This window comes from Lates calcarifer, linkage group LG4 (assembly GCF_001640805.2).
Source record: "Lates calcarifer isolate ASB-BC8 linkage group LG4, TLL_Latcal_v3, whole genome shotgun sequence".
Lineage (NCBI taxonomy): Eukaryota > Metazoa > Chordata > Actinopteri > Centropomidae > Lates > Lates calcarifer.
In genome coordinates, this window is record NC_066836.1 from 18,938,224 (window position 1) to 19,208,731 (window position 270,508).

At 40.4% G+C, this 270,508-nt stretch overlaps 14 protein-coding genes and 1 long non-coding RNA gene across 32 annotated transcripts in view; 6 read left to right on the plus strand and 9 right to left on the minus strand.

Annotated features, from left to right (window-relative positions):
• The window catches only part of yme1l1b (YME1-like 1b), a 9,132-nt gene extending 6,889 nt beyond the window's left edge, over positions 1 to 2,243 (minus strand). The window contains exons 1-3 of the mRNA XM_018677398.2: positions 1,867 to 2,243; positions 1,106 to 1,240; positions 325 to 502 (exon numbers count right to left, since the gene is read on the minus strand). Of these exons, the coding sequence (XP_018532914.1) occupies positions 325 to 502; positions 1,106 to 1,240; positions 1,867 to 1,899 (346 nt within the window). The 5' untranslated portion in view covers positions 1,900 to 2,243. The remainder of the gene's footprint in view (positions 1 to 324; positions 503 to 1,105; positions 1,241 to 1,866) is intronic.
• A 2,765-nt stretch (positions 2,244 to 5,008) lies between these two features.
• On the minus strand, positions 5,009 to 7,973 carry LOC108883864 (uncharacterized). Of its 2 annotated transcripts, XR_007813077.1 has the most exons (8): positions 7,651 to 7,973; positions 6,505 to 6,637; positions 6,123 to 6,195; positions 5,943 to 6,011; positions 5,769 to 5,835; positions 5,556 to 5,668; positions 5,233 to 5,452; positions 5,009 to 5,131 (listed from the first exon to the last, which is right to left on the minus strand). It is a non-coding gene; the product is annotated as an uncharacterized LOC108883864 (long non-coding RNA). The 2 variants fall into 2 exon arrangements; XR_001960963.2 differs by having other exon boundaries at positions 5,233 to 5,668.
• A 1,221-nt stretch (positions 7,974 to 9,194) lies between these two features.
• On the minus strand, positions 9,195 to 16,448 carry LOC108883865 (acyl-CoA-binding domain-containing protein 5A). 4 transcript variants are annotated; one of them, XM_018677400.2, is made up of 14 exons: positions 15,487 to 15,580; positions 15,124 to 15,242; positions 14,624 to 14,747; positions 14,231 to 14,303; positions 13,438 to 13,588; positions 13,220 to 13,258; positions 12,574 to 12,792; positions 11,458 to 11,673; positions 11,169 to 11,263; positions 10,857 to 11,043; positions 10,529 to 10,731; positions 10,301 to 10,351; positions 10,099 to 10,214; positions 9,195 to 9,979 (listed from the first exon to the last, which is right to left on the minus strand). In XM_018677400.2, the coding sequence occupies exons 2-14, from the start codon at positions 15,224 to 15,226 to the stop codon at positions 9,967 to 9,969; spliced, it is 1,590 nt and encodes a 529-aa protein (XP_018532916.1). In that variant the 5' UTR covers positions 15,227 to 15,242; positions 15,487 to 15,580; the 3' UTR covers positions 9,195 to 9,966. The 4 variants fall into 4 exon arrangements, with proteins under 4 accessions (XP_018532916.1, XP_050926097.1, XP_018532921.1 ...); XM_051070140.1 differs by lacking the exons at positions 12,574 to 12,792; positions 13,220 to 13,258; positions 15,487 to 15,580 and adding an exon at positions 16,355 to 16,448; XM_018677405.2 differs by lacking the exons at positions 12,574 to 12,792; positions 13,220 to 13,258.
• Positions 16,449 to 16,475: 27 nt separating this feature from the next.
• LOC108883867 (abl interactor 1) lies at positions 16,476 to 42,039 on the plus strand. 4 transcript variants are annotated; one of them, XM_018677413.2, is made up of 11 exons: positions 16,476 to 16,633; positions 22,327 to 22,494; positions 27,694 to 27,870; positions 30,580 to 30,594; positions 31,337 to 31,440; positions 31,712 to 31,852; positions 33,758 to 33,858; positions 34,262 to 34,477; positions 36,147 to 36,236; positions 38,668 to 38,853; positions 38,969 to 42,039. In XM_018677413.2, the coding sequence occupies exons 1-11, from the start codon at positions 16,517 to 16,519 to the stop codon at positions 39,142 to 39,144; spliced, it is 1,491 nt and encodes a 496-aa protein (XP_018532929.1). In that variant the 5' UTR covers positions 16,476 to 16,516; the 3' UTR covers positions 39,145 to 42,039. The 4 variants fall into 4 exon arrangements, with proteins under 4 accessions (XP_018532929.1, XP_018532931.1, XP_018532930.1 ...); XM_018677415.2 differs by lacking the exon at positions 36,147 to 36,236; XM_018677414.2 differs by lacking the exon at positions 30,580 to 30,594.
• LOC108883866 (amyloid beta A4 precursor protein-binding family B member 1-interacting protein) lies at positions 41,441 to 56,171 on the minus strand. 6 transcript variants are annotated; one of them, XM_018677407.2, is made up of 15 exons: positions 56,070 to 56,171; positions 55,386 to 55,730; positions 51,956 to 52,015; positions 49,963 to 50,050; positions 48,997 to 49,199; positions 48,840 to 48,911; positions 48,605 to 48,764; positions 48,270 to 48,391; positions 48,094 to 48,165; positions 47,792 to 47,935; positions 44,925 to 45,035; positions 43,484 to 43,582; positions 43,227 to 43,311; positions 42,886 to 42,986; positions 41,441 to 42,422 (listed from the first exon to the last, which is right to left on the minus strand). In XM_018677407.2, exons 3-15 carry the CDS (start codon positions 52,013 to 52,015, stop codon positions 42,204 to 42,206), a joined length of 1,536 nt encoding a protein of 511 aa, XP_018532923.1. In that variant the 5' UTR covers positions 55,386 to 55,730; positions 56,070 to 56,171; the 3' UTR covers positions 41,441 to 42,203. The 6 variants fall into 6 exon arrangements, with proteins under 6 accessions (XP_018532923.1, XP_018532926.1, XP_050926096.1 ...); XM_018677410.2 differs by having other exon boundaries at positions 55,386 to 55,454; positions 56,070 to 56,156; XM_051070139.1 differs by having other exon boundaries at positions 55,386 to 55,458; positions 56,070 to 56,125.
• Positions 56,172 to 58,884: 2,713 nt separating this feature from the next.
• si:ch211-252f13.5 (uncharacterized) lies at positions 58,885 to 63,971 on the plus strand. Its single transcript, XM_018677418.2, has 7 exons — positions 58,885 to 58,999; positions 59,085 to 59,843; positions 59,969 to 60,174; positions 60,414 to 60,584; positions 60,749 to 60,901; positions 61,109 to 61,175; positions 61,280 to 63,971. The coding sequence occupies exons 2-7, from the start codon at positions 59,183 to 59,185 to the stop codon at positions 62,851 to 62,853; spliced, it is 2,832 nt and encodes a 943-aa protein (XP_018532934.1). The 5' UTR covers positions 58,885 to 58,999; positions 59,085 to 59,182; the 3' UTR covers positions 62,854 to 63,971.
• A 2,473-nt stretch (positions 63,972 to 66,444) lies between these two features.
• Positions 66,445 to 74,311, minus strand: anxa13l (annexin A13, like). The gene is made up of 11 exons (XM_018677419.2): positions 74,152 to 74,311; positions 73,303 to 73,378; positions 72,265 to 72,359; positions 72,008 to 72,178; positions 70,965 to 70,998; positions 70,627 to 70,706; positions 69,953 to 70,021; positions 68,650 to 68,751; positions 68,473 to 68,548; positions 68,247 to 68,359; positions 66,445 to 67,843 (listed from the first exon to the last, which is right to left on the minus strand). Exons 1-11 carry the CDS (start codon positions 74,164 to 74,166, stop codon positions 67,724 to 67,726), a joined length of 951 nt encoding a protein of 316 aa, XP_018532935.1. The 5' UTR covers positions 74,167 to 74,311; the 3' UTR covers positions 66,445 to 67,723.
• Positions 74,312 to 75,881: 1,570 nt separating this feature from the next.
• Positions 75,882 to 137,228, minus strand: LOC108883868 (probable G-protein coupled receptor 158). Its single transcript, XM_018677417.2, has 13 exons — positions 135,589 to 137,228; positions 127,712 to 127,817; positions 111,176 to 111,278; positions 107,918 to 108,129; positions 106,030 to 106,098; positions 96,864 to 96,973; positions 95,475 to 95,713; positions 88,476 to 88,614; positions 84,468 to 84,573; positions 82,657 to 82,803; positions 81,802 to 82,045; positions 80,610 to 81,166; positions 75,882 to 78,815 (listed from the first exon to the last, which is right to left on the minus strand). The coding sequence occupies exons 1-13, from the start codon at positions 136,449 to 136,451 to the stop codon at positions 77,841 to 77,843; spliced, it is 3,870 nt and encodes a 1,289-aa protein (XP_018532933.1). The 5' UTR covers positions 136,452 to 137,228; the 3' UTR covers positions 75,882 to 77,840.
• A 5,403-nt stretch (positions 137,229 to 142,631) lies between these two features.
• dis3l2 (DIS3 like 3'-5' exoribonuclease 2) lies at positions 142,632 to 154,180 on the plus strand. Its single transcript, XM_018677424.2, has 21 exons — positions 142,632 to 142,767; positions 143,313 to 144,103; positions 144,236 to 144,366; positions 144,579 to 144,632; positions 144,884 to 144,985; positions 145,154 to 145,310; positions 145,504 to 145,568; positions 146,037 to 146,266; positions 146,351 to 146,524; positions 146,676 to 146,755; positions 146,856 to 146,968; positions 147,412 to 147,519; positions 147,697 to 147,930; positions 149,230 to 149,309; positions 149,510 to 149,693; positions 149,818 to 149,904; positions 150,268 to 150,415; positions 150,716 to 150,846; positions 151,119 to 151,223; positions 151,582 to 151,686; positions 152,089 to 154,180. The coding sequence occupies exons 2-21, from the start codon at positions 143,338 to 143,340 to the stop codon at positions 152,188 to 152,190; spliced, it is 3,156 nt and encodes a 1,051-aa protein (XP_018532940.1). The 5' UTR covers positions 142,632 to 142,767; positions 143,313 to 143,337; the 3' UTR covers positions 152,191 to 154,180.
• A 104-nt stretch (positions 154,181 to 154,284) lies between these two features.
• Positions 154,285 to 178,702, plus strand: LOC108883872 (unconventional myosin-VIIa). 3 transcript variants are annotated; one of them, XM_018677421.2, is made up of 51 exons: positions 154,285 to 156,240; positions 156,321 to 156,372; positions 156,456 to 156,492; positions 156,738 to 156,839; positions 156,973 to 157,125; positions 160,401 to 160,469; positions 160,581 to 160,696; positions 160,779 to 160,906; positions 161,019 to 161,161; positions 161,471 to 161,584; positions 161,690 to 161,843; positions 162,756 to 162,832; positions 162,913 to 163,032; positions 163,310 to 163,452; positions 163,546 to 163,756; positions 163,842 to 163,977; positions 164,072 to 164,238; positions 164,520 to 164,660; positions 165,809 to 165,967; positions 166,192 to 166,284; positions 166,622 to 166,716; positions 166,938 to 167,022; positions 167,138 to 167,239; positions 167,616 to 167,732; positions 167,866 to 168,045; positions 168,165 to 168,413; positions 168,516 to 168,671; positions 169,168 to 169,236; positions 169,322 to 169,446; positions 169,793 to 169,919; positions 170,489 to 170,608; positions 170,834 to 171,007; positions 171,131 to 171,358; positions 172,016 to 172,183; positions 172,314 to 172,431; positions 172,774 to 172,900; positions 172,986 to 173,137; positions 173,273 to 173,454; positions 173,888 to 173,997; positions 174,252 to 174,394; positions 174,688 to 174,841; positions 174,956 to 175,111; positions 176,212 to 176,317; positions 176,629 to 176,742; positions 176,944 to 177,031; positions 177,108 to 177,214; positions 177,328 to 177,513; positions 177,645 to 177,761; positions 177,849 to 177,932; positions 178,150 to 178,266; positions 178,382 to 178,702. In XM_018677421.2, the coding sequence occupies exons 3-51, from the start codon at positions 156,481 to 156,483 to the stop codon at positions 178,472 to 178,474; spliced, it is 6,387 nt and encodes a 2,128-aa protein (XP_018532937.1). In that variant the 5' UTR covers positions 154,285 to 156,240; positions 156,321 to 156,372; positions 156,456 to 156,480; the 3' UTR covers positions 178,475 to 178,702. The 3 variants fall into 3 exon arrangements, with proteins under 3 accessions (XP_018532937.1, XP_018532936.1, XP_018532939.1); XM_018677420.2 differs by lacking the exon at positions 156,321 to 156,372; XM_018677423.2 differs by lacking the exons at positions 154,285 to 156,240; positions 156,321 to 156,372; positions 156,456 to 156,492 and adding an exon at positions 156,525 to 156,656.
• A 3,394-nt stretch (positions 178,703 to 182,096) lies between these two features.
• Positions 182,097 to 194,139, plus strand: LOC108883874 (serine/threonine-protein kinase tousled-like 1-B). Of its 2 annotated transcripts, XM_018677426.2 has the most exons (22): positions 182,097 to 182,721; positions 184,665 to 184,786; positions 185,373 to 185,441; positions 185,601 to 185,639; positions 185,759 to 185,834; positions 185,915 to 185,958; positions 186,056 to 186,145; positions 186,260 to 186,340; positions 186,449 to 186,541; positions 186,664 to 186,774; positions 187,440 to 187,576; positions 187,787 to 187,978; positions 188,253 to 188,319; positions 188,731 to 188,828; positions 189,107 to 189,188; positions 189,344 to 189,435; positions 189,538 to 189,627; positions 190,111 to 190,280; positions 190,451 to 190,586; positions 191,207 to 191,318; positions 191,594 to 191,701; positions 192,289 to 194,139. In XM_018677426.2, exons 1-22 carry the CDS (start codon positions 182,595 to 182,597, stop codon positions 192,436 to 192,438), a joined length of 2,286 nt encoding a protein of 761 aa, XP_018532942.1. In that variant the 5' UTR covers positions 182,097 to 182,594; the 3' UTR covers positions 192,439 to 194,139. The 2 variants fall into 2 exon arrangements, with proteins under 2 accessions (XP_018532942.1, XP_018532943.1); XM_018677427.2 differs by lacking the exon at positions 185,601 to 185,639.
• A 1,622-nt stretch (positions 194,140 to 195,761) lies between these two features.
• LOC108883875 (Golgi reassembly-stacking protein 2) lies at positions 195,762 to 201,574 on the minus strand. Its single transcript, XM_018677428.2, has 10 exons — positions 201,398 to 201,574; positions 200,635 to 200,715; positions 200,325 to 200,528; positions 200,130 to 200,216; positions 199,878 to 200,008; positions 199,161 to 199,293; positions 198,531 to 198,654; positions 198,291 to 198,398; positions 197,580 to 197,708; positions 195,762 to 197,178 (listed from the first exon to the last, which is right to left on the minus strand). Exons 1-10 carry the CDS (start codon positions 201,458 to 201,460, stop codon positions 196,901 to 196,903), a joined length of 1,338 nt encoding a protein of 445 aa, XP_018532944.1. The 5' UTR covers positions 201,461 to 201,574; the 3' UTR covers positions 195,762 to 196,900.
• A 1,618-nt stretch (positions 201,575 to 203,192) lies between these two features.
• LOC108883876 (glutamate decarboxylase 1) lies at positions 203,193 to 218,783 on the minus strand. Of its 2 annotated transcripts, XM_018677429.2 has the most exons (17): positions 218,466 to 218,781; positions 217,347 to 217,463; positions 215,284 to 215,340; positions 213,578 to 213,715; positions 212,729 to 212,971; positions 211,312 to 211,402; positions 207,707 to 207,819; positions 207,405 to 207,520; positions 206,998 to 207,077; positions 206,845 to 206,899; positions 206,610 to 206,726; positions 206,439 to 206,503; positions 206,259 to 206,337; positions 205,953 to 206,102; positions 205,667 to 205,774; positions 205,258 to 205,347; positions 203,193 to 205,099 (listed from the first exon to the last, which is right to left on the minus strand). In XM_018677429.2, exons 2-17 carry the CDS (start codon positions 217,420 to 217,422, stop codon positions 204,926 to 204,928), a joined length of 1,752 nt encoding a protein of 583 aa, XP_018532945.1. In that variant the 5' UTR covers positions 217,423 to 217,463; positions 218,466 to 218,781; the 3' UTR covers positions 203,193 to 204,925. The 2 variants fall into 2 exon arrangements, with proteins under 2 accessions (XP_018532945.1, XP_018532946.1); XM_018677430.2 differs by lacking the exon at positions 215,284 to 215,340 and having other exon boundaries at positions 218,466 to 218,783.
• A 1,587-nt stretch (positions 218,784 to 220,370) lies between these two features.
• On the minus strand, positions 220,371 to 224,773 carry erich2 (glutamate-rich 2). 2 transcript variants are annotated; one of them, XM_018676195.2, is made up of 12 exons: positions 224,618 to 224,773; positions 223,690 to 223,732; positions 223,404 to 223,452; positions 223,248 to 223,284; positions 223,112 to 223,148; positions 222,960 to 223,020; positions 222,366 to 222,402; positions 222,182 to 222,276; positions 221,977 to 222,107; positions 221,757 to 221,814; positions 221,586 to 221,657; positions 220,371 to 221,478 (listed from the first exon to the last, which is right to left on the minus strand). In XM_018676195.2, exons 1-12 carry the CDS (start codon positions 224,623 to 224,625, stop codon positions 221,243 to 221,245), a joined length of 864 nt encoding a protein of 287 aa, XP_018531711.1. In that variant the 5' UTR covers positions 224,626 to 224,773; the 3' UTR covers positions 220,371 to 221,242. The 2 variants fall into 2 exon arrangements, with proteins under 2 accessions (XP_018531711.1, XP_018531709.1); XM_018676193.2 differs by having other exon boundaries at positions 223,112 to 223,151.
• A 19,456-nt stretch (positions 224,774 to 244,229) lies between these two features.
• LOC108883878 (kidney mitochondrial carrier protein 1) lies at positions 244,230 to 250,276 on the plus strand. The gene is made up of 9 exons (XM_018677431.2): positions 244,230 to 244,461; positions 244,578 to 244,725; positions 245,121 to 245,215; positions 245,487 to 245,572; positions 246,389 to 246,484; positions 246,605 to 246,729; positions 247,559 to 247,682; positions 248,355 to 248,435; positions 248,975 to 250,276. Exons 1-9 carry the CDS (start codon positions 244,398 to 244,400, stop codon positions 249,014 to 249,016), a joined length of 861 nt encoding a protein of 286 aa, XP_018532947.1. The 5' UTR covers positions 244,230 to 244,397; the 3' UTR covers positions 249,017 to 250,276.
• Positions 250,277 to 270,508: the final 20,232 nt, after the last annotated feature.

The following is a 270,508-nucleotide window of genomic DNA, read 5'->3' on the forward strand; positions in this document are numbered from 1 at the left end:
ACCACCTCCACTAACCAGTCTCCGGTTGAATTTAACAACATGTTTAAAATGTTTTAAAAACTAGGAAGTGCAGGTCTGTTGAATTCCTTTATGAATGATGACAAGAAGTGTTGGGGATCTCAGGGTTCCAGTGATGCAATCTTAGCGATAGCTAGTCTCTGTAACACCTATTATGTTTAGTGAAGCATCCACCATTCACTGATACCACAACAGAAGCACCTGTGACATGTGAACAGCAGTTCCACCAAGCTTGATCAGAGTGAGCACCAGTCCAAGGCACAGAAGTTTAAAAGGCTTGTTTATAACAAACATACACACTCTCACCATGCTTATTGTGGAAAAAGGAGTGTGTAGAGAGATAGGAGGTCCTCCAAGCTGCCTGACCACCCAGTGAAAACGATGCCTCCTGTGTGCTCAAGCGTGGTAACACACGGTTCACGAGCTCATCCAGCTGCTGTGTTCCCAGGTCTGATAATCCAAGCTCCCGCAGGTTCCACATGGACTGCACACAAGAACATTACAGAAATGTGTTTTACTCAGTGCAAAGTTATACCACTCTGTTCAGTACACCTGTACAATCTAATGGATTTAAGCTGTTCTGGCATAAAAACTACCGATATGATCCCTATAATGTTCAGTTTTTTGGTACTGCCACTGATGTATTAAGAGAAGTATATGTTTTAAAACAGAGGTGATCCCCAGTGGTGTTGTATTGGACTGAATTATAGTCAGAGGTATTTCTAATATTCCACCACAATCATTGTTGTAAATAGAAAGGACAATGAGTTAGAAAAACCTCAGTATATTGTAGTTCAGTAGAACTCCACCTGTAACGATAATCTCAACAATAAAAACATAACTGATTCTACACATTTGCAACACTGTGCTATAAACATCATAAAAGAAGAATTTATGCCATGGTATGTTGTACTGCAGACTGCGCAGGTGAACCTAATAATGCAGCAGCCACTAATTATAAAGTAAAGATGTATTTGGCTACAGGTTTCTGCTACATGTGTGGCACAGGGTATGGAAGTGTGAGGGCAAACAAGTACATGATTACATTACATTCCAACTGCAGATTTTCTCCCACTCATATATGTACCTCTGTGCAGTGTAGCTCTGAGTCTGAGGCATGCTCCTTGTGCTGTCTTGATTTGCAGGTGGCACTGCTGCTGCTTCCCACTGAGCTCTTCAGAGAGTGGAGGACGTTGATGAGGTGGCTGAGAGGCACAGTCACCTGTGATCAAACAGTGAAGTTGAAGTTACATGTTTTGAATATTACAGAATGATACTCATCATTTGTGTTTTTTCATCAAAATCCCTATTTATTTCGTAGTTCAAATGCAGCTGACAAAAAGACTGGCTGTAGCCTCAGGTACAGTACACCAACTAGCTGTTGTTACTTTGTTAACATGATCTAAATCAAGCTTATGATATTGTACTAAAGAAGATGAAAGTTTCCAGATACAGATAGTTATTAATCATCAACAGAAAAGGTATTTAAACTATTAATTTTTAAGAATATACAAGACATCAGCAGTCAAACATGTCTCTCACTGACGCAGTTTCCCTCTGGCAGCTAAGGACACACTGTCGCTCAACAGAGCACTAGCGGTTAAACTAAGTTAGCTCTTCCCAACTCAACGGCTCAAACAGTGGGTTGTTTATTCCTGTTAAATTATGGGTAGGACATAAATGTATATGTGTTTCATATCATTTCAAATCAAAGGTCGACGACAGTTTCGTCCAGAAGAGAACAAGCTAAGGTTACCTTAGCTTGCTAGCACACTCAGCCGAACGGGACAGAACCAAAACAACAACAATGCTAACGTTAGCTTGGCCTAACGCTTCTTGCTCTCTTACCTGTGGCTGGACCGTCATTGACAAGGAAAACATTTTTAATTCCCACTGGTTCAAGTCGACGGTTAAGCTACCCAAGTTACACCGCTGTCCCTGAGAGTTAAAGGTCAGTGTTTCTTTCGCTTTAACTTTCTGTCGCAGGAACAGCAGGTCCAACTGCGAACTTCAATGGTACAGCTGATAATCAGCTGAAAAACCGGATATGGCCTCTGTGGTGTTACTACAAATTAGGTACCCAGTTAAAATCTGGGCTGCGGTCAAATAATTAAAAAAAATGTCCTTTCCTAACTACTTTTCCTTGACCTCAATGGAGAACGTCGTGAGGTCGAGGAAAGACGAGAAGCAGAATTCATAAGGAATTAGGAAGAGAACCGCGATATTTAGAGAATCCTACTGCACGCTAGGCGTTTTTTTAAACTAAACTTTATTTATAACGCATGGAGGACATCTACAGTGACAAACTCAGTGCTGTAGGGTACAATTCAATAAGGTTTCTTGTCCAACTCTAATAATATAATAACATGATAGGAATGTACAAGTTGAGAAAGTTGAGCCGTTAAAATAACGATAGAAAAGAATTGTGCAAGGGTCCAGAGTAAATTATATCCAGTTAGAAATATATAGTTTCCGGTTATGGGCGCTTTGACCCTTTTTTATAAGTTTGTTAAGTAGAAATTGTTTGTTTGTTTGTTTTTGTTTTTCAGATAGAAGGTCTTTTAGAAGTTTTGGATCGTGTCAGAAACAGAAAACAGACCTTTGTGTACAACTGTACTGTTCATGAGCCAGTTGACCTCCCATTCAAAAATGTGCTCCAAAACATGACTGTGTGTGACTATGATGCATACGTGAAGTCCCTTTTGGAAGACGCGCACTGTGCGATTGCAGTGGCTCACAAGAACTGCACAGCTGAGGAGAGACATTAGTATGACCAATGCAATAAGAGGGTCAAAGGTCAGCCACTTTCACTTGGCAACTGGGTGCTGCTGGCAAACTAGGGTGCCAGGGGGAAATTTAAGCTCTCTGAAAAGTAGGAGCCCATTTTCTATACTGTGTTGGCTGCAAAACCAACCTTGCATATCTGATCAGGGATCAGGATGGGAATGAGCGTGTTGGCCACTGGAACCTGCTGCTCCCAGTCAACTTTCTGCACCTGGACAAAGAGTTGGATGATGATGCTGCTCCTGTGTCCATACCTGCCTCTGGCATGCCCAGTGCCCCTCCTCCCCCTGATTGCCATGAAACTGTGATATCTGGATTGGACACTGCAGCTGGGACGGCTGAACCATCCCTTGCTAGTTCTCTCTTGACCATTGATGGCTGGGATGATGACCGTACTGCTTCATGGGTCTGTGAGCAGTCCACCATTGATGGGTCCCCTGGTATAAACAGCCTGCCACCTCTGCTGTGGCCTCCCCTGCCTCTGATGCTCCTGCCACCAACTCCCCGACAGCCCTCCCTGCTCCACTGCTACAACCATCGCCTGCCTGTTCTGATCCACCTCAGGCATCAGATGCAGAAAACCAACTTACCTCACGGTTTGGCAGAGTCATTCAGCCAGTGTGTCGTTTGATTGAGTTCGTAACAGAACTTGAGTTTATTCTAGGGGTTGCCAAAAGCCCCATGCTGTTATCCATGTGTGAGATTTATTAATCAGAGTGGCATAATTAACATGTTTTCTATGGTTTTGTTCTTAGGCAACTCTCTACATTGTTATGGAAATATATTGCTGTGTGATTTCAGTAACACGTTGTTTGGCCAGAGTATGTGTGGTGTATATGATACTGCACTTTGTCTATGGAGTATTATGAGTTCTTGCTAGGTGCCAGGCAGATCTCTAATTCTCTTACCCTTTAAATAGGAAGCTTATGTTTCAGGTTCACTTTGCTTTGTTGTGTGTTTTCTTTATGGCCAGTGTTTGTGAATGGGGTATGTTTTACAACCCAGAATTTTGTGTAATTCTAGGGTGAGTGTAACAGTGTCAGTTATAGCATGTGTAAATTTGTTAGAATTACACAAAATCTATGTAAATCTAAATAGTTAATACCCAACACGTATAATCAATATGTGGAGCATCTGATGTTAAGTCTCTGCACCCATATGTGCACTTTTGGGGGTCCCTCCCTTTAAAAGGGGTCTCCTGCATTCACCTCTCCCTTTTTGTTGTTTTTCTCTATGGGAGAAGTGTTGCAGTCAGCAAAGTTCTGCATGTTAGCTTACTTGCTAATTTAAAATGTAATGTGTGACATGCTAACATGTTTTTAGGATTTATGTAGGGGCAAACTTACAACATCACAGTTGACTGGAGACTTTTGTTATTCCTCTGTTGGTCAGCCTAATAAACTCATCTTGAGGTGTCCATGGTGTGGGCCTTCTTCAGCTTTACACATCGAATGAAACCACCAGTTACATAACTTCCCCCTGGGGTCTATAGAATTTAAATGTCTGCATTTTCACAAATAAAACAAGTTTCACAAATCTGAAACTGTGTTAAATGAGTGTCTGGTTTCATGTGGATAATCTAGTCCTGGTTTTTGTTCAGGACCTGGTCTGATGTGGTGTAGATGTGAAAAAAGCAGAATCACAGAGACCAAACTGAAACGTTTCTTTCTTTCATCACTGTATTATATTATATATATATTATTATATAACACTTGTTTTGCACTGTTTGTGCTAAAAATCGTTGTCGAAACACGGTTCACTTGTAGTTTATGAAGAGGCAGTTCAGGGTTGTCTTGGCTGCAAAGCAAAAACACAAGAGGTGAAAAAAGTTTCAGACCACTCTCAAGTTATTACATGTATGCTTTGATAAAGGTAAAGCTGCCTTCAGACTGCTGCTCAGAGACTTGAGTTTCATTCTTACTGTGTTTGAATCATTCTGTTTGATGAGAATAGGTTTGGTTGGATAACTAACTTCATTTCCCGCAATAACATTAAATGAATTTATATTTACCTTTTACATGAGAGTGGCTACTCCTCATATTAGCCTCCCACCTCCTCTCCTCTCCTCTCCTCTCCTCTCTAACAGAAAAACAGTGGACAAGTAGGTTGTAGTCGAGTTGTGTGTTAAAAACGCTAAAAATCAGTAATTTAATGTATTACTGCATGAGAACTGATCATCATACTGATAATGATATGAAATATTTACCTTTTACATGAGAAGGTTTAGACATCATGTTGCCCTCCTCCTCTCCTCTCCTCCCCTCCTCTCCTCTGCTCTTGTCCTTTTTCCTCATCTCTTCATGTCTTTTCTTCTCTGATTGTTTCTCCTCTGCAAAAATAAAAGGCAGACAAGAGGGAGTAAGAGTTAAAATCTTCAAATACTAAACTAAATAAACTTCATAAAATCTAGTAATAACATGATAAATTTACCTTTTACATGAGTTCACATGCCATATTGCCCTCCCGCCTCCTCTCCTCCTCTTTCTCCTCTTTTCTCTCTCTCTAACAGAAAAACAGAGCAAAGCAGGTTGTGGTTCAACATTTAGAAATCAGGTTAAACAGGAAACATCTTTTTGATTGACACAGTTCACTCATTATGTTGCCTTCCTCCTCCTCTCCTCTCCTCCTCTTTCTCCTATTTCCTCTCTCTCTAACAGAAAAACAGAGGACAAGCAGGTTGTGGTTAAACATTTTAGAAATTAGGTAAACAGAGATGTAATGTATGAAATCTGACAATGACATGAAATATTTACCTTTTACATGAGAAGGTTTACACATCATGTTGCCCTCCCGCCTCCTCTCCTCTTTCCTCTTGTCCTTTTTCCTCATCTCTTCATGTCTTTTCTTCTCTGTTTGTTTCTCCTCTCTGCAAAAATAAAAGGCAGACGAGAGGGAGTAAGAGTTAAAATCTTAAAGTAATAAATTTCATTAAATCTGGTAATAACATGAGATAAATGGAAATTTACCTTTTACATGAGTTCACGTGCCATATTGCCCTCCTGTCCTCCTCTTCTCCTCTCCTCTTTCCTCTCTCTAAAAAACAAACAGAGGACAAGTTGTAGTTAAAAACTTTAGAAGTCAAGTTAAAAGAGATATAATGTATTACTGCATGAAATCTGATAATGACATAAAATATTTACCATTTACATGAGAGTGTTTACACATGGTATTGCCCTCCTGCCTCCTCCCCTCTCCTCTTTCCTCTCTCTCTAACAGAAAAACAGAGGACAAGCAAGTTGTGGTTAAAAACGTATAAATTAGCTAAACAAGAGATATAAAACAAAACTGCATGGATTCTGATAATGATATGAAATATTTACTGTTAACATGAGGTTGTTTTGATGTCATATTGCCCTCCCGCCTCCTCTCCTCTTCTCTCCTCTCGTCTCCTGCCTAAAAGACAAACAGAAGACAAGATGTAGTTAAAAACTGAGAAATCAGTTAAACAGAGATATGATGTATAATGTGAAATCTGATAATAACCCGAAATATTTACCTTTTACATGAGAGGCCCTCCCACCTCCTCTCGTTCTCTGTTCTAAGTGACCCAATACTTACCTTTTTCTTCCTGTCTCTTCTCTTCCTTGATGATTTCTTCTTCTGTTTTCTTTTCTTTCACATACTTTAATTTCCCTAATGTAATCCTGTCTACCCTATTCTCACAGAGAGGAAACTGAAAGATGCGCTTACCTGGAGACTCACCTTCACGTTCAATGCATCTCTTGCGCCTCACTGCATCGTACAGCTCTCTCCTCTCCATGATTTGCCTCACATTCCTCAACCACTCGGACTCAGGACGGTTCCCAAACAACCCAGGCTCACTGGGTGTCTGAAGCTGGAAGCAAGAGGAAGAAACAGTAGAGGGGTGAGAGGAGGAGGAGGAGTAGGAGGAGGAGGGTGAGAGGAGTGAGAGGAGGAGGTAGGGGGGTGAGAGGAGAGGGAGGAGGAGGTGGGGGGTTAAGAAAAGCGAGAGGTACCACAGTGCAATAATACTCCAGATAAAAATATAAAATAATAATATAATAATAATATTTCATTAAATTATACTCAGCACAAAGTTCATGAGTTTCAGCAGTAAATAGAATGTGAAAGCGGCCCTACATACAGCAGAAGCACAGAATAAAGTTTAAACATTACTGAATATTATGTTCATGGCAAAATGAGAAAATTCAACCAGAATCTACTTGTGAAAACTGAAATATCTATGTTTTAATTTTGTATTTATTATTAATAATAAATGAGCATATGAAAGCTTAGGCTGTATTAAAGCTTTTGATGAAAACTTCAGTCATTCCTGCAGCTCACTGCGTGTTGTTTCTTTCTTAATCTCATTGTGTCCCTGCTAAGAGTCTGGATGCTTTATTACAGCCAAGTGGGAAACTGCCCCAGACCCAAAAAGCCTCTGGTGTACTACATGTTATTTGGGTCTACATAGTGAGATTAACATAGAATAGAAATTTACACTACTTACAGACATCTCTTCTTCCAGTTACTTTACACATCTGTTAACATTTTGTCATAGTTCTGCACGGTGGCATAAAACTGACTGAAAACTCTTAAAATACTCAAATGAAAAATACTGATTAAAAACTACTGTCACTACATGTGTTACTTATGGCGTACATTAGAAAGTGGGTTTTATCAGCAGGTTATTTCTCAGCATGCTTCGTTTAATAGTTTCATGTGACTTGGAGGAAACCTCCGTTTAAAACAAGTCAAGAAAACGACGTTAATATCAGTGATTATGAAACTTAAGACCAGACATATCAGCTGCGTCAGTGAACGTCTCAACGGCTAAATACATTGAAAACAACATGAGTTTGAAAATAGCTTTTTTTAAAATCTCACATTTTCCACGAACAAGGCCTCTCGCCAGTGACAGTCGGTCTTAAGTGGATGTCCAGGGGTAAAACCTCGAGGGCTGATGTCTCCTTTTCAAAGAGCTCGTCCAGTGAAAGCAGCGAGTGTGTTTTTCTGACCACCAGAAGGTTGTTTGTGTTTGAATGATGTTCAGGTCTGAAATAAAACACATGGCAACCATGGAACGTTCAGGTCCGTTCTATCAGCACGTCTGTTCTGACAGCGCCATCTCTCCCGGACAGGTGTCACACCATCAACATGGCGACGACAGACAAATGCAGCTTCAGGAGGAACAAGGAGGACATGAGTATAATTTAAACAAAACAATAAAGTGTTTCAAACGAGAAACATGACCTAGACACGTGCAAAAAAATAGTTATATAATTAATTATATCGACGTGCTCACGTGAAAAGTTTAAAAAGTACTGAATTTAACCTGCACATAGCCATGACCAGAGGTCAACAACAAATAAATTAGACACTAATTGCAAGCAGTGCAACAACACTGCATTTACAGAAATGCAACTAAAGGTGAAACACTGTATCTTTAAGACAAAGCGCCCTCTGGTGTCTATACAATATAAATGACTGCCTTTTCACCAATAAAACAAAAATTTAACTAATCTCAAACTGTGTAAAATGAGTCTCTGGCCTCACGTGGATTATCTAGTCCAGATTTGACTTTGTCTGAGTGAAGTGGTTTTTGTTAAGTTTCACTTAAGTATAGAGCAACAACAGTCATAGAAACAGTCAGGGCAGTGCTGTGCTTGGAGATAACAACACAAGAACAAAATAAACAAATAAAGTGAGAAATTCACATTCACATTATTCATATTATCATATCATATTATCACATCACTATATTCAGGTCATTGGAAGAAGAGCTTTGATTGTCTTAAATTTCTTTCTTTGGTTTTGGGGAAATAAAGAAATGTAGTTCTGCTCTTGGAGGATCATGGAGGAACATCCACTGCAGGTTCTTAGCTACTGTAAAACTGTAGGGAAAAGGCACACACAGATAAATGCACACAGTTACATACATACAAATGCTTTCACATACACATGCTCATGTACAGTATTTTATTCCCTGATAATGGTACAACTAAACTTTATTATAAAGTTTCAGTTTTTTGTTTAAAAAAAACACAGAAACTGTATTTGACAATTTATCATTAACTTCAGCATTGAATGTGATTACATTTCTAGTCAGTAACAGATCATTAAATGTACACAACACAATGCAAAAAGAGTGAAAAGAAAATGAATCCAATAACAAGGTAAGACACTTACCTACCTACCTTTTCAGGACTAGTTTGAGTTCTGCTTACTGATCTTCAGTTACTGTAGCTGTATTTCTTTCTTAATTTACAGTAGCTTAAATTATAATAAAAACGATTTCATACTTACCACTTGAATTTCTCAGCTAATGGTTTTTCTCTCTCCTTCAGATAAGTAGGAATTTTAAAAAATGTGCACAAAAAACAGCAGCGGTGGATTACTGATCAGACAAATCATCCACTACAATGGATATATTTGTTCCAAGAATGTTTTTATTGCATGTCAAATTTGCTTCATATACTGATGTTTTACAACTGTATATTTGAAAGAACTGTAACCCTGCTTTAACTGAGCATTCCTCTCCATTTCCACCGTACAGCTGACAAGAAACAAGAATGATTATATATAGATATATGGATTGTCTGATATGTGGCTTTGCAAAAGGCCAGTATTTGATGCTATTGCACTCAAGCTATAAAATAAACATTCACTTTTACACATAAATAACCATATTATCAAGAAAGAAATGACAAAAAATATGAAACAGACCTAAATAAACAACGGAATGTGCAATAAATAAAGTAACGACAGTAATGACAGTGGCAAAATACAATTATCACTTATTGACAGCTAATATAGGATCAGAAATTTGTTTCAGTTAAAAGTTATGTGAGCTATGTGTATACTGAGTTCTCTGTGATCTGAGACACATCATAAATAAGACCACCTAATGCTATGCTAACTATAACAATGTAAATGTGCCTGCATTTATAATGCATTAACCTTCCCCTTTTTTTAAAAAATCCACACAGTATCCATGAAGTCAAAATGCTACATTATACTGCATAGTCTCCCTCTGAATGCCTTTCTGACCATTCATTTATCTAAGGTAACCTTTCCATTACTATTGATGTTTCATTACATTGTCTGTGTTGGTGACTTGAAAAAGCCACAAAGCAGCAGAACAAGTAACAATTTCATCCCAGATTCATGTTCTTTGACTGATGCTGATGGTTGTCAGACAATTCAGGGGATTTTCCTATGAGGAGAAAAGGTGAAACAGAGATTTGGTCGTCTGTAGGATGGTCATAAAACAGAAATAGAGTAATCACCACACAACAGACTTTGAATGTTTTTTAATGAATTTTTTTTTCTCACCTTCTCTTCCGCTGCAAGTAAAGCTGGGCAAGCCAATGGGCGATCAAAGGCCAGAGTGCAGTCAAAACCACTGTGAGTGGAGAGAAGTCAAAAGGCCACCAGGATGGTCTCAGGATCTATAAAAACAGAGAACTTGCATTAAAGGGACTGTAAACAGGAACCATTTTCAATTTGAAATAAAAGCCTAACTTTGGATAAAAACCTTGCGTGCTACAGGTAGGGAGTCCTCCTGCCTTGGTGAAGATGATCTTGACTGAAAATATAGAAATCCAATACCTGGTAAATTGTCAGGGAGACTATCAACAACGTTACATTTTAATAAAGAGATGCCTGAAGGATAAATAAGTAAGAGCAACGTGATTTTTTTTTCATGTTCAATACCATAGAAAATAAAACAACAGCTGGTATGAGGGCACCACTGGTCTTTCACCTGCGACACAGTGAGCGTCTCCAGAGTGTGCAGCCTGTGCAGCACACTGGCCATGTCGCGCTGCAGCCTCAGCAGAGCCGTAGCTATTTGCTCGTTGATATTTCCCCTGGACACACTGACAGCACGTCTGCTCTGTGACACGCAACAGCCGGCAGCATCCGCACCGACGTGCCACTGAGAGTCGCAGATAGCCCTTGGCGAGCCTGAAACAGGAGTCAGAATGTGACAGATTAATGCTACAACATGCAACTCATCTAACTCTTCAAATGCTTATGAGAATGAACCAAGTACCCGTCTCTGGAGAAACAGAGTGTCAGTGCAGTCTCACCTCTCCCTCTTCTTGACAAAAAGCTGCTGTGCTGGCTTGTACTCATCCCATCTTTAAAGTAGGAATCTCTTGTTAGCACTTGATCCTCTCCTCCACTCAAGGTACTGTTGCTCTCAAACCAAAGATCATTCTGCTTCACCGAGGCAGCTCCTGATCCAGGTGACTGAACTTTTGATGCAGACACTCGCTTGTAGAGAAAAAATGATAGTCAACCACAAACTGAAAAGCTACAGGACATACCACCATAAACTCATGTCTAATTCATGACTTGTTGATTAATGTGGTGTACACTTTGGAAGAGGGACACCACACCTCATCCATGGCCAGATGCTCCATTGAGTCACAGAATTCCTCATTATCCGAGTCTGTGGATCGGTGGTTCTTCTCAGGAATGGCACTGCTATGATCTGAAAGGTGCAAAACACAGCACACAAACATTTTATTATCCCCGTTTAATGGGCAATAGAAAGTGATGTTGTGTAAGTAACAATTAGAGGGTTTATCATAAGGACAACATCGTACAGAAACATAGATATTTTGATGTTTTCCAAATACTGGATACAATCAAATACACACTTTTTGCATTCGTTTGTAATCTTACCACTCAGGTGTCCATTAAAGTGCATATACGGGTTATGTGGCACAGTGGGCTCTATGGAACAGGCCAGTTCCTCCTCCTCCACCTCGCTGTTGAGGGAGCTGTGTGTCCCGTTGGTGAAGGAGGACACGCTGGGCTCCATGCTGCTGCTGGACCCTCTGGTGTCAGACCTCCACCTCTTGTCCTCCGCCATCAGCAGCCTTGGATCAGGACTCCAGACTGAGGCAAGGCGAGAAAGTCAGAGAGAGAGTATGAGACAGCATTACAAAAGAGTGCAGTCTTTTTCTATGTGTTCTTTGTCTTCCCGTATCTCACCCTGGATGTACAAGTACTGAGAACAAATGACTTTTTTTCCCTTGAAATACTGTTCTCATTTATATTAATGTATTCAGAGAGAAACCATATCACATTCAGTGACTTTAAATGGAAGCTATACATGTCTTGCATCTTTAAAATGAACTCAGGGGTGTCAGAAAATAGTGGAAATTATATTCACAAAGAAAAAAAAAACAAATATGGGCTGGCTGGCCTGAAGAAACTTGTCTAATGCAGTTCACTTTTAAAGTAAAAATACAGAGGAAAATGAAGGACAAATACTGCATACACAAGAGTAATGCATAGAAATGAGTGAGTGTATACAGAGTAAATAATTAAACCATGCCATACAAAAAGAAAACATTCTTTGGAGGGTGTTTTAGGTAACAAACAGGTCACAAATATTTCAGTTTCTTTTTCAAAAAAGGCTAAGTAATTTCCAAAAACAACTGGGCACTGTAATCTATCACAAGTGTTAGTCACTCAAGAAGAAACTGCATTATTTGTTAGGGACTATTTTCAGCTGCGGATTGATACACATTTGGTGAACCACTGAGTATTTACAGTCAAAGGTTAACAGCAGTGTCCGTGTTCATGGAAATAAAGAAACATATCATCCAGTAACAATGGGGTTCACTGACTGGAACAATTGATCACCATGGCACAGTAGAATAAAAATTATATATCAGATATTCTGTAAAATAAATACCTGGTTTCCTCTATCGGCTTAGTGTGTGAAACCTCTACAACACAGCACACACAACTTCACAGAAAATCACAGCTAACTACAACTACTGATGGTACCTTTTTCCTCCTCTTCTTCCTCCTTGTCTTCATCTTCTGCATTGTCTTCTTCATCCCCATTCTCCTCTTCGTCGCTTCTCTTCCAATCATTCATTTCCTCTATTCTCTCCATTTCACTATTTTCTTTACTTCCCTCCTCCTCCCCACTACTGACAGTTACGCCATGAGTACTGTTATTATCTTGAAGGTTTTGTATATCATCCCACAAATCCCCATAGCCTGAACAGTGAGGGAAACACTCTTGATTAACTCTTTGTCACAGAATATGGTGCACTATGGAAATCTACATAAAGTAAAGACATACACACACACTTGACAGAGCAGTCACAGGTTCTTCACACTACATTATACCACAAAGTGCAAATAATGACACAAGCCAACAAACCAGCACACTGACTAACCACTGAACAAGCCTCACAGCTCATACACAACAGATTACACAGGAAATCTTTCATCCAGCAAATTCCTCATAGCTCCCGTAGTGTAATAGCGTCTCTCTAAATTCATCTTAGAATGATGCCCATGGTCAGCCAAAGTGAAATGCTAATGAAAGCAACTCAATTAAGCTGGAATAAGCTTATTCAGTCTGGGACCACAAGGAGCAATCTACTAACTCTAGAGCTGCAACAAAAACCACAAGACTTGCCTTCCATTGTTGGTTTCTTAAATGCTTTGACCAGCTCATCTAGTGATAAAAAGACATGAAAGACAGGCTTAGGCTCAGAAAAAAATGAGTGACTGTGAAAGAGAAATTAACAGCAGTACTATGTCCTGCGTGAGCAGCAGTGGCCTCCTTTTTTTCCCTTTGATATGCCTCCAAGTGTGGAGCTATTGTGCCATCTCTGATTATGTGCAGCACATTACCTGCGTGTTTTGCAAAAGGCATGGTGAAGGGTCTCCTGTCCACTTCATTTTCTTCAGCTTCTTCTCCTTCTCCGTCCACTTCAGTGTAGAAGTTGCCGAGTTTCTGCACCAGGTCGGACACTTCATCTGAGATGGGGATGGTCTCCAAAATCTGGTAACAAATTAAGTTGGTATTAAAAGGGAGGAGAATGTGACACATGCAGCAAAAGCTTTTGTATAAATAGGTGCTGTCAACAAAAACAAGTTAATTAGATATAATTGTGTACTGCAAGGCTGACTGATTTATGCGTTGGACCAGTTAATGAAAGCTGATTAAAGAGCTGGTAACTGGGGGAGGTGAATGCCACCTAGATGCTATGAGGTGAAAAATTAATAATGAAATTTACAAAAGCAGGTTCTGGTGTTAATTAAAAGAGTCTGTCACTGTTCAACTGATTTCTAAAATATACACATTATAAACCGACTCATTTTTAATTAACAAGATGACCAGTCTGAGGGCACACTAACAGCTCTGTGAGGCTGTACTTAAGTACAGATGTTGATATTTAGCAGGTATAATGTTCGCCATCTTAGTTTAGCATGCTAGCATTTTTTAGCACTACATACAAAGTAAATCTGACACTGATGGGGATGTGATGAATTTTGCAGGAATCTGGTCACAACTACTAGACTCATACTTTTCCTGGAAGGCCAAAACATTCAAGTGAAGAGAGGCGTCTGTGTGTTTGTTGCACGTTGTTGTTTGATGCACGCAGCGTCTATTCAGCCTATAGTTTTCAATGAAAGGACTTACCAGCTGGATGTCCTCAATGTAATTCTTCATGGCTTCCTCCTTTGTCATATTTCCTAAGGAGCTCCATGCATCCCTGGAAACACAAAGTCATAGTTCAACACTTGAACACTGAGAAGAGAGGGAACACTGAATAACTGCAAACATGCAGTTACAAAGGTAGGACGTAATCTATTCTGCAAGATTACCCAGTGCATGTACCTGCTGTGTTGTGCAGTGATATTTGGTTATTGTCTTGTTATGTCTGAATGGACAGGGGGTCAAACTATAATAGCATGGATATACTTTTAATATATTGTGAAATGTGCAAATGCAGCAGGTCTCTGTCTCCTATTTTGCCATTCGCCATAACACTGAATTGAATGTGCATTAAGACAACATACACAACATATTTACCATTTAGCTTTTCCATGAGTGTCCCAGAAGCCACTTGGTCTGGGGATGTTGCAGGGCCCAGAGGTGGCCTGCTTATAGTAGCTATAGAACATCAGCATCATGTCATCAGATGGCTGGAAAGGACCTGAGAAATGAACAAAGTTGATTATAAAGGGATTTGGTTGTTATTTTTATTTTTTTTGCAAAACATATGTACAGGACAGCTGAAAATGCTTTAAAACCACTAACTGTTGTGTTGAGATACATGTGAGCTACAGCAGTTGTTACTAGACCTGAGAAATGACTGATTCACTTAATCAGCTCTTATCCTTACGGCAGCTTTATCAATGGAGGGTCAGCCAAGAGTGACAGCTCTTAAATGCTCCGCATGTAGGTCAGTCACAGTGTTTACATGCCAACAAGCACAAGACTTCACACTGTGGAGCACATAACTGAACACTTAAGTCCAGTCACTTTCATTCACAGGCTAGGACAGGGTAGAGTAGAGGAGAAGTTATCACCTTCTTCAGGCAAACTCCGCATCACTTTAACCGCAGCGGCAAATTTCGCCTCCAGGCTGTGTTTGTCCTCCTGCGCCATGCTGAGCCCCAGTAAGGATGACATGAAGCAGTCCTCACATCTTCAACATGAATTTGAGGCAGTCAATGGAAAAATAATTGCAAATCAGAGAGTGTTCAGTGAGGGACACGTAGACACAATTTTGTCATCACTGCAGATAGTTGCTACCTGTCTTACCTATGGAGGCAGGCTGTCCCCCCTTTAATCCAGGAGATTTTAGATAAAACTGCTCTATTAAATAGCGATAACACACAATTCTCTTTATCACAAATATTTTCTGTACGGTTGATTTATTAGAGACTCACCGTAAAGTTAATATTCGCCGGTGCAATAATTATTTCATTAGCCCGGTGTCTGCCTGCAATATGCAGCAGAAAGCCAATCTCGACTCCGGTCAAGGATGAGCCAAACAGTAAACGTTTGATTACAACATGTATCTGGGAAATGTAGTTTTTTGTTGAGCAAAACTCGGCAAATGGTGGCCTAACAGGCAACGCTCACTCCTTCAAATCCCACAAACCCCCCTCTTCAGCCGGGATTTGAACAGCGGTGATGCATGGGAAATGTAGTCTCATTAGGGTTTTTTTTTTTGTCTAGGTATCAAAATGATACAATGAAACGCAGGCTTTATGCTAATTCTCTTTTTAAAATATGTTGTAACACAGCCTACCAAAAACTACAGGGACTACTGCATGTTTTAGTGCAGCAGTGAGAAGATTTCCATAAATTCTATAAGCCTTGTTTATTTGTTCTTTTAATTTATCTGGACGACTACCTTCGTGCTAGTTTATTATCAAGACTTACAAAAGTTAAAAAGTAAAATAATATAGATGTTATTGCTATAAAATGTAGTTTCACTTTTACATATAGTCGTTGTGCTTTTATTTTTATACTATGATAATAATGCAAACATTTTTAGAAATAATAATAATTCTACTACTACTACTACTACTACTAATAATAATAATAATAATAATGATAATAATGAGGAGAACAAGAATTAGAAAGCATTATTATAGCAATTAATTAAACACTCATATTATTAAAGACCATCATTATGTCAAATTACTATTTATCGTATACTTATATTACCATTAAATCATACACTATCGCAGTGTAATGTCATTGGTGTACTGCTCTTCTCTGTCGGCCTCTCAGCCAATCAGCGCTCACCGTTTATAACGTAGCTGCGATTTGTCACGGGCTGTTGTGAATCGGAGGCCAGCGGCCCCACAATGCCAGGCGGGGGAGCCCCTTTCTCAGCAGCACAGCACAGCATCACCGCCGCGCCTCACTGAAAAGGACAGAGAGGAGAGAAATGCAAAGGGATGTAAGATGGCAGAGCTACAAATGCTATTAGAGGAGGAAATCCCTGCCGGTAAAAGAGCGCTTGTGGAAAGCTACCAGAACCTGTCCCGGGTCGCGGAATACTGTGAAAACAATTATGTTCAGGTAGGAGATTTGTAACGGCCGTTAAATGTGATAAATTTATCCGTAATCTCCGTCGTGTCTGCGGTGCTGGGTAACGTTAGTAGAAGTGAGTGAAACCACAGGCACAGGAAATGTTGGTCGCAACGAAAGGGATCCTCAAACCGCTAGCTAACCGGAGTGGCCTTTTCTCCCGGCACAATGATACAGCCGCAGCTCGGTGCTGTGTCAGGCATGGCCGTATTTCGATATTTTCTAGTTTCGGCTGGTCGGCCCCGTGTACCGGAGCCGTGACCACATTTAAAGGCTGTGTTCGGAGAGAGAGCTGCTGGGGGCTTTCAGAGGGTGTGTCGTTGTTATGACCAAGTGGTTTGTCATTGACTGTATTCTCTGATAGGTACCTGTGACTGAACACAATCTCGCCCCCCATATATATACATTTATCCATTTTTACACGACTTAAACCAAACAGGCGCCACACGTTTAGGCCACAGAAGAGCGTCTGAAAGGAAAAATGAGCGAATAAAATCTGTAAAAAGCCATTTTACTCGTGTACAATTCAAAACCTGGCGAAACGGTAACTATTTAGCGATGTATTTATGGATGTGACTATACCAGAAAAAGAAATAGAAAACGCCATTAAACGCTTAGTCACTATAAACTCATTATAACTGTGCCATATTGAGTAAAGACACCCTACTTACTAAGACTGTTAAAACGATTTCCATTTGATATTCACTCCCATTAGCCATTAACACAGGCTCCATGTATCTCTCATATGTTTGGTAGCTTAACGCTGGATGTCATTATGTAGGCCAGGTCCTTAAAGAAAAGCACAAGTAAGATTCTAGGTGTATAGTCAAGCTAATCAAGACACACACATTATGTATCAGTAATGAAAACATGGCTCATTCAGAACGTGTCCATGGATTATTTGCTTGTAATCAAATGCATGGTGCAGGTTGATGATAGGTGTGCCTGCTTGACTTTGCATAGCTAGACTGAAAATCAGTGTCAGGAGTGGGATGAATCAGATGTGAAAAGCAGTTGGGTCATACCAGGGCATGAGGACCTCAAGTTTTACTTTTATGAACATTTTATTCATGTTTTTGGAATGAACTTTTTTTGAAGAGAAGCCACATTGTAGCCAGTGTCATCTCTCCACCTTCAAAGTATTGTATAAGGTGGTTCAGCAACATGATGATATGATTCTCATAAAAAATACTATTGATAGCCTAATGTAGTTAAAATATTTTTCAAAAATGGTTGGGGATATCTAGCCTGAAGAGTTACTCTCAGTACACCTCATCACCTCGTTACTCTGGTGTGGTGTGAGTGTGTTCAGTAAATGTGGGTGTGTGTGAGCTGACACTGTAGACCATCGGTAGGCTGAATGGTCTGGTGTGAACAGTTGTGTCTGTTGACAGATGGGCACAAACCAGAAACCCCACTGTGCTCCACCTTTGTATTTTTTTTGACTGTGGTGCTGAGAAAAACCCACCATGTTTGCCGTAATAACATGTCAGATCACTTCACCGCGGTTGTCATAAGAAATGCAATGTAGGTTACTCTGCTTGAATGCACACTTACTAGATACTGACAAGCACACACCGCTCTGTGATTCAGTATGCTCATCCAAGTATAATTATGCAGAAAGCTACTAGAGAGTTTAAATGTTTTACTCTATTGCCAGATTTTACTTAAAGTTTCATAGGTGCATATACCTTAGCAGCAAATTTAGCTGACACAGTTAAGAGGAAATGTTATGCTTGTTGTGGTAAATTTATCTGCTATTATCAGCAATAGGTTAGAGTTACTGTTTCAGTCTAGAGACCTGGCACCAAGAGGTTTGAACTTTAAGCCATTGTAGTATGGTCTGATTCAAAATCTAATTTCAAGCACACACACACATACAGCCTTTTGTTTTTTGAGGGGATTTTCATCTCCTTTATGGCTGATTTTCAGAGCCATATACTGTTGTGGCACTCTTTTACTGCAACATGTAGACTTTTGTGTTTGTTTATTACAGCAAGATAGTCATGTCTGGAATATGAAGATGCTTGTATGTGGCTTCTCCCGAATAATGATTTCTTCAGGGACATTAAAAACATTAGCTAGAATCCTGCATGCATATAAACATACTTGACAAACACAACAGGGAATGTGGAGTAAGGAGGCTTTGCATGCCATTACTGCAGCTCAACAGATTGTGAGTGTTAAGATAAGTGGAATATGTTTCTGTATTCTGAATTCAGTTCTACACTGAGCTTTTTGGTCCAAGTTAGTTTAGCCTACTTTGTCACATACTATTGTCACCGATGTAAAATAATACCTGGTTGTCTTTTTGTAGGATATATCTGCATAATCCTGTGGGGATAGCAGTTTACAAATGCAGCTGTGTGTTCACACTATCAACTGGAATACCAGAATTATACACCATAACTGACAATGCCTGCCCTGATATGTAAATCCAGAATTAAGAGTTTTATTCTTAGATGAGATGTTTAAAATGGGCCATGTGAAAAACTGGCAGACTGTCACCTACAAAAGTTTTGGTGGCGTGAAAGCAGAACTCAGCTTTGTTCATACTTTTCTTAAGACCTAAAATAGCAACTCTTTGAATTAAATCTGCTTTAACATCCAACAATGAAATCATGCTGTTTTTTGGATACAGATGGGCCTGTGCTTCTATTGGTGTAAATGGATCTTAACACTTAGGTTTACACACCCACAAAGCACCAGTTAATGTATTTGACCAGTACTCTCTAAATGTACCAATAGATGTCAATATCAGTTATTTTTCCAATTATGAGAGAAATTTACAGTTTTTCTTCTCTCTGCAAGAAGGTATGTGAAGAATAAGGTGTTAGATGGAAGCTCATCATTCTACTACCACACCAAAATCCCCATCTCAGCCCCTTACTCCTCTGACTCATGACTTTTTCATTCATGACTCATGAGGTGCACAGTATCCAGTATCAGACCTCATGTTCACTGTGATGACACTCAAATTGCTTTATTTTATTATTATTTTTATATTGTTAATGTTGAGTCTGGTGCTTAACAAAAAAGGAATTCCAAGTGGAGTGCTCACAAAAAGCCTTTTGTAAGCTTAATACGAAACATAATATCTCAAAGCAGGAGGGGGAGAGAGTAAGACAGGGAGAGAGATCCGTAATGAACAGTGTGTGTTGGGGAGATGTAGGCTGTTATTGCCAGGGGTTTTCTATGCAAGATATTTTCAGACTATTTTAATTAGTTTGACTGTATTGGAAGTTTTATCCTCTCTTTAAATCTCTGCTAACACCCCCTCTGCATGCATTGCAGTGTGTTAAAGATAACAGTGTGTATTTCTGTCTGACATTATTGTTTATGTGTATTCATGAATATGTAACCATCTCAGCGCTCTGTTGGTATATATTCAAATTGTGGTGCGTAACTCAGGAGAGAAGCAAAATGTGACTCTGCAGGGTGTTTCAGCAATCTGAAAATGTCATTTGGAATATACACAACTCAGCGTTTTCCAAGCTCAGGTATGAAGACGGACTGGTGCTGAATAAGCCTGCAGTGTTTCCACCACTGCCTCCTCTGTGCGTGGCAGTGGCTGACCTGCAGGTCCCAACAGACATCAGCAACAGATATTGTTGCTGCAGGTGTTTTGCAAGTTAGCAGGTGGTCATGTTGTAAAGTTATGTCATGGTGATGGCACTCTACTACCACACACACCCCAAATTGTTGTTTGGTAACAGCAGGTAAATCATAGTGTTTTTTCTTTGTGGCACTTGAATTCACAGGAACACTAGATCAGAGTTTTAAAACCAGGCACAAAATAATCATTGTGACTGAACAGTTCAAGAGGCAACAGATAAAGCTGGTATTTAACACCTTTAAAGGTGTAGTTCACCATTTTTAAAAATGTGCATATGGGTGCTGTTGCTAAGAATTAAATGAAAAGATTTATACCATACTGTTTGTGAAAAGGAAGCTAGATCCAGGAGATGATTAGATTAGCTTAGCATAAAGACTGGAATCAGGGGGAAACAGGTACAGCTAGCCTGTTCTGGTGTGTAACTTGGCTTCTATTTTTTTCACAAATGAAGCTATATAGGTGCAAACATATAGGCATATTTTGAACTTTGGAGAGAGCCAAGCTTGCTGTTTCTCCCAGGTTTTATGTTAAGCTACACTTACACGGTCGAGACAGATGGCCGCCCACCCTGAGTCTGGTCCTGCTTGAGGTTTCTGCCTCTTAAAAGGAAGTTTTTCCTTGCCACAGTCGCCTAGTGCTGCTCATGGTGGGATCTGTTGGGTTTCTCTCTGTAAATTATATAAGATAAAGAGTATGTTCTAGACCTGCTCTATATGTACAGTTCCTCGAGATAACTTATGTTGTGAATTGGCGCTATATAAATAAAATTGACCTGCCTTGATTAATCTGTCTCTTGATTTGTAGCTTCATATTTGATGCAGAGACATGAGAGTGATATCAGTCCTCTCATCTAACTCTTACAAGAGAGCTACTAAATGTATTTCCCAAAATAAAAACTAAAAAACTAATAAAACATTATGCATTGTATATTCAAGTATTTTCTTTTGTATTTGTGTGTACAAAAGTAGCAAGTCATATACTCAAGAGTGTTGTGGATTATTTTATGATATATATATATATATATATTTATTACATTTTTCACTTATCACAATTTCTAGATTAACCTTTTGGATATGTTGAGTCTACAGCACAAGTATGAAGTAGCTACAAGATGTCATCATTCACTTTATTGCACAGCTGTGAGTGTTGAAAATGGTGATTCAGTGTATTCTTAAAAACAGTTTCTTCTTGCTCCACAAGGTTTCATAGATAATAAGTCCTACTCTGAGGTAAAACTTGGGGCAACAACAGCTGAAAAGATTAGCCAATCAGTCAGTTAGCTGGATGATGAAAATTGTGAACATTTTGATACTTGACGAAACATTCAAGTTCTTGTGGTTACAGTGTGTAATTACAGCCCCCACACACCAAACAAACTGAGGGTATTTTAAGCATTAATGAGGAAAAAGAAAATCAATACAATAAACCATACTGAAAATGACTGTCAGTTGTTGTCCTGCTTCTTTACAATGACTGACTGTCCCCTGTTGGAGTGGCTCTCTGTGTGGTTGCTTTATCCCTGTTTTGTTTCCAAACTATAAATATGTCCATTGAGTCCCGTTGCTATTTAAAGGTGTCCAGAAACAGATTTGTGCAGCCGGGTAGAGATTTGGGATCCTAGGAAATGTTTTGGCATTCCTGTTCACTGGGCACAACTCCCACGATGCACCTGTCCCATGTTGTTCATCTAAGTTATTCGGAAGTTATTGTTGTCTGATTCCAGGCTGCTTAGCATTCCACAGTAGTTGTTCCCCCAGAGAATCATACACTCTTGTTCACTTCCCCCTCAGATTTTAACAGAGCATTGCACTCCAACAGTGGAGAATGAATGGTCCTGTCAAATACAGTTCCCTGTAGAAAAAAGAAAAAACTGCCCTCTCACCCTCTGCTCACTCAACTAATAGACGAGTAACAATGAGAGTGCACCATTTCCTCTTGACTTTTTTGGACCTTATACCTTAACTTCCCTGTGGCAACTTCTCCATTTCTTCCACCCACACATCTTTCCACTGGCTTTTCTGACTTCTGATTTCTCTTCCTGTGTATCCCTCTTGCCTCTCACTGCCAGGCTCAAGACAAGAAGAAGGCCCTGGAGGAGACCAAGGCCTACACCACCCAGTCTCTGGCCAGCGTGGCCTACCAGATCAATGCCTTAGCTAACAATGTGCTGCAGCTGCTGGACATCCAGGCCTCACAACTACGACGCATGGAATCCTCCATCAACCACATCTCCCAGGTACACACCATGGCCCCAGACAATAAAATGCAATGCATTTTTCGTTTATTAAAATGCAATAGCTCTTTTTTTATTTGGCTTGAAATAACAATCAACAGAAAAGTCGTGAGGATCACAACGAATTGAACTGAACAATTTGTTTACAGGATTTTGCTTTATAGGAACAAATTATGTTAATTCTCAACTAATAGCAGAGGAATTAATTAACCTCAACTGCAGTGTTAACCAGGTCTTTATGTAAAACAGAATTATATTAGATATAGTCCTTTACTGTGAATGCAAACTCAAAACTTCCCTTACTCATTGTCTCGATAAATCCAGCATGATATGCATTTACACTGAACTGATTCCATCAGTACAACAACAGAGCTGTCATACTCTCCACCTCTGTCTCATCTCTTAACAAAATTCTGTTTTTACTCAAACTCACTTTGATTTATTTCCATTTTTTGATCATTGCTAAACTCCTATAATTGATACTCAGCATTTCCTGAACAGATGTTTCAAATTAAAAGCAGTTGAGTCACTCACAGGGCTCAATCCTTCCATCTTAATTGTCACAGACTGTTCCTTAACAGTGATTAAAGAAAAAATGCTAAGAAGTAGCCATTGACATTAATCTGTGAATAACAGAAAAGAGCAGTAGAATGATGTGACTGTTTGTTTGTTTTTATGCTGTTGTATTTGGGTGTTAAAATACCAGCTAATTTGAGAACTTGTGGTATTCACTATTCACTTTTTCATACCCTCAGTATCCTATATAAGAATACTGGTGGATCAACATGTGACTGTAATTGATTGTTTACTGTAGAAGATGCGTATTCAAGAACATTAGAATACATGCCGGCTGATATTATTCTGTGTCATAGTGCACACATTATAGAGACAGACAGATATGGCAGGGGCATGGATCATGCTGGAGCTGCCAAACCTCCACAGCCCCTCTTCAGTCCCTCTTGCTTTATCAGCAGTCCTCTCTCTATCTGATGCTTTCCCTCTCTGTGCGCTTCATGCGGCCACCCCTGCCTGTCAGCCAGTGAATGTCCCTGTCCTCTCCCTGTGTGCTTCATTAAGCCTGTCAGGGATGAAGTGAAATCCTGACGCCAGCACTCTCGCCTGGTTAGCATTTCCAGCTTCCTCTGTACTCCATGGGCTTCTGCATGGAGCTGAGGTAGTTTCACTCTAATGATGAGTGAAAGTCTTTTATTGATCCTTTAGATATGGTCAGTGATTCTTTATGTACCCCTCTTTGAAATGTCTCCTGCAGATATGATAGCACCAAAGAGCCTTACACATTGATGTGAACACTTGACATCACACTGGTGCAGAAATTGTTGAATCAGTATGGTCACTTAACTGGAAGTTTGTCTCTAAGAATCAAGGAAGAGACTTACATCAGCTTCAGTTTGTTCATCATGTTCAAAATACAACTTTTTCAAAACAGCCATTTTGACTTGTCGTGGCAGAAAAGCACGGTCAAGCCAGTATGAGCCCACATGCACAATGCAAGTGCCCTAGAACAGGAAAAACAAATGAAGCTATTAGAGAAGTTATTAATACATGTGCTTTTCCTTCTATTGCATGTGAATAATTCAACCAATACACTGTATACTAAAATGAATATACAATTAGCACCTTATGTCAGTACAGGAATAATTGTGCTACAGGAGGGCAGGACAGTGTAGCAGTATTATTATTTTTTAATGGAAAGCCCTGATAAGATACAGGAGAATGCTACATCTAATTTCTTTGTGTAAGGAGCTTCAAAATCATACGTTTTGTTCTATGACAAGCAAAGGCACCACAGTGTCTCTTGGCCTTGTGCTTACAATAAGCAATAAGCAAATGATGCAGTATTGTTATCTTACCAGCCCGTGTCCAACCTAAGTCAAGCCAACTTACTTCATGTAGGCTTCCAAGGGCAATCCAGTTGACATGGTTGCTTGAAAATATGAAAAAGGTGCTATCATATGGAGATCCATGTTGCTGTCCCAATGTAGATATGCCAGGGCACAAATTGGTTGGATTTGCCTCAAATTGCTTAAATAGAGAGAGAACTGAATTTACTTCTACATGCTTCTCATACACCTCTCCAGGGCGTAAATTCATTATTCTAGCAGCGATGTGCCCACAAAATTAAATTATAACTTGCTCAGTTGTGCCAAGTATTTTTCTGGCTTAGGCTGTGCAAATTGTCCTGACTTGAAAGAGTTAAATGGGATTAGAAAGAGGAAGATAGCCAAACTCACTGCCAAATCCAAGTCCCATCTCTGTAGGATTTGAAAGCCCACAGCAGAGACGGCTGTCACAAAATTATCCAAGATGGGCTGCTACCTAAATGCAATACAACAGCGTGTTTAATCAAAGCATAGCTGTGGCAGGCCATTTCTTCTCTTTGTGGGTATATCAGCTAAATTGAATGGTTGTGGGTACATTCAGTTATAGTGTCTGATCCCAAACCAGTGCAACAGTAAACAAAATAGAACTGCTTCTTTTTGATTCTATTGGCATGGAAAACATAAAAGACCCTCCCCTGAGTCACTTTACCCCTCTTTTCCATTTCCTTGAGCTCTGTCTGCCAGTTTGCTTCTGAGTCATCTCTTTCCTTTTTTATCCAGAATTGTCATTTGTTAACTCAGTGACACACTTGTGCCTCTTTGAGATCTGTTTCAATTGGTCAAATCCTCTCAAGTACAGAGAGAACCTAAAATTATATGTGGGTGTAAATGAAAAAAAAAAAAAAAAAAAGCGAAAGTGAGGTTTCATCCATAACCCCAGAATATTAGTGTCCACAGTAGGATTTTCTGAATTTGTAGACTTGTTACTAAGCCATATATGAGATCATCGATGTATGAAATCACACATCTGTTGACATGCCTTGGAATCTCACTTCAGAATACATCATATTTTCCTCCTGCCAGCAACACTTCAGCAACAGCAAACATGTCTACAGCTTGTTCTGCTGTGCTGCAGAGAATAATTGTTTGCTAAAGAGATGTATTTGGCTGAAACTACTGTAAAGATCCAGCAGATCCATCACAGCTGTATCTGTTCTCAGAAAAACTCACTACAGAGATCAAGCAGACAGCCAGATGTTTATTAGTGTAAAGAGATTACAAAAGAAAATGAGATAGAGAGAGCGCAAGAAGGGCAGACAGGGGTCTCTCGTCAACAATTAGGTAACCGTTATTATGTCTAGATGTTTCATAAAGATTACCTCTCCATGATACCTTTTTTCAGTGATCTGCTTGCAGTGGAAATGCTGAGATAAAGCTGAGACGATCTAGTTATCTACTTGCAGATGTGTACCATGATTACTTCACTGCTGTCTTTATATTTCCCCATTGTCAAGATTTATTTGTTGTTAAATGGTAATAAACAACAGATGTGTGGTCACAGCATCTGTTGTTTGCTGTGCAGTGTGTGTACTGTTAAAACAAAGTAGGCCTAAATCTGGAGTCTATAAAGTTCATGTTCTTAGCATCTATCCCATCAACACCTACCTTTCTTCACTATGTCTTTTTGATCATGGCAGTTCACTTGAGGCTTCTAGTTTTACATATTCTCTATCTTGTCTCTGTGTGTGTGTCTGTACCTCTCTGTCTTTCTGAGTTTTGTTCTTTACTTTCTCTTATCTGCACTCCACCTCCACTCGCCTATCACTGGCAGGAAATAGGCGGGTCTTTTTTTTTTCTTACTTCCCAGCTGAAGCTGGGCGTGTCGCTTCAGTTTCCTCTCCTAAAAAAAGAGTCTAGCATGTTCTCTATATATATCTCACATGCAGCAGAGTGTTTTTGCGCAGAAGGAGAGGGGCGGCAGTTGCGGGTCAACTTCACAGCACCTATCAGACTTTGAATCTCTCAGTTGGATATTTCATCTCCAGCACCCAGAGAGAGGCGGCTGCAGCAGTGGGACTGTCAGGTCGACTGGAAGAAGTGTACGAATGGTGATTGATGTGTGACCTTGTTGCTGTGTGGGTCTTACACACATAAGAAAAAGATTTACAGACAGAAAATCCAGTCACACACACACACATACACATACACATACACATACATACACATACAGAAGCACAAATTCGTCTTTTATAGCCTAATGAGCTGCAGTGCATGTAGAATTAGCAACATAGTTTTACATATAAATAAATAAGATTTGTAACAGGTTATATGTATATGTGACCTCATATTCCACAGATGAAGCCCTCCATCCTCCCTCATTCAGAACTTTCCCTCACTCCGCACATCCGTTACCCCTTCCAGTTTCATCTATCATTCATAAATTGAAGGCCAGTCCTTGTGGGTGCCTGCTGTGAGTGGGTGCTGTGAGGGATGATGACTGTAATTGCAGAAGAGATGGAGGTCATTGGTATTTTCAATAGGTCCTGGAGCGAGGGGTTAAAGGAGAGCTTTGTCAAAAGGGCCCCAGGGTATAGGCCAATGGAGGAGAATAGTGGGTTAGTAGGAGTTCAGAAGGATGGACCCAGAGTGTTTGTCCAGGCAGTGGGAGGCCTTGGGATTTAAAAAAAAAACACAGAGGAACGAACTGAGTGTACATGTTAATGTTGCTGTTCTCTGTTCTTAATTGATTCACACAATATGGGCTGAAAGGGTTGACCTGTGAAACACATTAGTGTAATCATAGCAGGTGTTAAATATAGATTTGCTGTGCATAGACCATACCTGAAAACAGCAATTGCTACTCTAAATTCTTTAGTGAATGCTGGCACTCAAATCATCACTTGATCTCAAATGAAAGTCAATATGCTTAAAAAAATAGTACATATTTGAACAGTAAATGTGCTTAAAAAAGAGGAAACTGCAACCACTTGGGTTTCTAAAAATTCAAAATAATATTTCATAATAAAATCCTCCCATAGAAGGGGAGGGAGGTGATTGTGCCCTCTGAGCTCCTAGGAAGCTTTTAATGTGAAACAGATGGAAGAGGGGGTGAGTTTGCATTAAAAGCAAATTACTCTAACAAGCAACAGGGAGGAAATATATTTACAAAATAGCTAAAAATATGTTTACAAGACAGAGAATATTAGAAATCATGCCTATGTCTAATAATAACCTGTTTTAAATAAAGGCAGCTCTTTGAGTCGAAATGAAGGCATCTGGAGAGTTACCAGTATGCAGAGCAGACCGTCAATGTCTGTCTGTATCCCACCACTCAATTACTCACTCCATCTCTCTCCTGCAGACTGTGGACATTCATAAAGAGAAGGTGGCACGTCGGGAGATCGGCATCCTGACCACAAACAAAAACACCTCTCGCACCCACAAGATCATCGCCCCGGGCAACATGGAGCGGCCGGTGCGCTACATTCGAAAGCCCATCGATTACACACTGCTGGATGATGTGGGACACGGTGTCAAAGTAAGATTCCTTTGGTCTTTATTTCAAAATAAAAGCCCTGACTTTAGTCAAAGCAGATTTATAGGTCAATAAATGTCAGGATGTTTGTTATCTATGTTGCAGAAGCAACACTATTCTAGCTTCACCACAGCCAGACTGTTGCAGCTAAATCCCAAAGTCATTACTTTGATATATTGTCTTTCTAATGTCAACTTTGTGAGACCCGGAAAACACATACTTAGTCAAGTTCACGCCTGGCACGTTCATGTGAACAAGCTGACTGTCTGCTTCCACGATTCACTCGCACACATCCACTCACACCACGGGCCAATCAATACACTGGTCTTTTAATTAATTAAGTACAGAAACGCAAAGAAATGTAACAAACACTCATCCAAGAATAAGATGCTAAGTTGGTAGCTGACTGTGGCTAAAAACGTTTTGCTTGTCCAAGATTTTGCTCATGCAGAGTAACAACTTCCTAAGCTGGAAGTTATTAGGAGTGTGGGTGTTTGTGTGTGGAGTCCAGAGTGTGAGCAAGAAAAAGACATCTTGGCCAAGAGTTACTCACACCATCACATCCCCTATTGAATCGATCGTGGGAAAATATTCTTTCAACCCCTTTCCGGCTCATTATTCAATTTTTTTTATTCTCTCTCCCCATGATCCATCTGCTCTTTCCTCTCCTCTCCCCTCTTCTTCTTTTCGTCTTTTATACATCATTCTGTGTGTTTGTGCATGTGCGTCAGTGTGTACACACAGTTATGTGCATTGATTGTCGGTGTCATAAATTTCAGCATGTTTGAGCTGGCCTCTTCATCCCTCTCCCTCCGTCTGTCTCTGCTGAGATAGTGGCAGTCTACTGATTTCATCCGCTGATTTAAATTCAAAAGCGAGTGTTTCCTCCTCTGAGAGCTGGCTCACACTGAGGCACATTTGTCATGGCCCACTATGCAAATTAAGAATCATTCATGGATGCTGCAAATGATGGATCTCTGCAGAAATCAGCACAGATCAGTCTACCCTTTTTCATTTTTAATTATGCTTGATTTCTGCATTTGGGGAGCACCTTTAATTTAATCAAGCTTAGTTTTTTTGATCAGGTTTAGATCATTTTAAGAAGGGAGGAAACTTCTGGGGACTGAAGACTCCCTGACTCATTTTGAATTCTCTGTGATTTCTCTGTCTGGCTTAGTGTGTGTCTGTGTGTGGCTCTGTGTGTTCATGGATGTGCATTTGTCTAGCTCACTGCAGACAGAAATGCATATCATATTCCATATTTTTCCCCCAGAACACACACACACTCTCTCTCCCTCTTACACATGCCTGTAAATAATTCAGGATCAAGGATTGATATCATTTCATACTCACTACTGCACCAGCCCCTGGACAGAAATATAGAGAACTCTAAGAGTAGCGTACTAATGTATGCATGTGTTTGTGTATTTGTTTTCATACAGATACATGTTCATTTTGTGCTCCTGCTGCATGGGGAAAAGCAGCTTATTAGCACTCCATCTTTACAGCCTATTTCCTCCTGGCTATGGTGGATTCCCTAAAGCATACAAGGCATGATCACCACCACCCCTCTGCCTTTCATCCACATAACTAGGGGAACTCGCCCATGAGTAGATGGGAAGTCAGACTCGTGCATGGAAAGACCTATTCACACATTTACGGATGACTGTGCTCACCCCTCTGCCATAATAGCCTTTATTGGCATTACTGCCAGTTACCAGGGTGACATAGTTTCAGCTGCTCTGGCAGTCTGAGCACCTCACTCCTGTTATTTATGACCTCAGTGTGCCTTAGTGTTTTTTTTTCTCAGAGCAACACTAAAAACGTCAGCACAGCCGCGTGTAGTAAAGCCACTGCTCATTATTTCTAGTGTGTCTAATGACTGAGGTAACTCTTGTTCTGATTACAGTCTGTAACATACGTCTAGACACTGATGCACAGGCTCACACACACACACACACACACACACACACACACACAAAAAGTGGAATAAAAGAAATGATTGCTTATTTTTGATGTGTGTATAAAATGATGTGGGTTACATTTCTGGCAGGCAGGTGTTTGTGTGAGTGTATAAATTTGTAATTGTAAAATTGAATTCTAAAAATTACTTTTCAAGCTGATCAGCCCACACAGTGTTTATTGAACACATAAGCTGCTAAATATTGTAATAACTCCTCATAAAACTTGACACAACATGAGTTGAGAGATAAATGCTGAGACAATTAGTTGATCATTCAGTTAGTTGAAAATTAATTATGGGCAATTTTGAGTAGGGGTGTAATGCTTCTGAAACCGAGACCAAAACCACTATACAAATATCCACAGTCTTGTATTGTACTATATCCCTGACAATGTATACTCAGACCTCACACATTCAGATTTATTTATTATTCAGTATGATTGGATTAAAAAAGCAAAACAACAAAAATGTTTGTTTTTCACAAATACACATACGACACACATTAAAAAGGATATACTGTATTTTCCACGGGTGTATTTTCAAATATATCTTTATTTCTTTATGACACTCTTTGCACTCTATATACTGAATGTGAGAATTAATTAATGAAGAATAGTACATGCAAAATGCTTATATTTCACGCTTGCTATCACTATAATAATAATATTACTCACTTTTTTAACCATTACCCCATTAACCAATGAGCCTGTCTTGTTTTCTGTCTTCTCTTTTTGCCTGCTTGCACTCAGTGGCTTAAGGCCAAGGTAAGACATGGCTGTCCTTCTCTTCTTTTTTTAAATCATCTATTGATAAAACGAAAAGGTACAGTACCAAGGTGTCCACACACCCATTGAAATTGTCTTTCATTTGTAGAACATCCACAGGAATTTAAAATTTTGATGATATGGAGTTGAGTTTTGATGGAACAAATATGATTCCATGCAACAAAGCAGTGTCATCACACATTACAGTATTTAAATTTCTTGTCACAAGGTCACTAGCTGTAATTATTACACCTTTTTCAACAAAACTATTCCGAGTATAGACATGGTATGAAATTCTACCATCAATATGCTAGGTTGAACATAATATCTGTAGCATGTTACAGTAAATGAAAGAAAGATATTAAATATATTTATTATTTACAGTATTTACTCTTTACCACATATCTGTATGTCCGGTATTTCTTCATCCCTACATCAATCAGTGAGTATCATCCTCTCAAAATTAGGCACCAGCCTAAAGCTTTCTGTGTCTGTGTGTCCTCCCTTAATATCTCTCTGTCTCCTATTCCTAATATTTGGTTGTGGGACAGATAAGCCTTTGTGCCTGTGTTTGCTCAGTTAAAACTAAAGAAGAAATACTCACTTAAAATTAATCCAAGATTTGCTTAATCATTATCAGGTTAAGTGATTCCTCAGCCTTAATGTTTAGCAGCATGGGAAACACTGGTGTCAGCTATACAGATTACACAAGCAGTGTTTTAACTCGTCTTTGGTCCTCCAGCAACATGGGAACAATGCAGCAGGACGAGGAGGGACGCTTTCCAGGACCAACCCCCCAACACAGAAACCCCCAAGCCCCCCCATGGCTGGTCGTGGCACCCTGGGGTAAGAAGTTACAGCAATAGTTTTTAAAATGCATTTAATTCAGTCAGTAATATTAGTTATCTGTATAGACACCAGTCCTACAGCTCTATAGTGTCATAGTGTTTTGGAACAGTTCAAACATTTCACAGTGGATGTTTATAACACCAGGACCGCCTGACCATGGTTCCATTAGCACAGTCTGTAAAGGCCTAAAAAATGATTTTGTACTTTGTCTCACTTGGTAAAAACATTCAATTAATTGTGTTCTCTATCCATCTGTATCTCTGTCCAGGCGTAACACTCCCTACAAGACACTGGAGCCAGTGAAGCCTCCAGTGGTGCCTAATGACTACATGACAAGCCCGGCCCGACTGGGCAGCCAGCACAGCCCTGCACGCACAGCCTCACTCAACCAGAGGCCCAGGACACACAGGTAGCACAGACCCTCTCTTCTGATTTTTGAAACTGACATTGAATCTATGTTTGGAGACCTTTATACTTGATGGATCTGAGCTGTTTAAGGTGTGAATTTAGTGTATATACACACTGACCACATCTGCACACTGCAGCCTATTTGGTCACATTCTGCACTCTACATGCAATCGGGGTATAACAGAGCTGTGAGGCTCAAACCACGAAACTTACAAAGTTAAGTGTACAAGTGACAGACTGCTCTGTTATTAGTATAAACAGTGAAATGATGTGCAATGAATAAAAACAATTAGAACTTGAATTACCTGTGACTTACTGGCCTACACACACTTGGTGTTTGCACTTAAAACAAGTGTTTGCACTTACTGCCTATTGAGACGTCTTCTCAGGACTGTATTCATGTGTACAAGCTGCATTTAACAGACATTTAACGTTTTGACTCACCTGTTAGGGCAGAATAACTCTTACGAATACACTTTGGTGCAGTATTCTGTGTGTAGTATGTTGACTTCAGGAAAATAAACTTAAGCCTGAGAAGACATGTAATCAGCCAGAATAAGTGAAAACACCTGTGTGGGTGTGCATGGCCTTTCCACAGTCCTTTTTTACAGCAGTCATTTTGACATGTGACAGTAGGAAAAGCACAGGTGTAAATGATAAAGTTAATGATGGCATTTAGCTGCTCCAGTTTCAGGGTCGTGGTATTGTGCATGCTGGTTCAGTGTCACACTGTCATTGTTTACTGAGCAGAGCAGAGCTATCATTAATAAAAATTAGTAACACCTGTGCTTTCCCTACTGTGTGAAGTCAAAATGTTGTGTATTATGCTGTGAGTCTTCAACTACAGCTGTAGTTACTTTACAACTATATATCCATCTCATGTATTACCTTTAGTATTTATTTACAGGTGAATATCTAGTATTCAGGGTAATTCAGAGAGAAATATTTCTCTAAAATCAGGGGAATTAACTAAAAATGCAAGGTGTTGAGGTAGTACTCCTTTCTATAAATTTATAAAATATACATTTTCATTTTATGTTTTTCATTCACACACACACACACTCACACACTAATAGCAGCAAGGTGCTGGCCTATCATCAAGAGCAATTTGGGGTTCACTATCTTGCTCAAGCACACTTCAGCATGTGGTCAAGAGGAACTGGGGATTGAACCACCAACCTCATGGATGAACCCCTCTACCACCTGAGCCACAGCTATCCACTTTTGATACTGCTCTATTCATAGTTTTGTCTTAGTTTTGTGAAAAATGTTGGATGACACACAGGACAAAGACAGGAGTACTGGTCACTTAGTATGAAAATAAATCGGTTGAAGCCAAAAGTCGGACCATTAACCGTATAATCGCTGTTTAATTTTTCCAATGTGCTGGATTATTGAGCCAACACAAAAAAATATGTCACTGTGCTAGTTCTGGTGTTTCTGAAGATGAAGAAGAAGGCAGTATCTACTATTAAAAATCCACTTACCCGTTTTTTGCAAATGGGATGTTGTTAATTCTCTCTTGAAAAAAATACAGGTTTTGGTTTTAATGTTTTATTGTTTTTTTGTTTGTTTTTTTAATAATGCAAAAATAATTGTTATCACTGTTCAGATTTTACACTTTAGCACCTTCAGGCAAAGTCTGACCACTCCCTCAATCAGAGCTACAGTTTGGTTTTTGTTATACTGCTGCCAGATTGGTGCCCAATATTCACATGTGAATGTTTCCAGATGGTGCACACAGCATGTTCACCGAATCTATTGCCACAGTGACAGGAATATTGTTATGACAGAATGACAGATGAGAGAGTAATGATAGGATGTCAACCGCTGTCATGTAATTAAGTTTGTCTCACACATCCTCTAATGATCACCATAAAGACACTCACTCTCTCTCTCTCTGCAGTGGCAGCAGTGGGGGTAGCGGAGGCAGGGAGAACAGTGGCAGCAGTGGAGTTGGTGTCCCTTTAGCAGTTCCTACCCCCTCCCCTCCCAGTTTGGGACAAGGTGAGCCTCAGGATCTGTAACCTTACTACTCATCACAAGTGTCTATTTAAACTGCTGTGTACACAAGTTGTGGGCTCTTCTCTGTATCTCCTTAATCTGTGTGTCACTTGGACAGATAAGAATATGAATGATATAATTAAAATTTCCTATAAATCTGAAAGTTAATTTTTGTAAAATTTAATTTAGCTTCATTTAGACCTTATTTTAGTGCTTTAGAAGTGATAAAGTGGTTAAGGCAAATTGAATCCTCTCATTGTACCACTCTGTGTGGAAAGATACTAAAAATGAATGCTTACTTATCATTAAAACTACTCTAAATATTTATACCTATCAGACTGAGGTTTTAATCCTGTGTGCCTACGTCTCCCTAACCCTAACCCCTAACCCTAACCCTCTCCCACAGTGGCGACGTCCTCAGCCTCGGTGCCCCAGGGCCCCGGATTGGGCCCCATCCCTATGTCCCAGTTTGGCACCATCTCCCGCCAGATCTCCCGCCACAACTCTTCCACCACCTCCTCGGCCTCCATGGTGTCGGCCACCGGCACCTACCGCCGCGCACCCTCCGTCTCCTCCCAGCAGCCTCACATCAACGGGGGCCCCGCTTACTCACAGAGCTCAGGTAACTCAGATTTAGTGCATTAAACTGTCCATAATGTAAATTTGTTATAGTTTGTGGTTTGGTGTGAAGATTTGGTGTGTACAAATAGTTTTTTGGTACAAGAAGTAAATAAATTAATGTTACCATGTTTTTTTTTTTAAATATTATGTTAATTTTCAATGTTGTATGAGGGAATATGATTCTGCTTGAGAAGCGTTATCTAAATATAATGAAACTTAGATTTAGAATTTGGCTTCCCTTAGCTGCTGTTCAGCAGCTAAACCTATCCTCTGGGCCTGAGAGATATGCATGGGCTAGCCTTTCCACAGGGGAATGAAAATGAATGATGACCCCTAATTACTAAAGTCAGGGTTGTTGAAACCTTCCCACCTCAACACTGCTGTGCGGAGCGTTTCATTATCATTTCTAATTGAGTTATGACATTATCACTTTAGTCAGCTGGAGAAGGTTTTTTTTGTTCAGGACAGACAGGCAGGAGGCATTTCAAGGCAGAAAAACACATAAACAGCTGCGAGACAAGGGGAAACCCAGGACATATGCATATTTTCTGTCAGAAGAGTAGAATTTATTTTGGCAGGCATCACTCGGAGCCATTCTCCTCTAATGGTTCCTCTCTCAAAGGACAAGCATCTTCTTTGGCACAAAACACAGGAGGAGGAGAAGGAAGCTGCTTGTCTTGTCTGGGAAGAGAGAGAGACAATGATGCAGAGCTGCATCAACCAGGGACTAAAACTGGGACATCATATCATCGCTGTCATTGAAATTTAATTGAAGTAAAGGATACGTTTGAATTTCAGGCAGCTGTAATAGAAGTTTTACAGCACAAACAGCTGGTTCCGGTACATGAGGGAGCTCATTGATTTCACAGGGTGTAGCTGTGGATGGATGCGGCTCTGCGGTGAGAGCTGGGTGGAATAATAAGACGTTACTGCCCAGTGAGATTACAGACGCCCCTCCATTACATGTGATTTATGAGTCAGACCTGGCCTGCATGTGTGTGACATCATGTCTTTGAGCGAGGACAGCTGTGTTTCTCTTTGTTTGTCGATCCATTTATCTCCTTTTTAAAGACAGCAGACCAAAAAGCTCCTTTATAGAGGCTAAAGAAAGAGATTATACAGATACAAGTTAATTTAGTTAATGTTGCTCTTGATCCACACATACCACTCTAATGAGCATTTAATTAAATTCTGAGTTGGATCAGATTCAGATGCTGCAGCCTTTACCTGTAAATGCTTTTTAAGGACAAATATCTCTGCTACTGCACTATCTCCTCGCCACCATTATGTTTTTGAGTCTGTGTATAGTGCTTTGTACCACTTCCACTGCCTACAGCCTTTGCTTTTGACTTAAAACAGATGCTGATGAGGTGGATTCTCAGATTGACATGAGATGAATGCATCTTTAGCCCAGCTTGAAAAACGCAGCACAAAAGAACACTGATTGGAAATGTGTAAATCAGTTGCTCAGCAATGCTTCCTGCACTGTTTCGCTCGCTCACAAGCTTTTTGTCTCTTTCTTTTTTCATCTCCTCCTCCATTCTACTTTTGGACTGTCTCTCCTCTATGATGTCTTTTGTTCTTTTCTTGTTCTGTCATATACTCTCTGTCCACCATCGCTCTCGATCTCTCTGCTTCTCCTTCTGCTTCTGTGGGTGTTGCTGCTCTAGTGTCTGTGGCTCCTCCACCTCCTCCTCCCATGGTCCAGCTGACCCCACAGATCCCTCTGACCGGTTTTGTGGCCAGAATGCAGGAGAGCAGTAAGTACCCAACACATACATAGATATGCATCTACACTTATGGAGATTTATAAGTGCAGTTGGATGTACAAATATACCACATATACACACATGTGCATGTACCTGCTGTGAATTTCCAAAAATCTTCTGCATGAAGAAGTCAGATGCTTATAAAGATGACACTTGGACCAGGTGGGACTGGACAAACAACAACATTTTAAATGTCAGCAAATGGTACAGCAACAACACCCAATGGCATATAAACAGATATTCAACCGATCAATCAGCTAGCACGCCTGTAGCTTTAATTGCTGAGACTTATGCAAGAAAAGAGCTGGAATTAGAAAGGAAATGCTTACCCTGATTGCACTAAAAATGTGATTTGTACAGGTATTGTCATCAAATCTGTCAGTTTAGCTTTATACATATACATGTCTGGAGATACCTCTTCATCAGATCTCTTTTTAATCCTCTGATATTGTCTCAGCATCCACACACTGCCTCACAGTTACACTACGCTCTGTGGCTTGCTACAATCAGCACACCTTCTCCTGCACTGTATGTGGGGTTGTGGGGGAGCGCACGGCCCACAGATGTCTGTCTGTTGCCATAGTGATGGATGGACCACTGAAAGCGTGCGTCCTGCACTCTGTCCACGGAGGAGAGAAAATGTGACCTGTATGCCGTGTCCTGATTCACTGCCTGCCTGTCTGCAGAGATGCAGCTGTGTGGAGATGTTGAACTGTCTGTACCTGTCTGGTCAAGCGTAATAAAGTCTGCCATCACACTGAAGCAAAGTACACTACTGGATGAGTCATACAGTCAGATGAAGAATAGAGAATACTAATATAAGTGAATCTTGCTGTATGACTAAGTGAAGTGTATGTAGAAGTCCTCTGTCACATGCAAAGTGATGCATTTTACATTTACAGCAGCAGAAACAGGAATTAGCGTGTAAATAGAAGAAGAACTGGCTAGTTAGTATGAGCAGCAGTTCCTACCCTGACTGAACAGATAGAGTGGCACAATCCAAAGCAGGTCAGAGCACTGAAAACACTGATGTCTCATACAAAAACAAATCACAAAACAGATCTTTTATATTACCTAATTACTAGCAGTAAAAACTTGCAGGTGCCAACACAAGTCTTTTTAAATGTGTTTTAATAGCAATTGTGCTTTTTCTGTCTGTAAATTGTAATTTACTGTCACAGGCTTTTACAGGAATTTCAGTCAGATAAACTCCTTGCCAACTATATACTCACACTCACAAATGTGATGTATTTACAGACCTTAAAAGGGGTAATGGATAGTACTGATAAAATCCAAGCTTTTTTAGCTCTCATTACAGTCGTTCTTCTGCTGCCTTATCACTAGTTCCTCATTGTAATAGCAGGCTTATGAATTAGTGAAATAAAATGTGCAGTTCTTCTCTAAACTGGAGTCCTGCTCTAAGAGGACACTTTGTGTTTCAAAGACTGAAGACTGTAAGACAAGTGGAAGCGCGTCAGGGTCAGGTCAAGCGTTTAACTCACACTTACTGTAAAACACTGATCCACCCATTTTACCACACCATATTTGTGTGAACATACAGACAGAAATGCTGTGTCCTGTTCCTCTGAACGTCCAGGTCTTCCGGCACAGACTTAAGCTGACTGTAATACACGTTTAAGTACATATGATTATGTCTGTTTATGTGACTTGTTAGAAACACATATTCTGAGATAAGCATTAGTTTTAATGATATTTGACAGCGATACACTTCAATTCTAAGTTTTGTCTGCTTAGGTCTTAGTTAGCATGTTTTAAAAAAACACACATGATGGGTAATTTATAAACTCATTGCAGTGTTTTAGACTTCATATCTAAGTTTGACTACTTTTTAACGACCCTAATATTTTCTCACTAGAATTCTACTCATGTTGGAAGAAAATATAATTGAAGTTGAAAATGAAATGAAGTAGTCCAATTTGACATTGATATTGTCACTGAATACAACTACCAGTAGCAGTAGTGGTTGCTGTAGGATGACTGCCTGACTAAAAAGTAAAAAGACCCTAAGCTGCCCTCTAGTGCACAGTTAAGTTACTGGACATTTAATATAACATTCGATGTAAAACTGCAGTTCTGCAGAGTTCTTCATAGTAACAAGGTTCATAAAAAATCCCATTGGTTTAGACGAGTTGTCTGCAGAATTTTGAAAAAAATGAATCTGACCATATGTACAATCTAGACCATTGTACTCCCTTCAGACTAGTTGCTGCCAAAAATAGCTGAAGAATTACATATTGTGACAGATGGACTTACCATTTTTGACCTTTTCCTAATCCAAACAAAAAATGACAATAAAAAAATAAGCCTTGGGAAAGGAAATTTGAAATTGACAAAGATTTATACTTTTTTGTGTTTTTGTGCCTCATTTTTTTCCTCTTTCCCCCACCATTTCCTCCATCAGTAACAGACAGCCCTGCCCCGCCTCCTCCGCCTCCACCAGAGGACATGGGTGTGTTTGAGGAACCCTCTCCCCCTCCTCCTCCCCCACCTGTGGACTATGAGGAAGAAGAGGCAGCAGTGGTTCACTACAGTGATCCCTATGCTGACGGAGACCCCCACTGGGCCCCCAAGGCTTATTTAGAGAAAGGTTAGTGCTGGAGAAAACAAGTGAGTTGGGGACACCATTTTATTTTTCATGTTTGTCACCCATGCAAAAACCTTATTTTCACTGGCACCAAATTTGTTTTTCTGCCTTGTCCCAGTTGTGGCCATCTATGACTACACCAAGGACAAGGAGGATGAGCTGTCCTTCATGGAGGGAGCCATCATCTACATAATCAAGAAGAACGACGATGGCTGGTTCGAGGGCGTCTGCAACGGCGTCACTGGACTCTTCCCAGGAAACTACGTTGAGTCCATCATGCACTATGCTGACTAAAAAAGAAAAAGAAACAAAAAATCCACCTAAAATGGCACTGCAGTTTTGAGCAGAGGTAGAACCGTGAAGATGTACAGATGTATGCAGTGCAGCGATAGCAGTTCATACAGCTCCTGTTTTGAAGTGCCATGGTGAAGTCTTATACAAAATGGTTTTCTTTTGGGGGGGCTTGTGCTTGCACGGTTTTGTTCTGCTCTTAAAAAAAAAGTGTCGCACAATGAAGGAGGGTGCTGAATCTTTGGATGGCTGGGGTCTGTTAGTTTACACTGTGAACGAAATGGAGATAAACCCCTTTTTTCTACCGCTTTCACATCTGTGGTGGTCGGTAGCACTTTTCAATCTGCCTCACAATAAATAACATACATATAAAATAATTAAAAAGAATGACAAACAAATCTAGATGTAGTGTTAATTTGCATTCAAGGTGCTATCAGAAAGTTCTGAGACTGCGCCTATAACTAGCAAAAACCATACTTGATTTATATTATCAGGGCATTCCCTTTGAAGAAATCAGCGTAACACTGCTCCCAGTGCTCCTGCCACACTTTGAAGGCTCCCTTGAAATCCCGTTCTGTAAACGCGCCTCCTCTACTGTGTCATCCCTCAGCTTAAATGAAGAAGAAGTCGCAGGGAGCCAAATCTGTTGAGTGGGGAGCGACAATTGTGCTAGCGCAGCCAAAATACAGCTCGCAGTCATGATGGTTTTCAACATGGTGCTACTTCTGTTCCATGGTGAAATAGCAATTGTGCACCTGCACCTGCACCTGCTGCATGTGCATTATTGTCTCACACTGCATTTGTTTGCAGCAGGATCAGTCTCTGAAATTTCTGATTGCGCCTCATGTGCAGTCAACATTTCCAGTAATTACAGTATGCAGTAGATCCAGACAGTGAAGTATTACAATGATTTTGTTGAATAGATGAGGCAGTGTGGCATTCCTATGACAAAATGCCACACAGATGCTCCTAACCCTTCATTTGCACTGTAGACCAGCAGACTAACTCTTCCCTCCTTTCAAAAATATCCATCTGACCTTATCAAAAAAAAAACCTGAAAAGGACAAACAAACATCAACAAGTGCATTAGGACACGACTGAATGTTCCATGCTGTCGATGTCCAAATCACAAGATGTTTAAGAGGGGGAACAAAAGCAACTTGGAGTTGTGCATTTACTATGCTCTGTGTGGGTGGGGATGCTGTTAAAAAGGAAGTGAAGTGAGTGTATAGAATGCATTACAAAAAAAGAAAACTGTTTCTTCTTTCTGGTGGAGTTTCTTTCTGTTCTCTAATGTGTATATAAACTGTAATGTGAGAAGCTGCCAGTACAGTACATTTGTCAGTGTGTTTCACCTGTGAGTTTCCATCAGCGTCAGTGGAGGTGGTGCCAAGATTGGAAGGGTTTCATTTTTCTTTTTTCTTTTGTGTTTATTTTTACTTGAATATTAATTTTATTCATCACTCACAGTGCCATTTTAACTTTATCTAGGCAAAGTGGCTGTGTATAAACATTTATTTTTCTCTTAAGTCACAGCAATATCATTTTTACCATTGTCACTATATTTGGTGATGCTGTCCAGCTACTGTAGCAGAGCTCCGAGATGTTTCTTGCTTCAGAAAGTGAAGCAGAGGAAGGACTAACTTGTATGTTTCCATGTTGTTTTCCATTGTGTTGGAATAGCTGCACTGATTAGTTATCGACAACTGTGATGACTTTCTGATTTTCCTTCGTGGCTCCGATTGCAGTATCAACTAACCTTTACATTTATTGTCATTTCTTTCAGTGGTTGATGGTGTGGTGCTTCACACTGGTGCTCAATAACCATAATCACCAACCCACACAACCTCAAAACAAGACTGCTCTACATAGAAATGTAACTAAGGATTTTAGGTCTCCTTATTTTGTTCCAGAAGGTGAACATTGGTCGTTTTTGATCTCCAATCACTTCTGCATTGTAGTGAATGTAGGTGACTCAGCAGTAATGTACTACAGGTAGAATCAGTCTGCTACTTAAGTTTTTTTTTGTCTAGAGTCTGTGCTACACATGAATGACACCTGCGATCTGCAGTGAAGGAATGAAATGCAACCCTGAGGGCTTTAAGACAGTGCTGATATGAAGTCTTTCTTTTTCAGATTTCTACTACTTTTGCGAAATAAGATGCCTGCTCTTACAAAGTGATTGTTGGTGCAAATAAAACTCGCTGTCAAATATCATTAAAACCAATGCTTATCTCAGAATATGTGTTTCTAACAAGTCACATAAACAGACATAATCATATGTACTTTGAAAATAACGGGCATTGGACATGAACTTTTATTCTGAAATGGATCTAGAGGTAACATTTTCAGGTTTCTACACAGACCTGAAAAGACTCAGTCAAATCAACAGTATTTATTGAGCCTCTGTGCATGAAAGTATCTAAATGTCATTACAGTGAATGATTTGCCACTACATCCCATTCTTGATTGTATTTTTTCCATCATGAGGTAATTTTTTGTGAGAAAACAACTTTTTCTACCTAATGTATTTCTAGCTTTGCATTCAACTTGTTCTTATGTCTGAGACTGCTGAGGAAGGTTCATTAGCAGTTTGTATGTAAAGGATTTATTTATACTTTTTTCATAGAGAAATCATGAGACAACCACTGACGTGCAGAACTTTGTAATGTTTACCACTTTAACGTCTAGCATTTCAGGGCATCACAGGTCAAGACGCCTTTCTTTGATGTGTTTTTTCTTATGATCAAACGTGGAAAAAAAAAAAAGATCAGTAACTTAAATGTTCACGGGAACAGAATCCGGTATTTGTCTTCTTCTCTCAGTTTGTACATAGGATGTGTTCATTGAAATTTATGTACAGTCTTTTTGTAATAAACAGCTCATTGAAACAATGAACAGGACTGTTTTGTTTCCTAAAGCTGCAACATACTGTTATGTATGTTTATATATTTGTCCAAAACAAAACAAATAAATATTGTTGTAGATTTGATAATAAATAACTTTTGAAATATACTATTTTGGGTCATAGGCATGTAAAAGTACAGTGACAAGACTGTCCATTACTGACACCTCATTGCTGGCTCCAGGTTAAGACATTTGTCCAGACACATGAGGTGAGGATGGGTCTTAAATGTGTGTGTGGCCAGGAGGAGGAGGAGGGATGAAGTCAGGTGGTGGCTCATGTGAATAATCTTCAACACCTGTGATTTTGGATGGAGATGGACCTGGCTGTGGGCTGATCCCAGTGGCATGGCTTCTGGATTTGTCTGTAAATGAGACTTAAATCAAAGATGTAGGTTTAGAGTTTGAGTGTACAGTTTTTGTCGTTGTTGGTCTAAGAATATTAAAATATAGGGTGATCTCATTTAGCCATTATTCGCAAAATTAAGAATTAAGAATACACTCATGTAAATGTTTTACATTCATTCATAAACCTTGCTAAATGTAATTTTTTGCTCTTTTTACTTTCTTCTATCTAAGTTCAGGACCATTTTGTTGAGTTTTTTTAAAGCGTTCTGTATACACACTGATCAGCCATCATTAAAAGCGCTGACTAGTGAAGTGAATTTAAAAAAACTCCCCTCACCACACCTCAAAAACTGCTCAGAAATGGCTTGAGGAACATGAAAAAGTGTTGATCTGGCCTTCAAGCTCCCCAGATCCCAGTCTGTTCCAGCATCTGTGCGACCTGCCTACTATTGTATAGGTCCCCTGTGTGCCATCAAAACAGCTCTGACTTACTGGTGCACAGGACCACATGGGATGTCCTGTGGTGTCTGATGCTGTGTCATTGGCAGCGGGTCCTTGGGTCCACTGGGTTGTGGGATGAGGCCTCCGTGGATCTGGCATCACACACAGATGTTGGATCAGATTGGGATCTCAGGAGTTTGGAGGCCAGGTCAAAGGGGGGTGTGCTTAGTCTGCAATGATGTTCAGGTGGGTAACATCCAGACGAATGTCAGGACCCAACGTTATCCAGCAGAACATTGCATTGCAACAAGATGATCGATGTTATTCATTTCACCTGTCAGTGGTTTCAGTGTTGTGGCTGATCAGTGTACATTCTACGTGTGCAGACTTACCTTTGTGTGCAGCAGACTGCAGAGTTTGCAGAGTGGACACTCTCTTCACTGCAGCCTGGTAGTTCTTATACAGACCGGTCCCATACTGAACACATACACAGAGGGAACACATCTGTTTACTCTTTTGTCAGTAATGAAATATAAATGCAATTTTCTGTCTGTATAATAATTTGGAACTGAGGCCGAGTTGCGATGAAATGATTTATTTTTGTGCCCACATTTCAGAGACATGTGTTACTGACAGCACTTAATCTGACCTTGGCTATTCTGATGGAGTTGACCCACAGCAACAGTGTGTGTTCGTCATCACAGCACAGGAACTTGATGTAGTGAGACTCTTTCTGGATGCAGGGATGCTGGGAAAACAGTACAGGAAGAGACAGCAGTGATGTTAAAGGGACATTCCATGGATTTAGAAATGCACTGCCATAAAGGTGAAAGACTCATGATAAACAGAGATTATAAAAGATGCAGCAGATGTCAAAGCATTCTGATTTTCTGACCCAGAATGGGTCAAGCTTCAAAACACTGCATCCTACACTTCCCATAATGCAACTTAATAATGTCTTTTGCTAGTCCATGACCCCAGGGTAAACACCCATGTCTTTCAAAAACTCCACAGCCTTCATTTGTAACTCTGTTGTAAACATGTAGTGTCCAAAGGTCAAGCTGAGATAACCCTGATGACATCACTGTGATATCACCTGGGTTATATTAACAGTTTGACAAAGCACAAAGACACAGAGGACATCATACAGGAGTTTTCACAGGCTGAGTCACTGAGTCAAAGTCACTATGACAGCTAAATTTATTAAATGTAAGTGCTGCATCACTGCTCTCAGTTTGTGTATTTGTTGTACACACAAGAGCCAGCAGAGGGCGCACCATACCAAGCTGTTACTGCACCATTAAGCATGAAGCGCCAATTACACTGGTATTACTGCTCAAATGCTTACTGAAAATGTAGCTGTTTGTGAAGCTAAAACAAAAACTGGAAATCCTAGATGTACTATAATTCCATGAAACAAGACATCAACATCACAGTTACTGCAAACATTTATTCGTCTTGGTTCTCACAGTGGCTTGAAATTAAAAAAACAAACAAACAAAAAAAACCACTCACATTCACCCAAAGTTCAAATTGGACTAAACCACTGGAGGTTTGTTGGTTTTTCTTCACTCATCTTACTTCCCCACAACATGACTTAGTATGTGGCTGGCAAGAATACTTAAGTATCTTCTGACAACTTGATCTTTATCTGTTGCTATGTGTGAGCGCAGCTATGAGGAGTCTTGTTAATATTTGCTGTAACCAAAGAACCATACAGTAAATGCATTTAGTGTAATTTAATGGTCATGTGTATGATTTTGGTTCATATAATATCAGTTACAACCCTGCAAATGTAAGGATACTGCACACTGACACACCACCACCACATACTGTATGTTAAATGATAAACCGCCTCCTCAAACCTGACCTCTGCACTGACTATCATGGTGTTAAACTCTCTGCTACAGATCACAACTGTTTCATCTGACTTCCTCATTGCATATGCATCTTTAATCTAAACTGACTTGGATTCCAAGTAGGTGCAGTGTCACCATACTGCAGAAACCCCTGCAGAGTTCAGAATAACTTTATTTAAATATACATGTGAATGTGGACGTTTCTCGGTTGATTAAAATTGCTGCACTGACCTTAAGCATGAAGCAGAAGTTGGTGGGAGCTCTGTATTTCTGTTTGTAGTTGTTGGTGGTGTAGATGTTGACTTTGTCAAAACGGATGAAACAGGCGAGATCGCTGGATGACTAGAAGAGAAAAACAGCATATTATTGTACTGTGACAGATACAAATGTGGAACATATGCATTGCTGAATACTTTTTGGGACTAACTGTAGTGTTTATGTACATGATACTGTAATAAGTCTCAGGTTATACTGCACATGTGTTGTGCACAGCAGAGCTCTTCCTGGAAGCTTGACGGGAACAGTGGAAGAATTCACATATTGGCATCACAGGAAAATCAACACACGTGTTTGTCCATATATGTAATTTATTCACAAGACACTGCAATCAATTTCCAAGCGTTTTTAAAAATGTTATAAACTGCTGCCAATCTAGAGCATGTGTTGTTTAAGAGACAGCATAAATTCGAGCAGTCTAAATGTAGCGCCTTCATTATTTTTGTCTTGGGGCCGTTGCTGTTTTTTAGCATGTTGTGTAGAGAAGTAAATTTTCTCAGTCTTACTGTATGGTAGGTATTAAAAATGAAGACACTTCAAAGAAAACAAGTCAATGCAAGGTCATTTGTCTTCATTTAATTTTCAAAAAGTCCACAATCAAGCTTCATAGCTGGGAAAAGATTTTGTTTTTCTCTCTGAAGCATTTCAACATTCCTTCCATTTTTTATTTGAAGCAGAAGCATGTTCACACTTTGAACCACACTAACAACAATGTTTTCCTGGAAGCAGGATGACTCTTGTTTCTAATTTTGCTCTATCAGGTTTCTTCTACTTTTCTCCAACCTGTTCTCTGCCTGCTTGATGATCATGGCTCCATTTTTATAATTTCTTCATACATGACACTAACTTATTCGTCTCCGCTTGTTTTGTCACGCTGTACGTGTGGGTGCATTTCATAGTGCTGGACGACAGCAGTTAATACGTTTTTTTTTTTTCTGTCAGATTTTGGACATTTCTCTTTTCTCGTCCTGATGAACTATCCTTTCCAGATCCTCCTCTGCTTCATCCATGTGTCCTTGGCCTCAGATGATTCCTGCAGCTCTCTTATGTTTGCGATTTGCACATCTGCCTAACACAGTTTCCACTCCATCTATTTCTCCCTCTTGGATGATTTTTTGGAGTTAGCCTGAATGGGCGGTGTTTTTCTGCTCTGTCTCAGTGACAAAATGACATGTTTCTCTTCAACAAAGACGAGGCCTCAATTCACACTGTCCATCTTCATTTCTCCAGCTCTTGCCTTTTCTGCTTTGGCTCTGCTGGAGTTCTCAGATGTAAGCCAGCACAGACTTTGCACAAGGAAAAGAATCTCATGTCTCTTGTAAAATTACTGCTGAAAAACTAACCCTAACCCTAACCCTTCTTATCCAGTCTTTTCTTTTAATTGTCTCTTCAACCAGACAGTTGGTAATTATCTGTGAAAACCCTCTGACACCATCTGTCAGAGCTGCAACATTTGGGAAAGATATAACTGATGTTATATGTTATACACATGAACATATCGAACATTTGTAACTTTGTTTTTAGTGTGGTATAATTATTATTATTATATTATTATTATTATATGCTTTTTTTTAAAGTGTTTAATTAAGAAAATCAATATGACTTGATGTCTCTTCAGGATACGGCATTAAGCTAGTTAGCACAAAGATTGGACAACAGCTAATCTGGCTCCATCCAAATGTAAAGAAAATCTATGTACTAGTGCACAAATTATAATGTCATATTGTATATATTGTTTAATTCTTTTTTTTTTTTTTTTTAAGTAAGGTGCAAATTCAACAAGTTGTGGTTTTGCAAGGAGGATTTACTATTTATCAGTCAGCCTAGACTGGAGCAGCTAGCCTAGCATAGAACAACAACTTGTCATTTTTTAATGGAATTAATGAACAAATGTAACATGTTAATCAATTAACTTTGTAGGTGGTAATAAGTGGATTTTTGCTTTTGGACCGAGTCAGGCCAGCTGTTTCCCCCCATTTATATTTTCTGAGCTAAACTAAGCTAAGCTAACTGACTGCTGTCTGTGGCTTCTGAACCTACAGACATGACAGTGATATTTTCTCATCTAACTCGTAGCATGAAAAATAAATGTGGTATTTCCCAAAAGAACCATTGTTTAAACAGAGTGTGATATGTTTGACTTAACTGTGTTTATGGACTTAAAATGTTACATTTATGAATAGTTTTAACTACTTCATGAACCTTTTTGATAAACATGGTCACCAGATAAATCTGAACGGTAATGAGATGATTAAGGGGAGAGGAAAGAAGAAAAGTTTGATCTAATCTTTGATTTTGGTGAGATATTAGATCAGCAAACCATGTGAGAAGTTTAGAGGGAAATGTCAACCTCAGGTAAAAAAAAAAAAAAAAAAAAAAAGTAGTCTAAAGTATCCACATTTCTGCACGCTTTCCCAAACAACCTACTTTCCAACAACTTGAATAGCTTCTCTCGGTGATAAAAATCAGGTTTTAAGTTTGAACACCTTAAAACTACTGTGAGTTAATAATTAAATGTAAGACAATGAGTAAATGCAAATAAAGTGTTTCAACTTGCTTCTTTTGTGCATGGTGCCAGAAATCGCCTCATAAAACATAACCATAGTGTTTACCACTTCCACTGTCATGACAACAGCCTACCAGAATTATCTCTCTGTGTTTGAGTGGGAGGTGGTTTTGCCCACAAAGGGTACCAAATGTCTCTCATCTACCTGTTGTCTCAAAGACAATAATACATTGGTGTCAACAATACACCATAAACATGCTGTTAAACATGCATTTAAAATGAAACATGATGAATCTTTCGAATTAATCTGCCATACCTTTGTCTTTCCTTTGGGTACATAGTAGATGCCTGAGGCCCTGAGCACGAAGTAGCGAGATTTCCAAACCTTCTTCCCATCTTCCTTTAGGTACAGCATTCCCTCAAGATCAGGAACAATCAGAGTAGAGCCCCCAAAATGCTCCTGTAGAGTCACAGGAGACACATGAGATGCAACACTGAAATTAATTGAATACTGTCCATTTGTGAAATAACACATGCTATAAAACAATTGTTTTCTGAATTATAAATGATGCACTACAGCTTATCAAAATCACTGTAATATATGAGGTGTGGACTAACCTTGAGTAAGAGTTGTTTGGCATGCTCGTTAATCCCAGTCAAATCTGTCTTCTTCTTCCACATGTAAAATATCTTCAGAGAGAGAGAGGCATGGTTGAGTTTACCAAGTGTTAGACCATACAGTCGATTTCTCACGTGAAGAAAATACACATATACAGTTTCTTGCTCCGACTTACCTGAGGGTCTGTGAACATCACATACTTCTGAGGTCTTGACACAAAATAGATTTTGTTTTCACTGTGGCGAGTCCACTCAGACAGCAGCTCCACTAAACTCTCATGGTCCTCAAAGCCTCTCTCTGAAAAGATGAGAAACCTGGCGTATGATAGCCAGAAACACTCTGAACCTGCCTGGACGTGTGCATCAATCTTCAGTCCTGACACGTGTGCAACAGTGTCTCATGCCTCTGTGGAAATGCATGTGCTATATGTGCACACACACAGATGATTGCCTGCACATGATCTGAGTGCATGTATAGCATGTGTGTGTGTGTGTGTTACAGTAATCTCACCAATTTGCAGCTCAGGATTGGTCTCACACAGGCTCCAATTGATGTTGCAGTCACAGTGTGTCTTCTCAAACAGCTTGTCCAGAACCTCTCTCACCGTTTGTCTTTCATCCACCATCAGAGTCTTGGAGCTGTTGTCGCTCATCATGACCTTTATTATCAACTAGGAAGGGCAAAAAGTTCAGTTACTTTCACTGTCTAACTGTGGTGAAGAAAGACACACACAAACTGACTTTACCTTCCTCACTTTGGCTTCTTTCAGCTTCTCCAGAGCCATTTTAATTTTGTCTGCTTTTGTCTGGGGTTCACTCTGGAAGAATAATATCAGAAAGCATCAATTATTTTAACACGTTCATGAAATTTATTTTTGTGATCAGTGGCAAATTTTGGGTTACCCTCTGCTGCACTCCAGCAGTGTTTGGTGTTTGAGGAAGAGCAGCTGCTGCCTCAGATCTCTGAGTCATGGCAGGTGGTGCAAATTGATCATCTGTGAGGCTGCTGTTCTGTTGATGAGTGGTGAGATCTTGTGTGGTTGATTTGGATCCAAGGTCAGCCACCAGGGCATCCAGATCGTGGTCCTCCAGTTCATTAAGAGACTCTGTAAGGAATTCAGGGCAGTGGTAGCCAAAGTTATAGAAACAGAGCAAAAGATATATGAGAAAATAAAAAGGTTCAGATGTTTCACTTACAAAGTCAGTTCCTTTTTCATTTAGCAAGAAAAGGTCAAAACATGTTTGCATTGTAAAAATTAAAAAGTTAAGAGAACTCTATTTCAAGGCAGCAAATGTCAGGTTAGCGTAGCATAAGACTAGAAACAGAGGGAAGCAGCTAGCTTGACTGTGTCCAAAAACAACAAACTCTGCTTAGCAACACTAAAGGTCAATAACTAACACATTATATCTATATATTGTTGATGGCTGGTGACGACAAGACTGTAGGAGCCAGGCTAGCTGTTTCCACTAAAATGTCTAAGTATTCTTTAACACAACTTTTTCTCATTTTGTATTGAATCAGAGCTAAATATTCTTTAGCTCTCTCACTTTTGCTACTGCTGCTAAGAACTGAGTATTTTCTCCAGTGTGTTTTGCCACTACCATCCTTCCCTTCCCAAAGTGATTATCACAACCTCTGTGCTTCCTGGTTTCTGGAGGTTGGCATGACCAGCTGGCAAAAGAAAAAACAGCCACTCCCCAACTTCAAATAGAAATCTTATCTCTTGAGAGACTGCCTCGTATCTTCCCTGCTCACATCCTTTTACGTCACATTTACTTACAGGGCAATGTGACTCTTGGTTGTGTAACATGGCTGTTCTTACTTTTCTTGCTTTGGATGAGAGTATCACCATCTGAATGAACACTCACCATTCAGGTCTGTGAAGCCAATGGAGAAGGTGCTTTCTCTGTGTAAAGCAGGATCTGCCTCTGGTGGGTCTGCTGCAGGCGACAAACTCTGCAGGGAAACCATATGGTGGCAGATAAATAACACTCAATCCCTCAGGGCTCCGCTGTCTTGCCCACTCCAATAAATGACAGTTGTATATTGTGAAAATTCTATTGTGATCTAAAATACATTTCAAACAGAAGTCATCATTTTGATAGAAGCAACAGTTTGTAGATAACACGTGTAATCAAAGAGCAGCTGAGAAATCAAAGTGGGCCACATGTGTCCTTGAACTGCTCTGAGATGTTGTTCCATTATGTTACACAAGCCTGTTATTTATCACTGACTTTGTTTTCATGCACTTTATCATGCTCTGGTTGCAAGCTGTAGCTGTACTAGAGAACACATTACCCTCAGCGTATGCACAGACAATAAATCACACATCAGCTCACTGAGACAAAGGGATTTGTCCAAACTGTACCGTGACAGTCTCACAAGAACCAATGAAATGGCACTTTATTCTACTAATTAAGACATCTCTCACAAACTTGTGTCTCCCTTAAGGAATCAGAGTCCTATGAGGAAATATCTAAACTGTAATATTTTAAACATTAACACAAGCCTGCTCAAATATTCGGTATACAAGTTGGGCAGACTGCCGACCTGTACACAAAATGATGCCTGCCAGCGTGCAGGTCAACCTTGATGAATGCGTCTGAAAACATATGTCGTCATGCTGGAGCTGCTGCCTAAATGACACCTCCAAGCTCCTTAAGTCAGGGATAAAAAACACCCGTATTTGTCTTCTGGCTCCAAGGCAGTAAAACAGAGAGAATGGACCCAATCAAAGCAGTACAGGAATTACTTTAAATCCTTTTGTTTCTCAGATTCTGAGAGGATCAATGCTTTAATCAAAATGCTTTTCCTACAAACTCTGGTAATAGTCTGTGGAGTGGTGTTTGTCACTGTGATGGCTTTCCAAGAGGACGCATGTCAAAGTGACATATAGAGCCTTTTTTTTCTGCTATGTCTGATGTAATGTTCAAGATTGATCCCATTCTTAGGGCTGCATTCATTCAGCTTACATGCACAGATTTGAAATGGACAATAATGAATTGCGCCTCAGGCTGAGGTTGCATCAGTTTCAAGTGAGTAATGTTTTTCTTGGCGTGCCACAGTTATATGATGAGCAGCTTATGTGTGCTTAAGGGAATCTGTAGCGTCGCCCACGGTCCAATCCAGATGCGATGACTTCACATATAACTGTCGCCTTACATTTTTCTGTCTGGTGCTCAGTTTCAAAACAAAGACTGCCACATGTAATTAGATAATATCCAGATTAGCGAGGTAAACATCAAGTGATTGGTCTGATTCACCTCTTGTAACCTGTTCCTACTTCAAAAGCACCGATGGGAACATTCATTATGGAGTAAGAGCCTCAGCTCATCTGGTCATGTTTTGAGAAAGAATGTGACCCAAAGATGTTTGATATCACACTGTTGTGTTTCTCACGCGTTATATGTTGTGCAGTGTATTTTAGAGCGGCTCTAGCAATGGCAACCACTGGCCCACCATTTTGGGCCAGACTGAAATATCTCAACGAGCACTGGATAGAAATTTGGTACAGATATTTATCGATTCCAGACAATGAATTCTAGTGACTTTGGTGATCCTGACTTTTCCTGTGGCATCACCAGGAGCTCAGCAGTTCTGGTTTTGAGTAAAATAATACTTACACCAAATACCTACAAAACCAGTAACATTCCCGTCAGCCTTAACTTTACTCAGGTGTGCTGCATTTAATGCTAGTTAGCAAATGTTACCATGCTAACAGGCTAAAAAATAATGGGGAAGCCATTAAATATTAGCTAAAGATACATGTGTTAGTGTCATTGTGGGCATTAGCATTTAGCTCACAGTAGCATTAGCACGGCTGTAGACTCCTAGATTTGTTCTTAAAGAAATAAAACTCACCTGTGAGAGATGATCCATCTCTCCGAGCAGCTCACTGAACATGGCATCTATGTCGTCCATCTGAAAATAGTAAAACAGGAAATTTTAGCAGCAGCACAGGGAATAAAGAAAATGCTTAAAACATGTTATGTGAGAAACATAGCTATAGCATTAGGAACTGAAAACTATGGACAATCTCACTTCAGTTTAACTTCAGTTTCCTTAAACAGTTTGTCATGTAACCAGTGGAAAACTTGGGAAATAAAGGTACTGAAAAAAACAAACAACTGACATTCTTGTGGAATGAAGATACAAGCACCCACATGCATGCACATGTGTACACCGTTTAGATGCGTCTGTCATGACTGTAACAACAGATGAACAATATACACAGCTTGTGCTTCATCACTCCAGCCAAAGAACCAGAAATGTGATCTTTGTTTTTAAATATGTTCAAAGTCAAGTGGAACGCAGCATCATTGTCACAATTCAACAAGTGACAAAGCAGAGTGTGTGGCATGTTAAAATGGCTTCCATCTTGCTCTGGCTGTGAAGTCACACAAGTTGTTTTTATCACCATCCAACAAACCTCATCATCAATAAACCATGGATAAAAGTGATACTTTATCAAAGACAGTTTAAGATCCTCTGTTTTTTTGGATGCACATCCCATTTTATCATATGGCACATTCTACCATGCAGAAATAATTTCACTTAAGCTGCAACTTAGATAATGGAAAGCAATGTGAAGAAAGACTCCTGACTATAGATTTGCTAAAACATCAAAGATAAGTTTATCAGTAATATCTTTGAAAAGTCTTTGATGGGTGTCATGTAACCCACTGAATAAATTCAAGATAAAGAACCTAACATTCTTTGAATCAGTAGTTGATAATTCATCAGAAAGAGGGCTCATTCATGCAAAATTTGCATCTGAGTTTTTCCATATGGAGGTGGCATCTTGCCAGCTTTAGGGTCAAAAATACATCTTGCATGTGGAGCAGCTTAAAAAGCAAACTAAAGAATGAGCTCCCTGTTTCTTACCAACTCTTTGAGTCTGTTGCTATGTGTGAATATCAATAACAATAGCTATTAATACATCTACATCCAGCATGCATAGAAACTATAATCGATACATCTAAACAGAGGAAACAACATGTGTAGGTGTGGCACTGCTGTTATCAGCAAGCTTGTTATTTGCTGATAGTCTACTTGTTAATTTGTCACTCCACATTTTCAAGTTTTCTGATAACTGCTCTGTCATGGGATGGATGGAGAAGCATCATATGTACAAACATGGACATTGTGGAAAAGTCTATTATGTAGTGACACACGTTATTAATTGTCTCACCTCATAAAAGCTGTACACAACACACTGCAAACCCTATAAGATATAATTAAACTGACTAATGTATTTGTTCACCTTTATACATAAATGCATGTAATGTTTGTACAGTACCACCGGACATAACTGTGACTGTTACCATGTTAATGTGACTATGACATGTGTCTTGCATGCTGCGTCCGCCCCTTCATGTGCAAACAACTTCTTGCCTCTGGTGTTGATTATATTTCATGAAATCACATTTTGTGTTGTACTTGTTTTCTTTTCATTCTTCTCCGTGTGTCATTAAGTTTTGCTGTTGTTATGTTACAAAGCTTAATGCTGTAATTCATTAACCACATTCCACTTCACATATTTTAGTCTTCAGTTTATCTTCTGCTCAGTGGATGCTGGGAGAGGCTCCAACCCTGTTTGACCCTAATTACAATTAAATCTGTACTCTGTTGTGTGTGTTTAGGTCTGTGAAGCCAATCCTCATTTCCCCTCTCCTTGTTAAACTTGGATTAACTGATTTTTTTTTTGATTTTTTTTTGGCTACTTTGGGGCAGTAGAAACAAGTTATAAACACAACACTAACATTTTATTACTTTTTAAACTGATATGGAAAATGTGTTAGCATACATACAGTACATACATATGCATCCAACAGATGTGAGGCAACATAGGTATTTATTTGAAATGTGTTTCTAGCAACCTGGCAAATGTAAATACAGTATTTGACCTCCTTTTATCTTTGTTTTTGGTCTCCTCTGCCTCCTGCAGTAAATACACAGCTCTTGAGTAGCTAATTGCTCCACAGTGTTCACTAGATAGTTGTGCAGTTTCCCTATCCACTGCTGACATGAAAAAAAAACAAAACAAAAAAAAAAAAAACAACATGGTTGTAGCAGCTCTAAACTTGTGATAACAGCTTTTTGGGACACTCTGGGTCAGCAGAAACAAGCATTGACATAATCATGTTATACTATAGTTAGCAAACCTGTCAGCAAACTTGCTTATTTACACATCCAGTTAACACCAATAACTGTACTGGTAGATGCAGAGCAACATAAACATTCATTCTGAATTGTGTTTCTTGCTACCTAATGACTACTACTACACTCCTTTTAGCTCTGTTTTTGGTCTCTACCAACTTCTGAGAGAAAAAGGTTAGCTGAGTTAGTTAAACTAGTTAGCTGTCAAATGCTCCACTATGCCACAAGCTAATCACTAACTTAATCTGCCATTAAGTGTTGGGCAGGTACTGTATAACATGTTTTTAGAGCTTTTTCAGGAGAAATAGCAACATGCTGTGACCGAGAGAGAGAGAGCGAGAGTGAGAGATAGCGGTGAGAGTGAACTGAAACAGTAGTTTCAGTTGCGAGCCAAAAAACTGAAACAAAGGTGCAATATAGAAAAAAACTCTGATGAGTTGTAAGGAACAGCAAAGTTAATTGTCTGTGGGTTACTCACTGTTTCACATATAAAATATGTAAAATAATGATTTTTTTGATACTTTAATTATGTGATGATAAATTTTTATATCATTTATTTTTTCTTAATATCAGTTTCAACTCAGCTAAGACTGCTGTCATCTTTACTTTATATATCTGATTTGGACCACATTGGTATATGGTATATAGCAATATTATTGTTATTATTATTATTAAGATTATGTGAAAAAATATCTTAGAAGTGAAATGTAAGGTGAGTCTTAATGAGGAGGACAGCTAACATCTGTTTGGTTGTGTTTTAGTTTAAAATGAAATATTTCATACATTAAAGCTGCAGCTGGGGGCTGTGTAAAGTGCGTACTCTGTGTTGTATACAGTAACTAATATGTCTCCGTCCTGCTCTTTGTTGCTCTGTACCATTTCTTCCTCATAAACATATTCATATACACACACACACATGCTGCCTAATGTGCATATACACACAAACAGAAAGACATACAGTATACAGTCCTGCCTGTGGTGCTCAGTCTCATTCTGTGTTTATGCTGAACAGTAAACAGACCATCTATTAAACTGTAATGAGGTAAAAGGGGAAGAGTCGAGGGGATGGTAGTAAACCAAGTATTGTTTCCATATGAAAGTGAAATTTGTGGATCAAGAAAGTGAACTTTACCTTTGTGGCTGCTCAGGACTTCTGCCTCTTACATGTGAAAGTCAATCCTAACTTCTGTTTCCGTAACTTCTTTCTCATATTAAAAAAAAACAAACACATACAGTAGATGTTGGTGTATCTATTTTCAATATTAATTACTGGTACTTGTCAACAACACTGTATTCCCAGTCTCGGCCATGTGCTCATCAAAGCATGCATTACAAAACCGCATTTGTTTATGAATTCCACGCTTTCATCAGGCATGTCAGATTGGCGCTGCCGTCCCCCACTGTGGTCTCACACATCAACAGAACGAGGAGCTGCTAGGAGACAGACAGGCAGGCGAACAGGCGGGCAAGCCAAAGCCTGAGTACAAAAAGCGATTTATTGAGACTTATATGCATGAAGGGAATCAAAGAGCATTGCCTGCTGACAGTAAACCAACATGTTCTCTCTTTTCTTGTGGTTGAGAGCTTCTTACTGTTTTCTAATTAGTTGCACAACCATCCATTGGCTGCTGTGAGAGGACATGTGTTTGTCCTAAACAAAGCTGATGTGACCATTCAAGTATTTAACTCTTAAAGGGACTAACAGAAGAGAGAAATGTATTTGTATTTTAGTCATTTATAATACAGTTGCAGCTATCACTTGCACATTTCTTTTTTTAAACATTCACCATCAACTTAAATCTTTCAGTCCTCTTACCTTTTCTGCCTCTTTCACACATGGGAGCATCATGAAGTGAGTGTAAATGCTAAAACACTCAAGGGTCAGTCTATAAGTAACTTCTGTTCTGGTACACGTGACTTTGCCTGCTCTGCCTCTGCAGATATTAGCTGAACTTCCTGTGAAATCAGGAAGTAGATTTAACTGTTTCTCTGGTAAAGCAGAGGGAGGTTTACTTTTCTAATTATGTTGCATATATGTGGTTCTTTGCTGCAGCCACTGACCGTAATATACTTGTCTCTTCTTTTCATTTCCCACAGCCCTGCATGTCATGGTGGAGTCACACAGGTGTTTCCACTTATTTTGTCTGATTAGACTTCTCCTCAGCACTTGTGTACATGTGCAGAACATAAGTGATTTGCATTTCTTTATTACTTATCTGATTAGCTTAATTGCACCTGTCAGGGTGAAATATTTTGCACCTTTATCATTTGCATATGGACTTTGGTGACATCAACAAACTTCCAGGATAACACCTGACTTCAATCATAAACTTGCTGTTGCTCTGACAGCATCAGCTAATTAGGAGACCAAGGGAGTGGTGCACTTTACTCTTGTTTTCAGGTCTTTACATTGGCTTCCTGTGTGATAAATCATTTTATTACACAGTACTTTTCTTGATTTACATCTCTGATCTGCTGCTACATTATGAACTGCCCAGACCTCTGAAATCATCTGGTCTCCTTACTGACCCCGGAGTCTAGAGAAAACTTGAAGTCTGGGAAAACTGGGGATATTTATTCATATGTCACACTATACTATAATTTTACTCTAATTCTTATTCCATGTTAAATCTGTTTTATTAAATTTTTGCTCATTGTTATCTCCTTTTTTTTCTTTGGCACGTGCTTATGTCTGAGGTAATATACAAATGAGGTACAATTCAGCCACAGTCACAGTAGATCATGAGAAAAAGTGGCCCAGCTCTCAGTGCCACAAGCCTCACAGGTGTTTGGGGTTCATATCTTGTCTTATATGAAGAACTATGAATAGCCATGTAGCTGAAAGGTGCTAAACAAATAAACCAACCTTGCCATACCAAGGTCTCCTATAACTGAAAACACCTGTGTGAGTTTCCACAACCTTCAAATAAATGGTTCACTTCAGGTAATGCAGCATTGAGTAACAACCTAGAGGAAGAAGATGCAGTGTTAAACAACATTTTGTTATAGTTTGCTCTGCTGCTTTGTGCGCTGAGTCATCTTGCTTACTGGACATGTAAATGAAACCTGTGCTTTTTCTACCATGACAAGTCAAAATGTCTGTGGTGAAAAAACTGATGTTTTTTTTAGTCTAATTTTCCTTTCCTCTTCTCCTGTCTTTCACTCGCCTGACGTCTGTGGTGAATGTACAGATTCCAGCCATGTGTTTACCTGGAGAATAATGTGAGCATGTAAAGCCAAACCAAACACAGAGAGTCTCAATGAACTGGAAAATACAATATTATTAACAGTAGAGCAAAGAACAAATGTAAATTTTGGCTGCATATAAAATCATAGGAAGTGCTGCAACAAGAACTGTTGAAATGCTACAATTAAAAATATATAAATAAATGAACAAATACAAATAAAAAACATATTTTATTCAATACATTCAGTATTCAAGTTTATTAAGTAAGTTCAGCCAGGGAATGCATATAATAATGCAATAATTAACTAAAGGGTAAAATGAGGCATATGTCAAGTGTTCTTTGAGAACAATGTAAGTAGCCGCTAAGATTATAATACAAAACATTTCTATTGGCACGAAACTAGGGTGAAGTTAATGTGTTAACAGATGCAGATGATAATAGCTCTTCTATGAATAGTGCAGCCAGTGTAAACAAGTGTTGCAAAGAGTTGAGTGTTGTGTGGGGTTGTAAGACATCAACAGTTTCATGAAGTTCTGACTGATGGTCACTGTGTACTGTGTCAGTTTATCCTGTCAGAGTAGTAGCTACCTGATACAGTAGCTACACTCATTATCATGTGTGGTCTAAAACATCCTGAGTAAGTCAATCAGAAACTATAAGAGCAGCCCTGCTGTCACCTGCTGTGCACACTGCTGTTCCGGCCCTTCAGCAGTCTTTTCAGAAACTTCCCAAATCAATATATTCATCACGTGGCTGTTTATTAGCATTTCTGAATGATTTTTAACAAACTATTGCTGAGAGGTGGAGGATTTATGCACCTCCTTGCATATATTCAGTGTGTGTGTGTGTGTGTTTGTCCATGAAAAAGAGAAGAGGAGGAAATGTGTAAGTGTTTCTGATGTGGGGTAAGGCTTTAATCAAAGCCATGTGGGGTCACAGAGGGGAAATGAGAGTGGCAATAAAGTGTAATAAAGTTTACATTTTACAGGAGAGGCGGTTTTGGCTCCAAACTTTCCAATATTACAGAGTTGTGTTTTAAAAGTCCTACTGCTGCACCCTAATCTAGTGTACTATAGAAGAGATCACAGCTTTGATGCCACATAAAGCAGGGATTTTAATTCTGACAGGGCTTGTTAAAAACCCACAGTACTGATCCTGTCATCAAAATGGATGGCACAAGAAAAGAAAGCAAGAAAGAAAGTGCTATTTGGCTCTTGAGTGGAAAATATAGTTTCATGCAAAAAAAAAAAAAAAAAAAAAAAAAAAAGACTATTAACCAAATCTCTGGAATTCCACTGGACCATGTGGAGATATTCGTGAGAGACCTGCTGGAGTGTGAGAATAAAAATAACTGTAGAATAGTCCAAACAGCTTCAGTAGGAATGGAGTGACTCTGCGGAGTGGTATGTCCGGGAAAGCTACGGGTTAATTTAAGACTGGGAGCAAAACCTGTTGCCAATTAGGAGCAGTGAGCGCCACATGTGGGCTAGACGTAGCTATCTCCAGAAGGGGCAAAGGGGGCAGAAACCGCAGTGCGCGCAATGGAGGCAAGCTGAAGGTCTGTGCAATCACTTGTTCAAGTTCAACTGGTGGTTACGTATCTGGACAATTACTAATTTAAGGAGTTTTTTTTTTCCTTTAAGAGATGATCAAGCGAGGTCTACAGGACTGAAGGACTGGTGCGCAAGAGGGTCACCATTCACACGTGTCCTGTTTACATTTTTCCTTTCAGCGTTGCAACATGGCACGAGTTTCTACTATATTTTTATTCTTTGTTACATCTATACTCGGCACAGGGACTGTATCTGAGATCTGCCGAGGGTCGCACTGTTTCTCTGGCCAGGACTGGAGCAGACCGTGCGTCGGAGCGCACTGCCAAGGGCGCGCGGAGGCAGCAACGTCCCGACGGCAATTTCATCACTCCGCACAATCCAGGCAAGGACAAGTCTACCCGAGTTACCAACAAGATGCTCATTTCAAACACCACCAAGCTCAGAGCGCGCCGTTAGCACCGTACGTTGTCCACCCTCAGCAGGGAGGCTTTGCGCAACAAACGGCTACGGATGGCAGCAGGAGGACGAACCCGAGGACCATCACCGCTGAGGTGTTTCATCCCGGCTGCGCCGGTGGGACCTGTCCGACCACTGTCTCTAATCGCCAAACGAGTGATGACAGTGCAGCGCGGGAGTGCAAAGGGATTGGATGTAAACTGCCCCCCCGGATGCGCCAGACTCCCAAATCTTGCGTCGGAGACGGTTGCGGTCCCCACGCAGGAGACGACGGGAGAGGGAACTCTTCTCCGGTTCGTGTGACGGACAGAGCAGCACAGTTTCTGGACGAGCTTCCAGACTTTGGGTCGGAGCGTGGTGCGTCGATACAGTTGACATGTGACATGAAACCAGGTCAGTATCAGCCTGCCACAAAATACAAAGAGAGAGAAACTAATCTGATTTGAACTGAAGCTTCATCGCTCAGAAAATGATAATCACTTAAATGACTGTGTAATAGTTTTCTCTCTTTCCTGCAGGAACCAATGAGGTTCCTTCAGAGGACGCTCTTGTGCTGCAGCTGCAGCTGTCTAAGGGCCAGGAGAAGCTGGTTGAGGCCCTCAGGGGCCAGCAGGACGAAGTCAGGGAGCTGCAGAGGCTCCTGAGTGAGCAGCAGGGGACGCTGGTCAGCCAGCAGAGAGAAATACTGGATCAACAAAGGAGGATGCTCGAACAGATGGAGCAAGTAAGGCTGCAGTGACTGATGATGATGGAGATAGTTACGGTTGTGGTTTTGTTACTGGGCAGTGATGATATAAACATAAAACATTTATTTAGATGAGGTGGATGGAAAACACCTGACTCATAGAGGTGTTTATTTTGTTAGATGATGGTGACCACAGTCCTCCCTGATATGGATCTGTTTCATATGGCTCATGGTGATTGTTACTATGATCACACTAACAAACACTTTTCTACATTCAGGTGAAAGCACAGTACAACATCCTGATGGACAGCATCAAACAAACATCTTTCCAGAACCTCCAGGGGGAGCTCGACAGTCACATGGAAACCTTGAGTGGGCAGGTCAGAGCCCACCAAGCACAGCAGGCTCTCTCTTTGCACAAGGTGGACATGGACGCCAGCGTGATGGAGGTGAGCTCCAGGCTGAGTCAACCTGACAGTCAGTATGATGACCAGATGTTTCCATCCTCAGAGAAACTGTGACCTTTGCGACCTTCATTTGTGTGATGTATGGGCGTGACTGTGATGTTCAGTAAATTTCCGATCATCAACATGGACGTGTTTGATATCATCAGGTGGGTCGCTCTCTGATGGCCTGTGGCAGCTGTGGCCCTGAGGAGTACTGTGGCTACAGCAGCGGTCGTCCTCGCTGTGAAAGGTGCACCATCTGTCCCGCCGGCTTCTTCCTGGTCGCTCAGTGTTCAGTCCACGCAGACAGAATCTGCCAGGTCAGCAACAATGTTTGTTTTTTTTTTACTGTATGAATGGGACAGAAGACCAAGACAATGAGCTGAAAGATGCTGTAGAGCTGACGGGAGCTGCGGAGCTAGGTGATTTTCTGTGGATCTATCACTATGAGCGACGCCCCAAGTAGTCAAGTATTAATTATAGCTGCTTTAAAACTGATCAAATTGTCAATTTATTCATCATTACAGGACAGAGATGAGTGCCTTGAAATAGCTGATCTGTGTGGAGATCAACAGAAGTGTCTTAACACACCAGGTGAAATGAATACTGAGAACTTAAGCATTTGATTTCAACTCTGATTTGTTTCCCCCAAGTTTTCCCTACGTTTTGAACTGACACATTTTTTTTTGTATCACCAGGTGGATTCAGGTGCCAGGGCATGACAGAGCGAGACGCCAACTCAGGAATGTGTGGCCACGGCTACTTCTACAATTCGGACATGGATGAGTGTCAGGCCTGTAATGAGTGTGATGGAGAGCCTGTATCTTCACCCTGTACCTCCACCACAGACACCATCTGCTCCAGCCCTGCTGTTGGGGACAGCGCCCTCTCTCTGTCCTGGGCCGGAGATGTGAGTCTGCCAGGGGCAAAAGGTCGCATCATGTCTCACGCTTTCCCCAGCGTGCAGCTTCACATCCAGGGAAGAGGCGACGTGGGTCTGGTGTCTGCCGAGGACGGGCATCTGGTGCTCAGGCAGCACGGCCTGATCTGGCTGGATGAGAACCTGTCGGTGAGCCACGGCTGCCGCAGCTTCATCCAGTTGTGCCTGCGTATGAACAACACAGACGGCTCTGAAGGTCGAGACCTCAGTGGGGTTAGGGTGGAGCAGCAGGAAGGGAGGTCACTCCAGAGTGTCAGCATCAGTGGGGTGGCAGAGGTTGCCCCGGGTCACATGATTTCTGTCTTCCTTAGGAGTGCCAGCCAACACTGTAACCAAAGTGGTGAGGGTCTGCAGCTGTATGACCCGTCAGCAGCTCCACTCAGCCTCCTGTGGCTCTCCCATGACACTGGGGCTGTCGCCATGACGGCACAGGCAATGGTGTCCGTACACTATCATACAAACTATCGTCCAGTCTTCCGCACCACCTCCAGCTCTGACCCTTATGTAGTGGGGCTGACTCATGATGGCCGTGGGATCCGTTTTGCTGAAAGTGGCACAGTGCGTTTTGTATTCCAGCAGGCTTTGTACTCTATGGGCCAGGCCTGTGTCAGCGAAGGCTTCCAGCTGTTAGCTTACATCAACCGAAATGGAACCGGCATGGAGCTATGCCGAACCTTCAAACCAGGAGTCCACTACCGGGACACGTCCATATCTCTGTCTGGAGCAGCTAAAGTTGGCCCCGGGGACACACTGGGCTTTGAGATCCTCTCTCCTGCTCAGTGCAATGTTCGCTTCTTTGGTGACGAGACAGGCATCAGCACCCTCAGTTTGGTTTGGGTCCCCGCTGCCATATCTTCCTCTCTGTCTGCCTCCGTGGCTCACACCGGCCTCCCTTCAGGAGCTGTCCGAAACAAGCCGCTGTTCTTCCGCCAGACCAGCTCTCAGGTGTCCCAGATGGGGCTGCTGAAAGGATCCACAGAACAGAGACGAGATTTTATCTTCAGGGAAAGTGGCACAGCCAGTGTAGCTCTGGATCTCAAACTCATTCACTCCTGCAACTTGGTCAAGGTGACTCTGCTCAGGCGAAGTGATCCAGAGGGGTCAGGAGGAGGCCGGGAGGCGGAGGGAGCACGGCCCGTCCCTCTGGCCCAGCAGGTGGGTGGCCAGATGCCAGAGGGAAGTCAGTGGGCCAGTGTGAGCCTGCGGGCGTCCTTCCAGGTTTATAACGGCACAGCGGTGTTCTTCACACTGGACTGTGTACGTGGACGGGTCAACCAGATCAGTCACCACACAGGAAGTGGAGTGTCAATCCTCTGGGTGGCAGCACAATAAAAGACAGACAAAAGTTTGCTATCTTGTTTTTTAATATGGTTTCCAGTTCAATAGACTTTTGTAGGATGGACTAGTTTCATTGACTTATTTTTTAAGTAATCACATGACATTTTGGGAAAAACACTTACTTTCTTTCTAAGAGAGAAGATTGACACCGCTCTCATTTCTGTCTTTAAATATGAAGTTACAGCCAGCAGCTGGTTAGCTTAGCATAAGGACTGGAAACTGCAAACCTGGCTCTGAGGTAACAGAGGTAACAAAATAAGCCTACAAGCTCCGTAAAGCTCAGTAATGTGATAAACTTATTTTCTGTATCTGTAATCCGCACAAAAAGCAGCAAGCTAACCGTTTCCCTCAGCTCCCAGTCTTTGTGTTAAGCTAAGTTAACTGTCTCATAGTAATGGCTTCATATTTAATGGACAATTAAAGTTAGAGCTTTTCATCTAACTGTCAGCAAAAAAGTAAATAAGCTTATTTCCCAAAATTTCATACTGTTCATTTTAGCTTTTAGCTTCATTTAAAAAAAAAAAAAGCTCAGATATGAAAGTTTTATTTAACTGTATCATCATTCTTCAGTATTTGTATTTATATAATGCAAGTATTAGTACTGTGTAATGATTTCTACAGAAGTAAACAATGGCTCTAAGCATCTGTACTCATACAATAATAATTTAGAACACACTTTTTCTTTCATGCAACTTTCTGCTTTTTTAAATGTCTTTTATTTATGTAATTCAGTTAAAGGCCTTCAGATCATTCTCAGTACGACTACAGCATTTTCTGCTGTCACCAAAAGTGGTTTGCTGGTGCTGGTTTCAGTCAGGATTGTGTGGTTTTTTTTAATTTTTTTTAGGTGCATGTGTTTCATGTTAGCCGCCATTTTCTAATGTGAATATCTACTGCATGCCTTGTTTAATGACCACTTTCTGCATAGTATGGACTTAAAGAGAGTCATGTGTTTCATTGAGGCCATTGCTGACATTAAACTGTCCTGAAGAGACAGCATGACATTTTAAATACCAACAGTTTGAGATATAGTTACTGTTTACTCAGACTAAGCTGTAATAAAGTGTATATTTGATGTTTTATAGTAAATCCAATAAAGATGTTTTACCAGATCTTTTGCTGCCTCTGTGTAAGGATATTTAAAGTGAGACTAACTTTTGGTAACGTGAAGGGTTTCGTAATATAAAAAACTGTTGCTCAGTTCAATACACCTCTACAGCTTTACTTGGTCTGATATGACCAATGTTAATGTTAACCAGTGTTAACAACTATTTGAGAGATATTGCTGTGTAAGTGACATTCCTGAGTTTCTTGTTTTACTTTTATGTCCTACTATTATGTATTATGTAGTTTAATTTTACCAGCATTAGCATGTTTTAGCACTAGCATTTTAAGTAGTTGTGCTAGAGCTGCTAACTATATTTTTACTTGAACTACTGGCTAGTAATGTGTTTCATCACATCACAGAATTTAGAGACTGATAATCTTATGTATTAATCCTATGATGAGCTTTTCCCGATGTGCCTCACTCAGAGATGTGGCTGAATTGAACATATTTGCTCTTGGCAGAAGCTGCCAGGTGTTTCCTATTACACATCAAAGAACAGAGGTCCTTTATCACGAATTTAAACAGTCAAAATTATATTAGCTGGGTAGTTAACCTTCTAATGGTCTTCCTATGCACCTCCACTAACAACCCTCTCATTCTCAGAGTGCTGCACTGCCTTGGCACAAGATCAAAAAGCATATTACAATCCTGGGCATATGTTCTATGAAAACCAGTAGAGCAGTTGATGTTATTATTTCGGCCTTTGAAGTCATGACCTCCAGGTTGGTGTGTGCTATAGATTATTCAATAAATCCTGACTTTTAGGGGATTAGTGCCATTAATATTCAGGTTTGCATCTTGAAGGTGCTTGCATGGAGTCTGGGGGATCAAAAGAGTGCCGACATGACCATTTCCCACTTCAATGGTCTAATTCTCTCAAGTTCAAGGCTGCTTGACCAGACCGTTACTATGAATAAAGCATGTGCAGCACAATTTATATACTAAGCCTAAATCTTGCGCATGACCTTTTGCAGAACCTAAACAGAAGACCAAAGACAATAACCAGACCTGAGTTGACAGAGCAGAAAGAAAGCATTTCTTGAGTCAAACTGAAAGCACCTCCAGGCTGATGGGTGACTGGCTGGGTGAGTTATGGCGGATGATAAAGGAAAAAGGTCAGAGCCCCACAGTATAGAGAGCAGAGCTCCGTTTGGAGTGGGCCTAACACATTAGCACTGTGAGTAATAGAGTACAGATGTAGGGAAAAACAAGAATATAAGTGTATTTAGTAAGTATGGGTGTGTACTCTAACAATGTATGCATGTTTGTATGTTTAATAGAAAGACGTTCTTCTGCTTAGAGACATTATTATGTGATTTACTATTTTAAGGCAATTTTCACACCTTCTAAAATGCAACAGAGAATTTAATGCTATAAGACTAAATAATAAAACCCCACGTGATGTATTTCAAAAGAATGACAATTCAATCTACTACTCTTGTGGGCATCATGTTGATTTAGGGACAGTGTGAAAATTATTAAAGAGAGAAGAGGGTCAGAGAAGGGTAAAGGTTATGTTTCTTTCTGGGGAAAGTCTTGCTTTTTCAGAAAGTAGTTCAACCCCACACACCAGTAATTTTCCAACAGTCCCTAAAAACAAAGAAATTTCTCAGAAAATAGAGGTGTGATAGAGGTGATTTTCCTTCAAAAGCAATGATATATTGAGCTGAATGTTTCTTAAATGTGTCTGTACTTTTTGTTACTTACACTTTACCGCACACTACATGGAACCCATACCTCCACCTTTGTCTTACATTACGAGGCATGACAGGGAGGTGGACAGGCTGCCAGAGTGTAGCATGAGGTGGATGGAGAACTGGGCTACATATGGTGCACAGACTGTGAATGTACAGGTAGCAAGAATGTGCAGAAAGCAGGTGTCCTACCAACTTTGCCCTTAATATTGATCCATCAAGGCAGTAGAAAGAGACAAATATATAGAAGAGAGAAGGGGAGAAAAGGAAGAAGAAAGCTGTGGGAAACGAAACTAACAGTGGGAGGGAAAGTGAGAAATCAGCTGCTTTGGTGTCCGTGCATCTGGAAGCAGTTCTCCCTTGTTTTGAACTTTTCTTTTCCTCTATCTGCTTTTAACTTACCCAGAGGCGTCCCATAGTCTCTGTGCTCGGTAGTAAGTCCAAATATTTTGGGGCAGATGTTGTATAAACCAACTTTTGTATAGTTTTAGGTCGTAGGTCACCAAAACAAACATCATGAACTGGTAATCGACCCTGTGAAGCTTCATATTTATCATTTAAGCAAAATGCTGTTATTATTTATATTGTTAATAAATAATATCACAATGTTCGTTATAAATGGTATTTTAACATATATTCTACATATACAAGGTTTTACATATAAATGTCAGAAAATATCTTGTACTGTATAATGTAACATTGATTTCACTATGATTTCATTTCAGTGTCATGTCAGTGGTGCAATACTGCCCTCTACAAGAAGCAAAGAGAATAAACATGAACTTTTGGTGGAGTTAAAATTTAATATCACTACATAGGGTACACACATTATTTTTATGCCATTAAAACAGGTTAACAATTACTTCTTTCAAATAAGTTAATGTATTAAAATTTATATGCTAACATAACAGTTTATCATAGTAATTTATATTGATGTAATTTTGATTTTAAATAAAATTTGTTTTGATACAATTACATGAATACAGACAGTGTAGTTATTATAAGTGATTGTACTTCAGGGGTCACAGAGCACAATTCATATATTGTTCAATATTATAATTATCTAAAGATTTTAAATGAACAATGATTTCATACAAGTCTTACAATGGCATATGACTGGAACTTTGTAGTAAATTTAAAGACTGACTGATAACAGGAAAAAGGCAACAGTCTGATAAAGTGTACAAATGTGAGAACAAGGCAGCTTGTGAGCTGTGATTAAAAATCAGACTATGAACAGTTAAAACCCCATGTTGCTTTTAAGGATGTGACTACAAAAAACTCATACTGTATATTTAAAGCGTTCAGGCCTTTGATATTAGAGTTATAATATCATCATGTTTAATTAATCTGGTGTATTCAGATCTCAGAGATCAAAAGTGATAATTCGGCACTTAAGTGTTGAGTGTTGCAGCAGAAAGGAAATTGCATTGCTATAATCCTATGAAAGGCATCTTTGAGGCAAATAGAAGTGAAGATAACGATCATGGCAGATGACAAACACAAATAAAATGAGAAATATAAAGCAAGAGGCTGCATATTTAATATTGAGCAGCAGCAGCCTCTTTATGTTTAAAGCTTTGGGATAAGCTTGAAATGTTTGGACTGAGCTGAAATACAAAGACTGTAAAGCTGCTGACTGTGAATAAAGGACTTCTATTTGGATAAATATATTAGTGTGATGCTCAGCTGCACAAGTTCCATGTAAGTTCCACAATGCTGCCGTAATATTGTAAAACAGAGTTAAGTATTCAATGTACCTCAATTGTACACTGGACTGTAACTGTAAAGAAATTGCCACTGAGTGTAATATTCTTGGCAAAACTGTGTCAAACACTGTATAATATCATAATCAGTTGGTTTTTGGTCCATGCTGCAAAGAGAACTGACTCTGTCTCTAAGAGGGAAGAGAGAGAAGAAAGGATGAAAGTAAAATGATAGATAGAAAGAAGTCCACAAAGTGAATGAGTGCAACTGTTAAAAGTAGTAGGAGGAGTGAGAGGAGAGGATGAGTAGGTACAGAAGTTAAATAAGGCCTGTAGGAGGAAAGAGTGATAAGAGTTTAGTGCAGGATCTCAATGAGGAGGCGTTTGAAATCTCCTCCACACTCTGAATCCAGGGCTTCCTTCAGGGTAACATCGTACTTCTCCAGGTACATGTCCTTTACTGTCTCCAGGTCAATCTGTGGGTTAACAACACAACACTGCTGTCACCACTAATACATTGTCTTTGTCTATTGTTGTCTTTGAATTGAATATTTACACAGTCCAAATTTGTTTTCAGAACACACTGGTTTTAATCATCTGGGATCTATCTGGAAATAAGTTCAATGACAATTCATCATGGCTTCTAAGCAGTCACTCAGTGCGATTAGACATTTGACACACACACACACTCACTCACTCACACACACTCACATTGACACACACACACACACACACACACACACACACACTCACACACACTCACATTGACACACACACACACACACACACACACACACACACACACACACACACTCACACACACTCACATTGACACACACACACACACACACACACACACACACACACACACACACTTGCCTCAGAACGGCCGACGATAATACGAATGAGTGTGCCCTCATCAGTGCCCAGTCCCTTCATGGCAGCATTAAGGCGTCGAGCAAAATACAGCTGTGGGTTCTTAGCACACCTCACTATAAATCACACACACACACACACACACACACACAGGCAGGATGTGTTATGAGAGGAAGTGATAACTAAACTGCTAGTTCATTGGCTTGTGAATGACTCTGGTGCAACTTACCCAGAGTAATGTAGCATTCCTTGAGAGTGCCTGTGGCCTCAGAGTCAATGGTGTCCAAAATGTCTGTCCCTGAAAGCTGAGATGTCAAAAACCACATCACATTAAAAACACAGAAAAAAAAGATTATCAAAAAGTACAAAAACAGCCTTTTCTTGCAGGACTGAGTTCAGAACTTACAGACTCGTAGACCTTAAAGGTGGCCTGCAGCTGCATGTAATTCCTGTGTGTCAGGATGTAGGTGAAGGTCGACTCATCTGTGCCAAACCTTCCTTCTCCTGCCTAACGAGTACACAAAGAAGAAATAATATTCCAACATCTGGGACAACATTTGCCTTAATGTTAGATGCTTCTCATTCAATTACATCCTTAACATAAATCAGTTGAACTTAAAGAATAATTCTCTCATGATAATTTCTCGGTCCTTTCACACATCTCATTGTAATTCCTGTCAATAATAATAACTGTACTAAAGTTAACTGCTGGGAGCAAGGTGAATAGTTACCACAACAAACAGAAATTATGGTTGATAAGTTCAACTAAACTGTATTTTTATGAAGGAGCATATGAAAATGACTCTGAAATCTGATATAACAACAACACTAAGCGTCTACGGTCATGCTAGCACCTCCCTGAAGCTATATTTAGGCACAGAAGTGTTGCTTTGAGCTAAATGCTAATCATCAGTATGCTAATATTGACACTGACAATGTTAATATGCTAATGTTTAACTGATGTTCAGTCTATGCATGTTCATCATCTTAGTTTAGGGTGGTAGCAAGCTAGCATTTGCTAATTAGCACTAAACACAATGGTACAGCTGAGGCTAAGTAGATGAAAAGGGATCACTACAGTTATTCAAATTTATCTTGTTGGGGACATGATGAGGAATCCATCCAATAGTTGCAAAGACATTTAACTAAAGATCAGAAAAATGAACTTCATTGGTGTTAATTGGAGGAAAAGTCAGAATATCACAAGAATTACTGGTATTCATGTTGAGAAACAAAAACATCTATACAAAAATCCATGGCAATCCATCCACAGCTGTTAAGATATTTTGGTGTGGAGTTAAGTGGTTGGCTGACCAACAAACAGACCTACATTACTATTCCCTGAACTACTGCACTATAATGTCAATCAAATATTTGTCAATCAAGTCTGTTAGACAGTACATAAATAACGGAATTCACTTACAGAAAAGCACACCTTGTAACGTTTCTACACACATTTGTATTTGTACAATATCACTGTGAAGCCTCATATTCCTCAGTCCTGTGCTGTAATGTAAGCCACACTACCACAAGAACAAGCCTTGATTTAATAAAATCTGTACTCGTGGGATTTTCAAGTCATCCTGGGCTCACACCTAAATCTGAGCTCACATTACCTTGCAAACATCAGTGTGATTGAAAGGGCAAACTTTGAGTACAGGCTATAATTTGAAGGAATTTTGCAGCACAGATTTCATCTGAGAGCATACCTCAAACAAAGATGCGGCATCCTGTTCGGCTAAACCCTCATCCACCTCATAGCCTTCATCTCTGCTCGCCTGTAGAAAAAAGAGGGATACAGGAGAAGAGAGGGATATATGGAGGGGAGAAAAAGGGAAGAGAGGTTTTAGAGGATGGATATGCATGTAAAGACAGTGTGAGGGAAAAGATTTAGTGAGTAAAGGAAAGGTCGAAGAGATAGATTACAAAAATAATCTCAGGCGTTTAATGGGATAACAATCATCTGTTCCGCATTAACAAGAAATATTTGAAGTGGCAGCTCTTCAGATTGATGCCGCTGTACTACATGAGTCACACTGTGTTTATCTTTTCTTTCTGCAGGAAGGAAAAGAGAGGGGAAGCAGAGAGGGGTGGGAAAACTGGATGGCATAGGGGCCAAAGCATGCCAAACAATGATGTGATGTGTGTCGAATGTCCCAGTGGGCGAATCCCAGCATGGAGAACAATTCTGAGATCCATTACCAAATGATGAAAAGCATTATTCTGCTTCTTAGAACGGCCTCCTTCCAGATTCAAGACTTCCATTTGAAACATTTATATGTGGTTTAAAATTGTGGTGACTTGTGAGATACTGCTAATAGACTGGATTTACAGCTACAACTGCCCCTTTGTAACAACCCAAAGAAGTGTGTTTCCTGTTTACCTGCAGCAGTGAGATCAGCAGGTTCCTCACATCACCACTGGTATCGTCCTCAATGTCTGCTTCCAGGTCACGCTCATGCACTGTAGGGTAGACCCAAAAATGGGAGTCATTTTTAATGTTTTGTGAGGAGTGAAATTTGACGCTGAGAGGGATAAACTCAGACAGTATTTGTGGCCAGAAAGTGAGGAAAACATGTGAGTCATTCCCAAAAGTGATACACCCAAGACATTCAGAAAAATATAAAAATCCTTAGCTGCTCCTTGGGTTGGTTAAATGACCACAGTTTCCAGGATGACTGGTTGCTGTTTATGCATGACTCAGCGTGGAGGAAAACTCACCCTGGGCATATGCCTTCTTGTAGCTCACAATGTCCTGTTGGGAAAATGAAGATGAGACTGAGTCATCCATTATCATTAAAGCTACTGTGATCAATATGTTTATATTATGAATTGATCAAACTAAATTTGAATGAGGTAGCTTGTTGTAACAAACCCACAGAGTGTTTTAGTTCCTTTTAGCTCATTGTTTTGGTTTTATGGCCCACAAATTAGCTGTTTTAGTTCAGTGTCACTGATCTCATGCTATTATTTTCAGCAGGAAAAGCTGCTCTGATAACTCAATGTACATTACCTGCCCAGCACCAAACTGGGCAGAGAGAGACGAGAGAAGTTAGTGACTAGCTGATGAAAATACTAGAGCTGCTAAAGAGGTAAATGCTCCTTCCCCTCTGGAGTTGGAACGAGTATTTATATTCTTTTACTTGCCAAGTGGCCAGGAACACGACTGTAAATGAATGATCATGTTGTTCTACTGAATGTGTGATCAACAAGTGTTTGCAAACACTTTTGCCATATAATATTTATTGGGTAAATGTCACTGTTGTGTTTATAGCTTGTTTCCTCTGCTCTCAAGTGGCTAATAAAACAAGGAAAAATCAGCTAATGCAGGTTTAACATCTGTTTAACATCAGGAGTAAACCAAGGAGATGAACACAGGTGCTATAAAGAATTACAAGTAGGAAAACACACTCTTTTAAGATGCTGATTCTACCTCTACTGCACATCCATACAGTAACTGAAAGTCATAAATATGACTTGTTATGTAGCCTCTACAATATGATATGTAAAGCATGTATCTGATATTTTAAAAGCCCCACACACACTCACAGGTGTTAAGTGGGGCTTAAGACCCTCAGCTGATTAGACCTCTACTCAGGTTGAAGTTGGGTGGAGCCATATGATGCAGTTTGGTTGAGAAAAGGTCTAATCAGGTCATAAAAGTGAAACCACTATATGATGGGACTATGGGTATGCAGGGGCTTGGGTGAGTTTATCAAAGTTAGAAACACAAAGCACAGCAACAGTATCACATATTGACAGACCTCATTGGTGGCTGTGCACAGGATCTCTACCAACACTGCCTCATCTGTGCCCGCCCCCTTCATGGCCCTCCTCAGCTCCTTGGCAAAGTAAACAGGAGGAGTGTCCAACATGGCGATGGTGGCTTTCTCAAAACTACCTGTCAGCTCCTTCTTCAGAACCTCCTCCAACTCCTGAATAGACACAGAGGTAACACAGAGGTGACATGGTGCATGGTTGTTGTATGTGTATATAAGAGGTAGGTGCTGTAGGTACTCACATCATCATACTTCTCAAAGTAGGCCTGTTTGATCTCAACACGCTGAGCTGCAGAACGATTGGCCAGGATTTGGATAATGGCCTCTTCATCAGTGCCTGGAGAGTATACAGCAGAGTACACATACAATGCTGACCTCTACAGTAAAAATGCTTTTCTAGAATAGCAATATTACACTTGTATTAGACAGCTAAAAAGCATTTTAAAGACCAGAGGCAGTCTAGGAATCCTGTGACTCAAAGTGGACAGACCGTTTATTAAAAGAGATATTTCAGCTTAAAATGTGGGTAAAGTAGCTGTTTTTATGCACAGTACAAAGACATACAGCTTAGGTTATTTGGTGACTCTAAATTGTCCGTAGGTGTGAATGAGAGTGTGAATGGTTGTGTTTGTCTATATGTGTTGTGATGGACTGGCGATCCGTACAGGGTGTACCCTGCCTCTCGCCCAATGTCAGCTGGGATACTGCGACCCTTAACGTATAAGCGGTATAGATAATGGATGGATGGGTAATGGTGATGTATACTGTAGTACCTCCCAGCAGACAGATGCCACCGACAGACTGCATATGCATTAAACATAACCTGCATGTTGTGTGGTGTTAGTCTGCACGCTTCTTCTTATCAAACAATGTTCAATTCAGATGATGACTTCTTGCTTATTGAAGCATTAAGACAAAAAACATTTCCATAAATGAATCTGTTGTTTCTATGTGTAGGAAAGATGAATGACTGCATTAATAGTCAGTATTCACTGTAATCAGATGACAACTGGACGCCTTTATAACAAATTCAATTCAGTTCAATTTTATTTATATAGCGCCATATCACAACAAAAGTCATCTCAAGGAACTTTTCATATAGAGCAGGTCTAGACCGTACTCTTTAAAATAGGTATTTACAGAGAGAGACCCAACAAATCCCACCATGAGCAAGCTGAATGGATGGAGAAAGAGAGAGGCTTCACAAGAGGGATGAAAGAAGAAAAACAGCATAATTCACAGTCACTGACAGACAGGTGAGCAAAACATCACACACCTACCTAAACCTTTACATGCTTTTCTGATAGCCTTGATATCAGCTGTGACATCAAAGTCCTCATATGGGACTATGGTGGGCTGCAGAATAAAAAGTGACAGGATCATTGATAATATATGACTCATTCATAACACGTAAGCAAGTATATAAAATTATAACATTATTGATACACTGTACATTTAAATCAGTCAGCAAAATCTTAGAAAGTAAAGCAGAATAAAACTGATGTAAAATCCATAATTACATATACAAACTACTTGGGTACAGCTATAACTGTATTGCTTCTAACCGAGAGAGATTACAGAGTGAGACTCTGGAAAGGATTCATTATGGTATTACACAGCCAGGCCATGTTATCCCGCAGGAAAAAGGTGCAGCCCGTGTGCTTGCTGAGTCATGGGGCGGCAGCAGCAGCAGCAGTATGCAGCCTCCTTTCCTCGCCCACCCCTCGTTTAACACAATGCGGCCTTATTGATCAGCGTTTCTGAGAATTTTCCTCTTTGCTGCTGCTGCTGCCTCCTCGGCCTGGCAGGGAACACTCCCTTAGCTCAAGTTAACTGCGCAAGTTTTGCTCCCTTCCTCTGATTGTTTACAGGCAGTTTCCATAAAAAAGTCTCGATGTCATCTTCTGAGGCAAATAATAGATCTATTACATTACTTTGACGCTGTCTGGTTATCCAGTGTTGACTTTTATTGATTTTGTCCCTGTTGATTATGACTCCTTTCCCTGACATTTCTCATATTGCATCCCTTCTCAAACTCACAGCACTGCTAAAGTATCACATCGCAGTTCCATTACCCTGATTCACAATTAGTTTTATTTTAAGATAAAAATGAAATAAAGTTTTCTTACCTGCACGTTGCCCATGATATTCCAGTTATGAGGTGAAAAGTGAAAGCTGTGTGTTGTGTATACAGCTGTTCAGTGCTGTGTAGAGCTGGTCTGTGTGTCCTTGATGTATTGCGTGTCAGGTCGGATCCGCTGTTCCAGCAGGGACTCAGCCCTGTCCGGTCGGTGCTGCAACGATGACGTCACCGCCGCTTATTAATTCAGCTGGATGGAGCTGGGTGCTGGTGGAGGCGGTGGGAGTAAAAATACTATAATAAATGGCTCAGCCAGTTAATCGTCATGTAGCTGTTGGACTTGTTTTAATGATCGTATTATGAATTACTCGTTGCTACAGTGATGACTTGCATTTATTCAACTACTATAGGCTACTTAATTATAATTGTGACGAGCTTATATTATACTTCCATTTTATGTTACTTTATACCACATTTCATATTACTCTACTACACTTTGTTTACATGTATAGTTGCCAGTACCTTGAAAATCTAAATCTTACATACAAAATGAGCAGCTTATAAAATATGATGCTTTACATTAGATTTAACTTTACATGCATCATCATGCATCACCGTAAGACCTCTCTGATACTTAGTGCACTCCTCAAATTATGACAGCAAGACATGTAATGGAGTATTTTTAAAATGTGGTAATACTTTCACTTCAGCAAAGGATCTCAGTATTCTTCCACCACTGCTTCGTGGTGAGAGCTTAAATCCAACTGTGTTTGTAAAAGTGCATCACTGAAATACTGTATAACCATTATATAGACTAATTTCTACACAAAACTTCAGCTAATACATCTACATCATGGTTTACTCCCAGTCTCAGGTACCAGACCACTTTACTGTGTTCTTAGGTCATTAATATGTGTGTGTAGAAAATGTACTTAAAGTAGCAGCAGAGTGGTCCCTATGAGAATTATAGTATTGAAGATTATATTATAGAGTTATTAGTGATGCATTGAACATGTAGGACATGTCAAGATGGAGCTAATTTTAACAACTTTATAGCTATTCATTTGGGTAGTTTAATCTGTAACAATGTGTTTTACCAAAAGATCTTATGTTTCATTTGAGAAATCTTAATCTAAAATGTTGTCTTATTGTGAACAATAACTGAAGTGTAGTATACTAAAATGGACAATATGTAACTCTGACATGTAGTGAAATAGAAGTATAAAGACACTTGACTCAAATAAAAATACTCAAGTAAAGAATATAGAAATTACACTTAAGCACACACTTGGGTATATTCAATTACTGTCTAATCTAGATATGAAGAGGCTTTTCAGAGTTTGACTCATGTTGGTTCCCAAATGTGTCCTATTTTACAGTAGGATACTTTAAGGACAATATTTAGGCAATTTATACAAAATTGTGATTCTCATCTTCCACATGGTGGCAGTGTTGTACAGACTGCTTGGGCATCAAGTACCTGCTACAACAGGAATTTACAGTGTGGTACACAAACAGGTTTGGAGGTTGAAGAAAAATTGAACTTGTTTTGTAATGAACATTGATATTCTTTTTAACCACTGACGGGTTAAAATTAGTTAAGACTTATGATGGTCTGTGGGTTTTTTTGTAAATTTAAATGTATATCCACTGAGAGTAAGTAGTGCTGTGCTAGAGAAGAGCTGTGTTAAGTGTGTCCATTTTGATAGACATCAGCAGGCGATCATGCATGAATCATTACAGTCCTGAAGCAAAGTGAGAGCCAAATCAGTGACAGTGGAGTTTTATAGAAATATTTAATTCCGAGTTGAGAACAGGATATTTACCATATGTACATGCAACACAATATGAATGTACAATATAAATACTCCCATGTGGATGCTACAACAGTCTGTAACGTTTCGGAGCGACATTATACAGTATAACAAGCATAAAATACATTTAGTGGGCAAGTTGCAAAGTTCCATTTCAAACAGCCTTAAAACTATCTGACAGAATAAAAACTTGTGAGAGTTAGATTGGTGGGTCATGTTTATTTATCGAGCCTTCCACATTATCAGTGCTTCTCCTGCATGCCTGATGAGAATAAGTAAAACATGTCTTAATCTCCCACAGGAAGTTCTTTCCTAAAACACTTGATAAATACATGACAACATCTGACATCTATATTAGAAAAATCCCATGTGCTCCTAAGTCTTCTTTAAGAATTTCATAATATATCGTTTTTATGCCTTCTGGTGAAATTCAGTGTATCATGGCCCCATGTATTTTCACTGTCATGCATAGTACACAACCATAATGAAGCTGAACTGACTACCGTGTGTGACTGCATTGCATTAGGTGTCAGTGGTGGGTGGCTGATCACAGGACAGAAAGGCTGACTCCTGTTGTTGTTGTTGGAGATGATGTTGAAATGGTAAATTACTCATTTTCTGTCTGCGAGAAGGTGGCAAAAAAAAAAAGCTTTGGTCATGCATAGTGGTGGTTTCAGCAGTTGAATATGTGCAAAGCTTTAGAGGAAGGTGCAGTCAAGCAGATGTAAAATGGGCGAATAAGTGATAGAGGAAATGCATTATTCACATCATCCACTCTAGTTGGTTTTGGTCCTTGAAAGACTTCACATTTTCTATGTGTGTAGATAGCACAGCCTGCAAGGCAAGAGTGTTTGTTTGTTTTTTGTGTTTCTCATGTTAAGATGGGACGTCCAGGGCAGAAATATAGAGCAGTAAATAAATGTCAACAGAAGGGAGAGCCTCATGGATATTTTAGCACTGCTCAACTGCAACTGCAAGTGATTTTAAATATGTGTGTGCATTATTGATAGCAATGCACATCATTTCAAAAGCATCATGTGGTACATAATGAGACAAAATACCATAGGCAACAACATCAAAAGTTCCACTGTCATATTTGAGTACAAGTTAACCAATGAACATTTAGTTGTTGGATGCTTGATACAGTAGTTTGCCACATGCAATGGCTATTTTTTTTTTCAAGAAAAATCTGTACTGTATACGGAGAACTTTTACTGAAACATATAGTTCTCTTCATTAAGATGTACTGCAATCCCCCATTTCTCTAATCAAACAGATCATCTTCATACCATGAATTATGGACTTGGCCTAAAGCTAAGGCATCACAGCTGCGTCTGGGGCTTTGGTCCTGCTTCTCTAAGCTAACATACTATTTTTCCTTAGGTCTTTTTCCCTGCCTGCTTGTTTTCATCATCAGCATCTGACACATTAAGTCTCCACAGGCTCACTGCATAACATAGAATATCATCAGCACAACAGGGGAAACACGCGCTGCTATTCAATAAGCTTATTAGGTGAAGCATTTCCTGTGTTTGTGGACAAATGATTGTCTGATCTGCTGGTAAATATGATTCATTTACAAATCACCTTGATGTAACCAGTGTGATAAAACATACATTTAATGTAACTGACAAATGGGCAAGCAAAAGTGCTGACTAAAAATTCCTTTAAAGTGACTTTAAGGTTGCATTCATTGCAATGTAACAACGAGAAGTTTGCTGTTTAGCAAATAGTCATGTTTGGATAGCATCAGTGGACAGCAGGATAAATGTTCTGTTCCTCGCAAAATCTTTTACACTAAGGTGACTCAGAGAAAAACTTTCAGATCAGATACATTGTTGGATCTTTATCATTCGGTTTCTTTGCTTTGTCCTCTGCGCTGTCAGTCTGCGAATACAAAAAAATACAATCGTCGCACCAGTCATCATGCCCTCTCAGAGTCCTGCTCCTCGAAGTCCCAGGGGCAAACGTCAGCCATTTTTGCCCCACTGATGACTGCAGGTTTGTAACTACTACTCAAAGAGCCCTCTCTCTTCCTCTCTGGTGAGGGTTTAGTTTTCTGAGCAAAGCTGGTGTGTGAGGGCTCAGTCTCCCGGGGGAAAACCTCCGCCCTCCTAATCTCCATAACCTCTGGGTCTCTGGTGGAGCTCCTCCGCCGCTCAGAAACCGGCCCACTGCACTCAGACGACTGGCTAACCCGCCTCCTCTCTGACGGTGGCTTGCTGGAGGAGCTCCGCCTTTCTCTACTTTTCTCCCTGCCTTTCTCCTTCTCCGCTTTGTGGTTGGATGAGCAGGAGCCTTTCCGTTTCTTCTTGTGTGTGGTGGGGCTGTTGCAGGTCTTCTCCTGTTTAGGTGAAGGTGGGCCGGTGTAATCCCACGGGCAGATCTCCACCATCAGGGAAGGAGGCTGTAAAAGGCTCCCTGTGGACTTGGAGTGGTCTGAGTGGAGCCCCTTGGGTTTCCCATCAGTGGGTGTGACACTTTTCTTACGTCTAATCCTGTCTGGGGAGATGGAATCTGAATCTCCTCCTAGCATAGGCTGCTCATCAAATTCCCAGGGGCACACATCCGGCTTGAGAGGCAGAGGCGACCTGGGTGGCCGAGATTTTCGTAATTCCCTGCCTTCCTCTCTTTCTCCTCCTTTATCCTTGGAGCGACGCCTGTTGGATGGGGACTGTCCTGTTTTCTGCCTTTGCTGGGACCGGCTACCTTTGGTGATTCCGGAGCTGCTGCTGCCTCTCCGGCCGCCAGTGGTTTCTCCAGGAGCAATGGAAACATGTTTCTGGGTTTTTGTTTCAGAAGGGGTCTGAGGTTCCTCTAGTTCCCAGGGACAAACCTCAGACACATCATAAAGGTTCTTCCCAATCTCAGAGCAAATGGAGGGCTGGCTGCCACTCACCTGTTAAAATCAAGCAGCAAGAAAACTGTTTGCAAAACAGCCTCAGCTTAAGGTCCATGTACTTGCTTATTATGGGGCTTTTGACCATATTACACAGTCCTAGGCAGTGGATACAGCCAGCTAGTCAAGATTGGTTTTCATTATCAAATAATTTATGATTAATCAATTAATTGTTCATCAACAAAATGTAATAAAAAATTATGAAAAATGTCAAAAATGTTTAATATCTCAAGCCAATGCCTTTAATTTGTTTTCCCTGTCCAAAAGTCCACAGCCCAGAAGGTATTAAGACAAACCAAATCTTTGTTTACTTAGCTGTCACATGTGATATCATACGCTGCTCCAGTTTTCCTCTTTTAGAGAGATTTTACAGTGCTGAACATTTTGTGGCAACTGCTGACTCCCTGTAACTTAAAGCTGCTGTAATCAATATTGTCATATTATCAATAGATCAGGTGACTTCTTGTATGTGAAAGGGTCGCTTGTAATGATGAGCCCACTGATATACACCACATGACTCTATAGTTTCCCTGAGTTCAACTGAATGTTTTAGCTTCTTTTAGCTCAAGCTTAGTGAACATAGTGGAGCGTTTAGCAGGAGAACCAGACATTTTCCTCAAAAGTTACCAGAGATCAAAACAAGCTGAAAGGAGAGTAAATATTGGACTTCACTAAAGATATGTCAATATTGCTCCATATCTCCTTTAAAGATGTTTTTATTACTACATAGCCAACATTAGCATTAACAGCTGTTTACTTATCAAGAACTTCAGCCATCATGTGTTTAGAAGATGAGAGGTTAGAGTACACCCTCTGGGCAGCACCACTTCATCCTCTCATGTTGGATTGAGGGCAGACTGGACACGACAGTAACTCACTATCGCACAGTGATTACAAGATGGGATGTACTGGGGTTGATGGTTGGCATGCTAACTTGAGCAAAAAAAAAAAAAAAAGTGAAAAATGTGACAGAAATAGAAGCAAAATAAGAGTAAAAACTGGCATAGCTTTTCACCAATGGAGACAGCTCTCAGTGAGTTAAGGAAGAAACTTTGATGCTGAACTTTTCTTCTTGACTGGTAAGTAAACAGCTGTTATGCTAATGTTGGCAATGTAGCAATAGCGAAATCTTACACTTAATAGCACCTTCAAGTGTAAACAGGCATCTCTTTGCTAACAAAAATATCTTTGCCATATCAACTTAAAAGGTGTTAATACATCAATGTTGTGTTTACAGCTTGCTTTGTGGCCACAAAATCAGTTATTGCAGGTTTACAGACTTGCCAGATGTTCTGACAGCCCAACCACATAAGGGATCCTGACTGGGATCCTACTGTTAGTCCATCCTGGTCTATAGTCTGGGCAGGATTTTCATTATCGACTCTTTGTATTCACTGGCCCAGAGAAACAAAACAAACAAGCCTCACCACAGTCTTCCTATCCTCTACATCACTGATAAGATATTTCTGTATATCTGCTCTGTGTGAGTGTCTCCATCTACTCAGATGCGATTAAAAGTTCTGGCAAAAGCTCTTAAGTGGAGTAAGATTTTATGAGTCCCCAGGTAAAGAATGCATTTTACCCAAAGATATATGATCAACAATCACAAAACAAAATCTGGCAAATCCTCACATTTTAGAAGTTGGAATCATAGAGTGTTTTTTTTTTAATCAATAACTTGCTGTTGAAAGACTTTGTCAGTTGATTAACCTACCAAGCATTTCAGCACTAGAGCTAAAAAACACACAAATGGATCAATTAGTTGTATTTGAAATGTAAATATGTAAAAATCACCTGTTGTTTCATGATGCCCATCTTCATTGGTGTCTTGGAGTACTCCACTGACTGGCTGATGATCATTTTTGGATAATGCTCAGGCGTCTCATCCACCTCTGACAGCATCCTCCCCTCCTGTCCCTTTAAACCCTTCTTACTAGCATCCTCCACACTTTGCGTCTTGTTGGTAAGCCCAGGCATCTTCTCTTTGGCACTGGCGATCACACTCAGGGACTTCTGCATGATGGAGGTCCGCAGGTGGACGGGCTTCTTCTCATGTGTTAGGTTGTGAGCACTGGCTGATTTCCAGAACAGCGGAACAGACTCAGTGGACTCGGCTGGTTCCAGTCTTGGTGGGGTTGCAGCCGGTTCTAGCTGCTTCTTGGCATGTCTCCGGCCGATGAGGGAACCCAGAAGAGATCCTTCTCCGCTGCCTCCAACAGGAGTCATTTTGTCTCCTGCAGTCGAGCCAGTTTGGCTTCCAGTGTCCTCATCCTGGTCACAAACGTGGTCATAGCTGAGTGACTTCTTCAAGCCCATGACTTTGTTCTTCAGGGAGTCATCCCGAGGTTTGCCTGAGGGAAGAATAATCAGCAGACTGGCATGAAGTGGGATAGATACATGATTATTTAGTTGTAGCCACACTAACAGTGGCTCTATGGCTGGAAATTTCAGTCTGCTGGTTGGTAAGCCTGGTTCAGACTGAAATATCTTAGTTATCAAATGGACTGTCATAGAAGTTTGTACAGACATTGATGTCCTGCAGTGGACAAATCCTTGTGAGTTAGGTGATCCCCTAAATGTTCTTCTAGTGCCACCAGCAGGTCAAAATTTTAACCAGCTGAATATCTCTACATCTACTATCTAGATTGGCACAAAAGTTTCATCCACTTCCACAGCCACAGTTCCCAGATGATGTAGTCTAAACTTGTTTTTTTTTTTTTTTTGTAATATTTTTAATGAAGCGTTCAAATAACAAAAGCATTCACAGCTTACTTATAAGCAACAATAACAGATTTTGCAAAGGGTTAAAAAATATAAAGGCAATTTCTAAGGATATGGACAGTTTAAAACCCCTACAGGCTCAGACTCATCTAACAACTCAGTCATGTACCTCATTTCAAAGGTGAAACTCAGTAATAGGTTCTCTTAATTCCCATGCTGCTGCTATCATGTTGCCTGGATTTAACAGGTGGAACCAGGGACTCACCGTGATGACTCGGTTCAAAGGGGTTTCTCTTCAAGGTGCTGCGGTTGCTGCCATGTTCACTGCCGTCCTCGCGACTACACTGGCGGTGTATGTGCATCGTCTCTGGGATCTCTGTTATTCGTTTCATCAGGGAGCGGCCCAGGCCTTTCTTGGAGTTGCGCTTCTTTTGGAGATGAGGGTTATTGGCAAGCATCTTCTTACGTTTGTAGACTTCCAGCTGGGCGTACAGTTTCTTCAACTCATCCTGAAAAAAAGAAGGAAACTATAAATGCTAGGTAGTTTACATTAATTACATTTCAGACAAAAAAACTAAAACTATGATACAAACGTCCACAATACTGTATTGTGATAGACAGAAGACAGAACAATAAACAGAATCACAAGCGCTCATTATGATACTAAAATATTTATTTCACAATTAACACTATTACACATGTAAATAACAAGATTATTATTCTATTTAGAGTTAGGACAAGCTGTATATTCTGTAAATGTTACTATTACACTAAATCTTGTGTCACATGAACGTGATCAATCTTGATTGAGTGATCATGCCTATTGTAAAAGTAAAGCTAGTCTGACCCTGAACATGTTCAAGTCACATATTCAAGTCATCAGGAACAACACACACAAAAACACTGACTGACTTAGAGGATTGTTACACCCCTTTTATGTATCATATCTTCATAAAATATCATTGCATCCTGCTATTGAAAATAGATCCATATGGGCTTTTAATGGTATACAAGGATCTAATTGTGTTTGTATAAACAACAGGGAGCAGCAGCAGTAAAGAATCCTTGTTTGGACTGAACCAGACTTAATATCTTGCCATGATTCTAAATGCTACTTCACCCGTATATCCTCGGGGTCCAAGCTGTGCTCGCTCCAGGCCGAGGTGATGCTGTTGTTGAGGTAAGAGCCAGATCTTCCCATGTCCAACTCCTCCTCGTAGGCCTCTGTGGCAATATCATCCCTGGCTTGAGTCCCTTTGGACAGGAACTAACACAGATGGAGAGCAAGGTTAAAGAATGGCATCACTGATCCTGCACGAAGCCTGAGAAGAAGATACAAACCTACCAAGTCCTATGATTTGATTTATTGAATTGACAAAATGAATGTGTTGGACAAAGCGGTGATTTATATTGGGCTGGAGGTGAACAACAATTTGCAGGAAAATATTTACTGACATAGATTTTAAAAACACCTCAGTAAAAACAAATGGTGAATACAAGTACTCATCAAGTTAAATCTAAGTTACTCAAGTGAGTTCCTTTCAGTTCTTTTTTACTCTTTTATTCTGTGCAACTTTGCAAATCATGTATAACAAATTCAGATTTATGCATTTCAGTGCTCTCCTCTTCATTTGTATTCTTATGTACAGACACAAAAAGTGAGGTTATTGAGAGGAAAGACTGATCCTTACAGAGAGGTTTGATTGTGACTTTATTTCCACGGCCAAATTGTTTAGCTTTGCTTGAATAACAAATGTAGGAACAAAGAGAGGCCGCTCAGATTCGGGAACAGACGCTGTGTGAGATTTGCATCCTCCCATCATGCTTAATTATCCCAGTGTACTCAACTGACTTGCACTTCTGAGGTGCCTAATTAAGAAAGAATGAAAGAACGGAGAGCACTGATGGTGTATTGCATTTCTCACACAGCAGGAGAATTAAATGTTTTCCATCAGACTTGAGAGATTGCATATAAAGACACCCGCGGGAGTGCTTAACTAAATTAAAATAACCGCTAACGCAGTTTGAATGAGTTTAAGGTAATGGTAGCAAATGTGGCTGTGTGTGTCTGTGTGTATTCCAGATCACTAATATCAAATGAGGTTAAGATGATTAATGAACTATTGCGTATACAAGCTACAGTACAGCAGTAACCATAATGGAAACCTCTCTGTGCTGAATATAACCCTTATTACAACTGAGAGACTTTCTAATAAATACTATTACAAGAAAGAAAATTTGAACTTTCTATGTAAGCTGCTCTCTTCTCAACATTATTTTCCCATTCAGGTATTGTAGATACCTGATCTCTATGGAATTAGAGTGGTACCTAAATACTAACCAAACAAATTCACATTTCGAGCACAAAAAACAACTTTTTCAGGAGTTGTTTAATGATTAATGGGAAAGGAAAGAAGAAAAAAGTTTATATTCATTTTTTTAAACCTTTCCCTTATCTTTGCTGTTTTGTGAAATATCAAATCATTGACAGTTTAAGAAACTATGTGACAAGATTAGAAGGGAAACCTCCCTATAAGAGAACTGCTAACAACTCATACACATCTGAGATATGACAAAGAGCCCTGATTACACATTAATTAGCTAAATCCAACTGTCACATAAATGTAGTGGAGTCAAAAGTAAAATATCTCCCTCTGAAACTTGGTGGAGTGGAGCTATAAAGTACAGTACTAGTTATTTTCCACCCCTGCTCTATAATTTTTTTTTTTTTCCTCTGTGATCAAAATGTCCTCCTGCACACTCATTCTGAACTTAGGCACTAATTCCACTGAATCTTAGGTCATAGGTTAATGTAGGTTTTTAACATGGAGTTTGTTGGTAGTCCCAGAATTTTCTTTTGTTAATTGTTAACTAACAGGCATTAAAGTAGTAACTGACATGGTTCATGGGTTCCAGTTGTTAAAGCATTACCTTTGGAACAAGCAGCAGGCCCAGAGTCACAGTCACAGTGAGATGAGTGTGAGCAAAGAACAACATGAGCATCCAGTCAGGGTGCAGTCCTGGCACCAGAGAGAACCTGCAGGAAAAACATCGACAGGAGAGATTCTGTTCATTCACCAGCACTTTATCAAAGTCTGTCTGAAAGCCAGTTGAACTAAGTACTTGTTGTCTGTGCTAAGTCACACGTACACACACACATACACACACACACACACACACACACACAGAGAGAGAGAGAGAGAGAGAGAGAGACATTAAAAGCAGCCTTTACTGAATCTCTGGACGAGAACAGAATGAAATGTACTACAACCCCCAAGGCAATCTTTTCTTTATAAAACTAACTGTAAACAGAAGAATAAAAGCAAAACTGCGAAAATTATAAAAGAAGCAGTTTACTGGAACCAGTACTCTTTTTGAGAGGCAATCTGTAGAGGTTATGAAAAATGTGTTCAACTAAACTTGGTTTTGAGGTTAGTGCTGTTATTTCATGCTGAGGCAAGATATATTTTGGATGCTCCATATTATAGAGCCTCAGGCTTTGCCAAAATAAACACATGAGAACATAAGACAGAAGTTTTTAGCTATGCTAGCAGGTAAAAGTTCAACAGAGGATATTTTACTTGTTACTAATTAGCAAATGTTAGAATACTAAAATTCAAAATTAAAATGTTGAACAAACATTATACGCACAAAACAGCATTTTAACATGCTGCTGTTGTATGTAGTATGTAGCTTAATGCACTGTGATAACTAAACTCAGCTGCTAGCATGCCCGTAGACTCCTTTGCCCCCCCCCCCCCCCCCCCCCCACCCCATTTTCTACTATCTCTTCCTCTGATACAAAATGTTAAACACTCTATTTCATCACCCAAACTCTTTGTCTGTGTGTCTCTCTGCATCTCTTCAATGACTGTTCCTCATTACTTAGACTCTGGAACAAAAAAGTGCAGTATTCTACAGTGTAAGCACAGTAGTCTGCAGTATGATCAATAGCCATGCTGTACAAAAACACAGTATTCTTGATTTGGTGGTGTGGTGAAGACTTTCTAAAAGCTACAATATAGACAATGAACAGGCACTATTAGCTTGATCATCTCTCCTTTTGACATAAGTTCTGGCATTAGCATTTAGCTCCTTGGTACACAAATACAATGAGATTTTAAGAGTTTATATGTTTTATAATTAGGTTTCAAATGATACTGCAGTGTGTTCCTGTGTCTGGGTTGGTGGTATGTCAAATATCTCTTATTGCACTTCCTCTACTCTAACAGGATTGGCTGGGTCTTCCAGTCATTGTGCTGATGTCTTATGACATGTGGAATGACATGCATGTATCTGGACTCTTACTCAGACAGTGAAACTATGATATGGATATGGAAGAGCATCACAGGCAATTTCCTATACCCACAAACACTTATATATATCCTTAACTGTCTGCTCTTCCTGATGATTTTAAAATACATTTTTCTGCAGTTATTTTGTTATTTTTCTAAAGCTTGTAATGATCAGGTTCCTGCTTATATGTGTTAGTATCAGTCTGATCACTGCTTATTTATTTATTTTAATATTATCTTTTGGGGCTTTTGCCTTCATTGGATAGTGGAGAGAGACAGGAAATAGGGAGAGAGAGCAGAGAAATGGCATGCAGCAAAGGTACGGTCAGACTGGGAGTTGAACCGGCGACCAGCTGCTCCGGGCACCGAGGCCCAGTCTGATCACTGCTTGAGATTCTCCAGCACAGGAGAAAGTCAGTCAGTCACATTGTTTTGAAAAGTTTTTATAAAAGTTTACAGAACAGAGGAGAGATACTGTTTTCTGTCATCATCAGCAAAACACAAAGTCAAATAATTTCACACAAAGGAATCATGTCCCATTTCTGTCACCACTGCCTCAATTCAGACATGTGCAGAGTCTATGTCAAAGCTCACAGCAGCAATTTTGGGAGCTTCTGGTCTCTTTTAAATGCTTCATGTCATCATTACTATTATTCTGTCTCTTTTACATCATTGTTGCTATTGTATTCATTATTCACCAGAACAATTAATTGCTCTAATTTTTGCCAGAGAATGGGAAAAGTACACAAAAAGCTAAGTGGGCTTTGAGAAGTAGCTGCACTTTGGCACCAATTTTCGATTATTTAGGAGGTATTAAGCTAAGACTATTGTGTATTTTGCTTAACATGCGTGAAAGGATATTTTTGTGCCAGCACCAAATACTTGAGTGTGTGTGTGTGTGTGTGTGTGAGAAAGAGAGTGAGGCCTGGAGATAGTGTGAGTTGTTTCCCGTCATTCATCAGAGATCTGCCAAGGTGGCTCAGAGGTGGTTGGCCCTTTACTCCCAATAATCACATTCACATTCATAACTCATATTAGACATACAAAAGCATAGTGTGTGTGTGTGTGTGTGTGTGTGTGTGTGTGTGTGTGTGTGTTTTCATCGTCCCTCCCACATCACACAAACACATCATCACATCCTGCACAAGTCCAGCCTTATCTCTGGACGGCAGCAGCAGACTGACTCTGTCAGCTCAAAGAAGAAAAAAAAAAACCCTAATGTTTTATTCCCCACCAAGAAAGAGCAGCTTGATTTATAACAGTTTCACACCACTGATGAAGGTGTACCCAGTGGACTTTTCAGTTTCTTAACAGATTAAAAAGATGTGATCTTTTCTTTTCTTTTTTGTCCCACTGAGCACAATGCACAGCTGCTTAAATGGAAAAAAGTTTTATCGCAGGAAGTGTGACAAATGGAATTTTTTGCCTGAGGCTCCTAAAGCTTTTGTGTAAAAATCACCTGACCACTTTTATTCCCACTGCAACAAGACTGACAAAGTATTCTGTGGTTTAGGAGTGCTGTAAAAGTTTGACTTCTACTACTTGCACCATTATATAAACAGTGTAGTTGTCTTTTCAAAACCCATATATTCAAAAGTAGGCACATAAAAACTGCTTGTTTGGGATACGGTGTAAGCTCCCAAGAGGCACACAAGAACGCATAGTGAGTCAGAATTTACCAAGTGAAATATATTTGACTATTCAACAATACTGATATATATTCTAGATATTTTTTCATTTCAATCAAACGGCAAGTCTCTGCAAACTGAGTTTCCTCCAGTACACGCATAAACAGAAATCAACTGCTGCCTAAAAATACAAAAAAACACGATTTAAACCAGCTTCACGTGTGATTTGCAAAATATCTGACACATGTTGTCTTTAACAGTTCTGACACATTTGGCTTATTATTGTTGTTATGGCTAACACATTAGCTAAATGTTGCCTATTTTCACATCCAACACACATATACAAACATTGGTATTGTGTTTGTGTTTGTGTTTGTGTTTCTGGCTATCTATTGAATGTAGAATAATAATAACAAAGAAGATTTAAAATATCCTGTTTGAATCCAGTACTGTAACTAGAGCAGTTGCATTCCACCTCAGTTACACGGCACACAGAGTTTATTTTGGGTCTGGCACAAAAGATCTATGCTGTGTCTCTGCATAGGGAAGACATTTTTTATGAACATCCTTTCAAGCGGCTTACTCTGTGCTCTGCTGACACTGTTCATTTCCCTGATGAAGAGTAAGGGTGAACTCTCTGCCTTTCATCTGACATGTTCAACACTTGTAATGCCTGTGCTAACAGGCAAATATCCCTATGATTATGATTAAACAACAGCTTGTGCTGCAAGAAGGGGTAAAGTCATCCAAGCCCCTTGCCATTATTCATGCTATTTTCTCATTACTGTCACAGAGATGCTCATCAAGTCTGTGCGATACCTCATTGTTCTACAGTCTTAAGTCTGTTTCACGCCTCTTTTATGTCCCATACCCTGATACCCTGTATCTTCCTATTTCCTTCTTCTCTCTCTCAGTCAGCATGCAAGAGGACAAAATTTAGTCATTCACTTCTCGCTTTGTCTCACTTACGGTTCAGGCCCACTCATGCCTGTACCCCTGCCATTTTCCTTACTCACCTGATGATGTGGAAGATGGCAGATATGAGGAGCTCATTGTAGATGGCCACAGCCATGTAACGTGGCTCGTGGAAAGCCGAGGGTACAGTGCGGACAGCGTAGCACAAGTACACTCCCCACAGCAGGAACAGGAACTCCGCTGGGCAACAAAACAAACAACAAAAAGGTAGAGATAGAGAGATAGTTAGAGGACATCACCTGATTTAAAGTATGTATTTCCTGCTAAAAAAAAAAAGGATCATTTAGCATAAAATGTCTTCTGTGGAGCTAGCATTTGTCTTTTGACTTAACAAATTTACCAACTCACCTTTAAACATTTAAGTAATAGTTCACCATTTAGGGCAGAGACACACATTTTCTTTCTTGGTTAAATGTGTCGCTTAGTTAATAACAAAGCTGGGGCTGGGAGGTGCTTAGCTTAGCCTGGCATAAAGAGAGGAAGCACGGGGAGAAAAAAAAAAACATCTAGCATCTCTTAAGTTATGAATTTAAAAATTGGTTGTCCTTTGCTTAATCCAAACAAACACAAATGTGAAAATGCAAAATTGTGGTTTTGGGGGTCTCCAGAGACAATGGCACACCTAGCAACCAGACTGTATCTAATAGAATTTGGAATCCCCTTAAAAGTAAAATTTATTCTTAGTTCTCTGTTTGTACAAAGATTAAACAAACAAGATTCAATGTGTTAAATAGTGAGCGTTACAGGAGTTTGTACATAGATTTTTTTTTTTTTTTAACCTTTAGACAGACCCTGGTTGTTTCATCACATTTCCACTCTTTATGCTAAGCTAGGCTAATCAGCTCCTGCTCACTACTCAATGGACAGACATGAAAGTTGTATCAATTATCATCTCACGCTCAAAAAAATCCTAAAATGTATTTTTCCCAATGTTGAACTATTCGTTTGAGAACTGATTTATTAATCATATATTGACATGATACCACATTTACATGCATGCTAATATTTCACTGTTACTGCTGATATTATTCAGGTTTTTAGAGCGCTCTTTGGACATTTACACAGCAAATTCAGAATATGCATTTCAGTTGAGATTTTTATGGCAGTTTAGAACACGTGACCTCTTGCCTGTTTATGGTTATCTCTATGTGTTGCATTAGTGGAACATTCATTTTCATTAGCTATGCAAACAGTTTAGTAGGACTATTGTCTCTCGGGAAAAGGGCACAAACCTGACTATTCAGTGCATGTAGATGAAGTGAGTGACAGTGCTGACTGCAATAATGCAGCTTCAAATTTAGCAGTCCCTAATTTAGCAAGAATTCCCTGCGTTTGAAGTGTTTCCTCCAAGTGAGGCAGCTGCTTCCTCGACAGTGTGTTGACACATCCCTGATATTGTCTGATCTCACCAAGGTCACACAGCCTGACTGCAAATTATAGGGAAGATGTATTTAAAACGCTGGCTGTCTGCACAGTTATCAACATATTTCAGAGGATATACTAAGGTATACGTGCCCAGACAGCTCATTATCATCTAAATTGTCAGTGTAATGAAATTTTAAAGAACATCAGTTGCAAAAATCAATAGTAATTATTTTGAATGTGATGAAGAGGATTCCTTTAGGGTTGCTGCATTTTGAAGGTTTGAATTTATGTCTTGGAGTAGTCTAATGCATCTTGTACTTGCTGCTCTCTGGTGTAGAATGAAAAGATGGTGCTTCTTTTACGGATAGTAGAAAAAATAATATGTTTGCACATAAAGCACATTTTCAGTTATAATGTAATATATATGAAAATTCCAATCCAATCCACACAAGTTTGTTGTTTTCTTTGCAGACAGCAAATAGCACCAAGAGCTGTTCAAAAAACTGTGTTGGCATATGAGTCTGTAAAGTCGTTACAGTAATTACAGTTCATTAATATTCATGAATAGGCCTCGTCTATAAATCATCACTGATTACATGGTACTTAGCCTCTGAATTGGGATGCACGGAGAGCTGCTTGCAAGAGGGGAAGGATAACAATTCCAGCTAATGCAGATTAATTGTGGATTCAAAGTAATTGTTTGTTGACATTATCGATACTGTTTTGCATCAGCTCTGTTTTTCTCCGCATTTCAGGACAAAATAGGATAATTTATTCATTTTTAGACAGACATGTGTTCCCTTGTCAACATTATGACAAAACAAGCAAACACGGCGAAAAGCAATTAGATAAATTTTCACAAACATGACATGCACCATGGTTTGTGCATTGTTAAAAATCCTTCATGGGGTGCTTCCTGTCCTTCACCAAAGCCTCAGCACATCAGCATGTTCTCACTGGCTGTCAGAGCGAACAGTGGGGCTTCCTCATTTTCTGTCTTGTCTAGTATACACACAGAAATGCACGCACACATACAGATCCAGACACACAGTCCAAGGGATTGCTGTGCTCCACGTGTTTCAGTCCATTTAAAGTGCTGTGTCACATGTGCACACTTCCTCTGAAGATGCTTCTGTTCTTCTGTCTCCAGAGTGTCCTTAGCTGTCCTCCCTTCACCAGCTCTCTTCCTCTTAAGTTTCCTCTCTCCTCAGCTGGTGGAAAACTCTCCTTGCATCATTGCCCACATCCCTACAAGCTTCATACTTCACAGGCCCCTTTCTTCTTCTTCCCTGCCACTCCTATCTCTCTCTCTGTCTGCCTGAGTTTTCAGAAGCAGACCAAGCATTTCTCAGGGATCCATCCTTTCCCTCTTTCCAAACAGGATTAGTATCCTCTGCTGTCAGATTGGCTTCAGTGAGGTGCCCATCACTGCCTCCTGCCTCAAGAATCTGTCATTAGTAAGTGACTATAATGCACACTGTCTGAGTCTTGAGGTATACTTGAAGAATAGAACCTACAACTTCTTAACAATCCAATCAGTCTTTCTACTTGTTGGTCATTATTATAAATTCTGGTCATTTTAGGAACTGCATGAAAATTTTAAGTCAAGAAGATCTGATTAGAAAAAGGGAGGGGTTGAGTTCAGTTCAGTTCAGTTTCTTTCGCTTATCCAGAATCGGGTCATAGTGGTAACAGGCTGAGCAGGGCATTCCAGACGTCCCTCTCCCTGGCAACGTTTTCCAGCTCTTTCTGGGGAATTCCGAGGTGTTCCCAGGCCAGAAGAGATATGTAGTCCTTCCATCTCATTCTGGGTCTGCCCCAGGGTCTCCTCCCAGTTGGGCGTGCCAGGAACAGTTCCAAAGGAAGCCTCCCAGGAGGAATCCTAACCAGATGCCCGAACCACCTCAACTGGCTCCCTTCGATGCGAAGGAGCAGGGGCTCCCTCCGAATGTCCATGCTTCTCATCCTATCTCTAAGGCTAAGCCCAGACACCCCCCGGAGGAAACTCATTTCAGCCGCCTGTATCCGCAATCTCGTTCTTTCGGTAACTACCCAGATCCTGTGACCATAGATGAACTGGTAAATTGAGAGCTTTGCCTTCCGACTCAGCTCTAACTGTGGACGCTGCACCAATCCACCTGTCAATTTCACGCCCCATCCTCCCCTCACTCGTGAACAAGACCTCGAGATATTTAAACTCCTTCATTTGAGGGAGAAACTCTCCCCCTACCCGGAGGGCACAATCCCCGCTGCTTCACACTGGGCAGCAAACCGCCGTGCTGATGGTCCTGGTCTGATGAAGCCAACAGAACCACGTCATCTGCAAAAAACAGAGACGCGATTCTGAGGTTCCCATACCAGACACACTCCTCACTTCGGCTGCGCCTTGAGATCCTGTACATGTATGCCATGAACAGGACTGAAGACAAGGGACAGCCTTGGTGCAGTCCAACACCCACTGGGAATGCGTTTCACTTTGTGCTGAGAATGCATACACAGCACTCACTTTGGTTGTACAAGGACCGGATGGCTTGCATCAGCTGCCCTGGTACCCCATACTCCCTGTGCCACTGAAGAGCCATGTCAGCCATGACAGCCCCACATTGTCCAGAGCCTGGAGCCAGGAAGGGTTGAGTATTTTTATTTTTGCTTAAGAGTTGGTGGTGTGATTGTTTTCAGAAAGCAGAGGGTGGTTGTCCAAAAAGGCCTCTTGTGTGCGCCATGGACCATAATGATGAGTTTTACCTTATTTAGAGGACAATAATCATGTCTCTGTATTGGAGCTTCATTTTTCACCTGATGATTAACAGGGAGCTGGTACAAAAAAAACAACACAGTAGACGTGTTGTCTATCTTTATAGTTGGTAGGAACTGAGTATTATCACCCTTGCTCTGTTCACTTTTGGCACATTTGGCAATTACTCCCACTCCTCATTTGCAATTTGGGCTACATAAAAAAGGATTTTTCCATTAAAATATTAAGCTTGAAATTAGGGTCAAGTTGAGATATTAGGGGGGAGCATGACACAGTTTTTTCAAAGTCAAGTCAAACATTAATAACCCTGCATGCCAAGTCAAAATTAAAGTTCACTCATCCTCGCCAGGCAAGTAATTTTTGTACAGTCCCTAAGGGGCAGCTACAAGTGAAAATTGATAATGTTAGGGATAACTCAATAAAAAAACTAATTCTTAGAGTCCAGTTCATTTACATTTTATGAGTGGCTTGGTTAGAAATATATATAATTTATGAGCTATGGATGAATGTGAATCAAAAGAGGGGGAAACTTAATGTGGCAAGAGCAGAAGTTAAGATTAGATATGTAGCAAAGCACTCATACTGACACTGACACTCATGGTGAAGCTGTAGTAGAAAAAAATAACAGATACAAATTCAAAACACATCATTAAAACAACTAATTTAACTTCAGTTTGATTAACAAACCCTACAGATTGTGTTGAATAGCCTGCTATTATGTGTAGATTTGCTTCCACATGTTTTATGATGTTCCATACTACATTACACCATTTTACTCTGTGATAGATTATTGCCTAGTTAAAACTTGATAGGCTCGTCATCTGGAGGGTCCTTGGAGACAATGCTTATGGAAAAGGCCTATATAAATAAATGAGACATTTCAGGATAGCTTCTGCCCTCTTGAGATATTCTGCTTTCTGCTTACTGTAAGAGAAGGGCACTGTTTATTAGAGCCTTCCATTGTTACCCCGACATGTAGTACCATTCATTAAACTGTTTGTGTGGGCAAAGTTAAATCAAACAATAAACCAAATCATTCACAACTGCATCTATTTAACCTCAAGTTCAGAGCAGAGGTTTTTCAAAAATGCTGCTTCAAAGTTAGATCACTAAATAAACAGACCTATTAAAGCACTTAAAGCACAAGAAAAAACAAAGGTCAAAAACTCAAATGAAAATAAATCACAACAATAAGTTTCTAACATGCTTATAACAATCAGTCAATGATGCCTTTTAGCAGGCAGCATGTGTTTTTGAGCACTTTATTATTTGCTTAAAGAGGTAGCTCTATTTACCTCCAATAAGAAGCACACCAAAGCAGAGAAGTTTTTCACATTTAGACAAGCTTCACATGGCCTGTACCTGTTTATTTCTGTCTGATATCACCGACAATAGATGCATTGTGCTTTAGACTCACTGGATATTTCAAAATACAGTTTAACAGGCTCAAACAGTCCCCTGTATTTGTGTGGAAATTATTTGCTGTCAGTACCATCAGCTCCCATAAAGCACAGGAGCAGACTGCACTGCCCACAATAGATGAGTAGCCAGTGGTGCAGTTTTACTATTGAAACTCAATTCAGTGAGGCTGGAGAGTGTCTTTTTGCTAACTGTGACCATCAGTTTCTGAACCATAGCAGACTGTTTACCTTTTGAGCACACTGGTACAGGGGTCTCGGGACTTTAAAGTATTATTCCTTATAAATGTGTTTTCAGAGATGCCACCAGTCCCATTAGAGAAGGCTGCAAAATAGACTTTCTCAAGAGTATCAGGAAAAAGAACTTCTTTATTTTTCTATGCATTTTCATGTAGTCTGTTTTAAATAAACTGTTCAAATTAATATTAAAAGAACTCCAGGGAATATGAGGCATATCTAAACAAGTTAATACTGAAAGTCCAGCCTCACCTCGCTTCCTCTGTCAACCCAACCAGTCGAGGCAGACGGCCGCCCACCCAGAGTCTGGTTCTGCTCAAGGTTTCTACCTGTTAAAAGGGAGTTTTTCCTCTTCACTGTCGCCATTGTTGGGTCTCTGTAAATAATGTCAGACTTGACCTGAAGACACTCCAGTGCTTTAACTTCATACTTTGCTGCAGTGATTCAGAAGTGTACTTTGGCCCGTTATAATACAATTTGATATTACCTCAGGCTGTGGTTATAGGTGCAATGGAACACACTCTTGACCACACTCTCAAAGTAAAACTGAAGCTTTCAAACAGACAGAAGCAGTGAAACACCTCTTTACAACTTGGCGTTAAAAGCACACTGTGAAGTTTTCTAGTATAAAAAACCAGCCAACCAAACAAACAAACAAAAAACTATGAGCTATGTTTACATTCAGTCAGACCAAAACAAAAGTATCCTCACAAAATGTGCAAATATGATTTTTACAACACTTTGAATCCTGCACTTTCTACTTGCTAGCAGTCTTCTTCACTATCTTTGTTGTCATTGCTACAAATGTTTGTTAGCTTGTTACTTCTACCTGTAGAGTGGAGAAATAATGCAAAGCCATCGGCAGGAATGTGTACTGTGTCACTAGCTCCCTTGTTCCTTTACTCACAACATTGCTCCATAGCACTACCAACTCTGCAGTGCATCCTTTCAGTTACAGAGTACAAGATAGCACTTGAAGCAGTTTTTAGGAATGAGTAGATTTCAAGAACAACCAAAATGTTCCAATGTTCCACTAGTGTTGCCAAACAATTTTCCACCTCACCCTGCCAGCAGCTTTTTCCAAAAGTAAAGTTTCTAAACTAAATTTAATCTTAAGCCTTACCCAAGCAGCCTAGACCCAATCTATAAGCCCAAAAGCTCCTTACAGTTAAGTGGTAAGTGGCATCAAACTTTCCTCATTCTGGATGATTTCTTGTCCTGTGGACATCACTACACACTGGGCACATGTAAACATGCACACTTACCGACAGCCATCATGTAGTCCCATCGGTCCAGCAGGCACATGCTGAACTGCAGTCCCTCTGGGGTGAGGCCCGCGGTGATCAGAGCTCGACTCAGCTCGGGGTTCTGGCACACAGCGGACGTCCAGGCCACCAGGAACCACAGCACCACCAGCACAATCACTGCCAGCAGCCGCAGCACGCGCCAGCTGGTCATGTAAGGCGTCCTCTGGGCTGTGCGGGACAGGAACACCTTTAACACCCTGGGAGAAGGAAAAGGGGAAGAAGAAATAATAGCCTGAATACTAGAGACTGCTGGGTGAAATCATTGCGAGCAGTAGAGGTTAATAAGAGATTCTCTCCCTGCCATTGACACCTCACACTCCCGACTGTTGCTTTCATTAACATGTGCACTTGAATTAAGAGGAGCAGGGAGAAAAGAGGCTGTTGGTTAAATATATTTGGCTTAATTAATGATGTAATATCTCTTGTGCTGCAGAAATAAAGAGTTTAGACTGTAGAGCAACAGAGGGAAGTAGTGTGTCTGAGAAAAGGACAGGAACATACGTAGATTTTGGTGTGGAGGTGGTTGGACAGTTTATTTGAAAGTTGCAATATTTGTGGCCTTCACTACATGCACACAAGACAATAGCGCCTTTGTAAAGGGAATTAAAAAGGCAGCACATCAGCTAGAGTAGTTGTGGTAACATTAAGTGATCTGATGCTGGAGAACTGGAGCTATGTGAAGAGGAAGATACTCCAGACATACAGAGAAGTAGTCAGTTCTCCGTTTACTGTGCTCATCTGCCTTCTTTTCGCTCAGACTGTGACAAATCTATCTCATCTCTGATATATTCAGTGGGACTGGGCTGTAAGAGCTTGCCCCCGGGGGCACACTTCACACCCAGCGAGCTTGGGAAAAAAAAATCTAATTGGTAATTTTGCCAAGGGAACTCTTCAGCCAGCCTTTGACCCCCTTCTCCCATCTCGGCTAACACTCGCTCGGAGCTGAAGAGCGAGAAGTGTGTATGTGTGTGTGTTTTTGAATAGATACTTCAGCAGGCAGACGCAGATAGTCTGGACCTGATGTGAAATTCAAATGTGCTTACTGGAAAGACTGCATGCATATGTGTGTGTACGCACAAGTGTGCAGACTGAGAGGGGGCTGAATTATTGAGACTGAGAAAGGCTAATTCATGGGGCAAGTTAATATGAGGAGAGGGCATAGGAGAGAGGAGAGGAGAGGAGAGAAAGAGAGGAGAGGATCTCCTGTTTTTAATTCTATCTTTAAGTTTATAACCCTCACTTTAGTTTATTAAAGAGAGAAATAATTCAGTGCAAGGGGATACAACATGCAAAAATTACCACTCTTTTTAGTCCAGTGCTTTTAGTTTTTATTTTAGTTTCCAGTACCTGTACAGTTTGAGGACGATGGTGCCGTACATGATGGCGAAACCAAGGAGGCGAACCCACCTCAGAAGGATACATCGAAACGCACTGGGATGGAAGTACAGGATCATCGCCTGCAGAGTGGTACAGCAGTGTTAGTGTTCACACAAACACACACACACACACGCACACACACACTCCAGGACACATTGATTATGTTACACTTTCTTTATTTTCTTGTTAAGAGGGGAATCACACACATCCTCTCCTGTCATTTCCCTCTCAGATTCACACAGGAGGAATCAGAAATGAAAATGAGGTGAGTGCAGCATGTGAGAAGCAGAGCTGGAGGCAGATTAGGCCACGCAGATATCTCACGCACACCTCCACAGCTCTCTCTGACATCTCTGCTGTATGTTGTTCATATGTCAGCTGCCAGAACACATTAGAAATGAAAGTTTGAAGGGTTGGTTTCCATATCTCAGCAGTGATATTTAACAACCTTGTTTTTCCATATGTGCATATGTGTGACTAAACCTGTGTATTTGCATGTTGATTTGTACTTGTCCATGCATGGACATGAACATGTGTTTCTCTGCACAGGTGCAGATGAGGTTGTTGTTTCTGACTCTCTGCCTGATTTGCCGTAGAACAGAGAATTTCCCAGTGGCTGATAAAATGTCAGCCTATCATTTTCTGCCTGGTGTGAGGTTTATTTGCACCTATTACTGTTAAAGAGGAGGCTGCGACGGAGACTGAAGCAACAAGTCTCACATACCGAGTTGTAAAGACCACAGCTTCCATTTGCACGTCTGTTACATCTGTGTTTAATTTCATCAGTGTGTATCTCAGTGGGAACACCACACATCAAATCTCCGGTGGCCTGAGTGAAGCTGAACATCTGGTACAGTGACTCTGAGCTCATTTTCACTGAAGCCAATACCTGCTTCACTCACTGAGTGGGTACACACACCCCATACTGTTTAAGCACTACTCTTGCTGTTTGAATGTGCTCAAGCTTTAACTCAGATGATTACAGCCTGCTGAAAACCTTATTTGAATCGCATGATTGCAACTGGAGGTCACCTAATTGATGATAAATATTATGACACAAATGTATAGTGTAAGAGGTATACAAGTCATAATCAGAACTTTAATTAAAAACATACAGATATATAAAAAAAAGAAAGGTTATGGCTTTCAAAAGTGGTGGCCAGGAGTTAAAGGAGTTGGCCACTGAAGGGCAGCACATCAAGCTGTAAAACACAACTTTGATATATTATACCTCATAATGTTGACGTGGTTTGTTTAGACATCAAGCAAATATGCAGAGCAGCATCAGCATTCATTTGAAGGTGTTGTTCCTACATTCAAACACAAACCATTGGATCATACCAGCAGCAGACATACTCGATCTTCACTTTCATGGTAACAGTAATATGATTGGTTGGTTTTAGTCACCAAAACTACTTGGTTAGGTTTAGGAAAAGATTATGGTTTGAGTTAAAATAAGTACTTTGTGAAGATTAGAGTTCCACATGGGGAACAGGACTCTTTTGCTGCTAAAGGTTCTGCTGTATGCACCAGTTAGTTGCTAAGTTTGCCCGCCTTTAATTCGGTACTGGGCATGTAGCATACAGTGGGTTTTTAGTGCATCATAATAACAGCAGCGAGACTGAACCAAATCAGCAAAGTTGTGGGCTGTAAAACCAAAGCAATGAGCTAACTGACACCAAAAGTTCAGTAGTGCTGCAGAGTTGGTAATGACATGCATTCATATGATCCATTGTTGATATAAAAATACTTTTTTTTTCAAGTTACTGACTTTCCTTGTGTATACACTGAAAGGGTTATTGCTCACTGTGATTGTTCCCATAAGATGTCTTCCTCATGTAAGAGATGGTGATAAAATCCAGTCCTAATTTTGCTCCTAAATACATTCCAAAGTTTATCTGTAGTTAATATGAGGCCTCAGCTGTCTGAGATAGACCAGTTATATTCCAGAGTATAGTCTGTTTAGTAAATGTACTCCTTCTCCTTCCATGGACAGCACAATTTTTCACGCAGAATGATCAGTTTACAGCAACCAATAACTCTCTTTCTATACCTTTAGACCTGTAAGCTCTGGATATACAGTATAACACTGTGTTTGTGGGATAACCTCACCTATATTGTGTTTTTTTTTTTTTTTTTTTTTTGTTTTTTTTAGCCCTGTGATGGAATGCTGATCTGTCCAGGGTGCATGCTGCAGTAGGATCAAACTCTCAATTACCAGCACAGAATAAAGGGTTAACCACTGAGAAGATGGATCTATGAAGTCATGTCTTGATTCTAATCCATACTATACTGTATATAACAGTAAATAATGTCCAGGTGTGGGAGGTTGTCACTGTTAGTTACAGGTGCAGTGCAAGAGCATCCCCAAGGAGCACAGCCATTGATTTATTCCTGCTCTTACGATGTCTTGGCATTCAAGAGGCAGCAGCTATCCAGTGTAATTAGGCTTAAGAAACAACAGCACCTGTAACCTCTTTTCCTGAGAAAAGAAGCAGAACATCTGTGGCAAACTCAACTAAACAACCAGCCAACCCTGAGGCTGTGAGAGTCTGGCTATGGGGTGTGCTGAAAGAAAAGAGAACCTAATGTGGGAATACGAATAAAAATATTCACTCTGTGTTGGGAGTATGGTACAAAGATGCAATGATGAAATGACAAAAAAAAAAAAAATCTAATCTGACAACTTCTCATACAGGTATTGAGGAAGTTACAAGTAGAGTCCCAAGATTACACAAGGTGTGTTACTTGCCTTTTATCATCATGACTCAGCCATGTTTGTCCTATAATTTAATACAGTCTCAAATCTGACTAAATGTATTTGACCCATTCTGCCAAAATGTCCCTCAGTGTACAGTTAAACTGTTATAATATCTTTATGTTCAGCCTTCAGTCTGTCCAGTCTCAGTTTAGCTTTGGTGTACAAACACATCTCTCACCTTATGATTAAGAATGTGACACACAGAATCAAACCACAGAGCAGCAGCAGCACTTTCCCTCCATCCACAATCCTCATCAAGACCTTGCACTGCCAAAGTCTGTCATTGGTATGCTGGTCATGAGAGACTGGGGAGCCAAGTCCATTTTATACCCAAGAACAGGAATTATAGCCGTTCCTTTTTAATGCTCCACTACCAGCTTTGAGTCACCGTTGCAGCTCAGGATCTGATGAATTACTTTGTATATGGAAGACAGACAGGTATGGATTAAAAGAAAGAGTTTTATTTTATGGATCCATTTCAAAAAGAAATTGCTACCAAAAGTTAATCCCTTCATATTTCTAACAAAGACAAATTTTCAACATTACAGTGGTTTTATGGAAGACAGCCTTAACAGGACTCATAACTTTCATACCAATAACTTTAAAACCGACGGGAATGGTTGAACATTTGTGGAAATGTTATTATTCACTGTTTTTTCAAAGAGTTAGATGAGAAGATTGATATCAGTTTTCATGTCTCTGTGATAAGTATGGAGCTTGAAGTTTAAACCAGTCTCTGTTACATATTGTTTTTTCATTTGGTACAGAAACAGACATGGGTTAGGCTACGTGCTAAAACTATTTCTTGGCGAACAACAGTTGGGTGGACTGACTGTGCAGTTTCCAGAGCCATGTTGTTTAGTGACCAATGCCAACACCCGTGACCACAGACTGCGCTTAACAATCAACACTGGAGACACTGCACATAATATCTGTAAAGAAAGTGAATAGGTGTATTTCCCACACTGTTTACCTGTTCCTTTTTTTTATTATCTACATCCATTTGATTTTGTGAAGAACAAGCTGTAAACAACACAGCATTGACAAATATCAACCTTGTAAAGTTGATATGGTGTGTTAGCAAACAGAGAATTACAAACAGACATGGATTGTGTTTTAGCTGCATGACTAATGGAAGTCCAATATTCACTTCTCTTTTTGGCTCTGATTTGTTTTTCACTCCTCCTGATGGAAAAAACTGTCTCTTTAGCTCCTTTATGTTCACCAGGTAGTCATTAACTTTGTGTGTCTTTGTCCCTTTGTACAGGGTCATCTGAGTCATTAATAATGTAAAAATACTGATTAGAGCAGCTATGCATTATGGGTTTTTGTTTGTTTTTCTTTATTGGCTTTGATTAAATTAAGAAATGTATAGATAACTGATTTGATCCCAGACTGTCTGTATCAATAAAGAGGCCTAACTGTTCTATTTAACGCAATAGTCTGATTTAAGTAACTGCAATATGCTTCCACTGTGTTCCTGTGAAGCAACTTGAATCAGAAAATTTCAACTCATAGTGCTAAATCAAATAATAATGTAGATCAGAGACAGAAAGAGAACAAATGTAAGCAACCCGTAGGAGTGCAACAATTCACCAGACACTTGTTTTTTCTTGCAAACTCTGCTTGTTTCAAAGTCTCGCCTCCTTTTGTCCTCCACCCTCTCATGTCTCTCTCTCTCTCTCTCATGCTAACCCGTGGTTAGGATTAGCACCTTCCTGGCACCTTTGTGTCTTTGCCTCCCGAGAAACATCCAGCCTTCCAGCTCTCCTGTCTACATGTTGGACCAAAATAATAAATCACCTCTGCAAATAAGAGGTATAATTAGGCCACGCTGTTTCTTACACCCACGTACACAAGATGCAAATCCGTGCACAAATGCACATGCATACACAAGAAAAATGTGAAGCTGTAAATCCACTTAAACACACTCATAATCCATCCTCCATCCTGCCTGTACACACATACCAACATACACAGAGACTTGCCGACACATACAGTGTCACACCCCTCCTGCAGTGCTGTCCATGTGGACTACAGAGTCACAGGGGACAGCGCCACGCTTGTATTGCTCAGTAGAGAAGGTAGCCCCCCTGGTTTGCATCCAACCTCCCATGCCTCCTCCATCAATTAATCAGCAGAAGTATTTTTAAAACAAGTTGTGCTAGAACTTGATGGACTGTTTAAAAATGCATCGAGCACCAGAGAGGAGCAGCTGCACCAAGCTTACAGTAGCTGAGGAGGCTTGTGGTGGGAGCAGAAAAAAAATGAAACAGCAGCAGCAACAACAAACGTTAAGGCTGCGGGAGAGGAGACAGACACAAAGGTGAGAACACACAGAGGGGGTAATGAAAGGAAAACATGGGAGGAGGGGGGTGGCGGGAAAAAGGTAGAAGCAGGCAGGAAAGGTGCTAAGAAATGCAGGAAAAAAGACTGTGACTGCAAAGAGACCCATGAGTGTATCCAAGTGCGTGCGAACATAAGAGAGTGACAGGATATTTTTGGGGAGCTATTTTTGGTACCTTGGGGTGAATGGGGGTGAGGGTGGATGGACAGATGCAAAATCAAATCCATGCTGAGCACCGCAGCAGAAATATACACAAGGTGTGGTCACATAAGGATAAGCCCACAATACCTGCAGCCCTTTATCTGCTGCAACAGAATGATTAGGCTTTCCATTCTAATGCAAATGTCCCGCACATGGTAACACTCCAGTAACTTCAGAATAACAATAAAACCTTTATCCCAAGAGTCAGTCGAGCGCTCTGAAGCTCTTTCTTCTCGAAAGATTTTGTTTTGTGTTTTGCTTTTTCTTTCTGTTTTAAAATGGCTAACATCCAGCCATCAGACTTTGTGTTTGAGGAGAGCAGTGGCTGACTGTTGGCAGTCTGTCCAAGTATTTGAAGGGAGCGAAATTCCCCGGTTACATCAGATCTCCCTGCTACATGGCACTCAGGTTTCTTCCATCTGTTTCCCTGCTAAAGATGGGCCTCTGACGCGGCACTCCAGGTGCACTGTGGGCTGTGTGCACAAGTGTAAATACACACGTATACAATGCACACTGGCATCCACCCACATGGACCCGCTCACACATTGAGACAGCACAAAGGCTGGCAAAGGCACACACACACACACAATGAGACAAACTCATACTGTGCGTGGACACCAACTGTGATGTCCAACTCTCTCCTACTATCCAGACAATGATCAGAAGTACAGTACTATACAACTGAAAAGGTAGTAAGCAGGGTTTATTGTCTTATTTACATAGTAAATTATCTATTAGGAACACAGGTATATTTGTTTTGTTTTGTGAAAGGAAAGTCACATGACAAGGGCAGCACAGTAGTGCAGTGGTCAGCACTGTCGCCTCACAGTAAGAAGGTTCCAGGATTGAACCCCAGTTTGCATGTTCTCCCTGTGCCTGTGTGGGTTCTCTCCTGGTACTCCAGCTTCCTCCCTCAGTCCAAAGACATGCATGTTAGTTTAAGTGGTGACTCTAAATTTCCTGTAGGTGTGAGTGTGAGAGTGAATGGTTGTTTGCCTCTATATGTCAGCCCTGTGATGGACTGGTGATCCATTCAGGGTGTACCCTGCCTCACGCCAAATGTCCGCTGGGATTGGCTCCAGCCCACCTTAGGGATAAACGGTATAGATAATGGATGGATGGAGTCGCATGACATAAATAAATGACCTATTATGACATAACACAAATCTGAGAAGAAACATTGTTGACAATAAATACACAAGTAAATGAGAGAAAGTGCCATCATTGTAAGACAAGACAAACAGCAGAACAGAGACAGAGTGAATAATGCCAAATGGAAGGAAGGAGAATCTTCTAGTCTGGGCAAAGGAACAGTTTGCTGATATTAATGACAAGTACTGGTTAATGTGGGGTGCTGGGGTGAGACTTAAATTAATCAAACATAAATTAACTACATATTGCAAAAATAATTATGCAATAAAAATTGTTTACTCGTACTACGCGCCTGGTAGTCATGTTTGGTCAGACCTGGTAAAACATGTTTTATCAGATTCTGACTCATAACGATGTTGACTACAGGTCAGTAATTTCTGCTGCTGCTTATTTAGGTCAGAAGGAAAAAGTCTAATTACTTAACAAGCTTGAAAAGAGATAAATGAGGAAACCAAATGATCACATAAAGGGACTCAGTGTTACTTTGCAGAGTATTGCATAAAGCAACTGTATTTGCTCTGGTTAGACTTAAAAGAAGATATTTAGTGGTCAGTGATAAGGCAGGTGAAATACTAGCAATGAGGCTAATACAAGTAGAATCCAAACATTTAATCCCAAATATATATGATTGCAACAGACATCTAATAAATCATTGTTTGAAAAGTTTTTATAGAAAATAATTTTAATTCAGCATTAGTATATGTATATTTACCATTGGTGAGAGATGCATCAGTATTTTCCCTTTCTCACAACATTATCATATCATAATGTCTCAATCAATGCCTGTCAGCGTGTGAACAACTGTCATGTCAAAAATATCAACAATCATATGCAGATGAGTAACATCAGACCTCTTAGTCTTAAATTATTTACTTAAACACTTGAACATAAAAAAACCTGAATCAAACACAAGTGATTCTTGAAAGCGTGGTTCCCTCATTGACCCATTTTGACCAAACAGGATTTGTAAAATGCCGTTATGCCTAAAGCAACATGAGAGGGCTCTTTAAGCACCGCACAGAGCTGTTTTGCTTGGTAATGCTATCACTACTAATGCTGAAAAAGCATTTGATAGGATCAAATCTGGCTTTTATACATATATATATATATATATATATATATATATATATATTATAGTAGATTATGCCATTTTACTATAAGCCACTCCACTTGGCTGTGTCAAGGCAAATTAAATCGTATCTTCTCCCTTTGAGCTAACTAGACAGAAAAGGCAAAGACCCTTGGCATGAGCTATCAGAGCTATATATGGGCATGATTTCAAAAGAAGTCTCTATGCAGATGATATATTATTAACTCTTTCAAACCCAGCGTACTCAATGCCACATCTACTTAAGCTCATAAATGAGTTTTGGTTACTCAAGTTATGCAAAGTCAAATAACCCTGTATGACTTTTCCAGCACATCTTACTACAACCCAGACAGTGTGGAAGAAAGTACAACAAAGATACACAAACAGTGTGTGGCTGGCAGCTGGATATGGCTGGAACAAGCAATTGTTGGTGAGAGTAAGAAAGAATATCCTTGTCATCAATAAAGGTCAATACAAACCTTCAGAACCCAATTAATTAGTTGCGTGTCTGTGTGTGTATGTGTGTGTGTGTGTGTGTGTGTGTGTGTGTGTGTGTGTGTGTGTGTGTGTGTGTGTGTGTGTGTGAAATAGCAAAGATAATGCAAAATAAATGTGGATTGGTGTTGCCATCATGCCTGTTATAGTAGAAGCCATATATTCACTCTTATTAATAAGCAGTAGAAAAATCATAATGTCAGTAATTTGGGCTAAATTGCAAAGAATGAGATTAATGAGCTTAAAACTAATTTGGACCTCAATGATTTGTGTTCTGTGCAATATTTACAGCTGAAATCTATACAATAGAAACTCATGTCTCAATGTACTACATTGGTCTCAGATAATGATACAGAAAATAAATTGAAAGAGGCTGTAACATATAGAGAAACAGTATTCATTTAAATATATTTATATATCTCTCTCTTAGTTAAAGTTCAGGTAAATTACAGTTGGAAAATGATCTCAGAAAACATTTACCACCAGAACAGAGGGACATTATAATGCAACATAAAAATTACACATTACACGTTTCAGATGTAAACTTAAATAGATGAAGACTAGATATATGTTGTATTCTCAGTATTAACTGTGAATGTAAATGTATCACTATGCCTGGAAGTGTGTTTGTTGGGAGGTAAAGTGCATGGAATGAAATCTGCAGAAACACAAGGACTTTGCAGGTCTAATAGTGATGGAACACGCAGCCTCAGTCCCTCAGGGAGTTTACAGAGATAATGGCTTAAATGGACCATGGACACTTATAAAAGACTGAAACGAGACATTTAGTTTAAGAGGTGATTTGTACTGTCCAATATGCAAAGCCAGTACAATGAATAGAAACCAGAATCTTGAAGACAAGAAGAATGGATTGTGATGTCAGGAGCTCTTAAGCAAATATATCTCTTTCTTTTTGTCTGCAATCTTTCTCTCTCTCTCTCTCTCCCTCTCTCTCTCTCTCTCTCTCTCTCTCTCTCTCTCTCTCTGTGTGTGTGTGTGTGTGTGTACTTGGTCAGAAAAAACAGGATTGAGAATTCTAACATTAATGAGAAAAAGCAAAAACTGAAGAAGCAGTAGTCTGACTACTTACTGGGAAGTAAAGCAGTAAAGCCCCAAACAAGATGGCTTCCAGCAGGATGAGACCAGATGTGCGGATGCTCTGTTAATGGAGAAACAACAGACAAACCATCAGTCTATCAATCAATCAGCGTCACTCAGTGACAGGGAGAGGGTGATTTATTTATCAGTTGTAATGTCACACATGGCACATACAGAGGGACAGCGATGGCTGACTCTTCAAATCCTGCTGCTGTAACGTTAACATTACTGTTTAAATTACTGTGAGAAGCTGTAGCTCCATTTTACATGTTATTGCGGGCAAATGCAAATAATAAATTTGTGCCTCTTTCAAAGCCAAACAAACACAAAGAGGAGTTGAATATATATTTTCCTAATGTGTTTTTGCCTTAACGCCAAAACAAAAAAATATGAGTGACGACAGTTCTTTTCTGCCTTGGATTTAATTACCCACAAAACCACCTAGAAGATTTCTTATGTGTTTTATGTAAATTCAAAGGGCTCCAGGGACATTTCTTGTGAACTGAGAAAATGTGGGAGAGTCTGAGGCAACAGCACAAATGTCTATAAATAGCACACAGGGAAAGATTCAACTCAACTTTGCCTGAGGACTGGTTGTAATTATCCTACACCGTGAGGATCTCATATTTATTTCACTTTATTCTATTAGCAGAGCGTGTATTATGCAACGACTTTGCTGTGAATTTGTGAGGATTCAAGCAGGGCTCAGGTAAATGTGTGGTAGGTGGAATTCACTGTACATGCATTAAAGAAATTTAACAAAGGATAATAAAATGAAGTGGATTCTCTTTAGTTTGGCTCAGATCAATAAAGGTATCCTCTGTAATGCAGATAGTATGAAATGGTTTGGAACAAGGATATGCAGCAAATAAATAACAGACTTTCTACTCATCTGAGTTACAAACTGAAATCAAGCACAGAGTATAACTCAACAGAGCACTTTAGACCACAAACTCTGTATGAAATAGACCTGCTTAATTTGGGGCAGTTATCTAAGTATGCTTTCATTTATTGTGTGAGTGTCTAAAGGCATTGTATCTCTCCATCTCTAATGTTTGGGTAAATATGTTGGATTTAGGATTGACTATAAAGACTTTTGGCAGTGTGGTTTTATGAAATTCCTTGACCTCTGACCTTTCAACTTATTCTATTCAAAAGTAGCATAGTGCATATTTTTGAAAAACTGACATTTCCAGCTACTGTTACTAAGCAATTCAAAGAGCACTTTGGGGATTCAGTGTTGCACTTCCATCACGACTGAGAGGAAGGTTTTAAAAAACTATGGCCAAACTTGAAGCAGCAAAGGCTGAGACTTTTACTCCTTAGTATGAGTCAAGTGTTGGATCCTACAGTTCCAATAATGCAACTCAATAGTTGCTCAGTAAGTATATTCATATCTCATGTTATAACAAAATATAAATATACTTACTGAGCCGAACACAAGTAGTCTAGTAAAGTAATATGATACTAAAGGGAGTGAATAACGTCCTTTACACAAACACAGCCCATCAGTGTTACTTGTGACTGTGTTCATGTGCATGGTCAAAGCTGAAGAAAAATGGACTGCGAGTCTGGACTGGAAGTGAATGCCTAAATCTAATGTGATTGCATCTTTAGTCCTTATTTATCTGGAAGATGCCCAAACCTTCAAATGCTATGTCTTCATTTTCAAATGGAATAAAAATTACAGCCTCCAAACCGAGGCTCAGAGAGGCCCCTGAAGACGTCATCACACTTCCTGACAAAATCCCTTCCTCCAGCGCCATAGAGGACATTATGTAACTCACAGTCACATGCTTAATAATGTATTCTTGATGTGTAAATGTGTGCATTTTGCATCTAATACTCCTCCACAGTGACCCCTGACCCCACCCCCTCACCTTGTTCCTCCTGAAGTGGTAGACTACCACCATGCTGGCCAGATCCAGCACTATACACAGACCCTGGAAGGAGGCCACAGCGAGCCGCAGAGCGCTGTCCTCCTGCACCAGACAGGGCGTGTCGTCCTGGCAGTAGGGGCAGCCCTCGCGGCACGGCAGGCACTTGCTCGACACGTCAGAGGTCTCGTCTCTGTGAGAGCCCTGCTCCTTACCTGAGGACATTAGATGACGATCAGATATATAACTGTGGGTACGCTGTATCTAATCACAACTCAGAACACAGATCTGATTTACTGTAGTGTTTTCTTGGATTATCACTGTAATTAATTTGCGTTTAGCTGTCACACACTGACTTCTTATTGAATGCTCAGTTAATCAATTTGAAGGAGTAGAAATCATCAATCCAATAAATCACAAAGCCTCGGGGGTGATAATTACACGAATACAGCCTTTAATTAAGTAGATGAGGGAATAATGAAGGAGAGGGGGATAAAATATTGTGACACTGCTCACTTCATCACTCCAGTCTGCCTAATTGTTGTTATATCAGCATGTGGCATGCTTGGATGTGGTTTATCACATTTCTCCCTGGATTACTTTTTCCAGAATCTCATTTGAGAGTGTTTGCATTTGGCATCGTGACTGGATGTGTCTCTTTCTAAGGAAGCACCTTTGAAAACCTGAATTTAATCAGTTACATGAAAAGAAACAGGCGATTCTGGAAAATATCATTTCTTCATTTGACGACGTGTTCGCTGTAGCAGGATTTGGAATCAATCTGTGTGTCTAAATCCTCCATTTTTCACCACACACACACTATGCAGCTCCTCCAGAAAATGATGCTTGATAAACATGTAATTCCTCTGTAAGTCCCAGACCTCATACAGTATGCAAACACTGTTAAAGTTGCACAATGTTTCAGCAGAGCGTTATTGCAAGAGAATGCAGGGAGTACTGGGGTAATAGTTATTTATGAATTGACTGGTAAATGTTGATGCTAAGGACTTTATCAGGCAATCATGCAGTCACTGATGTATGAAATGATCCATACTGGTTTTATTTTTCCAACAAAATGACTTATTACTCCCACCCCCACCCCACTGTCTTTTGCCTTTTTTGCTGTAAATCCCAGTGACTTTAGAGGAAGAATATTATACAGATCTCATTCACTGTTTATCTAGTCTGCTTATTTTATATTCATGCATTCACTCACATTCACAGTGGGAGTTTAATAAGGATGTTGTTAGCCATCTGTGTGATTATCCGTGGGTCAAAACTGCTCTGCTTATGACAGCATCTGTTCTTTGATTTGACTTTTGATGGTCGGATCATCGTCACAGTGAATGGAGAGATGATGGAAAGAAAGAGGAAAGGAAGAGAAATCCCACTGAAGTTTCCATCCCTCCACTCAGTTTCACACATCTAGTGTGAGGCTGGGTGCTCGCAGTAATTCCACACCTCTCTGTTTGGGGTCAGCTGTCACACGCAGGCATCTCCTCCCACCCATCAGACAACTGTTTGTCAGTGATTGCTGGTCTTTAAAGCCGCTGCTGGTTTTTTGTTCTGATGTGTTTTTGTGCACAATCTCAATCTCATCATATTAATGGATAATCGCAGCTATCAAGAGATCACCAGAAAAACATAGACTATGACATTCATATAAAATGTCACGTTTCATGAGGTTTGACTGCACATTCCCAAATAATTTATTTGTTATTGCAGGCTGTGTTCTTCTCTTCCTATCTTTTCTCCCCTTTGATATCTGTCCTTTTGGCCTGTTGCTAGGGAACAATAGGAAATCTGTTTCCAGTCTGGTCTGTTTTCGGGGGGATGCCTGAGGAATAAGAGACAGGTTCCAGGAGGGAGAATTGGGGTTGCCAGCTATTGCGACCCAGTCTGAGCCGCAGTGATTTTTAATGACGGGGTCTGCATGGGGGTTTGGAAGATGAGTCTCTTCACAGGCTGAGCGATGTGACTACAGGCCTCATCACGCTGCATTACAATAAAGCTCCAGCTTAGCATATCATCCCCCTTGGGGTGCTGTATTGTTAGAGTCAGGGATGAAAACCACCGCAGTTGCCTGATTATCTCGCTCATCAGGGCCAAGCTTTCTGCCCGAGGACACTGCAGCGCTTTCCGTCAAGGTGTCAGAATACAGACATTCAAATCCAAAGCACGAGCAGGGAGGTAAAGTTGTGGGTATACTTGAAATCCACAAGGCTGAAAGGAAGAAAATCAGGGGGGAAAAGGTCCAAAGCAAAGCTGTGTGTACATGTTTAAATTTTAGTTGAAATTATTATTATTCATTGAGACTGTCACACCAGACTAAAAATAAGAAATGGAAATTTTTGAGTGAGCTCTGTAGGACAGACAATATCAACTGATCTTAGTTACTGACTGTACTAAGAGAAGTAACTGAGTGATCGCCAAAGACAAGAGACGTGTTATTGGCAAACCAGATTATTTTGTGGGTTCACAGGTTGGGTTAATATTTACACCTCTGCTCTTTGTTTGGTTCAGGAAGGTTCATGTGTAGCAACTCCAGAAAAAACACTGTGTGAAAAACAGTTTAAAAATATAACATTAATGAAGAACTCTAACCACAGACCTTAAGGGACATGTTAAAGCCAATAAGATTTTAATCTCATTTTTTGTTAATAATAGTTTAAACAACTTTAGCCTGTAACACATGAACAATGCTATGTCATTTAGAAATGAGAGACCTGCTTTACGTATACTTGTGAAATCAAAGACTCACTGTTTCAAAAATGACAGAAGAATTTGAAGTGGTAAATCTTCCATTATATTCTGTTTGATAATGGAAAGCTTGACAGGTCTAGCAACAGTAACTACAGTAACAATGGAGAGGTGAGGCTCATAAATCTGTCAATTAATGTGTGACTAAACCTTCAAGTTTATTCCACCAAGACGTTTTCTCTGTCTACGTAGCCGAATTACAATCCAACAGGTCTGTGATCCAGATGCCACCTGTGGCTCCCACTAGAGCTCAGAATAGAAAGTAGATTTCCACACTAAGAACAGACGAAAGCTTCAGGTTTCATAACCTTGCAAGCCCCAGGATACCCGTTCAAAGACATAACAAGAATTTCAAGCAAAATGTGTGGCTGTCAACTGAAAAAAGAGGTTGTTTTTTTTCTCCTATAAAACTTCAAAGCTTGCTTCTGAAAGACTCAAAGTTTTGATTTGACAGCTCACTGCAATATGTATTTTTATATCACAAAGGGATTTGTAACCTACTTTTAAAGCCATTGAGCGCCACTCGGCGCGGATGGTAGAATCCTCTCCTGCACTGGCACTTGTACTTGTCCAACACAAATCCATGGCCAACAATGGGAGTGCACTGGGGAAAAAAGATCAGAAACAGAGAGATTAGAGAGATTAATGCAAAAAAGCTGTCTTCACCTGTTTTGTTTGTAACCAACAAGAATATATCAAAGGAAGTAGTTACATGGAGGCAAAAGTTAGAATCTGTGGAAGAAATTACGTGATTGTGAAACAACAAGATGGAGGGGGATGATGGACCAACATGGTGACTCAGCTGAAGCAGCTCTGTGCTTCTTGAATCCAAAAGTAAGTGGGAGTAAAATGATGATATGTCAGAATCAAATAACACAGGACACAGCAACAACATAATCTGACAGAAATGTGATCAGATAATTAGCTTTTCTTGTACATATTTAACAGAATTGCTTTAATTTAGCTGACCAAAAGCTGGCATTATAATACCAAGTGATATTATAGTAGATCGCATCACAGACATAGATGTAAATCTGAAATAATCAGCTAATGAATTAGCTGACTATGGAAATCAGCAACAATCTTGATAACTGTTCATTCATTTAAAGCAACAGTATTTAACTTTTTAAAAATATATTTTTTAGTTTAAATAGGCTCCAAAATATATTGTAATGTGGAGAAGTGTTGTCAAAGGTCTCTGTGACCAAGACTCATTGAACAGCCTGGCAGTGGTACAGACACATTCCTTTCCAAAGTTTTTGAGTGAGCCCTGTCCTTAATCAGAGAGGGCCAAACCCAGGGGTGGGAGCTCATGGCTGTAAATCAAAACATGAGGACACCTCTGATCCACTACTCCTCTTGCTTTCAGCAAGTGTTTGCTGCTGGAAGATGTCACTATGGTTGACTCACAGGTTAGCAAGCTCTTGAGCCCTGCATGAGCTGAGATGATGTGAGGCAGGTGAAGGGCTTGACGAAGTGTAACAGAGCAGGGAACATGCTAGCACTAGCTTGATTTCCAGAAAATGCATATTATTCACTGGTATTGCAAGATTTGGTTGGTTATTATATTAAATCTAATATCTTAAGAAGTCACCTTAGGCTTCGGAATAACCACTTAATCAAGAAGATAATCTTCAGATTAATCGATAAAGAAAACATTTGTTAGGTACAGTAATAAAGAAATCCAAATATGTCATCCACAAATGAAAATCAACCAGGATAGATGTCGGTAAACATTTCTGGCTCCACAATGTGCTCCAACAAGTATACTGAGTAAATGTGTAATCAAGTGTTGGAGCTTCCTAATATTTGTATTTTGTAAGAAAATTATTGTCAAGATCTGGATGATTCAAGACACCTGACAGTGGGATTAGTAGCTAACCAACAGAGAATGCTGTAACATTTACAATGCAAAAGACTTCACATAAGCAGCAGTGGTTTATACTCTCTTCATCTGTTATTGAAATCAAAGAATTTTAATATTATCCAGGGTCCCAAGAGTTAAGATGGCTATCACAGAATAAAATACAGTTCTTATGTTTTTTCACTGCCGGCTGATGATTACACTCCTTCTGAGGCCGGCTGCAGTTTTTGGTCTCAGTTAATGAACTTGTTTCAATCATGTTATTGAGTCTCCTACATCATCTACATGCTCGTCTGCAATGTGAAGCAGCAGATGCCCCAGTTCTAAACATGCCTGGTGTCAGGGGAAATCACAGGGTTTTGCCAAGTAACAGCCAAACTAATTAATACCTAAATTAAGAATTAAGGGTTGTTTGCAGAATTTAAGTGCGCCTGCATAATTCCAGCTTGCATTGATAACTTTGGGAGCTACATGGGCTTACAGACCATCTGGAGCGAAAAACACACTCAGTGACACACACGCACAGGCACGACAGTATGGTTACACTCATGTGAATGCACATATCCTTGTGCTAAAATACAGCTGCAATAAATTTGACATGAATGTTCATAAATAGTGTATTGCATTGCATGCTTACAGTAAAACCAGCATCGTCTGTGGCAGCCTCTGTGGAGAGCAGCAGGGCTATGTTTATACTTCATGAATCAGTGACAGTCTATTTTTTATTTTTCTGAAACTGTTCAAAATACAATAATTACACATTTTGGGACACATGCTTATTTGCTTTCCTGCTGAGAGTTTGATGGGAAAACCGGTATGATGCTGATGTTTGTGTATGGAACTAGAGCCAGGAGGCGTTTAGCTTAGCTTAGCATAAAGAGTGAAGAAATTCAAAACTGCACTTTAGCAGCTCTGTTTGTTATCACACCTTGCCGTTTTTACTTTTCTGTTTCTAGTGTTTCCCCTATGCTTTCATTTAATCTGCACACTTTAGTTTTAAAGCTTTGAGCTTTAAAGGTGTTAACCCTAACCCTGCATCCATTCTTCATGCTAAGCTAAGCTAATCACTTCCTGACTGCATACTTACCACACAAACATAAGAGTGGTACTGAGCCTTTCATCTAACTTCTCAGCATGAAAGCAAATAAGTGAATTTCCCAAAACGTCAAAATATTTCTTTAACAGCAGAGTGAGATTGTTTTTTAAGGAACTGCTCATCTTTTCTGCTGCAACAGAGAAAATGTTACAGAGCTAGGCTTTGATGTAAAGTTTAATTCAGCTTATAGTAGATGACATTTGAGAACATTAAGGGATATAAATCCAGCATACAGTAAAACAGTTTCACTGGCACTCTTCTTCAACAACATGTTATTTTGGATAATATTTATTTTGTAGTTTTGTTCTTTTTTTTTTTTTTTTTTTCTGGAAGAGCTCAGCATACTAAAGCTGCCGGCTGAACTTCTGCACAGATAGTTGATTTTCAAAGCTGACAAACAGCCCCAAATCTCTAAACTGGAAAACAGCAGCAAGAGGGATGGGGTAGCGGGTATAAACGCCTGAACTGAAGTGCAAATGGCTGACAGAATAAACACATACAGTAAATCATTGCTTTAGAGAGAGACGAGCAGGCCTGGGAGTTATGATACGTTTCCTCTTTTTGGAAGAAAGAATGTGAGCTTCACACCTTTGAGACTTCACCTCTTCTTGTTTTTTTTCATGCTTTTCTGTTGAGGTATTGACTGACTGAAGTTTGCAGTTGCTGCTCCGAAATGTGAACTGTGTCAGACGGGGATCCTTTAAGCTATTTTGGGTTTAACTATAAAAAATTGAACAGCCAAAAACCAGGAGAGAAACTACAAGCAGAAACGGAATGCACAAGATTTCTGTAACATTTTTGGGGGTTTCAGCCTTTTTGTCTCAATACTTCTCAATCCTTCTCAAATCTTTCTGCATCTTTATTTTCATCTCCTTTATGTAATGAGGGAAATTCAAGGAAAATGTTCTTTATCTGAATGAATACCATTAGTACTGTACAATAAGTCTATTTCCTGTAAGAAATTGGTCCTGCATACCATAGCAAGAGTAGATATGTGACGAAAACTTTATGCAAGGCTTTGAAACATTTTGTGATATCCATGACTGTATCAGCATACAGTACAAACCAAATGCTAACTAAATGTTAACATCAGCATGCTAACATGCTCACAACGACAATGCTAACATGCTGATGCTCAGCAGGTAACGTTTACCCTGTTTGCTATCTAGTTTAACATGGTAGCGTGCTACCATTTGCTAATTAGCACCAAACACAAAGTAGAGCTTCCCATAGTGGTGTGAGGGGAAAAGTTATGGGATCATAAAAGTCAGTGGGATTCATCCTCTGGGAACCACAAATATCTTTACAAAATTCCAATCCAATTCATTCAATAGTGAAATATTTCAATCTGAACCAAAGCAGTGGATCAAAGGAGAGACACTGCCTTCCCTAGAGCCTCAGCTAAAAATAGGCAGAGCATATTCACTACATTTATGTAAATTAAGCAAATTCTCACATTGCATATGGTGACTTCTCTCTCCACAGGAAGTCCTGAATAGAAAAACCAAATATAACTGCTACAAAAACAGGAGCAAGTGTGAGGAACAAACAAATCTGGGCATGCATATAATAAGTGTTCAGCTTCTCACCAGGTTAATAAATGATGTCATGTGATGAAATAAGTTGAAATGTCCAGAAAATCACAGCAGATATGAATGTTGCTGTTAGAACAAACAACATGACGCTTTAAGTACCTAAATCTTACAATAGTAACTTTTTAAATCAAATTACATCATTTGCATCCAAACTCTCTAATTTGTTAAATCACAATATACAGACAAAAGCCACAGCAAGCTGCAGCCCATCTCCTGCTGCAGCAAATCTTTGTATGTGTGTGTTGGCCTGTGTGTCTTCGCTCTCTGGAGATAAGCATATCTGTGAAATTAAAGTCCACAAAACACAGGAAGGGGCACTGGTTTGAACTGGAGACAATTTTGGTCTCTGTTTTTTGTTCCTCCAAAACTAAAATGAACCTGGGGCTTGGCCAGGATGTTTCTACCTCTCTGACTGGAGAAGCAGGTGGTGAGTTGAGGACTGAGCCTCCCTGGGGCCTCTGAATAGTTGGAGTCCAACTTTTGAAACTTTCAACATCTGCCGAGCAGAAAAGATACAAGATAGATAGATAGATAGATAGATAGATAGATAGATAAATAGATAGATAGATAGATAGATAGATAGATAGATAGATAGATAGATAGATAGATAGATAGATAGATAGACATAAAACACAAATATACAAATTGTAGAACTGCTAGACCACAACCAACAATGTACACTCACTCCAGCTACAAACATACACCACCAGCATTTGTTATGAACTTATTTTCTGCTTACGCCAAAGGAAGCAGAGACTCATTAAGATAAGACATACCCTGGGACACTGAGGTGGGCAAGAATGAAACATGATGCTTATTTCAGGCTTTTATTGGGCTCTGTGCATCAGAATTGTTGCGTTTATTAAGCCTGCCTGTGCTATCACAGCACAAGCACTTTTTAGTTCCCAAGTGCATTTTAGGGCACAGTGAATAAATACCTGAGCATGTTTGGTTTGAATATTCTCACTAATTCTAGCCTAGTGTGAGATGAGTATTATTTATGTTTCAGGGTAGGGGGAAAAACAAAATGTAACATAATATCAATCAGTCAATACAGAGTACACACACAGGAACCGCCTGCACTTATATATCTCTTTGAACCAGTTTGAGTACAGACACTATGAGTGTAACATAGGAAACATGTCACACAGGAGATTGACATGAACCATCCAAAATGGAGTAATATCACCCAGCACCTCTGAACTGCCTCACGAGCACTGCCATATGTTGTTTATCACCAGTGTTGCTTTTTCCTCTGCAGCATCTAAAAGCAGGGAGTTTAACAGTGCCAAGGCCAGCCTCGTTTTTCCTCAGCCCCCATGAAAGGGCTATGAAACGGCTGTTTGACTTGTCTCAGTTTGATGGATCACCTTCATCAGACCGCAGACTGAAAGTGAGAAAGAATTTTATAATTGCGCCTTACTTTGGATGCAGTGTGGGCTTTTAATTCCACTTTTTTATAACACTTGGCAAACAGGGTTCAAGGTTGCCTGTCAATCACGTATAGACTTCTTCAAAGAAAGGCGCCCTAGGGGGAGGATATTTTATTCCAGAACTGAGACCTGATCCTTGCATAAAATGCTAATTTAAGGTAAAAAAAAACAACAACAACAAAACAACAACAACAACAACAAAAAAACATGTCCTGGAACACTTTAACAAAGCTGTTGATCAGTTTGTGGTGATTTACCCATTGTGCTATTTACCTAACTCTCACTCCAAGACCTGTAAACAGGCTTTGATGTGTAAAATCAGCAGAGGTCCCCTTTAAACTACACTAATACTATAAATATCAAAGCAACATTCATAACTAAACAGCGCAATAAAGCCCAACTAGTGCTTGTTCATTTGCCTAACAAGTACAAAATCGCAGGTTTTACCACAACCCCCAGCAGAGCACTACATAAAAATATCACTTTATACTAACAGGCAAAGCGTAAAACATACTTCAAATGCATGTGAAAACAATTCCTCCACAGACTGAAGCACCTGAAACCTAAAAATGAATTGTGTGTAACTTTCAAATGAGGGCCCCTCATGTTTGGACTGCAGCCGGTGGTACCTGTTTCAGTTTTCTCACCATGTAATTTGATAAAAAGCTGTGAACACGACACCAAGATGGGAGTTGGCAAGAGGGAAAAAGAGGCAGAGAGAAAGAGGGAGCACTCTGCGTCCCTCAGAGATCTATAAATACACTGAAAGCATTAAACCCTAAAAGCATTACAATCATTCTGTCCCCTGGGTAGGGAATCTGCCTGCTGCTGTTTCACAAGACTACCAACCACTGAAACAGTGGATGTCTGAAGAGACGAGACCTTGGACTTAAGCCTGTCTGGAATTTCTCCATCAATTTAAGGGGCAAAAACAGCTGGTTATTGATTGGTGGCTTGTCGCGGATATAGTGCTGTGGCTAGGGAGGGAGTCACCGGGAGGGGTGAGCTGAGAGCTGCTGTTAGTTTCCCTGCATCCTTACAGGACATTAGCTGAGTAAGTGATGAGATTGTAAATTCAGACATTCAGGGCTGTGATTTATATTCCATTTTCTTAAGAGGACAAAATGTTCAAAAATGTTACCACTGACTGGCTGTGCAGCCTAAGGAAATGTGTCAGGAGTGAAATGGAAATCTCACTTGGCATTTTAAGACTTATGAGACAAGCCCTCAGTTTCCCCACACAGACATCTGGGTGGGTGGTCCCCAGCTCCCTTCGTGGATTCAACTGGGAGGCCTCACTCAATTAAGATCCAACTGCTGCTGCCGACTTGACAGGCTCTTACATTTTGCCGTGGCAGCCGCTGAGCTGCAGGCAACAGATTAGAGAGTGAATGGTGTTTCTCTGTGGAGGATGAATCCTCCCTGACGACTGTCCCTCTCTGCTGTCACTCCTCATCCCTCCCTCCCTGTCTCGTCCTTCTCTCCATCCTATATACATCCTCGTCCTTCCTCTCTCCTTCCCCACCTCATGCTTTCATGCGTCATCAACCTAATTAAAGATCAAAGAAATATGCTGGACTTGTCGGAATATACTGCAGAGCAGAGGAGAGCTACCTACAGTTTAAGTAAAAAACCTAGTAAATATTATATGTTTTATATATAATGGTGTCTTGTTGGAGTTAAATAATAGCAAGTTTCCTGTGTAAAAGATTTTCCAGAAAGCAGGCGTTAAAGAGCTACTGCAGAAATTTTATGTATATATTTGTGGTATATTTGGAGCAATTTCGTGATACTTGTAAGTCTCTGCCCTCCAAGAGACAGGTTTAAAGGTGTAATATGCAGGATTTGTCAGTTGCTGTTTGTAAACACACAATTCAAAACTGGTCCCCTCTTCCCCGACTCAACAAGCAAGGGAGCGAGAGAAATAGCAGTAGCATTCTGAAGTACAAATAAACACAGCCACATCTCCGTACAACCCTGCGGGAAGGTGCCACAAGGCTGGATTTTGAATGAATGCAGCCAGAGCTCAGTCCCACCCTCAGTCAAACAGACACAGACCTGCAGCTCTTTACATATCCATGACACCGACAGAGAGCAGGACAGGGGTCGGACACAGCAACATTATCTGGTCACTATGTTTTTATAGAGTCCCTCACTCCATGCATGCTGTTATTGGCTGGAGGCTATACACCAGCTGCCCAAAGGCTGCAGCCCAGAAATGTCCTGAACACAGCAAAATCAGAATAAGAAAGTACAGGAAAAGTGTGGGGTTGCTGCGGATAAATACATCACCTTGCACTTCTAGGTGGTCAGGAGTGATAATTGAGAGGGATTATTTATGTATGAGCCTATACATTTTTTAAATGAAATCCTGTGTATTATATTTTTAAGAAATAGTGGTCAAAATCAAGGCAAGGGGGGTACATGTATACTATGTTTTAGTTCTCGGTTTGGGTCAAGCTCCAAAAAATACTCCAAAACTACATTAATACAACATCTCCAGCACAAGTTTTAATAAACAGTGATATCAGACTTATCAACAAGGACAGAGGGACACAGAAGGACATAAAGGCAACAACATCAGGTCTATCCTGTTGCATGGGTGTGAATCCTGGCAGGAAACCAGAGCTGATATGAAGGATTGAGGCCTTTTACACTTTATGCATCTTCTGATCTAAGATGATCACCCTTTTGGAAGTAAAAACAAAAAACAAAACAAAGACAAGAACATCATCACCAAAATGTGGGAGGTGACTGTGATGGCTGGACCATGGGTTTCCAGATTACATCCCAAACAGCTGAAATGAGATGGACTCCCCCAGGCAAAAGAAAACCTGGGACGCCAAAGAAGGACCTGGCAGAGAACTGTGACGAGCTAGCCAAGATTAACTTAACTTGGGGGGGCGGCTCATGTTGCCACAGATAGAGAGAAACTGAGGGAGCTCAGTGTGGCCTTATGTCCCACAGGGAACAGGATTAAATGAGGACATCCGAAAACACTGGATCCTGCTCTTCCTATAACTCAACTTGATAGTACCATTTCACTAGACGTCTCTTTCAAACATCATGCCCCCTGTATATAACCAAAGAAAAGTCTTAGCAGAGATAACCCTTTTAATGTCATCAGACTTTGCTCTTCCTGAGCCACTGTAGACCCTAGTCAACTGTTTTTACAGTACTGCCCATAATTAATAAACTAATATTGATGTGTTAAATTGGTTTAAATTGGTAAGTCCCCACTAATATATATATATATATATATATATATATATATATATATATTTTTTTTTTTTTTTTTTTTTTTTTTTTTCCCCACACACACATGTATATATGACCTATTATGGTCACAGTAACCATAATGGGTCCTTTCCCTAATTGTTATTCATGAAGCAGTGTAGCGGTGTCACATGTAAAATCAAATCAATTATTCTTTATTCCTCTAAGAATAAGAATACAAAGTATAAAATATAAATGCAGTATTTTCTTTTCTAAAACATGCAACGATAACTGAAAAGACTATTGTTATTGTTAAAGTTTGAACCTGTAAACTTTGAGTGATTTACTGAGACTAAAAAGCCCCTCAGCTAAGACATTTGACCCACTGAATGTTTTATTAAAGAATGGAAGGATATTGCAAAATTCCCTTTTTAATATAAAGTGGTCATGGTGAGTGCACCAGCGCTGAGTGGAAGTGGCTATTTTAAACACTTGAGTAATAATGTAAGACTATCTGTGGTCTTTTTTTGTTTTGTTTTGTTTGATATGATTTTCATATCAACAATGATCCTGCAATAAAATGATTATGGTGAATAATGTGACCAAAGCTTTCATTAGACCTGTATATAAAATATGGATACTAATTGTAATTTTTCTTCCAAATTATGCTGCATTTGTGGACAGTTCCTATTAACCACCTTCTTGCCATAGTCTGCAAACAACTGTCTAAATGTACAGTAGAAAAAGAAATAAGCTGACTCATACAAAAAGGACGAACAGAACAATAAATCATAACATACCAAGTTATAGCTGCTGGATGCTGTCATACCAAACACCTTGCAGTGGCATACATGTTTTGCATGAGTGCGAGTCCATTTGAAAAGAAAGAGTTACAGTAATGAAGGTGTGTAGGATCATTCAGAAAGGTCATGGGCTTTGATGATAGGGTATTGGTCTTGCCTGTGAATTCATGCTCTGTTATGTACTGTATGTTCCCTGCAGCCCACTGCAGAGAAAAATGTAGAGTTGAATGTACAGAAAGCCTCTTGCCTTCATTAAACTGAGGGTTTATTTACCTTGGTTTGAACTTCTTCTGAAATGTGGCTTCGAATACAAACACTAATGGTCTCTTTGATGTTGAAAAAAGGGAGAAAAATACTTTAACACACACACATGCAATGCCAGCTCTTGTACAGATGCTCTAAGTCTTGAAACACTTCAACCCAGCTTTTGCTGTAGAGCTTCAAATTCCCTGGAGGAGAGACAGAGAGCCTCTGGCAGAACAAAACAGAAAGAGGAGAGTGTAACAGAAAAAGACAGGTTTTTTTCTGTCTCCTCTGCTCCTCGAGTCACCTTTTTTTTTTTACCTGCTAGAGATAAGGCAGGTAAAAACAGATCTTGTGAGTGTCTGCTTTTCCTGACAAATGCAGTCTGACATACCTTAAAAGAAACTCCAATCCAGGATATTCCTCCTGCCTAAATATCCTTTAGTACTAACATTCTACACAATGTCTTATTCAGCTGTGTCTTCCTCTCATTCTGTACAGCATTTATACTGACTTTAAGATTTCTGAAGCTTAAATCTCTTAAGCTTAAATTCTCTTTCTCTGCAATGTGCCAAAAAAGATAAGGACTAGAAAAGAAATGCAGCGAGGCAATAACAAATATTTACATTTATGTCCCTTTTTTCACTCCATATAGCCCACAGAGCCAGCCTGGACTCCTGCAACAGGGCAGAGCAGGACCACGTGTGTCCAGGTAATTAATTTTTCAGATGAGAGGAACTCACACATCGCTATAAAATAGAAGCTAAGCTGCAGCCAGAATAATGGTATTGCTGCTTTTTCTTTGTCAGATTGTGCTGCCCATGTCTACATAAAGGTAAACCCACAAATGAGGTGCATACACCGGGGGAAGCTGGTGTCACCAATTTATGTGGTGGAGGGTGTTGCTGCAGCATATAAAGCAGCAGAGGAGGGTGACAAGTTTTTTTGCATTTATGACTTGGCCACTTTATATGATGATTTAATGTGTTAGGCTGGCAGAAGCAGAGAATGACATGTTGACAGATGGGGGGATAATTTCTGGCTTGTCTTTCATCAGAGGAGTTAATTGGCTTCAAGAAAATGGAGGCAGGGATGAGGAGTAAGGGTGTTAGAAAAGGAAAGGAGTGGAAAACAACAGAGTGTAAGAGAGATGAGGAAGGGGTAACAGCCGAAGATAAAATTTAGGAGAGTGTGAATAGCCATGGAAACAGAGAGTGTGGAAAAGAGAAGGAAGAAGGAGAAGAGGAAGTGTAGCTGATTGAACAGAGAAAGCAAGAGGAGAGACAGAGGGGGTAACCCTACTTGGCTGTCACAGCGGTTTATACTCATTAGCAGAGCTCTGCCTTTGAAGCCCTTTATCTCCAGCGGCACGTTTTATAGACCCAGGCAGAGAGAACACACACACACACACACACACACATATGCATATGCAAACATATCACACTGACATTGATGCTTACTTACGTTTAAAAAGTACACACAAAGAGAAAAAAAACACAAAAACCTACTCAGATGCGTCCAGTCACAAATCACCCACACTAATCATTCCCAAGTCCTCGGCTAATTATATAAGCAGCGGCTACTTATGTAAGATGCTTCCCCTACAACTGACTATCCATAATGCATGAAGTCTTGTATTTGGTTCATGGTGGCACATCCTACCTTCCTCCACAGCCTAGTTGTATCTGGGCAGACCAGAAAAAAGATAGAGAAGAAGAAGAAAAAAGATGCTTACAGCTAAACGGTTACATTAGTGAAACCAGCTAACCTGCTTTAGTTTCTTTTTTTGATAACCTAAGTTAACTTAATGACTTGGATAGACACCAATCAATATGTTTTATGTTAACAGTAGATCAAATAGACTATGTGTAATGTAAAAGTGGACAAACCCACAGAGAATTATCACCCAACACTGCATATTCCCTCACCTCTATACAGCATTTTAGCATCTTTTATGCTACATTCTTGTAATCTTGGTGTTCACGCATTATTTCTAGATGGTTAGCTACACTAAAAACAAGCTACAAAAAGGGTACAGTTTCTTTTAAATGAGCTAAATCGACTACATTAGAACTAGTAACAGATTTTACTTAGGCATAACTGCCAGTGATAGCTGTTGACAACTATCTATAGACTTTTAAAAAATAGTCTCACATGTGAAGTGCATGAAGTTGAAATATGTATATTACTTTATCCTAACCAGTTCTTTAGTCTTTCTCGCCAATTAGGAGCATAGCTGTCGAAAATTCACAGCAACTTGTAATTATGACTGGGAGGTTAATGTGAGTAGTTTTCCCCACTAAGCTGGTTCTAATTAAAGTCTGACCAGTGTAGTACAAACTTGTTTGTCATCACATCATTGGTTTTCCAGCCCATTAAATCTCTCATCAACCACATTTTCAAATGCAGAAGAAAAGCTCTCAACCCTCCAGACTGGAAACACATGATACACACTGTGCAACCGTGTGCATCATGCATGTACAAGTGTGCGACTTGTGCAACATAAAAACAAGGGTCTTGTATTCCATTGGTTGGCACAGTTAAAAAGTGAGGAATCATATTTTACAAATGAATCAAGGAACATGTAGAAATTTAAGCATCATGCTGTGTAACAACCTCAATACACTTTATTAGTGTGAATTTAAAATCATTAGCATTTGTGTAAGAAAAGAACTTTGTGTCAACAAAACATTCTGCTAGCTCTACCAAAATTTTAAGGTTGCGAGTGCATGGCTCCAAGGTGAAAAAGTTAGTCTTAAGTGTCAGCAGTGATACATCTACTATACATTACCTGCCTGACAAATGGGAGACAGACAGAGTTTGCAACACTGCCTAGTGAATGTTGAAGAGTTTTTTGCTAAAGAGATAGATATTCCCTCAGTAGACCAAAACAAAACTAAAAAAAGAGTAAATGTTCAACCTACATTTGTCATGTGGTAATTCTAATGTTACTACGTGTCTGCTGAATAGAAATAAGCAACTGTTTGCAAACATTTTTTGTGTTTACAGCTTGTGTTGTTTCCAAGTTGCCTTAGGTATCTTTAAACTGCCTCAAAAAGAGGACACCTTGCTAAAAACTAACTATTCTTCATTACACAGAACAGAGTAGAAAAATGGCAGAGTTAACTTAAACCTTATCTCTGCTACAAAATGACTGAGTCATTACATCACAGTAACATTGAGGTGGGGACTATTGTGGTAATACTCCACACCCAGCAGAACACATGATGCACTGTCACATTACTAGAGACTGTCTCATTATTATCTTTCTCTCTGAGACAGAGCCTCAGGGTGTGTTTGTACTTGATGGGGAAAGCAATGAGCCTCAGACTGACTTTCCACAGCCCATTTCCCAAAAATTGTATTTAGTGAGATTCAGAAATGAACTGTTTTTTAATGGGAACATTGGAACAAAAAAAAAACAAAACCTTTCTCTACCTTGACTGCGATAAGAAGCTAAGAAAACTTTCATTCTTTTCAATAAAGTCTTATCTAAATGTGGTATCTTGTGTGGTGCACTGACATACTTTTTAAGCAACCAAATCATTTTTTCCTGGAAGCTTTCGACTGCACAGTTTTCAGACTTTGATTTGAACAAGAAAATTGAGGTAAAGTCCCAAAAGAACTACACCAAAGCATGGGTAATGGGCTGGCTGAACAACAGCAATAAGCAATTGATTACATCAAGTGGGAACAAGCTGGGAAGAAAAATAAGAAGAGTGAAGCACTGAGAGAAATAACACAAAAATAAAACTTGGCAGGGGGAAGAAGAAACAAGGCACTGAACATTTCACATCCAAAATTTAAAGCAAAATGCACATTATATACAGCACTGTGATACGTTGAAATGTACAAACTTGGAGAGGATATGCAGTATATTGTTTCAATCATATTCAGACTAGTCTATATAATAACTAAAAGGTGCTTGCTTTTCCACTTATTTTGTAGCATTTAAGCCATGCTTTAAAGCCTGCAGTTTAATTATATTTGCCAGAAATTCACTTACCTTTTGAAAATTATGACAACTCTTTATCACCTCTTGTTAGCTGCAATATGGTTCTCGCTTCTATTTATATTACAGTGACATAACTGACAGCATGGAGATATTACAGAAGCCCAAAGAACTGTTAACTCTCAAGTCTTGCCACATTCTTGGAAGTCAAAGGTGATGGAAACTTTTTTGCCTCATTGAAACTATATTTTTTCACTAGTGGCATGGCTCTGCGGATGGCAATGCCAGTCTGTCGGTTGTTTGGTCCAGAACTTTGGTCCAGAGTGAAATATCTAAAAAAAAATATGGGAAGTATTTCCATGAAATTTGGTAAAGTCAGGTTATTTTCTCTACCCTCTTCTGGAATTTGTGTTAAAAGCTAATTAGAAATGAAATCTCATACATGCTAAACAAAGTTGTTAGCTTTGTTGTTGTGAGCATGTTAGCATGCTGATGTTACCGTGTCGCACAAAGACAGGTACTAGCATGGCTGTCTTGTTCTTTTATGGCTTTATAATCATGGTACCTCTGCATCCACATGTGACCTCTGTTGAACGGCCTAAAACAGTGAACAGCTGCAATATGTCTAAATTAATACTGCAAGCAAAGTCTGTTCCAAATGATGATATCATTACTCTATGAAATAATCCATAGAGGGATAAGACTGATGACATTGTTACAAATGCATAGAGTTTCATGGTCAATATTCGTCCCCTCTAACAAAACATTTATAATGAATGTATATGAAGTTTTAATCCTGGGGTGTTTTGTGGATTTGAAATCCTGCTTCCCACATTCCTACATTTAAAACCACAAGAGACAAATAACACAGCTGATTCAAGGTGGTACTGAATCATTGACTACCACTTGGCCAAATATGGAGTGTGAAGGAAAATCATCAGAGGAGAAGAGTAATGAGTGGTAAGCTCTGTAATGATCCTCTGAAAATGTCCTCTCATAGTGTTTTATGTCCAAATTTATTTACAGCATATAAGCTGTTTAAGAGCAAATGTTAGCCTAGAGAAAAAGTGATAGGTACACAAATGTGCATATTAAAACACACAGAATACACATCTAAGATAATTCAGAGCATTTAAATCAAAGTGGTCAAAGACAGACAGGCTGGAATGGCCATGGTAACTAAAAAGCTGTGTCTACCCACCACTATGATGATAATAGAAACACCACACCATCTGCACACACAGGCAATACAGATCTGAACAGAAGTGAACTACAACACTATCAGCGACACCACTCACCACATTTTACCAGACCCCAGCCATGAGAGAACAGCTCATGAAAATGGAACAATACAGAGAAAGCAACACAACAGATCAAGATGAACATGGAGACCTCCCGTGCCTTCTTCTGTAGTCATTTCTCCCAACCCGTGACACACGGTGAGGAGGAAGGCACACAGACAAAGAGCATGGTCAATTATTCACCACATCTTGCTGCAATCCATTACACTGCATTTATTATACATCATATGGCCAGCGACATGCTATGCAAGCCTGAGCAGCTACTCTCCCCTGCTGGAGTTGGAGAGGCTCCCTGCAATTCATCACATAAAACTAACGCATTGGCAGTGACACAAGCGAGGTAGTGAACACACAGGCAAGCCCACACACTGACACACACACACACACACACACACACACACGTAAAAAGTACACAGAAGCTCCGACAGACACAAATACAGAACTGTGTCATCGCTCTCTGTCTCTCCATCACGATGCAAAGTGACAAAACATGATATATAGCTGCTGCCAGTTCCATCACAACAGTCACGGAGGTAAAAACACATACATATCACCATCACCATCTCTCATCATCATAGACAAGGACCCTACAGCACATTCACCTAAGTCTACAGACAGTGGATTATGGTCTAGGCTTTTGCATTCCCAGATATTTTACCATGCAATGATGAGAACTGCTGGGGGCACGGCTCTGTGGATAGCAGTGTCATTCTTTTGGTCCAGATTGAAATATCTCACCAACTATTGGATGGATTGTCATGAAATTTGGTATAGATGTTCATGGTGCCCAGAGGATGGATCCTAATCATCTTTGGTGATCCTCTGATATTTACCTCTAGTGCCACTAGCAAGTCAAAGTTTTTACATATCAAGTTAAGTATCTCAACATTTATAGATGGACAGATCCACAAAACTGTGTCCGCTTTAAACCAAAATGCATTGTTGTTTGTCCATTCCACAAACTTAACCACATGCTCATTATTGTAACCATGACAACAAATGTCAGGTATACCTGCTCCCATGGAAGGGGCTATTTCAGGAGACGCTCCAATGGGTCGTATCAGAGGGTTGGGACAAACAACCTATGTGGCTGTTTAGGGGAGTTGTTGGGCAGCTCTGCTCTTTCAGTTCTGGTCAATTACTGATGCTCTCGACCAGAGAGCATTAGAGTGAGAGAGCAGGTTAAGGACACTTTGATAAGAATGTTTGTGAGAGGAAATGGTGAGCAACGCTAATGTCCAACAGTAACATCTCTTGTCTCTTTCAAACCTTTACTGTTGGATAGTATTACAATGTCTTTGTTTTCAGGCACCTTTTTGCCATATGTTTGAGTGGATTTTTAAGGATATAGTGAGGATACTGAAGGGTGTAATACTACTAATACTTGAATGTAACAGTGAAATAGGGTCACGTCATTTACAATACACCATGATGAGAAAATTGACAGCTAAAGTAGAATGAGAAAAAAAAAGTCAGTTTATTACTAATTGGCAATGACTGTGGTGAAGACAACCATACTGTAGAGCAGACTCACTTCCATACTGGTGAGATTACAGCGGTGAGTCCCAGCGAACCAGCCACTGTTGGAGCACTGGTCGATGTCCACATCTTGTAGGTTCACATCCACACGAACAACACCCCTGCCAGAAGGAAAGAAGGGAGGAGAGAGGGAGGAGAACAGGAGTGAAAGAAGGGGAGCAAGGTACAGAGGATGAGTAAGGAGTAATAATTTGAGGGACAGGAAATAGCGAGATTAAAAAAATTGGAAATGATAAGAAGATGTGGGGTGAGGTGGTAGAATCAGTAGATTGTGATAAGTGATAACAATGAGGAAATATAAATATAAAATAAAGAAATATATTTCATGGGGATATAAGAGGAGTGAAATAGAAGACAGGTATGTTGTAGAAGTGACATAAGTGAGAAAGAGAAAGAGGGGAAAAGGTGACAAAACCATACAGGGTTAAGCAAATAGGTGTAAGGGAAAGGAGGCAGAGAAGGCCAGAGTGAAAGAGAGGAAAATTAAAAGGAAGAAGGAAACAGGGGAGAGCAAGGTGGTAACAGAGAGGAATTAATGAAATAGATCAAAATTGGGAAAGAAAATAAGAGTGATGGAGGTGAGTAATGAAGAAAGGGAGATAAAGGTAAAGAAAAAAGAAATAGAATCAAGGTCGAAAGGTTAAAAATTTGCAAAACAAGGTTGTGCTACTTACTGCAACAAACATTAGAGATCCACTGTGGGTATATGTCCACACCTCTAATCTGATATTAACTGCCTGTGTGTTTATATTCAAATATAATTTCCATCAGCCTTACAAAAGGCCAACTACCTCATGTTCCCACTGGATGAAAAATGCAGTTTCTTTGGAGTTTGTTCACTTTATTTAAACCTCCTTTACATGCAGCCGTGTGCTTTCTGGAGTTTATTTTGGATGAAGCATGGTGTGCTTACTAGATCACAAGATAATCCAGGCTGTTGTGTTGCAGGTGGTTTGCCTTCTGTGATCATAACATTATGGTACTGTGAAAAAACCAAACATGTTGATTCTTCAGTGCTATGAAAGACAAAGTCAGCTGTCCTGGTGCTGGCTAACTCACCACAGACCAGGAACTGAAACAGTACTTCTAAAGTTAGCAAGTTAATTATACTAGTAGCTAATATACTTAGCTAACGTCAACAGCTAACGTGGTTAGCTAGCAAACTAAATGTTCTGATGGAGTGATTTTGTGCCACTCGTATTGGCATGGCTAACATTAACTTGTCATGTTAGCATTATATGTTCTTGCCAAACAAGGGGAATATAACGAATTCTTTTAGTATTGCTAGTTTGCTATTCTGTCTTCCCCAGTTTCAAATCCCATGGCTCCAGCCAAGGATTTCTGTAATTATTTTCTAATGACTGAACCTCCTGCAATATTTACTCTTAATTCAGCTCATTTGCTTTACATCTATCAGCAAATAACATTTGCCAGAGAGCACAAGCTTGGTGAGTTAACTTATTATCTAGCGTTGTATTGGAAATCAGAAGTTCCTTTAATTTCCATAACATGAACAGCAAATTAGGAGCTCCATTCATTTTCATTTAGTTTTGCTGTTGATACAGACCTCAGAGGGAGAGAGAGACAAAAAAAAGAAAGACAGAAAGGCCAGACCAGGCAGGGAAAGAAAAGTGAACAGTAAGAATTTGAACATTGTTTTCCCATCGCTCATTATTAGTGCATGAAGAGAGAGGCCTTTTTTAAAGTTAAGGTGGTTGTCATGGTTGTCAGTACAGGTTTCAGAGAGAGACAGACCTGTGTGCTGTAATGAGCACGTTCCTCTGATATTATTGTTAAAAAACAATTAATCTCACATGCAATACCAAAACTAGTGTATTACACAGAGGTTGTTCATGCAGGCATCAGAGAAAGATGGAGGCAGACAGAGAGAGAGAGCCCGATAGAGCCAGTCAGCCAACACCAGTTATATAATGAATTTAATCGTTTAAAAGTTAAAATGCTGTGCTTGTACTGATAATGTTTTCCCTTCTATTGTATTTGAGAAATGACTACATAGTATATTATGTAGAATTGCAGGAAATGACATGAATAATTCCTAAATTTTCTGGGGGAGGACCTCCACACTCCCTGCCAATTTATGTCTCCACCACTTTCCAAATCAAAGCTCACACCCCCGCTGAGTGTAAAGATTGTATTGTTTTGGTTATAAAAGGACACAGTACAATATCAAGCTGCTTTCTCCTTACATTTTTAATAAATGAAAGTTTTCCAACCAAAAAAGAATAAACAGTTTGTTTTTACATTTTATCCTCATTCGCTTCATTCTTAAACCCTGGTTCTTCTCTTCTCACTTTCATTTTTTCAACCAGCATTTGGTGGTTGCTGTCTCTATCAATCACTTATTGAAGGTTTAAAGGACAGTTACTACAATATTCACTGTATTTTTTGTTATTATCAAAAAATCATTGAAAAGACCAAAATTAACCATGTGTTAGTCTATCTCTCAATACTTTAGGATTTCCACAGCCTGTCAGTCCTGAGTCTACTTGTTCTTTCTGAAGCCATTAATCTTTTCATTTGGGTCATAAATATACATTGTCATTTAAGCTGGACACTGTCAGTTTTTGCAAATACAAAATAAATAGTGACTTTATCAGGGACTATGTTCAGCCATGGATTTATACACATTAGGTGCTCTCGTGATTACAGCTGTAGGATGGGGTGTGTGGGACTGAATCAAAATAAACTACAGTATCCATATTCATCAAAATAAGGGAACAAGTTACCCATTGCAATTGTGTAGCTCAATTGTGTAATTATAATAGCTTACAGACAACAATGCAACTCTAATGGCACAGAGGAATAAGTGAGACTGACTTTGTATGCAGTTTATCATGTCCCACATCCTCACATATTACATTGTATTGTTAGGCAACATTTAGAGGTTGTGTGAGAAAGCATCAACCATTTCAGCACATGCCCCAAAACATGTTTACATTTAAAGGACAAAGCCCTCTAGTGGCCATAGTAATTGTGATTGGAGCAAAGGAGGAGTCACATAGGCTGGAGGTCAAGGTGGATGCATGGGTCAACAAATGCTGGACTCTAACCCAAGAGACTGGTGTTTGTTTCTCAAGCCAATTGTCAATGTTGTTTCTTTTAACCATGACCACGGCTGTTCTATAACATTTACCCTGTGTTTATTATTGTAACCATAATGACGAAACCAAGTTTTTATTATAACCCAAACTGTAATCTATTCCTAAATCTAACCAAGTAATTTTTGTGCCTAAACCAAATCACACTTTTACTTTGACATTATCACAGCATAAAAGGGTTGATTACTTATTTTTCAACAGTGCCTTGTAACAGTTTATCTGTAGCATATCTATTTGTTGGACAATACAGTACACATACAATACTGGTTAGTAGGATCAGTTCATTGGTGTTTTCTGTTTTCATATGATTTGTTGACAAAAAAAAATAGTATATCACAAGACTTATCCTTAAAGATATTAATTTCATTTGTGTTGTCTCCTAATATCTATTCAGCAACATTGCAGATGTGGTGTTTCCCCATCAAATGAGAGAAATCCTTAACATTTTTCTCTGCTTGTGGACCCAAACATCCCTGCATGAAGTTGGTGCAGTTTTAAGTTCAATGCATGGAGACTGCAAGCCTGTGCAGCAGTGAGCTATCACAGATCCAAACTGTGAAGTGAATAAGGTTAAATACTGTTCAGGGATGTGACTGCAATACAGCATTAGAGGAAAACTGCCTGGGACTTCAACTAGTGGAACTAAGTTCACTTCAGCTATTGCCATATAACTCACTGTGCAGAGCCAAAGCCAACTTATATATCTTTCTGTGACTCTTTAACACAAACATGTTAAGTATGTTTAATCTTGATTTACCCTCTTCTGTCCATTCCCTCTGCCACTGTACAATCTGTACATTCTTATGTATTCTCTCTCCCTGTCTCTCTCCTTTATGGTTTTGTGGATGATCCTGACACCCGTTACCTCCATCTGCCTGCTGGGCAATGGAACAAACAATCATTGGAGCGGCTTTGGCCACCATCTCTCAAGTGAACAACGAAACAGAGAGAGAGGGAGGAAAACGTTTTGATACCTGCAGAATGTGTGTGTGTGCGGTCCAGTCTTTGTTTATAGGTCAGGGCTCAGTATCAACTAAAAACAGTAGAAATAGCAGTGGGATGTGATAGATGTCAGATATGAGAGCCATCTGTGGAACCATGCAAGGTAACACAAGGCACAAATTTTGAGCATCATAAAGCAAAATTACAGCCTGGATAGAAAATGAGAGGTATTTTTAGTCTGAGGTGTTACTGATAATCTTTAAGATCGTGTTAAAATGTATCAGTATTCATCATAAATGGTGAAACATAATGAAAAAGTTAAAGGTTTATTTTGTAGTAATGCTTGGTGTAGCATTTAAACCTTAAAGTCATTGCCCAAACAACTAACTCCTCATCAGGATTTTTTATAACAAATGACATGGTGGTGTCAAATGCAAACCTATATATCAGGTCAGTGGTACTGCAAGAACTAGTAGAAAAAATGCATGAAAATTCTGAATTACTAAGACAAAATAATTTTGACTCAATATCTGATATGACATAATTTTATCAGTTAGTAAGTCTAAATTTAGACTTATACTCATCAAACTTGTATCTAATTTTGACACAGTATCACATAATTATTTAGTATTTTTTATTTTTTACAACAGATAACTTTTCATCTTTTTTTTCTTTTCTGCCAGAGATGGATTTCCATAGAATTTTTCTCCAGGTGCTTTTTTTATGGCTCTACACTGAACAAGGTGAACGTGTTAGCTTGTCATTCATATTTTCCACAAACTGACCCAGTACAAAGCTATACAAAATAAGCTTTACACTTCTCTAGCTGTTTTGTGCTCCTCCTGTATCCAACCCAGATATGAGGCTTCAGAGTGATGGTGTCATATGTTGTTGTTTTCTAACTACTGTGATGTCTTAACATTGCTGTTGCCCCTTTTACAGATATCAAAATGGAACTTGTTGCACCTTTAAAGCTAGCTTAAAATCCACTGTATTCTAACAGACAGACAGAAATGATCAAATCACCCTTAACAGCACCACTGAATGTAAGCAGTGTCCTGCTCTGCCTCAAGGTTGTCTCTCTCTCCCCCCTTACATCATGATTTTACTTCATATTTGCAAATATAAATTGGATTCAAAGGCCATTAAGAGAGGCCATTCATTTACAAAAATGAATGGTCTTTATTCTCCTCTAAATCTGGCCTGGAAGGACAGTGAGAAAAGGGGAAAAAAGATGAGAAAGAGGTGGCTTTGAGGTAGAAGGAGGATGACATGGTGGAACCGATTCCATCATCTACACCAGCTTACACTTTTCTATCCAGAGCCAACCAACTTTCTATTTTTAGAAATGTCATCACACAGCTTGAGATGAGTTGAAGAACCTGCAGAAAAGTTGCAGACCACAACTCATATTACAGAAAGTAGGGTGAGGAGGAAAACAGCATGCATCTGGTTGTGCAGTTGAAGCCAATCTTTATACTAAATTTAGAGAGAGCATCTTTCTACAAGACATGCTAGTCTTAAATAAACACTTTACTACAGCATGTTCCCTCCTAACTTGAGTTCTCCCTTGGCTCCCTCTGCTGACTTCACAACCAAGTACCAAGCATTACTTTAAGTATAGAAGTTAATATTTGGTCTTAGAAATTATAATTTGACAAAACAATGCCAACTCAAGGTCCATTTACTAGACTTTTGAAAGGTTTCCAGCAGTATTGCATTGTCTTCATCAGCAGAGGGAGTTTGCACAGCTGTTTTAGACATGGATCTGTTGACATACAAGCTCAGTAGCTGCTGTGATTTTCATCCGTTGCACTTTTTCTTTATTGAAAACTCAAAAAAAAAAAAAAAAAAGTAAGTGAGTCTAGAATTTGTTAAACTACTATTTCCAAGGTCAAGAATAAATTTTCATGCTTCATTTTAAGTCTGTGGTGATATGAATAAAATCATGACAGCTACTAAACTCACATGGATCCATCTCACTAACAACTGTGCAATCTCCATCCACCAATGAAAACAAACCATGTGATGACTGAAAGTTAAAGGGGGGAAAAAGTGTCAAACTACAACACTTCACCTATCGGCATATCAGTCACTGTTCTCTCACCCTTTAGTTTTTTAATTAATAATTCAGTCAACAAAAATATGTTTTATATTGCAGTATACTGAAATTTCTTCTCTGTACTCCAGTCCTCTCTATCTATCGTGTCCTTATGAAATTTCAAATGGGATTAAATGGACAAGTGAAGTACCCTCCAACTGTCGCGAATCACTCTCTTGTAAAATGTCACTACTCTTTTAACACTTAGTCAGTACCCTCTCGGTTGAGCTTGGCATATGGATTGATTAATTATGACTTCATTTGCTGAATTCGTTTAATGACACTTAACATTATCAGACGCCTTAGGCAAGTGACACAAGCAGAGTTGGTTAAACATCTTCATCATGGTGTGTTGATGGTTTTAGACAGGCAATATCCCAGACAGGCAGTAAGTCATTTTTTGGAGATCATGGCAGAAAGATTGTCTGAGTCGTTACAGCAAACTGGAACAGCACTGTGTAAAAGAGACGCAACTTTTGAGCTGTTGCTGTAAATGTCAGTGGGATTCCTTCGTAAGACCAAGAGGATTCTGACTGCACTGATTCTGTTTTAACTCCGCAGTGGTCTTCATCATACGAAGATATACAGATGCTGTGACTGTCCCTGGAGCAGGTCGTGATGCAGCACTTTGCTCAGGGACACGTCAACAGCGTGGATGCTTGCCGACTGGAGGCCCAGATAGCTTGCACATGTACTGCTGCCTATAAACCACTGAGCAACATTTGTGTCAGGCCTTCTAAATATCCAAATCCTATCATCCAAATTCAGTTTGTCTCATTTGTGCACTAGTTACAAATAAGGTAGATTTTGCTAAACATTCTGCTTGAGGTGCGAGAGGAAGGTTTTGTTTGAATGTTTGTGGAAAAGTATCAGCTGAAAAAACTGAGAGTGATTGGTGTCAAGGACAAACCTCTCTTTTCTAAGGTTTCCTGAAGATTTACTGAAGGATTTATCTGATAATATTGAGCTGCACATCTTGTGTGATACATCTCCTCTTAGACTGATGTAAGAGTCAAGTGCACCTGAAATTTAGAGTGGCTTCATATTGCAGTTGTTGATCTTCCATTGTTTATTCATGATTTAATTGATCTTCTGGAGACACTCTCGTACTGGAGCCTTGGAATATGAGATCCTTGGGTGTTTTTATGCAGCTATCTGCTGTACTCATACCCACACAAAAGCCAGCTTGAATCAATCCCTTCACCAACAAACCCTGTGTGAAGCCTGCAGTGCTCATTAGATTGTAGGATACAGCAGTAGAGATGCACAGCTGTGCTTTGACAGGCGAGCATATTAAATGAGAGAGGTCTACCTGTGTCTGTGAAGCGGCTTTTACACCATCTGTTTCTTGCATCAAGGCTTCAGTTCAGCAGGATCCATATTTATATTAACTCTCATAGTGCATTATTGTCAATCAATGCAGGGTACGCTTAATAGCTGTGGCTGATAGCTGACTTTGTTAATGACTGTATAGTGATTTTAAAGGGTTGACTGAATTGATTGATGCACTTTCCACCCCGTAAGTTTTTATTTAGATTTTAGATTCAGTCTTGGCAAAAATAGTGAATCTAAAAAGTATGGAATACCTTAATACATGTAATATATGTAAGGATTTTGAAAAAAAAAAAAAAAAAGTACTGCCAGAAAATGAATCAAACACAAACAGCATCTTTCTCTCCAGCTCTCTCTTTCAAACACACTTCCTCTCACCTGAACTCTGGCGCAGAGTTGCTCTTCAGCCCATAGAAGCCAGCGGACAAGGTGAGCAGCCAATAGGGAACAAACGCACCATGTTCACACTCAAGGTACGGTGCCGACCACTTGATCTGGTTTTTGTCCAGAAGGTAATTTCCACTCTTGGAACCTGATGCCGGTGGAACTCGTCTGTGCAAGTGTGGTCTCTTCCCGTCCCTGAACTCATTAAACCAGTCGGACTCCGGGCTCCTGCTCCGCAGGTGACGGTGCGCAGAGCTGGACAGGTCCTGCAGCACCACCTCCTTCTTCTCCTCGGTTCTCGTCGCCTGGAGGAAAACGTGGGGCCCCGGTGTCGGCGCGTCCGTGTGGAAGGTCACCACCGCCCTGTGGATTTTGGGGTCCCCCTCGAGGATGCTCTGCACCAGCGCGTGGTACCAGTGGATGTCCCTGCGCAGGGTTTGCTCCCGGGACCTGTTGGCCTGCAGGATCATGTTCAGGAAGTTTGTGGCGTGCGCTACGGTGTCCAGGATACTGTGAAGGGAATAGTGGGAGGCGACGTGCAGGCCGCCCCGCAGGCTGCTCAGCTCGTACCTCCGCGAACAGTTGACCTGCCTCAGCGCCGAGGAGTCCCCGGTGTGCAGGAAAGCGGTCACCACCCTCGGCAGGTCCTCTTCAATTTTGTGCGCCACCACCGTGCGCTCGGTGGAAGGTACCGAGTAATAGGTCGGGTGTTGGGGCGGCTCCCCGTTGATATTTTGGGTGCTGAAGACTGGTGGGTGCTTGTCATCTCTGTCATTATCGGACCACTCCACATAACCGTAGTTTGATCCCAAAACCAGCCCTGTTTGCAGGAGCAGCGGGACGACCAGGAGAGCCATGGTTCCTTTTTCACAGGCACAGAGAAGACACCGTGGACACTTGGCAAAGTGTGGCGATCATAACCAAAGCCACTGGCTTTCCTCCGCTGTCTTACGGGATGAGACACTTTAAGAAACACACACCAAAGAATGCCCTGAATTTCATACCCATGATCGAGGTGGAAACGACAAGGGATTCCCGCTTCTCATCCAGTGCATCGTTTGTCCGCGCCAGGAAGAACAGACTTTCTCTCTCTTCTTCTCCGTTCTGATCCAAACAGCTGCCCAGACGCTCTCGAGCCTCCTAACTCGTGAGAAAACAACACTGACTCCTCATCAGTCCGCAGTCCATTTACATGCAGCCACGTTATTATAACCGAGTGCTGGGGGTCTCTTTTTTACTCCTCCTCGGAGAAATCCATGTGAGAGGAGTAGGATGACGAGGAACGGAGCAAATTGTTCCTGAAGTTCCGTCCCTCCCAATAAAGCCCTAATAGGCCACTTGAAGTGTCGCCCACCAGTGTGTGTGGTTGTTCCTCAGTGCCAGTCTGCCGGAGGTGGGCGGAGCGTGGGAAACGACAGGAGCTGTCCGGTGCTGAAAGTAGCGCCCGTAGGAAGAAATACGAGGGTGGAGGTGGTGGTGATGAGGAGGAGGTTTCAGTGATGAGGATGGAGGAGCAGCTTGGCAATTAGACTGAATCTAAAAATAGAATAGGATAGAATAGGACTGTATGAGTGCTGAAGAGAACAAAAAGAGACAAACATATAGAGTATACTGTATGTTGTGTCTTCCCCTCTGCAGCTGGGCTCCTCAACAAGATCTAGCACCCCCCCAACACACACACACACACACACACACACACACATCGACTGTCACAGACTGTTCTTTTTTTACTATCACTGTTCTTTAGCACCGATATACCAAGACAAATTTCTTGTATGTGCAAACTTACTTGGCAATAAAGTCTGATTCTGATACTGCGCACATTATATGGAAAAGTGTGTGGACAGGGGGAAATTACTTTTCTATGCGACTACTTAACATGTCATGTTAAAAGTAAAATCCAACCGATACTGAATTTGTTTGGGCCGATACCAACTTTAGGGAGTAAAGAATACATTGGTGTATATGTCATAAATATATACATAGATTAGTAGGTCAATTATTTACTAATCTACAATTAGTAGATTGTTGGTCCATTTATAGTGGATATGATAGATTTTGCTCTGTATTTTATTGTTTCATGTCACCTGCGCAGGGAGTAGGCTGCAAATGGAAATTAGCAAGCAGCCAAATTTGGTACATCTTTTCTCTTTGTTTGAGATGATCTATTTGCGTATTTCTAAATGACACCAAGCACCTTTTTCTGTATTATGTTCTGTAAAAAAAAAAATTAAATAACATAATCATATTAGCACATAACAGACAACATATTTGCGATACCAGTATATCTATGATAAAAAACGGCTCATCTGTCAGGCTCCATTTTAAAATGGTTTGAAATTAATTATCTAATTCTAAGCAGCAGACACTGAGATATTTAAACTTTCTCAACAACAGGAGAGACACTAAAAACTCCTAAATTTCCTATAATGCAATGAATTTCTTGTCCAAGCTCCCCACACCTCCAGTTTGTGACTCAGAGTTTCTGATAAAAAAAAATACTCGTAGTGTCCACACATGGCCAAGTAAGTGGACTGCTCTTCTGTAGCACTTTTCAGACAAACCACTTTATATTTTATCTCTTATTCACCAATTCATAAACCAGTGAAGTGACCATGTTCAGTCTCTTGCTCAAGGACTCTTTGATTTGTGGACAGGAGGAGTCAGGGGTCAAATCGCCAAACATGCAACTAATGGACAACATCTGTTGAGCTGCAGCTGCTGCGTGGAGTTTATCTGGAGAACTCCCTCCAGAGCCACAGAAAACACTGTTCAGCCGTGAGCAGTGCTACAGTAACTGTGACAAGTAAACTAACTTGATGTATAAAATCTGTGGAGAGCCCCTTTAATATGCTGCCATGTTCTGGTTTCAGGCTTTCCACCAGGTTTTTAAACTGGCTGTAGGGATTTTTTCCAAAGCCACAAGAGCATTAGTGATATTGGATTCTGATGATGGGTGATAGCACCCAGATGTGCAGACTGGTCAAGATCCTTAACACCAAACTAGGAAAACCATTTTTTTATGAACCTGAGGATGTTGTCATATTGAAACAGGAGAGGGCCGTCATCCAACCTGATGATACAAAGTTGAAATCAGGCTGGTGTAGTTTTTGCTATGGCTACATAGGCAACGTTAGCATTAACAGCTGTTTATTTATGAAAAGCTTTGGCTATTCATCTTCTCTTGTTGGACTGGGGACAGATGGAATGTTGCGCTGACTTACAATCTCAGGTGGTATTACAAAACAGCACAGTTTGGGGCTAGCTGTTTAGCATGCTATAAATAGAAGCAAAACAATTGCCGTTGCTTTCCACCACTGGAGATATATCTCTTGGTGAGTACAGGAATGAAGTTTGATGCAGAACTCACAAAGGTGGACAAAGGTGTTTGCAAAAGTGAGGGTGGTAGTAACAAAGGGGATTCAGTTATGAAGATGGAAGAGCAGCCTTGCAATTAGACTGAATCTAATAGAACAGAATCAAATATACTGTAAATTTCTTCTCACGCTGTATGGCCAAAAGTACAGAGACATTTTTTTTGTGGGAAGATCTTCCATAAGAGTCTGGATCCTGGCTGCAGGGATTCAGCCACAAGAGCATTAGTAAGGTCGGCCACTGAAGCTGGGTGATAAGGCCTGGCTCACACTCTGCATTTTAATTCATCCCAAAGGTGCTGGATGGGGTCAGTGCCCTGTGGAGACCAGCCAAGTTCTTTAACATCACACTGGGAAATCATTTCTTTATGGACTTGGCTTGAAAGAGCAGTGGGCCTTCCCTAATTAAAAATAACCCCAGACCAAAGTTGCAAAAATATGTGGACAGTGGAGTCCACATACTTTTGGCTGTATATTGAATAAAGTATGTTAAATACGCACATTTAATGTGAACAGAAGTCAGAGAGACAGTGAGTGAAGAAGTGCTGCTACCTTTCAGTGTTTAAATTGTTTGAGACTGTGTGTGTGTGTGTGTGTGTGTGTGTGTCCATCTTGGTCTACTCTGACATTCTCCGGCGCTGATCAGGAGTCAGTCCCAGACTGTAAATGGGAGTTGCAGTGTGTATCTTGCCCGGGGTGACTCGCAGGCCGTTGCCATGGTAGTGGAAGGTGACGACCGCAGAGATCTCCCCAATCTGCCCGCTGCTCGCAGCTCGCAGCAGCCAGTGATGAGGAAGGTAGCATGGCCCTGCAGCATCTACTACTAACCCTGTAGTGTGCACCTCTCAAACACATTTACACACACACAATCAGCCTCATATTTTGACATGTAATGCTGAAAAAGACTGACATTCACAAGCAGATGGATACCCAGTGACAGAACAGACACTGACAAGAAAGTACTTGTAGATCACATAAATCATTATTAACACTTTCATTCATTTTGTACACCCTCCAGGCCCCATCAGAAAAGTGTGAATATGGTGGAGATGATGGTTCAGGCAGAGGAAAAGAGAAAGTACAGAGTCGAAAGGGCGCATCAGAGAGAGAGAGACGAGAGACTGTATGAAGTGACTGCTCCTGCCCCCTCTATTTTATCTTCTTTTACAAGCTGCACTGCCTCCCCTGGCCTGATGAATATTTGATAGTTATTTGCTGCTTCATCTGCATGCTTTACAACTTGGTTTGGTAGGGGCTGCTGTACCAGCCCACGCTCTGGGGGAACAGAGAGCAGAGATTACCTCAGAAGAGAGCAAAGGGAGGAAAAAAGAAAAAAGTCTTATGAGTAAAAGGGTTCCTCTAATGCCCCCCTGCATACACACTGAAGTGTGAGCTGCACTTGGACTAAAAGAACTGAAGTTGAAAGTTGCTGTCAGTGGGAAGGTGAAAAGGGATCAATAAATGTTTTACCCAGAAAAAGTTTACATGTTGTGCTTTTTAGGGTTTGTTTTTAATGAAAATCTATGATCAAATACTAACTTGAGAGGCAGTGGAAAGGCACCAATAACCATCCATTTCTAACTATGTGTGAGTGTGTGTTTTTTGCTCTGAATCTTATGAAATGTTCTCTTGAAATGTTCTCCCAATGACATGAAGTCATATGCCTTGATCCATATCATACTTGTATAAGATTAGAATATTAATAGGTATGAATTATGGAGCTCCCTTAACAGATGCAGTTCACTGTTATAACACCATCTTCTGATATTCAGTAGCAACCACATCTCTCCATCTAATGTGCTAATGTACCTGTAGAAGGTGTCAAGGACGTCAAGCCTGTCAGTGGGAAATATTTTTAGACTGTGGTTCCTGTAAAGATGCTAGAAGTACAGAGAGGATGCTGAAACGTGTTTACCAACTTGTTTGATGATGGGTTTGATGTGATGATGGAAATAACTACTGGTGTCTCTTCCTTTGATGGCTCACCTTTGACTTGACAATAAGGTATCAGAGAGGAAACAGAACATGATCGAGAGGAAGATGAAGAGGAATGATGAGGAAAATGGTGAAAATATGAAAGCTGTAATTTTTTAATTCTAATTTAGTCTCAGTTTCATGGAGGCCTAATTGTGGCAATGTGATGAAAATAAAACATTTTTTGAGTCATTATAATGAGAAACTTTTTTGAAATAATAATGTAGTATCTTAATATAATGATGTACTACTTCTAAGTCATTATTTCAAGGGTGTTTCTCATTATTTTGATCTTACTGGCTTTTTTCATCAAATTCACAGACTTAGGCTTCCATAGCCAGATCAACTGCAGTTTCCTGAACATGAAAAAAGGCTGCTCAACACTGTAACTATGTAAATTTCCCAAGTTAAATTCTGCCAAAGGAAGGATGGTTTATCAACTGATGCTGGTTAAAAAAAATCAGTTTCATCATCTCCAAATATCTGCACCATGTTTAAAATTAATGGTCTGAGTGTGTAGTCTAATACTGTAACAGCAGGAAAGACTTAATTAAATAATATTTTAACTCAGTTATATCCTTTTCATGTCATTTATGTTTTGGATAGGTTGGTTACAATTAAAGACCAGATGTTTCCACAAATAAGTGGGTTTGTAAAAGTGTGTGCTGATGACACTATATGTTGGAAGAATGTCTGAAACATATTTTCAGGTATATTAAAAACTCATGCAGTTATTACCTTCCATGACATTTGACAGTTATGAGCTACAGCTGCCTTAAAATAACTTAAATGCGATCCCTACTGAGGGTAACTGTGAGTATGTGTGAGTGCATGTATGTATGTTCATAAGTGTTGCAGGAAATTGTGGGCCTCTCTCAAGGTGAGAATGACAACCTCATCTAAATAACACCTTCAGATGTCTGAAAGTCTCTCTCTCTCTCTCACAAACACACACACACACACACATGTAGCCTGTGTTGTCTCAAAAAGCACTCCCGCTGTCCTTGGGGAATTATGCTGAGGAACTGTGTGTATGTGTGTGCGCTTGAAAGACCCTTCATGAGTTGTCTTGTACTATACAAGCGATGCAAGTGTGAACAGACAGGTGTGAAATCAAATTGTCAGGATGGAGAAGAGAATCTCCTGAAAAAAATGGAGATAGCTAAGAACTATATTCATCACACACACACACACACACACACACACACACCTGTCTGACTTAATGTTTGGTTTACTTTCTTCCTATCCTTCTCATCATTATGTTTGCACAACTGAATGCCACTGTATAGTCAAATAAATGAAATATTTGGTCGATGCTGCCCTCTAAAGGTTGCTTGTGGGCCTCCAGTCAACCTGTCCGGGTTACACCAATGGTTCTGCAGAGTCATACAGCTACTTCATGCACATTAAACACTGGAACAACGACTGTACCAGTGGTAATTTTACTGGGTTCCATTTCGGTTGCCCCTCACAATTCACTGTTAATGGACCATCTCCGAAAGTATTACAGTAAAGCGCTACTTGTGCTGAGAAAGACAGGAACATAATATATGGAAAGCAAGAAAAATAGTCAATTACATACTGTAATAATATACATTACCACAAATGTTCTGATAGGAAATTTTTACATTCCTCACTGGGGTGTTTCTGTGCGATCGTCTAATTCCGATAATTCCGACGGCACTTAAACGTAGCTTGAGTGTAATCATTTATGACGACCGAGGAAGTGACTGTGTAGCAGGCTCTTTATACACAGTCTATGGTACCAGGTAGCATTTTGCCCTCAACGACAGCTAAGTTAAAGAATATACACCGGAGTGAGAAGGTAATGTCTAAAATTTAGGGGTTGACAGTCTACCCTTACATTTTCGAGTCGTTTATCATAGCCAGGGCTGGGGTCTGTCTGACGTACAAGTAGTTGCTTAACGTTAAACCAACAATCGGCGGTGCAAGTTGCTAGCTGAAGCTAGTCAGGCACTGCTAATATCTGTTAAATGTTAGCGGTTAGCTAACAGTTACCTGAAAGTGCATTCTTAGCTTGTAAAGACGTTAAAACCGAAGACAATGGGATGATACAGACTTTCACCAAAAATGTAACTTTTGCTAACGTTTACTCGGTTACTCTTTAGTCATGTTTATGTCTGTAAGTATTACTAATTGATATGATGTAAGATGGGTGTACTACTCGGCAACAAGTTAGCTGCTGAAGAACTGCGTTCATTTTCACCAAATGAAATTTAGATAATGTGTTTCTGCATATTTTGAGTGAGATATAATGTTAGCGTCGGGGCTTTATTAAAGCCATTTTGTTTGAAAGTGATGTCAGGCTTGAATGGTAACACTTATGGAGTATGTCTTTTGCTTTTTCAGAGACATCATCTTTAAGGATTTCCATATGGATTCTCCGCGGCAATCTAAGAAGGCTAATCTGAATCGAGAGACGAAGCGCAGCCAACATCAGTCAAGCACTCCTCCTCAGAAAGATGCTTATGCCAGACTTCTCAGCCAGCACCGCAGCAGCAAATTCAGCTTGTATCTAGAGCAATATGCAAAGGACTTGTCATTTCAAAGAGAAGAAAATGGGCCAAGCATGCTGCTCAAAGCCCAGAGTGACAGGCTGAACATACCACAGCGAAAAAGGGACCAAGTGCCTAATGATTTCTCTGATTCGAGTGACTTCTCCCCCTCCTCCTTGAAAAGTAAAGGAGAGGAAAGTTCACTGTCTTTGTACATGGAGAAACTTAACAGTCGCAGTGCTCATCAGGACGGTGAAAGGAGGCAAGGTGTGACTGACAGGCAGCGACGGGGCCAGAGAAGGGACACCACCACCAGCCAAGACGGAGACATCGAGTCTGGCGAGGAGCTCAGCTCTTTGATACCTATTGACTCAAACAAACACCAGAAGCAGCAGCAGAAGAAAAACAAGGACTCAAACAGAGATGTTGCCTCAAAAGAGACCAGCCTGTTTGTTGGACGTCCACAGTCTCCAAAGAAAGCTGGTACAAGTGGACAGGAACAAGAGAAGGCAAAAAAGTTCAAGAAAAAGAATCCACCAAAGCACCCAGAAGAGGAGAAACCCAGAGAAGGGACTGGGGTTGACACTCCAGTGTCAAGGCCCAAGTCTCCTCATGGTAAAGACAAAAAGACACAGCAGGCCCGAGGTAAATTGTAGATTTAGTTTTGAGATGTTAATTCTCAGCAGGTGTAGGCAGTTTTTACTTGCTATGATAATGTAGTTTTATACGTGTGATGTTTTATGATGGATTAAATCATTGAGTTATTTCTTTTTTCAGCTTCAGCCACCAATTCTCCTGCTGACAAAAGTAAGAACAAAGGAGGCAGAGGGTCAAAGAAACAAGTGTTTGAATCCTACATGACATCTGAGGAGGTTTCTCATGGCCTTAAAAGAGGAGAGCTCATTCAGGTAGAGTAACTATTCCCGAGCCACAGGAAAATTACACATTGTGCATTTACACAGGGGTTAAATGATACAGACAGGCTCATTTGAAACTTTGTGTAAATTGCATTATGAAGACCTGTAGTTTGTGCCCCTTTTAACCTATTCCTCTCAGTCTGTGCACTGTGTATATGTATATGTGTAAGTTCACTGTGAAATTCTTCATATTTTCTCTGTAGGGACAATTGAGAATTAACCCTAAGAAGTACCACGAGGCATTCATCCCATCTCCTGTAAGTTGATGTAGTGTATTTTCAAGCATTTTGTCCTGCTAACAAATTTGACGCATCATGTTTTTCTGCAGCAATAACCCATCTGTTTAGTTCTGTATAATACTCAGTAATCATTCAGTAGCATGTCTATACAGTGAATGTGACTTGGCATGTGATTTCATTGTATTAGCTAGTACCTCATCGTCCATCTTGAAAAGTTAGTATTAAAAGTTACCAAGGCATGAGATGAATGATCTCTTGTATGTTTGCAGGATGACACACGGGATATATTTCTGGATGGGATTGTAGCTCGCAACAGAGCTCTAAATGGGGACATTGTGGTGGTGCAAGTCCTACCTCAGGAGCAGTGGAAGGTAAACTACACTCACCCGTCTTTGTGCAAGCTTCATGTCTTAAACTTTGGCACTAACTTTTCAGAGCTCTGTTATTACAACAGGGTTTGTTTTAGCTATTTTACATCAAACAGAAAAACACGCTAATAGTGACTGATCAACAGGTGATGAAAGTTTGTGTGCATCTAGGTTGTGAGGTCAGATACTGAATGTGAAGGTGCCAGTGAGTCAGAGACCCAGAGAGAGCACGTGGCGCAAACAATGCAGAAGAAGACAGACCTCCCCCAGTGTAGTGACCAGGATGAACCCATCAGCAAATTTCAGAAATCAACCCTAACTGACACAGGTACTGTAAAGGAGTAGGGAATGTAAACAGCCAATGCAAATCATTATTAATACAAAAATATCTAGTATTTAACATTTAACATGTTTAAATGTTTATTTACTGTTTTGGAAGAGAGTGTCAATGCACAGATGGTCTTCAAAAGCAATAGTCCAGCTAATTGGTGTCATTTTTCCTCTCATCTGATGAAAAAAAGGGGGACATCTGGAAGACCCCTCAACCCCACGGTCTAACGGAGAAATACTCCAAAAGACTGCTAAAGTGAGCTCCCTGCTTTTCTCTCTCCACCCTGCATATTGACTTTTTTAAACTCATCCCAGATTGAAATAACCAGTAATTAATGCAGCATTTCCCTGCTCAGCGTGTGTTAGCAGCAGGGGTATAGCATGAATGTTCTTATTACCTTGATTATACAATGTGTGCTGTCATTTTGCAATACACGTGAACTCCACTGAGTACCTACCCTGTCACCTAACAAATTTCTTTGTGTTAAACTAAACCACTGGCAGTGAAGAGACCATCAATGTCCAAATATAGATTTCTCTAAGCTTGTTTAAAACTAAAATGAACTATTGTCCACTGGTGACCGTAACTTAATTTGCCTGGCTACTTCAATATCAAAAAGCCATACTCTCTCTACTCTCTCCTCTCTCCTCCTCTTCACTGGAGGTCTTCTAGTGAATTGAATTTCTCACTATACTTTCCTCATCCTCTGCATATGCCTGCCAGGTGGTTTACATTGTTGAGAAGAAACACTCAAGAGCTGCAACAGGCTTCCTCAAGTTCCTACCAGAGAAGCCCTTTGCTATGTTCTCTCCCATGGACCACCGGGTGCCACGAATTAACGTTCCCCTGGTTGACTGTCCTGAAGACTTCAGTTCCCGCCCAGGCGACTACACCAACACCTTGTTTATCTGTCGCATCACCAACTGGGCAGCTGACAGCAACTTTGCAGAAGGGTGTGTATAGATACAGGATGCAGTTGAGCAGTATCACCCTGATTTGACAACCATCCTGATTGTCTCTAAATGTCTCCTCGTCAGTCGACTTGCTAAGACCCTGGGTCAAGCTGGAGAAATCGAGCCAGAGACAGAGGGCATCCTGACAGAGTACGATGTCGATTTTTCTGAGTTCTCAGATGAGGTCTTGGACTGCCTCCCCAAGAACCTGCCCTGGACCATCCCACCTGAAGAGATGAGCAAAAGGAGAGACCTAAGGTAGAACTGTGAAAACCCTATATGCTTATTCCTGTTTTTTTTTTTTGTCCTGTTTTTTTTTCATAAATATGCTGTCTGTGTTGGAACATGCTATATGGGCTAGATCCAGCTCTGTCATACAATTGACAAAGCATTGTTTTATCACTTGTAGGAAGGAATGTATCTTCACGATCGACCCTGCGACAGCTAGAGATCTGGATGATGCCCTGTCCTGTAAACAACTCCCAGATGGTAAACTGCTGCCTGATGCTCAGTGATGATGATCACTTCTAATTAGAGATGAAGGATTAAAATGAAGGATCGTGTGTTCATTGGCTATTTTTAAACACAGGGAACTTTGAGGTTGGAGTCCACATTGCTGATGTGAGTTACTTTGTGGAGGAGGGCAACGCTCTGGATGCCATTGCCAGCCAAAGAGCAACTAGTGTTTACCTTGTTCAAAAGGTGAGTGCTCCCCAACATTTTGTTTTTAAAAATGATTATCTGCTCCATATGGTACCATATTTAATTTCATTGTGGCATTTTGGATGTTTTTGCATGTGACCAACTCCAGCAGCAGTGTACAGTTATCTGCTAATTTCTCTGTTATAATATCCATTATTTTTTTTTTCATCATATTTTTGTTGAACTTTTTAGCAAAGCACCACAGAAACAACCACGTACATAATAAACGAAGACTTGCATGTAAAATAAAACAGAGGGGTAAATCAAAAGGACACACAAAAAATAAACAGTTAAATGCAATAAATAAATCCTTTTTTTATTTAAAAGGGAGCACATGATGAATAGTCGAAACGCTGATACCTTTTGCAGTACATTAATAGCTATCATGTCTTTAATTTTTTTCTTTAGTACTCAGCGTGTTCATAAGTTTTGTCATTATCCAGGTGATCCCCATGTTACCTAGGCTGCTCTGTGAGGAGTTGTGCAGTCTCAACCCTCTCACTGACAGACTCACTTTCTCCGTCATTTGGAAAATCACACCAGAGGGGAAGGTATGATCATTTAAAATTCATAGACCTGTTAGAATTGCACATGTAAAGAGGAGTGAAGTGTCTGATGAATGACTGATGAAGTTATAATTGAGTCTAGATGCTTTTAGTTCCTTAATCTCTTTTTTTTTCTTCTTCTTCTTTTTTTTTTTTTTTGGTCTTCATTTGCCCACCCTCCAGATCCTGAGTGAGTGGTTTGGCCGCTCAGTGATCCGCTCCTGCGTGAAGTTGAGTTACGACCATGCTCAGAGCATGATTGAGGATCCTGAGAAGATGTTCTCAGCTGAGGAGCTGCCACCTGTGGACCCTGTGCACCCAATTGATGAGATCCACCAGGCTGTGCTCAACCTGCACTCTATTGCTAAGAACCTCAGAGCTCAGCGCTTCTCAGGCGGAGCCCTCAGACTTGACCAGGTTAGTCCTGCATGCCAGGTGTTTTGACTATTTTGTGTCATCTGTCCAATGTGTTTTGTAAGCAATGTACAGTGGTGCATGACAGAGATGTCATAAAGAGACTGTCATGCTCCCTAACTCTTACCCAATTTATTTGAGGTTTTAGTGTATGAAGAACCACACGTACCACAGAAATAGTAATAAAGCATTTCATTGATTGATAAGCATTTACACAGTAAAAAAAGGTGTAAATAAATTTGTTTGCAAATTGATTTATTAATCTACAAATAAAAAGAATAAATTACAAAGTAAATTATTATTTACTGTGTAATAAAAAAAATAAGAAAGAATTATATTATAAATGATTAGAATTATAAAAAGAATTTACAAACTAAATATTACTTCATTAATAAAATAATGTGTATAATGTGTTTACCAAAACAACATAAAACAGCCAATACAGTAAGTACACAATTTAAAGATACAGCAATAAATTCATGAACAAAAAATGTTATTTAAAAATGTATTTGAAAATGCAGTTTAAAAAATTGAGAATACAGATATGGCAATTAATTAATTGCCATTTACATTTACATTTCCCTGCTGCTTTTCCTGTTAGCTATTCAATTCAGCCCTTCTGTAACACCTTTGGGCCTTGTACTGATAAAATTAGGTAAAACAATGCAAATCAGCCATGGGGTGGCTCAAGCACATACACATGGGTTTCTAAAAGGGACTTCTTGGCGCCCAAACAGTGTTGGAAAAGATAGCCAGGGTATGAGGATGCGGCTCTCTAACATTCTACGGCCATCCCATTATTTTTCAATTAGTCTATAACTGAAATGCTTTATTACTATTTGCATGACACTTGTGGTCCTCCATATCAGCACAGGTCCATTAAGTGTGGAAAATTAATAAGATGATTTCTAGATCTTTTTATTTTGGAAAATATTCATGGTATTGGCAAAATATTTTGAGCTGCTACAAACAGAATGGGTGGATGGATGGATTTTAGTGCAAGTTTTGTTTTGTAGTCTTTATGATATCTGTTAATCTGTCAGTTTTTGGTAGAGTTTCCTCTCATGTTAAAGGACACAGGACATGGTAAATTCTGCTGATGGTTTTACACTCCTCATGTTCATTTATATCAACATGTGATTACACATTTATTAAAGTTAGCTGAACAGTTAGCTCAAAGAGAAGATTATTTGAGCTATAACCCAGCAGTACTTAAGAAATGTGTGGAAATAAAACCCAGATTATTGAGTTTGTCAGCTTTATAATATTATACTCTGTGCATGCATTGTGTTTTTGTTTCAGTTGAAACTGTCTTTCACCCTGGACAAAGAGACCATGATGCCTCAAGGCTGCTATATTTACCAGTACAGAGACAGTAACAAGTGAGTAACACACTCTTCTCAGATGCATCTGTGTCAGTATCCCTTCTGCTTCTCTTCCAGAATGGACATATTGACATTTGACAAGGGAGATGTCTAACTTGTGGTTCAATGCATTTCTTGATCAAACTGCACTGCTTTGTTCCCATCTCTTATTTTATTCCTCTGGCCATTTAACTGTCAGTCATAACTTTGCCCTCTAGGTTGGTGGAGGAGTTCATGCTATTGGCTAACATTGCCACCGCCCACCACATCCACCGCAAATTCCCTGAGCTGGCCCTGCTCCGACGCCACCCTCCACCAAAAGCCAAGATGGTAGATGAGCTGCAGGAGCTGTGTGACCAGCTGGGCATCAAGATTGACTTGTCGTCTGCAGGAACATTGCATGTCAGTACTCAGAGTACAGATGTAGCCCAATGTCTAATCTCACAGAAACTATTTGGAAATATTGTTTTGTCAGAATTTCAGTTTCAGTAGTTTATCATTGCTTAATTTTTTTCCCCACATGCAGAAGAGTCTCAATACTGCTCTCGGTGATGATAAATACTCCAGTGCCAGAAAAGAAGTCCTCACCCACATGTGCTCCAGACCCATGCAGGTTAGAGCTCAATAACCAATGCTGAAAGGCATCTTCCATATTCAGAATAAAATATGGTACATTTCATGTTTTTCTGTTTGAAATTGAATCCATTTATCCACCTTGTGTGGAACACATTTATGCATAGAAAATGAAGAGTAAGTATAACTTCAAAATGAGTAAAATGTGGCACACACAGTTTTGTAATAGTTGTTGCCATGAAAAATTATATAATAAATAAAATAGTCCTAGACATTTTTTGTGTTGTAGGACTGAGAGATGTTAGAATCCATAATATTTAATATACTAATAATATTTGACTCCCAGATTATATAGTGTGAATATAAAGGACTTTTGTTAATCTGGGTTACTGGTGTTTTCCAGATGGCGTTGTACTTCTGCACAGGTGTACTGAAGAACGAGCAGCTTTTTAAGCACTATGCCCTCAATGTTCCTCTCTACACTCACTTCACATCACCCATCAGACGCTACGCTGACATCATTGTGCACCGGCTGCTGGCTTCCTCCCTGAGTGCGTACCATCTTTACAAAAAGACACACACACACGCACAGTTAAACAAATAACAGAATGTCTTGTTTGTGACAGACAGTGCTTCAATTGTGTTGCAGGATGTATCTGTTGTTAATGTAGAAGAGAAATGCAGAAAAGAACAAAGCAGCCTCAGACCTGATACTGAGTTGATGTATTGTTTGTGCTGTTGCCTTTTCCTTTGTCTCTGTATTTACTGCCTCTTTGTGTGTCTGTGTCAATAGTATGTGTGAATTATTTCTTTTTTATGTTCATGTCTGTCTACTCAATGTGTGCATACAGAGTGTGGGCCTCCCTTAGGACTGTCAACAAAAGAGGTCGAGAAACAGGCATCACATTGTAATGACAAGAAGACAATGTCAAAGAGAGTCCAGGAGCTCAGCTCTGAGCTCTTCTTCGGAGTGTTTGTAAAGGTGAGTAACCTGAAAACAACATGGTGTTAACAAATTGTGCCAATGAAAATATACATTTCTGCTGTGTCTTCAGTGTCTTAAATAATAACTTCCACTCTCTCATTGTGTAAGGAAATGTTTATATTTACTCTGATATGTCCTGTGGTTATAATAGTATTGCCAGTCCACTATGGCTCTGAACCTGGATGATCATGTAGTTCCTCCTCAAAAGAAAATGTGTACAGCAATAAAATGTAATGTACTGTAAGCTGAGCTTGGGTTGTTCTCCACAGGAGTGTGGTCCCCTGGACTCTGAGGCCATGGTGATGGGGGTGTTGGATCAGTCCTTCGATGTACTAGTTCTCCGCTACGGAGTGCAGAAGCGTATCTACTGCAAGGTCAGCTGCGGTTCACTCCATTTACAAGGAACAGTTTCTGAATATATAATTTTTTTCATACTCGTGTTTTTAACAAAGTAGTAAAGTAAATTTACAGAAAGCATTTTCAGTTTCAACTTTATACTAACTATGTGCATATATTTCATAATATAGTTATTTTGTCATTTTAGATACTACCTTTATGGTCTGGAAACGCTTTAAAAGCCTTAATTTTTGCTGTTTTATTATTTCTTTTGACCATGTAGCTGGCTTTCAGTTTCAGAGTGAGGGTGTGACCATACAAAACAAAACCATCTAACAAGTCAACAAGTGACAGTTTGATCTGAAACTGTTCGAAACCGTTTGTTTCCACCTTCAGTCTATTACAGGTGTGGACACATTTCACCATCGTAAGGTGGGGAAGAAATCAGAGCTGACTCTACTCTGGACACCAGAGGACTTGGAGGAACCTCCAACAGAGCAGGTGAGAAGCACAGCTGCTGAAAATGCTTTTGTTGTTAAGTTATTTAATATTGATTAAAATTGAGTGAGAGATATAGGATTTCACAATTGTTATGTACTTCTTCACTGGGTGATAGTACCCATAATGTTAGCTCTGATAACAGTAATACCCAAGAAGGTCTTTCTTTAATCACTGATTTGATAATATATCAAAGTTCCAAGGCAGACAAATGCCAAACTACCCATATTTTTTGTGCTATATCCTCTGAACTATCAGAGGATATTGTTCTCAATAATTAACAGCAAAAAGAACTGAAAAAATTAAATCAGGAATTATGATAATTGTCAGCATAGTTAGAAAGTGTCTAAGACCAAGCAGTTTGACAGACAGTGTTCACTGCAATGTTGATCATTTCCTCTGCAGGTCATTTCAGTCTTCACCTTGGTGGAGGTGCAGCTCAAAGCGGACAATGCACCAATGAAATACAGTGCAGTACTCAAAAGGCCTGACAGCAATGAATCCTAAACACTGAAATGTGCCCTGGTGCACACAAACCCTTATGTGGAAGTTTGGAATTGCACATTTTCTTTAGTTAACTAACAGATTTCACATATAGTTTAGAGGCAGTGTTACTGTAAGTAAGCAAGAAGTCACTGATCAGATCAGAGTCCGATTTCATTTGCAATTGCTGCTGAGTTTCAGTCTCAACTTCAGGGACCACTCCAGTGGTGTTTCATCTTTTACCCGACTTACTGCAAATAACCCACACTCATGTACATGACTGCTGCTCATTATCCAGGGGTTGTTTGATATTTTTTGAATTTGCTGTGAAAGTCTTTCCTCATAGCTTTTGGTTTCTCTTCATTTCCATAACACAGAAGTCAACATTTATAGTCTTGCAACATGTATCCATTACAGGAATAAGGTCATTAAGGTAATGGTATGCTTGCTATCATCTAAATCACGTGTGGATTTATAGTAAGTGGTTTAAAACATGAAATTGTGGTTAAAGACTGATGGATCTTTTTAAACCTAAATGAAATCAGTAATGAGCAGACTTAACTCAGAATGGATTTCAAATTGAATCTGGGCTCAGGTCTGACTGTGACGGTACCAAGGCGGCAATGAGTTTTATTTTGCTGTTGATTTATTGACCTAATGAGGTCAGTTTTTATGTGATGTAATTCTTGTACACAGTCTAATGTGTGAAAACTGATTTTTAACTATTTTCAGTTTAATATTAATGTCTGGCTTCTTGATTCAAGACTTAGAAAAGACCCATAGTTGTGTTTGCAAACAACAGAGTATACACTACTGAATTTTATTTACTGGGTTATGGTTTGGCTGTGGTGGTTGTTACATAACTAGTGATGGTCGCTGAGGAGCTACATGGGTAAAACAGTAAATTTGTAGTAGTGGTAACAAGTAAACATTTTGACTATATCAGATTCACACATTATATATAGTAACCTTGGCATAAAAAAATAATAGCGTAGCAAAATAACACCTGCCATGTGTCATCCATGACTTTTTAAATTGCCACATTGTGTATTTATAGGGTTTTATACAGGACAAGTTTTCTTTTGGATTTTTTGAGGTGGCAGTTGTGACAGGAAAAAAAATCTTAAAATGAGGGATTCATGGATCTAGCATACTGTTTTAGTTGAAACTGAGGTAACTGATTTGTGCAAGTGAGGCCAAAGCTTGATCATTAACAACTCATTTTTATTGTTTTTGTTACAAAACATGGGAATGACTTGAATGTGAACTGCTGCTGAAAATGGTTGGTGGCCTTAAGATCTTCATTCATTTAATGTTGGCTCATGTGCTTTACAGTGCTTCCAACTGTTTGTGTTTATTTTTTTAATCTCAAACTTGATCTGTGCAGCACAAGTACTTTATGGACCTCATTAATATCAACTGTGAATTTCAGCCTTACTTTAATCAAATGAACATAGGACTCAATTTCAGTACAGTTGCACCTTTTAAAAGGATGTGGGCCCCACATTTGCTATGCCTTTTAAGTTGTCACTCATTCTGACTTTGATTGTGCCAGTGCCATGTAATTATATAAATTAGCTGCTACATCTGCACAAGTATTTGTTTAATGTTTCAATCTTCAATCAAAATACTTTTGTTTGACAGATTATTTTTAGGTCTGTGTCAGATTTTTGAACAATTACCAGCTAATGCTTTTAAGTTATTTTCTTTTACATGGACTGACACTATGTGACAAGAGCTTTAAATGTATTTTTAAACCAGCAAGTGGTTAGTAGTCTGACAGTTGTACTACCGTAAATTTTGTGTTTATTAATTTTGTGGTTGAAAAAATACTTTTCTCACATTTGAAGTCTAAGAAAGTACAACCTGTGTGTATCTTATGCAATGTATACCGTCACCTGTAACTTTCATTATGGTCAGTATTCAAGGTACATTTGTTCTCTGCTGAACCACTATACAGAGCAATAGACAGTTGTGTTTGTGTGTAGGAAAATAAATACATACATGAGATCTACTTGGGAAATATTTACTCAGATTGTGGTTTTGTTTTGTTTGTTTGTTTTTGGGGGGGTGGGGGGCACGTTTAATCAGTGATGATGGTGGAGGTATAGTCATTAAAGATGAGAAGCAGAACACAAATTGAGTGACCCTTGCTGCTGGTGATAAATTGATGACGCCTAATGAACTGCACTGTGGCACTTCTCTGTTTAGTTGACATAGTGATGAACCAGTCTCTCTGATCTTTATTACCAAGGAGTGTCTTAAATGTATTAACCATAAACCAGTCCAACAGCATATAATAGATTGTGACTTGGGGTTATGTCACAGTTAATGACTCCACCTGTATAAACCACAGGTATTGTGTATCCTACACCCAGTGAAATAATAATAGAAGGTGAGCAGGTGAAACAAAACTCTCAAGTTTTGAGGACCCCACCCCACCACCACCGGTCCAATCATCAAACAGCAGACAAAGTTAGGGACTAGCTGGTGAACAAATTGAGCATCTAGCTAGCTGCTTAAGAGGTGAATATTTTCCATAGGAGTTGGGAGAACAGGCGAAAGCTAAAAGGGTTGTCCATGTTCATCACATGGAAACCCTTTTAGCTTTCGACAACTCCCATTTTAATGTAAATGTTGTTCCATATCTGATGGATGTGTAAATAGCTAACTGTTTGCTTAGTGTGATTTTTGGCTTCCATGAGACCAAAAAAAACCTTTTGTAGCTTTTGTTGACAAGATCATAATGTGACAATGCCAAAGTTTGCTAACAGTAGCCCATGAGCTACTGGTCATACCAGACCACTCAAAGCTGTAGCAGTAAAACCCTTGAGTGTATTGGATTAAGCAAATGTGTGTTTTATTGCTCACAAATTTAACCTTTTATTTATAAGGAGAAGAAAGAGTTTTTTTCCTTTCAAATGTTACATAGTGTCTCTTTAAAATTAAAACTCCCTGCTGTTATCAGAGTAATTCTATGAAGTCAAAGATCAGACCAGTAAATTAAGACAAGAAGTTTATCTTTGTACATCATAAATAGTTAAGCATTAAAAATTTTTTACCATCTTCACATTTAGTCACTAGAAGCGGTACTGAACTGACCCACCTTTGGGAGGTTACATGCAACAGCAGTGATGAGATGTTGTTCACGAAAGTTTTTATTTTCTTCTTTGCCTATCTTTCAGGGGAGTCCTTATCAGTGCTCAACACACTGACGCCAGTGAACAAGAGCACAGACTCCCATCTCAGCCAAGTGTACTGTTTTATAACTTGATTTTATAGTGGTACAAATAAGTCTGTTAGAAGTCGGGTTCCCTTGAGGTTTGAGGAACAACCTGTCACGTGACAGCAGAAAACTGGCAGTGAAATTCACACTTAGAATTACTGACAGTGGAAACCACAACCAAGGAGGGAATCCCTATAGGATATTATGCAGATCATGGCTTAAATGATAACTGCCACACAGAGATTATTAAGTCCCTTGGGCTATAAATGTGATCCTCCCTCAAAAGATAATGAATGTCATATTTACATCTTTATTGCAGTGACAGTCTGTGAGATGCTCCACGGTGTCTCCTCTGACAACCAGGGTCCAAAGGCTGCATATAAATTCATTCAACAGCTACTGTTTTACCTGTTGAATCTACATCAAGGCCACTTATATAGTACTGTTCAATGTCAGTATGTGGATGTGCTGATATGCCCTAAAATAGTTTCAGAATTATATTTGAACAATGTGACTGACATTAATTACTTATATCAGACTGCTTCAGAAGATTGAACTGCAGTCCGGTACAACTGTACATTTGGATACAAGCTATGACTATAACACTGCAAGATTAAATTCTAATGGACGAACTCCAAATGGATTGACTCAGCAAGGAAGACACCTCCTTGATGACAAGACAGATATTCACCTCATGCGTCAGTGATCAGTTTCTCTTCCTCTTCCTTCCTATCACAGTGGGCTCAAAGTCAAAGTGCCATAAAACCACTGTGTGAGTCTTACTAGGGCTGTGTCTCCTCCTTCTTCATACTGGGACGAGTTCAACAAGGCGTCAAGACAAACGGCAGGTAGACCTCTTAATCAGTTTGTCTATGCTACATTAAATGCTTTGTTACCCTGTTACCTATTTAGCCTACACCTTAACCAGTGACGCTGAACACAGAGGTGAACCTTGGTAAAGAACGCAACCAAGAGAACACGTTAGTTCCAAGTCTTTTACAATAAGTCATTCACTCCTCATTTTTTGGAAACTGTAACTCATCATATGGATTTCTTTGTTCAGGCAGTAGGAAAGCTGAAAATTGGTGATGCTGCGAAAGGTAAGACTGAAAAAAAAGTCTCTCTACTGACTGTAGAGTTACGAGTATGGATTTTATTGATAAGTATATTGCTTTGAAGGAAACACTGTCATTCCTTTGTTTCTGGACTTAGTGTCACAATTCCCTGCAGTCATTCATTCAAGGAAATACTGTAAAAGGATAAGGTATTCCCATCATAAATTCTGTATTCTGAAGAACAATGAAAAAAGAAACTGGATTTATTAACATATTTACTGCATTTTCAGGGGGAGTGGGTGTGGGTGGACTCTGTCATTGGGGCACCCATCGGAGCCAGGATAAAAGTAACGCCATCGGGTCAGCGGTTTCTGGTGGACGATGAGGGAAAGGTGAACACCCTTTCCTGGCTAGTTACAGAGCAGAATTAGCCCGCTGAAGTGTTGTTCAATCAAGCATTAAAAGAAACATTTTCAGCCTGGGATACACCTAAAAAGTTTTATTTCTAACTTTAACCCCTCCCAGGAGCAGAGTTTGTCCCAGGAGCAGGAGGCCTCTCTCAGGGTCATGCACCCTACATCAGTGGAGGGTGTGGATGACATGATCAAACTTGGGGACATGAACGAGGCTGGCCTCCTCCGAAACCTGCTGATCAGACACAAACAAGGAATCATCTATGTAAGACACACCTGCAGTCTATTACTGAGTCCCAAAATGTGAACTTATCTATCTATCTATCTATCTATCTATCTATCTATAGCTCTGGAAAAAATTAAGAGACCACAATTTTTCTGAAATCAGTATCTCTACATGTTTGACAGCCATTCCATTCTAGTGTCTGTTGAATTCCAACACAAGCACACCTAATTCTACTTAATGAGGTATTGATTAGGTGATCACCTGAACAAAATCTTGTTTAACAAGGAAAGGTATAAAAACCAATGCTGTGGTCATCACTATCCTCTTGCAATAGGACCAGCTGGATGGCAAAAATCGTGCTAGTAGTACCTCAAAAGTAATTGGAATAACTAAAAAAACATAACTACCGACCATGCTAAGAGTTGAAAAGAAAAGTTTTGAGTGAGGAAAAGAAGGGTTCAATTCTGGCTTGATTGGCAGAGGGATACAGTGAACATCAGGTTGTTTCCATCCTTAAAATTTCTAAGACAGCGGTTCATAAGAACAAGGTCAAGCAGCAGACTTTGGGGATGACCATCAATTCAGTCGAATGTCACTCAGCAACCACAGATGACATCAAGTGACCTACAAAAAGAATGGCAAATGGCAGCTGGGGTGAAGTGAATGGCGAGAACGGTTCGAAACAGGCTCCTAGGGGCAGGGCTCAAGTTGTGTAAAGCTAGAAAAAAGCCCTTCATCAATGAGAAGCAAAGAAGAGGCTGAGGCTGAGGTTTGCAAAAGACCATAAGGATTGGACCATAGAGGACTGGAGTAAGGTCATCCAATTTTCAGCTATGCCCAACACCTGGTCGTCTAATGGTTAGATGGAGACCTGGAGAGGCCTACAAGCCACAGTGTCTCGCACCCACTGTGAAATTTGGTGGAGGATCGGTGATGATCTGGGGGTGCTTCAGCAAGGCTGGAATCAGGCAGATTCGTCTTTGCGAAGGACACATGAATCAAGCCACGTACAAGGTTATCCTTGAAGAAAACTTGCTTCTTCTGCTCTGACAATGTTCCCCAACTCTGAGGACTGGTTTTTCCAGCAGGACAATGCTCCATGCCACACAGCTAGGTCAGTCAAGGTGTGGATGAACGACCACCGGATCAAGACCCTGTCATGGCCAGCCCAATCTCCAGACCTGAACCCCATTGAAAACCTCTGGAATGTGATCAAGAGGAAGATGGATGGTCACAAGTCATCAAACATAGCTGAGCTGCTTGAATTTTTTGCGCCAGGAGTGGCATAAGGTCACCCAACAGCAATGTGAAAGACTGGTGGAGAGCGTGCCAAGATGCATGAAAGCTGTGATTAAAAATCAGGGTTATTCCACAAAATATTGATTTCCGAACTCTTCCTAAGTTAAAACATTAGTATTGTGATGTTTCAAACTAAATATGAACTTGGTTTCTTTGCGTTATTTGACGTCTGAAAACACTGCATCTTTTTTGTTATTTTGACCATTTGTCATTTTCTGCTATAAATGACAATATTTTTATTTGGAATTTTGGAGAAATGTTGTCAGTACTTTAAAGAATGAAACAAAAATGTTTATTTTACTCATCTATCTGTGTGTGTGTATGTATATATATATATATATATATATATATATAACTTTAGATTGCTCAGGTCCTCTACCAGAGGCCTGGGAGTTTGAGGGTTCTGCACAGTATCTCAGCTGTTCTAAGGACTGCTTCTGGACAGAGACCTCAGAATACCCAGTGCATAGAATCTGCTGGCGTAACTCTCCCTGTTTGGAGGTTACAGTCCCTGGTGCTCCTGTTGCCACTGAGACCACTTTGGATTTCACCTTCCACATCTGATCCAGGTGTTCCTTCAGCCCCTGGTCCTTCTCGATTTTCTCACTCTCTATCTAATGTTACCATCAGCTGGAACTGCGACATCTATAAATACCGCCCTCCTCTGCTCCTCATCAACCTGTCTGTCTGGGGCTTGAACATCCACAGGATCTTAGCTCTGTTGTTCTCAACCACTTTCTGTGGTGTGTGCCATTGGGACTTGGAGACTTTAATCTAATCCATACTTAGCATTGATGTTCCTTTACACTATTCCAGCAACTTGGTCATACCTCTTACTGTACACTGTCCCAGCTTGCATCTTACATCCTGTTACTTTGTGCTCCACTGTCTCAGGCACATCTTTGCACAGCCTTCACCTTTCCTCCTGTCTGCTGCGGTAGACTCCAGGCTCTATGGATTGGGTGCTTTGGGCCTGCTCTTATGCTGCCATGATCAGAGCCTCTGTACTATCATTCTGGCCGGCCTTTTGTAACAATTCTTAGGATTTCTAGATGCCAGCCATTTCCTCTACCTGTCAGTGAAACATCCCACTGAGGGGTTTGGTCTTCCACCTCATCAGCCTCTGTTTTCTACTGCCTGAGGCGCTCCTTTAGCAGTTCATCCCAGGGGGCCATCTTCTGGATGATTTCACAGGTGATCCTTTGTTTCATCCTGGATCGTGGCTCTGGATCGTGGCTGACACTTTCATCCAATCTCTTTTCGTTACTCGTAGAGTCTCAGGTCTGGGTGGACTTTGGGTGGAACCTTCAAAGCATTGTGAGGAGTTTTTGTGTCTTGACATCAGTGGCATCTCTCTCCTCCTGTGGCCAGCTTACTATTCCAGCTGGGTATCTGATGACTGGTAGGGCATAGATGTTAATGGCTTGGGTCTACCATTGACCTGGCCTCTCAGCACTTGTCTCCTGATCCTCACAAATCCTGTTAATCCAGGTGACATTAGAGCCGGTATGGCTTTAGTTATATTTCTGTCGCTCATGTTCTGACCCACAGATTTTCAATAAAGGCTGTTCCAAATGCTCCAGCTTGTGTTTCTTAAAGTATTTCATAGTGGATTTTGAGGTCTGCTTTGGATCATTGTCCTGTTGTAAAAGCCTTCACTTTCTTGACTGACTCCAGGACATCTAAATCCAGAATTCATATGTTTAGTGGAATCCATTCTTTCCTCTGTTTGTGCAGTGTTTCCTCTGCCACACAAACTGAAAGCAGATTATTCCCACAGCTGTCTCCAAAATGACTTTGGCTTATCCAGATGTTGATTTTCTTTAGACATTGACTTGTGATAACAGACGTGATAAGTAAAGGTTTTTTGCAATTTGAGTGAAATAACCCATTAAAACTATAGAACTTAAAATGAGACTGAATGATATAAGATAAAATGTTTTTTAATCACACAGGTAGTAGTTAACACAGTTAACTGTGTAGTGTGAATTTTCTTTCTTTTTTGATTATTGTAGACCTACACAGGGTCAGTGTTGGTTGCAGTGAACCCCTACCAGGATTTTCCCATATATTCAGCTGACCAGGTGAGACTGCGCACCGTGTTGGAATTAACATGCATTATAGAAATACAAGCTTAATCTCCTTATTTTAAATTACTGTGTTGTGTTTTCATTGTGCATTCTGTTGTCCTTCAGGTGAGGTTGTACCACAGTCGAAAGCTTGGGGAACTCCCACCTCACATCTTTGCCATCGCTGAATCCTGCTACTTTAACATGACACGTCATCTCAGGAACCAGTGCTGCATCATCAGGTCAGGGCAAATAACTGAATAGAATAAATGTTTCTGGGTAATACTTTTTGATCACTATAACATTTATAGATTTTTTTCTCAGTGGGGAGTCCGGGGCAGGGAAGACAGAGAGCACTAAGCTGATCCTGCAGTACTTGGCAGCAGTCAGTGGTCAGCAGTCTGAACAGAGGATTGAACAACAAATCCTGGAGTCCAACCCGATACTAGAAGGTAAAATTGTACTTCAGCTGGACATTAAAACATAAAAAAGTCCAGTAATGACACACATACACAGAATAAGTAGTTAAAAACAAATGATCAGACACTGTTCTGTTTATTTCAGCTTTTGGAAATGCTAAGACAATCCGCAATGACAACTCCAGTCGCTTTGGGAAATATTTGGAGATCTTCTTCAATAAGGACGGAGTGATTGAGGCTGCTCGTGTGGAGCAGTATCTTCTGGAGAAGTCGCGTGTCTGTCATCAGGTGAGGAGGCGGTTCTGTCTAAGCAAGCCTAGTTCTTATCTCTCCTGAGGGCAGGTGTATACTGTAAACTTATGAAAGCATAGTGCACTATCTGTTGTAGGCCTTGTTAAATAAACATGGCAACAGTGTCAAGGAGGGCAACGAGCTCTCATGGGCCTACAGAGAAAACACATCATTCATGTCACAGAGGAAAAAATACAGAGGTCATCTGTTCTCTGTGTTTATTTTCACCCACCTGACAGAAAAGTGATACCTTTGAATTTCAGTTTTTGTTAAAAATAATACTTCATTCTTCCTCCACAACCTCAGGCACTGGAGGAGCGAAACTACCACATGTTTTATTGCATGTTGGTAGGAATCACAGCAGAGGAGAAGAAAACTCTGAGGCTTGGAGATGCTAAGGAATACAATTTTCTTACCAAGGTATTACAATACCTATCTGGAGCTCATTTAGTCACATTAGCCAAACAAGTTATATTTTGTCTACATGCGGTAAACAATTCAAACCTTCCCTCCTATGTGTGACAGGGTAACTGTATCGTGTGTGAAGGCAGGGACGATGCCAAAGACTACATTCGTATCCGTTCTGCCATGAAAATCCTGACCTTCTCGGAAAAACAGTGTCAGGAAATCCTCAAGCTGCTGGCAGCCATATTGCACCTGGGAAACGTCTGCTTTGAGGGTGAGCATACACATTTTGTATAGGTTACACATAGGTTTTATTTATTAAAGTTCAATTAGTTCATTTATTTAATGTGAAGAGAGTGACAATATAAAATGCAGATAGAACAGAGGCAGTATATTGTACATCCAAGATGATAACACAACTATACTCATCCTAAATTATGATTGAATACTGAAACCAAGAAAACACACAATAATGAGCTACAGTGGAAAAATATAATTGCTGTAACCAGTGGAGGAAGACATATTTAGACACTTAGCTTGAGATAACAAGCAAAATCCCAGTATAAAATACTCAAAATTACTAATACAATTGAATTATGGATCTGGATTTCTCTGCATTTAAAAGCATGAATCCATGGACCCAACCTTGTGTCAACAGTTGAGGCTGGTGGTGGTGGTGTGATGATGTGAGGAATGTTTTCTTGGCACACTTTGGACCTCACAAAACAAACATCATCTCAGACTGGTTTCATGAACATGACAATGAGTTCAGTGAACTTCAGTGGCCTCCCCACTCACCAGACCTGAATCCCATAGAATACCTTTGGGATGTAGTAGAACAGGAGGTTGGCAGCATGAATGTGCAGCTGACAAATCTATAGAAATGATGTGATGAAGTTATGTCAACATGAAGCAAAGCCTCAAAGGAATGTTTCCAACATCTTGTGGAAGAATTTAGGCTGTTTTGAGAGCAAAAAGAGGACCCAGTGTTAGCATGGCGTTCCTAATAAAGTGCTTGTGTATAAAGTAGCATAAAATGTAAGTAAAGAACAAGTACCTCAAAATTGTGCAGTACTTGGTGATATTTCTACCACACATCCAGATACACTGAATATGCCCAGCTCATTGTAACATATTGTCTTGACCTTTGTGACAAAATGAACTATTGTTGTTGTGTTTCCATTAGCCACCACTCAAAATAACCTGGAAACCAGTGATGTCAGCAAGTCAGAACATTTCAGCATGGCAGCATCACTACTGGAAGTAGGTTTCTTCATCTATGAGGGAATTGTTTGTTCTTCAGCGTTAAACAACATTAAGTTTTTTGTGTCTGCTCTGTACAGGTAGAGAAGTCCTCTCTGGAGAGGAGTTTGACCCACCGTTCCTTTATGACCAACAGAGAGAGGGTGACCAAACCTCTCAGCTCTGAACAGGCGTCTGACTGTAGAGATGCCCTGGTCAAGGTAATAAAATCGAGCCAGTGATCGTAAATCAGCATGTTGTCTATTTCCTTGTTGGATCTTGATCTTAGATGAATGAAACATTGCCTTGTAAATGTTGCTTAATATACAGTATGAGGAAGAATCCTAATTTAACAGGATGAGGTAATTTTTAATAGGGGATCCAGGTACACGAACCAACCAATCAGTCACAACCTCACTTAAATTTCCCCAGTTTAACCTACCCTGTAACTAGTGCTCAGAAGTATAAATTAATTGTGATCTGTGTCTTAACTGTCAGGCTATCTACAACAAACTGTTCATATGGATCGTTGAAAAAATCAACAGTGTCATCTATAAGAAGCTGTCCAACAGCCCCAAGTCTTCCTATCTGTCCATTGGCCTGCTTGACATCTTTGGCTTTGAGAACTTCAACACAAATAGGTGTGGACATTTCTTCACGCATCTTTCAGTCTAAGTGTATCATAACTCTACAGCTATTTAGATCTGAACAAATACCACCCTGTCATTTTACAGCTTTGAGCAGCTGTGCATTAACTTTGCCAATGAGAAGCTCCAACAGTTCTTCGTGGGTCACATCTTCAAGTTGGAGCAGGAGGAGTACCTGAAAGAGGACATTGTGTGGAATAACATCAACTTTAGTGACAATCAAAACATCCTGGACCTTCTGGCTGGGAAATCTTGTAACCTGCTGGCTCTGATTGATGAGGAGAGCCACTTTCCAAAGGTGGCAGTGTACTCTGGTTTGATAAGTGCTGTTTGATCCTTGTAGTAGTGTAGTTATCTTCTAACTGAAATTTGGTTGCTCACAGGGCTCAGACTCCACTCTGCTGAACAAGATGAACCAACAACACAGTAGGGACAAGAGCTACATCGCCTCAAGGAGTCAGTATGACACAAACTTTGGGATTCAGCACTTTGCAGGCGTGGTTTACTATGACTCCACAGGTACACAAACAACTTGCAATGAGTCCAACTGAAGACTAAATGTTCTGCTGAAACCCACTCAGTAATTCTCTCTCTCTCTTTTTTTTACATTAAGGATTCCTGGAAAAGAACAGAGATGCCATCAGTTCTGACATTATCAAGATGGTTGAAATGTCCAAAAATAAGCTACTTCGTCAGACATTTGAGACTGAGCTTTCAACCAATGGGCTGAAGATTACAAATAACAACAAGGTTGTGATGACACCCAAGAGCTCTCTACGGGTATGAAAGTATAATCTCATAACTATGTCATTCATTTTCATATTGCTACTAACCACTAATTACTAATTTAATGCAGCAAAGTAATCTCACTCTTTTGACTTTTTTATACAGAAAACAAGATTTTAAGATGTAATTCTTCTCTGTAATTCTTTTGACACTCATTCTAACATTTATTTGCAGTCTACTTTGGGTTACAGTGGACATGCACTGATAATGACAGTGGTGTCAGGGATGTCACTGTGTTGCTGAATGGGTTTGTCTTCTCTCTATCATCCATGCAGGCCCAGGCTGACAAACGTAAACAAGTGCCAACGCTGAGTGGACAGTTCCGTCAGTCTCTGGACTCCCTCATGAAGGCCCTGTCCGCCTGCCAGCCTTTCTTCATCCGCTGCTTCAAACCCAATAATGACAAGCAGTCTGAGGTGAATGACACAAGAGCAGCTACTGCAGCATACATGTTCACAGTAACACACACACACATAGTGTTTTACAACGTAACTGCGTCACTGAGTAATCATATATGATAAACAAATGAGATGAGGGTCTGAGACATTTCTCCTAAATCCTGTTGATTCCTGAAATAATGACAATGTTGCTATGGTTATACTGTACCTCCCCTACTGTACCTACCTCTGCATTTGTTAGAAGATGATAAAGTGAGTTTTCCAATCAGCCTTCCACACCATCTGTCCTCGTGCTGGATAAACAATGACCTCTTCCTGTTTTGTGCCATAAACCAATTCAGCAAATTTCCTGGAAAATGTAACCTACTAAAACACAGTGTAAAGTACAGTGTTTAGCTCTTAACTGGGAGGCTTTCTCCACCCTTTAGAGTTTATATAATTTATCTTCCTTCACTACTGTTGTGTTTTGCAGTAATCTTGGTTGGTCCACAACCTTGGTCCAGACTTAAATATCTCAAAAATGATTAGATGGATGGCCATGACATTTTGAATGATGACATGAATGATGAACCCTACTACTACTACTACTAGTGGTCCCCTGAGCTTTGTTATCATACCATCAGGGGGTTGTTGTTTTATTGATGTTTTCACTACTGCATGTATTCTGACAATCATGGTTCCCAGAGGATGAAGCCTAATGACTTTGGTGATCCCCTGACTTCCCTTTATCGCCACCACTTGATTCACACTTCTGGTTACATGTCTCGACAACTATCAGATGAATTGACATAAAATTCGGCACACACATTCATGTTCCCCACAGGATGAATTGTAATAACTTTAGTGATCCCTTAGCTTTTTATCTAGCTCCACCCTCTGGTCAAAATTTCACTTTGTCCAATTCTTTGGTTCATAATGACATTTCAGATTCAGTTGTACTGTTTAGTGATAATTACCAAATGTTAGCATGCTAAACTAAGTGGTTGCCAGCTAAACATCTGCATGTTAGCACTTTCAGGTTAGCATGCTGGTCAGATAAAACAAACAAAATGGTGGATCTGAAGCAATAATTTTGCTGTTGCTGTGAAGGAAGAAGACACAAATGCTACTCAATACCCACATATATTGAACCACTTTCACAACCACTTTAATCTACTCTCCTCTAGGTGTTTGACAGAGAGCTGTGTATGCGTCAGCTCAGATACTCTGGCATGATGGACACCATTCGCATCCGGAATCTGGGATACCCAATTCGCCACACCTTTGAGGAATTCCTGAAGCGCTATAGGGTGCTCCTGAAGACGACCATCTGTAACCCCAAAACCGTTAGTCATGATGCAGTCCTCTTGATGATTATACCTGACAGTGTTTACTGCCGGTTTCATAAAATCTCTGTCATATTTGTGGAACTTAAAATGTTATTACTTCAGTAAATGTCACTATAATGGCCAGATGGGTAAATAACATCTTTTTCCATTTCCCCTGGAGGAATCTGGACTGTCATTAGACTTTCTTCAGCACTCAGATAAATACTTTATTGTCTCTCCAGGAGACAGCTGCTGCCTGTTGTGAAGCCATCTGCAGGACTGTGATTAAAGGGGAGGACGAGTGGAAAATAGGCAGGACCAAGATTTTCCTGAAGGTGCAGAAAACTTCGACTTCAATAATTCAAACCATGCTGTACCACAGCTTTTCTCAGGAATGTAATGATGCTCACTGCAGATTAAGTATTAACTGGCACTGGTAAATTAGCATCAGTGTTATGAACTAGAGCAGCATCTATGATCTATACTTGACATTATGGTGTGTTTTTTTTTTTTGTGCACTGTTCAGTTATCAATGTATGCAGCCGTCGACTATAATTTGGTCAGTTCTTATTAAATTTGGATGACTTAATCTTGAAACATTGTGGCATCTGATTTCAAGGATTTCTGGGACAAATCAAGAGATAATAATTTTCTTTTTTCATTGTTTTTCAGGATGCTCATGACGCTGTCCTGGAACGACTGAGGGAACAAGAACTCAGCAGAGTGGCTGTGGTGATCCAGAGGGTCATGATGGGACACAAAGACAGGTGCAGTTTCTCATTTCAGTATATACACAGTGGGTGCAATAAATAATCTTGGTTTACATTATCTCAACTTGTAATAACAGGTATTATATTACTTTACTGTAGCTATAGATATTATAATTGTATTTCAATAAGTGTTGCAAATCAAATGGAGTGTTGTAGAAAAAGATTTGTTAATTTTTTATCTGTTTAATCCTCAAAGATTTTTCTTGACCTCTTTCCAGGAAGTCTTTTCTGAAGAAACGAAGGGCAGCTGTGGTGTTGCAGAGGCGCTGGAGAGCTTACAGAGAAGAGAAAGTGCGAAGAAAGGTCTGATGCTTAATAGCATTTTATGGAGCTCAGAGCCTGTATCTGATATCACTCATCAGAGACTTATCTCAGGTCCAGTGACCTTGTCCTGTGTTTCTTCTCTTGCCCCAACTAGCTGAAGCACGGCTATGAACGGCTGGTATCAAAGATCCGTAGTCGGAATCTCCAGTCACAGTACCAAAGACAGCGAGCAGCAGTACTCACCATACAGAAACAGGTACTGTAGACACATAATTATCATATAATGGGTCAGTTCATCCTTGAATGTCCTTGATTAAAAGTTCATGTAAATACTGCAACATATTTCTACATTTATAACAGTGCATTGGGAATGTGTTTTAGATATTCAATAAATTTTATACATATATTTCAATTTAAAAAATGAATGATTATAAAATGCATTCCACAAATGTTGTTAATGTGTTCAAAAAGTTCTTTGATTGATTAAATTGAAATAAACTTTTTTTAATAAGTTAAATGTATTTTACACCTATTCTGCTTATTATTATAGAGAAGCAAAAGTACTGCCAGGTCCAAGTGCGTCACAAAATCATTAATGATAAGATAATTAATTAAGTGCTGATAAACTGTAGGTACGAGGCTACCGGGTGAGGAAGAGCTGGAAGCAAAAGAGAGAGGCAGTCATACTGCTGCAGGCTTACACCAGAGGACTCCTGGCCAGAAAAACGGCTCAAAGGATGAGGAATGATGTAAGGAATGATGAAAGATTTGTAACTACAAATACTATGAAATAATGAATGTCAAGAAATAGGCGTGGGGATTCGTATTTCCGAATGTGAACACCTATGCTGTCTCTGTCCTCTCTCTTTACAAACCTATCAGAGAGAGAACCAGGCACAAATAGCCTTGGAGCTTCAGGGGAGACTGAATGATCTTATCGCACTGCAACCCGTGGAGGAGCCGGAGCCAGTCACTGAATGGGATTCAGAGAACTCGTATGATCTCCGGCCTGCTCCTGTTGTGGAAGTGGTGGAGCCAAAAGCATCAGAATCAGAACCAGAGGTTAGCTGATAATTCTGTTGTCTAATCTGCTAAATTGACATTAAGAAATGTCTTTAATTTTATCTTAGATTTTTAATCAACAGAACAAACCTCTGATATCCTTTGTGACTGTCGAACAGAGGAGGAACATGCCAGAGCCTGCAGACGAAACCTCTGCTGAGACCCCAGGGCCAGAGATCCCCCCTCCAATGTCAACCACTCCTATCCCATCACTGGAAGAAGATGATGACGAGTTTGATGAGGATGACGACCAGTTTTCATTCTATAAATTCAGTGAGCTTAACTTCCAGGGCAATGCTACCCACACACACGTCACACAGAGACTGAGGCAGCCCCTTCTGCCCCACGATGACGAGGGTGATACACTGGTAAGAGGACAGAGATTAAAAGACAGGTAGCTTTTCTTCTAACTGTCAACAACAAAAAAATGTTCTATCACACATTCAGTTTCTTCTCTCAACCTTCTCCAGGCTTGTTTAACATTGTCATGGATTATTCTACGGTTCATGGGGGACATACCAGAACCAAAATCTCTGGACACAACATCTCAAGCATCCAGCACCATCTCGCATCATCTGCCTAATAAGCAGGGTAGGAGGCTGAGCAACCTGGTGGGACTGGACCAGGTAAAGTATTCTGAATGTTACAGAGAACAGAGAAACAGGATTAATGGTGGTTAACAACAGATGCCAGAATAAATACTGTCCATTTAAATTATATGGGTTTTGATGTCTCATGCCAATACCAGAGTCAAAGCCAAAGCCAGTCTTATGTGGCAGCGTGCTGTTTCACTACACTAACTAAAAATAATAAAAATAGTAAAATAAGAACATTAATCCAGACAAAGGGGAAAAGCCACTGACAAAGCATCTGAACCACGGGATACCAAACCACTCCACAAAAATAATGATGCCATTCAGAGTAGCATTATAATCACTATAAAAGATACCTTAAAGCTACTTGTGGAGAATCAGTGCTAAACTGTTGTGGCAAACTAGATACACTGACCCAGTTTTATCGCAAACAGCTTCATTTCTGCTACCACATAATATATAGGATCAGCTTTAAAGTCAAATATGAGTCATTAGTCTTCCCTCTAATTATCTTTCCTTTTCTGAACAGAAAATACTGAGGAAGAACAAGAAAAAGCTTGGCGGTGGAAACAGAAGAGCCTCTGCTATTCCTGAAGAGGTCAGAACTAATGTTGCTAAAATATTTATTAGTCAGTCTGTGTTTGTCACCTGCTGATCGTTTGTACTGTTGTCATCTTAAACAGCCAGAGAACATGACAGAGGACGAGGACGTTTTGATTGGAGAAGGTCCAACGCTGCATCGGCCGCTTTCAGCCCTGGAAAAACTGCACATTATCATTGGATACGCTTTATCAAGACGAGACATACGGTAAAACTGGGATAAATCATTCACATGGGAAAAACAAAATACATAGACAGGTACAATGTCTGTAGACATGCTTGTGCCAAGCATACATTTATATTAGAAAAATCCAAGCCAGGATGAGTATGTAAATTACATAAGATATAATGTTTTTATTTTGATTGTAGCTTTAAAACATCTGTATTATCTGTATTATTCCCATATTTGTCTGTAATATCAATTTAATTTGTCTGTAAATACACTTTGTAAATCTTAGTGCACTCATTGTTCATCTCTTCTTATTCTGTGTCTGTCTTATTTGCCATGGTTCTTACTGGTTTTGCCTTTCTTTTGTGTTCCTCTTCCCATGCAGGGATGAGATTTACTGCCAGATCTGTAAGCAGCTGGTGAAAAACAAGAACAGGAAGAGCCGTATGCAAGGCTGGACCCTCCTCTCCATCTGTCTTGGTATCTTCCCTCCAACAGAACTGTTCATGAAGGTCAGTCTGCAGGAAGTAATTCAAGAATACGACAGTTTGCGATCAAAAGAATTTCTATTTGATTTTTTTTATTTTTTTTTCTATTTTTGATTTCTTGTCATTCTTAATTACGAGACCTGTTCTCCTGCCAGCTGACTTTTTCAGGTGTTGCATCTTGCTGGTAACTTAAGTCATGAATGAGTCATGAAACACACAGGAAAAACACAGGATTAACATTATAAAATGTGGGTAAACCTCAGATGAGAATCTGATTATAAAGAACCTCTGATTACGGAAAATTCATTGATGTCTAAAAAAACACCCTGAGGTTCCTTTAAACAAGGTTCTGGTTTTACTTATACTGTAAATCTACTGCATGCTTTTTTATAAATGTTTTTTTTAATGCATCATTGTATATTTCTGCCTCCCAAAGACACTACTATTACAGTTTCTACTGTAGTACATTAGGAAATATGCACTGTTGTGACTCTTCATCAGGTGCAGAAGAATAAAAAAAAAAAAAAAGACTTTTACAAAGTCTACATATCACTGTGTTTACCCTGTGCTGTGTTCTTTACTCTGTTCCACAGTATTTGGAGAGTTTTGTCCGCAAAGGTCCAAGTGCTTATGGAGCATACTGTACTGAGCGCCTGCGCCGGATAATAGCTAATGGAGAAAGAAAAGAGTTGCCCTGTTGGATAGAGCTACAGGTAAACATTTTTCATTCCATTTTTGTTTTGTTGTTATGGTGACTTTTTTTGTCTGCAGCCTCTCTGCTCAGGAATGATTATTTCATGGCCAGGTTTATTGTTGGATTTTCTATTATTACAAGTCTGATTTGCAAGTCCCTAACCTCAGTCAGCATTGAAATTCCAAATTATTGGATTGTTTTCTTGATTTCAATCCAGTCTCATCTTCCTTATCTCCACTGACAGGCTGCCAAGTCCAAGGAGCCCATAGATGTGACTGTGACTCTAATGGACGACCGTACCATCAGTCTTCAGCTGGAATCAGCCTCCACCTCTGCTGAGGTCTGTCAAGCTGTGGCTGAAAAGACTAATCTCAAAGACACACATGGATTCTCCCTGTACATCAGCCTCTATGATAAGGTCAGCTTTACTCACAGTATTAGAAAATATAGATTTCATAAATTTTGTTTAAATAGTACAAAATTCTAGTAAGAAATATCTCAGAGAACCACATTCAAAGTCTTATCTGTGTTTCACCTCCAGATGTGGTCTTTGGGCAGCTGCGGGAAGCATGTGCTGGATGCTGTATCGCAGTGTGAGCAAGAGATGAGGAGGCAAGGTAAACATGAGAGGGACACCCCCTGGAGTCTCTCCTTGCGCAAGGAACTGTTCACACCGTGGCATGACTGCTCAGAGGATCCGATCAGCACAGACCTAATTTACAGACAGGTCATCAAGGGAATCAAGTCAGCAGATTACACCAGCGAGAAGGTGAGGTTATGCACCGAAACTGCTTAGTTTACTAAGTATATGCCATATTCTCATCATGACTTCATTTCTAATGTAGAGCTAAAAGACAAATGTGAAAGAAATAAACATTTGACCAGTCCTGGGTTAATTAGTATTGCAATAGGTCAAAACTGGTACTGTTTTACCAGTTTTGTTATAGTGGAAAAGCAGCACTACATTAGAAAAATTATAATGAATCCAAATGGCCTTGTCTCTGGTTGGGCAGGTTGTTTAATGCCAGCAAAACCAACAACTGTCAATCGAAGTAGTGGCTCAAGACTAATCTGTTTTTCTAACATTTTGAAACTTAAAGCTGCTATAGTCAATATTTTCACATTAACAGTTGGACAAATTACTATATGTAATGTGAACAAAGTCACATGTAAAGATGAACCCACTGGGATTTTTTTTTTTTTACCCAACTCTACAATTCCCCTTAGCTTTACAGAACATTTTAGTGTCTTTTAGCTCACTGTTTGAGTTTTATGTTCTACAGCTTCTCTGTTTCTTCTCTGTGTCATAGTTATCATCATTCCCAGCAGTAGCAGACAGTTGCACCTTTCCTATTGTGTCCTGTTAAATGATATCAAAACCAGCTTGTGTGAACTGTATCCAATATTTATGTATTTTATCTCTCAGGAGGATGGATATGTCCAGCTGGCAGCAATGCACTATTACATCCAGTTTGGCTCTACAAACAGCAGAGAGAACATCCAGAAGGTGGTTGAGGAGTGCATCGCCACTCAGCTTATTGAGAACAAATCCATGACAAAGTGGATCCAACTCATCAACTCAGCACTGTCACAGGTACAGTGCTGTACAGTCAAACAAACAGGCAAAAGGAGCTGCTGTATTTTTTTGTTTTATGTTTTTGTCATAGGAGCACAATGGAGGTGCAGCACCTCAAGATAAATCTTCCATGTTTGTCTCAATGCAGGCTCCTTTTAACAATGGAAAGCAGAGCAGAGAAAGCGTCAAAGGGGAACTGGTGGACAGTGCTCGAAAGGAGTGGCCACTCCACTTCTCCAAGTTTTATGAAGTTACAATGACGTCAGGTTAGTCAACATACAGCTTTCACATGCAGTATTTTACAATGCAAAATAACACTTCCTTAATACCCAGACAGGTCTTTATATAATTCCATATGTCTTTGTGCCATGGGCATATGTCTTATTAATGTCTGAAAGAGACTAAAGTGCAACTGGGCTTAATGCAGATGAATATTGCCATGTTATGTGGTTAATATGTGACGTAGGTGGTGTTATGCATTTTGGCATATATTCATGTAAAGCACTTGTGTATAAAATTCCACTTGGAATTTGGATTTCCAGTTACAATTTGAGAAACCACTTAAAACCCTGCTCCTGAAACATTTGCATTCCCATATCTGTCCTCAGGACCTCCTTTGCCCAAAAGCAGGTTTTTTGTGGCTGTAAACTGGAGTGGCATTTTCTTCATGGACGGGAGAGAAAAAAGACTCCTTGAGCTTCCTTACATAGAAATGCAAGAAGTCCACAAGATTAGGTATGGGTACTTTTTAATTTCTTTAATTTACTCCCTTACATTTTGAATTCATAGAAATAAAACTCTAATATTTAAAATCTGTTAGTCCCCAGATAGTGAGATTGGCCACAGTCAGAGGAGACTTTGACCTGAGGTGTGCAGAAGCTGTGGAAATGGCTGCACTTATAGAGGATACCCTGAAAGGGCTGAGACAGCACTCAGTGTACGCACTGGCTCAGCAGGATACCAACAAACCAGGTATGAGTTTACAGCATGTACAGTATAGGAGAGTAAGCTCACACACATCTGCACTTAAGACAGCATAAATATATATAAAATATATAAAAATCAATTTTTTGTGTATACAGTCTCTGTGTCTCTTTGTTCCTACAGATGACCCCATGTTTCTGGTTTGTAAGCGAGGCGACCTGCTGCTGGTAGAAAAAGATGAAGAATATTCTCCTGAGGAGACCTGGATCAAAGCAACTAACCAGCGGACCAGCAGCAGTGGTGCAGTCTATAAGGATACAGTGCAGTTTCTGCCAACTCTCACCAGGCCCACTGAAGATATGCTGGTAGAGTTTCCTTTACATCTCATACTTTTCAGTTCTCTTTTATTTGGTAACGTATCATAAAAGAAGTAGGAGACAGGAGAAAATGTGACAGATGGCGTGTTTTCTATGACAGATGCAAAATGAATCTGTTAGAAAAAAATTTGAAAAAAGTGAAAATTAAACATTTTTGCTACATACTGCAGATAAATAAAAGCAGGTAACTGATGTGATACACTACATATAGTAAGTTTAAAGAATGGGTTATGTTGTCTGGTCCATATCTGCACCATATATAAATACAGCTTATAAATGCAATTGTGTGAATAAAATTAACTGCATTCAAGACTACAGAATTGTGAGTTTTCAGCATTATGCAGCAGTGGATCCATGCGTATGATCATTCACATGCGCTCCCCCTTGTGGTTGAACTGATGAACTGCCTCTCACCCCTCAGGAACTGCTTATTCCAGGCCAGAGGAAACATTCAGCCGCACAAAGCGCCCCGCAGAGAGACGAAACAGTGGCTCCTGTCTCATTAAAAGAGTTTTCACTTGAGAACTTCAGGTGATAACATTTTACTTTGCAATTTGAGACTTTAAACATGTTGAATATTCATCTCACAATAAGTTTGCCTGTAAATTTGGTTGGTAGTGCAACTGAAACAGCAGCAATGCTGAGAGTATTTCAACAGGGCATCATGCATTTATCAGTTATGTAACTGCCAGGCTGTTTTAAATATTACAAGGAGCAAAGAAACTCATGAAGCAAGCTGGTTCATTTCACTGATCTGCTCACACTGTGTTTCCTGCCTTTCACAGGCCTGCGGGTCGACAAGGTGCATCCAAGGGGGTTGGCAGAGAGAAGCTGTGGAGTAGTTCCAGAGAACCTCTCAAGCAGCCACTGATGAAGACTCTGGTCGGCAACTCTGACCTCAGCAACCTGGCCTGCAACGCTTCCATTGATATCCTTTGAAAAATATGCCTTCCTGTGTCAGACAGGCCAGTTTTGGGGTTTGTTTCACATACATTCCTTGCATCTTAGGATGTTGAAATACTTTGTGCAGATAAAACCACAAATTTGCGTACAGGAGATTAGACGGTGTGTAATCTGTTGCCTCATTTCTCAAATTTACAAACATCTGGGAATAATGGTGTTTCCAGAGACCTAAAAAGCACACACCAATTTGTCTGAAAGCTGTACTTCTATAAAAAAGGAAGTGTCTCCATGGAATAGTCCTTGACTCTCAGCTGCTACCTATTCTGAAGTACATGGGCGACTACCCCATCAAACACTCTCGCAGCCCTGTAGAGCTGACTGACCAGATCTTTGGTCCCGCCACCCAGCATGAAGCCCTGCAGGATGAGATCTACTGCCAGATTATGAGGCAGATGACCAGCAACAACAACAGGTGCTTCCTCAGTGTGTACTTCTGCATTTCCAAAGAACTGAAAGAAAAATAAAAAGCCAACACATTCAATCCTCTGTGCATTTTCCGGTCTCTCTTGCTCTCCCTCACTCTCAGGTTGAGTATGGAGCGTGGATGGCAGCTCATGTGGCTGTGTTCAGGCTTGTTCCCGCCCAGTCAGAATTTGATGAGACACACTCAGCGCTTCCTGGAGTCGCGGCCCAGAGAACCACTGGCTTCCGTCTGCCTGCAGAGGCTGCTGTCGATGTGCAGGTCAGGCTGGAGAAAGAAACAGAAATGAGAAATCAGTGTCCTGTACAGGGAGGTTGGTTACTGGCCATTAAATCAAGTATTGTGGAATGAGGTTTAGAAAAGACTCACGTTAATTGGAGTCACATCTACATCCTCATTTAGTTACATCACCAAACCTGTTATTACATTTAGGTAATAACTTTAAAGAATTGCCAGAAAGTGACAGATTAAAAAGATTTGTTGTGAGATCTTGATTCTTAGTCCCTGGGTCTTAAAAAGCACTGAATTTAGGCTAATTTATAAGTCTTCCATTAAAATTTTCAAAATCTTCCATATTTTCTCTTTTAGTTGCAACATGCTTTTTTCTCCAGTTACAAGCTGTTAATACATTAAACACCTCTCCTCTAAACTAACAGTGGGATTGTTGTGATAATGGATTTGTGCTGCAGGAGGCTGAACCGTCAGACCTGCAACAAACGCTGTCACTGCTGATAACTACAGTTGCTGGAAAGCTCCTCAGCTCGTAATGGGCAAATGTGCATTGAATCAAAAACTCAGATGAACTTAAAAATATTGTTATGTACCTTTACTACCTGTGAAAACAGGCATTCAGTTTTATTCTATGTGATTAAATTTAACTGCAGAAACCCTGATGATGCAGATTGAATAAGGATAAATAATACTTGATGATGTCATGAGTAACTAAACTTCATGTGTAAAATTTGTGGAGTGAAGTTAAAATGTTATTGTAAAATATTCTGTGTGATTCAGTCAGACAGAGTGGGAAAAGATGACTTTTTAAACCTCAACATTAGTTAAGGAAGGAAAATGGAATCAAATAACTTCCAGTCTGAGTCATAGCAGCAACTGAATATCTAATTTGTGAGAAGTAATCACTGTTGGTTAAATCATGTTTAAATTTAAATACCACTGAATTTATACCGCTACAATATTTTAGTTTGGGAACTATCTATCTGAATTCATTTGCTCTGAGTTCCTGTCCTTAACATTTCAAACAGTCAATTTCAAGTTGTACAATTGGAAAAACCTTATTTCAGGTGTGTCTAATATTTTAGGGTGTGAATGCCATATTAATTTATCTGAGTGCTTTGTACCCTCAGTAAGAAGCCCAGGAAGCTTCCGCCTCATCTGGTAGAAGTGGACGCCATCCAACAGAACAGCACCATGATCTTCCATAAAGTCCATTTCCCAAACGACACCAGTGATGTAAGGCACAACACTCTCCTCTTAATGCTGAGAAAAGATGTCCTTCAGTCTGCAGACTCTCAGCTCTGTTTTAGTCAATTGTTTATGTCACTGATATTAACTTATATTACTACTGGAAACATGGGGAAACAGCTAGCCTGGCTCTGTGTCCAGCTACATATCAACCATGCAGACATGAAACTGTTATCAATCCTTTTACCTAACTTTTGACAAGATAGAGAAAAGTGAATCTCCCAAGACATCAAACTATCCCTTTAAGCTGGAAATCATTAGACATTATATTTAGATTTCTTGCTGTCCTTGCTGTGCAGATATTCGAGGTAGCATCAACAACAACAATCAAAGAACTGTGCTACAGTATTGCCTCTCACCTCAAACTGAACTCGGCCGATGGATATAGCCTCTACCTGAAAACACCAAACAAGGTGGGGTTGGATGATATTTATTTTCCTAAGATTCCTGTTTTCACACCATTAGTTTTAATTTTGTAATTTTTTGTTTTGAGTATGTTGATGTCTATGTAGCTTAAGGGGACATTTTTTGGTTTTGTTTGTATAGATAAAATAGACACTGATTGGGATATCCAAGGCATAACATATCAGTTTTATTCTCTTTTTCATTCCTAGGTCATGAGTTTGGATGAGGAGAGATATTTCTTTGACAGTTTAAGGCAGACTTCAGACTCTCCTAAGAAAGGAAAAAGAGTGAGAGAAGGTAATGCATCGCTGACACCTTCAGTTTTTATATGACAGGGCAACTTCATATTTATAATTCAGGTTTTGTTTCCCAGGCAACCAAGCCAACGTTCCCTACCTGGTGATCTTTAAGAGGAAGCTCTGGTTCAATGTGACCCCGGGGAAAGACCAGGTCGCAGACCTCACCTTCCATTTCCCGCAGGTACAGCATCCAAACTAGAACCAAACACACTCTTCATTGTACTGATTAATTTTTACTAATTTTCAACAATCAGGAGCGACATGATGCACATCCTCTGTTGTGCTTCCATGTAGGAGATGCCTAAGTACCTGCGGGGAAACCACAACTGCACCAAAGAGGACATGATCACCCTGGGTGGACTGCTGTTCAGATCCAAAGTAGATTCAGACAGGTCCCAGTTTGTGATGATCCCCAGAATGCTGAGTGAGCTGGTTCCTGCTGACAAGATCAAAATCATGTCCCCTGAAGACTGGAAGAAGGTAAAGGAAGGAAGTTACACGTTGACTTTTGTTTTATATAAAAATTGGTATTTGGGAGCGGGGCCAGGAGAGAGCTAGCTGAGTTTTGGTTTTTTTTGGTTTTTTTCATGTGTTTTTCCTTTTACTTGCAGCACATCATCTCCTCCTACAACAAACAGAGCGGCATCACATTGCAGGAAGCCAAAATTGCCTTCCTGAGAACCATTTCAAGCTGGCCGACCTTCGGCTGTGCTTTCTTTGAAGTTAAAGTGAGTTATCAGGATGAGGTCAAAAGCAAAGTTGGCCGACAAACAATTTGAAGAATCTTTTCATTTCATCTGTGATTTAATTTGCAGCAATCTTGTGAACCAAGCTACCCAAGTACAGTTATGATTGCCATCAGCAAGCAAGGTGTCAGCTTAATAAACCCAACAAACAAGGTCCGTACAACAGATTAAATATAAAATTAAATATAACACATATTAATGTTCTGGCTTCCCTATTAATGTCGATATACATTCAGTCTTTTTATATGATAGTGAAACATTTTATTTCATTCTGTTGTTCTAGTTAGTCTGTCACATTTCAACTCACTTTATTTTTATTTGTAAAAGCATCACATCTTAATGTGGCTGAATCATAATGTCAATCTTTTAGGAGCTGCTGGTCATGCACAAATTCAGCCGCATCCTTGAGTTCAGCAGCAAAGGCAACTTCTTCCAGATGACAGTCGGCACCCTGATGAAGTCCAGCTTTGTCTGTGAGACCACGCAGGTGAGCAACCGGCTAAGCCAGTGCATATTATTCTATAAATCAGTCTGGCCATACTTTGAGAGCAGTGATTATGAAATGAAACATTTCCTGACAAAGTCATTTCCTTTTTTTTCAGGCTTACGCAATGGAGGACCTCCTTAGATCGTACATCAGCATGTATGAGAGGCAGAGGGATGCCTTTCGTCCCAGGAACCACATGTTTTCCTGAGGCTTCAAGAAGGACAGAAGTCCTGTGATTTATGTGCTTTGAATGACAAACCCCCCATAATACAGATTACTTCTACGAGACAAGATAGTGACATTCAAACTTCATAGCTCTATTCACATTGTCTTTTTTTTACTCTTGATTAATATTCTTGTGTCACTGTATGTCTAGAATATTAATTAAGATTTGTGTAAATTTAGTTGCATTAAACTTGAGCATGTCCAACCTTGAGTCCTTTGTCTCTGTGAGATATTAGTAACTCAGTCACAGAAGACCAAACACAGTTACCTGCTTCATCTTTTTGTTTTTTGTTATATTTGATGCTATGATTTTTTTGAATGCATCACTCATCTCTCTCAAATTCAATTTTAATTTCTAGAAAACACAATTTTTGCTTTCTTCTTGAGACATATATACCTGAAAACTATACATTTATATTACAGGTTCCTTTTTACAATTAGTCTATTAGTGCACTTGGAAAGGAAGTATTTTCCTTTATTTTTTCATTTTGAGTGTTTACATACTTCACACACATTGTTTAACAGTATTCTGCATACTATATGCATGTAGTTCCAGCTGAGCAATTATATATGTCAGTGGCCTAAAAGATGAAAATTTATGTTGAAAAAAATCCTCAGACTGAACAATATATGATTTTACTCAATAGTGAAAATCCTCTGTTAGGACATATTCACTGAGTAGGTTAGCTGCCAATACTGAAATATAAAGTGCCGTTCATGCCTAATGCTTATAATATTCATAATTAATTCTTAGAATTATCTTAATATTATCTTAATTTTCTAAGTAATGTCATACAACATACCAGGCTCTGTGCTGTGTGAAGTTTGGTGTATATACAGTTTATTTTTCAGTAAAATACAATGACTCATAATAATTGAGCACAAACATGTTTTGATGTTTGATTGATATTTTGATTATTGTTTTGTTGGACAGTGAATATTAGGTAATTATTAGGTCATTTGAGTGGTGATTTGAGACATGGTATGTGCTATGACTGAGTCTGCCACTAAATTAATTTTCCCCAAAGTCTCAATATGAGTTGTGCCAAACTGTCACGTGTTGTTTTACACAGTGGAGTTGTTTCCTTTCCAGTAAAGTGCTCAGAGAGAGGCAGCAGCCAACAGCAAACAAAGACATGAGTCAAATGGAGGGTAAATGATTTTCACAGCAGCCATCTGACATGTTATTCAGGAACCATACAGGTGTAATTAATAACATGAATTATGGCTGCATTCCTTTTAGCTATGCCATTTCCAGGGCTCTGCTTCTGTGCTGCTGGCACAACTTGCTGGGACGCCTGAATGGAATGGAGCTGTAATTAATGTGATTAGTGAGAAGTCAAACTGTCAGCTGTCTGCTGTGAAGATGACCAGTTAAGGCTGAATTGAAGGGGGACATTGAAAACAGTCTAAGTAAATACTTCAATGTCATTCTGTCAGCCATGGCATTTATAGTATTACAATCATATTCAGATAACGTGCTGTTTCCCGAGGTACACTGTGAAAGCTTGGTTTAGCAGATACACCACAGCTAATGTGCCTTCCAGCTACCATTAACTCATCAATGAGTCCTTGCAGTTAGTTTGTGTGAATCAGACACATCTGACATCCTAAATAAAGGATGGCTAATTGAACAATCTTGCACTTGTACCTGAATGTACATACAAATCCTGCCAATGTCCTAATTGTCGTAGTAGTTATTATTTTACTCTGTATAGGTCCATGTTTTCTAAACACCTTCAGTTCTTCATAGACAACTTAATTTATACTCTTTTGAATTTCTGTTCAGGAACTGTGTGTCACTGCTCAGTTACATACTCAATCTATATCATACTACTTTAGTGCTCTATATCTACACTTAGACATTTTACATTTATCAAAATTAAATGATCTCATTCATTCATACCAATTATAATTATATGAGAGGGGAACAATGGTTTTAGAAAACTGTACATGCACTTGCTGTCATGTGCATGTGCATGTATTATTGCAAAGACAATTATAACCTCCTTGTTGCCTGTAAAGATGGTTCCATTTACACAGTCTTGCACCTTATCAAATATGACAAGTGCATTGACATCTGCAAAATACAATTGAAGCAGTTTTCATAGAAAACACAGTCAACACTCTTGTATTTAATCTCTGAAGCTTGCAGTGTTAGGGTGCACTTACCTGAAGGCTGTTCTATTATTCATTCTTCCAAAAAACTGTGTTCAGATGAAATGTCATATCTTGTGCAATCTATATCTTTACCTCTTTGTTTTAACTTTACTTTCCAAACTTTTATTATTATTATTGTGGCAATTATTGTTGCAGGCCACAGTTGTGTATCTTATACACAAGCTTGAGGCAGTTTTCAAAATGTCAGCCAGCACTCCCAGTTTTCCAGCAGTCATTTGATGCTCCTGGAATGTCCTGACTGCTGCTTAAATATCAGTCACCCATCACCTCTTTCCTCATAACACAACTCCAATTTCATACCTGAAATGACATCACAAACTGTGTGTGACTGTGTGTATATGTGTGTGTGTGTGTGTGTGTATAGTAGTGTAATGTAGTAGGCTGCTTATACAACCCTCCTCATTGCCTGTCAAGACTATTGCTCTGTTACCATGGAAACCATGTGACCAAAAAAATCAGGTTACCATGGGCAGGTGCATATGAGGTGCAGTATGACCGTTTGTGCCTCAGACTGTTTCCTGATGCAATCTAACTGCAAGTGGAGCAGGGGTTTGACAGACAACTGTGCTTACTACTGCTTTGAATTTTTATCCGGAAAAAATCTAATTACATTGGAATGAACTTTTCAAATATTAGAGGTTAAACATGTTTTCCATACCCAGTAAGACACACATTTGCTAACTCTCAACACAGAGTTTAGGTTTTAGTAAAAATAGTTTTATGAAAAATTAATGTATTACATTTGAAATAAATTAGAAAATGAAAGGAAATGATGTAGGCCAAACAGGCCTACCACTCTCTCTCTATATATATATCTTTCTCTCTCTTTCTCTATGTGTGTGTGTGTGTGTTTTGTGTATGCTGCCCTACAAGAAGGCAAAGGCATTTTGATGCACTGCACCAAATTTGGAACAAAAGACCCTATAGCCCAGACCACATCACTATCCTCCCACCTGCACCCCCCCCCCCCCCCCCCCCCCCCAACTTGTATTTCAAGACTGAAAAACGGCATATCAAGACCACAGCCCTACCTAACACACACATATACACACAAGCTCTCACACACTGTAGACTACTGTTCATGCACTGTGCATGATGCATTTACAGTGGTGTACATGTCTAATGTCTGTGTATTGTACAGTATCATTATACATTAATATACATACATAATACATGTTTATATACATATGCGTACATATATCTACATATAACTATATGTATCTATGTAATCATATCTCTACACACACACACACACACACACGGCGATGTATGTATATATATATATATATGTATATATATATATACACAAACACACAGGCACACAAAACAGAAGCACACACGCACGCACGCACGCACGGGTTCGCACTAACACATTAACGTGTGTGTGTGTGTGTGTGTGTGTGTGTGTGTTTCTGTTTTCCTTCGTTCTCCTCAGCAGACAGGAACTTTCGGCCATTTTTTTCGGGGTGTTTGTTGTTTTCGCCAAAACAAGAGGCTGTTCTCAGGTCGAAGCGAGTTGCGCTTTCCAGTGAACCTAAGCCTACTTTGGAGGAGGGTAAAATGATCCCAGATCAGTGTCTGTTTCAGTGTCATGCCATCCCCCATCGCGCTGCTAGGTGCGCGCCAGCCTCGCGATAGCCTCGCCTACTAGAATCAAAGCTCCGTTCGCGAACTGGATGCTGTCAGGCGCGCGGTGCGGTCATCATGCAAAGGTTACATTGGATCCGTTTCAGCGAGTCTCTAAAGCCGCTTCTCCGCAGGACCCGCAACGGTCGCAACATGCGAAACGTGTAGCAACACAAAAACGGACTAACTCTCGTCTACTGGCCTGTTTGGCTACAGCAGGTGTCGATGGACGCAAGTTTGGGATTTCCGCGAACGGCAGTGTGTACGCTGGCTCCTCTCGGCGGTAAAGTGGCTTCATGAGTGTCCAAAGTAACAGTGGAAGTGGTGGTGGAAGTTTGGAGGCGACGCCATCTTGGTCGCAGCTCTCCTCGTCCCCAACGATTTCTCAACAACATATAACGGCGACCGCAAAGAGCAAGGAAGGTATATCAGCTCGCCAAGTGCACGACCGACTCTTATTCTCCTTAAAGTGTGTTCTTTGCAGGAGATGTGGATTATTTCGGCCGTGTCGAGCTAACGTTTGTTGAAGTAAAAATGGATGTCAAGTTCACTGATGCCGTGAATTGGAAGCCAAACGTCAGCTGTCAGTTCAGTTGATGGCCAGTCTAAGTAGCAGCAAGCTATCATGTTTGCACAAAGGCAGCGCTAGCTTGTTGTTCTGTTTGTGTGACTGTCAGGTTACATGAGTTCTTGTTACTCGTAGCTGTTGATGCGGTAACAGTGTTTTTGTAGCAGTTTGTAACATTCGCCTCCTATCAACAGCATCTAGGTTGAAATTAAACAACGTAGCAATGCATGCATCCATGAATGCACTGCAATGCATGTCCCTGCTACTATGAACTTGAGAAAAGGCCCTGTTTTTTACTTTGAGGCCAGTTTTGAAGCATTCGTTTTTGCACATCATTGTTTTCGACATGTTGTTGAGATGTTATTTACTCCGATATTGCTGAGTTGCTGGGTATGATGTGACATAACAGTGATCATAAGTGGGAGCAATTGTCTCTATTCTTCCAACTGAGTACATTAGTTTTAGAACATAATGCGTTTTAAAACAGAGAGACAATGATTGTGTTAACAGGTCGGCAATAACAAAGATTTAGCGTCATTATTACCTAACCGCGGGTATGGTTTAAGAAATAATTTTCAACTTGAGACTCTTAACACTAATTCAATAAGACACAACAATAATGCAGTAATATAAAGCTCTAGCTGTACACATTAATTAACCCAAACCACTCTCTGCCCTGTCCTTAGATAACCTCACACAGGCCTTGTAGTGTGCTCTCTGTTTCACTGCACAAGGGTTTCATAATGTCCATTATACCTTTTAGGGCTTACCCCTGTGCCAGAAGCTATGTAAAGATGACAGCCAGGAAATGTCCAATAAGGAAACAAAACACTTGCAGGAGCAGCAGCCAGTGGGGAGCAGAGGAGCTGTGTGTGTGTGTGTGTGTCTGTCCCTGGAAACTGGTTGTCATAGTACAGGGCCCAGTCGGGCAGCATATACTCTTATGTTAGCCTACTGCTTGTATGAGTCTGTTTATTTGTACTGTGGTTGTGATTTACGGGTGTGAGGGTTTGCTGCTCTTTATCCGGCTATATAATGAGGAAATTCAAATGTTACACTAGGCTTTCGCAAAGCCTAAATGGCCTATGGGACTAAAAGCTGTGTCCTGATTCAACAGCATAAGGAGCATTGTTGTACATGTGTAGCATTTAAATTAGACACCCAGCTACTGAAAGGCCCACATCTATTTTTCATTAACATTGCAGCATGTAAAAAGATTTTACTTTAGGATAAAACTTCAAGTGTCCTTATCTCAGACATTACTGTGCCTTATCCACAAGGCTTCTGAGATACTGAGATCCCTAAATGTCAGAGACTAGTTTAGCCCTGTGCCATTGTGGCAGTCTAACTGATGAGAAAATAGAAGGGCTGGTTGTAGATTTTTGTGGTGACAAACTGGTGGACACGCTGTGCCTGGCCTCGACTCTTCTCCCTCCTGGCTCCCCAGTGGCAGAACGACCTTCCTGCTTAAGTTAGAAATGCAGTGTCACTCATCTAAAGTATCTCCCATCATAGGATGAAAGTGCATCTTTTTAAGAGCTACCTACTGCACCTACAGTTAAATCCATTTTCTATTTTTATCCTCTAATCATTCCAATTTTCTCTAATCCTCCCCCAGTTACTGTCCTCCGCTCTTTCTCATAGAGCTCATTTATATTCTTTTCTAGTAATTTTGTCACAGGGATGTTTTTTTTTTTTTTTGCTCTGGTTCCTTGCACATGTACTTTGTTAGTAATGGCGATAATTTAAGTGTCTAACCTTACTTTGCTTATCCCCTCCCCCCTTCCCCTCATGTCAGGCCCCATGGAGGAGCTGCACAGCCTGGACCCCAGGAGACAGGAGCTGCTGGAGGCCAGGTTCACAGGAGCTGTCAGTGGCAACACAGGAGGCAGCACTGGGAGCACCAGTGGGGGTGCTAAGGTAACAGCTGCACAGAGAAACTATAGCCTCACTTTTGAGATACGTCACACACCGCACACACAAACACAACTGACCTGGCTGACTATAAATTGCATTCCCAAGTTCTAATATGATACCAGCGAGAGCCAGTGCTTGTTGCAACAGTAGCACACAGCAAGAATGGCGTACACAAGTTGAAGCAGTCTCAAGGCTTGTGTTTATAAGTGACTAACACCGGTGACTAACTCCTCCGTGATAGTTCCTAGACGAGTGTCGGCTACGTCAGGGGCAGGGACTTTTTGGGCACAGGAAATCAAAACTAAACTCAGGTTCCCATGGTGGAAAAGCAGGTAAGAGTACCTGCTTTCCTTAAAAGAATCCAGTGTTCCTGGAAATGTTCATGTGTTGGAAAAGGGCCAAGTGACACACCTAATAACTGATCTAGATTCCTGTCACATGTGGCAGACTAGAGGCTTGACTCCCGGTTTTGTTTCCCTGTTGTTGACATTTCATCAGGTCACTGAACTTCGAACACACCACACACCTGCCACGACTATTTTCATATATTATGTGTTCACTTATTTGTTTGAATTCTCTCTGTGTGCAGGGTCTGGCCAATGAGTCCTCTAACCACAGCTATGGCAGCCTGGGATCATCCAGTGACAAGGAGTCAGAGGTAAAACACACACAGGCATAGTCATTGTTGCAATGGACATGGATGACTTTTACTTACTCATTTATACAGATAAACATGGATACATGTTTTTCCGTGCGCTGCCCACTCGTCTTTCTGTCTCTCCCACTACCTCCACCTCTTCCTCTCCTCTCTTCCTAGAACTCTGATTTGAAAAGAGGGAGCTCCCCTGCCTACTCAGTATGTACTCCTCCTTCCTGCTGCTCTTTCCTGCTGAACACCAATCCTGCTTTGTTAGGTAAAACACAAGGGATTTATGCCTTTTTGTTTTTCTTCCTCTGTTTCATATCGATTTACAGACTCCGGAGAAGAAGCACTCTGAGTCGTCCAGAGGGAGGAAAAGGAAAGCCGACACCTATTCAGAGAGTAGTCAAGGTATGACAGACACCTGTGCTAAATATCTATAATGTACTACTGCTGGTTTGTATTAAATGTTTGTTCAAATTTCTGTGCAGGGAAAACCTCCACACGTGGGCCCAAGATCAGCGACTACTTTGATGTGAGTATTACAAGCACTAGTGTTACTCCAGTATGTCAAAATTCTTGCCATTTTGAACCAGATTCTTAAGTCCGTCCTTTTGTTTTTCTCTGCAAAGTTCCAGGGTGGAAATGGTTCTAGTCCAGTCAGAGGGCTCCCATCAGCTCGCCGCTCTCCACAGAACTCCCACTCTGCGCCAGGCTCAATCGTGAGTGTTTGACAAACACAGAACACTTTTTAATGAGTTATTTGCACAAGAGATGGATGTGAAAGTCTGTTCTGTGTGTTACTACAAAGTTTAAAAGTGTCTCTGTCTCTGTAGATCCGACAGAACAGCTCCTCTCCTACGAGTCTGTGTTTTGGGGAGCACAATCCCAAAGCCTCCTCCAGCAAGTTTGTCCAGGTAATGTGACGCACACAGGAAACACTCATGTGACACACTGCTTACAATTCCTGCAGTATACAGTGTGTATTTATGAATGAACTTCTTACTGGTACTTTTTTGTCTTAGACGGAATTAACAGGACTCAAACTTGCTGCTCTGGAGAGCAACAAGAGTCTGGACCTGGAAAAGAAAGAGGGGCGAATAGATGACCTGCTCAGGGTGAGTTCAGTATCTGTATATCCTTATTCTGGGTTTTGATGAAAAATATGTCAGGAGGATGTCTTTTCATGATTTCATGATTTCTTAATACACAACCACAACCCGCTGTCTTCCTTTAACAGGCAAACTGTGACTTGCGGAGACAGATCGATGAACAGCAAAAACTGCTGGAGAAGTACAAGGAGAGGCTCAACAAGTGCATCACTATGAGCAAGAAACTGCTTATAGAAAAGGTATGTGTTTTTGAATTCATACTCCCATTTGGATATCCAGAAAAAGAAACAAACTAACAGTGACACAGTATGTATAACACACACACTATATCAGTTCTAAATGTTCAGCAACATGTAGAAGATGTGAAGCTCATTGCTTCCAAAGGATGTGAAAAAATGCAGACACACACTTGCAACAGAAATAGAGCAACGCAGGCATCCCTCTCGAATAATAAGTCCAATATTTTCTGGTGTTTTAGTTTTGCTTTGGTCCACAAGTAACGAGGAAAAAAACTCCCATGTGGTTCGTAGATTTTGAATCTCGTCACTCGCTACCTGTTTTCTTCAGGCCCCCGCCATTTTGAGCTTAAGCTGCACAGAACAGCACAGTAGTAATGGTGGCTGGATTTAGTGTAAAATATTGCCTCACTGGACTTTAACATGTCTAGAGCATCCAGTCTTTTAGTTAGAAAAATAAACATACCTATTACACCTTTTATTGTGCTTGGGAATAAATGTAATGTAGAGGTGGGGGCTTGTCACAGGAATATTTTTGCAAGTTTAAAACCTAAATCTAATTGAGAAATGCTCTCTCTTCCTTCAGCTGCTACTGTTGAGACAGCTTCGGCACCCCTGTCCATCATTTCTGATTATCTGTGTGTATGTCTGTCTGGTTTTGTGCGCAGAGCACCCAGGAGAAGCAGTCATGTCGCGAGAAGAGCATGCAGGATCGCCTCCGTCTCGGCCACTTCACCACCGTCAGACATGGAGCGTCCTACACGGAGCAGTGGACCGACGGATATGCATTCCAGAACCTGATCAAGTGAGAGACTGCAAACACACGCATTGTTTTTGAATCCTATTGAATTATCTTTGATCCATTTAGTTTAGATTTTGCATTAGAGTTTGCATTAGAAATGGTGTAGAAGAGTCCTGAATACACAGGTGAATTTTAAAATCAATATAAATAGCTGTTAATCGTCTGCTCCAGTATTTTCCATATGACCTACTCCTTCCCCTCCTGTGTGTGCAGGCAACAGGAGGGCATCAACCAGCAGAGGGAGGACATAGAGCGGCAAAGGAAGCTGCTGGCCAAGAGGAAGCCTCCAAACCCTGCGTCTCCCTCCCTCTCAGTCGCCTCCACCTCTGAACCCAAGCAGCGCAAAACCAAGGTGGTCAACGGCAACGATTCGGACCCCTTCCTCAAGCCCTCCTTGCCCCAACTGTGAGTTTACTGAAATAAACACATACTGTCAGTGTGAAGCCGAGGGATGTGAGGGATGAGAATCCCCTGTTTTTATATTGTTTTGGGCCTCTGTTATGTCCTTTGCAATTTACTGAGAACCGAGCCTGGGACTCTCACACAATTGGAGGATTAGAAAAGTCACTGCAAGGTGAAATAGATTTGAATTTACTGAGACTTCTGTAGACCACTAATGAATGTTTCCAATGCAGCGTGTTTCCTGTCGGTTGGTTTTGACTTGTCTGTATTTTGCCAGACTGACCCTTGCTGAGTACCATGAGCAAGAAGAGATCTTCAAGCTCCGCCTTGGACATCTGAAGAAGGTGAGTTGGATAACTATTAAAAAAATCACTCAGTAAATAAAGTCAACCAATCAGACAGTAAGAACGCATTATGTACAGAAGACATCTCATTTAGTGAAATCAAGCAAAAGAAAGTTGTTGATGCCTGAAAAAGGTCAATGACCAAAACATTGCATTTCCTGTAAACTTAGTGTTGACAGTGTTTATAGTTTCCCATGCACTTGTCTATCAAGTGTGCATTACATAACACTTAGTTTAATAAGTGAAATCATCAAAATGTTCATTAAAACAGTAAAAGAGTAACTTGCTCAGATTTAATTTGTTGACAATGAGTTTAATGGGATAAATGAGAGTCTTTTCCTCATATTAAAACGCTAAAAGAATTGAAAAGTAAAAGGATACATCTCATGGTGTATGTGTGTGGGTGTGCAGGAGGAAGCTGAGATTCAAGCAGAGCTGGAGCGGTTGGAGCGGGTGAGGAACCTCCACATCAGAGAGCTGAAAAGGATAAACAATGAGGACAGCTCAGCGTAAGTCTGTTCAGCACACAGCACCACAACATACCAAGCAACTTAGTGGATTAAAAAAATCAGAATAATGAATGTAAATCATAGTTTGATGATATTAAATTTACATATAAAGAACATGTAACATGATTTAAATTTCTAGATGTAAAAATCCAGAAGAGAAACACAATTATCTGTCTTTGCAAATCACTTGTTTCAAAGACGACGTTGAATTTGCCAGATGTACATTTCCTCTTCACATTACCTGATTACATTAAACATTTCTGTTCTTCCTCACGCAGGTTTAAAGACCATCCTACTCTGAACGAGAGGTACCTGCTGCTGCACTTGCTGGGCAGGGGCGGCTTCAGTGAAGTCTACAAGGTAATGTCGTAGAGCTGCACTAGTTACTTCCTATTCTCGCTCTTTCTCCCACTGTAAAGTATGTTTAGAGACAAATGTGTGTGTGTGTGTGTGTGTGTGTGTGTGTGTGTGTGTGTGTGTGTGTGTGTGTGTGTGTTTTCTCTTGCCACACACAGGCTTTTGACCTGTTTGAGCAGCGCTATGCAGCTGTTAAAATCCACCAACTCAACAAGAACTGGAGGGAGGAGAAAAAAGAGAACTACCACAAGTAGGTCTCATGCACACAGACAACTTTAGATGTACAAAGCCAAATGTTTTTCTGCAGTAAAACACACACACACACACTACATTGACATTTATTTCCTTCCAGGCACGCATGCAGGGAGTACCGGATACACAAGCAGCTGGACCATCCCAGAATAGTCAAACTATATGACTACTTCTCCCTGGACACTGACACGTGAGTCACCTTTGACCTCTGCCAGCTGCAACCCTGCTGGGTTGACATATCCTGAGGTTGTTTATAACACAGCACTGGGTTAGAAAAGCATTCTTTGCTGTAGTTTAAAACAGCATGTTGCACATCAGTTAGAGCCGAACCTTTTGTGAGGGCCATACATGTTAAATATTCAAAAAATGCATGAATTGCTTCTAATCTGCCTCAGGACTCTACGTCAGAGCTGCAAGTAAGAGCAAACATCATCGGTGTGTTATCAGATTGGGAAAGAGTAAATAGTAAAATCAAGTGTCAGAAAAATGTGTGAGTCAGCATCAACATGCCCCGACAATGGAAGTCATTTTTAAAACGTCAACGCAAGTGTCAATTAAGCATGTAGGTGTGGTCACCCATGTCCAAAAGAGAATTTACCTCATTTTTGTTTTTCACAGTTAGTTGATCAATTGAATCTTTTTCTCCTGTATGTAACTGTGTGTGTCCTCTCAGGTTCTGTACAGTGCTGGAGTTCTGCGAAGGAAATGACCTGGACTTCTACCTGAAACAAAACAAGCTGATGTCAGAGAAGGAGGCCCGTTCCATCGTCATGCAGATTGTCAGCGCCCTGCGCTACCTCAATGAGATCAAACCTCCCATCATCCACTACGACCTCAAACCTGGTGGGTCATGCGTCCTAATCAGTGTTAGTGTTTAATGATTAAATGTAGGTAATTTTAAGTTGGATAAACACATGCAAGGTTCTCAGTTATTAAGATCCTTTCAGTTGCTCTGAGAGCTTTGCTTGTTAACCTCAGGTCAAACATTGTCTCACTGTCTGTGTGGTGCACAGGTAATATCTTGTTGGTGGATGGTACTGCGTGTGGAGAAATCAAAATCACAGACTTTGGTCTGTCAAAGATCATGGACGATGATAACTATGGCGTGGACGGGATGGACCTCACGTCGCAGGGGGCCGGAACCTACTGGTAAGACGACACACATACACAGTGCACAAGGTGTACAGAAAAACATGAAAAATGAGTGGAGAAACAGGATGACAGCCCCCTCATCCATAGTGCAGGAGGGGGTCACTGTATGGTTTGATGAGTATAAAAATGATGTGAATCACAAGCTATGGCCTTCACAGTTACCAGATCTTAACCCAGCTGAACACCAGCATGTCAGACAGCACTCTCTACCACCATCAGAGAGTTCAGAGACTTTTACACTCACTGCTTTCATGCATTGAAGCTGTTCTGGCAGCTTGTGCTGGCCCAACACCTCACTGAGACACTTTGTGATGGTTTTTCTGTAGGTTGAACCCATGTTTGTGGTCTGTCTGAAAGGCTCAGCACACATTATCTTGTGTCCATGACTAATATCTTGTAGTATATTGCAAATTGCAGAATCTTCTACATTGTACTATTATCATTATTATGGGCAGTGAATTGTGACAGTTATTTTCAAGAGATTACATCTCCTGTCCTAACACTTACATTGTATGAAAGAGCATAGAGAGATCAAGGAGGATGATTTGCAAAAAATATGTTTGAACTCTTTATGACATTGATTGACATGATACGTATTCTGTGCATGTGTTTTCCAGGTATCTCCCTCCAGAGTGTTTTGTGGTGGGGAAGGAGCCGCCTAAGATTTCCAACAAGGTAGATGTCTGGTCTGTGGGAGTGATCTTCTTCCAGTGCCTCTATGGACGCAAGGTACAACACTAAAACACCACACATAAGACTTTGGGAAGAGCAGATGATCTAAAGTTTGCACGTTAGCAGAGAGTAAAGATTAACACAAATGCACATGGATTTAAAACAGTATGTTAGAGGTATTGCTTTGAGATGATTTATAGACATCAGCTGTTTGCTTCATGGACGTTTGTCTTGAATTCAGGATCCATCAAACAACTGCAGGGGTTTAATAGTTGCAGCAGTATAAAAGACATCGGTCTGTGGTCATCTCTAACGTCTTTTGCTTTCTCCAGCCGTTTGGTCACAACCAGTCTCAACAAGACATTCTCCAGGAAAACACCATCCTCAAAGCCACAGAGGTCCAGTTCCCTGCTAAACCACAGGCCAGCACAGAGGCCAAGGTAATACATGTGCACACATGCAAGAAAAGGGCCAATACGTCAGTTTTGCATTGTTAATTTTAATTTTACTTCTGTGATTACTCTCCTTGTCAATCCAAAAAAATCTAAATGTAACTTAAAAACATTTATAGAGGAAATAACCACATGGAAATGTCTGTATTTGGGCCTTTTTTAGCTTTGCGCAGTTTCATCTCAAAATGATGGTCACCTCATTATACACAAAGCAAAATGTCTGATGGTACAGTATAGTATTTCATTGTTTTGCCTAAACCCAGTAGACATAAGCATAAATGATTTGAGGTGTTGTGTGTAGTAAAAACCACACATGCACATTGTAATTAGGTTATACATATGTCCATCCATGTTGACACATGCTCAACCATCTGAATCAACTCTAACATGTGGCTGTAGAAAGACCAGTTTAAAGTGCAGTCTTTGCCACCAAATAGACAAAAAGCAAAGGTAGACTCTCTCTCCTGTGTTGTATTTTTACATAAATATAAATAGTCTACACACAAATAAACACACACACACACACACACACAGCCTGCAGCTCATTTTCTAAAATGTCCTCCTCCGTTCTGCAGGCATTTATCCGGCGCTGTCTGGCCTACCGCAAGGAGGACAGGTTCGACGTTCACCAACTGTGCTCGGACTCCTACCTCCTCCCTCACATGAGACGTTCGAACTCCTCCGGCTCCCTGCAGCCCTCTGCCTCATCTCTCCCCACCTACTGACTGGCTCTCTCACATGACTGACAGGACCCTCTGGCCAACCCTGAGGCAGGATCGTTGGAATTGAAGGACAATGGACATGGATTGATTTTGTTTTTTCTTTTAACATGAGCTGTTTCCAAAATGGATGAATTAGCAACAGAATAGAATTAAATGGAAAGATGGAAGTGAGAGAAGAGGAGGAAGGGGGATACTCCCTTCACATATGTTGTACAGCACTGTGTCCTTGAACTTGACTGTGTGGAGACGGGGAGGGCCAAAAATGAAAGACTGAAAAACAGAAAGGAAATGGGAAGAGAGGGGCAGAGATAAAAGAGAGGCAACATTGTTGAGAGCACGCAAAAAAAATAATGATTTGTTTATGGACTTTATTAATTAACCCTCTTAGGAGACATTTCAACAGCTATAGGATCTCCTAGATGTCCTGTCCACTCCCGCCTCTCTTAGCTCTACATACATATACATCATAATACACCTCACAAAATGGCTGAGAATTGTGTCAACATAATGCCACTGTTACAGTCCCGTTGCTTGTGAGGGTGGTGGCCAGCATGCAGAAGAAGACGGGTGTGGTGCAGAGGAGTTACAAGCATCTGTGCGTCAAATATGGACGACATGTCTAACTCTGCAGTCCATTGAAATGAGTCACAAAGTGGTGGTTACATCTCATTTATTTTCCCTTGTAGCCCCTAAGCACACAATAGGGGTTAACTTAAAAGTTAAGTTAACTTAAAGTGACGTTGTAACCTTGATGGGACTTGACAAAGAAAAGAAGAAAAGAAAAAAAAATAGTTCCAGATAAAATTTCTGGGGTTGATTTGCACTTCTAGATCATGTTCATCTGGTCTCACAGATTTGGCATGAAGTACTACAGCCTGGGCTAGTCCTGGACTTCTCCATGGTCAGATCCACCGTTCACATTTTCGTTGTGTTGTGAGGCAGTCCAGGTCTACAGAACGTGGATGTGCGAATCTGTCCTAATCCATTTTTGCTGTTCAGGTAAGAATCAAAATGTTTCAAAGGCCCGAGTATTACAGTACCACGCTGTCATAGTTGTCCTCATCAAACCTGCCTGAAGAGAGCTGGACTGAACTGAGGGACTGGATCAGCTTTTTTACTGTACTGCAAAGACTCGGGGCACAGAATTCAGTGTACATTTCATGTGCAGGAGACATTATTCACTAGCAAATATATTGTAATGAGGCTTATCCTTGCTTCCCAGTGTCTCACTTTGCTCAGTTTTATTTGTTTCCCTCTGAAAGCTGTTCTCAGTTTGCTGCTATAAATGTTGCTTTTAGTTTGTAACGTGTGAATGGTTTTTGCCTCGCATATGTGCATACTTGAACTGTGTTAAGAGGAACACTCCCCAGAACCTCTTTTTTCTGAAATGGACACCCGCTGTGCTGTTTGGGGTTGAGGGGCGGGCAACACGTTCTTCTGCCACTAACATCAAATGTCCACGTGTTTTTTTTCTTTTGTTTGTTTCTTAATTTTTAAATTTACTCTCATGTAAGAGTCCAACAGACAATTATATGGAGCAGAGTCCCAGTATGCTGTGAAGTGAGGAACGGTCACACCTGTTCATGCCAGTAGCAGCGGGCGTGCTCCAGGTTGGCCTGTGTTGCAGCATGTTCTACTGCAACTAGAAATCAAGTGGATATATCCAAATGTCATCCTGTAAATAAAAAACAACACTTACCTGTATGTTGTCGTTGACATTTTAAGCTCCTCTCAAATGCAGGCAACCTGGACTCTGCCCAAAGCACGCCCATGGCAAGAGAGGGAGATGTTCCTGGGTGAGAAGTCAGATAAAAGTCAAGTGGGAGCAGTTAACAGCAAGTTGCAGGTGCCTCATCTTCCCGCTGCACCCTCACTTGCTTTAGAAATAAGTCTTAATTGATTTTCTATAAGTGAATTGTTAGAAGAACAAAAAACCCAAACACAGCTGTAGTTTCAGTAACATGACAGGTGAATTAAACAGCAGGAAGTATCTGCTCTCACGCTTTGCTGCTCCTGAATGAAAGCAAGTGATGAAGTGCAATGAAACAGGTGAAGTCTGTGTCCAGTTTGATAAAATGTAGTTTTATCCACCTCAGTGCAGTAAGGCATAAAACAAACTTACCCCTCACATCCAGACTTTTCCTCCTCTCTCCTCTATATGACAAAATAACAGTGGGAATGGGTGAAAGCAGCAAGTGCATAAATATATATACCCTATGAATAATGAGAGCTGTGTGTAGACAGGTGTAAGTACAGCCATTAGTAAGCTACATGTCAGATCACATTAGCGGTGGGGCTGCAGTGCTAGGCTATGTCATTCATATGCAATAAAGATTGCCTTACAAGTCTTAATTCCTGCAGTGTGACCCATATTTCCTGTAGAGGGTTATGCAACCTCACTAGAAGTGTTTGACACAAGATGGAGCACAGAGGAGGGTGATGATATCTGCGTGAAGAGAGTGTATTTAAATTCTTTACACATGGCTTGACAGGCATCATATGTCACAATATTTCAGTTTTACAGAGACCTGCTGAAAAATCATCCATCTCAAAGATATTTTAACTACTGTGTAATTCAGATGGTAATAGCTAGGCAGGGATTTATTAAAATCTCACTCACCTGATGTGGGATTGTGAAAGTGTGATGTATGAAACTAAATTATAGCCATAATAATTAGAGTTTTTTAGAAACTGATTACCTGATTGTGATTTCACTGATTTATAGCATTGCAATATTTTACTCTATTTTAAAACCATCTGCCTGAATTGATGTGGTTTAAATCCAGGTGGTTCATTTGACTGGTCAGTTTCAGTGTCTGAAATGAACTGATAAACCAATCTAATTTCAGCAACCTCATTCTCCTCCTGAGCTGAATGTTTAGATCAGAATATGACTGATGGAAGCTGAGCAACATTTTCAATATTGGACATTTAAATTATTATTATTATTTTGAAAACACACACAACCATTACATTTAATTCCAGTGGTATTTAATTATCTAAATGAAGTTGTAAAGAAGTTGAAATTGTTAAACATGGTTAACATTTTAGGTCATCTGTCTGTTTGTTCATCACGTCTGCTTTTTTCCATTAATTAATTTAAGACCTGTAATTCTCTGGTGATCAGTGTAACCTACACCTGTTCAGCCAGTCTATGGTAAGAATGGTAAGTGAATACGACCTTTTTGGGTCTCCATAGACAGCACTCTCATTCCTCTCCCATCACAACCTTATCTTCTTGTTTTGTTTTTATTGTTTATTATTATTATTATAGAATTTATTAGCAGCACTGCAGACTGTATATAAAGACACACAGAGGCATCATGTAAAATTTATTTGGCTTTATTGCTTGCACTGTGCATACTGCAGATGTTTTCAGAAGCCTCTGTTACAGCAACACCTTGTGGCTGTACTGTATCACCGCAACTCTGCTTACCAATTTACATCAGCCATGCCAGGAGGAGACAAACTGTGTATTTAACAACTATACTTCCATGTTTCACCCTACTAATGATCACCCAGCAAACTCACACACTCTCCTCAGTAGCTCTTGTAACTGTAAACCTCTGTCTCCTCTGGCACGGCCTTCAGGCTGTCACCATCTCTGTGTGGTGGAGACGGTGTGTAGAGTTCTGGAAATACACTGAGAGACATACAAAAGGGACAGACTAATCATTTCAAAACACAAAAGTGGTGCAAAATAATGCAGATTCATTCACTGGGTGGAGACACATACTCAGATATCAACAAAAATTAATACATGTCAATCAAATTAATCTATTAGTCAGGGGGTGTCTATTAACTAATAATAAAAGGTTACATGGTCAGGGCTGGACAATTAGACCCAAAATCTCTAACATGATGGCTTCATATCTACCTGTTGTTTATTACAGCAATTTATGATTTTTCCCCATGTTGGCCACTTCTTATATCTTTGTCCTGATTTATTCCAGTTAAATGACTGAACTGTGAGCTGATGTAGGTAGTAATTCAGTAAATTCAATTTATTGTCCAGCCCCATTAACATACACTGTTTATATATATAAAAAAACACAACTGTGAAACAGAGAAGATGTCCAGATCAGAAAAGGGGAAGATTCTAAGATATTTCTTTGCCTTGATGTAACTGCAGAAGTGCGAAGCAAACTACAAACTGAAGAGCAGACCTTGTCCTCCTCATAAAGTAGCTCAGGCAAGCTCCATGACAATCTGTTTATGAAGACGTGTTGGTAAGACCAGTCTACATCAGTCCTCCATTCTTCATATCCATTCATCCTTCATCGCTCCACACAAGCTCCCTCACCCATAACTGGAGCATGCTGACCTCTGGGTGTGAACTGGTGCAGCCTGCCTGTCCCTCTTGGCCAAATAAATAGAAAAACACAGAGAAAGACAGACAGGAGGGGAAAAAGAGAAACCGGGTGTGTGTTTTGGTTCGATGGCGAGTGGGACCTTTGTTCCCAGGTTATGACGACGTTAGTGTTGTTTCCGTGGGGGCCGGCGATGATTCCGTGGCGTTCGTGGGGACGGCTTCCGTGGGCGCTGTAGAGTCGGCGACGGGGTTAGCGGCAGCGGTGGCCGCTGCTGTGACTGTGAGAGAGGCGGGAGGGATGGCGGTGGAGGTGGGTAAGAGAGGGGCCACTCCCTGAGGCAGGAGAGGAGGCAGCTGGGAAGGCAGCACAGTGGGTAGAGGGGGGAACGAGGCCAGACCTGGCAGGTTGAGGGGTGGGAGAGGGGCCAGAGCTGGAGAGAGGAGGAGAGGGTGAAAAATAAGACACGTTACACATCATGTGTTGTCTCCTTTTTTTGTTGGACATTATATTTAAAAATAATTTTGCCACCATGTGGGATACTTGAACTTAATAGTATGAAGGTATGCCTGAATTTAGCCTATACTGTATACTCGTATAGCATACTGTATACTACATACTTAGACCAAATATAACTGGATTCATACAAAATATGGGACAGTGTAAGAAGCATTTTCCCAACATTTTACAGAGTATACAGCAGTGCTTCCCAAACTTTTTGCCTTGTGACCCCTTAAAACAAAGCGATGACTGCTTGTGACCGAGCCACTGGTATACAGTGTGTGTGTATAGTAAAAATATGCATCTGCAGTGAAGATACGACTGTTACTTTACCTGCTGTGCCTACTGGTGGTGGTAAAGTGCTGGTGCCTGCAAGTGGCACTGCACTCAGGTCTGGGAGCGGCAGGTTGAGATTGGGAAGGTTAGGGAGCGGAGGTAAGCCACCTGGGAGGGGCATCAGACCTACAACACACACACACACACACACACACACACAGGAACACAAGCTGATATTATTCATTCACTTTCTTAAACTGCCAGTGCCACTGTGTAATTTTGAGAAAAGTTTACAAAAACATTGACATAAAAGCTTCTTTATGGCAGTATAGAATATTCATGGCACAGAGACATCTGAGAGATCATGGATGCAAAAGCAAAAAACAGAATGAAAAAGGCAACAGAGAGAATGTGAGAGAGGTTTGTAGTGGCTGAGGGGAACACACTGGATGTGCTCAGGGCATTTCTGCTACCTGCTTGAAAACTGAAGCTAAACACTGTTTACCGATAGTCGGGGCTTGTCCTTAAGAAAACAAAGTGTGTGTACACAAACTAAAACTTGATATTGGCTAATCCAGTTGAGGCAGACCTTTCTCTTTTTCCTGAAAGGGTGTGAACACAATCGTATAAATCTCTGGAGAAAGAGAGAGAGAGAGAGAGCTGAAATGCCTCTGCCACCCCTGAGCTTTTCCAAATGTTTGACGCTGAAAGCTCACTGACTCAGCGGACCTGATGACGTGTGCTTTGAATGTTTGAGAAATCACCCACCTGGTAGTGTGGTGGCAGGGTTGAAGCCGGTGGTGGCAGGATTCAGTGGAGTGAGTGGGCTGAGGGAGGGGCTGGTGGAGGAGGGGAGCAGAGGGACTGTGGGCAAACCTACAGGGGAAGGAGAGATGCAGTATCACATTAGATAAGAAAATGTGGAGAAGATGTTTAACATTTATAAGAGTGTGACACAGATTTTCCAATCACAAATATCGGTTTAATCTAATGAACATAATGAAATACCTGTCTGCAGCTCACTGGGCATGGTGGGCGGGGCTGTGCTGATTGACAGGGCAGACAGTGAATCCTCTAGACCTGAGGGGACAGCAGGTGCAGTGGGAGGAGGGGTCACTGCTGAGAGCTGGACCTGGAGGAGTTAATACAGAGAACAGGGGGAGGGAGTTCAAGAGAGAAAGATGCTGTTGTCAAACAGATAAGGTCACATTCATCCAAACGTGCAATCATCTCTAATGAGCAACATTGCTCTCTGTCCCTCCTGTCTGCTTTGCTGCATACATAATGAGGACACTTGCATTTTTAGGGTGTGAACACACACACACACACACACACACACACACACAAAAACAATGAAAGAGGCCGCAAGACTCAAAACTTAAATCTTTTCAATGTCATGCACACACACTGCATACTGATGGATAAAGTTTGAGCTGATGTGATAAAGTACAGAAGACCATAGTTTTCAGGGAAACACAGTGAACAGTGAAGTAGTCACAGCTGTTCAGATTTTCAGCCATTGCATTCATGTTTAGGAGCTGGTCAGTTGCTTTTACTATGTCTCCAATCTAAACTGAGGACTGGAGTGGAACTATAACAAAGATCGACCTGGAATATGTATAGTGTGTGTGGTCTGACCTCAGTGAATCCATCCTTCAGTGGACTGACGGGCTCACTGGGATTATTTCCAGGGAAGCTGATCTTCTTCCCCTCCTCAAAAGGCCTGGTGGGAATCCTGTGAAGGTATCCATAACCAATCCCACATCCAAGGCTGGAAAAGAGGGAAAATAACTCTGAGAATCAAACCAGCAAACCTCAGTTTTCACTCAAATACATTTGAGATTAGCCTCTAAGACCTTTTATTTTCCCCCCACATCTCCATTTGTGTTATTGACAGCTGTTTCCTGCAGTAAGCCTTGTAGGTGGAATTAAGAATGGGAATGTTGTCTTACTGTGCCAGAAAAATGGCAACAAGTGTGGATAAAATGGACACAGTTGTACTAGTGGTTATAATTTGACTTATAATAACTTGACTTATATAACAAATACTTAAAACCAGCATCTTACTTTCATCATCATGAAAAACCTTAACTGCAACTAACAACAGCGACCGCAGTTCCAACGTCAACTCAAAACAAAAGTATCGGTAGGATGGATCTGTTGATCACTAAAGCAAAATCAAACAGAATATCCCCAAAAATCCAAAGTCTAATTATCAGGCTAATGCAAGGTGTAATCAACTAAAAATCATGACGTATTTTTCTTTTGGAAATACACCAACGCTCAAAAGCAAAAACAAATTTCACTTTACACCTGTATGTCTAACAGGAAGGGTGCAGATGTGCAGGGTATTACCTGCCCTCTCCTCCCCAGGAACTGTTTGGTGTGATGACCACCTCTCTGCAGTTGTCAGTGTCTGTGTTATACACATAGAGCTTCAATCCTTTCCCCTCGTGGCTCTCTATCAGAGAGAAGAGGTCCTCTGACTGCAGGTCACAGAGAGGCGGAGAGGTCAAACAAAAGCAGGAGACATACACTCACTATCATTATCAGGTGGAGAAAGTGGAGATTTGACAGTAGCAAGGACATAGAGTGCTGATTAACTACCTCATTCATAACGGTGTCAGCTCCAATGATGTAGTCAGTGTGCGGCCGCAAGCCTGCAAGGGCTGCTGGGGAATTCGGCTCCACTTCCTGTTTTTTTTGTTTTGTTTTTTTTTAAAAAGAGGGAGTATAAGTAAACAAAATATTTCTTTATGACATAAAACAGTAGAATGCAGATAATATTTCACAGCTGCCTACCAAGACATGCCAAACATTCTCATTAGCTCCTTCAAAGCTGCAGAAACGAATAGAGACGCCAAGCAAGCCCTGGCCCCCCCAAAGGTTACTGGGTGTGACAGTGGACTCCCGCAGCTCCAGGGTCTTTGAGGAGTAGACCAGCATCTTAACTGGTTTCTCTACACTGGCTTTCAGCAAGTCCTTCAGGGTGTCGTTGTCCTTGTTCTGCAGAAAACAGGACAAAAAAAGAAGAAAAGAGGCAGCCATGAAGTATGCCGTTCCATGTGACTTGTGATTAATCCCGTTGGATACAGCTGCTGGCTTTCCTTACCAGTCTGGTGTTATTGATGGAGACGATGAAGTCAAAAAAAGGTTCCAGTCCTGCACGGTGTCCAGGCGAGTTCTCCTGAACCTGCACAAAATTGAGAGCGAATCTGAGCTGCTGCTGGACTGTGACACCCACTTCTTGCATTTTATTGAATTTCATGTAAATGTAGAGTATTAGACACACTGTGTAAACGCTATGATCAAGTCGAACTTGAGCTGACCAATATACAAGGTGTTGTGTCAAGGACTGTTTCCCCTGTTGATATGTGCTTCCCTTCCCTTGACCTGCAGCCAGTATTTATCCTAACCCCAACCAGTTCTCTGCATGCTGAACCATAAACTAACCTAAGCCCTAATCCTAACAGCAGCTTGTTACCACAGCCCTCATAGTTCAGATTTAACAAGACAAGGTAAAATAAGCACTCTGTACACAGACCCGTCCGACAATGGATGCATTCACAAAAACCAGCTTGGCAGCTGTCATTCAGAGCAGCTACGTAGCTCCAGTTAGCTTTAGCACTACTGCTTAGCTACAAGTCAGCTCATATACCTAGGTAACTAGCGGGCATAAACACAAAACACACCAAAAAACGCTTTGTGCCACTGACTCCGAACAATATTTTCATTACATAGTGTTGGTGTTATCCAGGTGGAGGCCCCGGCAGACATCCCCGGCCTCTCGTCAACACACAGAGCTGGGAATGCTCCGCCTCTGGCCGGATGCTAAGCTAACAGCTAACAGCAGGATGTAGAAGCTACAAACTCACCCGGAGGACGTGGTAGCCCTCGGAACCCCCTCCCGGTATCTCCACACTCTGTGATCCTCCCATGCTTTCGTTCTTTTAAGGCCTTTTAGGTGCTTTATGGCAGCTTGTAATCCAGCAGCGGTGAGATACCTGGACACTTCCACTCACCGGGTACACGTCGCCAAGTGAGTAGCTGATAGATGCGCATGCGCCATTACGTGGCAGGAAATAACGCCTTTTCGAAATTCGCAAATCATTAAATCATTAATGTTAAAAAGTTGTCATTAAATGTTATCGTTGATACTGACATCTTTGAGATCACGATTTGGTTTTTGTTTTTTATTTTTTTGTTTTTTTACTTGGTTAAACTTGAGTTTGAAATATTTTTGACAAGTAGCAATCAAATAATAGAATAATATAATAGAATAATTATTGTAGACTCACCAGTTCCAGCACCACTCCTCCCACTTAATCTATTATAAACCACTCTAAGTTTTAAATTAATGTTACCAATCTGCCACATTAAAGCAGACAACTTGTACCTACTTTATTTAGTTATTTCCTGTATAAGAAATCTCCCCTCATCTACCTCTGACTGCTCTAATGTAGCCCTCTTACATAGTTCATTATTAAGCACATTGTTACAATTTTCATGCTCTGTTGACTCAGTAGCACTACTGTCTCTTCTAACTGTAAAAATCCACCACTAACATTTCTGACATTAAACAAATTGCTCTGTACCTTTTCTTTCACCTTAAACCCTCCACAGTTACAAAAGCATTTTAAAAAATCCAGCTGCTCTTTGCCATTAAGGATAGGTGAGTTTTGTTATTTCAACGTCCATTATGTTACTGAAACATGTTACAACCTACAGCCCATCAACAGAAATACAACCACAGCGTGGTTCATTAGCTATTGGCTAATGAGCAATTACAGTCAGTAGGGTTCACAGACCATAATGTCCTGTTTATCCACCATATAACACAAAGACAGGACTTTTAAATTTGACACTGCAAATGCTGTTTCTGTTATTTGAAGCTGATTTAGATCTACTTTGCAGCTGTCACATGTGAAAACCTTGATTTACTATCATAAACAACTGAGACTGTGACAAAAACAATTGTCTCTCCTGTTAAAAACCCTAACTAACTTTAGACAGATGTGCATAGAGAGAGTCACCACCAGAGGGCACCAACAGTTCATCCTTTATCCTGACTGCTGTCCTAAAAGTAGAACCTAAGCTTCACTCCACAACCTCTCCTCCCTCTGATATTTTTATTCTCTCCGTGTAATGGTTATGAGACACTGTGACCCATGCCTTTGTTTCTCTATGAAATGGTGGTTTAGCGAAGCTGAATCACATAAATTTGGAGGTGAATCAAAGGAACAGAGGAGAAATGGGAGGACAAGGTAAGGAAAGAGCAAATGTGAGGAGAGAAAAGAGTCAATGAGTAGGGGAGGAGAGATGGAGGAGGTGAAAAGATGAAATGAGGAGAAAGGGAAAAGAAAAAATAAATGAGAGAAAGAGCTGATAGGAGAGGAGGGTTTCACGCTGGAAAACAGCCAATCCGACACACAGCTGGGGGCCAAACAAAGCCTTCTCCAGGATGATTAGGCAGAGAGGCAATAATGTATGTGTGAGTATGTGTGTGTGTGTGTGTGTGTGTAGCTACTGATACAGGCAGTTCACTGGATATTTTGGTGCATAAACTGAAATCTCTTCATTAGATTGCAGCCTGAAGAACCATAGAGCAAAATGGAAATGTGAAAGAGAGGTAGTTCTGCGAGGGTGTGTGTTTCAGTAATTCAGACTCAGTTTCCCTTTAATAGACTTTATTAAAGATCTTTTTCGAGATGGTATGATTCTGTTAAAGTGCCTACTGAAAACCTCCTAGGAAACGCTCCCTTACGTCTGGGATTGGTCATGTACAGGAGTCACTGGCCACATACAGTACACAGATTACCTTAAATATGATTTATGCAATTGTGCCATTCACATATGGTCCCTAGATACCATAAATACTTTGTTAACATAACTCTTATATAACACTGCCATAGTACACATCCATTTACAGTGGAAGAAAGAAAGGTGAACATTGTGCAAAGACACAAACAGGAGCTCTGTATATAAGATATTCTATTGAGCTCCGATAACACTGAGAATACAAGTAATATGTATTACAATTAATATACTATATTACAGTAAATGCATTAGGATTCAGACAGATACAACAATTCTTTCTTCACAGTCTCGAGAGGAGAGTACATTCTCACATCCTTGTGCTTCTCTCTAAAATAAAAGATCAACACGACTGCCAGAGGATCACATAGACTTCATTCTTAATCTCATTAGAAGGCCAGTCAGTCATCTCAAAACATTCAGTCAAAAAGACTCACAATCACAGAAAGAAATGCACTATAGAAATTGCATCGCAGTCGAGGGTCAATAGGTAACATTTTACAAACACCTAGAATCTATAAGAAGTTATATATGAAGGACAATGGATTGCTCTGTTCCCGATTCTCTTTCTTTGGCTGACAAAGTCACTATAAATAAACTTTACTCAAGTTCCTGTGATTACATTTACAAATGTATTACCATGTAATACACATAAAGACACATTTACAAAAAATACCTGAATCTGCAAACAGTGGAAATGCAATAAATATTTGTTCTTAATATAATCAAATATTAATATTTTAACAATGCTATAAACACACATGGGCATCACATGATTGCATGAAACAAACAACGAGCCAGCGTTTTACAAGTTAAAAGTTGTCACAGACTTGGGATGGCTGCGGACAATTTAAATCTTAATCTTAAACTTCTACAAGGGAAAATATTGCAGACTGTGGATCATTTACTGGAGGTTACCTAAAACCTCTCAGTTTAACACAGCTGGTACCTATGGTGTGCACATTAGCTTATTTTCAACACAGTGCTATCCTAAAATACATGACAGGATACACTCAGTGTGCCACATGCACACATACACACACACACACACACACACACACACACACACACACACTGCTTCAGGGGCTCAGACACTGGTTTAGGACAAATAGGTTGGTGCACTAAGTTTTAATATATATATATATATGTACAGCTGAAAGCACCAATGATTCAATTGTGTGTAGCAAATGTATGATACAGCAGAATAATTTATGATACTGTCATATTTTGATCTGTGCTTTTGTCCCTTTCAGTGTTTGACCACATTCACACACACTCTGGCACACACGCACTTACAGACATTAAAAGACAAACTACACTGGACAAGAAACTTGATTTTACACACACATACACACACATACATACATAATAAGATTCCACAGCACACACATACATTAGAGCATGTTTGTTGTACCTGGAGCTTTCAGATACTGGTTTCTATATTTTATCTATAGAAGGAACTATGTGGGACAGTGTTATTAAGAAACTCAAAGTCTCTCTCTCGTTCTCTTCAGCTGGAGAACCTCATTGACATTTGCATTGGAAATACAACAGATAAGAGACCGTCAGGCAGTGGTTAGGGGTTAGGTCTACAGGTCGTGACCCAGCCTCTCAATCTCATCAATGAGGAAGTCGATGTCAGACTGGGTGGCCGCTGGGTTGGACACAACCATACGGAAGAAGTTGACTTTATTGCCTTGAGGCTGGTAGCCCACCATGGTGGTCCCTGACTCCATCATCATGGCCTTGATCTTTGGCGCCACCTGGTGGGAGTGACAAAACAACAAATCAGAGCTGTGTATTTCTGAAGAGGAGCCTGCCATGAATAATATGCATAACAACGTAATCCATCCATTGGTTGTATGATTAAAAAAGAGGGGTAAATTTGAATGATGATGGAGAGATATGACAGGTGTTGTACCCTGTGGAGTTTTTCTCGCCGTTCGTCGCCATGTGGCATGCCTCTCAGGCTAGGTGGAATGTACCAGAAACAAACGTTGGTGTGCTGGGGCTACAAAGAGAAATAAACACAATTAATACACATGCATATAGCCTATGATTTTTTTCTTTTTTTTTTGATTATACAAAACAAAAAGAAAATGAGGAAAGATGGAGGTAGTTGACAGAGGCAAGAGAAATACTGTGACAGAGAAGAGAGAGTTAAAATGCTAAAAGCACTTTAGAAGACAGAAGACATCATTTCAATTATAGCTCATAAGGTTTTAATCATCTCTGCCATGCCAGTATTTCTTATTAAACAAGTGAGATCAAATGTGTTTCCTTAGTGATTCAAAATAACATTAATAGAATAGAAAATGAGGGAAGCTCACCACTCCATCAAACACCATCTCATATCCCTCCCTGTTCTTGATCTTGTTGTACAGGTACTGAGACAGGTCCAAACACTTGTCAATGTGTTGCTCAAACCCTATGGTGCCCTGCAGGGAAGAAAAAAAAGTCAGGCAATAATTACAACAAAAAACACTGAGTATAAAGCTACAGCATCTGTTAAGATTAACACCATCACAATTCCTTTTGGCCTGATGACATTTTTATATGTTGGTTAAAGAACAGAGATGATGTACATGTGTGTGCATCTATCTTACTCCACCTCACCTTGGCCTTCCACATGAGCCAGAACTTAAAGATGTCGACGTGCCGACCGCACTGGATGGCTTTATCCCCTGTGTCGTATGTGACGTCGTACTGTTTGTCTGGTTGGAACAGGTAGCCAGCACACATGGAGTTGCAGCCTGCCAGGATTCCCTACAAATGAACACAAAATACACACACTGTTAACTTTTTTTCCATTCACTCCTCTGCTCACGGTATGTTAGCAGCATGTAAAACTTTATGGACTGCTAGCACTATGAGAAACGATGAGTCGTGTGTGTGTGTGTGTGTGTGTGTGTCTTTATGTACCTTCTCTCTGACCAGGATGGCAGAGCACTGTAGAGGCACACCCATCATCTTATGAGGGTTCCATGTGACAGAGTTGGCCCTGCAGAATTTAATATATGTGTTAATGCGCTGATGAAGTTTCCTTTGAATGTTTCCTTTAGACAACAGTACAGAGCAATGCATCCATTACTGTGTACTAACCTCTCAATTCCACTGAGCTTATGGCGATGCTTCCTGGACATCAGCAGGCCACCACCCCACGCTCCCTGAGGATACAAGACAGTTACTGTTATAAAAGGGTACACAGGCGAGGACATAGTATCACTACTTTTACTATCAAAATTCTACAGCAACTGACCCAGTGTTACTTACATCAACATGAAGCCACAAGTTGTACTTCTCACAGATGTCAGCGATCTCATTGATGGGGTCAAATGCACCGTACACAGTTGAACCAGCTGTGGCATTCACAAACAGCGGCACATAACCCTGCAAAATCACAAAGCATTCAATTTAGAGGGACAACACCTCAGTAACAGAGAGAAATAATAAAAACAGAAAGATCAAAATGAATAGAAGCAGATGGAAATGTAAGAGAGACACCAACCTTCTGTTTAGCATCAATGATCTTGGCCTCCAGATCTGCAGGAATGACTCTCCCCCTGACAGAGTGCAGAGCAGTGTAGGTGGATCATTACTCTAGATTTTACACAATTTCTATACTGACTGTGTCTTTAAATTTCTATAGTGAATCCCATACCTCTCATCTGTGCTAAGCAGGATCACATTCTCAGTGCCAAAGCCGAGAGCAGCTCCTGCCTTCTTTATGGAGTAGTGGCTCTGTGGGGGACACACAATAATTCATTGGCCCCTGTAATAACAGCTAAATTCAAGGAGAGCAGAGTTTTTGTGAGCTAATTGCTACACGAGCTTTGTCTTACTGGCTGTCATGCTGTCAACTGTTCGATTCTTTATAGACAAAAAGAATCAATTAAAATAGCCATGTCCTTGATTCAAATAGACTTAACTGATTACTACAGGACTTCTTCAATGGCCTCAATCTGCAGTCAGTGAAGCATGACACCTACTTTATTATAACACTTAAAATGGAGGGTGTGTGTGTGTGTGTGTGTGTGTGTGTGTGTGTGTCTGTTCATGGTCACGTACGTGTTCAGATGTGAAGAGGACGAGGCGGGGAGCAGCAGACATGCCCTTGGTCTTGACCTCTGGGAAGTACTTGTAACGTGCGATCATCACACTGTACATGTTGGAGATAGCACCTCCTGTTGGGTACAGACAGACAGACAGACAGACATATCAGCACCGTGGACAGCAGAACACACACAACTACAGTATTATTACCAAAACTGATGTAACTCAGTAGGCTTTAGCGAAAAGTAATTATATTACAGTAATTTGCTACCCAAATATCACACACTCAGTTTGTATATTGTTTATAATAGACTAACCTGGTGAAAAGAGTCCATCTCCCTCTCCGCTGGGCCAACCAATCATCTCCCTCATTTTCTTCAAAGTCAGCTGCTCCATCAACACAAACACTGGAGCGATCTCATAGGTGAACCTGTCAATCATGTCACAGAACTGATGAATACAGTATGTCATTCAACACCACTGCAACAGCTAAGTCATTAACAACTGCTTTGTGAACACAAAGAATATAAAAGAAGATTCTTATGCACAAACACTTGCAGATCAGAAAGGCCAAATACAGACAGGCCAACACACACATACACAGTTTTTCATTAGCTCTTGCTATAATTCCATCCACAGAGCACAAACTGGAGCTTGTGCTGACTGGGCTAATTAAAAAGTGTCTGATAGGAGCTTGGCGGCAAACATTCATATTCTAATGCCTTCTAAAATCACTCAGTAGTTTAATTAAAGCGCACAAAGCTCTGATGGCTATCTGTCAATCCTGCCAATCTCAGTAGTGAGCCTGAATGGGACTGATTTGATGGCTGAGAGGACGTGAATGTGTGTGTGTGTGTGTGAGAGAGAGAGAGAGAGGGAAAGACAGGATGAGAGGGTGTTTTAAAGAGATAACAGCCTCTGTTGGCCCCAAAATACAGGAATTGAGGAGACCATGCTTATTAATGCTGTCCTGTCGTTAAAAGAAAGAAAATGATTAAAAGACAAAAAAGTAATCTTCACAACACAAGAAGATGAGTGACAGAAAACAGCTTCTTAAAAATGGCTAGAACCTCTCTGTAAGCTAACAAAAGATAAAATGACTGGTAGCTCCATAGGCAACACAAAAAGCAGAACTCCTGGAGAAGTAGGTTAAATGTGTCACAGAGAGCCTGAGGTTGAGCCCCCTTCGCTAAGTGACAGGCCGTCTCTCCACCTCCCACACACACTCTTAGGTCTGGTGCCTGTTTACCCTGCTTCTTCTAATGAGGTCAGTTACACAACACTCCCCCACTTCCATCAGCCACCAACAACCACCACCACCACTATCTAAAAGAACAATGACATTATCTCCTCTCCTCTTCAAATCCGCTCTGTTTTCCTCACAAATAGGTATCAAAATGAGGACTGAAGCATTTTGTAGTTTGGGTAGAAAGGAGGAGAGATAAAAAGCTGCAAGGAGAGGGAGCCGTAGGGTAAGAATGCACTGAAGGAAACGGTGACAGAGGACAACAAAGAAAGAGGAGGGGATGATGTGGAAGCAGAGCGAGGAGAGTGAACAGAAAAGAAAAAGGACAAGATGAAATGAAGCAGCAGAAAATAAGAGAGGAAAGAACAGAGAGTGACAGCTGAAAAATATAAATTTGAAGGAAAACAGATGAAGAAGGAATTTTTCTTGTGTAATTATGCTTGGTGAGGGCTAACCCATGGGATGGATTTGATTGGAACATTAGCTTCTAGCCAATACACCGGACCACATTATGACTGCTGGGCTTTGATGATGAACAGCGACAACAGAGGATAAAATCACAAAGTAGACAAAATGTCTCTTTCAGCAGTATAGTGTTCTTTGATATATTGGAATTATGGTCCATATAAGGAGCACAAAAATATCTAATATCCTGGATGTCTCACTTTCATTTTCTCTTAAAATTCATTCCAACCACATCAGTAAAGGGACAAAACCAATGCACCTTTTTAAAATTCTCCTTCTCTTCCTGAGTCATTTCACGCTGTAATGACAATAATGGTGATCATTATCACAATCAGAGCCAATCATTGGTCTTTTCAGGGTGAAAATTACCCCTCAGTCACCTGCCTGTCTCCAGGGACAGCCCCTAAATGCCCTTATTATCGTCATCAAGGGCACTCAATGTGTGTGTGAGTCTGTGTTTGAACGAGTGTCTGCTTGTGTCTCTATGTGACTAACCCTCTGACCCCCCAGCCACACTCTCCTCTCAGCCCCTCAAAGGACCACTGAGTCAGTCTGTATCCACAGGGACAATAGAGCCAGAATGAGCACTCCGCAGGGAGCTGCAGCAGCCAGTTTCCACAGTGTGACAGGGTTTTCTGTGCAGCCGGAGGACATTGTGTGTCAGTGTGGGGCCCAGCTGGCCTATCTGCTAAGACCAGCTCACAATGAGCCTGCAGTCAATGGACTGGAAACCTTAGCTGCTGTATCTGGGACAGCCAGAGCTGGTGTGTGTGTCACTATGAAAGTGTGCAGGAGTGTGTGTGCGAGTGTGTGAATTCAATGGCCGTGTCTCTTGGGGCATTCTTCCAACCAGGAGATGAAATGGGAAAGTTTTTCCTAAGAGGGGGGTGGTGGTTTCCTAAGCTAATGTTTTGAGAAATGGGATGAATTAAGTGTCTCAATTTTCCTTCAGCTTTTGGTTTATTATTCTTAGGAGAAGAGATAGGGGCCACAATATTTAGAGAATACTGAATGCTCAATTTGTGTTCATGGACTGGAGTCTATTTAAGTCTTTAGTCCTCTTCCCTCCATTTATTCTATGTGGTATTTTTGCACTGCACAGCTCCTGCTGTCTTTGTAGCTCTGTATCAGATTGTATCATGAAACTCCAGGATGTCATCACGTCTCTACATCAGTGTCGTCAAGGCAAACTCTTGCAGATGTACTTAGCAATTTAAGTGACTGATTCTGCTCAGGAATAATTTCTTTAAATTGCTGTGCTGTCAGTTTTCCCGCCTTTTGTCTGTAGCTCCATCATTTTGACTGTCATGATCTCTGTTGTTTTTGTTGTTGTGCTCCGATTTTTCTATCTCATACAAAAGAGAGCTGAAACAATCATTGATTGATTAATTTTTTTTTTTTTTTTTAATGCAAAAATGTCAAACATTCCCTGCAGCGTCTAAATTGTGAGAATGTACTGCTTCTCTTTGTTTACATAGTATTAAATTAAGTATTTTTAGGTTTTGGACTGTTGGACTGATAAAACACAAAATATTTGATTTGATGATTGTGGCCATTTTTCACTATATTCTGACATTATGTAGACCAAACAAATAATCACTTAACCTAGAAAATAATTAGACTAGCTGATAATGAAAATAAACATTAGTTGCAGAGATCAGCTTAAATAAGACTTGTATTTATCCCACCTGAGATTGAATTGACAGAGCTGTAAATATTAAGCTGCTTTACCTACAGCATGATTGTGTGTGTGTGTGTGTGTGTGTGTGTGTGTGTGTTATTGTGTATGTATATCTGTGTAGAGTGTGAGATGTTGATGTGGTTCATGCCCTCTATCAGACTGGGCCACCATGTAACTGTGACCTGAGATCAATATGCAATCTAACCACCCCTGGGGCTGGGCTGCCTCCGATATACAGTACACAGTGGCAGCCTACCGTCTGTCAATACACAGTCTCCACAGGACAAGCAAAACACTTTATATAACTGCCCTCAGAGGCTGTTGTAACCTATGGTGGAGCGAGATGAGAGGAACACCATAAGCAACTTCCACTGTGACTTTATATGATGATGACTGGAGGCATTTTCCAGTGGCCTACAAACAGGAAACCTCACTTGCCCTGTCATGACATATAGAGGTGTTTCCCTTGTATAGATATCTGTGTCATGCACAAGCACGCAACAAAGGGAGCAGCATACTGTATGACTTACATGTTGGTGTTAGCAGTGGAGGTGAGCCACTCTCCAGCCAGACCAATGATGTCCAGTCCAGAAGACAACTGGTTGAAAAAGCGTGGGTGACCTAAACATAAGAAACACACACATGCTTTCTTAATTGAAGAATGATGATTTTTATTTAGAGAAAGCAACTAGAAGGACAGGCACTGGTAAGAGTGCCTTGCTTCAAGAATATAAGAAGCTCCATGACTGCAAAGTCATGCAGGATAGAGCTGACTGCCTTATTCTGATTGTGAAAATAATCTAATAAAATAAACATAACATGAGCACCATAAAGACACAGTTCTTCATTTTAGTGTTCATAGTCATTTGGGTTTCGTTTTGTATTCCCTTGGTCAACCGTGAAACCTGAGGGACCTGACATAGCCTGTTCAGTGTACCATAATTACACTGGTAACAAGACTGCATGACAGCCATTTAGACTCTAAGGTGCTTGCACACACAGTCACCGTCAGTGGGCCTGGAGCCTCAATGCAGTCGTGGATATAGTGTGAAGACGTTGTGTGGCTCACACAATAAATATGTCAGTTATATTAAGAACTTTGAAATATTAATATTAAACATGAAAACCAAATGTAATGTTGTGGCTCTGACGAGTGACGAGAGGAAAGGAAAATCAGCTTTGAACATATATATATATATGTGCGTGTGTGTGTGTGTGTGTGTGTGTGTGTATAACACAAAGTCTCCGCATGAAGAGTGGTGTTGAGTTGTAGACACATTGGACTCTGTGTGATATATAAAACCCGAGGGACAGTTTGAGCGCTGTCGTTTTTAACAGCTTGAAACAGCCCGCGTTAGGATCCCCTCAGGCGACACTTGTTTTAATAAGTCGAGGGGAGAGAAAAGGAGGATGTCAACTGAATAACCAGGGGGACAATAAATAAGGCAGTCGTCGTACTATGCTGCACACTATAGTTTATCTAGTAAACAGCTTCTTGCCTAATGGTTTGTGTTGAATTCACCTCTTGCACAGGAAAATTGTCAGTATTAATTTACATGAACGTGATAAAATGGACAAGTTTTATCTTGTATATCGTCATTTTGTGAAGATAATATTGGAAATGTAAATATAAAATTACCGTAAAGCAATTTTCGAGCGCTAATAGTCTATTATGTTTTGCATATCAGTGTGTATGTGACTACATCTTGTTTTGAAGATTAAAAATCGTCTATTTTCAAGAGAGGCAGGAAAAGGTTAATTGCCTTTTATCCCCGCACATTCCACCGTCCTTTTGCTATTTAAAATAACATACGCCATCTTATGAATTATTCAAAAGGCCACAGTTGAAGTCGGCTTTTTCACATTCACATTCCCAGCTCATCCTGGGTGACCCACCACCAGTTTTCCCCCCAGATATAGCTCTGCGTTGAAGGTGCCCTCGCCTACCTGTCCGGACGCCGTATTTGAGTGTGTCCCTGCAGTCCACCAGGATCTGCTCCAGGGACTCGGGTTGGTCGGACAGCTCCAGGTTGAAGCCCTCCATACCCTCCAGGAGCTGGTGAGGGTGGTGGAAGTCCAGCACCTTGGTAGAGCGGTCGAAAGTCTTCTTGACGTAATTGGTGAGGATGTCGACCACCTCCAACAGAAACTGTATGGTAGGCTCCTCTCCATTTTTGGCCGGCAGTAGGTCTAAGAGGTGAGGGGAAAGATAGTAGAAATTCAGCCTGGGCCTATAATGGAGGCCTCCTTTTGTAAGAAGACTGAGAGCCAGTCTCTCAGCCTGTTAATTACCAGCCTTTGGTAGGCCTTAGCATTTAGTCATTCCTTTGAGTCATTTTTAAGTGGGTGACCTATGTCTAATAGGCTAATTATTCTAGTCGAATAACGTAATACTAACAACACAGCTAGGAGAGGAGTAGCCTAATAAGCTAACATGAATAACGGCTCCATATATAAATTTTGGCTAGTGGGCTATAGGTGGTGAGGTGCAACGATTTTACAACCTCTTAACCATATATACCTAATATAAAATGAAGATACTTTACAAAAAGAACATTGAGATAGTCTTCCTAATTATTAATTATTTTTTTGTTTGTTTGTTTGTTTGTTTGTTTGTTTGTTTGGGATGCCTTTAACAGCTTCATCTTGACAAAAGCACCAAAAGTCCGTTTCATTTGAAGTAATGAGCCTATTGTGACCGTGGCGGACACAGCTCGTAGAACATTTGAGAAATGAGCATTAGCTCGTTTTTTCGTAACTGTGGGTTTAGTCAAATAGTGCGCGTGTGGTTCTCACCTCTGGCGAACAGGTTGGAGAAGTCGGTCTCGGTGCGGCGGAAGCGTGCGTCCCTGTCACTGTTGTCGCACGAGAGCAAGTTCTTCTGGCCCGCGAGCCTCCCCTTCTCTTCCAGGCTGTTGTTCTTCTGCAGGAACCCTAGGGTGTTACACGGCGAAGGGCAGGAGTTATCACCAAACATCTCCATCCCACACAAACGAAATGATGGGGCCAAAACAGGTGAAAAATAAATTAATAAATAAAATATAATTAATGAACGTCCAGATACTGTGTGTTATTTAGGCGGAAAGGCAGCTTCAAAAATATCTGATATCGAAAGTCAGCTCCTCATACACTTGATTCTTTCATCAGAAATGCTTTTCTGGTGGAGGCCAAACTTATATAGACAATATAGATAGGCCTACCCACACACACTGACACACAAGCAATAGGGATCACGTGTGTGTTAGGGTGACCGCCCCACCCTGTGACATCACAACCACACCCCGGTCAGGAAGCACCCCTCCTGTCCTTACAGACTGATCGGCTCAGCGGGCAGCAGGATAGCCCGCGGTGATGACCCATGCAGCCAATAAATACACACCCCGTAAAGAGGGGTTAATGAAGGATGCACAGAGCCCCGAGGCAGTCTGCCTCTGTAAGGCCTATACTGTACGTTTTGACCTCCATGATTGATCAGCTCTCTGCATACAGGCCCTCTACATGTACGGGATAATGTGCGGGCCTAATTGTGCGCAAAACATGCGGAAGTCACACGCTGTTATCCGTAAGCTATAAAACATTATGTCTCATATCTTTCATTGGAAACATTTTAACATCTTGCTCATTAAAACCGAATCGACATATTCACAATCAATATTTCTGACCCTCTATTTTCCAAAATTACAGAAATATTTCCATTCATCTCCATTAAAATGTCAATTAGTCCAATCAAAAATCTATTGGTCAATTTCTTATTTTCAGAAATGGCAATATCAAACCTATTCGATCCTTTGGTCTTAACTGATTTCTGCCATAACTGACAGGCCAATAACATCAGATAAGAATGGATCATATCTACATGACATTCATATCCAACAGCGTAGCTGAAATAAAATATTATTCAGACAATTTATTTTCTACGTCACTGACGAAACAAATTCATTCAAATGATGAAATAAACACGCCTTCCCTGCGACGTCACATCCGTTGTTGTCCCCTGTAGAGACTGACAGTAATTGACATTCAAAGAAATGTCGCTCAAGAAATATGTGAATGGGAAATGAAAATACTCTCTCTTTATTTCCTGGTTTATTTAACCCACAGTACATTTCCAGGCTTGTCTTGTGGGTTTTTTTTCCTACTGATGAAAATGGGAAAGACGTGGGGGGGTTCAGGGGCGATCGCGGGGGGAGTGATCCGGGGCTCTCATCTGCAGACCTACAGGCTAATGTCCACTGACCTTTAGAAGATGGAAACGCACAGTGACAGTCGTGGATGGCCCTGCTCTAAACAGCCGTTATCACGGCCTGTTTCAGCAGGCCTCAAAATGAGTGAAGAAGAAAAAAAATAACAGCGACCGTATGATGAACAATTTAAATGGAAAAGGGCCAAAAATTAGGTTTTTCCCAAACAGGATTTTTTTTTAGATGTTAAAAAGTCAGTGTAAAAAATGTATATTTGGAGAAGTGACGTGAAGCAGCTTTTGTGGCTCCAGCAAAACTTACCACAAATCTTCATCCCCAGTTTCCGTGTGCATCCGTGCATCCACGCATATTCGTAAGCTAAAACAGAATGAACGTTTGAGTTTCTCATGTTCAGGCCGCGGACACAGCGTGGATATAGAGGCGGGTGATGGATGTAAAAGCTGGTGGAGCACAGTGAGCACAGTGGAAAGCGTGATGTTGGCGGCCCTTGGCCAGGTGTGTGACGCTGGACGCTCAGGTTGTTTGTCTTTTTTCATTTTTTAAGCGTTGGTTTACTCTCTTTTTTTATTTACCACAACACCCACTGATCATAAGGGGATGGGTCTTATAACATTTCCGATTTAGGTTCAATCAATAGGGACCGACAATGGCCCGCGCGGCAAATCCACGCCGGCTCACACACACCCAGCCAAGGGGCGGACTGGAATTAACACCCGTGAAATGAGCTCACGGAGGAGGGCAGAAATTAATTGAGTGAAACACAGTATGTGACTGGAGCGAGCTGGTAATGTCTGTGGACGGGAAGTCCAGGCTATAGCAGGCTTGATGCAGAAACTTACAGTACTATAGTGCGTCTCACGCATACACACACACACACACACTGAGCAGCTACACACAAACCCGAGCGTGGACATGCGTGAGCAGAGATGGAGCGGAAGCCAGAGGGAATTAAAAAGAAAAAAATGCAGAGCGCGCGGCAGCAGAGCCGAAGCGAGGCGGCCGGTGTACCTGATGGAAAACTTTCAAAACAAAAACAAGTATTTAAATTTACTGAGGCAATTTCATTCTGAGAGAAACAGGCTCGAGGTGCTGAGGCCAAGCCATACACACACACGCGCGCGCGCGCACATGCACGCACGCACAGACACTACAAGCCGCCAGGCGTGAGATGGAGCGTGGCAGAGAGATAATGGCAACATCCAGCAGCAGTATACGAGCAAGTCAGACAAAACAAACATCTTCTTTTTAATGGGCTTGTTTTTCAGTACAAATTCACATTTGAAATAACTCTGAGATATTTTAAAAACCTTTATTGACACCCAAGGGCCACCAATAAATAAAAGATTCCAAAAAATATTTAATTAGATAAAGAGAAAAATATGAAATTAAACTGTACACTGGCCCTCAGGAACTGTAGCCCATTTCCTCTAACATTTGGCTGAAGATAAAAACTTGTAATTATTTCCCTGCGTTGCAGTGCAGATGGCTGCTCAAGTGCACTGTAATGGAGTCAATTTTGTGAACACGACAAAGGCATAAAATGATTAATTAACCCACAGGTTAATGTATAGATAAATAGCTTCAGCCACTTTTTAAAAAAAATGAGCAGCATAAAATTTCTCCAACACAATCTACACAACCTGAAGACCTAAAACGTTCTGGAAAACGAGATAAGACGATTTACGATCTTGAAATAAATCATCATAAATAAAAACTGGGGGAGTTTTTATGAGAAATTTGTCGAAATCGTTGGAAAATTTACTGTCAAAATGTAGACAACAAAAAATGATGCAGAAATAGATACAAGTATTCACAGGGGGATTTATTTTCGATTTGAAAATAAATATTTATTCTAAAAAAAACATGCGTGGATCATTATAAATATCGTGGGCTTAATGGCGCATTATTTCTGAGCCGGGTCCAATGCCTTGAGCGCACGGCTGATCCGCCAGACAGCGACAGGCAGCTGTGATGGCTCTGTTTTTAACCGGAATGATTAACGACGGAGCCCACACAGCAAATGGCCCGGCAGAGACTGGTTTTTATCAGACAGAGAAGGAGGGGAGAGAGAGAGAGAGAGAGAGAGAGAGAGAGAGAGAGAGAGAGAGAGAGAGGGACAGGGAGAGTCAGACAGAGGCAGAGAGAGGTGAGTATGGGGGCGGTGAACTGGGTTTAAACCTTCGTGCTGGCAATAGATCCTCGCTGCATAAGTGTCTCTGAGCAAGGCACCGAGTCCCTGTTCTGTAATCACAGCCTGAGCGCTCCGGAGTTGAACGGTCCTAACGAGAATTTTACCCCCGGGGGATCGATACAAGATCAAGGTGTTATTATTAAGAGAGGGAGGAGTCATTGTGAGGACCTACTTGTGGACGGAGGTCGTAAATTGGCGGAGTTGGGGTCCTGGTCCCCGCCGGTGGCTCTCGGTTCAGACGTGGCCATCAGTCCTCTGTTGTCTGATCTCCAGCTGGGGAATAATTCAACTGCAAACAAAACGGTCCACGGTTAGGAACGAGCAGGTCCACTTATCCAAATCAGAACTCAAATATATATTTGAATAACTATTGCAATCTTTTTAATTGATAGGCCTGGGTGTGATCAGACAATGGTGTTATCCACTGTGCATCGGGGGGGGGGGGGGGGGGGGGGGGGGGGGGCTGGGAATCAAGACGCGCAATTTGGAGAGAATTGCGCACGACGCACATCAGGATAAATACTTTCAGTGGTGACATAATGCCCATGTGGGTACATTCATTTTGGAGATAATGCTGGATATCTCTTGCTTTAAATAGTCACTGCATCTGGCATTAATGTTCAGAACACGGGGCCAATGTCAAAGAACAATAAAAATGAAAAAGTTAGTGAGTTCTTATGGAACACTGGAGCAAAATGATCATTTTTCCTTTGATAGTCTCAGGCACCAGACCGTTCAAATCTATGAGCTTGTCTGTGATAAACCACACACACACACACACAGAGAGAGAGTGAGAGAGAGAGAAAACAGCTGATACTTCTGAGGAATAAAAAAAGAAAATGCATTGAGCTTGCCGTAGTTAGGATGATAGTCTATGTTAAAAAAAAATGAATGAATAGACAACAGAGGAGCTTCATATTTTAATAAAACGATTGATTTATTAAAGAAATATTGATCATATGTTACTATAAATAACCATCGTCATTCACCTATTGACTCAGTAATCGACATTTCAATTAAGTTGCGCTTTGAACAAGCACATCCCTCACTATCATCACTCAATGTCATCACGGTATGACACACAGACTGAACAACTAATGAATCCTTTCCGTCTTCTAGGACTAATTTCTCTCAGACGACACAGCGAATTATAACAGATTTCTTTGTTAACATAATGTAACATTTTCCAAAATAACTCCGACGTTATGATCCACAGGCGTTTAACAGTCACCTGTCTGTGAAATATACGGGATGAAAGGCGCAGCTGAATAGACAGGAGGAGGCATCTTACCGGCTCACGGGCGCACAGGTTGCCGAGTCCAGAGAAAACTATTAACTAGATGTTGCAATTGCCACCCAAAGGCGCGACAAGAAACAGTCCAGTGGCGGCGGCGGCGGCGACGGAATACCAACGGAGCGCACTAATAAAATCCCATCCAGCGGCGCGCAAGTGACCCTTTCTCCCTCAAGAATATATTTTATTCGTTATTTATATCTCAGGCTCCGGCTGCCCATTGGTCTCTTCACGCAGGCATGAGTCACAGCTTTGCCTCCCCCCCTCTGACGACTAATGAAGCTTCCCTGAGTGCTACTGACAGCCACGATCCACTTTAAGAAGCAAAAAGCAAAAGGAAAAACACCAGTGACGTATACCCACCCCTCTGTGTGTATATGTGTGTCTCCAGGTGTGGGTGGGTGTCACAGGAAGGAGGATGGGGACTTGAATGTGAAATGTGTTCTGAGTGGGTTACATAGAAAATTGACCTTGGGATGAAAAACATAGTTTGTTTATGGGTTTTAGCAACAACACATATACACTGAGAATAATTAGTACATGTATTTATTACTGTGACTGATTCAGAGTAAATGGACCTGTGGAGGCTCTGTGAAGTGCTTTTCATGGTGTCTATTTATCCTTGACTAAAGACATCTCTTATAAAAGCACCAAGGGAAGGAGAGAGCAACACGCACCACCCATGATCCATCCATCCACACCCCTGCCTTCTGTAATCTTCACCTTCATGTGACAACAACACTGCATGCATCATCATTTTTGACCTGCACCCTTTTCTTGTTTTATAACCTTGACATGGACAATAACACTGAGACATCAAAGTGGATCCAGCCCGGCAGGCGTTGACAGAGTGTCCTCACCATCGTCCTCATGCCTGTGTACCGGTCCACTGAATGGCCAGAGAGCAGCCATTATGTTCATCCAGCCACTGCAAATTATTATAAAGCCTTTATCAGATGGTGCTCATACTTTCTCTTTCCACAAGTCATGCGTAGAGACAGCTCATAAAGAGAAGCTCTGCCAGGTGGTAATACCTCAAAATATACTGACTGATAGCATGCGTGTGTGTGAGGGTGTGCACATAGAGAAGCAGAGTTACAGTGTGTTACAAAAATAAAAGCTTGATTGTTAGCCTAAAAAGGCCTGCGCTGGTATTCTTCATACTAAAATGATTGATGATGAATTCATTATAATGTAGATTGATTTGTGTCACACCAAGATTTTCAACATTTCCTTTTAAAATGTGTTTTAGAAAATTTTTCCATAGAAAGGTTTGATGCACAGATACACTCCCAGATGGAGTTTGTTCATTGAGATAAACAGCTGGTGGCATCATTTTTCAGTCAGGTCCTGTTAAGACCACTGCAGAGAAAGAGGGCGCAACAAGATGACGTAATTAAAGGAGCACCAGTCAAACCTCAGACACTGGAGAACCATGTAGAAAAGGTCAAACCAATGTTTGAATCCAGTATTTCCACAAACATTTTTATACATTAATTTGACTATTTTACTCAGCTTTAGTGAGCAGAAGAAGTCACATGTTTGAAAGCAGACAGTTCTTCAAAAAGACATACAGTCTTTGTGATTTATCAAACTGATGTCGACATCACGTTGGGCAAGTTTACCCACAGTCTGTGGTTCCAGTGCTGTCTGGACCGCTCCCTGCCACAGCAGACATTTTGATCTGTCAAAGCACAAATGTGGTTAAAGAAATAACGGCTCCATCCAAGTGTCTCAGGACGACTTGGCAGAACTAGAAAACCTAAAAGCAAAACAGCCGTTATTAATCTTATTTGACTTCCACCTGTGGTTTTCCTGTTGTAATGTGTGAAAATGCCTCCTGCTGCTTTCTCTCAGAGGATGTTTCGACAAATCGAAGTGTCTGTTCAGAAAAAGGCCTATTTCAACATTTCTTTATTAGTCTGGTTGAAATCATTGTCCACAAAGTTGTGAATACAAGTAGTTTACTGTAATCAGCAAAATGACTAAAAGGAAGACTGAGCTGTATTTTGTACTCTTGTGGGTTGAGACCCTACAAAAGGCTTCAAGGGTCCCTATATGATTACATTGACAAGAAAGGAAGAATACATAGTCACATAAAATTAAGCTAATTTTTAGCCATGCTAGCAGCTAGCAGTATTGTTCTAGATAACGTTGATTTCGTCGATTGGTTAGACCTCTATGTTTCCCTCAGAGTGAACTCTAATATGTTGGCTAATACCCAACATGTCAGTGCCATTATGTCAACATTTCAGTTTCTTCATTATTTAATGACCAAATACCTGCAAAACTAGTGACTTCCCCGTTAACCTCAGTTGTACTTTTTGTTTTGTGTTTTGTGCTTATAAAATTTTAGCATGATAACACACTAAACTAAGATGGTGAACATGCTGAGCATAATCATGTTAGAACTGTCATAGTGAGTTAGCATGCTGACATTAACATTTAGCTCAAAGTACAGAACTCCTGTAGACTGCATATTTAATCCTAAATATTTAACGTTATATAAAATACTTCAAATCTGAGACCATGTTTTCAGGGGCTTCAAATTGTAAAGAATGTCCATTGTTGTTGGATATACTGTAACCACTACATCTCCAGTGGTTATTCAGTGAAGTGTTCAGGAGGTAAATAGCCTCCCAAAACTGCTACATCTCCCTCATAATGTTGATGATAATCAGAATGTCCAGGATTTACTCCTGCTATTGTTTCTCATGAAATCAATCAACCAGAATTTTTAATGGATATGATTTTAGTGGATTGTGAGAAAAGATTCAGGGGGAAATGTGAGAAGGAGGACACGGCTTGTGTCTGTTTACATGTGTTTCCTTTTCTTCACCATCATCATCTGATGGTGAAGAAGAGGAGCAAGAAGAAGAGGAGCAGCTCGAGCTCTGAGAAGAGTCGTCATCACTTCCAGAGTCATCATCATCATCATCATCGTCGTCATCAGTGTCGTCGCTATCACCATCCTCTTCATCTTCCTCGCTGCTCTGCTCTGCCTCTTGCTCTGAGGGGAAAAAGCCACAAAAAAACACAAACTCATGGTGTGTTTTGGAATATACAGCTTAAGTGTGTAAGTGGTTGGGGTGGGGAGGGGAGGGGGGGCTCTCTCACCTTCCAGCAGCTTCTGCTGGATCAGTGGGAGAAACTCAGAGGCCTCAGGATTGTCAGGTTCATAGATGAGAACTGGAATGAGGAGAGAGGAATCACCACTGGCTGACTGACTTCACCGGTGGCTGATATATTGACTAACAGACAAACAGTTGATGGATGTAGGATACATACTCATCTGACACAGCTTACGGGCCAGCTGAAAATCTTTGTCCATCACAGCTCTGAGGAACTAAAACCATAACATCATCAGTTTCATTCAAACTGACTAAAAGTAAAACTGAAACCAAGCATTGAAAACATTTTGAAAATATCTGAAATACATCAACAACAACTGCAGTTTAAGCCCACCTCTCAAGAGAGCATGAAGTGTGGAATCAGTGATGATCTTTACCTCCATTATCAGCTCCACAGGAGCCTTCAGGTCTTCATCCTCAGCATCCTCTTCCTCTGTCTGTTCTTCTTCCTTACTCAGCTCGTGTTTGAGGAGAGGTTCAGCTGGTGGAGGAGCGTGTGTCGTCCCTCCTGGCGACCATTGACATCAACATCAGTTTTTATTCTCGCTATGTTTCCTACTCTTTTCTTCTACAACAACCTACCTGTCTCTACCAAATCTGACGGCTGTGAGATCCTCAAGTCCTCCACTTTCAGCTCTTCGTCACACGCTGCAGTCGACTCTGCCTGTTCTTCAACCCTGAAATCATGTTTGAGATTTAAAATTGGATCAGGGGATGTTTCATTGGTCCAATCACCTACTGTACGATGTGAACTCTGAGTACAGACCCGGGTGTTGTGTTGATGGATTCCTTTGCAGCACACTCTGCAAAAGACACAAAGGAAATTTGCAAGCTGAAACTATGTGTTTCAACAAAACATTAAACTTATTATCAAACTTATTAGGACACAAATAGCAAAGAGCATCTCGAGATTACAAAATAACACTAATGCAGGCCTAGAATAAGTGTAAATACAACCAAATGCTGACCTGATTAAAGGGCAAAATTAGCATACAGATTTTACAGCAGTGGTGTTATTTGTTCTTGGTGTACTCAGCCTGTCTTTTCTACATCACCAGTTACAGTGACTTTATCTCTGATTTTCTACTACATTTCCCACAATGACATCTGACAAATTTGACAAGCACACATGCATATTTATTCATGTGCTGGCAGAGAGTGATAAGCTTAAGTTACTCTTTTCAACATATCCTATAGTTGCATTACATTCTGGTCTTTTGAGGATGCTTTTGATGTAGAAATTATTATCTCTGCCTGTCCAGCAATAGATTTCTCCCTGTATAACTGTTCAACATTATGCATAATAGTACTGCAGAGACTGTTTTTTCCTCAGTCTCAGATAGACTCTATCGTCTCATACCTTCTATATTGAGCATGTCCCCACTCGGAGATCCAGCCTTTTGGGTCACCTCGCAGGGAACCTAAAGAATGAAAACAATGTTAAGAATAGTAGTGATGCAAAACATGTTTCTGTCAATTCAGTTTTGGTGTAATCTATATCAGAATACCCACCTGCACAGGAGAAGGTAATGTGCAGGCAGGAAGACTTCTGCTGAATGGACAAAAAAGCACAGAAATACTAGATGAGCACAGTGTGTTAGGACAGACAGGTACGTTTCTTAAAACTGGGTTTTTCTTATTTTCTTACCGGTGTTTATCTGTGACTGTCTTTTTCCCTGTTGTGTCTAGAACATCATAATCAGAATAAGAGTTTGCCATAAAAGGCTGAAGACCAGCAGAGGCACAAGGTGGAACGCAAGTGAAATCTTCATCTGTGTCATTTGCTGGCTGAATTACCTCTTACCATTGTTTTTGTGGGTCACAGCATGAGCAGAGGTGACTTCTACTGCTGGCTACATTCAGGTGGAGAATGAAATAAATAAATAAATGAACAAATTAGAATATTCATACAGTTTTTAATTAAATATGTGGAGGGGAAATGTGTGACCCACTCATAGCAGTGAGTATCATGCTCAACAACTGCAAAGAACAGTTAACATGAAAAATATAATTCATAAGAAACACTAACATGATATAAATAGTGTGGTGATAAAATACAATGCATTTCACTAATTCCATACAATCGTCACCTGTTTCTGTGAACCTGTGGAGGCCTTCCCCAGACACTCTAACCTGGACATCAAATCACAGAAGAAAAAATATTTAAAACACTGTCATTGCACCCATGTTAATTGGAATCATCATAAAACCAATAATAATTTAATAAGGTTGCATTATTTCTATGGTTAGTTTGTCAGCAACACTCCAGTATGATTATAATTATCTTAACAGTGAGTTGATGTGATGTCTGTACAGTATCTTTGGTAAAGACTATGCCAGTGCAGTCTCTTTTCATGTAAACTTTGGGTGTATTTGAACACAATTACGTCGTCAGTAATGCCCACTAAAACAACAGTCATTGGCCAGTGGTGGAAGAAGTATTCTGAGGCAATATCACAGCACAGTTGCAAGTAAAATCCTGCAATTAAAAATCTCTACTTATGTAAATGTATTTGAGTATCAGTATAAAAACATACTTAAAGTACCAAAAGTAAAAGTACTTCATTACATATAATGGCCCATATTCGAATAATATGCATTCCTGTGTAATCGATAACTAATTTCAATATTGCATATAGTTTAATCTAATGTTGCAGCCACATAATAATGTAATGGGTAATTAATAATCTGAATTTGTAAAGTAACTAGAAAATAAAGCTGTCAAATAAATAATAGAGCTTAAAGTACGATATTTACCTCCATGTAGCTAACTAATCTAATGGAGTCATAATGTGAAATAACGTTAACATAAAATACTCAAGGAAGTACTCAAGTAAAGTACTTTGTAACTCAGAGCTTCTTGAGTAAATGTACTTGGCTACATTCCACCTCCGGCATATATAACTGTGAAGGTTAAGTTTTCTTTTTTACTCCCGCATAGTAGCTACTCAAGTAAAGGGTAAAGCTGCATAACTTGTCAGCCTTCAGTATTCTGTGTGCTAACTACACATGGCTCACCTGCTCATGGTGGAAAATACAGTGTTTGCAACCTCTAGTCCTTATATTTAAAACAGTTTCTTCTAATATCAGCTCAGGTTTTCTGGTATTTACTGTATTAAGCTAACTGCTAACACCGAGGCAGACGATAATCGCTACACAGCCGGGATGTAAACACACGTTACCATAGCGACGGTCACTGCTGCCTTCAAGGACTGCCAGGCATTTTGTAAATTATAAACAGTAACTAGGTCAAAGACACTCTGAATTTTGTCCCGTGACCTTTAGAGAGAACAGAGCAGAATGGAGATCCTGGGAACTGTATGTAGTTTCGTTTCATTTTACATGAGTAATAATTTGTTTCTGATCAAATATTATTTAACCTATAATTCCCCCATTTTATACAGGTGTTGTGGATGTGGTGGAACATCATGAAATGGCAGTATCAATGTTCTGCTTTATATTCCATCTTCAGTTTGCAAAAGTAGTGCAAAGTTGTTTTGTGGGTGCTTCATTGGTGAAAGAAAACAACTACCAAAATGTTTTTGAATAAAGTTATGTTTACAGTATTACATTTTGAAGGCATCTTTCCCAGGCCTTTATTACACATAGCCTAGCTGTTGCTGTCCACCCTCTCTGTCAGCCATATTTCATCCAATAAGTAGCTGTAACTGCTACATTAGCTGCGCATACATCGCAAGAGCTGCCCTCAGACTTGAATATGTGTGTCGATATGTGTGGGGGGATTTGTGGATGGAGGTATTGTGTGTGTGGTTAATAGGTTCACATCTCCTCAGCTCTTGGCTGTATTGTTTCACGGCTGTCTTAAAATCTCAAGCAGATATAAACTGTCAGACTGACAGGCTGAAGACTCCTGACTTTCCACAGAGCCTAAATTAGAACGTGATTGACAGGCTTGTTCATTTTCTGCCAGAGTTTGAAGCGCTGTTTAGAGAAAGGTGAGGTTAGTTTGGACTGCATGCCTCACCACCTACTCTCTCTCCCACCCACACACAGAAACACACATCAATTAGGCGGTGCAGTCAAGTTGCTCAGACTGAGCGCTCCCGCGGGATCCCTCCTCTCATGCACACCAACACGCAGCTGAACCATTTGCATGTGTTTTTTTTTATCAAGTGTGTACATGTGCATGTTTGTGTGTAAACTGTGTACAGTTTCATGTGTAAACGTGGAGAGAAGGCAATCAATCTTATGGAGAGAAAAGTTTGCCTAGTCACCGCACCAGCAGAAGAAACAGAGTGAGGAAATAGATGTACAAAGGTGACATCTTTTAGATTACATAAAAGAAAAATAGAATCAAATCTATTATATCATGTCTTTGTCTGTCTGAGGGTCTGTCTCCTCAGACTGTTCCCGTGTGGAAGTCTATTACCATGCAACCACACTAATAGATGGATATGATACAGCAGCTATGACATTTGCCTGTTGTTCTTCCACTACTTATGGTAATAGAGGTGATCCATTTGCTCTTATGATTCAAGCACTCATCCTCTGGCATCTCAAAATGTCTCATAGTTTATTATCAGCATAACACTTGACCTTGTGAACTTCAGTCAGTTCAGCTCAACTTGTGTTTTCTGTGCAGTTTGAAATCACAGACTTTGTGATTGGAGAATTTGATATATGAGTAATGAGATTTGCATATAAAGATCCTGTTGTCCCTGTATAACATATATTTGACACCCTGCAATATTAATGTTAATGTGCCATCAAGGCAAATTCCTGTCTGTTTTTAGTAAACAAAACTAAAGAGATAATGTCTCCACATGCACACTGCCTAGAGCTTATTGACACTTAAGGTCTGGAAATTTGTTATGAATATTTTGGATTAATTAATTACTGCTAATCTTTTCTATGTTGTTTATCCCACCAATTAATTCTTGCAGCAACACAGGTGCATAATTCAGAGGTCAGACAAATATAACAGGACACTGTTTCTGCATGAAAGAAGAAAAAAAACACTCCCAGTCTGGGCTTTATTATTTGCAAAAGATGGCATGAACCTATATTTTGAGCCAGATTTTCCCATTTAACGCAGAGGAGGTTATGGTTAACACTGATCTGGTAAAGCTTACTGACCCACAGGTTGCTCAGTCATTAAAAACTCATTCTGTGCATGATGTTGTTTAAATCCACAGAATGTTGTTTTAAAGTATTGTGTAGAACTCAAAGTTTCCAAAGACACCAACTGTATCAGACCAAATTAAAGAACTGTGCACAAAATGTTCTGAACATTTTTACGTGATTGAATGGTGCAGACATAATCAACACTGAGTCTTGTGTTTGAATATTTGTCATATAAACATAATGAAGCTTCAATGAAAAGGTGGAACAAGCTCAGAAAAGATGGACTAAGATGACTTAATTGTTATTTAAAATGAGATTCACAACTAAACAAGCAAGAATTAAAGAGGTAAAGTTTGAGTAACTAGTGTTTATTGGGAGTTTAAGAGTCTTTAAATAAAAAACTAACTCAGTAGATAGAGTAATAGATGAAAAAGGGCCTATCTTGCAATATTAACCCATAAGAGCCCACAGTCACACAGGTGCCACCAACTGTTAATGTTGTCAAAAGTTCCTCATAATTGACTTTTAACTCATGAAGTCCCCAAGAAAATAAAAAAATTATTTAAAAAAATAAAACGTTGTTTACGTCTCATCCATTTAGTCTGTTTTACATCCCCCATAATTGATAATTGATCGTTTTTCTAAAAGGAGAAATGGGTCTGGGCTCTTACGGGTTAAGGAAAGGATCCTCCCCTTTGACCAGATCCTCACCAAAATTTATTGGCTTCTTCCCTGACCCATGTCCCTTCCCTCCACCAAGTCTGGTGCAAATTGGTTGCATAATCAGTTGTGTAATCGCTTTTTGCGCAGTCCTGCTGACAAATAAACAAACAAACCAAACAACAACCTCCTCAGCTCAGGTTCATCAGGACAGTGTGGTTAAGCAAACCATCCAACAACTGTCATCATCTGTTGATTCAAATGTTGCCAAACTGTGTGTGGTACCGTGACACCACTATGCCCCACACACTTCAAACCACTGACAAGAGACAAAATAACAAATACACAAATCTCTCATGTCATGTTTCATCTCTTTTTGGCATGTAGAACCCCTTTGTTCTTAGTATGAAGCTGATCAAGAACATTGGTTTTCAGAGCCTTTAAATCTGAATCAAAAAAATGACTTATGAGTTCACTCCTGCCATTCAGTCAGTCATCAGTCAGATCTGATTTTACAGCAATTTAGCAAATGAGTCTCTGGATGTCAAATGTCAAACAGCAAGGTGGAACGTGAGTTACAAAAGCTGCTCCGACACTCTGTCCTTGTTTTAATGGAGCCCTCCCACCAATCTGCCAAACAATAGACACAAAATGCACACACACACACACACGCACACACACACACACACACACATACACACACACACGGCAGCCCATCAGGCACACACAGGCACACCTGCCATAGAAGGTTGATGGGAAAATATATTCCACACAGACAACATGATAACAGAATCATTTCACACTTCACTGATCCTCTGCACATTCTCTTTGTGTGCACGACTGAGTGTGTGTGTGTGTGTGTGTGTGTGTGTGTGTGTGTGTGTGTGTGTGTGTGTGAGAGAGAGAGAGAGAGAGAGAGAGAGAGAGAGAGAGAGAGAGAGAGAGAGAGCACCAGCAAGCAATCTTTTAGGGTGCTGGCTGGGTGTATGTACTGTATGTACCCTGAGAGACTCTTCTTCTCACAAATTTCCATATGATGAGCCCTGAGGCCATCTTGACAGTAAAAGAGAACACAGACGAAGAAAAGGGACAGGAAGACACATCACAGTCCTTCAGGACATCACAGTGCGTAATGTGAAAACATGTATTTCTGTGATGGAACGCCACAGAACATACTGTTCCCACTGTAGCATCATTAACGGAGACCAGCATTAACAAAATGAAGCAACATCATGCTGTCATAATGACTTCACTAGTGGTGCATGTATGTGGGTTTGTATGTATACGTGGCTCATGTTGCTGTGTCCTCAGGCACACATGTTTATGAAGCAGCTGTGCAGGTCTATCAGTGTGATGTGGTGTATGACCATCCATCCACACGCCTCAGAGCCTCTGGCAGCCTGAAGGCTAATAATAAATGCAAATTACAATCAGAGGAGCAGATCGGAGCTGGAGAGGATAATTGCTCCATTATGGCTGTGTGTGTGTGTGTGTGTGTGTGTGTGTGGATGGATGTGTGTATCTTGTATAACAGAATGATAGAGGTTGGCAAATGCCAGGTGCTGATGTCACAAACAGACTGCATAACAGGACAAGTGAGGCGTTACAAGTATTGATTTATTTGTTGGACAAAATTCCACTTTTCCATTATGAGGGCCAAGTAAGGCTAATTAAAGTGTGTGTGATGTAACTACGCGTCACCAATCAAAATAAAGAAAGAGCGATCTAGATCACACTCTGCTCCTGAATGCCTCCATCAGTACAAACTGTGCCAACGCTTTGTTGATTCAGTGTCATTTACAAAGAGGACATGTGTTTTTCTCAGTAAAATTCCTTAATTTTCCATTTAATTTAATTCAGTTTCATTTTTTAGGATCCTCATTAGATTTATCAAAACAGAGGCTAGTATATTCTTCAAGTCCCATTCAACACAGCACATACATGTATAGAAATAGTGAAGTGAAGTAGTGAAGTTTATTGTATTTGCTCTGTTAAATCCCTTTCTTGTTTGTGTCCTCGTAACATGAGCCAAAGGGTTTTATTGCTAATATTTCTATTATTACACATGCTTTACTTTTAATGTGAAATCTATTTAAGATGATGACTCCAGCCTCGGGGCACTTTATTGAGTGAGGGTGTCTCTATGTCATAATTATCATCATCATGGTAATCATCATCATCTTCGGCTTCATAGACACTGTTTTACTTACTATCCCTATTTCTGTGCCACACAGCTCACTGATGGAGCTGGCCCATCTGTCTCTCTCTCTCAACCCATTCATCATTTCCTCACTCATCAACTCTGTATTTCTTCATTTTCTTCCCTCACTCCATCTCTGTCTCTCACCAACTCATCATCCATTTCAGGGGGTTTTTCATTCCACCTCTTCCTTCCGTTCCATCCATCTATCTCCCAGTTTTGCCTATCCGGTCTTTTCCTCGCTTCATTTTCTGCCTCTGTCAATTCTGCTGGCCGTCCACCCATAGAGAAAGATATTTCCACGAATGAGCATGTAATGTGTGCAGTCAATGAACCCTCAGTATGGGCTCATTTGATCAAAGAACCAGCTTATGAGGAGGCCTGGTGATAGGAAAAAAGTCCAAAAATTGAATTCTTGCTATTAGAAAATGCAAATGATGAATTTATCTATGATGATTGTGCAAAAACAGAGAACCTGTTCAACAAGAGACAAACCAACGTCCAGAACAAGACATTCTGCACTGGGAAGTTAAAAAGTACAGCAGCTTTAAAAACGATCATAGTAAAAAGCTATTAACCATTAAAAAAGACACACACATATTAACACCATTTGAAAGTATGAAGGAGTCATGCGAAATGAAAAGATAAGTTTGGCACCACAGAACAGAACCATAAACCAGATCCACAAGGCTGGTTTTATAAAAAAAAAAGAACATGTAAAAATGGACAGTCCTGCTCTCACCCTCCTCTTCTTCTATGACTCTCTCTCACACACATGCTTTTAAAGGCCCCCACAACCTTTTTCTTTTCAAAAAAAGTTATTGCTAAAAGTGGTGGTATGTTTGAGTCTATTTATCTGACAAAACTGGAAACAAACTGGTTGTTTGAGACACTTCTGTATTATAGTGATCTAGTACAACTGTAACCACACCCAACAGTGATGTCAGTGATGTGTACTTACAGACCCTGGAGTTCTCTGATACATCACTGCAGCAGGCTGAAGAGTTAAATCACTGCAGGTTAGTAAAAGCAGGATCTTCAGGGTGAGTAATGTTACTGCGTCATGACACAAACGATGGGTCGTTTGTTTATGTTGTCACTGGGACACCACTGTCAATCATAACTGATTAAACCAGATCCACACTGTCCTGGTGGACGATGATGATGATGATTGTTATACTTTGTTTTACTGGTGTTCATTTAGTTGCAGATGTTTCATTTAAATCTGCATGAATTGATTTGTTTGTTTTCTTTGGCAACCAGTGGGCAGCACAACAACTTGGTAGATACAATATTTGTATATTTTCATTTTCATAAATATAAACTTATTAAGATGAATGTATAAGTATTATTTATACATCCAGTAGACACATCAACATTAGCTTCAATTCAGAATGAATGTAAGTGCAATATACACACTCTTTTAGCTTTGTTTTTGGTCTCCACCAACTCCTGATTCTGTTCACTGGTTAGTTCCTAACTTTGTCAATTAGCCATTTGATGCTAGACATGTAAATACAGTTGATTTTGCTAAAATCGCCTGTCTGCTGTGGCTGGGTTGACAAGTCTAATGTGAGCCATAAAACCAAAACATCGAGCCAAAAAAGGCTAAAAGGCTCCATACAGCTAAAGGATACTGCAGATTTGGGCAATAATTTTTTGTGGGTTAGTCACCATGAGAGACATAAAATATCCATTACTGAAATGCTTTGAGGATTCATAACCACATTTTCAGGTGCTTTAACATGTTGACTTTTCTCCTCAACACACCATCACTCACCAGTCCCTGTAGGTTGACGGGGGGATGGGGAGGTTTCACCTGAGGAGGGACACTCTCTCTCTCCCTCCTTCCACTCCACCTCCTCCTCTCCGTCTATCCCTCTCCCCGTCCGCGACGCAGTTGAACGATGAGGGAATTTGAGTGACAGCCAGGGCGGCCATTTGAAACAGCATGAAGGATAGCAGGAGGCCTGAGCAGCGGCAGCCGCTCAGCTGCATCTCCTGGTGCATCATGCGGTTGGTGGGGGGGGATTATAAAGATTTATTCCTTGGGCACTTCAGTGGCACTGGCATGATTATGATACCATAACACAAGGTGCCATAAAGAAAATGCTGTCAGCTAAATGAAGAGCAGAGCGCTGAAATGTGCTTGCCATTATGTGATCAATCACACCTGTCAAGCTCGAAGCCCTCGATCAAGAAAGCTGTCACTGTCAGCTGTTGCCCGTTTCTCCCTCGTCTCTGACTTTCTTTCATTTTTGCGTGTTTGCGTGTTTTCTGGTCATCTGTATGTGTGTGAGTGTGTTTCTGGGTCATTTTACCTCTCTTCCCAGGCGGCCACAAGTCTCCCACCTACAATACCTCATGTGAGCACTGATAAGAGGTGAGGAATTACCAAACATGCCGGCCACATGCTGGCTGAGATCACATACGCAGGGCCTCCTTCTAATATTTCACAGGGAGGAAGAAAGGGGCGCATACATCATTCTGACAGAGCCAGAATGGAGAAAGACATCCCTCTGTTATCTCCACACACACACGCACTGTCAGAGATTTATAGTACAAGGCTTTAATGGCGCCCTCACACACCTCTCTCTCTCTGGATACCGCTCTCCTTTCTTGCACAGACACACAAACACACATCCATCTATCATTCACTTTCCTCTTCCTCAGTTTTCCTCCTCTTCTCCATCTTTGTTTTCTCTATCTGCTGTCCATCTAACGTCTCCCTTTACTTCTCATTTCTCTCCTCCATTTCCCCTTTTCTTTCTCCTCCTCCTCTCTCCCAAGACAGCTCCCCATTTCTCTTCCTTCGCTCAGTTAATTGAAAGTACAGTAAAAATAAAGATGTCAAAGTCTGGTTCAGTTCTAGATGCTGTCAGGTGAAAAGGAGGGGAAGTATACCTGACTCACACTTTATGTGTTTTTATAAATAGCTTAATGTTCCCAATAAACAGCATGTTGACAGCCATACATGACTTTCTAATGGGGAGTGCTTAAACCTTAAATACAGACCACTTACCCAGGAGATTTATAGAGCAGTGCTTGCAGCCACACTAGGCAAGACTGATCTTCTGCTCATCTCCAAGTAAAAGAAGTTTGTTCTGTTACTGCCTCAAGATTGTGAGTAAGCCACAAACACCTTCATCAACTGTGTTGTAATACAACAAGATGCAATGTATCCACTTCAAAATGGAGATGTTCCCATCAATTAGATCAATTTGCAGGGATAAAACAGGAGAGAGACAGAATAGGTGAGGTAGTTTACATATCTCACCTGTCAGATTTTTATAGTATGTCTCTGTAAAGGAAAGCTGACAAACAAATCCCAATGAAATCATGAGAATAACAGTTTATAATAATTGTCTTCTTGCTTGAGCTGTAGCTAAGAATTGCATTAGTTTGTTTGTGAAAATGGTTGAAATATCAGAGGTCTCACAGTGCTTTTACACATTCAAATACTAAGTATTTGGTGGCATCTGGCCTCTTATGAATCTTTTTTATGTTCTGGTAACTCATTGAAGACACACCACAAAGAACTGGGGGACCAGAGAAGTTGAAAAGGTTCTTTCTAGTGGTGGAGTGTTGAACAACTTTGTGCTTCTGTTTCCACTGGAATCAAAAAATGTGTAGTGTGGAGGGAGTCAGTAGTAGTGACCAGCTCACAGAGCATTATCACCCTGTAAAACCACAGTTTCAAGCTCATTGTTCTTTGGCCCATAAGTTTACTCTGGGTTCATTCTCATAGGATTGTTTTCAGACACAGACACAGCAGGAAACAGTTTTCAGCAAAACACCCACCCACCGCAAAGTACCTGCCAGGCACCAAACAGCAGGCACAGATAAAGATGGGCTGATGTTGATCCATACCTGTTGGAGGTGTAAATAAGCTACTGGATGCTAACATGTCCACCATAGTAAGTTTATGAGGTGATAATATGTAAATGCTGTGTTAGCAGCCTGTTGTACTGTGACCAAAAATCTGTTAATATAGGTATAAGTAGAATTTTAAGTTGTCATGGTCTCAGTTTTCTCATGATGCTACTTTTAATGCAAAATACTGTACTTTTTACTTCACAGTGATGTTGGGTGGAGCCATGCTGGGACCTACATCATCAAACTCAATTTACCAATGAAAATTATCAATAAAAATGTTTTTTATATAGCACACTTCAAAACAAAGTTACAGAGTGTTTTACATGGGAAAATCAAGATTAAAACAGGCATATAAGCAATACAAGTATGGAGAATGAAGAGGATAAAACAGACCACAACAAAATAAGATTTTTTAAAAGTTATTAAAGGTTATTAGTTGCCCTGGCTTGACAAGTGCAGCATGAGAGTGAGGGAGGTGTGTGTGTGTGTATTGACAGATGTATCCTGGTGTATTATGATTATGTTTGAGCCCATCGCCCAGTGCTGCATAAAATCACTGGAAGGGAACAACTGGTTCCTCTTGACCTTCTTTAACAGTGTTTATATAAGAGCAAGGAGGAAGGTGTTTGTAACATCTCTGCACGGGAACTGTATCATCTGAACCCTTTTGCTCTCTCTCTTCATACCTGTACGCCCTTCGTCACTGATGAAGATGAGAGGTTATCGCAAGGTCACTGGAGACATCATCTCTCTGTGTCTGTCTTTGTCTCTGTTCATTCGTCCACAGCAAAGTCATAAAAACATCAGTATGGAGAGTTGCCCTCTGGGAGGACAGCGTCTCAACACAGCCTGAGTTTTGGAATATAATAACTGGTATTAATGACCCAGACTGTGTGTGTCTTTGTGTCCTGTGTGTGTTAGTGTGAGTGTGTGAGTAGGTACTGTCTTAGCTGATATTGATTGTCTGCAAAAATAATAATTGATCATCAATTTTTCCTTTTCATTTTCACCTGAACGTCAGTTTTTGTATGCAGGAGAGGTTCACACTCTCCTACAGTTACACACATACACACACACACTCACAACAACACACACTTTACACTGTCACGTACACACACACCCTCTCGCCCTTCAATACAACCCTATAATTTGCCAGATGCGGCGAATCGCTGGTTACTATGGCAACTGCAGTGGGGAGAGTTTTTCGTTTTTCTCAATTTTGGCAATAGGGCTACACACACACACACACACACACACAGTCATCATGTGATTGTGCCTGAGCTGCTGAATGGAGGCATGAATCACAAACCAGCTCTAAACCTGCAGCCAATGGATGTCAACTTCAGATGTGGATGACAGCAGTGATTAGATGTGATTGGTCACGTGAAATCGTCTCATAACGAAGGGTGTTCACGTGCAGGTGGACTGAAATGATTGTGCTTAATGGAAATGCACACACACACACACCCACACAGAGCATGGAGGGTATCACCAATATGCTGATTCTCAGGCTGGTAAAACCAGAATTAGCTGAACTGACTCTAATGTTCTTAGACGAGCTCAATGAATCATTGTGTACAATACGACACACACACACACACACACACACACACACACACACACACACACACACATCAATGCTCTAATACAGTCAGCAGATGCAAATACAATCTGATTGACCAAGTTACCAGTTTATAATGAATTTTCTGAAATGCCACTCTCAGATGTTTCACGTTGTAATTACTGCCATGCCATTTAAAAGACACAACCTTTAAAATGCTAAATGAAACACTGCTATTTCTAAAATAAACCCCAAGTCATCAGCTTCACCAAAAAAGGGTTAGTGCTGAGCCAATAGAAGCAAGGCAAGGGATAATCCTCACACACACATACACAGACACACCCACACACACACACACACTGCTGCATCTGGTTGGGGCTGATAAGGAGAATTTTCCTCCCCTCAGGGAATCAAGCAAAAGGAAAACACGACGGAAGGGGATGTGGAGTGAGGGGTCGGCACACGGGGGAGGAGGAGGGGTAACAGTGGATGGGTGACAGTTGAGAGTTTAAGTGTGTACGTGAGTGGCACCCTCGTCATTGCCTATAGTAACACCAGGTCAGACATGTTATTTCAAACACATATCTCCGTATGTGTGTGTGTGTGTGTGTGTGTGTGTGTGTGTGTGTGTGTGTGTGTGTGTGTGTGTGTGTTTGTGTGTGATGCCTGTTACTTTAGGGATCCTCTCTGTTTTACAGGCTGGTTTACAGCTAATCAATGAACACCATGTAGGTGCACACACACACACACACACGCTGAAGTGGCAGCCAAAATAATATTGCCCATAGATTTGGATTTTATTTTGAGAGACCATTTTAAACCTTGAATACGTCTTGACATCTAGAATTAAACATGTCAGACATGTTTTATCATATGTGGGGGGAAACAATCAGGAAGCTCTGATGTTGTCCTTGATTCACCCTTCAGAAATCCAAGGCTTTGAGGAAAGGCCTCAGAGCTCATGCTGCCCTCACATGTTAATGTCTAAATCACGCGTGGGTGTCTTTCGTACATCTGACGCCTGCCAACCTGGTGACGTCAGCTGACAAAAGGCCGTTCCTCCGCGCCTCCCCTTTTGCTTCCTGTCAGGCTATGCAAATTTGGATTTAAGCTCTGAGTCTTCTTTGCAGGGGGGGTAAAGCCCCAGCCAATTAGAAGCCAAACTCTGTTGCAGGAATTTACATAAATCTGCACGGCTAATGTACTGTGCAAATTGAAGGAGTGACACTGTGACTTCACCTTTTCTCAGTGATAATATAATACAACAACTGACCTTAAACTAAAAATGTAATGGCCTGATAAATCCATTCATTTGCTGAGTGGAAAACAAACTGCATTTGTTTGTGTAATTGCCCATGAGCAGAGAGAGATGGAGGGAGAGGGAGATGGAGAGAAAACTAGTGAATAAACAGAGGAGATGGATGAGTCTATTAAAGCAGTGGCTAATCCAAGCTATTAGGAAGCAGAGTGAAGGAGTGTGGGAGAGGAAGATACATACATTGGGTTAATGGCTCTAAATACAGACCTAAACGGAGCAAAGGACTGTTAGAGATTATTATAAATGTACCCAGGGGCGTCACTAGGAATTATGGGCCCTCTGTACTCGAGATGACTCTGGCCCATCCCACATGTTTCTCTTTGTCACAGACTTCCACATATGGAAAACGCCTACATCTGACAATCCACAACTCAAACACACCTTCACACATTCATTAATAGTGAATTATCACACACAACTGATTGGAAACACTGATTGCTCTAATTAGCTGTTGTAATACTTTCACAATGTGTTTTAGGAGGATCACCTTTTTAGGAGGTTTTGTCTGTGAAGAAAAATCCAGCCAAATGTTATTTTTGCTTGTTGCAGACATTGCAGCATTTTCTACATCATATTTTTGACATTAGATTTTTTTTAGAGACGTGGAGTCACAGTGAAACAGAAGGACCGCCTTTGACTTTTCACTGAAAACACACTGAAGCCAAAATCTGTTCACAACTGAAAGACAACAAAATGTGTAATTAGTTTCCACAGCCCATTCAATCCATAGAATACTGAAATGTCTCTTTTGCCTCATGGCTTCTTTTTTTTTCTCTTGCTGTTTTCCATCTTGCCCTTTAACAGGGAAACAGGACAAATATAACCTGAAAACCAAACCAATCAGCAGGCTCACCAGTCAGGCTGAAGTATTCTTTGTTTTAAAAGTTTAACTACTGGACGCAAGATGTCTCCTACGCCATAACTAGCTTTTAAAGCAGTTGAATCAGGCTTGCGAATACATGTCTTATAAAAATTATAATCCTTGAGATTTTCATGAACTTATTGCTGATACTATTTATGGTTGGCATTTTTCTGAAATATCCATGCAGTGCATTCACTCTCTGAAAATACATCTACATACAGTAGTTTCATCATTAGTGGCAGAGAGTGCCACAGATGCCAAATCAACTGGGACTGAAATCTTAAGGAGCACTACTTTAACTTGAACACACAAGTGAATGTGACAGCAGCCTTGGGGTGACACACTCTGCATATACAGTACATTATTCTGACACTCAAACATCTGAGAAAAGTAACAGTAAAAAGAATGGATTTCTGAGTGGAGACTTTAAATATAACAAATGTACCTGCTGCTTTGCTTATTACATCTGTTTTCCATTGATAAATATGCAACCAGTGAATTACATTTCATTTATGACTTTTGATGTCTATAAGATGCTCTGGTGTGTAATTATTGTCTACTCATAATTGTAGAATAATAAATCTCTTTCTGTACAGTGTGTTTTCTTATAGTTCCTTTATTTGAAAATGTCAAATATGTTGTTACTGACATTTCCTAACTCTCTAAGGATTTCCAAGTACCTTGCTGATGTGCATCTCAGCAGAACTTTTGAGATTAGGTAGTCTAGCTACATTTCATATCCAGTCCACAGACTCAAACTGCTGACATCACTGTCACCAGCCTGCTCCTCTTGAAAGCAGTCAGCCATTCTTACAAGTCATTAGCTGAGGGTTAAGGTTCACCCTCAAGGCCTCTGCAAAGTTGAGCTTTCATTCGAGTTTCTTACAGTTTCGCCAATTTGACCATTTTAAGGGAATTTCCCATCACTGAGCAACCTTCCACTTTAAACTCTTTGGAGGCCTTGATAAAGGAGTCCTGCTGACAGGGCAGTAACCCTGAGGATGGTGGATGCTTAGTGTACAACCAGAAACCTTAACCAAGGGAAATCACACAAACACACAATTTCAAACCTCTGCAGGTGTTCAGCTGCTGTACTTTATAATGGTTAAATATTAGTCCACACAAGTACTTTGACAGCAGGAAGATTAACAGGTGGAGTATTAGTGATTCACAGGGATTTGTAATGACGTCTTAAGTGAACTCCTTATATGGTGTCAGAGTGAAAATTTAAACCATGGATGGGAAAAGAAATGTGATGATAAAAAATATATAGGTCTGGAAAAACACTGCTATTTTTGCGTCACTGTGATGTGAGCGTTTTGTATAACTGAGGCTCACCTCTCACATACAGGGTGGATGCAGATTGGAGGAGCAGGCAGGCCACAGCTCACATCCAGCCAATCAGAATGGAGCATGTCGTATTCATCGTTGTAGCGATGAGTCCATCCTCTCAGAGCTGGAGGGTGTGAGGAGTAGAGTGAGGGGGGCATGGTAAACAACTAGGACACACACACACACACACACACACACACTAACAGTAGTGGACAAGCCTTCGCTTCCCATTAAGTTCAGTGCTGCCCTGAGGATGGGGTAAAAATACTTCACCACAAAGAGGGGGACCAAAACAACACCAGTGTGTATGTGTGTGTGTGTGTGTGTGTAAGAGAGGCAGTGTTCATCAGTGCACTCTCACCTTGCACTTATTATCCTCTACAAATAATTATTTTAATTGGGGGAACATAATGAATGTAATCTCGATGGGTTCAATTTATTGCTGTATTGTGAAAGAGCATACTTGCTGCTACAAGAATTGAAAAAAATGTTACAAAACAGCAAAAACTGTAACCATATTGATTGGTGAGAAGCCTGGTTTAGTCATGTAATCTCTTTACAGTGTATTAACAATATCTGGGTGCAATTAGGATTCCCAGCCCTCTCTGAGTCATTTCAAGTGTATTTACTGGAGGAAAAAGAGGGAAAAGAAACGGGAATAATCGTGGTTTCCTCTATCTAGGACATGTGTGGGTGTTTAAATCCAGCTTCAGCATGAGAAGACAACTCGTGCCTTTACACCCCCTCCTGACTTCCAGTCCATATGCATCACACCATCAGTGTATTCCCACTTTACGGGCTTAAAGGAATAGTTTGATGATGGGAAATTTGCATATTTGCTTCTTGGTTAAGTTAATACTCTCAAGTTGAATAATGAATATAATGCTGAAGCAAGGAGGTGGTTAACTTATTTAAAATACAGATTAGATGCAGGGAGATCCACATCTCATTAATCAGTGTATTTTTATTTCTTGTGTTTAATCTGTACAAAAAAATTAAGTGTTAAAGCACTGGGGTTTACTTACCTAAGCTAGGTTAAGCTAACTGTAAGAAAGCAAACTGTTTTTGTTGAACTATTACTCTAAACTGGGACATATAGTTCATATTTTGCATGTGTGTGTTGGCTATCAGGGTGCTCCGTACAGTTAGCACAGGGTTATGTAACTGCACACTTTGTAATTGAGTCCACATACATCCTGGGTCACTCATTGTACTGTGTTGTCTTGTGACCACCAGTCATCTTAACTTAATGTCATATCTCACAGTAATACACACACACACACACACATTCAACCATTTTCTTACATGGAGATTTGCTGGTGTAAAACACCAGTCAAGTGATGCTCAGTGACATTAGTACGATGTCCCTGCAGTCACTCATGGCAGGCACAAACATGCGCTCCCTATTTAGCTGACACAATAACATTGCAATGCTCTTTGTGCCAGAGGATAGAACAATCAGTGCTGCAAAACAAAGTGTGTGGGTGTGTTTATATACATGTGTATAATGCTTTGAACACATGAAATTCAGATTTTTGAAGCAGTGATGCAAATTTTCCAATACCTCACAAGTATGAACTTCTATCTCAACAGTGACTGTGCACATAAGTCATGTGAACCTATGTATTCTCAGTTCTCTCTTCTAAATAACACAACTGTATTCTCCTTCCGCATTTTGTATGGCACCAAACACAGATATATGCTTTCCTCTTCTATCCCAGGTCTGTTCTCAGGATTCTTTTGACAAATCACCACATTAAATGTGGCCATTTTTAGGCGCACCACACTTCCTCTGCTTATTGGTTTCAGATAAAACTGCAATATTTCCATTCATCCATTTCCGTTCGTCGATGTTGTGCGTAGCATTTGTCTGCGCACATGCCACACACACACTCACATGCACAAAAACAAGCACAGGGACACACACACACCTCCTCTCTCTCCTAGGTCGTTAATAATGCACTGATGGACATACTGAAGTTACTGACCCATAGCCAAGCCATTAATCAAACAATACAACTAGCATATGATCATAATAAATATGCTCTAGGTGAATGTCTTGCAGTCAAAAGAACAGACCCTCTGCTTCCCAGAAGCTGAGATCACAAGGACAAATTTGATAGAAAACAGATAAGATGAAGCTGAGGCATTTACACAAGCAACATATTCTTCCTGTGTACATTTCTGTTTTGACAAGCACATTCACTTACATTCAGAGAAATATGTCATCCATATAAATCCTATGTAGACTGCCCCTGTGTTGTTTGTCACTATCTGTTGTACATGTTCACACTGTGTTTCCTAATTAGCTTTATAGATAGATAAAGACTCCCTTCTGTCTGTGTCCACTCATTAAGCAGGAATTGATTGGTCTGTATTTAAAATATGAATGGTTGGATCGCCATCACAAGAGACTGAGTTAGCGCTGTTAATAATCTGTGCAATAGGCCTCAGCATTGTCCTGAAAATTACAGTGGTGTTGTTCTGACCTCTAGTGGCACTGAAATAAAACTACAGTAAAACACAGTAGAACACAGCAGACACTGAACTGGTTATCCAACTGGTTAGCCACATGACTTCGAATTTCAAATTTCTTTTTTAATGGTTTTTACATCTAATCACAGGTTAACACCTCACCATCTTCAGACATGTTTTTCAGACCTGTGGGTTGAAAAGATACTTAAGACATGTTAATTGTGGCTTTTACATACAAGAGTCTTTGAGCTTTCTTAGGTTTATGTTATAGTTGATAGCTGTTCTGGTCTTACTGTATTCATGGTGGTGGCAAAGACCAAGCAGGTAATGAATTGTGGTCATCTGAGGACACACTTACAAAGGTGTTGTTCTTATAAATATAGCAGTATAGTACACATGTATGCAGGTACTCCTTACTGCCATCCTGGGTGATGATTGGCTGGTTTTGAGGAGTGACCTTAATATTTCTCTCTGGTATCTGTACTGATTTCTGTACAAAGTATTGAAAAGTACATGTGCTATTATTATTATAACTTTGCTGCTCTTTAAGGTTTTTATTCATATTTTCTCTGTTAATTGCATGTATATTTTGGGCTTTATGCATTATGCATTCTAGATGTTTTATAATTTCCATGTGAAGCGCTTCTTTTTTAAACTCTTTTCACAAACACAAAATTGATTAGATTTGATTTCGAGAACCAAATTGACATAGACAACAAACTGGAGATAATGTAACTGACGATGTAAAAACATTATGATGAAAAAAACAAAAGGTACAACGTGTAAACATGAACATGTTGCATGTATTGATATTAATTTGCAAAGCATACCATGACATATTGGTTCATTATTTTAATGGTATCATGTTATAACTGCATGAGGACATATGATCATTATAAACCACTGACATGATGGCTATATGGTACAAAGGCTTATTTCTATGATGTTAACATAATGTGATGTTGGCACACGATACCGCCATTAAGACACAATGACATTGATTCAACGATAGAGTAAAGAGGCACCATGTTGGTGAACTGAACATAAGAGGAAAGTGTTGTGTTGACTAAACATCTGAGAATAATGACTGAGGGTAAAGTATGGCATTTTCACACTTGAAAAGTCTGTAATCTTTGTAATCATTATATAGTGGCAATGAATCTGTAACAATCATCTGCGCACTATGGAGATTATTGAGTAAACTTGCCCACAATATTTCCTCATACTTCAACGATTGTCGTTTTTTTCTCATTTAAGAAATTCTCAGTTCTTCAGTTGCAAGTTGGTCAGTGGAGTCCATGATGATGCAGTATTTATTTTCAACCATTCAGACCAGATGCATAACCTGAGTTATTCTGCCTCTTCAGCACACAGTATCTGAATATGACAGCACAACACTGACCTCAACAGGCTCGAAGAACAAGCACAGTGTCATCTGCATGCCTCAGGGTTGATGGGACATTCCAGCTTGCTGTCCACGTGGACCCCAGGCAGCTGCAGATAAAACACAGACCTACCTTTTGCATGACCATGTTGAACATTTACAGCCTAAGAAAAATGGTGTTAAAGGTCAGGGCCTTTCACATCCACCCTCACCCTCTTCTTGCACTCTTGCCTCTCATGAAGCAGAATATGGTATGGTCGCGATACACTTATTATTCGTCAGCGTAATTCATTCTTTACTGCTTACTGTTGGTCATAATTGCACTTTTTTCAATAAACAACAGGGATAGTCCTCAGTGAACTATAATACAGAGTTTCCTTTTGGACCTCCACCCTGATTAAACGGGCTGGAACTCATGTGAGCTCCAGATGCTCTGTGATCTCTGACCTCTCTAAGGAGTAAGCCAAAGAAAAGTTATAGTTTCTTGCAAGGATCAGATGTCCCACTAACCTAAGGGAGGACAGAGTTCTTGAAAAGGTCTGAAGGGATATACTATATTGCTTACAGTACAGTATATCACTTATATATTGTAGTAAAGTCTACAGTATTATATGACTGATGTTTGTAGGTTTATCTTTAAGTGTTTGTCTGTGCTTTGGACGTTTCTATTCTAAAGAGCTAACAAAATCTGAGACTAGACATACCATAGGCTTAATTCCTATTTAATGTAAAAACATGAAGTGAGGACATGAGTTCTCTGTCTATCCATACTTCTGCAACTTCTGTAACTATAACTCCATGTAACATAAAGTTACAAAGAAAGTTAGAAAGGAGTTTCAACACAGCGTAACTGCAAGTTAAGCACTGCAGCACAGATTTCAAAATAAGTGACAGGTAGTGACAACAAGACAAATCCACTAACCTTTTATTAGACTACAGCTGTATAACATGTTGATATCTGGTATGAGAGGCTGGACACCAGTGATGAAATGTAATGTCTTTTGTCACATGCTCAAAATTTTAGATGATAAAAACAAATTGAAATGTTTGTAGCAGAGGAGAGTATCACAGTATCTTCCAGGCTTTTACATTGGTATCTGGTCTGTATTATGAGCTATGTTCACGTCAGTTCAGTTCATATTTACTATAAATACGAGTTCATGTTAGCCTTCTGTACCCTAGTGGTGATTACATGCAAGCTCTGTAGGATTTTGTATTGCCATCAACAGTGGTGGGAGTTGACACTAAATATACCACAGCCCATATTTTTAAATTGATATACACAACATTAGATATGATTTGTGGAAAGAATGTTTGTTTATTAATTTTTTTTGAGACATATAATATGTAGGCTACCTTTTCTTTACTTTTATGGGAATATTTTTCCTTTTTTATCAACAAAACCAGCATTTTCAAAGGGAATGTCCCCCACAGTTTTCAAAATATTTCTTTGTCCCCCACAGGAATTTCTTGGGCTGAAAAAATGCAACTGCGTCATCTGCACATCTCTTTAGAAACAAACAAACAAAAAAACTGTGTGTGTGTGTGTGTGTGCTACTAAATCAATCAGTCAAATATGCAGCAAGACCTTGGTAGAGGCATTATCAATCTTCTCTTTATGTACTAGTTTGTGTTCATTTCCATGTGTTTCAGAGACGTCTTTTTTTACTGCTTTCAAAAGAGAAGACTTTACCAAACATATAATTAAATTGTTTTGTGAGGGAATTTGCATTCATAGTAAGCAACAGTGTCTCCTGTTTTACGAGGAGACCTCAAGGCTCCTACACTCTCTGCTGTCTGGCACGGTTGCTTAGCAACAGACCCCGTGGGCGGGGAGAGTGAAGACAGTGGCCAGTGAAGGCAGCGCCGGGCGGAGCTTCTTCCAGGACCGGCGGTAGGAGGAGGGACGCGGGGTTGGGCTGGTTAAACGCCGGCAGCGATTGAAACGCAGCTGCAGCCTCAAAGTACTAGCTGCAGACTGTATATTTGGTGCCCGCCGGTTCGCCTACACGTTTTCTCAGAGAGTCGGTAGACGACTGTAGAAAATGTCTAACGTCAACTGGAAGCCCTTTGTTTTCGGCGGGCTAGCCTCTGTGACGGCGGAATGCGGTGAGTGGTGTGTGGAGCGGCGGGGGAGGCCGAGCTGCGTGGATTACTGTTAATGATTTAAATGTTGGTTGTGATTTACAGTCTTATGAGGTAGCATCCTGTGCTTTGTGTTGCAGGGACCTTCCCAATCGACCTAGCTAAGACGCGTCTTCAGGTTCAAGGCCAAGTGGGCGACAGCAAATACCGAGAGATCCGGTACAGAGGCATGCTCCATGCTATCGTCCGGATTGGAAGAGAGGAGGGGCTCCGGGCACTGTATTCAGGGTCAGTACGGTGGATTTATGAGCTTGTGTGTGTGTGTGTGTTTTGTGGTCCTGTATCTTTGCCTTTCAAACTTTGTATTAACTACGTTAAGTATCGAACCCATTGTTTGACTATATTCTGTCTGTACCTCGTATTTCTTCTTGCACTTCCTTTTTGTGCACTTCCTTTTTCTGTAACTGCCATTGTCCCACCTACCGTCACCCCGAGCCTTGTGTATTCCCGTCTATCCAAATAAGGGGATCTGTCTTTAATTTGTCTTATTCTTTCCTCATGTGCTGGGACATTTGGGGGATTTTTTTGTTTGTTTTTGGCTGGGACAGAAAGTGTCTGTGCATTTTTAAGGCCCACCGAGGTATTGTGGTATTGGGTATTAAAAGTCAACACGACTTTTACAGAATAGCTCCTGCCATGCTGCGCCAGGCCTCCTATGGGACCATAAAAATTGGCACATACCAGAGTTTTAAGCGACTGCTGGTTGACAGACCAGAAGGTAAGTCCCAGTTTTTCTTTCTGACACACATACCACACGCTGGTCGTGCCTGCTCATAGACACATGCACATTCCTCCTGAAGGTCACAGGGGAGGTGCAGATGTGTGTGTGACCTATTTAAATACATCTTCTCTTTTTTCATATTAAGAGCTCATTATAACAGTTTGTGCATCTGTAAAGTGCTGTAAAGATAACATGGCTATTTGATGGATGGTATCAAATGTTGCTTGTTCACGGTTACAGTCTGCCTCCCACTCCTCTCCTCTTTCAGATGAGACATTGCTGACTAATGTGGTGTGTGGTGTTCTCTCTGGTGTCATCTCCTCCTCCATCGCCAACCCCACTGATGTGCTGAAGGTAGCTTTTTGCACACACAAGGATTGTGTTTAATCTTGTTGTTGTCCCAGTGAAAGTGCGGCCTAAAGTTGTAGAGCAGGTCTAACGAATTTTTAGAACTGCACAGAGGCGTGCAGAAATCTCCAGCTGAAAAACACAGGAGCCTTCTTTCAACTTTGCATTGTATTGTCATGTATAAATCTATAATTACCCATGCACCCTTGAGCAGGACTGTATTAGGTGTAACAGCTCCAGCTCCATCTTTTAGTAGTGTGCCCAGTGGAGTGAAGGGCATCTCAGTGCTGTCAAGACACTTGTAGATTATTTATAGACTCAAGCCTCAAAGGCTTAACATAGTGTTCTGTAAATGATATGGGTGCATAAATATGATGTGTGTGTGTGTGCACACAATGCTTATCTGCTCTCATAATTTTTTGCCTGACCCCTTCTTGCCACACCCTGGCGTACAGCATGTGTTAGGGGTTAACAGACTAATAAATGTGCCTGCGGTTTTGGAACACTGCGTTTTCATCACGGTGTGTTCTAGCTGCGCCCGCCAAGTTACCAGAGAGCCAAATAGCAAACCAAGACTGATCTGTAAACAGCAGCCATTATAAGAGAAAACAAGTCAAGACGGGGCTACAGAATTCCTGGAAGCAAGGAAAAAGAAAATGCTTCAGGATATTGAGCGTGCCAAAATCCTTCGTAACTTTTTTGGCTTTGCATTCCAATGAGAGCAGCCCCGTGCTTGCCTTTAGTGAACCCACCGCATGCTTGTGCATACTTTCATTTTCTCAAGCTCAAGTTTATGGATATTTCCTCTGACTTTTCTCCCAGATCCGCATGCAGGCTCAGGGAAATGTGATCCAGGGCAGTATGATGGGCAACTTCATCAACATCTACCAAGAGGAGGGGACAAGAGGGCTGTGGAAGGTACAGAAAGCCTGAAAAATGCTTAGCATGTGTTTTTAAGTCACCTCAGTGTCCATGGGCTTCAGGCAGCACAGGCACCAAACTTTGATGTTACAATCTTCCCCCCTCTCTCTGCATCAGGGTGTCTCTCTAACGGCTCAGCGGGCAGCCATCGTGGTTGGGGTCGAGCTACCAGTCTATGACATCACCAAAAAGCATCTGATCCTGTCGGGTCACATGGGAGACACTGTGTACACACACTTCCTGTAAGTTTGCAGAGCAACCAGAAGATCCCCTTCACATCTCTCACATGTGATGTTATCAGTGACAGGAAATTGCTTGTCAAAGCAAGACACATTTTGATACATTTATGTGGATCCAGGCCATAAAAATGAAGCTAAAAATCAGACTCATGTGCACTGTTTGAGAGACCAATAACACACTTCATGTCACAAGATTATAATTGGAAATGGGATAAACAAATCAGGAGTCTTGCTGTTAGAGACATGTAGTTATACTTATTTGATGCTGCTGCTGCTAGAATTATAGCACCAACCTCCATTATAAGAGAGGTGGAATTAACACTCTTTGCTGACCCAAATGTTTAATTCTTCTCTGCTGCTCACATTCAGCATTTACAGTCAGGTACTGTATTGTATTTAAGACAATACTCAGCAGTGGAAGCAGCAGCCATCTCGAAATACACTGTATTTCTGGATATGTGAGCAGGGGTGCAGTAATGCTACATTTGTATTTCAGCCAACAAAAGCTCACTTCAGTGTGTGTATTTATAGCACCAAATGTTGTGTGGCTGTTTGGACATTCCACCTGTACTTTAGGATATTTCCTGTTTGGACAAAATGGCACTTTCTGCATCTGAAACTACCTCCAACATATCTAATGCACAATAGTTATTTTACCCATAAACAGTTAACTCAAGTAAACTCTTTGTGTATCAGATTACATTCTCCGCCTTGGAGAAGATAATGTGTTTCACATTTGTGGCAGCAGCTGCAGCAGCACACACAACATGGCAGTGACTGTTTAAAGATGCTGTTTTTGGACAAAGAGGAACCTGTGCTTTCTGGCCCCCAGGTCCAGCTTTGTGTGCGGTCTAGCTGGGGCTTTGGCTTCCAACCCAGTTGACGTAGTCCGGACGCGTATGATGAACCAGAGAGGAGGAGCTCTGTATCAGGGAACACTGGACTGTTTACTGCAGGTCAGTCAAAACTCCTGACAGGAGAAAATCCACATCTGATGATGGATTCTGCAGTTTCGCTGGTGTCAGCGGATATTCACATCCACACATCTTGATGACTTTTATCTGTGACTGCTCGTGCTACTGTGTCTGACTAACTGCATGGTTCTTATGGATTCATAGATAAAGAATTTAATGCTATAAAAAGTCTTACATTAAACTTTGCTAGGTCTTAAATTTTAAGATGATGATTAGACATATGAGAAGTCATTCTGACCTACAGGATTTACTGACATCTTAAATATAAAATCTGTTGATCTTCAGTCTATCAGCTTATGTTTGAGTGTTATCTAAAGTAAAATAGTAGAATATAGTTCAATTCTAACTATTTTATGCACACATTTATCATATGGAGATACATATCAGTATCAGAAAGATATCCATATATATTGTGCTATTCGTTTTTCTTTGCCTGAGTGTATTCCATGAATTAGTGCCTGTGTGTGTACATTTGATTTTTGCCTCCTGTAATGGTTAATATGCAATATAATGTAGCAATGCTAAATATCAAGATCAAAGCTTATGTCACTGATTGTGCAGTCTGCATTAAACACCAACCACAGAGAATTTTTGGCCAATTATCAGAAGGTAATTAAATAAAGTGGGTTTTTAACACATTTGTTTACTTTTCAGACGTGGCGCTCCGAGGGCTTCATGGCACTCTACAAGGGTTTCTTCCCCAACTGGCTGCGCCTGGGACCGTGGAACATCATTGTATCCTTTAATCATCTCATTAGCGCACCAGTGTGTTTACATATATTTTAGGTGATGCAATATCCTCTGAGGTGGAGAAATCAGCAGGGAAAAGTTGTAAATTCTGTTATGTGTTCAGTGACGTATAGCATTCCAAGCCATGCTTCAGTGGAGGAAAGCTTAGCTTAATGCTAGCTAACCCTGTTATGTAACTTTGAGACAACTGCCTCAGATCCCCACTGCCCCTGGTTAGAGAGGACGTACAGGGTCCCCCCTGTGTGTGTGTGTGTGTGGGGGGGTTATAAGAAGAGGAAAGGGTGGAGAGAGGGTCTTTCTGCAAAGGCCAGGATCTGATTGAAAATGATTGAGCAGGGAAAAGCACATAGCCATCTTCCTCCAACCAGGCCTGAAAAATGTAATGAGATTATTGACTTGTTACAGCTGGGTAGACTGAGGCAACAAGGACAGTAACAAGGGAGGCTTTGAGCTAACACAGAAAGAGCCAGAATCTCTCAGTGTACCTCACACTCTGTGCCTATGTTCCTTTACTCCACGTCCAGTTCTTCCTCACTTACGAACAGCTGAAGAAGATCGACGTGTGATTGGCTGAGCGACAAAGCAAAGGAGAGACGAGTATGAGTTCACGCTCCGAGATGAACTGAGAGGACCAAAATCAGGACTGGCTGGATGGGGATAGTTACTTTATGTAACCACTGACGGGAGGTTCATGTTGACCCGAGTTAAGGCCAATATGAGAATTTGCCTGATTTCCTGTTTGTCTCCTAAAGCCTGTTGCAAGTGTAGAAGGCACTGTGACACAAACAACAACTCACACCTGGTGTTTTAAGTCATCCAAATGCTACTTATGTCCTAAACGCTCATTTAAATTTGATATTGGCCCCTTAGATCCATGTCACCTAATTTATTGACCAAGAAATTGGAGAGGATTTTAGGATGCAACAGCACTCCCAGACACTTGTTTATTTCAGTCATAAGCTGTTTTAAAAATGTCTCTAACATCACGAGGAAAACACACGAGGGTGTCTTCTACACTTCAAGTGGTCTCCAAATTGAGTGCCTTACTTTGTGTCTGTCTGCGCCTGAGTTGCAAAAAGACCGAGAATGTCGGACAGCAAGTGACAATCGCAGTGATCATTCCCTTTTGAAAAGCTAAAAATGCCTGATGAGCATGAGTCAACAAATTTGGATGAGGATCTGGTGTTTTCTCTTTTTTTTTCCCCCCTGTATATTTCTAAATTGAGAAAAGGGTGTGTGGAAAGGTGAAATGATTTCTCATTCTGAGAGTCTCCCTGGAGTATTTACAGAGTAAAGAATACATCACTATGTCCTGTAACAACAGTATAGAAACAGACCAGACAGGAAACACATCACATGCCCAAATGTGCCAAGTCCAGTGGTCCCTCATCCAACAAGGACAGACAGTAAATATAACCTCGGGCAGCTGGGGGGTTGACACCGCACCCCCTGGGTCTCTGTGTTATAGTGTATGTTGCTATTAAAAACTTATTACAGACACATTATGTAATCCTATATATTATATCTCACACCCCTCTAAGTTTAGGCCACTGGGACAGATGAGAGGTGTGTCATTTGATGATGTGTTGCTTGAAGGCACTAAAACCACTGAACATGATCCACAGTTAACTCCAGGTATATTTTCATATACTGTATTTGCACGCTGTATGCTTATCTGTGAGCTTTCATTGTAAAGAATGAATATGTTGGCTGTGTGAGCTGCCATTGCTGCCAAAGTGTAAGCCAGTGTAATTTTGTCATACTTTTGATGTGGATGTAAATGCTGCTGTGGCTCTGTATATTTGAAATAAAAGAGTAAAAACCCAGTACGTCTGTGTTTTTCTTTGTTTTCACCACAGTGTGGTGCTGTGGAGCTTTACACTCTCCCACCAGTACTCGACCCAGTTGAAACCAGTGGCTGTTTATGAGTCTTCTTAAATTCCCAACCCTTCAACTTTGAGGCCACAAATCTAGCACAGTTGTGTTGTTTCTGAGGGATTGCCCGGTTTCCTTCAAACACACATGTTCGCGCAGCATCCCGCAAACAATGACTTATGAATTATTCAGGGGAATCTAAGATGTAATTGTTCTTTTATTTCTGTGGATAAATTCCCAGTTTTCCTTCTTCCGAGCTGTTTTGAGGAGATGATGGGAACTCAAGGGAGCGCAGAGGGAAATGTTGTGGTGAACTGTGTCGTCTCTGTGCGCGCCTGTGCCTTGTTCTTTTATTTAGGAAGCATCACCATGGGACTTATTACTTGTGTGAGAACTGTTATTGTTGTATCTGCTTCATCTGAGCCACCGTGAGTTGCACTGCCACATTTTTGCTGTGATGAGCATGGCCACATTGAATAGCTCAATTCCAGGCAATGCCACACGCAGAGATGGAGGAGACAAGGTGTACTAAGTGTATAGTGTATACAGTACATACAGACCTGCAGGCCACTTTGCTTTGCAACAAATCAAGGCACAAACACATCCCACACTGTCCATAAGGCGAGCTGAAAAAAGGGAATAAGAATAATGAGTAGCTTGTGCCAGGCTTTGGCATCTATAAGTTGGCATTATAGCCTGCTGCCTGGCATAACGTCCCTGGCACAGTCCTCTACAAGCTGGACAAGTACGGCCACAGGGGATTCCGGCAGTCACAGACATGCTGCATTATGGGCATTATTTGCTGCCTGCCCCAGGGGTGCAAGGGGGCTCGCTCTATTGTATTCAGGGGATCAGAGTGAGCTTTTGTGTCAGAGGGATAAGGCTCTAGTCTGCTGCAAACACCCTGCCCTTTTTCTCTCCTTCTTTTTTTGTTCTTTCAGCCGTTTCTCAGATGAAAACGCTGCTCACTGCAACACACGGGTGAATAAATGGACGGATAAATAGACTAGCGGATGGAAATGTAGACAAGGAGACAAATCTATCGAAGCCTGTCGATCCATTTGGAACAAGGAGCGTGCTCCTTCTGGGCTGCACAGTGCTGACAAAGAAAAAGAAATCACACAGGCCTATTGCCATTTCTTTTTTCTCAGTACTATAGTTGAGATATGGACTGAGATTCAACAGAGCAGTTTTTCCCTCTCAGCTTTTGAAAGATGCTCAGAAAATGCCCGGGTGCTTAGTTTGAGTAAAATGAATGATTTTCTCTCCTGTAAACATGTTGTTTACAGACCACAGATTCTGCATAACATCAAAATACTTTGCTTAGGAAGCTGTCTGAAACATCTCTCTCCAGGAGAAAAAAGTGCAGCCTTCTGCAATGTGAAATTGTGCCTGTGGTAAATATTTTGATAAAGTGTGCAGCTATGTCTGGTCTGTGAACAAGAAGCTGACAAAGTGAGGATTTCAAACAAGGGGAGGTGATGGATCCTGCAGAGACATCAAATGATACTATAGGAACCCTGCAAAGCAACAAAGGTAATTCCATAGTAAATGTCAGAGAGAGAAAATACACTGCAAGTCAACTGCAAGAATATTAAAGAATCTTATAGAGATGGCTAGAAGAAAAAAAAGTCATTAATTAATCAGTAAGATCAGTACTGAAGGAATAGTTCAACATTCAACAGTTCTATTTGCTCTTTGGTGCCATTAAATGAGGTAATCAAGTGAGCATCAGTTAAATCCCAGACAATGGAGAAAGAACGTGGAAAACATGATAGAAATATGTCATTTATGTTTCAGATCTTAGTTTGAGGAAGGTCACAGTCTCCTCGACCCTCCACTGATCTGATGCTCTTGTGTCTTCAGTGGTGAATGACATTTAAGTCACATGCTTCATTTGCGCCATGATTCATTTGCTAAGCCTGTTTCCATCGCACTTAGTCACTGCAGTGCACCAACTTTTTCACCTCAGCCAACCGTGAAAACATTTTTACGATATTTAGATTTTGTTTCAAATTCCCAGTGTTTCCACTAAAGCTGTTTTTTAATGTGCAAATTGAAAATGTGCAGAAAAACAGGCAGATAGAAACACACTTAATTAGCCCCCACCGTGGTGGTGAAGCATCTTCAGACCGATTTTTGTTGGTTGCCTATCATCATTAATAAAAGACAATTTGAGGAAGGTGCCTCCAGTTGTTGTCTGTTACACCAATAAAAACATGTTCAAGTGCCTGAGTCGATTCATCATGACTAAAACTCCTCTTCCAAACAAACAACAGGCCCACTAAATCACAGTGCAGTCGACCTACATTTACACACCACTGGAAGGGGACCGGGACCCCAGGGAGACAGGATCACAAGGATGAGCCGCTGGTAATGCTGCTCCATTGTTCTATTAAGACGGGAACAGGCCAACAGAGTGAATGTTAAAGGAGATAAAGTGAGGGGAGATTTGTTCCACACGTTGGCTTCTTTGACTCTTTGACTCAACGAGTCAGGGAAAGTTAAGTTCTGTCACTTATCAAGGCACTTAATGTTCCTGTGACGTCTGTATAGAGGTTATATGACCTTCTGGTACTTTGAGAAGAATAGCTAAAACTGACCTAGGAGTTTATTCAAAATGACCAAAGAAAAAAATGATTACACTGCAGATGAGCAGGGAACAGTGCCATCATAACATTACCTCATCCTTGTTAGATGTGTTCAGTCTTATGTAATTCCAGAGGATAAACACTAGGCAGAGCTCATGTGCTTTCTTCCCACTAAGACGAGAAAACAGAGGAGTAAACACACCATCTGCTTGTCCCCAACCACCAGACTCAGTCTATCTCACCATAACCCGCACAGTCACAGCTCCCTCATTAATATCCCAGCTTCTGATAAGGAATAAATATTCAAATATTCAACGGTATCAGTTTCCTTGGACGCCTGATTTAAAATTCCCTGCCCTCAGGCACAGCAGGCACAGCATGCCAGCACAGCATGCACCATCCACACAAACACACACACAGGGGCCTCTGATGTGTGTTGGTGGCGTTAGTGGGATTGCTTGCTGACACCAGCGCCCTCCCACATACACACTACAGTGTGAAGCTGCTGTTCTCCACTCCTGTTTATCTCTCGCGCTCACCAAAAAATTTTTTTAAAGAGGGAGAGGGATGGAGGATAAAGTGGGAAGAAGTGGGAAAGAGAGGTGAAAGACTGAGGTGGGGATAAAAATGTACTGATGGAATCATACGTTAGATGGAATCACTGGGGAGATGTGGGAAAAACTTTACTGGAACTCAGCTGACGTGGAAACTGAGGATGAACGCCAGAAGAAAGAGAATAGAAGATGACAAGAAGAGAAGGGATCGGTAGGTGAGAGGAGAGGATGCAACACATGTCCTGATTCTCTGCTGTGCTCCAATTAGCATCCACATGAAGCCTCTAAGACAGTGGTTGTCAACCACTGTGCCAAGGACTTGAGACACAAATGGGCTGTGAGACGAAGGGTTATTGGCTCTGACATTATTTGACTTGAGAACAGTTGAAGAACTGGGTAAAACTGGAGAAAACATATGGCAGAAAACATCAGCCGGTGCAATATTTACTCTCTGTAAAATACATGAAAGCAACATTGAGCTTATAAACCACTTCTTCTGTGATTGTTAAGGCGTTTTGTCAATCGGTTAGAGAAAGCAGAAAAAAAACACAAACAGATCCTAACAGTGAAGGAAAAGATGTTTTTATGTTATGATGGTGAGTTTGATTTATATGATCATTTATTAAGCTCTAAACTAATGATATGTTATTATGCAAGATGACAAGGTACAGAGTGAATGGGAAGTCCAGCAGTTTCCCTGAAGGTCAGTCATGAGCAGTACTACACAGCTTATGAAAGTGGTTGAAAATTGCTTCGACAAGTATGAGACGATAAGCCAGCTGATGTCATAGTGATGTCATTGGGGTTATCTCAGCATCAGCTTGGAAACAAATCAGTCACAGAAAGTTTGCATTACAGACTGGTTTGACAGACATGGGGATTTAACAGGACTAACACAGATGCATTGTTGGATGCTTTGTGGGAATTGTGGGATCAAGAGTTTTTGGAGTTTGACTCATACTAGGAACTTAAAGTCAGGATATTTCAGCCTCTGCTGCTTCAGTTTTGACCAGTCTTCTTCCAGTCTGTCTCCTTAAGTCCCCCTTTAAACATGAAACTTCATTCGTGATTTGGAAATAATAGCTTGACAAAGAAAAAAAACAAAGACAAAAAACACACAAGTGCCACTTTCAAACTTTTTCCAGAGCTTTCAACAATATCACAAGGTCTTCAACAACCACCTTTTTAAAGACTGATCCATCCCCATGGCAAACAAGCAGAATCCATCTTCTGATGAAGACCATGTGACATGACTGAAATTTCCAGAAAAAAGCCAGTAAGTAGATGTGAGTTGTGACTGTGTTCTCAAAGGAAGAGAATTGTCACTGTTGCTTCATGGTTTTGACAAACAGTTCCAGCCACGATGAGAAAAAGGAAATTTTTTTTACATTATTTCATCAGTGTGGACGTACAAAAAAGTGACTGGGCAAATATAATGACTACAAATACGTGCCATACAGGGCACGAGGGGTCATTGAATGGTTGGAAGCACTGATGGTCGTTTGTTACCCAACTGCAATTCCACGCCTTCTTTTGATTTTGATTCTTTTTTTTCACTGACTTGTTGATAGATTGACGACTGAAAGGAAAATTTACTGCTGCATCCAAACATTAACTGACCAAAGAGCCAAAACCAAAGACTCCATCTGTGTGCTACTGCTTTGTGCAGCCTTAATATCTGCAGTGTGAGTCAGTCCTTTCTGTACTGTAGTCGATGTATTTAAAAATTTCTCACTAAATCTCCCTAAAGCTCCATGTCATCTGTGAGTTTGTTGTGCAGAATCACCACCTCTGTGTGGATAAGCAGCCACCTGCCTGCCACCAGTCGAGTTAGTGTGCCTCTAGAAAACTTTTAAATAATGTAGGAGCTGGGAGTATATTCTCAAGAAGCATTTTATGCAGAAGTCTCAGTCTTACAGGTAAAATTAAGAGTCTGTTTGTGAAACTTTCACAATTGTCTAGCAGTCGAGAAGAATGTTTCCCATTGTGTGGCTTCGTAGGTTTGACCAGGAGTTCAACTCACCGTGGCAAATTAACCAAGGAGGCCATGCACTGCAGGGGTTCACAGATCAATGATAATACACACACACATATACACACATATGCACAGTGAACATACTGAAAGAGAAAGACAGATAGATACAGTGTAACTCTCTCTTATCTCAACCAAATAAGAGTCACATGTCCTCCAAAGGCATGAGGCTTCGTATCACACAGTAATCTACTGAGGGAACAATCATGCCACTGTTGCTGTAAACTATCAGAGGTGAGAGTCCTCTCACATCTCTCCTCCTCCTCTCTTACAAAACACACACACTCTGCTCCATAGGTGCAGCCTGGCAGTACGGCAGAATACTCACATTTTAAAGAATATACCAAAGAGTGATGCAAACTGCCCTCTGATCACACCTCAAACAACTTATTCCACACTGACTTTGTGTGTTATGTAGACATCTCTGAGTAAATACCAGCAGTCATGCGAAACTAAAAAACATTACCGATCATGTGAGAGTAGAAGATATCAGATTTGTGCTGATTAATAGGAAGCATTAAGATTCGATCTTTTCGTGCTTTTATAAAACGCTGATCTTTAAAGACTGCTGAGACAAAAGACGATAAGCCTGAGAACTGTGCAGCTCTAAAAACCTCCATTCATTCAGACACACATACACAAACTTTGACAGCAACAGGATTTATTGCAACTTTTTCCCAATAAGGTCGCAACACCAATTAAAGTCACACAATTATGCCTTCAGCAAGCTTAGCCGTTTGACCTCTGCTCATACAGAGGGGCCAGTGTATTTTTTAAAAGGTTGAGTACTTGCTCTTCCATGGTTGAGGCGTACACACACCAAGATCAATCTGTTATGCACGTTACATGTGATGTGTTGTTATTTGAGTGGGCTGCTTAAGTCAAATTAAGGCCTATTTCTGTTATTGAGTTAACGGGGACACCCCCTGCTTGAGTGTTTCAGTGTGTGTAACAGGTTTCCTAGAAATTCTCCATTCCAGTTTGTTTACCCGCCTAATCTTAAATTGCTCAGTTTGGTCTATGTTTGATGAGTTGGTGCCTTCTGTGCAGAATAATTATCTATTAATTGTCTACCACCTTCCAGCAGTCTTAAAACCCACATTAACTGAACAAGCAAGCAAAAACAAACTGAAAGCACTAAATGTACATATTATCACCTTATAAAGATGATTTGGTAAATATGTTGGCAAACCTTTGCCCATGTAACATAAGGCAGACAGCAACATTAGCATTCATTTGGCAACACTGATGAGAGCCTTGAGACTGAATCAAAACAACAAAGTTGTTAGCCAAAAAACACACAAAACAATGAGCTTAAAAAAAAGCCCCATACAGCTGAGGGGATGTTGATTCTGTCTGGGTTTGAGCAACTGCTTTAACATTAATCATAGTGATTTGATTCTTGTCTTAAATACAAATACTTACTGTAGTAGCTTTAAATTAGTGCTACATAAATTACAATTACATAATATGTGAAATTAGATATATATCAGTTTTAATTGTGTGGCAATAATATTCACTAATTTTGCCCTGAGCAACTTGGAAATAATCAAATTTATACTGTCTCTTACGTATATGAGCCCTGTGTTATATGTAATATTATATTTTAAACCTGACTTCTCAGAATAAATAAGATATTTTTTTAAATCATAGGCTGACAACTCCACAGCTGAACTGTATGAGAAAGATTAAAAATAACATTAAGGAAGCAGAGGTTGGGAGACTTTACTGACTTGAGAGAAAAAAAGCCCTTAGGGCATGTTACTGTATGGTAAAGGTCAACTTTTATTTTGTTTGTTTTCCCCCTCCTATTATTGATTTGTATTCAGCACACACAGACACACACATACACAGATAAGTAAACTAGAAATGGTGAACACTCCTCCGAGCGGCTGCCTCTCTTTTTCTCACTAGTTTTGCAGTTGTGCAGCTCACATGTGTATATACTCACAGTTTGTTTTTACCATTGTCATCCTGGTGTTAATTTGTGGTACACATACACACAAACACACAGACACACAAAAACACACACACAGTCACTCCCATGGTGGATTTCTGTCCACATTGAGAGGAGCAGTAATGGGAGGCATGCATCACCAATCTTTGTATTAAGACCCCATTCCAATGTTGACCTACTTACAGTGTCTCTCTGTCTCTCTCTCTCTCTCTCTCTTTCTCATCTTGATCCCTCTGTCTTAGTATCAGCCAGTTAAGATCAGGATGACACAGAACCTACAGAGTCATGTCTCTTCTCCATCTCCCTTCATTCTGGGCACAGACACTGAAAATGTGATCATGTTAGCTGGATTTGGGGTGTGAAATGTTATTGGTCTTGGTTACGATCGTATTACGCTTTATTGTGTGTCTCTTAAGGTGTTTCCTTGACCACATAAAATATTAATCATTTCAAATATCAGTTTTGTGACTCAGTATCACAAGCAGATATAACAATGATTAACCCACAGTGAGTTCCTGAAAGCTTTGACACTGACCCAGGCTCTGATGGATCAATTTTCACAGCCTCTGCAGTAAAATGCACAGTCTGGAATTAATAGACAGAGAACAGGCCAGCTAAGCATGGACAGCATTAAGGACATGTAATATTTCAACTGAAGTGAAGACTCAGTATACAGCCTTGCCATCAGTTTTATGAGGCTCAACTTGAGCTAAATGCTAACACTGGCATGCTAACAATGCTCACAAAGACATGGGATGATGTTTCACAGGTCTAGTTGACCACATTCACCTTGCATGTTAGCACACTAATATTTGCTAATTAGCACTAAATGCAGGCTGATGAAATATCATTAGTTTTGCAGGTATTAGGTGTTAAATTCTGACTAGATGATAGTGCTAGATCAAAAGTAAAGGGTCTCCAAGGTCCTTATCCTAAGAAGAAGACTTAAGTGGTGGACGAATCAACCAACACTTTATTTTCACCTCATCTGAATTATATTACACTTCCACAGTCAGCCTGTCCAGTACACCCACCACTTTCCCAAAGCTGTTCAAAAGTCACAGTTGCCCTGTCATTTATTTTCACTGAACAAATATGATCAACCAAGATAAAAATCTATTCTCCTGCGGTAATTTCTCTTTTTAAATCTTGACCAATCCCGTTGGAGAAGAAGAGGAGCACACCGGAGGGATTTTTATACTTTTAACAAGTGAGATGCAGCTGTTTTTGCACAAGTAAATCAATATCAGAGGGATGTTCCTGATACTTTATGCATTCAGCATGCATTCAGCAGGAATGCAGAAATTGGACAAACATTTGGTTTGTATTGTAGTCCCACAAGATTACCATCTGTGGTTTTGTCTCAGTCTCACTATCTCTGCTCTTTACTCAGGCTGGAAATTAAGTCAAAAATACAGTACATACAATGTGGACAACTGAATACATCTTCACTTGTTGTGGTGACCCCGTGACGTTTCATCCAATGCCAGAAGCAGGACTTCTGACTGACTGACTTCCCAGCCAGCATCACCATGAAATGAACATCTGTGGTTTTGAGTGGAATCTATCAACAACTATTGGGTGGAAGTTTTTGTTTGTCTTTGTTTAGTGCTGACCTGAAACATGTAAAATTGTATGATACTATGCACCTATCTGATAATTGATTCATTGTTTTAATCATTTTCTGTAGCAAAATTGCTAAAGATTTATTGGTTCTCACCTTTCAACTGTAATGATTTTCTGTTTTTATATGTTTTTATATTTTGATGTAATATCTTCAGGTTTTGGGCTGTTGGTTGAACAAAACAAACAACATGAAGACTTCACCTTGTGCTTTAGGAAATTGTGATAACAATTTAAAAAATATTTTCTGACATCTTATAAACAAATGGGATTAATTAACAGTGTCTATTTGCACCCATGTAACAATAGTCAAATATTCTGCTATTTACCACTGCCCTGACTCCACAAAAAAAAAATGTAAATGCTGTGTTATATGCATGGCTGTCCCATGGAATGCACAAAGGTTCACTAACCAGCTTGTTTTTGTGGCTTGGTCAGGTTTAGGCACCAAACTACTTGGTTAGGCTGTGGAAAAGGTCATGATTTGAGATCAAATAGACCCTTTCACAACGTTAACTGCGCAAAATGTACATACAGTACATATACACATATAGTTTCTAATGTGTGCCTGTGTGCAAATAGCATTGCTGGGTGCTTGTCTCTGCCGCGCACTCACCCAAATGCATGGGTGAGTGCATGACCAGTATGGCTATTTCACCTGGGTGCAAATGGCATCTGCCATTAATTAACTAACTGCAAAACTAATTAAATTCCCATCAGCCTCATCTGTACTTATAATTGTAATGCAATGTAACTGTAATGTTACCATGCTAACATGCTATACTGGTAAACCATCTACCTGCTTAGCATCAACATATTAGCATTATTACTGTTCCTAGGTAAGTAGACTTTTAGTCTTGTTTATTAGCTAAAGGGGATTACTAGTTTAAAACTTGAGTGCAGGACTTTTACATATAAATGAACATCTGTTATATTCAAGCCCTCGCTGCCAAACCAGTTCACAAAACTGATTTAATCTAGAGGAAATACTACAGTTTTAAAAAGGACCAATTTGGATACGTCAACAGTGTTTGTGTAATTACCGTCATTGCCAAGAGGGGGAGACAAAAGTTTCACACTGGAGCTTTAAAATAAGCAGTCTAACCTATTTTTGGCATGTGCTCGGTTTTGTTTTGGATGGGTATTATTTCAGAGTATGAATAATGGACAAATTGTACCTTTTCCTACTATTTTTACAACTCCACAAATATCTAAGAGAAGAGAGGAACATGAGGTAGAGAGATAGCTGTGTTGCTTGTGTGAAAAACCTGCAAATATGTTAATTTTTTTTTATTTTTTTTTTTGAAGGTGATAGCCTGATGACTGACTATGTAGAATGTGTGAGAAACAGAGAGAGAGAGTGACAAAGATGGAGAGAGAGAGCTCTTGGCACATAACATGCACCAAGCTCTATCACTGCTTGCACCATGTGAAGACTATCATGCGTTAAGTTTCGCTGCTAGGGGGATGAATAGTGGAATAATTATTTTGAACTGGTTTAATTACTGTGAGGGTTTTGCTAAAGAAAAAGACACAAAGACGGAGATGGAGGGAGAAATTAAATTAGGAAAAGTCACATTTCCTCATAGAGGATCTTTTATAATGTTCTTCTTTGCACAGTCTCAAATCCAGAAGAGATGTTGGCAGTGATGCAAGATCGCTGTTCTACTGCTCGCCACCAGTGTATAAGGTTACATTATTGTGTTTTGCAAAGATAAGCACAGCTTCAGTGGAGATCCTGACCCCATCCAAGGTGAAACTCTGTTTTAAATCGATTCAAACACTGGGGCTGTTGTGTGTATGTGTATGTGTATGCGCGTTTGTGTATGTGTGTGTGTGTGTGTGTGTGTGTGAGGCCACATGTCAAATAAACACAGCAGCTTTCCAGGGAGGGGAAAGGAGAGCAAGAAAGACTGTTAAGATTAATCTCTCCTTTCTGACGGCAGACAGGCAAGAAATAATAAACGCATAAGGGAGGCAGGCAGTGTGATATCTTTATACTGAAAGAGTTCAAAGGATGGTTGAAGAAATGCATGGAGTGCAGGAGTTCATGTGTAGAAAAGAAGTAAAACCACTGTAGAAAAAAGACCTGCAGACAGTTTAAATCACTGTAGACAGGTTCTGTTAAGACGGTCACATGGACATTTAACATCTGTTACTCATAGCACATACAGTATATACACACCAGAACAACACACATCATGTGAAAGCTGATAACATGTTATCAGCTATGCTTTTTATCACAGCCACTTTTTTATTCTAAGCCCAAACATGTGTTTTGGTGCCTCTGCACAACCTGTGTGTAAACTCACAGCTGACTCAGATACCAAACTAATAGTGTCCTTTCATGTGCAATATGTGGAATATTCCAGCTTGGTGCCCCTAATATCTACTGGAAGAAATACATGTATCCAAGCAACAGCGCAATATTTCATATACATGTCACACTCTTCAGAGAAACTTCTCTGTGTCTTATATTCTCTCAGTGTGGTGCTTGTAGAAAATCAGCAGGTTTCCTCCCTGTTAGCTGTGTGTGTTCTGTTAAACTGCTCCTTTTTACAACTGAGGAAGATCTTTAGACAGTAGATGCACACACAAGACTGTGTTGTGCTGATGTCAAGAGGAGCCATTATCACAGGAGGACAACCACAGAGAGTGGAGAGACCAAGAGGAAGATGGCCTAAGGGGGACTGAACACGTGCACACACAATATGCAGACAATAACATCACACATACACAGGCACATGCAGAGCTACATCTTTGTGAAGGCGTAGCCATAGGGCTGCAGTTTAGTCATTCCATTGGTGCCTAATGTTGTCACTGTCAGATAGGCTCAACCTCTCATTTTTGTCTCTCAGCAGATGGGAAAATCACCCCCTGGAGATGGTTAGAGGGGGTAACGGACACAGACAGGGCCAGAATGAGAGACAGACGAGGGAAAAATGGGGAGAAAAAGGGTGTGGCAGATAAAAGGGAGATGAGGGAGGGAGGTTTACAACCGGCTCCTACCTGTGTAATAAGGCAATTCTGTAATAACAACTATAACAGAGTCCTATGATTGTGGAAGAGCCTTGTAATTACGATCTGGTGGCCTTTCAAGTTAAATCATTAGTCAGTTAGAGAGTAGGGGACGTATGTATTAGCAAACATGCCGAAATGTGCCAAAAGTTGTTCAAGTATCCCTAAGGAAGTGCAGTATGAAAGGCTCCCAGCACCTTTAGAGCATTTCTGTAGAGTTTTTCAGTTTTTCAGCTTTTCCAGTGGACTAGACAACATGTTGAACTTTGAGGGGGATAGGCTACAGCAGCAGAAGACCACGCTGGGTTTCACTCCAATCAGTCAAGAACAGAAATCTAAGGCTGCAGTGGGCACAGGCTCACCAAAACCAGACAGTTGAAGACTGGAAAAAAAGCCTGGTCTAATGAATCTGGATTTCTGTGGTCCAAATTTAGCATCAACAACGTGAATTATGGGCCCAACCTGCCCTGCGTCAACAGTCCAGGCTTCTGGTAGTGGTGTAATGATGTGTGGAATTTTTTCTTGGCACACTTTGAGCCCCTTATTACCAATCATCGTTCGTTTGAATGTCTGTCTGAAATTTGTTGCTGACCTGTGCATCCCTTTATGCTCAGTGAACTGCTTTAGCCTCCCCACCCACCAGATCTGAATCCAATAAGAACACCTTTGGGATGTGGTAGAACGGAAGATTAGCAACATCAATGTGCAGCTGAATCTTTAGGAATCCATGCTGCGATAAAGTGAAGCTGTGTGAGAGCAAAGGGAGACCCTACCCAGTATTAGAATGGTGTTTCTAATAAAGCACTCAGTAAGAGTATATCTCTTTAAGCTAACCTTCAGAGGCTGGCCGTACTAGCTTGGTACCTTAGGTTGGGTATGTTAAATGGGCAACTATTTAGTTATCGATTTAGGCCCACAACACAGAGAAGGTTCAACAACATGCAGGGCCGGTTTTTGCTATGGGCAATGTGGGCGGCCGCCCAGGGTGCAATCTATGTGAGGGCACATGCCCTCAAAAAAAAAAACTAAACTCAAAACAAAACTCGTCAGTTTTCTAGACTCACTCATTTCCATGTCAAGTTAGTGGACATGGAAGTCCACATCAACTGAGAGTCATACAGGTTGTGTGTGTCCGAAGAGGCAAGGCGGGCGGGGGATCAACTTGCGACTGCAGAGGTTGGCAAGGGGAAGCAGAGAAGCAGAGATGGGATGGAACCACTGCCCTCTTTACCTGTAACCACACACACAACACAGCTAACACTGTTCTGTTAACATTAGTCTCTGGCACACAGTGCTCCCAAAATCCATCTCTGTGCCAGTCATTAAAACACCATCACCATCAAACAATAGAAACAATGCCAACACTAGCTTGTACATGTTATCTAATGGCTAGCTAGATAAGCTAAATAAGATACTGAACTAAAACATCACCACAGATTACACAGTACTCCTTAGGTGTGGGTTAAAACTCATCTAAAGGGTGAATAAATAAATAAGGGGTAAATGATTACTGACATTTCACTGTTCTATGTGGGTTCAAATTTTCAGCCTGTCTCAACTCTGGTGACACAGTTGGTGAAAACATGTGCTCTGCCCTTGAAGCAGATGGGAAACACACTGAAGACATTTACTTACAAAATTGCTCTTTTTATTATTTGAGGACACAATTATATATCTTATGTCCAAATAGCCCATTTCCTGAAGACTTTCGTGTATTATGTATCTGTTTTTTTTCTCAGAATGACTAAACTGCCCTTTGAAGAGATGAGGTCAACAGATGATGCAATAAAAGAGTGAGACAAGCTATAAAACACCCTAAAGGTTTATTAGGTCTGAAATTCTCCAAGATTTTTCAGGAATTCTGATCAGAGCGAAACCTGGGTTCATTTCATCTGTCATCTAAAAGATGGATGTCTTTCCCAGAGGAACTTCAATGATCAAATACAATTTTGAGAATGATACAGTGGAAATGAAAGGACAAAGGCACTTGGGAGCAAACAGAGAAAGGAAGAAAGAGAGACAGTGAAAAACAGACTCACCCTGGGCATGCTTTTTTTTAATAGATCTAATAAAGTGGCAGCTAATTACTCTCCATTCACCCATCACTTTTTTCACAAGGCTGCAGGGCAAAGGCCAATCAGCCTGATCTGACCCCCGAGGACAGACACACACACACACACACACACACACACACACACACACACACACACACACATGCATAAAACGTAGCAATGAGCATAATTCACTATAATGTCAGAATGTCCTGCTGCTAACAGAGCGAGCTCAGAGGGTGTGTTGTGTGTTTGGTAAGGTGCCCTCTTGTTGACAGAGAAGGGGATGAATCTCCACTTGTTTGAAACAAGTCAGCTCTTTGTCCTTGTCAGATCTGGTATATCTGATGATGATTTTCTGCTTTTAATGGGGGAGGGGAAGGGGCTCTTCACACATTAACTAGCAAAGGCAAATGATCCTGTAAAAAACACAGACAATGCTAAGAGGAATGAGTGAGCCCCTCTTTGCTTTAAATTGTTGATATGTTTATTGGGACATCAGTCACTGTCCCACAAGAACAGTAAAAGTCTGTTACTAGGGGGGAGAGTAAAACATGATTTTGAGTGACAGTTAGTAAGGGCCATGACCTGGGTCACATAGACTGTTTTAGCAGTATTTTTAATGTCTGAGAGGTGTTTGGAGAGTTACTTGAAAATATAATCAATTAAATTACCAGTCTTTTAAAAAGTAATTACATGCCTGTACTAATAACCCTAAAGTAATGTGACATTACTCGTAAAGCATCCACACCCACATTTGTGGTTTTAACAAGAAACCAGCCTATGACCATCAACAGCTAGTGTAACATTAGCTGCAGTGACTGCATGAAGCCCTGTCTCTCACCCTCCAATCGTGAAATAAGCCAGATGAATCCTGAATTAGGCTCCAGCCCCCCCTGCAACCCTTAATGAACAGGCGGTATAGATAACGGATGGATGGATGATTCCTCAATGTATTGTTATACATGGGTAATTTTAGAAAGTCAGCTAAGGAGGCTAAACCGAAGACAACTTTGAAGATACTTGGATGCACATTTACCCCACACCTCCAGCCCATGCACCACGAGAGCTTACTGTATAACTATTGAATCAACCTGCCATTAAAGTAAGACAACAAACAACTCAACCCCCAAACTGTCTAAGTAACAGAGCGTTAACTGTTATGTTACTGAAAAAAGTGATGACATTTTTATGAGTAATGCACTACTGCCCAACACTGGAGATATACTGTATGTCAAATATTTAGAAGGCTCTTGGGGAGATTTTCAGTGCTAACATTATATCTATCAGCTTTGGGTTTTTTTTCCCCATTGTTCTGTTTTTTAAACTCCATTAAGTCAAGTCAAGTCAATTTTATATATAGAGAATCAATTCACAGTTATCTCGAGGCACTGTACATATAGAGCAGGTCTAGACCGTACTCTTTATCTCATAAAATTTACAGCGAGAAACCCAACAGATCCCACCATGAGCAAGCTTTTAAGAGGCAGAAACCTCGAGCTGAACTGGTTTGCGGCCATCTGCCTCGACCGGTTGGGTTTAGACAGAGAGAGGGGGTGGGGGGATGGGGTAAGAGAAAGACAACATTGCAAATACAAATACATAAGTCAAAATGTATAGCTAAAGGAATAATAATGACAGAACAGTGAAACATAAATAGCAATAACACTAACACACAATAAATGTTTAAATGTTGTAACATCACGGGTTGAGCTGGATCATGGGAGCAGCAGGAGACTCTACAGCTCCGGAGGCAGAACCCTGCAGTGAGAGACAGTAGAAGAGAGAGAGAGAAGCACAGCCTGGGCACTGATGTGCTTGAGGGAAGAACACACAGTTAGAGTGATGCAGTGATATTAAGACGGTTTACAGTAATCTCATCGGCAGGACATCATGGACAACATTTACTAACTACTAAGCTTTACTGATGCATTGAGACTGACAGAACCCACCAAAGGAAAAATGGTAACCTGAAATAGGAATCAGAATAATATGCTAACCATCTTTAGTTTAGTAGTCTAATTTAAAGGCCTCAACTGAGTCAGCCTCTCTAATATCAATAGGGAGGTTGTTCCAGAGGAAGGGGGCCCGATAGGAGAAGGCCCTGCAGCCTGCTGACTTCTTTTTAACTCTGGGGACAGATGCACTCTGAGAACGCAGAGCACGGGAGGGAATATAAGGATTAAGAAGTTCAGACAGGTATGAGGGGGCTAGCCCGTTTAGAATTTTATAAGTCATTAGGAGAACTTATGGTCTGATTTAAGTCTGATTTAACATGAATAGGCAGCCAATGAAGGGAGGCTAAAATTGGAGTAATGTGGTCAAACCTTCTCGACTTGGTTAGCATTCTAGCTGCAGCATTCTGAACCATTTGTAGACTTTTAGTGCTAGCACGCGGTAGACCCGAAAACAAAACATTACAATAATCAAGTCTAGAGGAAACAAAGGTGTGAACTAGAATTTCAGCATCTGCCATGGAAAGAAAAGACAGAATCCTAGCTATATTACGTAGGTGAAAAAAGGCGGTCTTTGTAATGTCTTTAATGTGCTGATCGAAGGAAATAGCAGGATCAAATGTGACACCCAGATTCTTGGCTGTTGTAACTGAGTGTAGAAATCCCACAGCTGTCAAGTTGCAAGTTGCCAGAGAGATTCCAAATGTATTTTCCAGTTGGTCCATGAGTATACAGTGGTCTATAGTATCAAAGGCTGCACTAAGAGTGAAAGGTCCTAAAGGTGGACTAAAAAGGTTTGAATAGATTATTATCAGCTAAGTGAGCTGAAAGCTGCTGAGACACAACTTTTTCAAGTATTTTAAAGAATGGAAGATTTGAAACAGGCCAATAGTTACTCAAAGACCCAGGATCAAGGTGTGGTTTCTTAAGTAAAGGTTTAACCACAGCTGTTTTAAAGCTAGAAGGAACAGTGCTAGTCGTCAACGATAGATTCACAATATTCAGCACTGCAGGGCCCAGGACTGGCCAGAGATCTTTGGAGAGTTTACCTGGTAAAGAGTCAAGAAGGCAAGTGGTTTAGAAGCTAGTACCAGCTTAGATAATAAATCAAGACATACATTGTCAAAATTCATCAGAGCAGAAACTCTCTGAGACTCCATGTGATGCTCAGCTTGTTCTGCAGCAGATGCTGGAGAGAATTAACTGATTTTTAATCTAATCTCATCAATTTTACTGCAGAAAAAAAAATCTGAAACTCATGAGCAGTAAAGGGCGAGCAGCTAGGAGGTGGCTGCTTTTCAATGAGTTTGGCTACAGTGTCAAAAAGAAATCTAGGATTATGTTTATTTCTATTGATTAAGTTATTAATTAAGTTAGTGATTATTAAATACTACTCATAATTATTTGTAATTTGACACTTTCATGTAATGAAACTCATGTTAATAAAATGATCCCAAAAAGTGAACATTTCTCTCTTTGTTACAGACCAGAGCTACTGAGTCATGTAGAGTTTCAGTGTTTAAGGCTTGTTGCCTCAGGGGTTTGAACCTGAGCCAGAGCACTGTCTCCCTACTCACAAGGCTCATTTACTGCTCCTCACATCTTAGGCGTGATACTGTGATAGCTTTGCCATCACATGGCATGTTGTACATTTCACAGTTTCAAAGATGAGCATAGCTGCAAGCAGCAGCAAACAGAAAAGAAAGCACACATGTCAAAATGGTGATAATGTTGGAAGGCGAAGGGCCGTGAGGGAAAGTTAAGCTCTAGGATCTACAAATCCCAAAACATACATATGATACTAACACAGCATAAAACTCAAGTGATAAGACTTGATGATGCACTCGTGACTATCATCTGTCTGTTGCTAAACCCTAGGTGAAAAAACACTTCTTAAGAAGCATAAGAGGCCGCAAGACCTCAGACCCAGACTACTGCCTGGGACACACTGTCAGAGTTACATTGAGTGTGTGTGGAGGTCACAGAACAACTGCAGGCTGTATTCTAAAAATATATAGACAGTTTATTTTTCAGTAACTTTTTTAAATGCCAATTTTTGTTTCAATGCCAACAACTTTTTACAATACAAATATTTTGATTGCCTGTGTTTCCTTTTTCAATTTGAGTTTTGTTTTCAATGCCAAATCTTATTATCAGTTTCAATATTTCACTGTTCTATCTCCATAGAAACATGAACTGACACAATTGTTGAAACTTTAAGCATGTGTAGTAGATGTATAATCTGTGGTGACCTGCTACTTTATATTATAAAAATTGTTTATGCAATAATTTGTGTATCATAAACATGCATCATATTTTATAAACTGACTCTATGTTTTTCTCAGATCTGGTATCAAAGCAGACTTAACAAAGACAAACATCTCTCTCTCATCTCTTGCTCAAGTGTACTTGCCGTGGACTAACGGTAGGAAAAAACACAGTGTACCTAATAGTAGTTCTTAAGGCTCCACTGAGATGGTAATCAAACCAGATGTGTTTTTAACAGAGGAGCACATCTGGTGCTGATAGTTGTCTGACCTGTAAGACTCTTCTCAGAAAATCTGAGCCTCACAGGAAGGATAAGCACTGGGTCAATATGGGTGTGGTCCAGACACTACAAGAGACACACCTCAGGCCATTAATGTACAGTAATAACTAATAACATTATTACCACATTCATTTTATGATAGCAGTCTAAATATCTCAAAGCAAACAAGACCAAAAGGCTGTTGGAACTTACTGTCATGTACAATGTTTTTCACATGATGTGTGACTGAAAAATTGTTTTACCATGCCAAGATTCTGGGAAGTGAAAGGTTGACAGATAAATCACCTAAACACTCACTGTATCTTTGTCAGTAAATGCAAAGAGAGAAAAAAAATCCACACGTGAATTGATTTTGTAATGAGGAGGAGGAAACAGCATGATCCCCTCTACGATAGGAACCACTGGTTTGATATATTGTCCCCTCCAAAACTACTGGAAACCTAAGGCCGTCTTTTGTTTTTGTTATATGTTGAAGACTTTTGGGTTTAAGAACAAAATCTAAATATAAGACAAGAGGTCAGAATTTCCTGGTATTTACATTGAGATGTATTTAACAACTTAGGACAAAGCACCTTTTGTATCAGACCATCCAATTTTTTGGTGAGCAAAAGTAAAGGAACAGATATTCTTAAAGTAACTTAAAACAAAACTGCATCAAGCCTGTGACCCATTGATGTTTTTCCATAGCCTTTTACCACAGTCTTTTTCAGTTCTCGTTTGTTTCAGGGGGTGTCTTTCTTCAGTTTCTTCTTCGGGAGATGAAATGCTCAGTTGTGTTAAGGTGATTGGCTCAGCCATTCTAAAAACTACACTTTTCCCATCTAATGAAGTCCTTTGTTGTGTTGGCAGCATGTGTTGGGGCATCGTCTGGCTGCATGATGAAGTTTCTTTCCAACAGTTTGCATGCGTTTCACACAAAACATTTCTGTAAATTCATTCTGCTGCTACCATCATGATTTACATCATAAATAAAGATTAGTGAGCCGGTGTCAGAAGCAGCTATGCAAGCCCAAGCCATGACACCACCTCCACCATGCTTCACAGATGAGCTTGTATGTTTTAGATCATGAGCAAATCCTATCTTTCTCCATCCATTGGCCTTTCCATGACTTTAGAGGAAGTTAATCTTGGTCACCTTAAAACTGTACTTCTTTGTAAATTCCAATCTGGCTTTCCCACTCTTATTTCTGCTAAGTGGTTTGTATCTTGTGGTATGGCCTCTATATTTCTGCTCTTGAAGTCTTCTTCGGACAATGGATTATGATACCTTCACCCCTGCCCTGTGGAGGCTGATGTTGGTGTCACTGACTGTTGTTCTTGGGTTTGTCCTCACAGTTCTCACAGTGTTTCTGTCATCAGTAGATGTTGTTGTCCTTGGCTGACTTGTTCGACATCTGTTGATCAGTACATCAGAAGTTTCTTTCTTTTTCAGGGCATTCCAAATTCTTGAATTGGCTATGCCCAAAGTTTGTGCAATGGCTCTGATTGATTTTCCTTCTTCTCTCAGCTTCAAAATGGTTTGTTTTTCTCCCATAGACAGCTTTCTGGTTTTCATATTGGTTTATACTTTTAAAAAACAAATGCAGTCTTCACAAAAAGCCTAAAAATTCTAGACATTCTACACTTATTATCAAATACTTTATTTTGGTGACTAAATTGTTACCTTATGACTTTCACTCCAAATAGGTTAAATTAATGCTGATAACAATTTCAAGCAAAAACTTTACTGAACTTTGGCAGAGTTGAATGCAGCAGGGACTAATGTGTCTCCTGTATGTTTCTTGACATGCTTTCTTACAATGAGTCTCAGCCTAGCAAACATGGTGCAGTTATCTACAATTTGACATCATACTG

Coding starts and splice junctions, on each gene's coding strand:
- si:ch211-252f13.5 (XM_018677418.2), top strand. CDS start 59,183: ATGGCACGAGTTTCTACTATATTTTTATTCTTTGTTACATCTATACTC. Junction 59,844..59,968: donor GACATGTGACATGAAACCAG/GTCAGTATCAGC, acceptor TCTTTCCTGCAG/GAACCAATGAGGTTCCTTCA. Junction 60,175..60,413: donor TGCTCGAACAGATGGAGCAA/GTAAGGCTGCAG, acceptor TTCTACATTCAG/GTGAAAGCACAGTACAACAT.
- LOC108883875 (XM_018677428.2), bottom strand. CDS start 201,460: ATGGGAGGATCACAGAGTGTGGAGATACCGGGAGGGGGTTCCGAGGGC. Junction 200,217..200,324: donor AGAATGTTTGGCATGTCTTG/GTAGGCAGCTGT, acceptor CAAAAAAAACAG/GAAGTGGAGCCGAATTCCCC. Junction 200,009..200,129: donor CTGACACCGTTATGAATGAG/GTAGTTAATCAG, acceptor TGTGACCTGCAG/TCAGAGGACCTCTTCTCTCT.
- LOC108883866 (XM_018677406.2), bottom strand. CDS start 56,102: ATGATGCTCCCATGTGTGAAAGAGGCAGAAAAG. Junction 52,016..56,069: donor GTGTGAAAGAGGCAGAAAAG/GTAAGAGGACTG, acceptor TACTATTTTCAG/ATGGACGACATAGATGCCAT. Junction 42,423..42,885: donor CCATGTGGTCCTGTGCACCA/GTAAGTCAGAGC, acceptor CTTTGATTTAAG/TCTCATTTACAGACAAATCC.
- dis3l2 (XM_018677424.2), top strand. CDS start 143,338: ATGGATTCTCCGCGGCAATCTAAGAAGGCTAATCTGAATCGAGAGACG. Junction 146,756..146,855: donor CTGTAAACAACTCCCAGATG/GTAAACTGCTGC, acceptor TTTTAAACACAG/GGAACTTTGAGGTTGGAGTC. Junction 151,224..151,581: donor AGAAGCGTATCTACTGCAAG/GTCAGCTGCGGT, acceptor TTCCACCTTCAG/TCTATTACAGGTGTGGACAC.
- erich2 (XM_018676193.2), bottom strand. Junction 222,403..222,959: donor GGACATGCTCAATATAGAAG/GTATGAGACGAT, acceptor TGTCTTTTGCAG/AGTGTGCTGCAAAGGAATCC. Junction 221,479..221,585: donor CCAGCAGAAGCTGCTGGAAG/GTGAGAGAGCCC, acceptor TTTTCCCCTCAG/AGCAAGAGGCAGAGCAGAGC.
- LOC108883865 (XM_018677400.2), bottom strand. CDS start 15,226: ATGTCATCCTTACTGGGGCTCAGCATGGCGCAGGAGGACAAACACAGC. Junction 14,304..14,623: donor ACTCATGGAAAAGCTAAATG/GTAAATATGTTG, acceptor TTGTGTTTCCAG/GGATGCATGGAGCTCCTTAG. Junction 11,044..11,168: donor AGCATCTGGCCATGGATGAG/GTGTGGTGTCCC, acceptor TTTCTCTACAAG/CGAGTGTCTGCATCAAAAGT.
- LOC108883878 (XM_018677431.2), top strand. CDS start 244,398: ATGTCTAACGTCAACTGGAAGCCCTTTGTTTTCGGCGGGCTAGCCTCT. Junction 245,216..245,486: donor GCTGGTTGACAGACCAGAAG/GTAAGTCCCAGT, acceptor CTCCTCTTTCAG/ATGAGACATTGCTGACTAAT. Junction 246,730..247,558: donor ACTGTGTACACACACTTCCT/GTAAGTTTGCAG, acceptor TCTGGCCCCCAG/GTCCAGCTTTGTGTGCGGTC.
- LOC108883868 (XM_018677417.2), bottom strand. CDS start 136,451: ATGGCTCTCCTGGTCGTCCCGCTGCTCCTGCAAACAGGGCTGGTTTTG. Junction 88,615..95,474: donor GGACTACATGATGGCTGTCG/GTAAGTGTGCAT, acceptor TTTGTTGCCCAG/CGGAGTTCCTGTTCCTGCTG. Junction 82,046..82,656: donor TGGACCCCGAGGATATACGG/GTGAAGTAGCAT, acceptor TCTTTTTTTCAG/GATGAGTTGAAGAAACTGTA.
- LOC108883867 (XM_018677413.2), top strand. CDS start 16,517: ATGGCAGAGCTACAAATGCTATTAGAGGAGGAAATCCCTGCCGGTAAA. Junction 16,634..22,326: donor GTGAAAACAATTATGTTCAG/GTAGGAGATTTG, acceptor TCTCACTGCCAG/GCTCAAGACAAGAAGAAGGC. Junction 31,441..31,711: donor GCTGGTCGTGGCACCCTGGG/GTAAGAAGTTAC, acceptor ATCTCTGTCCAG/GCGTAACACTCCCTACAAGA.
- LOC108883874 (XM_018677426.2), top strand. CDS start 182,595: ATGAGTGTCCAAAGTAACAGTGGAAGTGGTGGTGGAAGTTTGGAGGCG. Junction 185,959..186,055: donor AGATCAGCGACTACTTTGAT/GTGAGTATTACA, acceptor TTCTCTGCAAAG/TTCCAGGGTGGAAATGGTTC. Junction 186,146..186,259: donor ACTCTGCGCCAGGCTCAATC/GTGAGTGTTTGA, acceptor CTGTCTCTGTAG/ATCCGACAGAACAGCTCCTC.
- LOC108883876 (XM_018677429.2), bottom strand. CDS start 217,422: ATGGCCACGTCTGAACCGAGAGCCACCGGCGGGGACCAGGACCCCAAC. Junction 212,972..213,577: donor CTCCAACCTGTTCGCCAGAG/GTGAGAACCACA, acceptor CTCACCTCTTAG/ACCTACTGCCGGCCAAAAAT. Junction 206,338..206,438: donor AAGCTCAGTGGAATTGAGAG/GTTAGTACACAG, acceptor TAAATTCTGCAG/GGCCAACTCTGTCACATGGA.
- anxa13l (XM_018677419.2), bottom strand. Junction 70,707..70,964: donor CAAGAAGGCATATGCCCAGG/GTGAGTTTTCCT, acceptor TCTACCCTACAG/TGCATGAGCGTGACCTGGAA. Junction 68,549..68,649: donor CCTTTAAGGTCTACGAGTCT/GTAAGTTCTGAA, acceptor TTGACATCTCAG/CTTTCAGGGACAGACATTTT.
- LOC108883872 (XM_018677421.2), top strand. Junction 160,907..161,018: donor GTCCAACCCGATACTAGAAG/GTAAAATTGTAC, acceptor TGTTTATTTCAG/CTTTTGGAAATGCTAAGACA. Junction 177,032..177,107: donor AGGAAAAAGAGTGAGAGAAG/GTAATGCATCGC, acceptor TTTGTTTCCCAG/GCAACCAAGCCAACGTTCCC.